The sequence below is a fragment of the Camelus bactrianus genome, chromosome 1 (genome assembly GCF_048773025.1).
Source record: "Camelus bactrianus isolate YW-2024 breed Bactrian camel chromosome 1, ASM4877302v1, whole genome shotgun sequence".
NCBI classification, from domain to species: Eukaryota; Metazoa; Chordata; class Mammalia; order Artiodactyla; family Camelidae; genus Camelus; species Camelus bactrianus.
Genome location: NC_133539.1, coordinates 852,957 through 1,121,386, shown reverse-complemented (window position 1 = coordinate 1,121,386; position 268,430 = coordinate 852,957). Strand labels below are relative to the sequence as shown.

The 268,430-nt window shown below is 59.1% G+C and overlaps 3 protein-coding genes and 6 long non-coding RNA genes across 41 annotated transcripts; 4 read left to right on the top strand and 5 right to left on the bottom strand.

Annotated features, from left to right (window-relative positions):
• Positions 1-24,385: 24,385 nt before the first annotated feature.
• On the bottom strand, positions 24,386-38,714 carry POFUT2 (protein O-fucosyltransferase 2). 3 transcript variants are annotated; one of them, XM_074377735.1, is made up of 9 exons: positions 38,538-38,707; positions 36,923-37,173; positions 33,380-33,524; positions 32,743-32,853; positions 29,100-29,166; positions 27,379-27,504; positions 26,287-26,467; positions 26,021-26,144; positions 24,386-25,338 (listed from the first exon to the last, which is right to left on the bottom strand). In XM_074377735.1, exons 1-9 carry the CDS (start codon positions 38,666-38,668, stop codon positions 25,185-25,187), a joined length of 1,290 nt encoding a protein of 429 aa, XP_074233836.1. In that variant the 5' UTR covers positions 38,669-38,707; the 3' UTR covers positions 24,386-25,184. The 3 variants fall into 3 exon arrangements, 2 of the variants coding, with proteins under 2 accessions (XP_074233836.1, XP_074233902.1); XM_074377801.1 differs by having other exon boundaries at positions 38,506-38,637; XR_012511522.1 differs by having other exon boundaries at positions 25,200-25,338; positions 26,280-26,467; positions 38,538-38,714.
• A 49,250-nt stretch (positions 38,715-87,964) lies between these two features.
• On the bottom strand, positions 87,965-94,706 carry LOC141579648 (uncharacterized). The gene is made up of 3 exons (XR_012511476.1): positions 94,111-94,706; positions 90,294-90,361; positions 87,965-89,180 (listed from the first exon to the last, which is right to left on the bottom strand). It is a non-coding gene; the product is annotated as an uncharacterized LOC141579648 (long non-coding RNA).
• Positions 92,224-94,228, top strand: LOC141579652 (uncharacterized). The gene is made up of 3 exons (XR_012511488.1): positions 92,224-93,157; positions 93,585-93,731; positions 94,091-94,228. It is a non-coding gene; the product is annotated as an uncharacterized LOC141579652 (long non-coding RNA).
• A 5,777-nt stretch (positions 94,707-100,483) lies between the features above and the next one.
• LOC141579656 (uncharacterized) lies at positions 100,484-103,424 on the top strand. The gene is made up of 2 exons (XR_012511500.1): positions 100,484-100,614; positions 100,933-103,424. It is a non-coding gene; the product is annotated as an uncharacterized LOC141579656 (long non-coding RNA).
• A 30,897-nt stretch (positions 103,425-134,321) lies between these two features.
• COL18A1 (collagen type XVIII alpha 1 chain) lies at positions 134,322-218,237 on the top strand. 10 transcript variants are annotated; one of them, XM_074376355.1, is made up of 42 exons: positions 134,322-134,475; positions 134,575-134,669; positions 183,459-184,003; positions 188,809-188,904; positions 189,681-189,740; positions 191,472-191,601; positions 194,705-194,781; positions 195,178-195,363; positions 195,644-195,670; positions 196,791-196,853; positions 196,959-197,045; positions 197,364-197,417; positions 197,639-197,797; positions 198,587-198,649; positions 199,203-199,229; positions 200,409-200,540; positions 200,730-200,792; positions 201,756-201,782; positions 202,305-202,340; positions 202,748-202,810; positions 203,142-203,177; positions 203,478-203,567; positions 204,085-204,114; positions 204,205-204,231; positions 204,477-204,539; positions 204,789-204,863; positions 205,811-205,837; positions 206,060-206,113; positions 206,421-206,495; positions 207,965-208,033; positions 208,596-208,638; positions 209,158-209,220; positions 212,749-212,792; positions 213,038-213,160; positions 213,732-213,885; positions 213,972-214,045; positions 214,422-214,550; positions 214,848-214,880; positions 216,065-216,310; positions 216,514-216,711; positions 216,837-216,952; positions 217,803-218,237. In XM_074376355.1, the coding sequence occupies exons 1-42, from the start codon at positions 134,408-134,410 to the stop codon at positions 218,011-218,013; spliced, it is 4,038 nt and encodes a 1,345-aa protein (XP_074232456.1). In that variant the 5' UTR covers positions 134,322-134,407; the 3' UTR covers positions 218,014-218,237. The 10 variants fall into 10 exon arrangements, 9 of the variants coding, with proteins under 9 accessions (XP_074232456.1, XP_074232409.1, XP_074232357.1 ...); XM_074376308.1 differs by having other exon boundaries at positions 214,419-214,550; XM_074375957.1 differs by lacking the exons at positions 134,322-134,475; positions 134,575-134,669 and adding an exon at positions 173,481-174,949.
• On the bottom strand, positions 162,382-171,224 carry LOC141579626 (uncharacterized). The gene is made up of 2 exons (XR_012511385.1): positions 170,420-171,224; positions 162,382-168,822 (listed from the first exon to the last, which is right to left on the bottom strand). It is a non-coding gene; the product is annotated as an uncharacterized LOC141579626 (long non-coding RNA).
• Positions 218,238-222,007: 3,770 nt separating the features above from the next.
• On the bottom strand, positions 222,008-243,947 carry SLC19A1 (solute carrier family 19 member 1). 15 transcript variants are annotated; one of them, XM_074376816.1, is made up of 8 exons: positions 243,540-243,557; positions 239,797-239,918; positions 239,032-239,191; positions 238,223-238,462; positions 233,454-234,213; positions 233,191-233,383; positions 230,580-230,721; positions 222,008-222,935 (listed from the first exon to the last, which is right to left on the bottom strand). In XM_074376816.1, exons 3-8 carry the CDS (start codon positions 239,041-239,043, stop codon positions 222,666-222,668), a joined length of 1,617 nt encoding a protein of 538 aa, XP_074232917.1. In that variant the 5' UTR covers positions 239,044-239,191; positions 239,797-239,918; positions 243,540-243,557; the 3' UTR covers positions 222,008-222,665. The 15 variants fall into 15 exon arrangements, 14 of the variants coding, with proteins under 14 accessions (XP_074232917.1, XP_074232513.1, XP_074232569.1 ...); XM_074376412.1 differs by lacking the exon at positions 239,032-239,191 and having other exon boundaries at positions 243,425-243,904; XM_074376468.1 differs by lacking the exon at positions 239,032-239,191 and having other exon boundaries at positions 243,540-243,627.
• Positions 243,946-252,696, top strand: LOC123611733 (uncharacterized). Of its 8 annotated transcripts, none has more exons than XR_012511409.1 (4): positions 243,946-247,961; positions 248,452-248,590; positions 248,667-252,435; positions 252,561-252,696. It is a non-coding gene; the product is annotated as an uncharacterized LOC123611733 (long non-coding RNA). The 8 variants fall into 8 exon arrangements; XR_012511434.1 differs by having other exon boundaries at positions 248,667-252,456; XR_012511440.1 differs by having other exon boundaries at positions 243,946-244,286; positions 248,515-248,590; positions 248,667-252,696.
• Positions 252,687-258,695, bottom strand: LOC141579643 (uncharacterized). The gene is made up of 2 exons (XR_012511458.1): positions 254,782-258,695; positions 252,687-253,478 (listed from the first exon to the last, which is right to left on the bottom strand). It is a non-coding gene; the product is annotated as an uncharacterized LOC141579643 (long non-coding RNA).
• Positions 258,696-268,430: the final 9,735 nt, after the last annotated feature.

Here is a 268,430-nt window from a genome sequence, read left to right as displayed (position 1 = left end):
AAGTCGGGGACGTGTTCCTGTGGTTTCTGAAGACTGTCACCCATGTGACAGGAGCCCTCGCCCGAGCCAGACTGTGACAGCAGTCCCATTGCTTCCCCTGTTCTGGTCAGACCCTCAGGCCCGACGCAGTGCTGGCTCCGGAGGTGACGGCGGGCAGGAGCCCCCAGAAGAACTCCTGGGCCTGCAAGACTGCCGCGCGTTGTAGCACGTCGGTGAAGCGGGCGCCGCGGCCCTCGGACCCATCACACTGACCATAAACACGTGCACGCGTGTGCGCGGGGCAGGGCACGCGGCTGAACACTCACTTGGCACCAAGTCCTCAGGAGCAGACCAGGGCCGTGCAAAGGCCCTGTGCTGTGAGCACCCCTTCCCCACCGTAGGCACGGGGCGACCAAGGACTCTGGTGACAGACCTGCTGCCCCACCCCCAGCTCGCCCGCCTGCCTCGCCATCCACACCAGCCACCTGGTGGCCGGACCTCATAAGGAGAAGATGACCTTGTGAGGAGAAAGGACATGTGAGGCGTGCAGCTGTTTGAAAATTAGAACAGTAGTGCGGATGAGAGACTCCCATCGGAGCGCATTCTAACATTTAAGAACAGACAGTCCAAGAGTTTAAAAATGAACTTAGTAAACATCGTAAAAGAGGTGAGACAGGAGAACCAAGCAGAATTTGAAGGCGTGAACACCACAGACGAGCTAAGCAATAGAATGAATGAGCAGCTGGAGGACCGGCGGGCAGGGGGGTGGGGGGGGCGGGAGTGGATAAAGGGAAAGAAAATGAAAGAAAGGCTGAAACACTCGGGTGCTGACATCTGGCTAATGGGGTGTCCATGTAGCCTGTCCCCCACCCAGGGCACCTAAGACGTGCGCGCCAGAGCCACTGCAGATGGTGCTGTAAGTCTGGGACCTCCTCAAGAAACAAAAAACGAAGCTCTGTAAATGGAGGAACGGTCTGGACGAAACAGCAGTGGCCAAGGGTAGCACATCGCTGGAACTGGTACAGAGGGATTTATCGTACTGCTCTCTCTGCAATGACCTGTTCAAACTTTTTCATAAGGAATTTTCAGTGCTTAAGCATAGACTTAAAAATACCATGTACAGTGCTCTAAGTGATCATGGGTTTTTTTTTTTTACACAAAACAGGTAATGCACACACAAAAAAAGTTTAATGACGTGAATTTTCCAAGTTTAAAAAAATAAGAGAAATAGAAAGTTTTTAAGTCGCAATCATTGACTTCGAGTCATTTTACACGCATTTTCATGGAAATGAGAACTTGATGCGTCAGCTGCATTCTCTGGCCCCGCTCCCCCTGCCTGGTGTTCGTCCCCGACACGCAGCGCTCTGACGTGACTGGTGTTTACCTGTCCTCCCACGGAACGTAAACGTCGTAGGTCAGAGACATCCGCTTTTCACGGCTTTTCCCCACCCCGGGCGCAGCCCTGCCACGCTGCAGACAGCTAACAAGTACGCGCTGATTTAATAAGAACAAGTTACTATTTAAAATGGGCACACAGTGCCTCAGAGCTTTGCCACAAAGAGACCTACTTTGGAAGTTTTGATGAGATGCTTTTCAAGAACCCTTGCAAGAGGTTTATGACGTAAAAATTATCAGTATGTCAGCAAGTCTGTGGAAGTTCTAAAGAGCTGAACAAAAAGGGAAAGAACGCATGGCGCTGATAATCCAGAGTTTCAGGCCTGGGTTATGTCCACGTGGCAGAGGCTGGAGTGAAGAGAAGGCTACGGGATGCGAGAATATGTTCAGGTTTTTGTCCTACTGGGGTGGAAGTAGAAGCATACATTATTTTTATGATGAACAGGTGTCAAAGATTTTACTTAACCTTAGTTAATGAGGGAACCAATAAGATGTTAAACTGATCCATGAGAATTTGACTTCTTCTACCAGGTTAAATGCATTTGGCCTTTTATCTGCTTGTCTCAGACAGAACAGAGCAGAGCCAAAGTGGAACTCAGCAGCGGGGGGTGGTGTCTGACCCCGTGCGTATGAGCGTCTCGGGGATGTTGAGCACCCCCGCTACGCCCTCCGCCAGCATTTGACTAAGTTACACAGTTTCACAAGTCTCCTTGCTTCTCTATTCATTTCTGATTTTACATCGATGAATGTTGTTAATGCTGCAAACACACGTTGCCGAGTGCCAGCCATCAGAATGGTTAGTTTTCAGCGATATAGAGCTTTCTTTTTCATTGAACACACAGGAAGCTTTGATTATGAGGCTTACCCGAACTAATGAGGAAGGGCTTTTTAAATTTTCTTTAAAATTCTCATTTACTCTTTAGCTTCTGGGAATAAAGTCCAGTACACACATATACACAAATCTTTTTTATCATTCTCCTCACTCAGTATATAACCTGCGCATTTACCTACATATTTCATTAAATTGTTGCAAATTAAGTTAGAAAAGCAGCATGTAGACTCATTTTCTCGTAATGGGATATTATAAAGTGTGTCAATTAATTATATTAAGTCTATATGTTTTAAATCATGACTTCATTGCCTTCAGTCATTTATAAGTTGTATCCTATCATTTTATTTCTCAGAATTTTCTTTTTTAAAATCCCTGGGAAAACATGTTAACACTTTTATTTCAATTGGAAAAAGTGAGTCAGACCTTGTCTGACAGAAAATAAATCTAATTTGGCTCACTGGTTTGACAAGGAGGGTTAGGTTACATGGAGGACACTGACCATCAGTAGAGTGAAATAAATCTGCAACTCCGAGGTCTGATGAAAACAGATTTAAAATAATGGTACGATAAAAGTGTTTTATTGAAAAATGTCAAATGGATGAAAAAAATCAATGAAACGAACATTTCAATGCTCCCAACCCTCTCAGAATTTATCAGGCCAAACAAGTTACTGCCAGGTGAAGGAGAATCATGGATACATGACAGTCCCTTGATAAGCTGAGATGAGGCCTCTCCAGTAAATGTCCCAGAAACTGAGAGTGAGAGGATGACAAGTCCTTTTACAGGTGAGTCGTTTCTAGTTCTTTGCTTTCGAAACATTTAAATGAAGCATAACTGAGCTGATAGTTGATGAGGCACTTCAGAAGAGTTTACAGTCTTTATCACGGATCACCTTGCGGTGCAGAGGCTGCTATGCAGAGACTCCGTGAGACGCCGAGGGACACTACTGAAACGCGCCGCCTCATCTGTGCTCCACAGAGTGTCCTGGACTTGCGTCTCAAAGGGAGAGACTAGAAACGCAGCCAAGACGGAAGCAGGCTGCTCCCCATCCTTGCACGTGGGAGCCACCTAGTCAGAAGAACAGCTCTCCTCATCTTGTTAACAGATGCATTTTCACTAAAATTTTGCTTTTGTGTGCAATAGATACATATTTATGTTGTTTGAATAATTGTGAATTTGAGTACTTGAAAAAATAACTTAATCCAGGAAATATTATTAACAATTAAAGCCTGTTGGCCACAAGAGAAATGAAAACGAAGGATGGGTGAAGAAGAATAAAAGATGCTGGAAGGTGGGAAGTAGAATGTGGAGGATGGGTGGTGGAAGGTTGGCAGCGGATTGTGGAGAGTTGGTGAAGGATGGTTGAAGTGAGTGGTGGAAGATGGATGGTAGAAAGTGAAAGGAAATGGTAGAAGGTGGGAAGTGGATAATGGATGATGATGGTCACTGGTAAATGGTTAAGAATGGTGGAAGATAGGTGGTGGATGGAATGTAACAGGTACATGGTGGATGGTGTGTGGTGGAAAGTGAATGGAAGATGGTTGATGGGGGATGGTGTAAGATAAATGGTGTTTGATGGATGGTGGATGGTGGATATTTGATGAAGAATGGTGGCAGGTGGATTCTGATGGTTCAAGGTGGAAAGTGCTAGATGGTGGAAGCTATGTGATGGATGGTGAAATGTGGGTTTTGGAAGGTGGAATGTGAACAATGCAAGGTTGAAAGTTGCAGGTGAGATGTGGAGGGCAGAGGGTTGAAAGTGGATGCTCAAGGAGAATGCTAGCAGGTGGACAGGAGATAATGGGTGGCATATAGGGAACGTTGAATGGTGGGTGGTGTACAGTGGGTAATGGTTGGTAAAACATGGGTGGTAGAAGGCGGATGGTGGGTGGTGGATGGAAGGTGAAAAATAAATGGTGGAGGGAGGAAGGTGAATGGTGGATGGTAGGCAATAGAAGGTGGGTGGTGGCAAGTGGAAGGTTGAAGGTGGATGGGGGATTGTGGATGGTGGACAGAGAAAGATGGTAGGTGGGTAGTAAAAATGGATGGGGTTAGTGATGGTGTAATAAGGGTGATATGGATGGTGGAGTGTAGATGGTGGAAAATGAAAGATGGAGAATGGAATGAAAAAGGTGGATGTTAAATGGTGGAAGGTGGACAATAAAAGTGGAAAGAGGATGGTGGAAGGTGAAAAATAATAGGTGGTGATGGAAGGTTAAATGATAAATCATAGATGGTAGACGTTGAGTTGTGGATGGTGGAATGTGTGTGGTGGATGTTGGTCAGTGGAAAGTTGAAGGAAAAAGTTAGATGGATTGTGACTGTGGATGGTGGAAGGTGGATGGCAGTAGGTGAAAGATGGATGGTGGATGAAGAATGGTGGAAGAAGGATAGTGGATAGGAGAATGTAAATATTGGAAAATAGTACATAGCACTGAAGTCTGGATAGTGAATGGTAGATGTTGGATGGTTGAAGAAAGATGGTGGAAGTTGGATGGTAAAAGGAGAATGCAGTTGGTGAACGGTGTAAGGTGGATGACATGGTGGAAGGTAGATAATGGATGGTAGATGGTAGAAAGTTGATAGCGAAAGTTGGATGGTGGAGGATGGAGAAGGACTGGTGGATGATAGATAGAATATGGGTAATGAAAAGTGGATGGTGGAATATGGAAGGTGGATGGTGGATGTGGATATGTTGAAGGTAGAAAGCGAAAAGCGGGTGGAGGAATGTGGATGGTAGATGGTAGAATCTAGATAATGATAGGTGATGATGGGTGTTGAATGGTGGAAAGTAAAGAGTGGAAAATGGATGGTTGAGGTTAGGTTTCGGGTGGGTAGTAGAAGGCGGATGAGCCACTGGAGATAGTGGATGTGGATGGTGAATGGTGGAAGGTGGCTGCTGGCTGCTGGCTTTTGGGTAGTGCCTGGTGGGTGATAATTGATGAAATGAGGGTGGTGGAATGTAGAATGTTGAACGTGGAAGGTAGATGGTGGGTGGTAAGTGGTGGAAGGTAGAAAGTGGATTGTGGATGGTGAAGGTGGGTAGTGGATGGTAGATATGTAAGGTAGAATGTTGGTGGTGGAGGGTGGGTGATGGAAGGTAAATGGTGAAGCTGATAGTTAATGGTAGATTGTGGAAGGTGGAATCAGGTGGTGGATGATGGCTTTTGGATGGTGAATGATGATTGATGGTTGATAAACAATGGTGAAAAGTAAATGTGGATGGTGGTTGCAGGAGTGTGGAGAGTGGATGGTAGATAGTGGAAGTTAGGTGGATGGTCAAATGTAGGTGTTGGAAGATGGATGGTGGATGTGAATGGTGAAATGTAGAAATAGTATGGTAGAAGGTGAAAACTTGAGGGTAGATGGTGGTTCATGGATTGTGCGTGGTGGAATGTGAGTGGTGGAAGATGAAATGCAGGTGGTAAAAGATGGAAGGTGGGAAGTGGAGGTTGAAGTTAGAAGGTGTACGTTAGATGGTGGGTCATGAAAGGCAGAAGGTAAAAGTAGATGACGTGGCTGCCTCTCTCACTCCCTCATCTTCAGAGATGGTCCACACTCTGTCTATGGAGTGTGTATCTACTTTTAATTTAACCTAAGCACTCAAACCACACACCTCATGGGGACAAGTCGAACATATGGGGTCAAGGACAGGGACAGGTCAGGAGGGGACCTCCGGGGCTGGGCTGAGCGGGTGGACCTAGGCCATCTGCTGACAACAGGGTTCAGACGCAGGTGGGGCGTCTGAGGACGATCACCGGTCCCGGGTCCATGCTGCTCCTCGGAAACTGGTCACGTGCTCACAGCAAGATTATTCCTGGCAGAGGGAGCTTCTGGGAGGAGACCTGGTGCAGCTGGCCTCACAAGTCCCCCATCGGCTCCACCAGGCCCTTGACGCCTCCAGGCTGTGCCCTGGCTGGGCCCTGGACAGACATGTCCCTGCCCCTTTGACCTCCCCCACTCCCACCCCGGGATCATCTGAGGATCCTTGTAATTCCTCCTGTTCCCAGCTTGGGCATCACCACCAGGACCAGTGAGGGTCAGACCAGCCGAGAACCTGGGAGTCAGGATCTGCGTTGTAGCAAGTTCTCCAGGGAACTCCTATGCCCCTTAGTGGGTGAAGAGCACTTGTGGTCACTCCTACCCCGCCTTCAGTGCTCGGCTCAGGGCCACCTCCTCCAGGGAGCCCTCCCTAATATTCCCACCCACCCCAGTCTGCTGCAGGGACAGATGGAGAGCCGGGCAGGGCCCAGCAAGGAGTGTCCAGGCCACGCTCGTGGGCACCTCCGTCCGAGAGTCAGTCCCTTCCACGATGCGCACTTGCTGGAGGAAACTGCGTTCACCTCATGTCCCCACGGGGAGCCTCCCAGCAGCTTTGCTCAAGGGGCAAGTGCGTCACACTCGGGAATCCTCACCCAGCACCCCAGCCCCACCCCCTGCCCGGGGAGTCCCTGCTGGGGGAGCAGCTGGGAGGTGAGACCGCAAGATTCAGGTCGGGCAACCACACGGAGTCCGGATAGACACGTCCGACTCCACAGTCGGCTCCTCAGAGAAGCTGCTTTCCCGGGGGTCACCCTCCTGCTCCCGGAGACTCCCCAGGGCTCTCCTGCAGAGATATCACTGCGTTAACTCAGTGCCCAAGGGCAGCAGGGTCACTAGAAGGTTCTGAGTCTCCTCAGTCCTCTTCCCGACCCCGCAGCCACCCAACACAGCCCCGCCGTCCCCCTCCTCCGTCTCTGTGACGACCCCCTCTGCCAGCACCCAGGGCTCCACGCAGACCCCTGAGCGGCTCCCCCTCCCCGGCTCAGAGGACCCCACTCCCCTCCTCCCGCCAGGCCCTGGGTGGGGGTGGGGACAGCGTGCCTGTTGCAGCCCCTGGAGCCCCAGCCTCGGTCCCCCCTCCCTCCTGCCCCCGCCCGGGACACAGCCCTCACCCCACGTTCTCCATCTGCACGCCCTGCAGGAGGCTGTCTAGGAGGCATCTGGGCTGAGCCTCAGGGACCTCTTCCTTTCTGAATGTCGGATTTAGGACACGTGTATCTCTATGAAATTATATGCCCACAATTGTTTCTCTTTGATCACCTTTGTTTTATAACATTTTTAGGAATTTGCAACTCTCTCACATTTCTGAGGTCTATGAAACAGCTAAAATTGTCTAGTATCTGCCTTGTGTGTGTGTGTGTGTGTTTAGCATCAAAAGAAAACGTTTTTATTTTGACTGCGTATATTTAGAAATGCTAAATGACAGACACTGTCTTAAACAACACAAGGAAGGTGAAGAAGAAATGACAAAACAGGAAATAGTTGCAAAATCTCAAATTTAGTACTGAACTACTCCTATGAATTTAGGACAAACTATAGATTGAGACTAAGCTAATAGAAATAATACGTAGTTTGAATGGGGTTGGCTTGCTTAAATTTTTCTTCTTGATCAGCTTCTTTTTTTTCCTTCATTAAATTTTTAAATTTTTATTTATTTATTTAGCTTAGGTTTTCAAACCAACCAAAATTTACTCGGGTCAATATCCAGGAGTTACTGCTACCTTGTAAACAGCAGCCTAATGCGCAGAGAGTTCTCTTTGTCTCCAACATCTCTACCAGGACAAGCTTGGAGGATGCTGTAGGTCACAGCAAACATTTAATTTCGAGCAGAATACAGCGCTGTAGACCACACTGCTCAGGGTCCGAGCGGGGGAGGCGGGCAGTAACGGGACGGCGCTAACAAAGCCCGTGTGAGCGCTGCTCCCGGCGGCTACAACGCTCCACTCCCAGGAGACGCTGTGGTGTCGATGTGCAACCAGGGCAGACGAGGGGGAGCTGGATGCACGTGTCCCCCCAGACACACGTGCAGACGTGGTGCAGTGGTCGTGGTGGTCAGACTCGGGCGCTGGGAGCTGAGCCAGCCCTGCAGGTGTCCCCGGAGCCCTGAGTCCTCACAGGGAGACCCTCCTCCTTGCTGGGGGCCCAGTGCCCGGGGCCCCCCACCTCCAGGCCCTGTGCTGCCCCCATGCCGCGTTGGTCCCCAGCGCTGCTGTCCCCCCGCCATCTCCCGGGGTCCCAGGCCAGGGGGTGGCCCTCAGCAGGCGTTCAGCCAGGGACGCCAGCTAGCTGACCTTGTCCTGCAGCGCCTGCTCCCTTGGGCGTTCGCCTCTGCCAGCCTTTCTTTCTCCCCCTCCTTCTGCTGGACTCGCTGCTTCCATGTGGTGACCTTCCGGGCCAGCAGCTCCCGAATTCGGGGGACAGAGGCTTTTCCTGCCGGTCCTCCCTCCCTCTCTGCCGAGGCTGCTCCCCGGTGCTCTCTGCAGCTTGGAGGCTGGGTGTCCCCTGGGTCACGCGGGAGAGCTGGGGAGGCGGGCTCCTCCCGGCCTTTCCCAGGACGTCCATGGGTTCTTGAGAAGGTGACCTGCTCAGGCTTCTGCTGAGAGCCTACAGGCACAAAGTCACTAAGGTGGGAGGGCTGGCCTCCCCGCCGGGTGGCCTGCCGGCCCCATCGGCCTGGGTTGTGTGTCCAGTAGTCCCAGGCCCTTGTCCTCAGACGTCGCTGCCCCTCGGGGAACACCCCTCACCTGGACTCTTCCGTCCCTTCCTGGTACCAATCCCAGGACGACCAGCCCTGCCGCACACACCAGGGTCCCCCAGGGAAACAGAAGGGTCAGGTTTTCCCAAACCAGCCGCCCAGCGCCCCCCGGGAGCTCCAGCATCAGTGGGGACGCTGGCCCGGGGGCAGGAGCAGGCCCCCCGTGGCTGCCGGGGCCCCACAGCTCTGCCTCTGAGGCCAGGGTCCTCTGGGCCACAAATGACCACTCAGAACCCTAAGGGGCGTTCCGTGTCCAGGTAACGGGTCCCTGACAACCGGGGCAGACCCACAGTTGGGCTGGGGGAGGGGTGGCCAGCCAGGGTCTAGGGAGCGGTTCCCCCAACTTGGCTCTGGAGTTAGAGTGATGTCGCTTCCCCAGGCACCGGGGGAGGGGAGAAGGGCTGGTCCCAGCCTGGGGCTGGGCCACTCTGGCCCCCGCCCAGCCCCACAGGACACCCGGGGGGTCAGAGCAGGGCCAGGCCAGGACCCCTTCTGCGCACAAGGGCAGGTCCGACCGAGTGGGGGGCCCCGTCCCCGGGGGAGGCCGTTCTCCTGAGTGAAGGTTCCCCTACCCAGGTGTGTGCCCCCACCCAGGTAGTAGCTGCACACACATAGGCAGAGACCACGCACACGCGGGCAGAGACCACCTACACACAGGCAGTGACTAGATGTGCACCGTGTTTCCTCAGACGCGTCTCATTCCATATAAGACGCAGGGTGGGGATGCGCCGTCCATACTGTGAATTTCAGGTCCTTGTATCTGGTCACGATTCCTTCTGCTCTGGTTTATCATCGCTCCTAACCTCCATTTCTTTCCAGAAGTCCCTTTGGGGCGCTTGTCCCTGCAGGAGGACTTGACACGTTCCCATATTGGCTCTTGTTTGACTCAGAAGCGTCCCCGCTCTCCCGCCTTCTCTGAGGCATCTCTGTCCGGTTCAGTGGTTTCCCTTCACCCTGGCCCACGTCTCCCTGGTACAGAGAAGAGCTTTCGGGTTTTGCCTTTTTCTTCATCACCGCATGGAGGCCTCACAGCCAGTTCCAAAGTTTCTGTCAGTATGTTTTGGACAAGTATTTAAGGAGCACCTCCGACGTGCAGGGACGGGGTGGGGACGGGTCAGACCCGGGGCCCACCTCCCTCAGAGGAGCTGAGTCTCCCGGGGACAGGTCCCTCAGGCAGGAGGTCCCTGCCGGGTCTGATTCAGCGGTGGGGGTCAACAGATAACGCGGCTGTGAGAGGCTGAGGGGCGGCCCCAAGGGCACCTCTCAGTCCCTGGGACCTGATCCCCCGCCCCTCCAACACACGCACACACACACACAGGGACGTCAGGGCCGTAGGAACAAAGGGCCTTGAGGGGAGCAGCCTCCGCTGGACCGTCTGGGGGCCCCAAGCAGAGCCACGTGTATCCTGCAGGGAGACGTGGGAAGAGCTGACGCACGCGGGGGAAGCGCCGTGAAGACAGAGCAGGGAGGTTTGCAGATGCTGGTCCTGAGCTCTTGTCTACACCTCCGCGGCACCCGTCCCAGACCAGCCACCTGGATGCATGTTTCCCCAGGGTGCCTGCACTGACCTCTGCCTGCCCCCCTGCTCCGCCCCCCAGACTGTTCCCAGCACAGCACCTGGGGCCGTCTCTGTTCCAAGTCAGCTCCGGGGAAGTCGCCTCGGGAGTCTGCCAGCAGCTCCCGTCTCAGCACAGGCGTGTCCCGAGTCCCAGCCAGGAGCCAGGGTCGACCGCCAGTGCCCATCTCCTCCTCCACGGGCCTCACTTCCTCTGCCGGATGCCCTGGCCTCCCCGCACTGAACCCATCCCATCCCCAGGGCCTTTGCACATGCTGCTCTTTAGCCTGATGTCCCCACGGCCCTGTCTTCACACCCTCAGCTCCAGTGTCACCTCCCAGAGAGCCCCCGGCCCACACGGGTTTGAGTATCCCCTTGTGTCTCGAAAACCCTCAGACAGTCTGGTTCGCACACACTCCTTTGAGACTCAGCCCAGGTATCACCGTCAGAAACTCACGCTGGGTGTTGCTGTTCCGACTTCTACTGGGAATCCCCAAGACTCCAGGCCAAACGTTCCCCATCACTCGTGTGCTTAAAACTGGAAAGCTGGCCAGCGGCTCCTCACGCTTTCAGTACAAAGGGATCCCCGGGGATCGGTCGGACGGCAGATTCTGACTCAGTGACCCCCCGGCTGGGGCTCTGTACCTCTTCCCCGGGACCCGGGATGTGGCGTCGCTACTCCCAGCCCAGCTTCAGGGGTGGGGTCTGGACAAGCAGACGACCCTCGCCCACGCATCTGGGACACCCAGGGAGAGGCTGGGCCCCCACCCTCTCTTCCCACCGCTGGACGGGTCACCCCACCTGCCGAGTGTGGGGTCGGCAGCGCCCACTCTGCAGCACTCGCTCTGTGGTTCACAGGAGGGGTGATCTGTGGCTGGACACGGGCGATGGCTCAGTGGACGTGCTCCCGGGGCCCGTGTCTGGGGCCCAGGGCTGACCTCTAGCTCTCGGCACTGGCTGTGCCCGAAGGCCCTCCTGGCTGTGTGCTCCCTCCCGCTGAGTCATCCAGCCCCTCTGCCCTGGCCCCGAACCCCTCACCCAGACAGGCCCAACAGCGATGCCTTCCCGGGCCGTCCCTCCGGGGAACCTGCGTGTTCACCTTGACTTTCTCCTGGCCCAGGCCAGCCCGGTCAGCCCTGGCGATGGCGGAGCATGACCGCAGCGGCCTCAGCCAGCATTCTTCATCAGAACTGTGTTGTTTATTCTAGGTGTTTCGAATTTCCTTAGAAATTTTATGATCTCCTTGCCAGCTTTCATCTTTAAAACCTGGCTGGGGTTTGGGTTGGGGCGGTATTGCAAGGACAGAGAAATCTGGGGAGAACTAACATCCCAGCGATGCGGCTTCCAGGCCGTAAACACCATGCGTGTTTCCACCTGCCGGCTCTTCCCTCATGTCTGCCGGGGTCCTTCCACAGGTCCCCGTCGCCATCTTACGCGGCTGTCGTCAAATTTATCTCCAAGTCGCCCTAGGCTTTAAACGCTGTTGTATAGGGTGTTTCTAAATTTTTATACTCTAAGCTATAAATAAATCACTGTCTGTAAACGTGCACACACACGTGTCCACCTTGTGTTGCATCTCTGCGTCCCCATCTGTCTGTCTGTCCGTCTCTGTTTGTCTGTCTCTCTCTCCCGTCAGCTGGTTTAGGGATGTCCACTCCTCACAGCCAGCTCAGTCGCATCCCGTGGTTCACGGCCCGCTTGCATCGTTAACCTGTGCGTGGTGGGCACGCTTCACACGTGTGTATTTTAGTGCTGCAGCTCGCATGCCCCGCCGCACCTGCCGTGACAACCGCGTCATGACAATAAGCCGTGTCTGCACCCTCCCCAAACCTCCGCCCTACTCCCTTCTACGCAAACGCCGCCGTCCTGAAGTTACCTCTGGCTCTATGTGGTCTTCCCCACTGTGGTTAGACGTCCGCGATGTTTCTAGGTTTCTGCTACTAAGCAATTCTGCAGTAAATACTCTCGTGCAGTCTGTTCAGCCCAAACACTGACCGTGTTCTCGGGCACGCCCTACGACGGGAGCGCTCCGTCTCCGTGGACGGAGGGGCACGGCCGTCTAAAGGTACTGGACGCTCCTTAGCGGAAGATTCCCAGAGTGTGCTGGTTCACTCCCCCACTGGAAGGACTAGAATGCCCAGTTCAGAGCACCCCGGACAGAGCTTAGTCAATACATATTATTCAAAACTTTGTAAATTTGGAGATCAGCCAAGACAGCAGAGTAGGAAGACCCTGAGCTCACCTCCTCCCACCTGCACACCTAAGTTACAACTGTTCACAGAGCAACTATGATGAAAAAGACCAGAACCTACCAGAAAAGATCTTCTATGACTGAAAATATAAAGAAGAAACTACAACGAGAAGGGTGGCAGGGGCTAAGCAGCAGCACAGTGAGACCCACCCCCAGGGGGGCGCCCACAGGTGGGAGGAGAGCCACAACTGCAGGCACCCCCCCCCCAGGGAGCTGGGGTCCCCAGCCTGGGGGTCCTGCACCAGGAAGACAAGCCCCGAGGACGTTAGGCTTTGAAGGCCAGTGGGGCTGACTTTCAGGAGTCCCAGAGGGCTGTGGGAACTAGACTCCCCTGGTAAAGGACGCACACAAAATCTCACAAGCTCTGGGACCCAGGGCAGAGCAATAGCTGGAACAGTGCAGGATGGGTAGTGGGAGGTGGGCGGTGGGTGGTGAATAGTGGTTACTGAGTGGCTGACAATGGACGGTGCATGGTGGAAGTTGGATGGCAGATTCTGAACTGGGGCCAGTGGGTGGCGGTAGATTGAAAACAGTCAGTAGTGGTGGACGTTGTATGGTGGATGGATGATCCTGGGTGTTGGACGGTAGATGGTAGATGGGGGACAGTGGGTGATGGACGGTAGGATGTAAGAGGTAAGGGTGGAACATGGGCAGTGGAAGGTGAAAGGTGGAAAGTTGATCCTGGATAACGGGTGGAGCATGGTGGGTGAAAAGTGGATTAAGGATGGCGGATGGTGGACGAGGAACAGTGGAAAGTGGATGTGGATATGAAAGCTGGTTGCTGGGAGGTAAAAGGCAGTAGGTGGGTGTGGAAGGTGGGTGTGGGTGATGGATTGTGATGGTGGAACATGGAAGGTGAAGAGTGGGTGGTGGACGGTGCGCCGTGTGTGGAAGTGGGCAGTGGAAGTTCCCGTCACCTCTCTGGCGTTTATACTGCAATGACTCCTGTAATCTCTGTAGCACAGGAGGCCGCACCCTTCTGTGGGCCTTTGACAGTGACCGGCTTGGGCTCTGGAGCCTTCCCGACCCCATCTTGGAGGGTACCCTTCACTCGAGGGGTTTCAGACTGTGCTGGTGATGGAGGGCTGGGGGCCCAGGGGGCCAGCGACCTGACATGACTCTGTGGAGGAGGAGGCTGCAGGGGGCCCAGGCGTCGGGGCGGCCTGGGAGTGGGGAGGGGCTGGGGGCTCAGACGGCATGCTCCTGGGGCGCAGGGGAGCCTGGGGCGTCGGTGGCGGGGTCTGGGGAGAAGCCAGCCGTGGGGGCTCGCTGTGAGGGGGTGGGGGCGTGGGCTGGGGTGAAAGGCTGGAGCAATGGTTGACCGTGTCCAAGCGCGCACACAGAGAGGAGGAAAGAAGTGTTTGTTTCAAACCTTCAGTATGCACAACCGGCCAGAAGCGCATCCTTTGTCAAAGCTACGGTCAGAAGATTTAGTCGTCAGCTGCAGTACGTGAGGAGACACAGGGTTTCAGAAATCTTTCAAAGATGTGGAGCAGAACGAGAACAGCGAGCGCCTCTCTTGGAGACCCCCTGGGCCCTCCCCACCCCACGTGGCCCCCTGCACCGGAGGTCCCGGGGTGCTTTTTGCTCAGGCTCTGTCTGCAGAGAGCTTGGTCACCCCCAACCTGGGTGCCCAGGGTGTGCGTCCAGCCAAGCCTGACGCCCCCCAGACCCCAGGCCCCAGGCTCGGGCAGGCCCGTGGGGCACAGGACAAAGCCCTGAACATCCGGGTGCAGGACCTTCCAGGCTTCGCCCCGCCGCCTCCTTTGGGGGAGAAAGCGCCGGTCTCTTCTCAGAGGCGAACCCAGCAGTGGAGCGGAGCTGGAGGCGGGAAGAGCTTTTTCAGAACTGGAATATTTTTAAGCCAAGTCAGAAGAGTGCGCCCTTCAAAGCAGTGTTTGTCCTTCTGCTTCGGCCCAGAGCTAATCCGCTTAGCAGGAGGCCTGGGCCGCCCAGCCAGGCGGGCAGGCAGGCACCACAGTCCGGGTTGATCTTTCACAGAAGGAAACCCCCGTCTCTCCCCAGTGCCCACTGTCTGTTCTGGGTCTCCCCTCAGAAGCAGCTCACGCTGGGCCGTTAAAAGGACAAAGCGGAGACTGTCTCTTTCCGGGAGAATGTCAAGGCGCTTTATATGGAACCATCTAGGGCAGGAATGCTGGCTGCTGTTGAATACTGTCACCTGCCACCCAGAGCGGCCAACCCGGCCCCTTCCCCATGTCCCCCGCAGGGCGGCGCCCAGCGTGGTCAGAGCTTTGCTGCGATTCCTGTCTGCTCTCAGCACCCGTGCGGCGCCAGCGGAGGAGGAAGTAACCTTCTAGGGCACCTGTCCGTGGTTAAACTGAAGACGTCGTGGGGACAAAGCCAATTCCCGGTAACAAAGAGGACGGGTGACCTGGCCTCAGGCGATCAAAGGGACGTTATGATTCAAAATTCATTCCTGTCAGTTTGCGGAGCTTGCGGCTCCGTGCCCCGCGCCGCAACGGAACTAAGAGGGAGGTTGGGGGTGGGGGGACCCCCAGGAGACCCACTCACAGAGTTCACCGAAGGAAACACGTGGATGGAGTTTTTAAAGAATAAAAGGGACAGAATAAACAAAAGTTTGGACGGAAACACGAAGATGTTCGGAAAAGTAAGCGCTTGGAAAGGGAGCCACGCAGATCTCGTGCGCAGGAGTCCCCGGGATTTGCTAAAGCAAAGTGCTGGGCCGCCGGGAGCGGCTAACGGAGCCCGGGCAAGCGGCGAGCAGGGAGGCAGCCCGGCTCGGGCGGCGTCTCCTGCGCTGCTCTCGCTCGCGCGATCGGCCCTCCGGAGCCACCAGTCCGAGGCATGGACGGTGGGGCGCAGGGGCCGGCGGGGCCCTGTGTGCCCGAATCCTTGGGGTGAGGACGTGCAGACTGGGAAATTCCAGACACTGAGAGGAACCAGTGGTTACATGTGCATCTCAACAGCACTGAAGGGTCCCCGCGCAACGGAGGCAGCCTGTGCCTTTCAAACCAAGAGTGTGAATAGAAATAAAAATATTACGCATTTCACTTCCTGCAGCAGAGAGCACGGGGGGAGCTGAGAACCCCCCGGGACCCCCCGCCCCACACACACGCTGGGGGCGGTGCTACGAGCACCATCTAAAGCTTGCCACGGGCTGTGCTTCGGGACAGGGGCGGCTGCAGAGGATGTCGTGCCCTCCCTGGCAACGACAGCAAATCCAGACAAGCTCGTGTCCCCCTGAAGCCCTGAGAGTGTGGCAGTCCTGGGACAGCCAGTGAGACCTGAGGAGAGAGGCAGGCGCCTGTGGGGAGAGGGCCCCAGACACAGCCCCCAGAGGGGGAAGAAATCAGACAGAAACCACAGGAAGGGGGCCCTGAGCCGAGAGGAGCTGGCACCTCTCGAGAGCCTCGCGGCATCCTGGGGGAGGGGGCACAGGCCAATCTCTCTCCCTGAGGAAGAGGCAGGGGTGCAGGCCGGGCCCCGACGCTGGAGAACCCTGCTCCTGGGGAGGGCAGGATAACCGGGAAGACCCCACCCCAAGCCCCAGGGACCCCCCACCTGCCAGAGAGGGCAGGATTTGGGGCCATGAATCATATCTCAGTAAAACCAATTATGAGACCGTGACTGGTGGAGACGACAGACAGAGCAGGGCAACACGCACAGAGCTGGGAGAGGCCAGAAAACGGGCCAGAGCGAGCACTGACAAGGCACGGCAAGCAGGCCTCCCGGGAAGCCAGCTCCGGACTGCCCGTGTGATGGGGTCCGGACTCTGCAGCAAAACGACCAAAGCTGGTGAAAAGGTTTTTTTTTTTTTTATTTTAAGTCTCTGGGATTCGTCCTAAGGATATACAGCAAACAGACTGGGGCTTCCTTCCTCCACGCAGCTCGCAGCCCCGGTGGAGACTCTGCCCCGGGCGCAGCAGGCCCAGGGCTGGGGGCACTTATCACCCTTGCTCCGGGCACTGGTAGGAGGCACTCCACAGGGGACACATGAGGCGACCCCCCTGCCCAGGGTCCTGCTCGCAGTCGGGAGGCCACTCTGAGGGAAGTGGGCCATGGTCCCCAGCCACATTCAGAGGTTTCGCTCAGGGACTGGAACTGCACTGGAGCAGTGTTTCTGTAACTCACTGGGACAAAGTTAGTACAAAGCTGAAGTAGATTCTGATAAGAAGTACATGGTAAGCCTGAGAGTCACTACAAAGAAATTAACAAAAAATACAATTAAAAGAGTAATTAAGGAATTAAAATGTTATCTTAGAAAATACACACTAAATGCAAAAAAAAAAAAAGCAGCAAATTAGGAATAAATAAAGGAAGCAAAAAAGCAAAATGTCAGATGAACATCCAACTGTATTAACAATTACATTAAATACAAGTGGATTAAACACAATCAAAAGGTACATACTGTCAGACTGGACCCCCTAAAGAAGATGATTTCACTATATAATGCCTCTAAGAGACACACTTTAGAGCCAAAGATATGAATAGCCTGAGAGTAAAGGATGCAAAAAAATTTTTACCGTGGGAACAGCAACCATAAGAGAGCTGGAGTGACTACACTAATATCAAACAAAACAGATTTTAGCTCAAACAAAAATGGTCACTAGAGGTAAAAGGAATATTCTATAATGATATGAGGGTCAATAAACCAGGAATATAAATAGCTGCAATCACACACATGCACCTGACAACAGGCACCAAAACGCACGGCGCGGAAGACGACTGAGGCGAAAGCAGGAGCAGACAATCCAGCAGCAACGGCTGGAGGCCTCAGCGCACCGCTCAGCGCTTGCAGTAGCGGGCAGAGCACAGAGGCAGGACACCGAGTGCACGAACAGCCTGGACAGCGCTGGGAACCAACCAACCCTCACACACGCCTGAGGTCACTCACCCAGCAAAGCCCAGACCACCGTCTCCTCGGGGCGCGCGGCTCGTTCTCCGGGAGAGACACGTGCTAGGCCACAAGACAGACTCAGGGAGCGTAAAGGGTTAAAATAATACAGAGTATGTTCTCTGACCAAAAGGATGAAGTCAAAAGTCAACAACAGAGGTAACTATGGGAAATTCACACATACGTGCAAATTATACAACACTCTCCTGAATAACCAGTGATTCGAAGAAGAAATCGCAGAGGAAATTAAAAACGTTGAGATGAATTAAACTTACGGGATGAAGCTAAAGTGATTCGTAGGTGGAATTCATAGCCATAAATGCCTGCATTAAAAATGAAGGAAGGAGTCCTATCATTTTGGTGGGCTTGCACATTTCTCTCGTGTATCTACAGATTTTTGCTCTACACGTTTTGAGGCAATATGATGGTGGTGGTGGTGGTGGTGCAAAACTGGAATCTTTTATGACAGACTTAAAAACCAGTAGGTGGTCATCCTCTCTTCATCTGATATGAATGTCAGCAAGTTCAGCTCTCTTTTGCAGAGTATTTGACTGGTTTACCTTTTCTGATTTTGACCTTCTTTCATGCCCTTGATTTGAAGGTTGATCTCTTACAAACAGGGGACCCACGCTGCCTGCTTTCCAGGCGTCCCACCTGGCCAACACCCCCTTTTGCTGACCAGAGGGCCTTGGTTTGGACAATATGGCACGTGACTCCCCTACTTACAGACAGCAGATCTCTGGGATCTTAAAAACTGTCAATGTGACGTTATCTGTGTAACTTAGTCCATTTTCATACATTTTATACATGTAACTGCTGCCATCGTTGGATTTATTTTTCCCGCATGGCGCTATGGCCAAAGGGACGGAGTCCGCAGCTGCGCCCTGGGGGACCCGTGCTCGGAGAGGCCATCCCTGACCGCGGCCAGACCATGCACCTCTGCCCCGGGGAGGTGCTCCTCTGGACGAAGCAGTGTGACCAGGTGTGGGGCGCCAGGGGGCGGGGGCACAAGCGAGGTGCCGAGGTCGGGCGAACCAGCCCCTCCTCAGACCCCCCCGCCCCAGCTGCCTGCCTGCTGCTCAGGCAGGGACGTCTGCAGACCGCAAGTCTGGGGGCGAGGCGGGCGTCCTAGGGGTGCTGCCTGGCCCACAGGCAGGGGCTCCCGGGCCACTGGCCGGCCAGGCAGCGGGTGCGGCAGCAGGGAGTGCCCAGGGCGAGTGATGGCGGGGCGGGCCTGCAGGGCATCTGCTGCTTCAGGGCTGTGGGCGTGCATGCGGGCGCTGATGGCGGGAGTAAAGGTGCGGGCGGGACAGCTGCGGCCCCCGTTAACTGTGCCACTCTGCCGCGGGCAGGCTTTCTGCCTTCCTGCCTGTGTTTTTCCTTCCTGCCTATTTTAAGGCCAGAGTTGCTGTCTGCCTCTCCGGAGCCCTCCTGGGCTCCGCGGGGGGCAGGTGGTCCGGCGGCTGCTGGGACAGCTGGGCGGGGGAGGCGGCCAGCCCGCAGGGTCGCGTGGGGTCACGGTCACAGTCACAGGGAGGCCACGTCATTCTAAGCGCAGGCCGGTTTTCAGGTCTATGGGAGGGTCCCCAGCCTGCCATCAGCACTGAGAATCCTCTTACCTCGGACGGGGGCACAGGTGGCCTCAGCGGCGCCATCCTCAGAAGGTGGAACCACAAACAGTGAGGCAAGCCTCAGAATGAGCCGGCCACCCCCAACTCACCCAGACGAACCCGTGTGTTCACTTTTTGCACACATTTCACATTAATCGACTCGTGGTCACCAAGACGGCGTCTATGCTGTGTGGATACTGTCCCTTTTCCACTTGACTTCAAACCAGGGCTTTCCTACGCGCCTCCTAATCCTGTGACACTTTTCAATACCCCGTGTGTCTGTTTAGGTGAAGTGCACCATCTCTCCATACTGCACACTGAGTCAAATTGCTCTTTTTTATAGACAAGGCTGCAATACATGCTTTCATGGTGGTTTTATTGCCAGTGAGATATCTGCTTCAGCTAAATCCCCACCAGCAGGATTGCTGGGCCAAAGGCCATCTCCAGGATTTCTGCTATTTTTTTTAACCAAAACTGATCACAATAATTTATTGAGCACTATTTGCAGAGGAGTTGTGTTCAAGATGATTCAGGGTCAGGACACTGGCCATCCTGAAGTCTGTACAGGACAATCCTCGTTACCCCTGATGCAGATGAATTACAGACCCTGTAAAAGAAAGAACAAGTCTGTACGTGGCTGAGCGGAAACGACAGTCTACCACGTCTTCTGTGTTGTTCACTAACTAAGCATGCTTTCCCTTTTCACCACGGTTGACTGGTTTAAAAAGCGACCATTTCAGTAGATGCAATATTTATACTAATAACACTCACTGGCAGACATTCATTGAAGTTTTTTTTTTTTATGTTCCTGCCATCCTAGTGGGCACTTCCCATGAATTCTCATGTTTAACCTTATGATGACCTGAGACAGGGGCCCTATTTTATTTTATTGGTTGGGAATCCAGGGCTCAGAGCAATAGTGGCCCAAACTCACACAGCTGGTCAGAGGCACAGCTAGGGTCACTCTGGTCCCTTAAATGCAGAACTCAATTCTGCACCAGGGCACCAGGGCACCACTCCTGCAGCTCCTGCACCTCCTGCACCTCCTGCACCTCCTGCAGCTCCTGCACCTCCTGCACCGCCTGCAGCTCCTGCAGCTCCTGCAGCTCCTGCAGCTCCTGCACCTCCTGCAGCTCCTGCACCTCCTGCACCTCCTGCAGCTCCTGCAGCTCCTGCACCTCCTGCAGCTCCTGCATCGCCTGCACCGCCTGCACCTCCTGCAGCTCCTGCACCTCCTGCAGCTCCTGCACCTCCTGCACCGCCTGCAGCTCCTGCACCTCCTGCACCGCCTGCAGCTCCTGCACCTCCTGCATCTCCTGCACCTCCTGCAGCTCCTGCACCTCCTGCACCTCCAACACCTCCTGCAGCTCCTGCACCGCCTGCAACTCCTGCACCGCCTGCACCGCCTTCACCTCCTGCACCGCCTGCACCTCCTGCACCGCCTGCACCTCCTGCATCTCCTGCATCTCCTGCACTTCCTGCAGGTTCAGCACCGCCTGCAGCTCCTGCAGCTCCTACACCGCCTGCAGCTCCTACACCGCCTGCAGCTCCTGCACCGCCTGCAGCTCCTGCACCGCCTGCACCTCCTGCACCTTCTGCACCGCCTGCAGCTCCTGCAGCTCCTATACCGCCTGCACCTCCTGCACCACCTGCACCGCCTGCAGCTCCTGCACCGCCTGCAGCTCCTGCAGCTCCTGCACTTCCTGCAGCTCCTGCACCTCTTTTACCGCCTGCAGCTCCTGCACCGCCTGCACCTCCTGCAGCTTCTGCACCGCCTGCACCGCTTGCACCTCCTGCACCTCCTGCACCCCAGCCCCCCACCCAGCCCCGCCGCACGCGGTGGCAGAGCTACTGAGGAGACGCTGGAGATAAAAGGAGTGACTGCTTTTGGGAATCGTATTCTCCTCTGTGTTCAGAACCTAAAACCCAACATGGCCTCATTGCTCCCTGGGGTAAAAATTAATAGAAGTCCAACTGACCTGTGGGCGCCATGCCAGCTCTGTCCCCCTGGACACCTAGAGGGACACCCCGTCAACTCGGATCCCAGGTGTGATCTGCAGGACTCGGGCTGCGGCCTCCGTCCCAGGGCGAGATGCCTGTAAAGCTGCTGCCTCACCTGGTGAAAGGGAAGGTGCAGGTGTGCATCAGGAAGTAAACCTCTGACCTCAAAACAGGAGGCTGTCCTGGGTTATCCAAGTGGGCCCAGTATGAGTCCCTAAAATGGAGAGAGGCAGGTCGGAGGCAGAGATCAGCAGCGTCGTGGGCACTGACCAGCCAGGGTGGCAAGAGACAGCATGGCCATGAAGATGCAGGAGGCACACGGAAATGGTGAGAAGGACTGAGTCCTGCCAAAAGCCCAAGGAAGATGAAAGCTGATTCTACTGGTGCCTCGAGATAAGACCCCTGTTGTTTGAAGCCCTGGGTGTGATGACCCGAAGCAGCCGAGGCCACACCTCATTGCAGGGCCCAGAGCATCTGTCCCCTCTCCGGCTCACGTCCCATCAGCAGAGGCTCCCAGCTGGGGACAGGACAGGCCCCCGTCCGGCTTCGAGCCTCTCATAAGCAGCACAGAATTCAACTTTAAACAGTCACCCTAGAGGGGAGGGCACAGCTCCGTGGTAGACGCGTGCCTAGCACGCACAAAGTCCTGGGTTCAACCCCCGGTCTCTCCACTAACATAAATAAACTTAATTATCCACCCCCCAATTTTTTTTTAAATCAGTCTAATCTTTTACTCAATCTAGTCTTTAAACTGGAGTTTTTCTCTGTTGACCCTTGTTGGGACCTCCAACATACTTGGGTTTATTTCTATATCGTGTTGATGAGTTTCTCCTTTTCCCTCTTGTTTCCTCCTATCCTGCCTTTTGTGGGTTTGAGTCACTTTTTTTTCTTATTTCACTTTCTCCTTTCAAACTAGTCTGAGAGTTATACTGTCTACTTGTCTCGTCTGGGTGGGGAATCTCAAAGCTTTCATCTACTATTTACCTTAAAAAGTTCACACTTAGTCTCTTTGGACGGGCCTCTAACATCTTGTGACCCTGCGACGCGCTGTCCCTGGCTGCCCCAGCCCGCCCCCCGGCTCGCAGGCGCCACTGGCCACTTCTGATCCCACCCAGCCGTCCCAGCCCCACGAAGCAGGCGCTGCTGTGACCTGGAGGGTCTGCGTGTGTGAGCCCGCTTGTGGCTGTGGTCTCCTTGCCCTGCTGCTCTGGGGCTACATTCCTTCTCCAGACGATTCACAATGTGCAGCAGCTGCTTCAGCGAGGGTCACTGATGGCTTCACTTTGCCCGGAAGTAACCTCTGTTTTCCTCCGATTCTTGGCAGTTCTGCTGGCAACACAAATCCAGGCTGACAGTGATCTTTCCCGGGTCTGAAGGCACTGCCTGTCTCTCGGCCTCCGAGGCCACCCTGTGGGTGAGCAGTGGAGCGCCGAGTCCCTGGGGGCGCAGGCTCCCCCGGCGCAGGCTTCCGCAGTTCAGCCGTCACTCACACGCAGGTCTCTTTTGACTTAAGCTGCTGGGGGTCACTGGGCCTTTGGAACACGAGGGCCAGTGTCCAGAGAATCCTCACCCAACACCTCTGACCGTGGCCTGTTCTGCATCCCCCGCTCTTTTCCTAGAACACCCGCTGGAGACGGGCCTGCCCTCGTGCTTCCTTCCCGCTCTGTCTGACTTCCTGTCCAGGCTGCGTTCTGGGACCACCACCACCCTGGGAATTCAGGCCACTCATCATCTTTCAGGTGTGTTGAATGTGCTGTTTATTGCATGTCTCACTTCAGTCGTTAACCTTTTCTTTCCAGAAATTGTATTTCATCTTTGATGACATCTTGTTCCTTCGTCACATTTTAGCACCCTCTGTCACTTCTGTGAACATACGAATCGCCGCTACCTTATGTTCTGAGTGGATTTTCTCTGCGTCCATGGGGGGTGGGTCTGGCTCATCGCGCGGTGCTTCTGCTGATGGTTGCCCCTGGTGGGTTGCTTCCTGTGCGCCAGGGGATCTCGTGTTGTGAGACCAGGCCCACGGTGACAGGACTCTCGAACGCACCAGGACTGCGTTCCTCCAGAGGGTATGCTGGCTTCTGTCAGGACCTGAGGCCACCCACGTGGAAATCCGTGCGCGCGCGCGTGTATATGTATGCGTGTGTACGTATTTGCATGTGTGCGCCTGTGTGCGTGTGCATGAGTGCTTCAGAAGCGCCCACCTGCCCACCATGCACAGCCCGCTGTGAGGAGAGTGGCCTAAGGACATGGGGCTGCACTGGTTTGTCCTGAAAAGGCCTTGTTAATAGAAACGGGAGATTTAATTTGTCACAGGTCATTTCTTGCAGCATCCAGACCCCATCAGCCAGCTAGTGTGGTATCCGCGAGTGCCGGACGGCCCAGGGACAGACAGGGCCGCTGGCCCACCCCTGACCCGGGAGCCAGGGGCTGGCTTGCTGAATCGGCAGACCACCTGGCTGGCTTCTGGGGTGGGGCGCTGGGCCCCCGCCGGCCTCCCCTCCCGCAGCCCCTCCGGTTCCTCTTCTCTCTCACATTGTGTTTGAAATTCCAACAATGGCACAAACGCTTTCAGCAGGCTCCAATGATGATGGCTCTTCTGAGACTCTGCAGCTCTGCCATCAGACACGGCGGGAATGGAAGAGTGGCCGCGAGGTCGTGGCCAGGAAGGCCCTGGGCTCCCTCAGGAACGGGCTCCACGTCCTCCCAGCAGCTGGGAACACACCCTGGCCCTCCCTTCCCGCAGCCCCGTCACCTGGACCCTGGCTTCCAGGCTGTCCCCTCTTGTCTACACAGAGCCTCCAGGGCCCCTCCCTCCCCCCTCTCATTGCCCACGAGACTCACTCCTACCCCTGCCCCATGGCTTCTCTCCCACGTCCCGGTCAGGCCCCGGGTCACACCACTTCCTGCCACCTCGGGCACCCAGGCACACGCCGCGGGGCCTTTGCACTTGCTGTCCCGGGGCCGGCCCTTCCCCCGCCCGAGCCCCCTATTTTCCTGCTGTGCCCGCTGTGCTGTGACGCAGGCTGTCCTGCTGGCTGGTCGTTCTCCAGGATGCAAAACCGAGGAAGTCTGCTGCCTCCTCCTCGGGAGAAGAGGGCTGTTCCCAACTTCCCACAACCGTGGACTTTGTCAGACAGGTCTTACAGCCAGCAGTCCTGAGGACAGGGGGGCCGGGCGGTGTCTCCACAGTGTGCTCACAGCCACCAACATGGATGACACAGCGGCCAACTTTCTTCACAGAAGACGGTGGCCATGGTGGAAACACTTGCTACAGCTCTCGGCCGAAAGAGAACGCAGAAGCACAACTTCTAGAAAACGTACTTTATTAATATCTGAAGTACAAACAGAGAAAGAATAAATATTCGGTCACCCAGCCCTGCGTGGCTGTGAGCCACACTACAGGACCCCAGCGCGCACCCAGGGCCATCTCAAGAGCCTAGGAAGGAGACGTGGGAGGAACCTGGGGCTCCAGGCTCTGCAGGGCTCCCCGTCCGCACTGTGGCCTCACCAGTTACCTAGGAGTCATGGGACTGGGACACCTGGTCAGAGGCGACGGGGTGGGGGCCCTCTCGTGTGACTGTGAAGGCCCAACACAGGGCTCTGTGGACCAGTCCAGGCCCCCCATTTGGCAGCTGGTCTCCAAGGCGCCTCCTCAGGCTGGAGTGACCGCCCGCGCCTCTCAGCCCCACCGCTGCCCGGGAGGGGGGGCCGCCCGAGGCCTCAGACCTGTGGTTGCACGTGGGCCCACGGGGGAGAAGGGCAGGACTTCGGACTCTGCTCTGCAGCCACCACAGGGGCTCAAATGACTGAAACCCTGCGAGTCACAGGTGCCACCAGCGCCACATCCATACGCCCCCGGGGCGGAGCCTCAGGCGTCGCACTTGCCCGGGGCAAGCCGGCACCTCAGTGCTGGCACAGGGGCCTCGCTGGTCACAGCGACATGGTCCCGGATCCCGATGCAAACAAAACCCAAGGCCCAGGGCAGGCGTGGGACGGACCCGCGTGGCTCCCCAGGCCTGAGCCCTGAGGGGCACGGCCAGCTGGTGGGGCGAGGACGCACATCCTCAGGGGAGACAGGCACCGCCGCGTGCAGGGGGTCGGGCGGTCAGTACACAACCCTCCAGTGCGTGGGCTGCTCGCACGCTGGCTCCTCGTCCCCGCAGAAGCGGTTGTAGGTCGTCCTGGGGTCCAGGCCCAGGATCTCCCTCTCCTCATGAATCCGGAAGGAGAACGTGGAGACCGAGGTGCCGATGAAAACCCTGCCATGCAGCGCCAGGTCACCGGGGCTGCCGGGCAAACGCACCACCCGCCAGCCGTCCGCCTCCGCCGGGGCCCGCCCGGGCCCCACAGCCCCGCCGGCCGGGGTCCCCATCAGGAGATGCCCAGACACCAGGCTGCCGGGGAGGCTGCGGGTGCTGGTGTGAGGGAGACAGGGCCCGCGTCGGGGGCAGGCTCCAGCCTCCACTAGATTTTTGGCTACTCGATGCAGGAGGAAGTCTCCTCCAGGGAGATGTCTTGGAACAGACCTGCCACAGATATGTCCCCAGGACGTCACCAGCTTTAAGCCCAAGAAGGTGGCGGAGCAAAGCCCGTAACCTCCCCCCTGCCAAGCCTTGAGGCTGAGCTGGGGCTGCTCCCTGCACCCCTGCTGGGGCCGAGTCCGCCCAGCACCCCCAGAGGGGCGCAGAGGAGTGGGCCCTCTCCCTGGAGGTGGCGCCCCCGGGGCCCTTCACAGCACAGAACACCTGCAGCCCTGCAGGAAAACAGGTCCACGAGCAGGCCTGTGGAGCCAGCATCCGGGAAGTTTGAAAACGGGAAGTGACCTACTCTGCCTTTGTTTTCCACTTTACTCCAGGGGTCCCAGGGCGGAACCCCAGGACCCAGGCCCAACTGTTTCCCAGGAGGAGGAGGGGACAAAGGGCAGGGTGCCTGGCGGCCCACCTGGCGTGCGCGCAGACCCACTGGTCGACGATGGCGACGCCCCCGTCCTTGTAGAGCTCCAGCTCCTCCCCCGTGGGCTCGAAGCGCAGCATCTCAGGCAGCAGCCTCCTCAGCTCCTCGTACTCTGCGGACACAAGCAGGCCCGTGGGGCCGGAGCCAAAGGCGGTGGGCACGGCTGCAGATGTGGCTGCACAGGTGGAAGAGGGGACCGACCCGACCCTCCAGAACCCAAGAGCGCAACGGGGAGCGGGAGGCGCACCGCGCACCCTTCCTGACGGCGTCCGTGGCCACGAAGACCTTGTCCAGCCGGTGGGTCTTCATGAGGCTGCGGATCCTCCTCACGGCTCCGGCCAGGCTCGGCACGTCCTCCCTGTGCCCCCAGATGAAGTCCTTTCTCCTCAGGTGGACGCCGAGGTACGGGCCCCCCAGCGAGGAGCCCAGCTGGACCTGGCAAAGGAGGACGGGACAGGCTGAGCCCACGGGGTCGGCGTCCAGCGCGGCAGGAGGCGAGGGGGACGCAGAGTCCAAGCACCTCCACGCAGCAGGGGCCACACCGGGGTCCGTCCAGGGACCGATGCTCAGGGCAAACCCTGGGGGAGGGGGCTGGACGTCTCCTCAAGACCATGAGTGACCAATGACCCACACCCTTTCATCTGAGTGAACAAAGACGAGTAAAGGAAACACTGGAAGCAAATACAAACTAGATAAAAATAAAAAGCCTTCAGTTCAATGTTGACGCTTCCAGTGAGACCTGTCCACATGCCCTGGCACTTATCGCGGGAACGACGCTGCTCCACCTGAGAGCAGCGCAAACGTCCTGCGGAGAAAGACGGTGAAACAGCATTCCTCTCTATGAAACAGTTTGCTGTTAAAACCTACGTGAAAAAGAAATCATTAAAACAATTACACTGAAAATGCCTAAAAATAACAATAATTTGAAAAAGCAGCATATAATTCATCGAAATTATAAAAAAAGCCAACCTTTCAGAAAAAGTTCTTTCCTAAAAAGGACAATGCTGGAGCAAAAGGGTGTTCATGGTGCCCCTTGAGGGGGGAGGCAGAGGTGAGCCCCGGTGCCTCCGACGGCCTCTCGCTTCTACTCTCCCATCTGCCACCTCGCTCCACTGTAATGACCACCTGGGCCACAGCCCCGCAGTAAGTTCCCACCTCGCTGAAGAGGAACCGGTACTGACCGACAGCCCAACGTCTGCACCAGGACAAGGGGCTCCCGGCCGCCGGGCGGCATCCACAGCAAAGCCAGCACCCCGTTCTGACCTTCCCTGAGCAAAGGGACTGGTCACTGGGCATCTAGAGGGGTAACTTCGGCGTCCTCTGACCACAAAGATGTGGAGAGCTACCTTCATCTTGGTCCAGTCCTCCTCAAAGGGGGTCCTGTCGGCCTCGTCGGTGGAGTTGAGGTACTTGCTCCTGAACTCGTCCCCCACAGCCCGCAGGTGCCGGGCAAACACCATGCTGCGCCGGGTCTGCGGGCACAGAGGGCACTGTGAGCGCCTGCCCCGCGCAGGGCCTTCGCCGGGCGCCCCTCCGGCCCCAGGAGCAGCCCGAGGAGCTGCAGGCACGCCAGGACAGCGAGCCGGGCCTGGGCAGCGCAGACAAGCCGCTGCCTGTCTGTGAGGGGGAGGAGTGTCACGGGGAGTGGACCACACTGAGTCTGGGCAGCACCGACAACCCTCCACTCCTGAGAGTCCCCTGGGCCCAAGGGACAGAGCACTGGCCGAGAGAAGGTGGCTGGCAGGCGGCGAGTGCGGGGGGGGGGTCACCAGCAGTAACAGCCAGATGGGGACCACAGAGCTGACAGAGACACAGAGCAGCTGTGTCCACAGTGAGGACAACCGCACCTCCACGCTCCCGACACCACCCTCCCAGGAGGTGCCCAGGTCGCACGCCGAGGCAGCAGGGGTCTCATCTGGGGTGCTCTGCACACACCTGGCCTCTCCATGCCCCCTAGGCTGGGCAGGTCCCGAGAGCTGCGAGGGCAGCGGCTGAGAGGGGATGTGAAACCCATTCCCTGGGGCTCCTGCCTGGGCCAGGGGACAGACAAGCCGCTGCCCCGTGATGTAGGCACAGAGATTACAGAACACAAACACGTGTTCCTGAATGCACAGATGTGCTTTTCTTTTTCAAACGTTAGCTGCCATAAATCACCAACCTGCCCCTCAATGAACAAACCTGGGAACCCCTCAGGCAGAAGACACCACGCCAACTGTGCAGAGACAGGGGCAGCAGGGGGCTGCCCCAACACAGGCGCCGTGCTCCATCCACCCTGCCAGAGCCAAGGTCAGGGGTCCAGGGAAACCACTTCCCAGAGGGGCCTCCGGAGAGGTGACCAGGGCGGGTGGGTGCGCCCCGCCGGGAGCCCGGGACCAGAAGGGCGGGAGGAGAAAACGGGCTGGAGACGTCGGCCCTGGGGGGGCCCAGCATCCGTCTGTAATCTAAGAGAGCTGGGATTTACCTAAAACTTCCATTTCACTCCAACAGCAGACAAAGAGCGCCTCGTCTAAGAACCCGCCTGCGCAGGCCTGGGCCCCGGGGGAGCACGCGAGCAGAGGGCAGGCCCGGGCCCCCACCTCGCAGCCAAAGGCTCTTCTCAGGAAAACCTTTACGCTTCTGCCAAACTGGCCTGGCCTACAGGGCCCCCCATGGACAGAGCTGGGCCGCCTTCCCAACCAGACCCCTGACAAGTAAGCTGTCCCCAACGCCAAGGTGACATGGCCCATCTCCCGCCTGTCTCGGCCGTTCGCTCGCCCAGAGCCAGCGCCTCCCTTGGCGCGGGTCCAAGTCCAACCCCGACTCGAGGCAGAGACGCCCCACCGCTCACAGCTGGAGACCGAGCCAGGGGCGCCGGCTCCAGCTCCTGACTGCTCACGGGGAAGGATGCCCAAGCAGACGCGGCCGCCCCATCCAGCCCCCACCCTGGGCACCTCGTGCGCGGGCTGGGCCCCTCCACGGCTGCTAAAACCTTGTGACTTTAGGCCGCGAGGCTGAAAACAAGAGGGGCCGAGTGTCTCGGGTTTGCTAGAGCTACAGGGGGTGCAGGCGCCGGCCGGGCAGCACTCACGTCCCAGTACTCCTTCCCGCCGTAGTGGTCGTGCAGGAGGGTCTCGGCGCGGTCCAGCATCACGGACCTGGTTTTAAACAATAGGAAGAGACGGTTTTACTTTCAAAATGATTCTGCTCCGAAGTTCAGACAGCGCTGTCCACGTGGGAGGGCCCTGAGCCCGGGAACACTCTGGGCTGAACTCTGAGATCGTACCAACCTTGCCAGGTCACCTGGGGGCATTTGGGCAATCACTGCCAACTCTCTGAAAGGCAGCTGTCTGCAGCGCCACGCAATTCTGAGAGAGCTTTCACTTCCTAAGTGATTCTGAACATTCACAGTCTCTCCTGCCCCAGCCACTGAACTGGGCGAGCTCGCAAGCAACCTGTGCCCATCGGTGTAGAAGAACACAAACCCACAAACTAACGAGATGAGCAAACAGAACCCAGCAGTGCGCTGAAAGAGTAACAGGCGCGACAGAGGGGGTTCACACCAGGAGGGCTCAGTGTTACACCACCTGCGACTTAGCTCGCCTCGGTACCACGTAAAGGGCAAACCCCTAAGACCGCGGATACCACAAAGGGGGGAAGGTCAGCGTTTACTCCTGTTCGTCAAAATCGCCTGAATGAAACAGAGCCTAGGTTCTCCTCATCCTGTTGTGTTCCTGCAGCCAGAAGCTGGCCCCTTTCTCAGCGAAGGCTCAGTTCCCTCCCGCACAGAGAGGCTGCCCGCTACGGAATAATCGAGCGCCCTGAAGAATCAGAACCTGCAGGAGGGACGCTCCAGAGACAGGCCACGTCCACGCAGGCCTGGGCGACCCAGGGGGCTCGACGCATCTGGAGAGCGGCCGGCTCACAGAGCTGCCGACAGGAAAGTGGGTGGGGTGACCAGGGCCCCCATTCTTAACCCCAAACAAAGCCTCAATGGCTCAGAGTTAAATATGAAAACTGAAACTATAAAAGCAAAACGTGAAAGACTCTAAGAATATTGGGATAAGGTTAGACTGAAAAATAAAAATCCAGAAACCTTTATAAAGAACACACAGACTAGTAAGTTTAAATGTATAAAAACTTAAAACTCCTGCAGAGAAAGAAACTGGCAAATGATCTGAAAAGATGCATTACAGAAAATCGTTTCAAAAGAGCCTTTAAATCTGATTTTACTCTGAAATCAAAGAAACATACGTTAACAGACCAGAGACCCACTTGTCCCTCATTACAGCTCGAGTCTGGTGGCTGCCCGGGGATGGTGGCTCGATGATCACCACGCAAGGCACACACCCCCCCCACAAACCCAGCCTCCGCTCTGGGTGTGAGCCTCCATTTTTACTCTCCAAACTGCAAAAATGGTTCCTGTCTATAAAAACCTGGAGCCAGTCAACGGCCACCCAGGTGGGCGGGCTCAAAAAACGCTCTCACAGCTGGGCAGGGACAACTGCAGAAGAACGTGGCAGCCTCTGCGGCCACCTCCACAGTGACTGCACAGGCTTCAACTCCCAGAGGGCATCATGCAGTGGGAAAAAGGCGAACAGAAACCCGCGCAGAAAACCCTGAGCGGGCGACTCCACGGGTGTTTATAAAGAGGGAGACGAGCTCCGGAAAGCAGCGGGGCGGCTGACAGCACGGCGGCCGCGGGGGTTGGGGTGGGAACGGAGGCTGCTCCTCAGAGGCGGCCTCGCCACCACATGCAGCGTCACCTGCAGAGATGCGGCTTGCACCCCGCGTCCGGCTAGGCCGATGTCCTAGAACAGCCCCGGCGCCCCACGCGGGGCGCAGCCTCGTGCCACGGAGTTCGGCCGGATTTATTTTTCGCACTGTCTCACACAGTTATGTCTGCACGGTCACCTCTGCTGAAACAACAGCGTCTTTCCATTTCCGTGGCTGAGTCGCATCTGTTCTGAATTTGCCACAACCCACTGCCCCGATGACCTACTGCTGAAGGGCGTGGGGGTTTCCGGCTTGTGGCTCGCAGGAACATTCTGGAACACGTGTGGGCGCACACACAGGTGCGTGGGGCTGGGTGTGCTGGGTCACAGGCCCACCCTCTGCGACCTGACAGCCAACTGGCCCCCAGCAGTTTCCCAGATCCTCCCGCGGCTGCGTGTGGCCCATCCTCCCAAGGGCGGGGGTGGCCTGCATTTCCTGGTCACCAAGGGCCAGAGGGCATCTTCTCGGGCTTAAGGGCAGCGTGACTTCCTCCCCGGTGTGCCTGAGTTTACCACAAGGCTGCCCGCCCTTGCCTCGCTGCTCCTGACTCTGGAACCTCCGTCGGTAGCTGGACCGAGTCCTGGACTGATCCACGGGCTGCATCTTCCTTCTGTATGTGGTCTGTCTTTTCATTTGTTTAACGGTATCCACCGATGGGCAGGAATCGTTAATTTTAATATAACTGGGTGCACCAATCTTTTCTTTCTGGCCAGTGCTTTTCACATTCTGAGTTTTCTGGGGGGTGGGGGTGACCCCCAGTGGTCCAGCCTCACCTGCCTCAGCACTGCCCCGCCCAGAGGTGTCTCTCCAAGAGTGAGGAGCTCCGGGCACAAGTCCCTCCTGGACTCAGCTCCAGTCACTCAGAAAAAACTGCCCACAGTCCAAAACTTCAGCCAGACCTGCTTCTGAGACCCAAACGGTTTTGGGACACTCGTGACATGGGGTCCCAGTGGGGGTGCCCTCAGCCACGTCCTGCATCCACGTCTGTATGTGGAGATGGGACCCCCTCAGGCAAAGCGACCAATTGCCGGCTGCCACAGTCCCACTGGTGTTTGGTTTACAAAGACCAGCACGCACACAGGGGTCCCAATGTGGGGAAAATGGGCTGAAAAGGACGGGGAGGGGCCCGGCCGGGTTGTGGCGGACGTGCAGACAGTCCACACGCCCGCAGGCCCGGGGAGCCTGGTTCAGACTGACGGGGACTCAAGGGAGGGCGGCTCCTCCAGGGTCCCCACGACCCCCGAGCTCACACCCGCAGCAAAGCCCCCACCGACGCTTGTCAGGCTGCCCAGCATGCATCCTCCTCCAGGGGGTCCACCTCCAGACCCAGCCCAGGAGCCACCTGAACACCTCCCCCTTCCGCTGACCCCGGTGCTGCCCCGTGGGGGTGGGCGTGGGGCAACCGTGAGGCCGGCTCTCTGCTTCCGAGAGGGACTGGGATGTGCGGCCATGCTTCCGACAGGAGACACCATGAGCAGCAGCCAGGTCGGCATGTCCGCGCCGGGAGAGGCTCAAGTCTTGCCCCCATCCCCGCTAAGGTGGAGAAGGGGGAAGCCCAGCGGGAGAGGGACCCCAGGTGGGAAGCGCACGCTCCCCCTCTGTGACCTCTCAGACCAGCTCCAGGCAGCCGCCCCAGCACCAGTCACCCTGGGGGGTCCCTTCAGAACTTCCCGGCCCCTCTTGTCCTCGCCCTCACCCTGCTGCAGCCACGTGTCCCCATGGCCCTCACCCCCACTGTCCTCTGTCCACCCTCAGGCCCACTGTGCCTAGTGTGGACCAGCGACCCCGCCCTGGGGCTCTGAGCAGCCCCCAAGGACCACAGGGGGCACAGGGCCACGGAGCTTGGGCCCAGTCACCCCCTACCCGCACCCCAACCCCAGGGCTGTCCTGTCCTAGTCGCTGGTCCCCACCCGAGGCCCAGCTGCACATGCGCACGTGCTCAGCTCACAGGCACTCACCGTGCAGACGTGTTTCTCAAAAGCACGGGTGCGATGATGGAAGCTGACCCCTGGACAGACAGACAGGAGACGTTCAGACCCCTCGTCTCTTCGTAGCCCCAGAACCATCCTCTGCAAGACAAGACCGAGCACCCCGTTACTCACTTCCTTTTTCCGCAGGAAGAAGTGAAGTCTAGACGCCTGGCCTGATCCTGAAAGACTCAGCTATCTCTCCCGGCCACAGTCACAGGCGGGGACAGTGCGAACATTTTTAAAGAAACCAAACATCTCACATGACCTGAAGGGACCAGTAGTATAGGACAGACCGTGCGCAGCCAGGGAGGAGCCTGGAGGAAGCGATGCCTCACGCTCGGGGCCAGAGCTCTGACAGGACTGTCCGTCCAGCAGCCGTGTCCTGAGACGCCCCGGGGTCACTCAGGACTGGAGAGCCCAACCACTCCAGTCCCTGAGCGACAGGCAGGTCTCCCGATGGCAGCTCACCTGGGGAGACGCCGCCACCATGACCATGTTCAAGTGCACTGAACAGTGTGGGGAAGGTGCATGTGCCCGGCAGGCATGTGTGACACAGCCCGAGCCCTGGACGAGCGCGTGTGGACGGCGGGGGCAGAGGAGGGGTGGGGGAGGGACCCGGCCACACCTGTAGTACTCGTGCTTGTCCTGCGAGTAGAGCGGCGGCTCGAGGCAGGGCCGGCTGTCCACCTTCTCCTCCCAGGCCCCCTCCTTCCAGCCCTCTGCGTAGCCCTGCAGAATGTAGACCTGGTCGATGAAGGGCCCGCCGGACTCTGCAAGAGACAGGGACCCAGGGTAAGAGCCGCCAGCACAGAGCGGACGACACAGAGCTACCACTTCACTTAATGCCACCGTCCACCCGGGAAGACTAGAGACAGCTCACAGGAGCAGAGGGAGGACGAATGAGCAGCCTTGGGACACGGGGGCGGGGGGGGTGTGGCCCAGGCCTCGGCAGCTCCCTCGGACCCCTCCCCTCGTCCCTCCCTCTGCTGCAGGCAGGACCAGTCCCCATGACAGTGCAGCAGGCTGTCTCCCCGGGGCCCCTCCTCCAGCTGCCAGGACTCCAGTGGTGCCAGAGCCCATCCCGGGCTCTCCCTGGGCCTCTGAACAGCTGTCCCCTCCTGGACTGTCCCCTGGGGCTGGCTCTTAACCCGTGAGGCTGTTCACACTGCACCTCCCAGGGTGCCATCCCTGCATGGCCACTCCTACACCCCGTCCCCGTCTGCCTTCCTGTCCCCTGCGGCCCCGGTTGCCCCGAACAACACGTGTTCCCACCACATATTTACACTCTGCCACCCCAACATGAGCTCCAAGCAAGTGGCCTGTGCCCATCACCCACTGCTCCCACCCCCACCTAAACATGCTGGCCACGTCCCAGGGTCAGTGAAGACGTGTTCAGAGAGGGAGCGATGGAGCCGCACGAGCGAAACTCCAGTGTCCCCGAGACATGCTCTGCTCGGGCACTGAGACCTGCCCTGCTGGGCTGATGCCCGAGCTCAGGAGCTCCTCCTACTGTGACGGGGATGGGATGGGGAGGCCAAGCCCCCAGGGGGCCCTGCAGCTCCCACCCAGGCCTGTCCCCCCTGCAGGGAGGAGGCCTCTGAACTGGGTCCAGGCCACGCACTCCCGGCAGCTCTGGCTCCAGGGGTGCGGCTGGCATAGCGGAGGGAGGACACCTGTCTCCAGTGCCCAGTCACTAAGCACTGTCCCAGGGCTATTTCTTGGGGAACTGTGAGCCCGGGTGCAGACCAAGGCTGAGACTGCCGCCCAGGCCAAGTCAGGTTGGACCAGACACCAGGCCACCTGTTCTCTCAGGTGGGGAAGGATGATCCCAAAAAGGCGTTTCCCCAGCCTCAGGGGCTGCTTTCTCAGCAGGAGTGCAGACACGTGAAGATGGTCCCCTGTCATTCCACGCCTGCAGCGCCCACAGTGCCGACCTAAACACGGGACACGTTCAGAGTGACAGGGTATGAGCTGCAGCGAGAACAGAACCCAACAAAGAGGATTCAGCCCGCCAGGCCTCGCACAGGAGAATTCAATGAATGCTGCTCAGGAACTGGGACTCGTTCTTCCAAGCCGCTCCAGGGAAGCGGAAAGGAGGCAGCACTAACTTTTTAAGTTTATGTCCACAAAACAAAGTGAGAGAAAGAAGAATGGAGCAGGGGAGCCTCACTCCCTGACTTGAGAGTACACTACAGAGCTACAGCCATCAAAACAGTGTGGAGCTGGCACAAAACAGACACACACATCAGTGGAACAGGATAGAACCCAGAAATAAACCCACACACTTACGGCCAATTAATCTACCACAAAGAAGGCGAGAATATACAACGGAGAAAAGACAGTCTCTTCAATAAATAGCGCCGGGAAAACTGGACAGCTACCCATAAAAGGACGTCATGAGAACACTCTCTAACACCACACACACACACACACACACAAAGTCAGAGTGGGTTAAAGACCTGAATGTAGGACCTGACGCTCTGAAACTGCCAGAGGAAAACGGAGGCAGAACACTCTCGGACATAAAACACAGCAGTATTTTTTTGTATCCGTCTCATATGGTAACAGAAACAAATGCAAAAATAAATGAATGAGACCTAATTGAACTTAAAAGCTTTTGCACACCAAAGGAAATCATAAACAAAATGAAAAGACAACCTAAAGAGTGAGATAAAATATTTATAAACAATGTGACTGACAAGGGATTAACTTTCAAAACACACAAATAGCACATACAGCTCAGTGTCAAAAACATTTAAAAACCCAATTGAAAACGGGCACGAGATCGAAACAGACGTGTCTCCAAAGAAGACGTCCCGACGGCCACCAGGCCCAGGAAAAGACGGTCCATACCGCCAATCATCAGAGAAATGCAAATCCAACCACAATGAGCTGTCACCTCACGCCAGTCAGAACGGCCGTCATCAAAAAGTCTACACGTAACAAATGCTGGAGAGGCTGTGGAGAACAGGGAGCCTCCTACACTGCTATTGGGAATGTAAGCTGGTGCAGCCACTATGGAAAACGGTATGGAGATTCCTTAAAAAACTGAACACAGACCTGCCATATGCCCCCACAATCCCACTCCCGGGCAGATATCCAAAGAGAACTCTAACTCTAAAAGACACACACTCCCCAGTGTTCACAGCAGCACTATTTACCATAGCCAAGACATACAAGCAACCGAAATGTTCATCGACAGATGACTGGATAAAGAAGATGTGGTATCATATATACAGACAAAATAAATGTTAAAACAGAATATTCCTCAGTCACAAAAAAGAACGAAATAATGCCATTTATAGCAACATGGATGGACTTAGAGATTATCATGCTAAGAGACGTGAGTCAGACAGAGAAAGACAAGTATCATTTATCACCTGTATGTGGAATTTTTTTTAAAACGATACAAATGAACTTATTTACAAAACAAAAACAGACTCACAGACTTAGAAAACAAACTTATGGTTACCAAATGGGAAAGAAAAGGGGGATAAATTAGGAGTTTGTGATTAACAGATACAAACTACTATACATAAAACAGACAAACAACAAGGATTCACTGTGTAACACGGAAAAATATTCAGTATCTTGCAACCTACAATGGAAAAGAATCTGGAAAAGAATAGACTGTATGTGTACAACTGAATCACTGCTGTACACCTGAAACTAACACAACATTGTAAATCAGCCACACTTCAATAAAAAAAACAGTAATAAGCTCTGAATAACCTTATTCAAAGAAAATCTTCAACTCTTCCCTCTTACAAACGCTAACATGGGAAGTCTGAGCAGGACCAAATTAAACTGGACGCGCGGTCACACATCTAGGCCAGCATGGGGCCCACACCACACGTGCGCCGTGTTCTCCTTCAAGTGAGAGCGGCCCTGGCTGCACAGGGAGCGAGTCCTGCTGGGACAAGGCCTCTGTGGCAGTGGCCTCCTCATCACCGCGCCAACCCACCCAGAGGCCAGGGTCTCCAGAGGCTAGGGGACGCAGAGCTCGCACACTTCAGGTCTGCTGCCCGAGAAAAAGCACGGAAAGACCAAGATCGCTGGTCACGCGGGGAGCACGAGCGCGGCCCCACGCAGAGCAAAGGCTGAGGCAGCAGGCCGGGGGCAAGGCAGCCAGAGGCTCACACCACAACCAGAACGCCCACCGCCTCACCTGCCATGAACTGCTCGTGCTCAATGACGGGGATGTTTCTGTTGAGACTTGGAAGATCAAAAAAGTCGGACCAGGGAATCCGGACCTGGTGGATGTCGGGGCTCTGCCAGTGGTAGAGGCGGCCCCAGGGGGGCAGCACCAGCACCCAGTCCTCCGTCTTCAGCAGCGTCTTCAGGAGGGAGGCGATGCGGATGTAGACGTCCCTGCGGAGGTTGAAGCCCTCTGGGGGGTTGACATCGTACAGAAGGTACCTGGCAGGGAGCACAAGAGAGCAGTCCTTCAGGGCAAGGCCTCTGCACGGAAACCCAGCTCCCACACCCACAGTCCGTGTCCCAGACTCCAGGCATGTTCAGCAGCTTCTGGTTCCTAAAGTGGAGGCACTGCCTACCCATCTCCACGTGGCCCATTACTTAAAGAGCCTGGGAGCAGATGCAGAAGACATCTTGGCATCCGTTTAACACCAGCTAGCACCTGACTAGCACCTGAGCATCCGTCCTCCAGGGGCTCTCAAAATTCCTGGTCTACAGACCCCTGTGCACTCTTAACAATTATTGAGGACCCCAAAAGGCTGCTGTTCATGTGGGTTAAACCTACCAACAGTTCCTGTGTTAGAAGTTAAAGTAAGAACTTCAAAATATATTTATGGGTTCACTTAAAAATAACAGTAATAACCTATTACATTTTGTCATTAACACTCCTAAACAAAAAATAATATTTTTCAAAACAAAAATCATTAGTGAGAAGAGTAGCAGTGATTGTAATTTTTGCAAATCTCTTTTTGAACTGGTGAGAGCTGGATTCTCCTGTCTGCCGCTGCATTCCGTGTTCTGTGATATCACATGCCAGGTGGTCTCTGGAAAACCCCACAGGAAACTCGGGACAGTGGGAGAGTGCAAATGGCAGGTGACATCCCAGCGTTTCTACAAACATGGTCTGGCACCGCAGGGGCCCTGGGACACACTTTGAGAACTGCTGCCCTGTCCTAGGCGAGACTCCCCTACACAAGAGCCAGGCAAGGGTCCGGGCTTCTGTCATGAGTTACCGCCGCCACACCCCTCCCTTCCCTGTGTTAGTTTTTCCCACCACCTCCTTCCTGCAGATGAGGATGGAATCCTCAGCTGGGGCCTCTAATCCCAGAAGACCGCCAACCCTGAGAGGAAGGGGCTCATCTACCATCCCTACACCCCGCACAGTCTGTTCTGGGTCAAGCCCTCAAGAACCGCTGAACGGCAATCACTCTTGTTTCTTATTCCTGAGCTTTACCGAAGGAACCAACATCTGAATGGAACTGAAATTCCCTGCAGATAAACAAGGCTGATAAACCACCCCATTCCAACATCTGATTCTGGGGCTCTTCCAACCCCGGGCAAGGCCCCACTTCTCTAAGAGGGGCCCCCGCCTGCCCTTCCCGGGGGGGGCTCTGGGAGGCCGACTCGCGCCCCGGGCCCCAGCGCCCCAGGCGGAGGGGACCCCGAGGCCCTGCCCCAGCCCCGCACCCCCGCCCTCCGCCCCGCGGCCCCCAACCGGCGCCCCGGCTCCACAGCCCAGCCCCGGCCCCCACCCCCAACCCGGTCCCTGCCCACCGGCCCCGCCGACAGCACGGACGCGCGTCTACCGTCTGCGGGACGCCGCTCCCGACAGGATGTCGGCCGCCGACTGGCCGGGCCAGAACTCCTCGCCCGAGGCCGAGGCCGGCGGCCAGGTCGCCGTCCCGAGCAGCAGGCAGACGACGGCGAGCGCCGCCATGGCCCCGGGCGGCCACGCACTTCCGGAGGCCGCGCTCCGCCCCGGAAGTGTACGCCGGCCCCCGAGGAACGCGTAGCCTGTAGCCACGGCAATGCCGCGGGGCCCTCCCCTAGCGCTTGCGTCGTGCGTCCTCCCGAGGCTGGGTGTCGGAGGGCAGAACAGGCGGAGCAGCTGTGGGCTGGGGCGGGGCCAGGACGGGGGCGGGGCTGATGGGAGCAGCTAGGCGGGGCCGGGGGCTGTGGGCGTGGCCGGCGGCTGTGGGCGGGGCCGGGGTGGGTTGGGCTGCGTGGGCGTCTTCACCTGCAGGTTGCGCCCGCAGGAGGCTGGGGCGGGGCTGCCGCCGGTGGGCGGGGCAGCGGGGCTGGGGGCGTGGCCACGCGTCCAGGGGCGCGGGCACTCTCACCTGCCTGGCGCGCGGGGCTCGGCATGGGCTCTCCGGCCTCCGCTTGCACGGGACGTGGACCGGGGCTGCGGGTGGGCAAGCTAGAGGACTGACCCCAAGCCCGCACTACTGGCCAGGTAGGGCACCTGAACTGCAGATCCGCCAAGCTCGCTGCAGGCCTTGAATTCGCGTTGCCGGGCAGTTTCCGAGAAGACAGGGTCTCTCCCAAGAGGGGAGGTAGGGCAGGAGGCGGTCAGGACGGGGGAGCCAGATGCTGGGTTGGGTGCGGTCTCACTGGAGAGCCACGGTGAGAGGGCGCAGAGCAGCCTCTGTGTTGACGGGGCTAGGAATTTGGGGTATAGGGTGGGGATGGTGTGTGCCATGCTCTGTGGTCTCAAGAACCCTCACCCCAGAGCAAGGGGCCCTGCTCCCCCGCCCTTCACTGCACCCCCTTCCTTCCCCAGCACCACCGCCCCTGACCCTGAAGTGCCCCATGACCTCTCCCCATACTGGGCACTGTCTCTGTTAGAGGTACTGAGCTCCTGGTGGCTCCAGCCCGAGGGTGGGGGTTGTATCTGACCGGTTAGGACGACTGGAGCCTTTGTAGTTCCTGGTATGAAATCTCAGTCCATAATGCAGGGGTGCACAGAGGCCCTGCAGACAGGGTTCCCTGCACGGCCCTCCCCGCCACACACCCACAGCGCCACTGCCACGCTGGGCCCCTGCCTGGCTGAGGACCGCTGGCCCCTCTCCTCCTGTCCCTGCCCAGGAGCGCACCGCCCACACTGCTGGGCATTAGGCCGCCCTAGAAGAGCAGCTGGCGTTTTCACAGGCAAATACTTGCTCTTCCGGGAAGATGTGAGTGCACAGGGATGCAGGGTGTGCTTTTCTGTCGCCCTGGAACCGGTGACTGGGACGCAAGCTGCGGCCAAGGCAGTTTTTAGAGACAGCCCAAAACGTCCCACAACCACAGATCCCTCTTCCCCAACAAGACAACACAGCCTGGGTGGGGAGCCTTGCGCCTCTTCCTGGAGGTTGGGGGTTACACACTTCAGCTGGGACAGAGCCCGAAACAGCCCCGAATGTGCTGGGAGTCACTTCTCAGAAGACCCGTTGTCTCCACTGCAGGTCCGGCTCCAGAGCCCAGGGCCAGCATGGTGACTCTGCTCCTGCTGTCCATTCTGGGAGGTCTCGGTGTCCTCCGTGGCCCTTCCAAAATTGTTTTTTTTTTTTTGGAAACACCCCCCAGATGAAAGGCTGGGTGCCAACAGCCACTGCCCAGTGTGCTACTGCAGGGAGTGGCACCTGCTCTCCGGCTCTGATCGCCCCTCCCCTCCCCCACCCCCACCCCGCTCCTCCCGCATTTCCTGGTTGATCGCTGGATTATGGTTCTTGCCGGGAGTGACCTGGGAGAGGTTTTGTTAGTCTTTAAGGAAAGAAAGAAATCTTTATACAAGTAACTGAAATTAACTTCCTTCTTTCCAGGCAAGTTCCTCTTTCCAATGTTTAAGATTCGTTGACCAGGTGTCAAGTTGCCAAACAACTCACATCTGAGCAAGCACTGCCTCGCCCTGGCCTCCCCGCGGCATCCACCTGTGATGACTTGGCCACCAGAGGGCAAGAGAGCTCTTTCCCCACGCCAGCGCCAGCGCGGCCTCGAGGCCGTGGAGGCAGAGAGAAAGGGCCCCGCCCTGAGGCTCCAGGAGCCTCCAGGAGCCTCCAGACACAGCCAGAGAACTGGGGGTTTTCAGCTTGCCCAGCAGGGAATCCAGGCAAGGCCGCCTGGCCCAAGTCTTCCCTGCCCAGAGAGCCCCAAGAGCTGCTCTGGGCTCCACTGCCCAGTCCAGCTTCCTGCAAAGAGGAGCAACAGGATCCACACCCCAGAAGGGAGGAGGACGGCCCTTTGGCCTGGCGTCCCGGCAGGGGTGTCTGTGAGACCTGGGGCCACATCTCTTCCTTGTCTCCCCAGGTCTCTGAAGGGCCAGTGCTGGGCATCCTGGTTGGCAGGGACATGGGGACAACTCTAAACTCTGAAGAGAGACAGAGAGATTCTTCTGGAAGCAAGGATTCCAGGGCGAGGCCCTTCCCAGACCTGGGGAACCATGTCCTGAGCAGACCCCTGGGAGGAGGCGTGGGGCTGTGGCGTCCTCTTCAGATGGGCTTCCCGGGGTGGGGGCACCCTGCTTTGTCCAGTGGTGTCCACCTCCCAGCCCACCTGGGGGTGGCCCTAGGGGTGGGGGCAGAGGAGGGGAGGGAAGGGGCAGCCTTAGGGCCCCCTGGCCCCACACAGGGCACCAAGGGTCAGTGGGAACATCTCGGAGGTCAGGCGCAGGGGAGGAGGACTGGTCTGAGAACATGCCAAATCGTGCAATAAAGTGGCCCCTGACCACGAGACATGGGTGGCCATCTACCCAAGGAGGGAGGCAGAACATTTAGACCCAGGCTCTGAGAAACCTGAGAGGGGCTGGAGAGTCCCCAGGACCCCTGAGGAGCAGCTCTCCTGGGGGCATAGACACCCCAATATACACATTTCTCATGGATGCTTTTTGGGGTACAGAGTGAGTTACCAGGATCCTGGACTTAGTATGGAATCCCACCCCCTTGTTCACCACAGTTCCTGGCAGTAAAGTCCTGCCATTTGTCCCTGGACATGCACAGGGGAGCTGACTGCTGTGGGGGGGTCACTGCAGGGCAGGAGCCTTCTGGTGTGGGCTCTGTGACCACAGAAACCCAGGGGAATTTCTTAACAGGAGCACCTGGGGACCGCCTGCCAGGACTGTCCTCGTGGGATGGCCAAGGAGCCCATGGGACCCAGGTCACCAAGTGACCAAGTTGTGAGGCTGCCTGGGGTTTCCTGGGGGAGTGCAGGTTCCTGTGATCAGCACATGGGCCCAGCACTGCCAGACGATCTGCCCGAAGAAAAGCCTGCCCTCCTGATGACGGCTTATAACACCTGCAGGGAGACTGCTCCCAGGGGTCCTGGAGGTCCACCCTAAGAGCGTGGCGAGGCACTGTCCTGCTGGCCACGTGGGGTTACCTCCCCCTGATGCAGAGGCAGACCTCTCTTCCTTGGGACCTGGTGGGCACCTGACTCTGGTCCCACCTGCCTGCTCTGGACACGCAGAGCCCTGGGGCTCAGGCATAGCATGGGGTGCGGTCGTGTGGGGGCAAGGAAGGCCCAGGGAGGGGGCTCATTCAGGTGCAGGGGCCACTCTGCAGGGATACTGGACCTGGTGGTGATGCAGTGCTTCAGAACTCCACGGAGCCAGGTTCCCAGCCCGGGGCAGAGAAGGGCCTCTCCTCCTTGGGGTGCAGGGTGGGGCTAGACTCAGCGTGGAAGTCAGCCCCTAAAACGGAGGCTGCGCTACGTCTGTTCCTGGAAAGAAAAATCAGACCCCTCCAGCCCAGGTGACTCAGAAAGGCATTCAGCAGTGTTTAGGGTCCCCAGGTTAGGCTCTGAATTAGAAGTGAGCGGCTCAGGAGGCCGGCTCCCCATCCGTGGCTCCAGGAGTGGGCTTTCTGCTGGGGGGCAGGATCCTGGCAAACACCTGTATCTTTGTGGGAGGCTCCCCTCTGGCCCAGCTGGGAGGCAGGGTGCAGTTGTGGGAAATCGTGTTTCTGTGAGCAGAGAGCCACCAGGTTGTGGGGGCACAGGGTTCAGTGAGAATGATTCCCGCAGCCTTTCTGGGATCAAAACACCAGCAAATGTCAAAAAGTGCGTAATTTGTTTTATCAAACAGGCTGCTTATTTATGTTTCGAGGGCGGGTTCAAGGACTCGTCCACATCCCTCCAGGACGATCGCGTCAACGGAAGAACAGAGGGTTCATCCCAGAATGAGGCCGACTTGCAAGGAGACCCCGCCCACTGAGCACTGCGTAACAGCTCCACGTGGCCCTGCCCTGTGTGGCCTGGGCCCTGGGTCTGGCCGCATCTCGTTTTCTTCCAGCTGAGTTCCAGAAACTCAGAGGGTGGAATTAGGGGAGTCGTGTTTGGAACCCAGTGAGGAAGTGAGGGTCCTTTATCCAGAGTCCCATCAGCCTAATCACTGTAGCTGAGGCCCGACACCCCCCAGACCCCCAGGGCGGCCGTGGAGGGGGAGCAAGCCTGGCAGGGGGCTCGGGGGTCCCACTGCTGGGCCCCTCCCTTGTCTCTGTTCCCTTTTCACCCCAGGAGGTGTGGATGTCTCCTGTCGCGGTGACCACCCCCGTGTCCCCCCCCCAGCAATCTCCCTTCTCCGTCAGGTGGGGTCCCCACCCGTACTCAGCCCCCTCTCTGCATGGATGCTGGAGGACTAGGCTCACCTGAAGTTCTGAGCTTGAGCAGTACCGTGGAGACAAAGAAACAAATGGAAACAAAGAAACAAACAACCGTGGCTCAGCTCCCCCGGTGGAGAAGCTGCCCTGAGCGGAAGGGAGGGCGTGGGCACCAGCGCTGTGCCTTGCTGGGGTTTAATAGTTTCTTTTTCAGATTCAAGACAATTGTCACATTGTCATTTTCTGGAAAAGGTACCCTTCTTTCACTGACAAGATATGCCACCTTCCTTCATGAACTAAATTCCCACAAACATAATCTTTCCATCCTGAAGTACGTGTCAATTTCTGCACAATGTTCTGTACAGTGTTGTGTACATTGCAATGGCTTTACAGCAAGTTCCTTCTGTCCTTTCAAAACGTCTCAGTGAATCCTGGACATTTTCTCTTCCACATGAAGTTTTGAGTCAGCTGTTTTCAAACCAACCCTGTTGGCACTTTTATCGGAATTGCACTGAGTGTATGAGCGCAATTTGGAGAACTGCCATCGGTGTGGTGGGGTGTCCTGCTCAGGCCTGGGTCTGTCCCTTGAGGTATTTAGAACTTCAGTAACGTTTTCCAGCTTTCTTTTATTTCAGAATTGCTCATTTCTTGGTTTGTTCCTGGGTTTTATTGCTGTCACGAATGGGACACCTTTCCTCATGAAAGGTTTCAGTTATATACTGCTGTTGTAATAAATGCGATTGTTTTTGTATGTTGACCTTAAAATTGGCCACTTTTAATTCTAATGATTTGCCAGCTGATTGTTTTGGATTTTCTAGGCAAATAGTCCTGTAATTATGCAAATCATTGTGTTTTTATCTCTGCCTTTCTAGTATTTGCACTTCATGTATGTATATTCTTGCATTATTACACTCATTAGGACTGCAGTGTAAAATGAGGTATCTTTCTCTTGTTTCTACGTGTAATGTGAATGGCTCTAAAGCGAGGGTCTGCAGACTATGGCCAGGGGCCAAATCCAGCCCACAGTCGTCTCTTTGTAGATAATGTTATTGGCACACACCATTCCCACTCATTTTCATGTCGTCTCCTGCTTCTGCGCTACGACAGCAACGACAAGCAGTTGGTTCAGACCACGTGGCCCCAAAACCCTGAATGTTTGCTCTCGGGCCCTTCATGCAAGCTCTCTGCTCCAGCGTGTTGCGTGCGGCGTCAGAGGCCGGGGGCTTCCCTGCCGCCCCGGCTTCCTGAGGCTCTTGCAGTTGTGGGTGCTTGAAATTTGGTGTAAAAGCGTTAATTTGTACCAAATGGTTTTTGGAGGACTGACTGTCTTTCGAGATGATCAAGGAGTCGTCCTCTTTTTAATCTCTTAACGTGTGGAATTATGCTAGCATTTCAGAATGCTGACTCATCCTTGCATTCCTGAGATAAGGCTTCCCTTGCTCCTGGTGCGTCAGATTGGGATTCCGTTTGTCAAAGCTTTATTTAGAGTAACCACGTCCCTGTCACAAACCGTGGCCCCGCTGTGGCGGGATGGGCGGTGTGTGTGGTCCCCACCGCCGGTTTTCGGGCTCTGACTACCTGCGTGGAGTAGATCACGGTGCTTTCTCTTTTTCTGTGCTGGGGAGCAGTAGTGGCTCTTCACAGCGGCCCTTCTGCGTCGAGCTCTTGCTGTGCCACGGGCACAGCTCTGTGCGTTTTACGAGAGTTAAGTCTTTAACCTGCAACGAACCCGTGAACGAGGTACCATTCTCATGTCTGGGGCGCAGGCTGTTTCGGGGGCCAGCCCAGGGTCGCCCGGCTGGTAGGAGGTGGAGGTGGAACTGGAACTCAGCAGTCGGTCCCCAGGGCTTGGGTCCTGAACGCGGGACTTCCTGTCTCCCCTTTGCAGAGCGATTACCCTGTACAGGTGGCAGAATCACAAGAAACTGGTGCCGCTTCAGGGGCAAAACTGCAGCTACTTTTTTTCCCGTGCCCCTCCCCCACCGCTGGAATTACTGAATCTATTTCTACTGAGTCAGCTTTGTACTTTGTATTTTCAAGAAAATCGTCCATTTAATCGAGCTCCTAAATTTACCACTACAAAATGGAACATGATAGTTCCATAACTTCGCAATGTCCCATCCTCTTTTTTTCTTTCTCCCTTTGTTCTGGGGACAGTGTGCGTGTCCCAGGTGTGGCCCTCTGTCACCCCCGGAGTCCCCTGAGTGAGGCCGGGTGGCGGGGCCGGCGGCTGACTCTGAGCTGCCGCTGACGGGCCCTCTGGGCGCGCTCGGACGCGTGCCCTCCCGCCCCGCAGGACGCGCACGGGAACCGCTGCCGTCACCGAGCCACTCTGGTTTTCAGCGCTTACCTAAGGGACCTTTATCCCAGAGATTAGCTCGTGGCTTGGTTTTCGCACATCCAATGGAGAACGTATCTGATGGCGCAGGGGAAAACACCTCAACGTGAAGTTACTGAACATTTAAAAAGATGACACAGAAGCATTTTTAAGAATAACCCACTTAAAATTCCTTGAAAAGTTCCCTTCTCTGAATTTTGTTAGTTGACAGAAATGTGCTGAGAAAGGTATTTATCATAAGAATCATATAATAAAATTACATCTACCAAGATCGATTCAAAATCGGGGAAGCTTCTCCTTCAGTGAGTGATAGTGACGTGCTGTCAAAGTGTGGTGAACACAAGGTCTCAGAGGAGGAAAGATACTGCTTTGTGAGCACGCAGTTGGCTGCGGTCAGTGCCTGGGGTGATGCAGGCTGGCAGACCGCGTGGTCTGGGCTGTTCCCTTCGGGAAAGATGGCATGCTTCTGGCCGAGCTGCTGGAGCAGGGTCGGAGCTGGAGAAAGCAGGTGAGGCTCGCATCGCAATCCTTGTCCATGGGAACCTTTCAGACCAGAGAGCCACATCTGGGCAAATAGTTCCAAAGGAGCTTAAACCCAGAGCCCGAAACAGCACCTGGGGACATGGGGTGCTGGGACAATTTCACAATTAAATGGAATTTGTGCCAAATACCAAATATTAAAATACAGTAGTTAAAGCCAACATGTGCTGAGGTTTGTCAAATGCCCTGAGGGGCTGGTTCTCAGGGGCCCTCAGAGGAGGGCCCCTGCGTCCACATGCTGGGGAGGGCTCTTGGCTGCAGAGTGAGAACTGAGCTCCCAGGGACTTGGGCTAAGAGATGAATGTCCCGCCTATTCAAACTTACCAGCCTTTGCACAGCAAAGAAAACCATCGACAAGATGGAAAGTCAGCCTACGACTGGGAGAAAATGTGCGCTTGACAAGGGCTTACTCTCCAAATACGCACACAGCTCCTTCTGCGCAATAGCAAACGCGAAACAAAACAGCCAGCCCAGTCAAAGTCTAGGCAGAAGACCTAAACAGACGTGTCTCCCAGGAAGACGCACAGGCGGCCAAGAGGCACGTGAGGAGGGGGTCTATGCTGCTAATTGTCAGAGAAACGCAGATCAAACCCACAACGAGGCGTCACCTCACACGGGCCAGAATGGCCGTCACCAAAAAGTCCACAATGATAAATGCTGGAGAGCGTGTGGAGAAAGGGGCCCCTTACATTGTGATGGGAATGTAGTTTGATGCAGCTGTTATGCAAAACAGTACAGAGATTTCTCAAAAAACTAAAAATAGTCTTACCATCCAATCCAGCAGTCCCACTCCTGGGCATGTATCCTGAAAAGATGAAAACTCTAGTTCAAAAAGACACCTGCACCCCAGTGCTCACAGCAGCACTGTTTACAACAGGCAAGACATGGAAACAGCCTAAACATCCATCAGTGGATGACTGGGTAAAGATGCTGTGGTGTATGTACACAATGGAATACTACTCAGCCATCAAAAAGAGTGAAATATTCCCATTTGCAGCAACACGGATGGACCTAGAGATGATCCTACTGAGTGCAGTAAGTCAGACAGAGAAAGACAAATGTCATATGATATCATTTATATGTGGAATCTGAAAAATAATGCAAATGAACTTATTTAGAAAACAGAAACAGGCTCACAGACACAGAAAACAAACTTCAGGGGGCGGGGGCGGGAGGGATAAAGCAGGAGCTTGGGACTAGCAGATGCACGCCGCTATGTGTAAGACAGATAAGCCACGAGGACTTACCGTGAAACACATGGAACACTGTGCAATATCTTGCAGTGACCTACGATGGAAAATAATCTGAAAAACAATACATATATATAACCAAATCACTTTGCTGCACATTGAAACTACCACAGTACTGTCAATCAACTATAATCCAATTTAAAAAGGGAGAGAGGAAAATGTCCTGGATTCTAGAGCAACAGCCAGAGTGGGAGAGAAGGAAGAGATCTGGGGACCCCCGGTGCCCCTGGATCCTCAATCTCTCTGTCTCCGTCTCCCCCCACCCTCTCTCCTCTCCTTCCCCGTCTCCTCCCCCACCCCATCTCTATCTCCCTGTCTTCTCTCCCTGTGGGGCACCCACAGCTCAGGGGGTGGCCACCTAGGAAGTCAGCAGAACACACTTCCAGAAACTCGGGCCCCGGAGGGTCCCTGGGGGCTGTGTTGATCACAGGAGGCAGAGGTGCTAGTGTTTGGTGGCCTTTGGAAGCCGCCTGGTCTTACAGACCCAGACGGTCGTCAAGGCAGTGGGCACTGCAGCACCGACCCCAGCTGGGCCGCGCCCCAGGCTCCCAGAGGTGAGAAGCTCCTGGAGACAGAAGGCTGGGCCCAGACGCCTCAGAGGTGTGGCCCCGCGTTCACACGCACACCATCATCACCCCAGCAAGTCTCCTGGGCCCACAGCCCCCAGAGTGAAGGCATCGGGTCTAGAGGAGGCTTCCCAGGGCTCATGGTCCACCCAGTCCCTGGGGACACGTGGGAAGTGTCCCATCGGAGACCGCAGGGATGGGATGTCCGTCGCCTAACTGGACGACTCACAGCGAACCACAGCGTTCTGTCTTGATCTCACGGAACTGGGAAAGCCCAGATCGTGAGAACGTCAGAAGAATTCCTGTGAAAGGCAGCGGGAGCTGTGCAGGCGGCCACGGTGGCCAGCGCCCTGGGAACCTCTGCACCGGAACTCGCCCCAGGAGTCGAGCCCGCCCCTGCTCCCCCAGAGCAGACCCCCTGGGGCCCCGTCCGTCACCCCTGCTCCAGGGCCCTCCCTCTCTGTCCCACCCGATCCACCCTCCTCCTCACGGCCCTGCTTCCCCCCCGGGGGAGGCCAGCGCAAATGTCTCCCTCCCCATCGCGCAGCTGAGGCCTCTGGGGAATCTGGGAAGAGCTGGTGAGACCCTGAGCGCGTGTAGTCCAGGGGCCACCTGCACCCCCTCGTGTCCCGGACGCCCCCACACTCCCACCGCCACCTCCTCCCTCGTCCACTCGTCCTTCCTACTGGTCCGTCCCCCTCAGCACAGAGCACCTTTCAGCGCCTCTTGTCCTAGCCTGAGGCCACCCAACCAGAGCCCGCCCCGGGGCTCTCCCTCACCTCCTCCCAACCCCTCGCTCTCAGCCTGGGCAGTCCCGTCTCTCAGATTTCTTCCCCTCTGCACTTCACTTGGTTTTTGTGAACACCCTTCTCAGGTCTGTCTCCTCCCTGTGGCCCCCTCTCTGGTCTCATGCCAGAAACTCCATAGGTTTTGTTGCACAGACAAGGGAGGGAACAGCTTTGACCTGAGCGCCCAGAGGGTCTGGGGTTCCCACCTCTCAGGGACCCTCTAGCTCTGCTCCATGGGAGGGAGGTGGGCAGGGATCGCCCTGTGCTGCCGGGAGCAAGTGTTCTTCAGTCATCACAGCGACCGGGCTGAGGGGGTGGCATCAATCCTGAGGTCCCTGGGACCTACGCCAGGCAAGAGATCCTGGACCCACCCCCACCTGCCTCCCTGCGGACACACTGCCTGCTCTCCCCAGCTCCCAGGCCCAGCCTCCCAGACAAGCAGCCTCTGGGCAATGATGGAGCCAGCTCCAGCTGACCAGTCGGCTGACCAGTTGGCTGAACAATTGAAACCACTTCCTTCCATCCTGGGGTGCTGAACTCCAGCCATGAGCGAAGGGACCCGGTCAGAGCCTTGTCAGGGGACCGGGTTTGGTCCTGATTCTGCCTCTCGGGGGCAGCTTGTTTGCCTTTTCCTGGCCTCCATTTCCCCTCGCCAATGCCCAGAGGTCGGACCAAGCCAGCAGGTCCTCACATAGGGCTGGGGATGGGGCTGGAGTCCTGGGGTGGGTAGGAAGGCGCCCAGATCCCCGTCTGCCTGTGGGCCTCTGGGGACGAGGCTGCTGAGCCCAGGGTCAGGCTCCGTCTACCCTCCTCTGGGTCCTGCTGACCTGAGTGGCCTCCAGCACAGCCGGGACCCGACATGGGTGCCGCCCGGCGCTGCCACTGATGTTTGAGTCAGCGTCTGCCGAGCACCTGGGGGCCGTGACACTTGCGCGGCCAGAGGAGCCGGCTTCTCTGACCAGCCCTCGGTGCTGTGACCCCTCGACTCCTCCAAGGAGAAGCCAGGGCACCTCCCGTCCTGTGACCAGGGCACGTCCAGGGCACTGATCTTTGTCAAGGAGAGGGGATGGATGTGTTCTCCGGGGGGGGGGGGGGAGGAATACCAGACTGACAGGCGGGGAGGGGTGGGAATTTGAGATTTCCACGTGAACTCTAAGAATCCGAGCAGCGCTGCTCACTTCACGCTTAAAATATTTACTTGGAGACGCTGGAGTTTTAAAGTTCAGCGTCACAACAGCCAGGCAACGGGCCAGGAGGAGGGGCTGGGGAAGTGGTTCTGGGCCCTTTCATCTCAAAACATGCGCGGAGCAGCCTCCCTCCCACTCAGAGGAGGTGGCTCAGCCCTGGGCTGGGGAACTGCCCCCCAGCCGCTCCTGGGGGCTGGGAGGTGGCCCCAGGGACGGGCCCCAAGCCATGGCCTCACACCCTGGAGTGTGGACAACCTTTCTGCCGTCCCGAGGGAAATGGTTATCTCTCCAATCAGAGACGGGTGGCGGAGCAGGGCCTGCCTGTGCCAAAGCCAGATGTGTCCTCTTGGTCCCGGGTGTACGGGGAATCCATCAGTGTCCATGACGGGAAGTCTGTAGGCTGGATGGCTTTTCCTTCGGTTCTCATGAGCCAGACGCATTCCACAAACGAGCTCATGTCCGAGGGGTGGCCAGCTGCTGTGTGCAGAGTCCTCAATGCCTGGCTCCAGGCTGGCTTCACCAGCTCCCACCAACCAGCTGTGCGGAGAGGCCGGGGCCCCTGAGACAGCAGGCCTCCGGTGCCCAGCCGCCCGCCCGCATGGACCCACCTCTGCCCACAGCCAGCGTGCTGCTGGCTCCCCCTACCCCACGCCCCCAACTTCTCATCCCTGGAGCGTGATGGGCAGTGCTGCCCCCTCTCCCGCTGTAACTGGGGGGCTGCGTGAAGCCACAGGTGCGTCCACAGAAGTTGGCATCTAGGTGCCCACGGAGGCCCTGCCTTGGTGTCTAGCCGGGGAAAGCCAACCGAGAGCCCCTCCTTCCTCGCTGATTCTGCCTCCCTGAGCCCTGCGGAGCCCCAAATGCCTGGCTCCAGGGAGGCTGAGGGGCAGGGCCGCCCCAGCCGCCTGCTCCGGCCGACCTGGCATCGCGCAGAGACAGTCTGGAGGGCGGCCACTGGGGGGGCCGAAGAGCTGGCCTGCCCTGGCGAGCCACTGCCGGGTGTTAGCCACGTTTGAGAACAGAACTGCAGCCATGACACTCACTGCTGGTAAGACTTCAGACGTGTTCTACCCAAGTACACCATCCAGGATGTGTCACAGGCTGAGCCCCAGCGCCTCAGAATGTGATCTTCTTTGGAGGTGGGTCTTTAGAGAGGTAATTAAGGTTAAATGAGGTCCCTGGGGCGGTGTCCTTACAAGAAAGGAGAGCAGGACACAGACACACACACAGGGACGACCACGTGGGGACACAGGAGAACGCAGCCGTCCGCACTCCCAGGAGAGAGGCCTTGGGAGGGACCAGCCCTGACACACCTGGACCTCGGGCTGGCAGCCTCCAGGCTGTGAGAAAATGTTTCTGTGTTTGAGCCTCTGGTGCGTGGTATTTCACAGGAGCCTGAGCTGAGACAGATGGTGGTGTTGGGTTAGCCCTTGGCCATCCCTCTTTCAGCCAAAACAGGCGTGTGCGGGGCAGCCTCCCAGGCTTCACAGGCCGGGCCTCTGTGCAGAGGGGGTCCTGGGCGTTCAAGGGAGGCCTCCCGCCAGAGCCTCCCTCCGACGCTGTGATAGAAAGGGCACAGCCTCCTGCCGGCGCCGCCCTGATGGAGGGACGCGTGGCGGCTCGCTAACCCTCCTGACCTCGCCGCACCGCGCAGGCGGGGACCCCGAGGCGGGCAGGGCCAGCAGGCCGCCTATCCCAGCCACACAGCCACGCCCTCTACTGTCTGAGCCCCCAGCCAAAAGGTGCCCAGTTGCCACTTGGTGAAACAGGACTGAATAAAGGTGAACGAGACGGTCCTCTGGTGGTGGAGACCCGGGGCCCGCGGAGTGCTTTGAAACATCCCTGGTGGCCTTTCCTCGAATCTCACTGTCAGGAGTCCTCGGGGGCTGTGCTTCTGACGTTTTTCAGCCACTGCTTCAGTTTGGTCCTAGAATCCTTCCTTTTGGTCCTGGAGCCAGAGAGGGCTTCTGGTCACAGCCCACCCCACGCAGAAGCCTCGCCCACCACCTCGGGGCCACGCGGGCCAGGCGGCCGTCCACGGCGCGGCGGTGTGGAGGTGCAGCCCCGACGTCAGCCACAGCACGGGGCTCCCTCGCGGCTCACAGACCTGTGTGCTCGGGGCCTGGCCTCCTGAGGTCCACCCCGCACTTGCAGCCCCCACATGCACTCCTCACTGTGGGTCCCCCCACGAGCCTCCATCGCCCCAAACAACCCAGGATGAAAGCAGAAGCATGCGCAGAGTCAAGTCCAAACCCAGCCCTGCGGCCTCCCTAGCCATGTCCCCCCTGGTGCCCACGGAGCCTGGGCCAGCCAGACCGCGAGCCTTCCCTCTGCTGGCAGTGGTCCTGCCCAGAAGCCCCCCATTAGGGAGGGAAGCAGACAGCTGTCAAGCATCACGGGCGTGATCCAATTTACACACGCAAAACGTGATCGTGTGAGTACTCACATTTGATATGCTGTTAAAAACTAAACTCCATGCCTCACCTCCCCGACCCCCAGCTCAGATCGTGGTTCCCACAGGGCCGGCTTCTCAGCCCCACTGCCCGGAGCAGGTGCGCCGGGTCCCCGCCGCCCACCTTCTCCTTGGCTTCGGGGGACACAGCCCTGTGCACCCCCAGTGCCCTTCACCCTGAGTGGCCCTGTCTGGCTCCCTGCAGGACCTGTGTTGGGACCTGTCCTTGGGGGTGAAGCAGAGCAAGGCCGAGGAAGGCCAGGAGGGAGGGGCGCCTGGAGTCGATGTTCTAGAGACAGAAGATCCTGCAGCAGGATGTTTTCACATTGAACTTTCCTAGGGACAGCACCAGGATTAACCAAGATTGCGTTTTAAATAAACACTTGTTTAAAGCGTCCTGAGAGTGCCCTGCTATGCGATCTTTTGCTTGCTTTCTTTTTATTTTTAAAGAATATTATTTAGACATTCTTGCCACAAAGCATTATGTGTTCATTTTAGAAAATTCCAACAAGCGAAACATAGAAAATCAACAAACACAGTTCCACGCCCCGGAGATGGGACTGCGTTTTGGACAGTTCTCCAGCACATCCTTCCAGCCTCGTCCACCGGGGCACGTGTGTGTGTCTGTGCGTGGGTGTATGTACGTGGATGTGTGCGCATGTCTGTGCACGTGTGTGTGCGTGCACGTGTGCACATACATGTGTGCATGCGTGCATCTGTGTGTGCATGGATGTGTGCGTGTGCGTGCAGGTCGTGTCACGTCACCGACACCTCCCGCCTCACTGCACTCTTACGTGGTGAGGGACTTACTGATCTGTGAGGACTCCTGCTTTTCTATACCTTGCAAGTATATTTTCACAGTTTCCCTCTTTTTTTGGTTAAAAACAAGCCCCTTTAAGCTCCCAGTGACGTTGGTTGGATTGATGGCTGATCTGTTGTAACTAAAGTCCAGGGCAAGAATTTGAACAAATGTGTCTGTAAATTCCATGTACACTAATTTTTGATACAGAGACACTTGATTTGTACAAAGACAACCACGACTTCTGGGTTTCCTTTTTGATGTCAAGCTTCAAAACACGTGTCCCAGCACAAAAGGGGTCCGCCTCAGGGACACAGGGCCCACAGTGGTTAAAAGTGACTTGAAGTCGCACTGCTCCCCACACGTCTGCTCAGAGAGGACATTTTCACTTAAGACTTCACTGAGTTTGAAAACTCAGGCAGGCGGCTTGAACTTCCTGGTCACTGTCAGTCCCACGGGGTCCAGCGCGGGAATCTCCGAGACCAGGCCAAGTTCAGGAACCCAGCCCGGTTCAGGTCAGCAGGTGGGGCGGCTGCAGGTGGACAGCCTTCCCAGTTCGGGGTGTGACCACACTTCCTGCCTCTGTCTCCCCCAGCTCCCAGCCCACTGGTGGCTGCTTCTGACCCTCTGGGGCTGGGCTGGGCGGGAGGGCGTCCGGCTGGGGGCGTCTTCCTTGACAGGAATGTCCTCAGGGGCTCGTGAAGCCAACAAAGATTTCATTTTGTGCCAGCTTTGCCCTGCGGGGCCCTTGAATGTCAATGCCACTGACATGGTGCCTCCCTTTCCCAGGGGTCCCCCAAGACCCTGGCTCTCCCGATTCTGTCCGGTGAGGACCCAGCCCTCCAGTGGCCTTTGGGCAGAAAGACAGACAGACAGCCATTCTCTTACAGAGTGAATGCACGTCCAGGGGACACACCACACAGTCTTGCGGTGGCAGATGGACAGTCGCCGATTCTCTGTGCAAACTCCACAGCTGCCTCCAGACCCAACCTGACCCAACCCAGGGCGGCCTGTCCGACTGTCAGCACTACCCCACCGAGAGTCCACTCCCACCCGTCACCCAGGGCCAGGCCTCCCAGGAACCCACCCACTGAGCCCCCATCACTCGGGAGAGGAGCCGATTCTCAGCCCCACCTGGGAAGACTCCTCCAGGGAGACCCTCACGTGCAGCTTGGCGCCTCCAGACAGCGTCCTGGGGCCACAGGGTCAACGCCAGCCTAACACCGTGAGATTTCTGACTGTGTTCCCATTGAATAGGTCACAACTTCTTGTAGAATTGGTTTGATAGTTGGCCGAGATCAGCTCCCTTTGTAAACCTGGTTTGCAAATGGTTAGCTGGTGTCTCCACTCAGCAGCAGTGGTGAGGGGCTGAGGCTTTGTTCAGGTACGGAGAGACTTGGGGTCCAAGGAAAAGCACGGGTCCCCTGCCAACCACCTGCCTGGGACCAGGGGAGGCTGGGGTGGGAGCGGGTCCCCTGCAAAGACTGGCCCCGCAGGTGTACACACAGCTGTCGAGGCCACCTGGCTGTGCTGGGGCAGGTGTGGACAGAGCCCTTGGCACGGCGACCTGGAGGCCGGGGCTCAGGTGGGGAGACACGCCCCTGGGGTCCTGGAGTCGGGGGTTGGAGCTGGGGTGGGGCGGGAGGCAGGAGGGCAGCAGGCTGCTTAAGGCCTTGTCACCGTGGACTGGAGGCCTGAGCCCGGGCAGGCGTGGGCCAGCTGCTGGGCTCGCGGGCTGAGGAGGGGAAGGCGGTCCCCACGCAGGTGAGAGTCCATCTGCACAGACTGGCTCAGCTCACGTGTGCCCCGTGGGTCAGGGCACAGGAAACAAGCCTGCCTGGGATGTGTCCTTGGGACCCAGAACCAGGCCTATGCATGGCAAGGCGGGCTGCGTGCCCAGGACCCAATGTCAGGGCCAAACAGTGGACAGGGCTCCAAGCCCAGGCTCTGGAGCCGGACCCCGGGTGGATGCCCATGGTGGGCTCTCACGGGGGAGGAGGGAGCAGAGGTGGCTCCGGGCTGGGACAGACACGCCCGTATCGCCCACCCTCCATTCCGGGTGGCTGAGCAGGCAGTGTGCGCGGTGCTCGCCTCCCCACCTGGCCCCGCTGGTCCGAGGCCCCAGGCTGCCAGGGGAGCCGCTCCGGCTCCCTCCTCCTGTCCTGGCAGCGGCGGGTGGGGTCCCAGCGCCACCCCTCCTCGGAGCCCCGGGCGCTCACTCTGCGAGTCGGGCAGGTGCACCCTCCAAGGGCAGCAGCGAGGGCGAGCACGGGAACCCCGCCCCACAGGAGCTGCCTCTTCTTCAAATTCAAATTTAAATTTCTAAACAGTTTCAAACATACCAAAAAGTTGCAGGACTAGCACAATAAATACCATACATTCTTCCCCTAGAGACCCACTTGAGTGTCACCAATTGTCCCGGTGAGGTCCTTGACAGCAGCACGACCCCCCCGGGCCAGGCGGCGTGTCCGATGGCCGCGTGTCCCTGTGCTCCCTCGGTCGGGAGCATTCCCCAGGCTTCCATGGACTTGCACTACCTGAATACTCTCAACGAGCGAAACGTCCCCAGTTCAGGGTGCTGACGCTCCCCCGGCGAGACCTGCGCTGTCCCTGAGGGGCCGGCTCAGTGGGAGTGTCCTGTTGGGCAGTGGATGTGTCCACATGTCACTCCTGCCATCTGACGCCCCTGGGTCTGCAGGGTCACCCTGGAAAGGTGGCTCCTCTTTGCAATTTGTGTGCATTTTATGGGGCACACGTGAGGATGCCTCACTCCACCTTCACCACCAGTTACCATCTTCCCTGCTCCTAAAGCCTGAGTTCACGGTCACGGCGATGGCCGCCAAACACTGTTTTTTTTTTATTGAAGTATAGTCTGTTCACAGTGTTGTGTTAGTTTCTGGTGTGCAGCAAAGTGATTCAGTGACACGTGAATGTACACTCCTTTCCATATTCGTTTTCATCATAGGCCGTTACAAGTTGTGAATGCAGTTTCCTGTGCTGCGCGGGTGTGTGTTTTCTACACAGCAGTCAGTACCTGCAAATTCCGAACTCCCAGTTTATCCCTTCCTGCCCCCTGCCCCCCCGGCAATCCCAAGTTTGTTTTCTAAGTCTGTGAGTCTGTTTCTGTTTTGTAAGTAAGTTCATCGGTCCCATTTTTTCGGATTCTACACGTAAGTGATGTCATACAGTATTTTTCTTTCTCTACTTACTTCGCTTAGTAGGACAATCTCTAGGTCCATCCACGTTGCTGCAAATGGCGTGATTTCATTCTTTTTTAAATCGCTGAGTAGTATTGCATCGCATAAACATGCCACACCTTCCTTACCCCGTCACCTGTGGATGGATGTGTAGGTGCTTCCCTGTCCGGCCGTTGTGGACAGTGCTGCTGGAGCACTGGGGTGCAGCTGTCTTTTTGAATTAGAGCTCCCTCTGGATGTGTGCCCGGGGCGGGACTGCTGGGTCACCGGGTGAGTCTGTTTCTAGTTTTTCACGGCCCCTCCACGCTGCCCTCTGTCGTGGCCGCACCACCTGCGCTCCCACCGCCGTGCAGGGGGCCCCCTGTCCCCACATCGCCTCCAGCAAACGCTGACTTTCTAGTCCCCCCATCCCCGTCGGCTGGGACTCCTCTGTGGGGAGAACTTTCTCTTTTTCATTAATTAAGTGTGTCTGTGTCACCAGAGCCTCCCGGAGCCTCCTCCGCGCGCTGGCTGCGGCCTGCTGCCGTCCTTATTACACTTTGTGGCGCTCGTTTGCCCCAGCGGGACTCGCTTTAGGCTGGTTTCCGACTTCTCGCTGTGCGCCCGTGTTTGTAAGCGCTTCCTTTCTGGGTTTCAAGTCTCCACCCCCAAGCCCCCAGCCTCCCTCAGGCTCCCCTCTCTGCACGGTGCTTCTCACCTCCACCAGCAAGAAAGGGGCTCCCAGTGGCCTCCAGATGTTTGCTGTTTGCTTAGCATCTTCCTAGCCCGGCCCCCCACTCCCTGCCTGCTTCTCTGGCCACAGGGAGATGCCTGGGGACCTGAGGGTGGAGGTCCCTGTGGCAGAGATGGACACTCGCTCTGCACCACCCGGGGGCAGGGGCTCTGCCGGCCCTGGAGCAGCCCACGGTCAGGCCAGCAACAGAAGAGGGGTCTCTGGGGGATGCGGGATCCTCTGCGCATTGGGGGTCACCAGGCGATGGCAGGGCCTTGTCCTCCCTGCCCCAGTCCTCCGTGAGGCTGTGGGGGCCCACAGATCCAGGCCGGCCCGCAGACCCTGGGACCCGGCCCCAGACAGAGCTAAGGTAATTCATCTGCGGCTAACTGTCCTGGCAGCTCTGAGCGACCACCAGAAATGATCATATTTGTGACTCTCTTGGCTGGAAATTCTCCCCAGGGAGAAGGCGGCTGTCGCCTGTAGCCAGCATCGCAGGCTCCTCTATCGGTGCGCGGCAGGGCTGGCGTGACGGGAGGCCGCAGACACCAAAGTGACAAGTAGGAGGACCAGACGACCAGACAGCAGTCCATTCAGCCTGACTGTGCGGCCGCAGCCGCCCGGGCGCACAAAGGGGCCTTGTTCCCGCCCGTCACGAGCTCCCAGGCCCCACTCGACCTCTCTCCCGGGACGTGATTAGGTGTGGGAACTATTCCTCCCCCCCCCCGGGGGGCTGCGTTTGACATTTGATATTCATTCTGGACCCCTGCCCCACCCCCCACAGCCTCCTCAGCCCTGCCCCCGGCAGGGGTCCCCATGCCCGGCCCAGCCGGCCGAGCGGCCTCCCCCTGGTCACCTTCCACTCCAGGCACGGACACCCAGTTGGCCAGGGAAAGATGGGGGCGGTGCAGAAGGGCACATGCCCCCGCACACACACAAAGACACAGAAAGATGGAGCATTCTGTGCAGAGCAGTGGGTGCAGAATCCATTCCCTAAGGACACTGGCACACACATGTGCACAACCTTCACACCCACACACGCACACACAGGGCCCAACCAGCCCCAGCAGAGCTTCAGTCTCAGTGAAATCAGGGCTCGATGTCCCGTCCCGGCCTGCTGACTGCCACAGTGGGCCTGGGGCTTGGAGCGGCCAGGGTCGGTCCCCGCTCTCAGGAGTGGGGCCCGAGGGGGACCCGAGATGGTGCCAGAGCAGCGGGAAGGAATGTCCCAGCAGGCGAGGTGGGAGGGGCGGGAGGGGTGGGGGGTGTGGGGAGGGCTCTGGGGCCTGCCCGCTCCCTCTGTGCGGATCCAGTGCCTTCCCGGATAAGCGGATAGCCGCGGGGCCAGGAGCGCCTTGTTGGAACTGTCCACCCAAACCGCAATTCCACAGCGGGGAGCAGGGGCCTGCGTGTTTACAGTGCAGCGGGGCAGCGGAAAGAGGCTCTTGTAAACAGTGCCGGAGAATTGCAACATCGGGCTGTGCAGCCTCCAAATGTGGGGTGGGCCCTCCACAGTGAGCGGGGACCCCGGGCCTGAGCCCTTGGGGGGGCAGCATCTAGCAGGCCGGCGGGCGGGCCGACCTCGGGCCTGTGAGCGGGGTCTGCCGTCTTCTGTTTGGCAAACCCGCGGCCGGGATGAAGTGTAGTGGGCAGGGGTCTCATGTTCCTCCTCTAGCCGGGCCCCCTCCTCCAGGCAGCTCCTCCCCTCCCTCTGCAAAAGGGCCAGTGACCTGCCGGCAGCCGGGCGTTTGGGGGAAGGTTTCCTGTCCTCAGCTTGCAGTGGCTGAGAAATGCACCCCCCCCACACGTCCACATTCAGTCCCAGGACCTGAATGTGACCTTACACAGACCTGGGTGAGCCAAGCCCGGAGACCAGCTCACCCTGGATCACCAAGGTGTCCCAAACGCCACCACAGGGGTCCTCACCGGAGAGGACAGACACACAGGGAGGAGGCCACGTGGCCCAGGGGCCCGGCACCCGGACCTGGAGAGGTGGGAGGGACCCTCCCTGGAGCCTCGGGCGGGAGTGCAGCCCTGCCACACCCGGACGAGGCCTTCTGCCTCCAGGCCACCACGGTTTAAGCCAGTCTGTGGTCTTTGTCATGGCAGCAGCCGTGGGACACGGAGAACCCCTCCCCACAGATGAGAGACACACTTTCTGTTCAAATCCCCCTGAACTAAGGGTGACAGACGCTCAGGATGCTCAGAGAGGGTGTCATCCGACTCCTGGGTAAGAAAAGTCACCGCTGAGCACCCTTAGTCAGGCCAGTGCCCCTGGAGAGCCAGTGGTGCCAGGACCCACCCCAGGACACCCCTGACTTCTGTCACCCTCTTCCTCGTCTACCTGCAGAGCCCCGCCAGGCTGCAAACTCCGGCGGACCCCGGAGTTCCTGGCCCCCGTCAGCACTGTGTCCTGCACCTGCTCCTCCTTAAGCGGGGAGAACATGGGTCCTGAGAGGGGACGGCAGCCAGGCTGAGGTCAAAGGCGGCTCCAGGGAAACCAGGGGTTCCTGGGCCACCGGTGCTGCCTTGGCTGGACACACTGAGAGCCTCCTGGGTGAGGTGACGGAGCTGCTCCAGGCTCACGCGTGAGTCGTGAGCTCACGCACCGGCATGCACCTGCACAGATTTTCACGTGCAGTCTCACACACGCCTGCACAGACGTGGACACACTTGTCCACATCTGCACACACACCCCCTCAGCATGTCCGCAGGTGGAGAGGAGTGGGGGAGCCTTCCAGGCTGAGTGACAAGAACACAGGTGAGCCGGGGGCAGGCGGGCGGGCAGGGGCGGCACCTGCTCTGTCTGCCTCACGTGCCTGAAACTGCTCAGGTGGCTGACTTCCTGGGCGCGCAGGCTGAGATGAGCTGGCTGAGTGCCTTCAGGAGAAGATGGAGCCTCGAGTGAGGTGAGGACCTCCACACGCTGGGCGCCCCCTTCCCGGCAGCTCCCTGACCCCTGATTCATGGCTGGGCACCCCGGCCTTTCCCAGAGCCAGCAGGAAGATGGAAGACTAAACAATTTTGTCCACTTCTAATTTCCTGCAAAACCCCTTCTGCCAAAATAAATAGATGTCCATCAGCTGCTCCGTCGCCATAGAGACACCGGTCTGCCTGGAGACAGAGGCAGGACAGCTGGCGGGGAAGCATGGGGAATGGCCAGTCCTGCTTGCTTTTGTCTGTGGAGCAGGTGAGAGTCAGCTCCCTGATCCTTGGATGCAGGAAACATTAGGTGGAGAAGAGATGTCCCCCCCAGGAGGATCAGAGTCCCAGGAAGCTCGGGGAGGGCCCTCAACCAGACCGTCTGAACAGGCCCGGCCTCGGAGTCCAGACCCCATCAGAGGCCCTGCCCTCCCACTCCCTCAACCTCAGGTAGAGCCCGGGTCCCCTCAAGGATGCTGACACTGCTAGGCAATCTGCAGCCCTCAGGGGTCCTGTCCAGATTGCAGGCTTCACCCTGTCGGCTCAGAACACCAGCCCGACACTTCCCCCAAAGACCGTCCTGCATGGTCCCCTGGATGGGCTGTTTCCTTTAAGGAGGATGGCGGTCAGTGTAGCAGAGGACTTAGCTCTGCATCCTAAGACTCAGACCACAGAGGTAACAGTTCTCCCCACACTGACCGATGTCCAAAGCAATCTTAGCCAAATTCCCCCAGATTTTTGATGGAATCTGACGATGGAAACAGTAAATGTACATATAGGAAGAACCAAGACAGTTCTGAAAAACACTCAGAAGGCAACTCAGTCCTGAGGGAGAACAAGGCTGCGGGGCTGACCCCACCCAACCCCAAGACCTACTGGAGAGCTGCGGCCACCAAGACGGAGTGGCACTGGGAGGGGGTGGAGACGCAGGTCGGGGAGCAGGAGGGAGAGCCCGGAAACAGACCCACGTACACACAGCTTCCTGATCCTGCGTCAGCAAAGGCGCAAAGGCAGCACAATGGAAAAAAGACAGTCTTCTCAACCAACGATTCTGGAACGACTGGACATCACGTGAAAATAAACGAATCCAGACATAGACCTTCCACCCTTCACAAAAATTAACTCACAATGGGTCTCAGGCTTAAATGTAAAATGCAAAACTGTATATCTCCTGAAAGATAACAGGGGAGAAATTCTGTATGACCTCGGGTTTGGCAGCGACTTTTCAGATACAACACCACAGGCACAGTTCACAGAAAAGCTGATAGGCAAAATTTCTTTAAAACGCAAAGCAGTGTCTGTTCCCCAAAGGAGACCATTAGGAGAGGGAGAAGACAAGCCACAAAGCGGGAGAAAATGTTTACAAAACTCATGTCAGACAGATGACTGTCACCCAAAATACACAAAACACACGAAACCCAACGTGAGGTGGAAACATGGACAAAGTCCTGAACAGATACTTCGTCAAGAAGTTGCACACACGTCCAGTCAGCGCATGGAAAGATGCTCCACATCCGATGTCGCCAGGGAAACCCAAATTGAAGCAATGAGTTACCACGACCCACCTCGTAGAAGGGCCAAAAGCCAGACGCCGACAACACCCAGTGCTGGTGAGGACGGGGAGCCACAGGAACCCCCAGGCCCTGCCGGTGGGAACGCAGCACCGTGCAGCCGCTTTGGAAGACAGCTGGGAGCTTCTTACAAAGCTAAGCGCACTCTGACTATAGGACCCAGCAACCAGGCTCCTGGGTGTTTCCCCAAAGGGGTCGTGCACGGTGTCCACACGAAAGCCTGCACACAGACGTTTCTAGCAGCTTTGTTCACAATTCCTAAAGCTTGGAAGCCACCAAGAAGTCCTTCAGGAGGTGAATGGATGCCTAAACCGCGGTCCATCCAGACAATGGAATATTATTCAGTGTTAAAAAGAGATGCGCGGTCAAGCCATGAAAAGACATGGAGGAACCTTGGCCACTTGTTGCTAAGTGCGAGAAGCCCCCCGGAAAGGCCGCGCGCTGTGTGATCCCAGCTCCCTGACGTTCTGGAAAAGGCGCAACTGTGAAGACAGTGAAAGGTCAGTGGTGCCAGGGGTCGGGGTGGGGGAGGGGTGACCCGGCGGAGCACACAGGGGTCTTAGGGCAGAGGAACGCTTCTGTGTGACGCTGTCACGGCAGACGTACGTCAGTCAAACCCGCAGGACGTGCAACACCGGGAGTGGACCCTGATGCCAACTGCGGGCTCTGAGTGATTACGATGTGTCCACGTAAATTCGTTGATGGGAACAAATGCACCGTGGTGGGGGAAGCTGAGAATTTGGTAAGTTACGCAGGCGTGGGGACAGGAAGTACATGGGAAATCTCTGTACCTTCTGCTCAATTTTGCTGTGAACCTAAAAGTTTCCTTAAAGTCTACTTTTTAAAAAATGACTCAGAAGGAAAAGTTTCCTTAAGAGACCTCTAGAAACGTAAGAAGACACAAGTAAATAAGCAGGGTTTTGGGCCGCAGGAGTAGAGACACAACTCCGCGGAACAGGGCCGAGAGCGCAGAGCGAGCTTCCTGCATCGGCGGGACCTCTGCACACGGCGGGGGAAGAGCGTCTCAAGGAGGTAGAGAGGACGGACAGACGGAGACATGCATGTGGAGTCAGACCCTCTGAGACCTGTTTCACTCCAAAAAATTTTTTTAATTATACGACCAGCAGAAGGGAACAGTTTCTGACTGCGGAGTGGGAAGAGTCTTCTGAAGCCAGGACCACACCCACGGGTCACGAGGGGGCAGACGGACAAATCGGAGGACAGCAGAGGCTCAGCTGTGCAGGGAAAACTCCCCACAAACTAAGTAAAATGTAGGGGAGGCAGGAGGACTGCAAACGTGGAGGAAACTGGGGGGAACCAGTGAGGGGGCGAGTGTGGCCGCCCGGAGGTTCGGCGGGAGTGGGCGGCCGGCGGCCCGTGGTCTCCAGCCATGGCCGACCTCAGGCCCTCCTGTTCCTCAGTGCCCAGAGCCAGGCCAGGAGTAAGACGTCCATCAGGGGCTCTGGGCAGCCGCTCGGCTCTGACCCTCTTCCGATTCGCGGTGGGAAGCCGGCTGTCCTTGGCCCTGACGCAGCAAGGGCAGGTTCTGACTCAACAGGCCTGGGGGGACCCCACGTGTGGCATTTCTGCCCAGCGCCCAGGGAGGCCCGGGCTCGCTTGAGGGGACAGCCTTCACCCCTGCTGCCACCTCCAGGGCGATGGCGGAAGTGGGGGGGGGCTTGAGCTGGTTGCTTCCCAGGAGGACCCCTCCCCTCGTACTTGGGCATCTGGGAGCCTAGTTCTGAGGAAGAGAAACTCCAGGGAGGGGATGGAAGGACAGACCCCCTCCCCCGCTTGTCACGGCCACAAAAAAGCAGTTTTTGTCTTGAAAACTCACCTGTTTCACTCACATGGATTTTCTTCAGCTCAAGGGGACTGACTTAGCTGGACGCTTCTCTGTGCCCCTGATTCTGGTCTCTCAGTTCCCCCAGCTGCGGAGGAAGTGGAGGAAGGAGGCCTGAAGATACAGAGACACTGAGGCCAAGCCCTGCCCTTGAGCTCAGAGCCAAGGGCGCCCAGGGCGGGGCTGAGCCCATGGCCCCCAGACCCTCACCTCGGGCTGGCCCAGAGGGGGCGGGGCGGGGTGGGGACGAGGGGCCCCCATGGCCCTCGAGCAGATCCCACCCCACGGGGGAGCTGTCAGGGGCTGGTCCTGGAGGCTCGACCCCTAGAGCCGGAATGCCCGTGGACAGTCCTCTGGGGGCCGCAGTGCCCCTCCGCTCATTCAAAGCACGTAGGTCCCTGCATGAAACTTTCCCAGGTTTGGGTGGTGGCGCTTGCTTCCTCGCCAGGGCTTCAGGCCTCCCCTCAAGGGGCTGCCCGCTCCCGGCTGACCCCACAACCTTCCAACCCCACACGGCAGAGCCTCCTTCCCAGGTCAGGGCTGGCCCCTCCATCTGGAGCAAGCGTTCTCATCCTTGCCGTGGCCGCTGGACCAGCTGGGAGGCTGTCCTTGCAGCCTCAGCCTCTCGGGGACACGGAGTAGCCAGCACCCAGCCTCCCACCAGCTTTGACACCGGCTCCCAGGATACTGTGTCCCCCCAGTCCCCAGGTGCTCACGTGGCCCCTGCCCCACACCCAGATCCCTGCCCACAGCGACATCCTGGTGCTTCCCCAGCCCGAGTGACCGGCCCCCTGCCCAGGGTGCAACCCCACCGAAGGCTGGGGTCTGCTCTCAGGCCACTCGGGGTCAGGGATGGGCAGTGCAGCCTCTGTGGTAGGACGGTCCCTGCACCTCCTCCAGAGCCCCTTGTTGGGCACCACCTGGTGGGCACCTCTGTCCCCCAACCCTGGACTTTGGGATCCCGACCATCCTCCCTGACTCACAGCCAGACCCCCTACAGCAGGGTGGGGGGCCAGGGGTAGAGGGGGATCAAGCTGGGGGCAGGTGTAGGGGTGTGCAGCCCCTCCTCCTCCCCAGAGGCCACTCCTGGGGGCCATTTAATGTAGGGACCCCTCCACCAGACGCCTGCCCAGAAAGGGTGCACACCTTCAGGTCTCAGCCATGCAGGGACCCTCCTGGCCACACCTCGGTCACCATGGCCTCCAGGTGGTGGCCAGCTGTTGACCTCCACCACCACGGGAGGAGGAGCCATGCTGTCAGAGGGAGCCCTGCCCAAGAGGAGAGGCTGGTTGGGCGAGACCAGGAGGGGGCCCACAGGCTAGCTTCTAAGCTGAGGCCTGGGCCTGCCTTGGGGGCTCCAGAGGCGGGTGGGCAGGCCAGGGCTGCGAGGTGCCCCCTCTAGCTCTTCCCCGACCCCCCACCCCTGTGCCCCCCAGGCCTCACTTCTGCCCCCCCACCACTTCTGCGTCTATTCAGCTCTGCATGTGCTCTGGGTCCCTCTCAGTGTCAGGGGCTGTGTGCACCCCGACACCCATCCTGGGTGGATCTCCAGGCTCTGGGCCCCTCCTGTCCTGGAGGTGGGGTCACTGCCCCCCATCCCAAATAGCTGATGGCCAGCTGGACGGGACATGGCCCAGCAGCCCACAGATCCGGGCACTGGGCAGCCTTCCCTGGACAGCAAGGCTGTCGAGGTCTCCTTCTGAGTCAGGCCAGGGTCAGCGGGCACCAGACGGCTGACCTTTCCTGGGTGCAGATGAGAAGGGGCGCCGGGCGTGGAGCCGGCGGGGTTGTGTCCAGGCAGGGGAGGGGTGAGTGTGTGAGCAAATGTGAGCGTGTCCAAGCCTGTGTCAGTGTAAACATGTGAGTGTGTGAATGCGTGAGCGTGAGCGCAGATGGAAACAGGCAGAGAAACAGAGAGACGGGAATTGGGTTTCAGTCTTTCAGGCGACAAAACCCCACGAGGAGTCAGACCTGAAACCTCAGGACAGAACCCGCGGGGCGTCCTCGGCGGGGGTCCTGGGTCGGGGTCGGGGGGCCTGTGACTCTGGACAGGACGGGCAATGGCAGCTGCTGGACACACGCCTGGACGTCGCCGGCTCAGTGGGGCGGCGTGCGCGTCCCAATCACGTGGTGAGAAATAGGATATGACTGCGTCATCACGGGTTGATAATCCTTTGTGTTTGGTTTCACACACTTTAAAACAGCATTCTGAGAATAAAGAGGCTGGCCTGAGGGCCAGAGGGGTGAGGCACGGAAAAGGCCCAGAGGCCTGGTCTGGCCCCACCTGGGCAGTCACGGCCCAGGTGGGGCAGGGACCGGAGCCCGCGTCTGCACCTGCGAGCCAGTGCCCCCCATCACCAGAGCCTCCAGGAGGAAGGAAGCCAGCCTGCACGTGGGCCTGGCCAGCCTCTGGCTGCCCTGCTGTCCCCCTCGGGGCCCTGGCGCCAGCCAGTCCAAAGGCCTCGCCGGGAGTCTATTCTGGGAGTTGGTGTGGAGGCCGCTGGGGCTCCTTATAAGGCTCTGTCCAGCCTGGTGCCGCCTGAGCCCGAGGTCCGCCCTGCTACCCGGCCTGCAGCCGGGCCCCAGGGTGTAGAGACCCCACCGCCCTCAGCCCACGGCACCCAGATTCCCTCCTGTCTCCCATGGCATTGACGCTTTCCTGAGATGTAAGTGAATTTAACCAGCACCGTGGTCCTAGGGGCCCTTGGGGGACAAGCAGGGAGCAGGGCTCCAGGCTGGCCAGCGCTGGCCTCACACATCCTTATGAGGAAGTGCCGGGTCCTGGCTGAGTCACCGGCCTGTGCCGACTCGGCCGTGGGAGCCAGTGATTCGGCTTATTTTTAGTCTCTTACCGGAACACCTGGGTTGGGCCCATAATACACGTATCTCAGTGGTTCAAAAATATAACTTTACCGTGAGTCATTCAGCAGGGGACAATGAGCCAGCGAGGGGTTTCCTGAGACAAGCGGGCCTGGCTCCGTCCTGGCCCCTGGGGGGTGATGCACCCCCGGGAGGACACACCTACACCGAGCCGCCCAGCAGGTCCCAGCTTCCTTTCAGAGGGAATCTGGAGAAACGTGATGTGGGAAACATGAGGCCAGGCATCTTCCCAGAGATGGGCCCGGACCCCTGGCGTTGATCCTGGCACCTGAGGGGCTCTGACGGCCCTGGGTGGTGTCGAATGAGCAAACGAAGGAAGGAACACGTGAGGGAGCAGGTGGGCCATCCTCAGGCCCCAGATCAGCCGTCCCAGGTGGCCTTAGGGCCATGCCCAGCGCGGTCCTGCAGTGACAGCTGACTGGGCAGGTGGCAGGACCTCTCTGCCCACTGTATGTGGCAGGCCTGGGTCACAGGGCGAGGAAAGCACTCCACATGCTCCCTAAGAGTTCTCACAAGGGTGAAGCCAGACACAGCAGGCGACGGGGGTTGGTGGGAGCCCTCCCCTTGCCCCCAGCCACAGGCTGAGCCCTCTGGGCCTCGAGGGGGGCGGGGCCCGGGCATCCCTGGGAGCCCATTAGAGACAGGGCCTCAGCCCAGCAGCACCGGCTCCTCTTCCAGGCTCAGCGGGGCTGCGGTCACCTGAAGTCTGGACCGGGAGACGGCTCCCTCACAGGGACCGCAGATGATGCCGGCCCCCAGGAGGGGGCTGGCCCAGGCTGCCGAGCTGTATGTCCAGGTGTGGCCCCTCCACATGGCTTCTGCTTCTCCCAGCCTGGCAGCTGAGTCAAGAGTCGGAGTCCCAGTGGACCCAGGTGGACAGCGCGCGGCTCCTGATGCAGTGAGCGCAGAAGCCCCTGCTCCGTGCCCCTCCACCTCCATCCTGCCCAGCTGCTCCTCTGTCCTCGGGGCCGTGCTGACCACCCCTCACCCTGCACGTTGGGACCCCGACTCCAGTCTCCTTTCTCTGCACACACGTCGTCTGTAGCAGGACTCGCACTGCCCGTGCAGAAGGCCTGCAGCTCGACGCTTGCCCCCAGTTCCTGGGTGGCTGGGGTGCTGGGTGCCCGCCCATGAGGCGCTCTGCAAACCCTCAGGGAGTGGCCCCAGGCCGCGTGCACCTGGCAGACTTTACACCGGGAGGACGCACCTTGTGACTATGACTTCGGTGTGACTGCAAATCCTCACCTCACCTGGCTGAGGACCGTGAACCGGCCGGGCTCTGACCACCTGGGGCTGGGTCCGGGGACTCCAGGATTCTGCTGGCCTCCCCGCCCCTGAGCCACCACCCGCTCTCCAGGCCCCTCGGCTGCCCTGAGACCTTGTGCCCCGCTCCAGGACGGGCCTTGCCTCTGAGGACTCAGCACTGGGGGTGGGGTTCACCCGCTCCTCCCCCCGCAGCCTGGACGGCCATTGGAGGTAAAGGTGACTGACCACCCGGGGCTCTCACAGTGTCAACCCCAGCTTGAGAACACTGGTCCCAGAGGCCTGGTGGTTACAGAGGCCCTCGTCAGCCTCACCCGTCACTGCCATGTTTGCTGTCTGGGTAACGTGAGCAGCCCGGCCGCCGCCCGGCCGCCATGGGAAACTTGCAGCTTGCGGGCCCTGCACCGCTCAGAGCAGGTGCTCAGCGAGGGTTTCAGCGGCAACGGGACAGGAGCAGCCCTCGGTGAGGAGCCGGCCCTGCGTGCGTCCCCTGAGCACTCTCCTGCAGGGAGGCCGTGCGCAGGCACCGAGGTCCTGAGTTTCTGCCCTGGAGGACCGCCCCCTGGCCACCCGAGGGGTCCCAGCAGGGCCACGCCAGATGGCAGGTGGCCGTGCTCACTCCGAGGCCAGTGCAGGCTGGGGTCTCCAGGGTCACAGCCCCTTTTCACCGGCTCTCTGTAGGAACGCAGCACAGATTCAGGGCTCCTGCCCCACGTCTGGTCAGCCTCCAGGGGGATCGGCCACCAGGGTCTTCACCAACCACCCCTGTGCAGCCCCCTCCACACCTGCTACTCCCTCGCCTGCTCAGTCCTTCAACCCGTTACAGCGGTGTTGAGCTCAGCCGGTGGCAGCAGGACTGCAGATGGACCGTCCCCAGGGCAGGGGGAGGGCCCGCAGGGGGTGGGGGGCGGCTGGGGTCGGACAGTCTGGGGAACAAAGGAGTCTAACTCGGGGTTCAAGCAGGGAGAGGGAGAGCCTGGGGATTTGCAGACACTGGCCGACATTTGATGAGTGAGGGACCATCCTTGCAGACATCGGGACACGGCTCGTCACAGCAACGGGGACAGGGAAGGCACGGATCCCAAGACTAGGCCCCCCGGGCCTTGGCTGGGTTGGAGGCACAGATGCTGGCAGCAGACGCTGAGGGCTTCGCGGGTTTCCTCTGACAGAAGGGTACCCGCGAGGGCTTGAGAGGAGCCGAGACCTCACCTGCTTACACAGCTGGCTGCCTTGGGGAGAAGTGGGGAGGTGCGGGGGGCCAGGTTCTCGGGGGAATTGGGAGGGGCAGCCCCTGGCTTGCTGATGGACAGAACATCCCTAAACAGACTCAGGGGTGGGGCCCTGGGGGTCCCCAGGCTTACAGTGCCCAGCCCAGGCAGGAGCCCCCCGAGGAGGGCAGTGAATGGGGCTGGATGCCCCAGGAAAGGTGCCCCCCCGTCAGACAGGACAGGTCCCCGTGGAGATGGAGGGTCAGCAGCGTGGTGGGGTGAGTTCAGTGGAAGCGGGCGCAGGGACGTGCAGGATCCTCCAGGATCTGCCGCCCTCGCTCCCCAAGGCCCCTGGCTCCCCGCCGGCCCCACACCCTCCTGCCTGATACCAGTCCCAACCCCCACCCCCATTACCTCTGGCAGAACCACAGCACCCTGAGCCTGGCCCGCCCCCCCACCTGCTGCTCACCCACCCACCCAACAAATGGTGCCCGGGATCCTTCACGGAGGCCACTGGGACCAGGACAAGTGAGTTAATAACACACATCTCCAAACAGTGTGACAGCTGGGCCTGAGGGGTGCCGGGCAGCAGGGCTGCGGGAAGGCCCTTGCGGAGGGGGTGACCTGCAGGTGGCAGGACAGGCCCCAGGAGTGCGATGGCAAAGGTGTGTCGGGAGAGGCTGAGCTGCAGACCGCACAGGGCCCGCTCTCCTCTCCTGGGAAGCCCCTCCTGGCCACACTGCTGTCACATTCGACCTAGTCCCCTGCAATCAGGCCACAGTCCAACCCCTGCTCAGGGGACACTTGGCTCTGAGTCCTTAGGGAGGCCAGTGCCTGCACGAGGCTGACATCATCCTGGGCATTGGCAGCCGCGGAGGGAGCAGGTGGGGGTAGGGGTGATGCCGTCTCGCAGGTGCTCCTTCCCCACCCGCACTAAGGCACATCCCAGACAAGAACTGGTTCCCGCCCAGCAAGGGAGAGGGGGCCGTCCTCCCCGCCCTCCGCTCTCACTCGCTTCCGCGTCTGTGCGGCCGGACCCCAGCGAGGACCGCTCCGGGCCCGGCACCACGGCTGCACAGAAGTGACCCTGCACTTGCGCCTGCTGACCACGTCCCAGGCTCGGGGTGGCTGCCCTGGGTTTCCATCCTGCCTGCACCCGGCTGCAGGACGCCACCGTTCCCCCCTGGGCTGTGGTCCCCCATGAGCTCTGACCCCTAGGGCGTGTGGCCCCTCCTGCCCGCCTAGGGGCTGGGTCTGCACTGCTGTCTCCCGTGGTCCCGCAGCCTGCAGCCCCGGCCCCCTGAGAGCAGGCCCTGCCTGGAGACACCTTCCCACTGAGTGGGCAAAGCCCCCGTCCTCCGGGGTCTCTGAGCAGTTGGCCCCTCGGAGGGCCTGCCCTGACTTTTGACTGGAGACAGGGCTAGGATTAGACAGAGCTGAGGTCATCCCCCGCGATGCCCGGCGGCCATGGCCGTCCACGCGGGCTATTTTTGAATCACTCTGTTTTGTCATTCCTGCTGCTTGCCCCCAGGAGCCTGGAGGCCGAGGCGGCCATGGCCGCGGAGGAGCCGGGGCTGGGGTTGAAAGGGGCTCTGTCCTCCACGGGCCCTCGGCCCTGGAGCAGCACACAGGGGCTTTGTTCTCTGGCCTGAGCCCCGGAAGACCCCTCCTCCAGCTGGGGCCCGCGGGGCCGTCTGGCAGGAATGGACGTGTCTCTCCCAGCCGAGGTGCGGGCAGACGGGCCCCTCCCAGACTCACTGCCCAAGAGTCAGCCAGTCTGCTGTCCTGACCCTTTCCTGGCCGTGGGCCGAGCCAGTCTGACACCCTGCATGAGGGACCCACCGCCCCTGGCCGGGGCGAGGTGCGCCAGGACGGGCACTCACTGCACAGACTCGTGGGAGGAATGAGGGTGCTGGGACATCAGGGCGGCAGGGGGCCCGGGCCCCCATCTCTCCCTCCTGTGCCTCCCTTACTTCTGCTGTCAGTATTCTGTCCTTCCTCTTCAAGACGCGTGCCGTCCCTGCAATACAGCGGAGCTCACACCTTAGCAGGCGCCCAGCTCATCGGGCCTGACCCCCAGTGACCTCACGTCTGCCGCCCCTGCTCCCGCCTGGTCCCGTCAGTGCTGCTCAGAAATGCTACAGTTGCCGTGCTCATAGCCCCAGGAGCCCCGAGACACCGCCCGGCCCCTGGTCTTCCCCCATCGCCCACCCCACCCTTCAGAACCGTCTCCCTCAGGGCTTGGGTCACGTCCTCTGAGTCACCGCTGATGACGCCCACTGCAGTCCCCGGCTGGACACCGAGGTCCTTTCTCTCTTCTCCCAGCACCCCCGCCTCATCCCTGGCTAGAGCAACCACAGCTGCACATCCCACGAGCACCACTCCCACGGGCTCTGTTCACAGGCTGCTTCCTTACCCTTTGCCGCCTGATAAGTATGTGGAGCCTTCGAAGCCCAGTTCACATGCCACCTGTTCCAGGAAGCCTCCCCTGACTGCCTGGGGTGAACCCCCCCCCCCCCAGGTGTAATAAGGAGCTCAGGTCTGAGGGCCCGACAGCCGGCTCCAAGGCCTGACGCGCCGTTTCCACATGGCTTTCCACATCACCACCCGAGAGTCAAGCACCCACTGTGTGGCAGGCACTGGGTTACTTAATGAGAACCGTGTGGGGCGCTGCCTGGGAGCAGCACCGGGAGCTGCGGGTGACCGGGCCGAGGACAAGGCTAGGTGATGGGTCAGCATGAGGACGTTCAGGTGAGACGCGGGCAGGGTCCAGGGGCAGAGCAGGGGGATGGGTAGGAAACAGCACCTGGAAACTTGAGGCAGGAAGGAGGGGCCGTGGGAAGAAGCTCCGTGAGGCAGAAACACAGGGAGGGAGGAGAGGCCAGGGCCCGGAGACCCCGCGATGTGTCCTCAGGAGCCCACGGAAGGTCCTGAGATAGCGAGGGAGCCTGGATGGCTCGGGGGCAAGGGGGAGCGAGGGTCCTGTTTGGGGAGCTGCCATCGCCCAGGTGAGCAGGTCTTGGAGCAGGTGGAGGTGCAGACGCTGCAGTGGACAGGGATGCTCGGAGGCCGAGCTCACAGGACAGAACTGGGTGTAAGGGAGATGGGAGGAGGTTTTCAGCAACCCTGGCTGCTCCGGCTCTGGGTGTGCAGACACTCAGGTTCCTTGGAAGGGGATCTGGGGAAAGGTGAGGCGTTGTCTTACACACGTGCAGTGTGTTCGGGCCGAGCCACCCTCCAGTCCTGGGGCTCTGAGGAAGCCGGGCTGGGTGGGAGCCCGGGGAGACCCTCGGCCCCCAGGGTGGGGAGGGGCACCCACTCCCGGACACACAGGAAGCCCAGGCGGGGTCAGGGCTTCTCATCTGTGTAATGGAAGCAAAAGCATCGGACCTGCTGGCTCCCTCTAGGGACGGGGTGATGGCACAGGACGGCTTCTGAAGCCCTGGGGCCAGGTGAGCGCCCGCCCTGACCCCATATGCAGGCCGCCGCAGGTCCTGTCCACGTTGCCTGGAGCCCAGGAACCCCCAAGGCTGCGCTGCCCCTTTTCTCTGGGATGCCAGCCCCAGTGGGGCGCCCAGAGTGCGGGCCCTCCGCTGGGCTGTGATGCTCAGTGTGAGCATCAGACAGAGCCGCTCAGACAGAGCCAGTGTGCAGACTGCCAGGGGAGGCCAGGGTGCAGGAGGGTCAAATCTGGGGAGGTGAGACATCTTCAAGAAACAGGAAGGCAAGAAAGCCGGCACTTGCCACAACACAGAGCCCCTTGTGACATAAAGAATCCGGGTAACGTGCGGGCTCAGGGAGACAGACGTTTTGCTCCCAGAAGGACATTCTGGTATTAGAGCAAAATCAGTCAGGACCTGGGGCTTTCTCAGCGGCCAAGAATAATCGTCTCATTGTTACCAGAGGCCGGGGAGTAGGAAATATTTTCAGGTACAGTTGCCCAAATTATGGCTGGCTGCCCTTTGAAATATGAAATCCTCCCAGATTCAGTTCAAATTGCCTCAGTCCACAGAGGAGACGTGGGTTTCCCATCCAAGTTACTGTCCCAGTTTAGTGAGAACAAGGTACCTCGCCACAAAGAGAGAGCGTTTCCCTAAGCATGTGTTCACTGAAGGGTTTTTTGAACCTGTTTATTTTGAACAATGAGGTGTCACCTCACACCAGTCAGAATGACCGTCATTCAAAAGTCCACAAGTGACAAATGCTGGAGAGGCTGTGGAGAAAAGAGAACCCTCCTACACTGCTGGTGGGAATGCAGTTTGGTGCAGCCACTGTGGAAAACAGTATGGAGATTCCTTAAAAGACTAGGAATAGACTTACCATATGACCCAGGAATCCCACTCCTGGGCACATATCCAGAAGGAACCCTACTTCAAAATGACACTGGCACCCCAATGTTCATAGCAGCACTATTTACAATAGCCAAGACATGGAAACAACATAAATGTCCAACGGATGACTGGGTAAAGAAGATGTGGTATATTGGTACAATGGAATACTACTCAGCCATAAAGAAGAAAAATCATGCCATTTGCAGCAACATGGATGGACCTAGAGATCATCATTCTAAGTCAAATAAGACAGAAAGAGAAAGAAAAATACCATGTGATATCACTCATATGTGGAATCTAGAAAAAAAAAAGGACAAATGAACTTATATATAAAACAGAAACAGACTCACAGACATAGAAAACAAACTTATAGTTACGGGGGGAGGGAAGGGATAAATTGGGAGTTTGAGATTTGCAGATACCAACTTATATACATAAAATAGATAAATGACAAGGTCTTACTGTACAGCACAGGGAACTATATTCAACATCTTGTAGTCACCTATAATGAAAAAGAATATGAAAAGGAATATATGTGTGTTTGTGTGTGACTGAAGCACTGTGCTGTACACCAGAAATTGACACAATGTTGCAAACTGACTATATTTTAATAATATAAAAAGCAGGAAATAAAAGGATACAGAAGTACACACACACACACACACACACTAAAAACTTAATTTTGAAATAAGCAGCCTTACAGGAGCGGCCCCGGAACCCCCCAAGCCTCCCCGCGTGGCAGCGTCGGCAGGACCGCGGCACCGCGGGAGAACAGGAAGTCACCACTGACGCACGGCTGTCACCAAAGCAAGGGCTCGGTGGGCGTTCGCCAGCTCTCACTGAAGCCCTTCCCTCTTCCAGGGCCCGGTCCGGGCTGAGGACACACCTCGCCTTGCCGCCCCCAAGGCCCGCGTGACGAAGCCCCGGAGCGAGGAGGACGGGGACCAGCCAACGGCAAGCAAGACACCCCTCAGGTTTCCCTTCAGAAGGAGGAATAGCTTTCTTTTTCTTTTTCTTTTCTATCATGAGCTTTTTTGCATTAATTTTGATGCAAATTTTGACCCCTGAGTTTCTTGGCATCTTCCCGCTGAAATTTGCCCCTAGCAGGCGCGGGTGTGTGTGCGGCCGTGTGCGTGCCTGTGTGTGCGTCCGTCTCCGGCCCTCCTGGGGGCTGGGGGCTGGGTTGGGGGCTGTGGGCCTGGAGCAGGGACTGCTCACCTGTTGCAGGTGAGCAGCGGACGGGGTTGGTCTTAGCCCCCCAGGCCTCCGCATCGCCCTGGATGGTGCAGTGGACCACGCAGTGGGGTGACAAGGGGCCCTGTGTCCTAAGGCACAGGGAAGAAGAGGTGGCCTTCATCCACATTCAGACCCTGGCAGGACGGCCGGGCCTGCTGCCCACTGCGTGCTGCCCGAGAGCCCTCGGGGGCCAGGTCTTTCCCACAGTGCTTCTGGACCTGCACCCGCCATCCTGTTGCGCGGACCTGAAGGCACAGGTTTAACCGCGCCTTCCCATCGCGGCCAGAGCCCAGGCCCTTCCCGGCGAGACCAGGCCTCGGCGTGTCTGCCCTTCGACTCAGCTGTTGGTTTCACCAGCTATGTTGCTTCCATCTGAGCCCCGGAGCGCCGGTCAGGCTTGCTGACCCCACCGATCACTGGGCCCGCCTGGACACAGACTCTCAGGCCCGAGTCACCTCCCTTAGAACCTCCTTCTTGTTAAAGGGAGTCGACGGGAAGCAGGTGGGAAGAGAACACTTGGGGTCCCTCTCCCAGAGTTAAACGGGGCTGGAGACCAGCCCTGAGGGCAGCTGCGGGTTCTCTTCTCAGGTGGATGATCATGGAGGTGCTGAAGGAGTCAGCCTGGGCCTCCGACACCTGCTGGGCCTCAAGGCACAGGTGCCTTGGGGGCCTTGAGGACAGAGGGGCAGCAGGTGCCAAGCCCTGTGGCCCCCCGGAGGCACCGGCTGCGTCCCTCCCCTCTCTGGGGCCCAGAGCGGAGCAGTGGTACAGGGGCGGTGATAGCTGGCGCCGCGACCCCATCTCCCGGGGCCCGAGGTGGGCGTCAAGCCTGACTGCAGGGAGGACCGCCAGCAGCCAGTGGGCAGGGCCGGGGAAACCAGACATCAGCGTCCGCGGGTGGGACTGAGAGCCCCGTCAGGGTGCCTGATCAAAGAAAGACCCCAGGACCCGAGGTCACAGCCAGGTCTCACCCGCAGCCCCAGGGCAGCCCCGCTCGGGTGCATATGGAGCTGATCACAGACCTGCCCTTTGCCCAACTCCTCCCCCCAGACCCTCCCCAGACCCCCTGGAGCTGCATCTCCACACCTGTCCCCGGGCACGTGGGGTCCTGGCCGCTCCCTCTGCTCAGACCCTGGGTGGCAGCCCCCGTGGTCCCGATTCTGCCATGTGCCACCCCCTTGGAGAGTCCCAGGGAGGGCCCCCGAGCCCTGCCCCTCAGCCTCGGGGAGACGGGATGTCCATGAGGCCGGCCTGCTCCTGGGGGTGTGATCCAGGCTCTGCCCTGGCCCTTCAGTTTCCCCAATAGGAGCAAGAACATGGACCATCATCTAAGACCCCCCATGGGCAAAAAGCACCCTCTGAACAGCCTCAGAATCGGCCCCATCCCCATGGTTTCTGAACAAATCGCCCCAGCACAGTGAGCCAGCCTGCCCATCTTTGAGGCACAAAATTTAGAAGCTTCTGTGGTTCCACACTTGGAGAGAAAGAAGAGGTCTCCCAGGTGTGCTCATTGTTCCGAAGAAGGAGAGTTGCCCGCCACAGGAATGTCTGGAAACCTTGCCGTCTGCACAACCTTCTTATGGAATTCGCCGGGAGGGCTCCTGGGGACGGTGGAGGGAGGGGTGCTGGCTCCTCTTCTCTGAAGATGCCGGACGTCCCAAGGCAGAGCTGAGATCGGCCAGCACGGTGGACAGGCAGCCCCAACCTGCCCCCATGGGAGCGAGGCCACCTGGAGCCAGACCCCGCAGCCCCACCCAGCCCTGGGGCGGCGCGGCCCGGAGACCCCCGCTGCGCCAGCCCGGCTCAGCCCTGCCAGGACAGCAAAGGCCACTGTTACTGTCAGACCTGGGGTGGCTTGTCACACAGCACGACGTAACTGATGCACCCCTGGCAGGAGGTCTCCCCAGAGTGGCTGCTCACAGGGACCGGGTCGGCCCTGCACACAGACACGCTTTGTTGTGGGTTGAATCGTGTCCACCCAGAAAGATGCGTTGGAGTCCTAACACCCCACAGCGTGACCGTGGCCTCACTCGGACATTGAGGAGAGGTCGTAGGGCGGACCCTAATCCAGTATGGCAGTGTCCTTACAGAAAGGGGACATTTGGACACAGAGGCACATGCGTGCAGAGGGGTCATGTGGTGGCGGAGGCAGAGACTGGAGGGACACGGCCACAAGCCAAGCACCGGGGCCCTGGAGCTGGAAGGGGCAGGAGGGGTCTCCCCCAGAGCCTTGGCAGGGGCCGGCCCTGCGACACCTTGACCTTGGGCGTCTGGTCTCCAGGACGGCGAGGGGTAAGTGTCTGCTGTTTGAAGCCATCGGTTTTGTGGCGCTTTCCTGCCTCCCCGGGAAACCAGTTCAGTTTTCTGCACCTTTTGAGAGTAAATGTAAAACCAACACCGACTCCAAAGAGCAGCATTTTTGCTGAATAAATTAGCCTCGGCCTCGCGCTGTTAGCTTGACAAGCAAAAGTTCTCTTTGAGCGACTTGGAAGCTTGCAGCTTTTAGAGATTACGTTTATGTTAAGTGACCGTGGGCTTGGTTTCCTTCAGGCTGTCGCTGTCTGAGAGCGGGCGTGCCCTGAGCTGGTGCCCGCCTCCCGTGTGCAAGAACCCTGGGCAGCCTCTGCACCGAGACAGGCGCCAGGTCTCCGGCAGGCTGTGCCCCGAGACGGCTCTGGCCCTGGGACCCCAGGGCCAGGCCTCACGAGTGTGAGCTCATGAGCACACCCCAAAGTGTCTGAATTCAGCTACAACTGCGTGAATTATGTCGACCTGAATCCAGAGTCTTTACTGACCCATCCCTCCTGCTTCATAATTTTCTGGACGTTCCAATGATGTCTCCAGCTGAACACCTGGATTCAGGGGAGCGCGTTTGCACGCTGGGGGTGTGTCAACAGTAACAGTGAGTCTAAACGAATATAAAGTTAATACTGACCTGAAGCTAATGGATACGTAATGAGATTTCATGTTGCAGCTGTGTAATTTGTGACCGACTTTGGGGCGCATCTCCGACACGATGCAGTCAGATCGCCATGCGCAGGCGTGATGCTTCGCCGGCAGAAGCCCTTCTGGGGAATGTGCTCCTGCCCGGGTGTGAATGCCCCCTTGAAGGCTTCCGCATTCGAGCACCCGCTCGCGCCGGGTGCAGCTCCCCCTGCGAGCCGCCCTGGTGACGGCAGCTGCTGCCTGGGAGGGGTGCTGTCTCCACGCTCTGGGACGGGGAGGTTCATTCAGAGTCACGGGTGGGAGTCCCAGGCCCCGGGGACCCCTGGAGGGCCCCGCGTGCACAGGGTCCACTACACAAGCCCACTCAACGCTCTTCTGTCCCCGGACTCGGGGGACTAGCAGCATCATGGAAACACATGCGCTGCTGGGAAAGGAGGCCCCACGTGGTCAGAGCATCAGCCGCTGGGCAGCAAGACAGGGAGAAGGAAGCGTGTCACTGTCTGCTTGTTCTGTTCTGATGAAGGTCCTTGCAGTCACGGCTCCCGCTTTTCTGAGTAGCCAGCCTTTTCCTTCTCAGTCCCACTTTCCTGCTTTCTTATTAATGTTCGGCGCCTTGCATACACGTGGTCACATCAAACAGCCTGTTATTTAATTTATTTTTTAAAGCAAATGTGTTGTTGTTGTTGGGGGGGTAAGTAGGTTTGTTTATTTATTTAATGGAGGTACGAGGGACTGAGCCCAGGACCGCGAGCACACTGGGCATGCGTTCTGACACCGAGCGCTATCCTCCCCCGAGAACAGCCTGTGCAGATGGCACCTGTGAAGTGACCAGAGGACCCCAGTTTAAATCATAACTCGTTACACAGGAGGCACCTCGCACGCGGGTCTCAGTGCCTCCTGGTCCAGCGCCAGGAGCAGCCGCGGGGCTGGCGCCCAGATCCGAGAGCCGGGGGTCCCGGGGCTGTGACGGCCCTTCCCCTTCATTTGTCCCAGGGTCACAGCGGGCAGCTGCGGACGGTCATCCCCAGGAGCATGTTTTAAATAAATCAGCACAGCTTGAAGGAGAGAGAAAAAGACCTCTTCACCTTCAGAAAGGCCTGGATCGACTGCTGGTGTGGCCGCAGGACTGGGAGAGCGCAACCAAAAGGCCAGACAAGCGCGGGCCGGGCCGTTTGTCTGGAATTCCTGATGTTCCTACAATAACCCACGATCGGGGCTGAATTCTACCTTCTAAAAGGAGCTCAGGTGTCAGTCTCCCAACACACTCGTGCTGAGTGCAAAGGCAGCTGGGGAGTGTCAGGAATTGTCACGAAATGGGGTCAAAAAGCAGCAGCTCAGCGGTAGGGCGAGTGCTCAGCGTGCACAGGGTCCTGGGTTCAATCCCCGGCGCCTCCAATGAAAGTAAGGAAACCTAATGACCCACCTCAAAACAACAAAAAACAAATTGAAAAATTTAAAAGAAAACAGTAGTTCACACCAGCATCGTTGGTGGCGTTGACCTTTAAACTCCGCCCCAAACGCCTGTGCTGTGGACTGAGGGTCTGCGTCCCCCAAATCCCTGCACTGAGACCCCGCCCCCATGTGACGGTGTTAGGAGGTGGGGCGTCTGGAGGCGTCTGGGCGTGAGGGTGGAGCCTCAGGGCGGGAGCAGCACCCAGAAGGGGCCCCGAGAGCCCCCGCCCCTTTCCCATGTGGGGGCCCAGGGGTCCCCTCACCCGACCCTGCAGCACGTGGCCTGGGCTCCCAGCCCACACCGCTGTGACCATCAGAACGTGAGAGATCCGTTTCTGTGAGCCTCCCCGCCTGGGAGTTTGTTAGGGCAGCCTGAGTTCAGCTGGAGCAGTTTTTAGGTCTTTACAATAGTATGATGTCATCTGTACGTCAGAAATCCCCATTTACAGACTGAAAAGGGAGGAGCATTGTACCTTACAGTCATTTGCACGACGTTTAATTAGCAGCATCGGGTCAGGAAATGGCCAAACGCGGAGTGACGAATGCGCAGTCTTCTTCTATCATGTGTTTCCAAAGGTTGACACGGGAGACTCCAAATTTGACAGTTAAAATGATTATGAGGGAAAACAGACAGGGTTTATTGAAGAAGGGCACTTGACTCCTTTAAATTCTTTTTAAATTAGTAAACGTTACTTTTGAGCAGCTTTAGGTCTGCAGATAAAGCGGGGAGCAGGGCAGCGTTCCCACCGCCCCCCACCCTCTTCCGCTCAGTGACATCCGTGCGCTGATCTGTTAGAACTGAGAGTCAGACTGATACATCATTATAAACTAAAACGCACAGTTTACGTCAGGACCCACTCTTAAAACGAACCCTCCGTGGGTTTCAGCAAGTGCCTAGTAACACGTCCACTAGTTTGGGTCCTTTCTCTAAGGTTAAAAACTAGGCGAGGGCCAACCGAAGGCGTCAAGGTCACAGTGACAACCTCCGTCATGTTCCTCCCTCTGAGAGCGTTCACCCTGGAAGGAGCGTTTCCACCACCAGCCCCGTTCTGCATCCCGGGCGCGCGTCCAGAAGTGTGCTATCTTATCTCCCCGGTGGCGTGTGCCAATTCACAGACGGGTAACTCAGAGGCTGGGTTTTTCTTCTGGGTGTAAGCTGATACTCAAAACAGAACCTTGGATTCAAAACACAGTTTTGTTTCCTAAGAGCCCTTCAGTGTCCTGGTTGGAATTCAGACGGAAACTGACGGCACTCACGATCTCTTCCTGTGTGAACCCGTGTCCGCCCGCTTCTTAATTTTTTCACCATTTCCTTGTGCTTTTCTGCCCAGGAGTCCATCACCTTTCAAACTGAGGTTTCAACATGACTCCTTCCTCCTAGAAAGCGAACGCTTTGTCGAAACAAGCGGAAGCTGAGACCAGCTCGCACGAGCCCGGCTGGAGTTGGAGTCAGCGCAAACTCCGGACCCCCGTCCACCTCCCGTGGGTTCGAGAAGTCCCAGGACAGAGGGCCGACCGGGGAGGCGGCTGGCAGGCGGGAAGAGGAAGGAGCCAGCAAGTAAGGGATTTCCCTCCCGACACGGGCCCGTTTGGAAGTTTAACCTCAGCTCGTAAAGCGTGGCATCTGCTCTAGTGTGAACACCGCGAGTGTAAAACGTGCGGCCTTGTTGAATGAAGGTCCCTGCATTACTGCCGACGTTTCCCTGAAATCACAGTCTCGTGATACTCTGTGCTCCTGGCTTAAGCAGGAATTCTCTTAAACTGAGTGTCTGTCCCTCCCACGGCACCTGGGGGTGACACAGAAGGAAACAGTTGGCACAGAGAGAATGTTTTCCCCTGAACTGTTCAAGGCACCCCGAGACTGGGAAGCCGCCCCTCCGCTGAGGACGCCTGGGAGTGAGACTGGAAGGCCCTCTGGCGCCTCCCACAGGGGGCACTCGTGGCTGCTCCGGGTTTAACCCCAGCAGCCCCCCTGCCACCAGGTGCTGAGGTGTGCCCGGGGCCCTCGGGCGGGGTGGGGGCACAGCCTCGGCCACGCTCGCCCCTCCTCGCGGTGGGCCCGGCTGACTGCACACTCAGCCTTCTCCTCGGGGAGGGAGGCGGACGCTCTCAGAGATGCCGTGGTAGGAGGGCCCCTGGTGCTGCTCACATCTGACCGACTCTCAACGCACACCTGAGATTAGATGCACACTTTCTAGCCTTTCTAGAACGAACACAGACACACACACACGTGCGTGAGCACCCGCTGTGCCATCCATTTTGATCTGCTGCCTTGGTCGCATCAGCGCATGCGCAAACTCAGAGTCTCTCTTCTTAAGCTGTTCGTTTCCATCACCAGCAGGTGCATGTGTGCGTTAAACGTTTACTTCTGTGGGTTCTTGCAGGTTTCATGACCACAAGCACAGCAGGAGTTTGATTGCATGTGTAGAAAATCCAAAAGACTCTGCAGATAAATGCTTAGACTAGAAGTGAATTTAGCGAAGGCACAGGTGTTTGAGGAGAAGGTGATTAAAATACTCTAAAATCCATCGCGGTGTTGGTGGCGTAACTCTGTGAATGTGCGACAAACATGGACTCTTTAAACAGGTGGATTATGCGGCACGCCACGTGTCTCCATAGAGCTCTTATTTTTAAAAGTGAATTTAGCAAGGACACTAGATACAAAGTAAGTAAATAAAGTCAATTGTATTTATATAGCCCTGCAAAGAGCAGAAAATGAGAATTTCTAAACGATGTCATTTTTTTCAGTAGTATTCAGAAACATTGAATATCTAGTAATAAACCTAACAAAATATTCTGAAAACTATGAAACGGCTACCCAAGTATTAAGGAAGACCTCAGTAAGTGAAGATATATGACATAGATTAAAAGACAAACATTATAAAGATAAACAAAACTATAGATTCCATTATAGTCGCAGTTAAAACCCATCAAGTTGTGAGTGTGTGAGTGTGCGTGCATGTGCGTGTGCGCGCGCGTGTGTGTGCGTGCGTGTGCAGCACATGTGCCTGGTGGCGCTGTCACCCAGCTGATCCTAACGTTTGCATAAAAATGCAAATGGACAAGAGCGGGCAAGCTGATCTTGCAGACGACCAGAACGAGGGTCCCCACCACCAGATAACAAGACTCAACACAAAGCTCCAGGAGTCAAGATTGGCTGAAAAACAGGTCAGTAAAATGGAGTTCAGCGTCCTCAAGCCGACACACACACGTGGGGCACCTGATTTATAACAAACACGGGATCGCGGGACAAGAGAAAAGGAACAGCGCTTTAACACGTAGTTCCAGGTTCATTCAACATCCACGTGGAGAATGAAACCAGTCCCCAGGGGGCCGTGGGCGTCAGTGTGGACGCCGGAATGGCGACGCTCCAGGCGTCTGCCGTGGCGGGGCGCCTTCAGTGCTGGGGCCCGTCTGGAAGCAGCACAAAGTCCCCGTCCTTGGGAGGTTTCGTCTGTGGGTGGGAAGCAGCAGAACCGAGCAAAACCAAGCAGACAGAAGGGAGGGCGCAGGAGCCGTGGTAGGGGGCAGGTGGCCTCAATCACATCAGTAGCCGAGTGAAGAGTGGTGACAACTCTGGCGCCAGCGGCCGAGCAGTGACCGAATGTTACACGGCCCTTAAGAGTGCAGGGCTCTCTGTGTCAGACTCGGGCAGAAACCACGTGTGGATGGTGCTGGGCGTATCTCGGCAGAGCTGAGCGGGAGGGCAGGCTTCACACAGGCCCACGCCCTTCGAGGCAGTGAGAGAGGCAGGGGACCGTGGGGTCATGCGCTCACGCAGGGTCAGCACAACCGTCCTCTGAACCACTCCCGATCAGCACTCTGTGGGAGAGCGTTTCTAATTCAGCCACAGGGATGACATGGGAACTGGAGTGAAGCTCGAGGTTCCTGAGAGACGTTATCGGTGGCCTGGGGGCCTTCGTCCGGGTGAACATGCCTTCACCCCAACACTCCCCAGCCCGGAGAGGCTTCTGGGCATCTGCAGCTCGGCCTGGGTGGTGTCCGGCTCACTGTCAATTCGTTAGAGGGAGTTTGGATTTAGATGCAGATGAGAAAAGTTGGGCTTATATCAGAGCAAAGTAAGGCCCCTTGTGGTCAGTGACTGGTCAGCTGGTCTGACCAGTGACCTCAGGGCCGCACACACCCCCACCATGCCGGCTGCTGGGAGAGGCGGGGTGCTGAGACCCAAGCTCCCCTTGGGAACCACCCGCTTATCTGAGGTCTGCACACAGGCTCAGGCTGGGCTCTGTCTCTCCTGGATTTCCATCTCCTGTGGCCTGTCCGCAGGCCCTGCAAGGCGGTCAGTCACCGGGTGCTGGCTAAACAGAACATCATGGGGAAGCAAGTCCCAGCAGAAGCCTCAACCCCTTCTGACGACAGCGGGGGCTGAGGCAAGGCAGCGTCCAGCCACTTCCGGGGCAGGGACCTTGCAGACGCTCCATGCTGTCTCATGAGGCCGTGGCCTTGCCAGGCGAGCTGCCTGCTGGCCAGAAAGCCGAGTTAAACTGAGTAAGCCTTGGTTGATAGTTTCGCCTTTGGAATCGGGTAAACATAAAATTCAGCTACAAAATAAAAAGTAAACAAAAACAAGAAACAAAGCAATCCCTGAAATCCAAAACAGATAAAATCTACTCAGCCACGAAGACCGACAACATGACGCCATTACAGCAACACGGGTGCTCCTGGAGATCGTCATTCTAAGTGAAGTCAGCCAGAAAGAGAAAGAAAAATACCACATGAGATCGCTCATATGTGGAATCTAAAAACAAACAAACAAACAAAAAAAAAGCATAAATGCAGAACAGAAATAGACTCATAGGCATAGAATACAGACTTGTGGTTGCCAAGGGGCGGGGGGTGGGAAGGGAGAGACTGGGATTTCAAAATCGTAGACTAGATAAGCAAGATTATACTGTATAGCACAGGGAAATGTATACAAGGTCTTATGGTAGCTCACAGAGAAAAAAATGTGACAATGAATATACACATGTTCACTTACAACTGAAAAATTGTGCTCTACACTGGAATTTGACACAACATTGTAAAATGATTATAAATCAATAAAAAATGTTAAAAACAAACAAACAAAAAACAAAGCAGATAAAATGTATATCATATTGGCAGCTCAATCACACAGAGAATAACTTCAACTGAACTTTGAACACAAAGACTTGGATTAAACACCGTGAACGGCACGTCAGGAGGCTAAAAGGAGCCACACAAACTATTAAACCGCGTTTGTAATCTATCATTGGCAGTAATACTGGTCTTATTCACTTTAAATTATAAAAATACAGTTTCAAAGAAAGCATGTACGAATAAAAACCAAAAATATTATGTTGATGCCGTTAGGGACCAAGATATCACGATCAGAGAAAAACAGGAACAAACATAAAACCAAAGAAGCTGCAAAAACTCTTGCACTGGACTTGACGGTACTGGTGGAAACACTTGGACTCTTGCTGTCTCCTCTCATATGAATAAGTCTTGTCGTTGTGGCCTGGGTGGCGGGGAGGCGAGGGCTGCCGGGCTGAGGTCCCCAGGCCCCAGGCCGCCGCCTCCAGCCATCCCTTCCCCCCGAGGCCCGGGGCTCCCCGGGGAAGCGCTGTGCGCAGGGCGGCAGGACGGGAAGCGCCAAGCACGCCCTGCCTCAAGCGCGCTGTTCTCCGCCCCACGCCCGGCGGGTCTGCTGCAGGGATGAGGCGTCCCCAAAATGACCCCACCCCGGCCGAGGCGGGGGCAGGGGCAAGTTGGCATCAGATACACCCATGACAGCGATGGGCTGTGAAACATCAAATGGTTTTAAAGCCGTAAGAATCTCCCTTGCACCTGGGAAGCTGTCGGGGCGGGAGAGGCCGAGGACCGGCAAGCAGGAGAGGGAGGGCCGGTCAGCGGTGTGGCTGAAACAACGCGCAGCCTGAGAGCTGGGGGGCACGTCCGGCACGGCAGACACTCCTGAGGACTGGATCCCCTTCGAGCCGGGGTGACCGCCTCCCAGGTGGCTCTGCAGGGCGGCTCCCGAGAGGCAGGGGAGGAGCCACGTGTACAGGAGCTTCACAGCAAAGGCCGGGGCTCAGAGCATCGAGATCACTGTTACCTGAAGAAAACCAGGCCTCTCGGGTTAAAGACTTAAGCGCTTTTCTATGTGTATGTATTTGGGCTCATGAATCCATCTCTGTGACAAGCACCGAGCTGTCTAGGGCCAGCGTTCTGTGTCCCCTCAGAGGGCACCACTGTGAGTGGCTGCAGAGGCCGGGCTGCAGGCTGGTCCTCACGGGGGCGGGGGGAGGGGGGAAGCTGATGACTTGATGGCTTCAGCGTTCTTTGTTTACCGACACGGTTTGCAGTGTTTCCGTTCACAGCAGTTTGCCCCGGTTTCCTCCAGGAGCTGGCTTCACAGCTTTGTGGCTGCGGGAGAAAGTTCTTCTTAGAACATGTCCAGCAAACAGGTTGGGAAGGACTGATGGGAAGAGAAGCTCACGCTCTGGGCCTCTGGCAGAGGGGCGGAAGGGGGCTGAAGCCTCTGGGTGGAGTCGGGGGTGCCGTGTGACTCAGGCTGACAGCAAACGCACCAGCGCCCCCAGATGCAGCAGCCCCGCCACCTGTTGTCCCAAGTGTGATCAGGACCCTAGACCTACCCCTGCCCCGGTTTCAGGAAGTGCAGGGACTGGGGGAGTTGCGAGAAGTGCTGGGGTCGGCGGGGCACAGAGACCAAACCCCGAGCGGGGCTCCCACAAGGGACGGAAGGGGCCGGGGTTACAGAGGTGGTGTCAGCCAAGTGCCAGGAGGACCCCGGCGCGGGTCCGGGCCCACAGAAACAAGCGCAGTGAATCCCTGAGGAGCAGCCAGGGCGGCGAGGGCGGCGAGGGCGGCCGCGCCCCGACGGCGGCTTCACCACGGGCCTAAAGGAGCACGCTCGCCTGGTCCCGGGACGCAGGCAGCTGCGGCGCAGGGACGGGGTGTCTCCGATTTGACTGAGAACCTGCCACAAGAGGACACACGTGGGGTTCCTCTTCCTAATAAAAGCCTTAAAGATTATGGAAGAGGGATTAAAAGCAGGACCTTAACGAAGGAAGTGGAGGAAATGACGTTGCTGATCAAACTGGGGGAGGCTTGCCCAGTCGCTCGGATTACAAGCCATGTTTGCTGGTGACGTGTAGCTCAAGAAGCAGAGGAGGGCGCTGGGGTCCTGGATCCTGGGGGCCGACACTTGGGGCCAGAGGGCATCTGCAAACCCCCTTCTGGAGGGCTGCCCACCCCTCGGACGGGAAGTCCAGGGGCCTCTGCAGGAGTGCCCAGCCCTCCTCCAGCTTCCCCTGGAGGCACCTTCAGACCCCAGACATCACCTCATCAGCCTCCCAGGAAGTTTGGACCAGGGGCAGGGCAGAGACTGCGGCAAAGCCCTGTGTGCAGGGCCAGACAGTCACGCGCCCACCTCTTACCTCCTTTCCACTGTGCGCCTTTGGGCAAATCTTGACCTCAAAGTTCTCATCTGTAAAATGGGTGTCAGGATGCACCCCGAACCCTCCTCACAGCAGGACACTTGAGGCGTAAACGGGAGTGTTTCCTGGCACACAGCACCTGGTCTGTGGTCACGTGGGCCCAACTCCATGGACTCTGACATGTGAACTTGGGGTCTGGCAGCACGGACACACCCTGGGGCAGCTCGGTGAAGCCCACTAAGCACCTGCCGTATGCAGATGTAGGTTAAGGGAGACCCTGGGCGAGCTTCCCCCGACCTGCATCCAGTGGGAAGAGACCCACGGCAAGGTCCTGGTGGGGACATCGTTACCAGCCCCCTCCTCCCACTCCTCCTCCAGAACACTGATCGCAGCTGGAGACAACGCCGCCTGGTTACCCATAAACAGGTAACTGCTAGAAAAATCATGGAATTTAAGAGGAGAGCTTTATTAGACACGAGGCAGCAGGAAGCCAGGGGTGGGAGCAGAGACCTCAGATCCAAGCCTGGAGTGGAGAGGGGCTGGTGACCCGATGGAAACACAGGGTGAACTGGGCCTTCTCTGCTCATGCTGGGCGGGGCGCACGGCTTGCTGTGGCCTCTGATACTGGAGGCAGTGAGACTGGACGGATAACCTGTTCCAGAGGAGCCACCCTTCCCCCGGTTCTGGGGCTCCTCTCTGGCTCCAGTGGACAAGACCCTGCCAGGAAGGGAGGGCCTCCAGCTGGGGGAGCGGAAAGTTTTCCTGAAAAGATGAGACCTCAGAGAGGCGAGAAAGGGCCTCCGGACTTGGGGGTCGGGGGGCCAGGGCTGGGCGGCAGTGGGGCGGGGAGCAGGCAAGGCGGGCCCTTCCTCCCTTGCAGAAAGGCTGCTGCTGAGAAACAAGAGTGGCTCGGCCCACTTCCCTGCAAGCTGGTGGGAGGCCCCAGCCCGACGTGCAGGTCCCGAGGCTCCTGGGTCAGCAGAACCTGGTCTCCCCACCTCCTATCCGCCCACCTGCAGCACTGGGGACACGAGAGTGGGGTCCCCCTTCCCTGGCCCAGGAGGCAGAGTGGGGAGCCCTGCTTTAGGGGTGCATCTGGTCTGTGTGTGGCCTTAAAGGCCAGCTGTCCTCTGCACCCGCCCCCTCAGGTGCCCTGGGGTTAACATGGGCCCACGGTTTCCAGGGAAAGGAGGGTCCAGCCGCAGCGTGCGCCCCACCCTTCCTGCGGGGGTGGGGGGCTGGTCTGCCTCTCCCAGGACCGCTTCCTTCCTCCCACACCGCGACCCGGGTGCAGCCCTGGACGCTCTGACCCTCTTTCCATACGTTGGGAAGCTCACGCCCCGGCCTGCTGGGCGGCATCTGGGACCCATTTCCTGCTGGTCCCACACCACATGCCCTGGGCTAAGACCAGCTGGCCGGCCTGGGGCAGCCCCTCGTCACAGTCAGCCCCGCGGCCACCTGTCTGGACACCGCCTGAGGCCAGGGCTGGCCTTCTCTCCAGAGTGGCTGCAGGTGTGGTGGGGGCCTGCAGGCCTTACGGGGCCTCAGACTCCAGAGGCCAAAGTGAACCAGGCTGGAGGAGGATGTGCCAGAAATAAGAACCCCAGTAAGCGGGGGAGAAGAGGCCCGGCCCCCAGAGCCCAGCCAGCCATCCAGACCCCACACCCTGGCCCTGCCGTCCAGCTCCCAGACCCCTCGGGCTCCTCCTCTCCGCTGGGCTCTCCCACCGGCCCCCCGACCTGCCTCCTCTGGCTCCAGGCTTCCCAGTGCCGTCCTGGCACCAGGCGGTCCCTCTGCAACAGCATCGCAACCCTGGCCGTGGGGCCCACCATCCACAGCCTTGGTGGGTGACTCGCTGCCCGTCCAGGTGCCCACAGCCAGGGTCATAGGACCCATCCCCCGACCTAGGCAGCCCGTTGGTAAGTCACCCCCAGGAGGGGTGGGGGCTGGGTGGCGGCTGCTAAGGCCCCAGGGCAGGGGCACCTTAAGAGGAAGGCCACTTGCCCAGCCTCCTGGGTTCCCCACGCCGTCCTGTCCCTGCACAGGGCCCAGTTTCTTCCCCCGTGTCTTGTTTTGTTTTGTTTTGTTTGTTTATTTATTTGTTTTGGGAGGTAATTAGGTTTACTTATTTACTTATTTATTTTAATGGAGGTGCTGGGGGTTGAACCCAGGACCTCGTGCATGCTGAGCGTGCCCTCTACCACTGAGCGGTGCCCTGCTGCCCCCCACTGTGTCCTTGATACACAGAGACGCGTGATTCACACACAGAGACATGCACACATGTACACACATACACACATGTACACAGTCATGGGCTGGGTTGTGACCCCCCCCAATTCACATAATGAATTCCTGACCCCCAGAACCTCAATCTGACCTCAGGCAGCCAGAATGAGCACCACAGACGGGGAACTCAAACAACAGACATTTATTCTCTCATGGTCTTGGAGGGTGAAGTCTGAGGTTCAGGGTCACAGGGCTGGTCTCTCCCAGACGTGTAGATAGTCGTCTCCTCCCTGTGTCCTCACGTGCTTGTCCCCCTGTGTGTGTCTGCTTCCTAATCTCCTCTTTGCACAAGGATGCCATTCATACGAGAACAGGGCCCTCGCCAGTGACCTAATTTTACCTTAACTACCTCCTTAAAGACCCAATCTCCAAATGAGGCCACATTCTGAGCCGCTGGGCGTCAGGGCTTCAACATGTGAATTTGGGAGACCACAGTTCAGCCCATAACAGAGATAATCAAGTTAAAATGAAGTCAAGAGGGGGGATCTAGTCCAGTATGATCGTGCTCCTATAAAAAGGAGAGATTTGGATGCGGACACACCTGGGAGAATGCCGCATGAAGATGAAGATGGAGATCAGGGTGATGTTTCCACAAGCCGAGGGGCCCCGATGATTTGCCAGAACCCGTGAGAGAGGCCTGGAGCAGGTTCTCCCTCTAATTCTCCCCCTGCAACAGGAAGCAGATGCTTTGATCTTCAACTTCTAGCCTCCGGGGTTGTGAGAGTATAAATTTCTGTCATTTAAGCTGCCCTAGTGTGTGGCACTTTCTTACAGCAGCTCTAGCAAACTGACACACACACTGCATGTACATGTGCTCGGGTACACACATGCACACAGGCAGGTGCACATGTAAAAGAAAGGTGTGCACATGCATACAGGAATGCACATGTGCATACACACAGGTACACGTGTCAGAACTCATGGGATGCAACCAAAGAAGTGCTTTGAGGGAAATTCATAGCTTTAAAATGCTTATACTAGACATAAACAAGAAGCCTTAATTACCTAAGTTTTCACCGTTAGAAACTAGGAAAAAACAAGCAAATTAAATGCAAAAAGTTAAATAATAAAAATAAGAGTAGAAAATAATAAAATAAAAAGCAAACAGTAGGAAAAATGAACAAAGCAAAAATCGGTTCTTTGAAAATTATAATTGATAACTTTAGCAAGATTGTTTAAAAAACAGAGGCGATAGAAATCGAGGATGAGAGAAGGGTATCGATGCAGATCCTTCAGTAACAAAAGGAGAAGAAACGTTATGAACAGCTTTATGTCAAGAAATTCAACAACTTAGGTGACACAAATGCCTGAAAAATGCAACTTAGAAAATGTGAATAGCCCTATGATTATCCCTAAAATTTAAATTCATCATCAAAATTATTTCTACAAAGAAGACTGCGTGCCCGGATGGCTTCACTGTGAGTTTTATCAGCATTTAGGGAGGTTACAAAAGAAACAGACTCGCAGACGTAGTAAACAATCGTATGGTTACCCGGGAGAGGGGGCGGGAAGGGATACATTCAGGAGTTGGAGATTTGCAAATGTTAACCACTGTATATAAAAACAGATTAAAAAAAACAAATTTCTCCTGTACAGCACAGGGAACTATATTCAATATCTTATAATAACATTAAATGAAAAAGAGCATGAAAGCAGATACATGTATGTATGTGCATGACTGGGACACTGCTGTACCCCAGAAGTCGACACATTGTAACTGTGTCTCAATCTGAGAAAAACGATTTAGGGAGGAAGTATCACCAATCGTACACAGACTCACTCAGAGAGCAGAAGAGGGAGCAGCTCCCAGCCCGGTCCACGAGGCTGACCCCACCCCGACAGAGCACACTGTAAGGGAAGAAGCACAGAGATTAGTAACATCCACGGATGTGGATGCAAAACACCGAGCAAAACGTTAGCAAACCAGATCCCACGATCTACGTAAGACGGAATCACCTCTTGTGATCGAGCGTGGCTCGGCCCAAGAACGCAAGGTCGGTTTACGACTTGAAACCAGCCAGTGGAGCTCACTGTACCAGCAGAACAAAGGAGAGCACAAGACACCTGAACAAACGCAGAAAAGCCGTTGAGCAGAAGTGTGACACCCACTGATGACAAAAGCTCTCTGAGGACCAAGACTACACCAAAACTCCCCCTCCGACACGGGCCACCCGTGACTCCCCTACAGCTGAACTCCCGCTTAGTGCTGGGTACACGTGTAGTGGGACGTTTACCCCGAAGTCCGGGAGCAGGCACCGCTGTCTGCTCTGGCCATGCGATTCCCCATGAAGCGCTGGAAATTTCAGGCAACGCAGTAAGCGAGACAGAGGATCAGGGGTGCCGTCCGGGGGGTGCAGCTGGGCCTGCGGGACGGTCTCGCACCCAGCCAGCCCTCTGCTCCCAGCCCGGGGACTGCAGACAGCAAGTCCCCTTCGCCCACCGGCTCGGCCTGCACTCAGCCAGCAGCAGGCACTTAGGCTCCGCGGTCCTGAGGGACAGGAAGGGCCCAGGGACAGGAGTGCGACAGCCAGATTCAGCGTGTGCTCCTGGCCAGACCCGCTCTGGGGAGGGACACTGGGGAGACCCTCAGCAAAGCTGAATGTGGATGCTCAGCGCGACGGGCGTGTTCCACCACCTGGCGGCTGCGGTAAGGGTCATGGTGGAATGTCTGTGCTCCCAGGAGAGGCCCAAGGAGGCATTTAGGAGCAAAGAGTGTGGAGTCTCCCACCCGCTCTCCACTGGTTCTGAAAACACGTTAGAGAGAGATGGGGAGAGTGATGAAGAAATGTGAGAAAATGTAGAACATCACTGAGCTGAGGCTACCCAGAAGTTTCCCTCTCTAGTCTTGCCACGATTCTCATTTTTTTTTTTTTCAGTTTGAAATTATTTCAGGACACACTAATGAAAAGAAGAGCCACTGTGTCCCGGACAAAATCTGCGTCTTTCTAGGAAGAGGCCGTCCGTCCGCCCGGCACGGCCAGGGCGAGCGCGGCTCCGGCCCCGTGTTCACGAGGCCGTTTCGCTGTCAAACCCGCTGAGGCTGCACATTCTCAAAGCCGACCTTAGGTCCCCGGAGCTGCATTTTTTTCCAATCCGATGTTCTTTCACAGAGAAAGAATGTTCAGTTTCTTGCATTTGGTCTCAAGTTAATGATGCTTTCCGGGCGTGCACTCCCAGGGCTGCACACTCAGTTCTTCCCAGAGTTCAGATCACGTACCCACCAGACACACGTGCTGGGTGCTCGCCGGGCGTGGGGAAGTCGTGAGTCACACGGAGGAGCCCTCTATCCCTGTGGCAACTACGGGCAGTGGGGGGAGAGCCTTGGTTTATCTCCTGTCAAACACAGGAAGAATCATCTGATCATTTGCTATCTTGTGGCTGCCAAAACTTGCAATCTGTTCTGCAAACAACAGCACTGGTGGAGGGGAAGCTCAACACGCAGTCATAGACACGGACCGTTCCGGCTGAACGAGGGAGTGGCCCGAGCGCCTCGTGGCTCCCAAGCCCTCTCCCCGGGAGCGGGGCCCAGGCGCCAGCCACAGGCCAGCCCGGACTCCAGGAGCCGGCACATGCCGCCCGAAGCTGAGGCTCCAGAGGGAGGAGACAGTGGTCCCTGAGCTGTCAGCACTCTGAACGGCCCGTCTCCTCGCCGTGCGCGTTCTGGGCACCCGTGAGCCCCTCCCGCTGGTAGATCTGACCAGTGATGACAACAACTGTCCCAGGGCCACTTCTGCATCACTCCTGAGCAGGGCAAGGACCCGGATTCACAACCATTGCAACAGAGCTTCAGAAGCTGGTGCGGGGAGAGCCTGGGGTCCCCTCATCACTCACGGCTACTTAATTCTGGGTGGAAATCCGGTGCGGCCCAAGTTAGCACTCTCCGGTGCGGATTCTAGTGCGAACTCTCAGTCCTCCCAGTGACCCCACGACGGGGGCTGTCATCCCCGTTAGACAGAGGAGGAAGCTGAGGCACAGGGAGGCCACACGGCCGGGAGGCCCAGCCTGGACTTGGGGCCCCGACTCAGCAGGCCTCCAGCTGCCCAGGAGGCTTCAAAGGACCCTCCAGGAGAGGGTGTGAGGGGCCCTGGCTGTCAGGGAAGGGATGGGGAGCTGACCTCCAGTGAGAGGAAGGGCTGGGTGTCCTGCAGCAGGGCCTGAACCCGGGCCAGCTCTGCAGACCCAGGAAGGCGCGCCGGGCTGGGTGCAGAGAGCAGACAGCTGCGCGGACGGGCTGGGGGCAGGGAGAGCGCTTGGAGGCAGCCTGGCGCCAGAGGCCAAACCGCAGCGAGTCCAGGCCCCAGGGGAGGCGGCACCACCCAGCCGCCCTCATACCAGACCCGGCTCACACTCAACAGCCTCATCATGAGCTTAGGAACAGGCGAGCCACGATATGTGGGGTCCAACGAAAGGAGACTTCCACACCGTTGTGAGCTTTACAAGAGGATTGCAGGCAGTGGAGCCTTTGCCCGCGTGGAGGATGAGCGATGGAAAGTTCCCTGGGTTCAGCTGTATTATGGAAGGCCTGTGGGAGGCAGCCGTGAGGCCCTGAGAGACCCTGGGACCCAGGCCCACCCTGCCCGGCCTCCTGGGCCCCGCCTCTGTGTCCTTGCAAGCGACAAGGACGCAGTGAGGGCTCTGCTGAGGGTAGGAGGACGTTACCAGGCGCGGCTCTGGGTGGGGTTGGGGCCCCTCTCGCGGGGGGTGGGGGGTGACGTTCCCGGTGTCGACTGAAGTACACTCGCAGCTTAAAAGCTCAGAGTCATGTTCTATTTGGCGGAAGGACTTGGGCCGTGGTGATGGCCTCTCAGGTGGCTCTGAGGGGCTGCTCCGAAGAGGTAGGGGAGGAGCTGGGATATATAGGGGCTTTACAACAAAGACCAGGTAGTTGGAACAATGACAAGCACCTGGCTATCTAGGGTCAGTGTCCTGTCCTTTCTTATTCCGAGTCCGCTCAGAGGGCACCACTGTGAGTGGCTGCAGAGGCCGGGCTGCAGGCCTGGCCCCACTGAGGGGTGGCGGCAGCCGCTGATGACTGGGTTTCAGCCTTCTTTGTTTACTGATGTGGTTGCAGCATTTTAGTTGACACCAGGAAACCCAGGGAAAGAGGCCACGGGGCCTCTGATGGCCGGGCCCGACTTCCTGGGCAGAGGGATCGCAGAAGCCAAGGGCGCCCTTTACCATGAAGACCATCCGGGAAAGAACCCTTCATGAGCTTAAGGTGGCTGTAAAATTTACCTTCTACCTAAAAACTAGAGATTGTGAAGGAGAATTTGAGTGAAAAGGACACTGAGGACAGGCAGCAAGGCGGTCTGCTTCTCCCTGGGAGTGGAGTGAGGGGGCTGGGGGGCATCAGAATCCCTTCTGGTGGAAACCCCCTGCCCACATCCCCAGCTGAGGGACCCTCCCCACGGCTGCGGGGGCAGGCGTCCCCTCCCACCCTGCAGCGAGGACAGCGGCGAGCACCTGGCCCAGAGCTCGGCGTGTGTGGCCCAGGTCCCCAGGCGTTTGATCTGAGAGGCAGGCCAGGGGCAGCGAGAGGGGAAACTGAGTCTCTGGGTGGGGCCTTCATTCCTGCAGATCAACCCAAAGGTACGCACCAGGTTCTGAATGCACCTCCAGCCCGGAGGAGCCACGGCTGTTCCATCGCTGACTGCTGTTTGATCATCATCACGTCTTTTGATCGACTGCTTCTCCTGTGTCTGCGTTCCCTTGCTTCTCTACTCAGTAACCGCTTGGGCCTGCTCCGTGCAACGCAGGGGAGGCCTCGGAGACCAGACCTTTTTCTGTAAACAAAAGCAGCGGTGGCGGGGCTTGCATGCCCAGGAGGGCCCTGCAGGCCCCAAGTCGGACCCCGACAGGCCCCACCAGCCACGGGGGTGACCGCCGGGCATTCCCACCTGTCCGGCGACAGGGCAGCCCCCTGGCTGTCAGGGTGGTGGGGAGGGGGCGGCGCTGCCGGGAGGGGCTGATGTGCCCCCTCCCCGTGTGCCCCGCCCCCGGGAGTCCTTACCTACCGTTTCCTGGGCAGGGGGAGGGGAGGCGGCTGCAGAAACACCCCGAGCTGGGCCCTCTGAGCTTGGAGTGGGGGGAGGGAAGCCAGGCGACTGGGCCAGGACCGAGTCACAGGATAGGCTGCGGTACCCTGGGCGGCCTGGAGGGCGTCGGCCGCGGAGGGAACACGCCCTGCGGAACCGTGGAGCCGCCGCCAGCCAAGCTGTCGGTTTTTCTTTCATCAAAGTTTCCTTCAACATACTTTTCCTTAAAAACCCCAGTCTGGGGGGAGGGTGTAGCTCAGTGGGAGAGCACGTGCTTAGCATGCAGGCGGTCCTAGGTTCAATCCCCAGTCCCTCTATTTAATAAATAAATTAACTAAGTAAGTAAATAAGTAAGTAAACCCAACCCTCCTCCCCTCACATAAACCCCGTCCGGGTTTTGGGTCGAAGAAAATCAAGACACCCCGCCCCAGACCCTCCACTGGGGCACAAGGGCCGGGTTGGGCTGAAGGTGACTGAGAGCCCAGACTGAGGAAGGGCCCTCTGCCTGCCCTTTCCAGCCTGAAGGCAGAGCGTGCACTTCCCTTTCACAAAAAGAATTTCCACTTGTAAGGCTGTCCTCGGGGGACGACTCTTGGGCTGGAGGCTGCCAAACAAAACTCACTCCACAACCCTTGTTTCCAAACGTTCCCTAGTTTCCTTGCCGCCTTCCCACACTCACCCCTTCGACCCACACCCGTTCCTCTTCCATAAGCATCCCCTTCCTTAAGATGGTATATAACCACCGCCACCACCCACCCTGCCTCTCCGGAGTTTTCTGCGATGCCCTCCTTCCCCACCACGTGTGCATGAAATAAACCTTTTCTCCTGTTAATCTGGCTTTTCTCAGTTTAATTCACAGGCCGCCAGGACTGAACTTAAGAGGGTAGAGGAAAGGCTTTTTTCCCCTCTCCTGCAGGATGTTTAGGGACTCATACAGAGTTCGTCTTGCTTTAAATTCTGAGAAATGCTCGAAAATCTTTTTTAGATTGTAGCAGCCCCCTAGGCTGGACAGGCAGGGTGTCCCATCAGCCAGTGGGGTAACAAGATTAGATGTCACCTCACTGTCCACACAGATGTTCTACAAGGTTGTCCTGACTCACAGAACTCTCTTCTCAAATTACCCCAAAGTGCCTCGTGTCACGTGACTGGGGGTTCACTTCCAGCTTCTACAGGAGAAGACGCACCGCAGGTGACCGGGCAGCGGTGGGTGGACGCTCCTTCCCCACATCCTGCAGCCGACTGTGCGGCTCTCCATCCACAGTACCCCTCCTCCACCTGAGTCGCCCTTGCTGGGCGTCCTCGTCCCCTCCCACACCCAGGGCTGGGATCTGGGGAGGCAGGCTTTGTTGGATGTGTTCACACTGGTCTGTTACAAGGAGTGCTCCTGAGTCTCTTTCTCTGGCAGGAGAATGGGGGCTGGGAGAGCGGCTGGACAGCAGGCCCAGGCCGGCCTGACAGACCTCGCCAAGCCTGGGGATGCAGGCACGCGGCTCCATCTCTCAGGGCTGCGGCCCCCAGCGGCCCCCTTGCGGACTCTGGGTTCTCCCTCTGCTTGTCCTACAAACATCCCGATCCAGTCCACCCCCTCGGGGGGGGGGGCTGCCCGGCCCCGTGGGTTGGCCAGTGGGGCCAGGAGGGCAGGTAAGAGTTCTCTCCCCGCTGAAAATAAGAGAAGAGGCTCCCCTCTCCCTTTCCAGAAGGGCTTTCTCAGTCCTTTCCAAATGTTTGTAAATCTTTTTAATGGCCTCATAATCCCTGGCCAGTCTCACAACTCAGGAATGTTTCCTGCAGGCCTGCAGCCAGCTCTCTAAGCTGCAGTTGGAGGAAGGTGACTGCACACCTCCCCTTTCCTGGGAGGGGACTCAAGCTGCAAATCCTTCTTATGTAAAAGAATCTGGTTTCTCTCTGTCTTTGTCGTGGCTTCAGCAGTCACCCGTGATATGCGACGCCTTCTGGCTCAAAAACAGTAATGTGTTTTCTCTGCTGCCTTTATGGAGAGGGTCTCTGGGTGGTTTCATTCTAGCCCCCAGGAAAGCCTCAGCAGTGGGAGGAGAGAGGTATCAAGGCATCCCCCTCCCTGGTCACTCCCTCGGGCCACAGGCCCAGGCGGAGCCCCTCCTGTTGCCACCTGCTACTGTAGCGGTCCTTGTAAACGGCCTCTGCCAGACACCCTCCCTCCTGGGTGTGTCTCCCTCTGCTGGGCACCCACCCCTCACAACCAAGGGAGCGCCTTTCCGAAGTGGTCCTGCGCTTGGTCCTGATGGTTGGAACGGCCCAGGAGACGGAGGGCCGCACAGAGAGTAAGGGGCTCCAGGCCCTGGGGCAACAGCACTCCCCTCAACCCCACCCTGCCAGCCCACCCCCGACACGCTCTGCTCGCTGGTCCTCACAGCTCCCCGGATCCTTCCCCACTGCTCCACCCACACGCCAGGGGCCCCGGGACCCAGGACCCCACCTGTGCCTTTCTGTCGTCCAGGGCACAGACTTCCTTTCCTGTCCACACGCCCTTTGAAACCCTGATGGGTCAGCAGTCGTGACCAGCCATCCCCACTGTGGGATGGACAGTCCCAGGCAAACCCTGCCACCCTGGTCACCCAGTTGGAGCTCCACAGGAAGCCGGCCGGCTGCCTCTCAGCCTCCTCGACCAGACCCCTCCACGCAGCCTGACCACCCCTCACCTCAGGGCCCCCTCACTTCCTCGGGTCTTTGGTTATAAGGGGCAGAAGATGGAGAGGAGGACCTTCAGGAGAAGGACCACCCACACCAGCCTTGAGAGCCACGGTGGGGTACCAGCCTCACCCCATGCACACGTGCACACGCACACGTACACACGCTCACACACTCAGGCACGCCCACACACGTGGATCTGGAATGAGTGGCGGGGGCGGTGTGCCCACCTGGCCAGGCGCCGTGGGAGCTGGCGCAGAAGCCCGGGAGGAGCCCGGCCGTGGGAGGAGGGCATGGCTGCTGCCGGAAATGATGGCGAGAACAGAAGTCCCGGAGACTTTGCGGGAGACTCGGGTGGGCCTGGGCTTCCCACGCAACTGGGATGCGGGCAGGGAGCCAGACAGGCTCTCAGTCTCCAAGGTCAGGACGGTGCAGCCATCTGAGCCCCAGCCCGCTGTCCAGTGCAGGCAGGGCTTGAGCTGCGCCCTCCCCCACCAGGCTGGGCCCCAGCACCCCCAGGGCTGCTCCAGTTCCCAGGCCCCCTGACCGGCCCGGCCAAGCTGCTCTGAGCCTGGAGGCTGCCAAGCGCATCGCCCCTCCTCGCTAGCCCCGCCCCCGGCCATCACCTTACACTCTCCCCCGCCCTCGGGCTTTCCCCCGCCACGGGTCATGAATGACCTGCATCCCTGGAGAACTGGGGGCGGTGGGGAGAGTCTGACTTCCTCCTCCTCCCGTCTGTGTGCGGCGGGTGGGCCTGCGGGAGACGCCCAGATCGCCCCTCGCCATCCCGCGGGTCTGGACCATGCCCCTCCATCTCCCCAGGCACCAGTGGGAGCCCCTCCCCTGAAGCAGCTGGCCCAGCCACGCGCCACTGCCTGCAGGTCTTATATCTCAAAGGGGACCCACTAGCAGGCCGCCCCCCTCAACCCCCTACAGGCTGCAGGCGGCAGGAGCGAGCCAGACACAGGCCCCGGGGCCAGGCAGCGCTGGGCCCCTCGGGTCGCCACCCCGTAACCCGCGCCTTGAGGTTCCCCTGCCCAGCCACGTCACAGACAAGAACACTGTGAGAGGCAAGCCGACGCGCACAGGACTCTCGCTTCTCCCGTGGAGGACAAAGCCACGGTGTCATGGAGGTACGCGCGAGTGGCGTGCGGAAGCAGGTTGACTTTGACAGAGGGAGGGTCTCTGAGCGCTGAGGGTCCCATGGAAACTCCCCCGAACACTCAAGATACGAGGAGCTGGGAAGACAGCCCCCCACGTCCTCCGCCGGCCACAGACACCGAGCACCAGGGCGCAGACGGCAGCTGCTGGCCCGTCACCGCTGGTGCCGGCGAGCTCACATTTCAAGGCACTTCTGAGGCCAGGACAGTGACTCCTGAGCTGGCGGGACAGCCCCGTGCGGGGGTCACTTGGGCATCAGTGAGTCTTTCTTTACTTTCCACTCCTGCCACCAGCTCCCTCACAGGCCCCTTTTGGGGGAATCCTCAGGGATCACACCTCTCCTGGGGGATTCTGGGCTCCTCCCCTCTCGGGGTCTCCACTCCACACTGGGTGAGGAGGCAGGAACACGCCCAGTGCTCTCCGTCTCCACCGGCTTCCGGGTGGGGCGTGGGGGGTGTCCTGTGGCCCCAGTATCTCCCCCCACCCCCAGGAGCTGGTGCCAACGCTGTGTGCTCCCACGTGAAGGGGGCTGCAGGCAGCAAAACCGAGCAGGAGCGGACGACGTGCTGGAAAACGCTTGAGCACTGAGAGCATCGTGAGTGCGGCTCTCCCGCGAGACGGGCAGCGAGCAGCTGGAGCCAAGCCGCACGGCGGGGCGACGGCTCACAGTGGTTCCGCCGGTCACCTCCATCCCCCCTCACGCGCAGGCAGGAGGGGTGGCCCCCTCCATCCCGGGTGGTTAGCAGATGGCCCTGCCCCGGGCCCTGTCTCTCGTGTTCACTGGCACAACAGTAGACTTGGCCCCGCATGGCCCAGGCTCCCAGGTGGCCCTTGGGGAGCATGGCTGGGCTAAGAGGCAAATCCCAGCTTTGTCATGACTCCGAAAGAACGTTGCGGGGATGGGACCCTTCACCGCGTCTCCAACAGCCTTCCGCTCTCCTGGGCAGCCCGCATGCCAGCCCCAGCCTGCCCCAGCCAGGCCCCCGTGCCCCGACCGCCCGTCGCCGGGCTGCGGGGCCTCCCCAGCTCTCCCTGTCTCCTTGTTCACAGTCCTCCCTCCTCCCTCCCCTCAGCTTGGGGCTGGCCCTCGTCCCTGGGGTTGATGGCCCAGGACACGTCTAATTGATGGTCAGTGAAAACGCTGATGGGGTGATTTTGTCTGCCTGCGGCCCCGAGACGCTCTAGGCACCTTCTCACGGGTTCCCCGTGTAATGAGAAAAAAGCTAGAATTGGGACGTTCAGACTTTGGCCGGCCTCCACGCATTGTTCATGCTTCAGCTCCCAACTTCCTTTGGTTCCAAATGAGCAGAAGTTCGTGAAGTCTGTTTACCCCATCGCAGGGCAAATGGCCCGTGTGATGCACATTCCGGCCGCTTCCTTCTGGATGTGTTATCCGGACATCCACTCTTTCAGTCCTAGAGGCCAAGAAATTTCCATCTGCTCAGAACAGACAATTTAAAACACATCCTGACCGAAAGGAACTTATGACTCAGCAGAGTCCCCACGAGTGACTCACCAGTGTTGAGTAAATCTGGCCGTGACGCTTCTGGCACAACGCTCCTTCCTTTATTCACTCGCGGACTCCTCGCCAAGTGGCCGCTGGGGGCCAGGCACCATGTGGAGTGGCCCAGAAAGTCCCCATTCCCAGGAGTGCATAGTCCGGTGAGGGGAGAAGCCGGACGGTAATCATGAGTCCAGCTGTGGTCAGGGCTGGGGCCAGCGTGGGGAGTGGGGAGCTGGACCAGGCACCCGGGGCAAAATCCAAGCGGGCCGCCCTCTGGTCCGGCCCCCGCTGCACCGCCCGAGGGGCACGTCCTCACGTCCTGTTCCTCGTGGGTGGCTGCTGCCAGCCGACTGTAGCCCTGCGAGGTGCGCGTGTCAGTGCCCGACTGTGTGCAGCAGTCTGCTCATTGCTGCCCAGCCTCCCATAGGACGGACACACAGCCACACCACCGTGGACGCTGGAGTTGCTTCCTGCCTGCAGGATTATGGCCCTGCTGCTGTGAAAAATCTCGCGTGTCTTTGGGTGAACTTGATAGGCACCTCCGTGGGACACACACCAGGGAGCGGAATCGCTGGTTACTGGTGTGAAAAGTCCCACCTTAGAGGAGGGTGACCCCTCGTCCCCCGGAGTGGCTGGAACCGTCTGCCTGTCCAGCCGCGCTCTGTGAGGGCTCCAGGCTTCCCACGTGCTTGTCAACACCCGGAATTGACCGTCGTTCCGTTTTAGCCACTCTGGTAGGACGGTGTTTCGTGGTCTGACGTGAGTTTCCCTGAGTCACGAGGCTGAGTGCCTCCACGTGTCTGTGGGTCTCCCCCAGGGGAGGGACCGTTCAAGTCCATGGCCACACGTCTACCGGGCCGTGCCCCTGGGTCTGGATCCGGAAGCGCTCTCCACGTGCCCTCCCCACAAAGCCCCCGTTGGCTCCGCTCGCTCGGAAGGTCACACTTTCCGTGAGGTCTTCATGACGCACACCTTCCCTGGCCCGTTTAGGAGACCGTGATTTTATGTCTCCTCTCGCCATGTCCCTAAATCTTCGTTGTTTGACCTTTCAGCCTTAGAGCAACCGTCCGCCTGGAATTGCCGTGTGAGCGTGACGTGCAGCGAGGTGCCATCTGAGGACAAGACCCCCCGCCCCGCCCTGCGTGTCCCCCCCACCGCCCCCGTGACACGGCCCTGCTCGGCGCGGAGCGGCCCTGGCTTCCTTGCAGCCCGTGACTGAGCGGCACGTTTCTGCGTCTCTGCCTCCACCCTGCTGGGATTCGAGATGGATCCCTGACACGCAGGGTGCCCGAGGTCTTGTTTCCCTTCTTCCTCCGGTCTGACAGGTTTTGCTCGGTCGGCCTCAGTGGGATTCTGACGTACCTGGAGCTGCGGCCGCTGCCCTCCATTTGTCTCCTCTGCTCTGTGTCCCTTCTCTCTCAGTCCCTTAATTATCCTCTTTTTAAAATGTTACTGCCTTTAAAGTTATCCCACACTCTCCTCTCTGTCCTGCTTGCGTGCGTTCTGGCTGCCCTGCGCACGCACCCCCCTCCCCTGAGAGCACAGCGAGTCTCGGGGACGGTCGCGCGTCTAACGGAAGCTGGTGCCTTTGCTTCCTCCAGACGGTGCGGAGCCGTGACCTCCTGAGTCCCACTCGAGCCCTGGGAGCAGAGTGGCCCCCGCCCCGGACGCCCACGCTCCAGTCCCCAGAGCCCATGAACGTGTTACCTTCGTACATGGTTGTGTCTAAGGTTTCGGCTCTAAAGATGCAGAGGCTGTGCTGGGTCACCTGAGTGAGTCCCACCCAAGCGTGGGGGCCTGGGAGCAGAGGACCGTCTCTGGCTTCAGTCAGACATTCAGAGCAGGAGAGGGGACTCGGCGTGTGCTGCTGGTTTGGGGACAGAGGGACGGTGACAAGCAGAGCCGAGCCGATTCCAGAAAGGAAGGGGACATCAGCCCTGCGCTGGGGGGACCTGAGCTCTGCCGGCAAGAGTGAGCCTGGATGGGACGGTCCCCCCAAGGCCTGGGACGGGAGCGGCCCAGCCGAGCCTCGACCCTGGCAGTGCCAGACCCAGCTGGGCCGCCCCAACCTTGGGCCTTCGAACTGTGAGATGAGGAGCTCTCGCTGTTTTCAGCCACATCCTTGTGGTGGCTTCTCACACAGCGGCAGGATACAGACACCCCGCCGCCTGCCTTTTCTCGGCTGCAACCACGACACTGAGCTGCACAGGCATCTAGGCCCACGGCGCTCCCGGCAGCGTCTCCAAGCTGCGCCTGCGCCCCCTCCCGTTTCCACGTGGCTCTACGTGTCGTCACCAGGAAGGCCCAGGACCTCTCAGCTCAGGCCCGCTGGAGACAAACTCCCTCCAGTTTTGTGTGTCTGAAAATGTCTTCAGTTTGCTCACATTTTTGCAGGTATTTTTGCTGTAAGCCACTTGCTAATTGTACAATAATGTAAATTAGGATGTTGTTAACTCTCAGCCCAAAGAATAAATAAATGCCCATGAGTCCATGTGGATTTAGATAAAGGCCAAGCATATAAACAAGCAAGGGAGAAGGGGCAACTCCTCCTCACAGTGAAACGCCTGCTACTAAATGTAGAAGGAATTCGGGAAACGGGGACTCAGCGTTGTGACCCTCCGGTACGACTGCCGCAGCCAGGCTGTACTTGCGCTGAAAGCTAAAACCAAAAATCAAAAAGAAAGGAAGAAATTCACTGCATTAGAAGCAAGAGAGGTTGAACAGTATCTGACTAATTTAGGCTTGGCCTTCTGGGAGAGCCAAGTGACTTCTGAAAGAAAACAAAGTCAGCGATGGGACTAGGGTTGTTTGAGTGAGTAGTCTGCATTAAAAAAGAAGCTAGAATCAGCGGTCAGACCCTCACAGCAAAGCAGGATATTTGCACAGTTCAGCTGTCAAGCACGGTGGAGGCTCGCTGTGGGTCTGTCCCAAGACAGAGCGGGCGCCCCTCCCCGAGTGTGGGCTGCACGCGGCAGCACGGAAGGGGGAATGAGAGATTGTGTGCTGGAGACGCCAGCAGAGCCCCCGCCCGAGGGCCAAGTTTGACATCCCCGGCAATAAGGGACCCTGCTGCCCTGGTCCTCCAGTGTCATGTGCTGAGTGGTGGCCTTTCCGTAATCCGTCACCCCGCCATGATCGCGGGCACATGTCAGACAAACCCCCATGAGGGTCAGTCTGTGAGATCCCTAACCGCACTTCCCAGGAGCGCCCGGGTCACGGAACGCAGGAGAGGCTGAGAAACCGTCCCAGACTGGAGGAGGCTGAGGAGGTCCGACAGCAAGTGCGTGTAAGAGCCCAGAACAGAAAGAGGACATCAGTGAGCAGCGGGCGGAATCCCAGCAGAGTCTGTTGCTCGGTTCACAAGGTCGTGTCAGGGACCGTTTCTCAGTTTCAGCCATCGCGCCGGGTGATGTAACGTGTCGACATCGGGGTGCCCAGTGAAGGGGACATGGGGACACTTGGTGCTACTTCTGCAACTCTTCTTAGGATAGAATCTAAAGTTATCTCAAAATGAAAAGTTAAATAAATTAAAACCGCAAAACAATCCTCGGTTCGACCTGATTTTCTTTAAAGGCCTTGTTCCATTGTCTTCTGACTTCCATTGCTCCCTTAGAGAAGGCAGCCGCGAGCTTGGTTTCCTTTGAAAGCAGTTGCCTTTCTTCCTGCTTTTAAGATTTTCTGTCTCGGTTTTCGGCAGTCTGGCTCCGAGGCACGTGGGTGTGCTCTCCTCGCGTTTCCTCCCTCTTGCCTGGGCTTGCTGGCAGGCAGGGGTGCGCTGGCGGAGGACTCGGCTGCTGCAGGGCCCCCTCCTCTCTCAGACCAGCCCGGGCGCCGTCTAACAGCGGTGGCAGAGGTGCCAGACGGACACGCCCAGCTGAACACGTGCCCCGCGGGCTTCTGCCTGCACCGCACTTGCCAACGGCCCATTGGCCAGAGAGTCACACGGCTGGGCCGGTGTCGGGATAAAGGGACCCCAAGTCACACGGCGAAGGCGAGGACCCTGGGTGGTGAGTGTGGTCTGCCACTTCCATCCGCTCACCTCGCCCTCAGAGCGGCCCTGGGACAGGTGTTACCACACACTGTGGCTCCACAGAGGAGTTAGGTGGTGCCCACCGCACACACCAGTCTGGAGCAGGGCGGGGACCCAAGACCCCAGCCCCTCTCCCCACCCTCTGTGAGGGTCACACCCAAAATGGCCAGTTGAAAATGGCCACCCTTGCTTCATCCAAGTCCAAGTGTGAGGCCCCCACTCCCTCAACTTCCGCCGTCCCTTTTCAAACCGAGACCCTGGCAGCAGCATGCGGAACCTCTGGGTGGTCCTCACAAGGGACCCGCCCCCTTGGCTGGCCACGAACCCACACGCCTGCAGCACTCATGGCCTGAGGGTCAGGTCAGTGGATGTAAGAAGGGACAAGGCTCCACTGGTCCCCTCTCCAGGTCTGTGGTCCCTGCCCCTACCTGGCCTGGGCCAGTAGAGCCCTCAGTGTGGGTTTGGCTGTGGACCCCTCCCCACCGGAGCCCCTCATGATGGGTGGAGAACTCGGGAAGGGCCTGGCCAGCCACGTGGCCGGAGCCCCTGAGCTGAAGGCTGAGAGGCTGTGGGATGCAGGCCCCACCGTGGCCACTGCTCCAGAGCCCGGCCTGGCCTCCCACGGGACAGCGCGTCTGTCAGCCCAGTCACCCCATCCGCTGTCCCTGATGGATCCTGCCCCTCAGGAGGGGCCCAGCTCCTTGGCCACCAATTCCAATCAGCAATCCCTGGGAAAGGGGGCGGACCTGGGTGAGGAATCTGGGGAGATCCGAGGACCCCAGGAGGGCGGCACGTCCTCAGGACAGGACCCCCGGGCCCAGCCTGGGATGAGGCCCAGGGAACACACACGGGGCCACCGTGAGGGCAGGGCCCCTCCTTGGGGCGTAGGGGCCTCCGGGTGGGGAACAGCAGGTGTGGGGCGTCGGGACAGGGCCCCCCAGGCCAGAGGGAGCACTCCACTCAGAAGCATGGAAACCCGCCCAGGTTCTGAGCGGCTCGCGGTGGAGACGCGGAAGGCCCGGATGTGTGGCCTCCGCGGAAAGCCCCTCCTGCGACGGGCTGTGGAGGGGCCGTCGTTCTCCTCCCGTTCATCACCGACACTTGGGTTCATTATTGTGTTCTCTCTGACATCGCCGGGAGCCAATGTTTATTTGTTAAAGGGAAGCACACAGTGAAGCATTTGCTTTGTTACAAAGGAAAAGCCACATTCCAGGAAACACACAAAGGCCTTTACCCACCGAGGAGACGGTAAAGGGGAGCCCCCACCCCATCCCGCTCCCCACCCGAGAGCGCAGATGCCCAAGTCGGACCGAAGAAAGAGGCTCCGGCAGCCCCGGCGTCTCCAGTCCCTCCCTCAAGACTCAGAGGAGGAGGAAAGTCCTCATCAACAAACGCGTCACCCGAGCTGGACTCTTACTGGAAAGTTAAACTGACCACGTGGAAGGGCCCCCGACAACCCCCGCTCGAGGGCACCATCCTGGGGCCCATCCCGGGCACCCCGGGCCATTTTCACCCCAGGGCCACGGACCAGAGGACGGAGGCTGCCGGGACCTCCGGACCCCAGCTGGGCAGGACGGTGGGGCTGCGGTCTGAGCCCCCGCCAGGCTCACAGCGCTGGCTCCCTGAGAGGGCCTGACCCCGACCCCACCCAAATCCCCCACGCCCTCCCCCAGACCACCCACCTCCGCCCTCCCAGGGGCCAGGTGAGGGACCCCGCCACTCAGGTCACAGAAACAGGCAGAGCGTCCCTGAGAGACCTGCCGCCCGCTCCTTGGCCTCCGAGCTCGCCGGGCCCCGGTCACTCTTTAGTCCTGTACCGCCCACCGCAGAGTCCGCCCTGATTCCTGCAGCGAGAGGGCTGGGAGCTGTGGCCTCCCCACTCAGGACACCTGTCGACCCCTCGGCTTTGCCCCTGACCCCACCCCATCTCCACATCCCTTCCCTGAGCCCGTCCGTCCACCTGCTGACCTGTGTCCTCGCACGCACCTCCCCAACCCCCTCAGACCCAACAGACCCAAACCTGCCCCCCGTCTGCCCTCAGTCCGGCGTCTGCCCACCTGACTGCACAACCTCGGACACGTCGGCCCCTCAGGCCAGTGGCCCACCGGGGAGGTGAGGACACCGGGGGTCACACAACCACAGGCTGCAGACCCCCAGTGGCCACAGAGCAGGGTCGGGGCCTGGGCCAGCTTGCTCCAGAGCCCCTCGACAGACCCCTCAAATGGACCTGGGATTTCCACTGGGCGCAGGGGTGTTCCACCTGGAAAACACATGTTCATTTCCCCTTCTGTCTCCCCGACTTCGCCTCTCAGTCAGTGAGCTTCAGCGTCCTGGTGCCTGTGCTGGCCTGGAAACACCCCTGTGAGCCCTGGACGCCAGCCCCAGCTCTTCCCGACACCCACCTGTCGTCCGTAATCTGTCTGTCACCATCCACCCGTCTGTGCACACTCTCATGATCACGCTCGCTGTCACTGTTGCTGCTCTGTCGTGACAGGGAAGCGAGCATTTTCTCCCAGACACCTCGCCTCCTGCAACCCTGAGGAATCGATTCGCCAGAAGAGGAAACTGTGCACCAGTGGCAAGGTGAGCTGGCTCTCCCATGTGTCCTCGGGGGCCCCGGACACCCAGGGCCCAGACGCCTCCCGTCCCCCTGCTCCCCGTCAGACAGGTGGGTCGGCCCCTTGCCCCCTGTGCCCCACTTGGCCTGGCCCCCAGGTTGGGGGGAGGCCTGGCTGAGGTTATTGGTCGGGGGCCCTCCGGCTGGGACGGAGGAGACAGGACGGGGCCAGGTGAGGGTGGGTCACAGCTGCAGAACGCAGCCCAGCATCACCCAGGACTCCGGCTCGCCCCGCAGGGGCCCTGCAGCAACCCCCCCACGGTGGGGGGGGGACGCCGCCTTGCTGCCCCTCCCCCACCCCAGTCAGGGCCCCCCCAGGGATGATGGCCCAGCTTCCAGGGCACCTCAGCCGCCCCTTGTGAAGCCAGATGGCCCTCCCCTCTCGCGGCTGTTGTTCTGGAAGTGGAGGGGGCGGCCCCCCCACTAGCTCCCACGGCTGGAGGTGGGGACGCACAGGCCTGGGAGCACCCGCCAAGGCAGCCGCAGGGTCCTGGGCTGGGGGTCTCCCTGAGCAAAGACCAGGCTCTCAGGGCCTGATGCGGCCCACGAAACGGTTCAACACGTCAGCCCAGGAACCAAGCGGGGCCCAGGCACCTCTCCTCCAGAGACTCCCCAGTGTGCCATCTGCCCACGTCCACCTCAGACCCACACAGTCCCCATCACTGATCCCCGGGTCCCAGCAAACAGGGGAGGAGGCTCGCGGGAAGGAAGGACACACGGATTCACCCCAGGACCAGAGAAGCCCAGGAGTCCACTGGCAGAGGCCAGTGGTGGGCAGTCAGCCCGATTCAGGGTAACTGGGAGCAAGATGACCCCCCCCCGGCCCTGCAGCCCAGCCCCTTCTGTCACAGTGCGGGGCCCCCTGTGGCCTGGTCCACACCTAGAGCTTCCCCATTCGTGTGTCCCCCACGGTCTTGATGCAGGGGAGATCCAACTCACCCCAAGGACAGGACACAGGCCCCGCTCCCTCGGGGACCAAAGAGGGAGGGTCCTGGCTCTTGCTGCCTCCTGCTGGTCACCACGCAGCAGGTGGACGTCCTGCGGCCGGTAGATGTCTGGTCACACAGGCCCCTGGGGCAAAGGGATGAGCCTCAAATTGAAGGCGGGGGTGGGGGTGGCATATAGAGGACGCAGAGATGGAGCAACTCAGCCAGGCGGTGAGCCGCGCCTGCGGTGACAGGAACCAGAGTCCTTGATGGAAACACACAGCCCTGGTCCAAGTCAGGGACCCTGTGTGACAATAAGGCCGCAGCAGACGCTCACTTGTCTTCCAGAGACGAGGCAGAGGGCAGTAAGGCACGCACAGGCACGGGAACCAGCGTGTCCCCGCCCCCCGGGGTGTCCTGCCACTGAGAGACACACCGGAGGCTTCAGGAGGAGCCTGGCTTCCCGTGGTGGCCAGAGCTAACTACCCTCCTCGGGCCCCACAGGAAGTGGCCGCTGAGTGGCCTGGGTGTCTGCCCTCCCTGGTGGAGGACAGGGGAGTGAGCAGCCCTGCGGGGACGTCCTCAGTCACGATAAGACCCCAGCAATCCAGTTGAACCATAAGAGATGCTCAGTGAAAAGTGTCCCCAAAGACCCCAAGCCCTGCCCCGTGGGCCCACGAACACGCGTTTACTCGGAAAAGGAGTCTCCGCAGATGGGATTGAGTTAAGGGTCTTGAGACGGGGAGACCCCCCTGGATTGGCCAGCTGGGCCCTAAACGCTGTCTCGAGTGACTTGGGGAAGGGAGGCAGAGGGAGCAGTGACAGAGAGGCGGGGCCACATGACCACAGAGGGAGGCAGGGGAAGGTGGGGCCGCGGCCACATGCCCGGGGCCGCCAGGAGCTGGGGAAGCCAGAAGGGCCGACCTGGGAGCCTCGGAGACAGCTGGGCTCTGAGACACCTCGAGTTTAGACTTCCGGCCGCCAGAAAGTGAAACAGTGAATTTCTGTTGTTCCAAGTCACCCTGTTAGTAACAACTTGTTGCAGCAGCTCCCAGACCCTCACAGGACAGAGAGATGTAAAGGGGACGGTCTTGGCAGAGCGTTGAGCGGGGAGGGGGTGCTGGGGGTGCTGGGGAGGGGCTGCGGCCCCTGTGACTCTGTGCCGCCCACGAACGGAGGGGGCTGAGGAGCAGTCAGGGCGTCGCTGCATCTGTCTGTTCCTGTCTCAGCCTCCCACACCACCCCGGCCACCAGGAGGGACCTACCAACTACAAGCCTTGCCCACTGCTGTCTGCTGGACAGGCCCTGTCCCTGCTGGGCCAGGACTGGCTTGATCTGCATTTGGCAGGTATCAAGGTGCAGAGGGGCGGCGGCCTCTGTCCCTCGGTCCCTCCCAGGCCCTGCTTGGTGTGGCCCCCCTTACTCTTCTGACCCACATTCCCCACTCCCCTGTGGTCTGGCTGGTCACTGGTCACTCCATGGAGATGGACACGAGTCAGTCCCTCCGTTGCACTGAGGCTGGGCATCCAGTGACCCCAGGATGGGATCTGAAGGAATCCGTCAGCCATGGGGACAGTGGCGGTGAGCCTGAAGCCTGGCCCGTGCTATCCGAGGCTGACGGCAGTGGTGACGCACGGCGTGGTCCGTCCCCACCTCTGGCTGCGCCCCCAGCAGGTGGTGGTGCTCGGTCTACGTGAGATGCTCTCACCTTACCCTGCTCCATCGGGGGTCTCGCTCCCTCAGGTCCAGGGTCCTCAGCCCTGGCTGCGCAGTGGCTCCACCAGGACCACTAAGGTCCTCTACCCAAGACCTGGACCTTCCCTGTGGGCTGCCCGACTCTGGGGGCTTTCAGCTCCCAGGGGACTTCCCACTGCGCCGCGGGGCCTGAGCACCTGGCCAAGCTGGCTCCTGGCTTTAGCAGAGAGGGCCCAGGCGTGGGGCAGACGTACCACTGCCTGGACGGAGGTCTCAGCCCCCCCACTCCCTCCCTCGAGCTGCCTCTTCCTCCACAAAGGCAGATAAGCCCTCTCCGAGGTCCCCAGAGGGTCCATGAGGGCGTCTACACCCAGTGTATGATGAAGCTTCCAAGAACCAGAGCCGCTTGTTTTCAAGCCCAAGAGGCAAATTTTTCAGTTGAAATAAAACAGAAAACTCAGATAGGGGCTGGGCGTCTCAATCACAGAAATGAAGGTGTCTGATTTCTCTGCCTCGGGTAAAACCAGGGCCAACAGAAGCGCAGGTAAGGACGCAAGCATCAGAAGGTCTGGGAACGCTGAACGATGAAGAAGGCACGCCGGGCCTCCCGTACTTCGGAGTGGTTGCCTGGGGCGCTGGTCACTCAGAGAAGTGGCAGGTGCAGGTATGTGCACACCTGACCAGGGCATTCGCAGAGGGGCTGTCCCGCTGCCCAGGGTCCAGCTTGTACGTTGTTTTGTTCACCTGCCCTCAGCTCTCAGTGGAACAAGTTCTCTGGTTTCATTTTCCCATAACAAAATGTGCTTTCTAGGTAAAGACAAAAAACTTATGTTTGGAGTCACAGACGCCTCCTTACTGTCCGAGGCGCCTTCAGCCGGGCCTGAGGAGCCCTGCCTCCCCGAGTCATGCTCTGGGGTCAGACCAGGCTCACCGGGGCAGGCAAACTTGCCATCAGCCGGCCATCATTGTCTCCAACTCCCGCAGGAAACTCTGGCCCCATATGCCTTCCTTCCTCACCGCAGGCTTTCAGCAGAACCACCCACCGATTCTGTGGCGCCCAGCCTCCCCACCAGGGCCCAGGCTGCAGCCCCAGGCGTCCACACGGGGGAGGGTGGAAGTTGGAGACCTGGGACTGGCCTGGGCTCTGCCCTTTTCTGTTTGTGGTGACTATGGCCAAGCCATGGGCTGGGTTAGCCATCGTAGCCCAGCCCCGAAGTGTCTGCAGCCACCTCTGAGGTCAGTTGTTCATGATAAACATGATCGGAAAGAGCTAAAGGGAGAGCAGGTGACAGGAACAGTGTGGGGCATGAGGAGGGCCGTGTCCCAGGTCTCGGTGGGGCCCTTGGGACACACCCCACTGAGCGTGGGTCCTTGGCTTCACAGGAAAGAATTCAAGGGGGAGCCACAGGTGAGTAAAGGTAGGTGTATTCAGAGAGACACACACCCCCCAGACAGAGTGCAGGCTGTGTCTGAAGGCAAGCGCGCGGCCACGTGCTGCGGGGTGGGTGCTCAGGGTAGCTGAAGGCAGGCACACAGCCCGCACAGAGCGCGGCCGTCTCTGCAGGCTGCGGCCAGAGGCTGGGAGGCGCGGGCGGGCCAGCCTTCATGGACTGAGCAACTCCCTGCGCTGACACGGGGAGGGCTGTTCCAACTACTTTGGGGGAGGGGGGATTCCCAGGAATGGGGCCACTGCCCCCACGTGACCTTATATAGTCAGCCTGAAAACTGCCCCGGCCAATCAGCCTGTGCTCCTCAGGGACCCCGGCCTGGTGAGCCACCCAGGGTGGCCGTCTCCGCAGAGGCCACAGCCAGGAGGTGCCCGCGGCCGCCTTGCTGGGCAGGGAGACGTGCCGGATGGTCCCTGGAGCTACAGAGGTGATGGCGAGCCCTCCTGCCCGCCAGGCCTGCTGGCTCAGGTGCAGACCGACGCTGCGCGAGCTGTGTTTCTCTTTCCACAGAAAGGGACGACTTTGTTGCAAAAGAGTGGAAACAAAAGTGGAGGGACGACTTCCTACACAGAGGCTGGTTCCCCCAGAATGTATCTATTTCTGCATCTCAGTCGCTGGGGCCCACGAAGGCCGACTGTGCGGTGGGGGTGGGGGGCCCGAGGCCCGGGGCGCAGGAGCAAGTTTAAAATGCACAGAAGTGTTCTCCCAGGAACCCTTGGCCGTGGGGAAGACGAGTGCCAAGCCCCGCCCCTGCTCCGGGCTCCCAGCAGAGCTATGCGAGGAATCCAGGCCGGTGCAGCCCCCCACGCGCGCAGCAGCAAGGTTGTCCCTGGGAACGGGCTCCGCGGGGTCAGGCACATCCTTTCAGAAGGGATTTCCGGCCACAAGTCAGGGCTTGCAGGCAGGCGTGCAGTCGGGGGCGGCCTGGGGCGGCCACCCGAGCTGCCCTCGCCCCCCAGCTCCAGGCTGGGGCTCTGTCAGGTGTGCAAGGCCAGGTGGGGGACCCACCTGGGCTGCCCTTCTGCAGGAAGACCTTGAACCGTCATGCTTTCAATCCCCTTTCCACGTGGCAGCTCCGAAGTGTTCTGCAGATAAAAGGTGTGGTTCTGAAGGACGTTGAAGGCAGAAAGCTCGACCCGGGCGCGGCGCTGGGAAGGGTCGCGGGCCTTCTCCGCAGACGTCCCATATGCGCTTGCATCTCAGATCTGACTTTGCCCTAAAATAGACCTCGAGAGTCACTGTGACCTTGAGAAAGTCCCGACTATTTTTAAATGAGCTCTCTCAGGGGACGCACAGATGACTCACTGGGGACAGATCTGTCCTCGGCAGCACCCTCCCCTCCAGGGGCACGCAGCGCGCGGTGGGCTGAGGGTGCTCGAACCCCGCACCACACGAGTTTGCACACGGGTGGAAACTCGCTTCGTGACTTGCACAAGAAGCGTGTCCGGCCCAGGCCCAGGTCCCTGCCTGCCCCCCACGGCCGTGCCCCGGCCCCCGATCCTGTGGGCGGGTGGAGCCCCAAGCCCGTTTCCTGGAGAACCTGACGGCAGCCTCCGCATAGTCGGAGCAGCCGCGCCGGGACCCGTCAGGACTGGGCCCCCGCAGCCCTGGGCCCCCGCAGCCCTGGACCCTGGGGCGGAGCCCACACCCACCGCCAGGGCTGCCGCCCGCAAGCGGGAGAAGCGCGCCTTCCCTGAGGCTGTCCTCGCGTTCCTTCTCACCTCTGAGTCTTCCCTCAAGGAAAGCGCTCTCAGTTCCCTGATGCACAGGTTCTGCCTTTGCCAGTTCGCCTCCGCCCTGCAGCTGAGCACAGCCGCAGACCAGTGCTGTGTGTCCCCGCGGTCACTGGGCAGGGTCACCGCACGGGGCCGGGACAGCGCCAGCCCCCGGGGCCTCGTCCCCAGCGGAGGCTGAGGGGCCGGCTCCGCCTGTTCCAGCTCCGCGGGTCGCATCCTTCTCAGGCTGGGTCATGCCCGGGGTCTGCACGTCTGCCGGCAGTTTCATTTTAAAAAGGGGCCGCAGGCCCGGTGCTGAGACGCTGCCGGCGTCTGGGCCCCAGGACAGGGATACACCCGGCGGAGAAGTCGCACGCCCGACAGGCCTCTTTCAGGGTAGGTCATGTTACCACATCAACAATACGTTAAATAAGGAGGCTTTAAACAGAAACATTTTAAACAGAAAAGTGCGATGGGGCTTTGCCCTGTGTTCCCCGTGGAGCCAAGGTTGAGTCAGTTTGAAGTTTGAATCTTTCTAGAACTTTCTAGAACTCCACCCGCAAACACCAAGCCATTTCTGCAACCTCCCAATCCATCGGATTTCACCACTTCCCGTTCTAGTTCACCGTTCACTCCAAGGTGCCTGGAAGCCAGAGGCCGGGCCCACAGAGAACCGGGGCTGCCGTGCGTAAGGGCGCGAGTGTGCACGGACTGTGGGTGAGTGTGCCTGCGGGCGAGTTCTCCCGGGGGCACGAACACCCCTGGGGGGTGTGGGCTGGCTGCCGCCCGCCCCTCCCTGTCTGTGCGAGAAGCTGCCGGAGCAGAGCTCTGCTGTGCCCGCCAAATGCAGCTGAGCAAGCAGAGGAATAGAAGATGCAACGTGACCCCCACTCTGGGCCGGAAGGAAGTGTTTGCAAGTCAAGTCATGGCTCTGGGAATCCAGAATGTTCCCTGAAAACCTCGGGCCTCTGAGGGTGGGGACAAGGGTTGGCCGTGGGCAGTGCAGGAGGCTGGTGACAGCTGCTGCCCACTTCCACCCTCCCCCGGGCTTCTGGACACTGTCCCTGGCCCCTGGGGAAGGGGGACAGCAGGCCTTGTGCAGTCTCCCAGCCTCCGGCTCCTGGATCTGCAGGGCCGGCCTTGTCCCCATCAGCGCCAACCCCATCCCCAAGAATGGCCCCACTGGCCCCCAGGCAGCTCTGCCCTTAAAAGGAGCTTCCCCTGGGGACCCCTGTCTTGGGAATCCCAATCTGGAGCTGGAGGCGGGAATCCAGGCCCTAGGAACCTTGTCCTGTCCCCAAAGGTCACAGCATTCTCCAGCTCTGAGGAATTCCGTGTCCTTCCCAGGCAGGGCTGTCCGGGGCGGAAGAGGCCTCGGGCAGTGGGGGGTGGGGGGACGGCCAAGTAAGCGGACAGTGGGGAAGCCGCCCCTGCCCACCCCTCCCCGGGCTTCAGGGCGCGTTGAGCGGGGCTCCCGGCCATCCCACCCGGAGCTCTGCCGCCCCAGCCTGCTCCCAGGCTCGACTCTCACTGGCGCCTCCCAGGGCCAGGCTCCTGCTGACGTCCGTGCGTTGCCCTTCCATGCAGTGACGTCATAAGCTCTCCTGTTATTTATAAGATGTCTGTAGACTTTCTCGGGTCTTAATGTAAATAATCATAGCGCCTGGGCACCTTTCCTTCCTCCTCTCAGTCCTCGACGCAGTCACACCGCGTGTTACACAGGGTAGAAGCGAGAGGGTGGCAGATTTAAAATTCATGGGAGAAGGAACTTTCTAGCAATAAAGCAGCACAGGGCGGTGGGGCCTGGCGGCATCAGCCGTGTTCCTCCGGAAGGGAGCGGGTGAGGCTGGCGACCCCGTTTCTCAGGAAGCACGACGAAGGCTGGTGCCAAAGCAAGGCCAGTCTAGGTGGCACCCAAGTGCCTCCCAAGCCCCCTTTTTGAGATCCCCGTTCCCTTCTTTCTCCCAGAGGCCTCGAAGTGACAATGGTTGTCGACGTCCAATATCCAGAACCCAGAAGTGCTCGGGGGCAGCCTGCCTGCTGTCTGGTTCACAAGCAGCTCCCCACCTGCTGCCTCTTACCCGAAGCCTCCTCTCTCCCCCTGTCTCTTGGTCCACCTGGCGTCCACCTGTGTGTCCTGCAAGTCCAGGTCAAACGTGACCTCTCGGACCCTCCACCAGGTGCGACGCTGCCCCCTGGTGTGTCCCCAGTGTCCGGGTCTCCAGGGACAGGTCGTGCAGATTTTTCTGATGCAGGTTTTAACCGTGAGCGCTGCACTCTCCCCAGTGTCCCAGATCAGACAGGGAGCCCCGCGGTCGCCCCAGCTGATCAGGACTTTGTCGTGACACCCGTCACTGCTGACCTGTACACGAGTCAGGTAACGGCTCTCACGGCTCTCCGTTCCCGGAGATCGAAGTGTCACCGTCGCTTTACTCCCAACCACGGTGCTGTGAGCTGCGAGGATTGGCAAGTGTCTGCAGTTCTCACAGTGAAGGCCCGCTCTCCTGACCGAGGGCGGGGACGGAGCACAGGCACGAGGGGACTGGGGCAGGAGGCGGCGGGGTCCCGCCCGCGGCACGCAGGCAGCCTTGCGGGGTTTTCTTTGCCCCCCTCCCCTCGTTTTCCTGCGTCCACACATGCCTATAGTGTCAGCCGTGCCACGCACTCACTTTTCTGTTCTTTTTTCACTTAGCACGTCAGACGCGGCCCCCCCAGGACGCAGGCCCGACCGCAGTCACCTCCACCACGGCGCCAGGTCCCCTCTGTCCCCGCGCCTTTGCTCGCCAGGTGACTTCCAGTAGTCAGTCACTTAAATTTCATCCTAAGTGCTGAGGGGTCTTTCTGAGCCTGTCCTGTACGTGTCTCGGGAGTCACCGGAGCGACTTCTGCGTGGGTCAGCCCGGGAACGACATTGCTGGTCAGGGAATCTGCACGTTTGTGTGACTCAGTGTTTATCGACGAGGTGTCCTCAAAACACAGAAGGAAGGAAGGAAAGAGCGAAAGAGAAACCAGGCCACGCGGCCCCAGGAAAGGCTGTTGGGTTTCTGGGTGTAGGAAGGAGGACCTCACGCCTTAAAACCAGAAAACACTCACGCAGCACACGTGTGCACACGCGTGCACACTCACGCCCGTTCGACTGCTGGGCGCGGCCCCTCCACCCTCCGCAGAGCTCGGGCCGGCACCGCTGCCATGCCCGCTGTGCCCACGGGGCTGGGGGTGGGAGCTGACCGCTGGCGCTGCTGCAGGTGCTGGGGCAGTGGGAGGGTTGAGTCCCCAGACCCGGCACAGAAGGTGTCCACCCTGTATTTGGGGATCCCGGGGCCCCCGCCGGTGCCGAGGGGAGCTTTCCCTCCACCTCCAGGACTGCCCAGGTGGTCAGGGGGTGTCCTCCCCCGCCTGCCCCCATCAGGCACCCCGGGGACCTCCACCTTCCCTGGTGCTTCCTGCTCCAGGGGACTTCAGGGGTCCAGCCGCCTCTGACACCAGCTCCAGGAAGGAGGACTCAGATGAGCTCACACCTTCCAAACGCAGCCGGGCAGGCGGCCGCCCGGGGCCCAGGCAGCTCCCTGTCGCCGCGCTTTTGTAGCTCGCAGCCTGTGACTCAGGGCTGGCTGGTTTCCCGGGCTGGTTTCCTTTTCCTTTTGCCATAAATAAAATCAAGATGAGCTGAAGGCGTCTCTCAGGGGTCTTTGCACCGACTTGTCAGTGGCACAGACAAGGGCCCTGAAGCTGGGGCGGCGCAGGCCTCTCCCAGAACCACGCAGGCAGAGCCCCAGAGGGTCCGAAGCAAAGTCGGCGGAAGGAAGGGCTGTGCTGGGCATCCTGGGCAGAGGGCACCACTGGCCGTCGGCACCCCCTCCACCCACCCGGCCCTGCACTGCCCTTTCCTCCTCCTTCATCCCAGAAGCCCCCGAGGGAGGCAAGGCAGAGAGGAGAGGAGAGGCGGGCCCAACGGAAAACAGGAAAGGGGGAGGCAGATGGGAGAGCGGGTGTGAGCTCAGAGGAAGGGGGACAATGGGCTGGGAAGGGGGAGGAAGGCGGGGGCTGGGGGGGCATCTGGGCCATCTGCCCTCCTGGGCTCAGGCCTGGATCTTGCTGCCCCTGGTTTCTCGCCCTGTGGCCCGCCCCCATGCTCCCTCCATTGATTCCAGGGTTGGAGGCTCACGTGTCCCCATCAGGGCTCCCAAGGCCACAGGAGGGGAAACTCACCTGGATGTCCCTCCTCAACTGAGAACGTCCCTGGGGAGCCCACGTTCTAGTATGAAAGTTACCCCCTTAGAACTCTGCTCTTACGTTTTTTAAATTTACTTTTCTTATTGTAAAAGACACACACCCAGAAGTGTGTTTATGATGGCGACGTGGAGTTCAAAGAATAATAAGATAAAAATTGCACCAAATACAGCCCAGTCTCTTCGGGGTGCTCCAGCAGACTTGGGGACCAGGGTGTCGGGTGAGGAGGCAGCCCCTGGAGACACAGGCGACGGGAGGGAGTCTGCCATCCAAGGGCTGGTGACCAGGCCAGCGGCCATCCTGGGCCCTGGAGATGCCTGTGAACCACGGGGCCCAGGGGCCCCATCCCCAACACGGGGAGGGAGCCGGCGCTCTGCCGCTGGGAGCATCTGAGAAAGCCCTCAGGCGGGCGAGCTGCCCTGAGTTGGCAGGGCCCGGGACTTGGGAGGGACCCCAGAGGTGTCTGCTGCCCGCCCAGCTTAAGAAGAGGGACAGTCTCACCCACCACGGGACTCTCCCCATCACTGTTCACCATAGTTTTACCCCAAGTTCACGGAAGTCGTTTGGTTTCACTTTTTGAGCCTCATAGAGACGTGTCCTGTATGTCGCTTACTAACCGTGTCCACATGGTTATCAAGGGGGTGTAACGGGAAGCTGGGCGGGGCTGAAGTCGCAAGTGGGCGGAGGGAGGCCGCGGAGGCCAGCAAGGGCAGGGGGAGACGTGCTGGGGGGGGTCGGGACTATGAGGGGGCGGGGCGGTGGCTGTGACCGCTGACTGACGGCTCCCTGAGCGGAACATGGGGCAAACCCCGGCTGCTCCCTCCTCTCGCCTCCAGTCTCAGCCAGCACCTCCCCTGGGCTGAAACTCAGGGACACCAGTCGACAAGGGAGCCAGGAAGTGTGGTTTCAGAGCACAGAGTGGAGGGGAGGGTGGGGATGGATCTGAGCGTGAGCGGCCCTCGTCTGAGTTCACGTGCACGTCTGTGCAGTGTCCCTGCCTGAGGGGCGTTGGGCGGGTTCCAGTCTTCTCTCTGACGTGTGTCAGAGAGGTGCAGTTGTTTCTCTAGAGTGTTTTCCAAACTTTCTGACCACAGTATTTTCATTATGACCCAAGGCAAATACACAACTGAAACCAGTGCTTATGAAGCAATACTTACCCTCAGGGTGTATGATACCTGCTGGTGTTTTCTACTCTATTTATTATTATTATTATTATTATTATTATTATTATTGTTTTTACTATCATCATCATCACCATCATCGCCATCATCATCACCATCATAATCACCACCATCATCACCATCACCACCATCGTCATCACCATCAACACCATCACCACCATCATCACCATCACCACCATTGTCATCACCACTGTCATCACCACCATCACCACCATCAATACCATCATCATCACCATCAACACCATCATCACCATCACCATCAACATCATCACCATCACCATCAACACCATCACCATCATCATCACCACCATCACCACCATCGTATCATCATCATTACCATCACTGCATCTCATAAAATCAACTTCATCACTCACCAATGGATACGCAGTTTGCAAGCCACGGCTCCAGGGTGCTTATCTAAGAATGGCATTGTAGTGATGATGTCGCATGTACATCTTTCATTCTACTGGGAAACGTCAGACAGCTTTCCAAAGCAGTACAACTCCATGTACCCATCAGCAGTGCAGAAAATAGCTTGCCATTCTTACCAACATGTGGTGAGGACACAGTGGAATCTCATTGTAGGTTTTAATTGGCATTATTTACTAACAAGCAAGAGTAATTTTTCATTTCTTTATGGGCTGTTCCTCCATCTTTTCTGTGACATTTGTTAAGCCCATCTTTCTTTTGTGTCGTTTGATTTTTTCTTTTTATAATTTGTAGATGTTCTTCATGTATTCAGGATACTAATCCTTTGTAGCAAATGTCTTTTCTGTTTTAAGCTTGTCTTTTCACTTTTATTTTTGTGTCTTTTTATGAACAATTTTTTTCTTGAGGATAGTTGCATGCATCAGTCTTGTCATTTATGGATGAATGTTTCGCATTTTGTTTAAGAAATTCTTCCTCCACTTGTGATCACAAAATATTCTACATGGTCAGTTCAAAATTTTTTTCCTTTTACACTTACATTCCTTTAATGTATTTGGAATTTATTACCATTTTTGAATCACGGTCTGAGAGAAGGATTCAATTCCTTCTTAACTAACATTCCTGCACCATTTGTAAGGCCCATCCTTTCCTGCTGGGCTGTAATTGTCTGTTTCCATATCTGTGAGGGTGTACGTTGGAGCTTTCTACTCTTGTTTGGTTAATCTCTTTGTCTAACCCTCTGCTGATACAACGCTGTCTTAATTATTGTATATTTTAATATATCTTGATACCTAGCAAAGCAAATTCCTCACCTGGTTCTTCTAGAATATCTTAACAATGCTTAGACATTTGTTCTTTCATACAAATCTTGATTCAATTTGTGAAGTTCCAAAAAACTGTGGTTTGAATTGCACTGAGTCTGGACATCAGTTTAGAGACGCTGGACATCTTTATGAAGATTTTGGTCTTCCCATTCATGAACATGGTATTTCTCTCCACTCATGAATGTCTTCTTTGATGAATTTCCAGGGGGAAAGGATCTGATGTATTTATTTAACAGTTTGAATAAATAAATGTATTCAAAAGATTGAAAAGCTGCTTGTGGGGTGGGTGTGAGGGCGTATTAATTCCTCAGCATGTCCAGAGGAACCCTCTGGCCAAGAGATGCAGGTGCTGGCATTGAACTGCCCTGGCCTCTGTTCACTGTCTGGGGGGCACAGGGCACCACGGTGTCTGCTACATCCGAGGAGCAGGATGTTAAAAAGGCATTCCTACAAGCGCAAGGCCCGTTCCAAGTCCACCTATTTGCTGCAATGAGCTTTTAATTTTTTCACATGTGGACACAAATCAAAGATTTCATTTCTCATATTTTTGAAGTGGCCTTCTAGGAAAAAGGGTTTTTATTTGCCCCACTGTCTCTTTGCCACTCCAGCGCTTGGTGTGCTGCGTTGAATGATGTCCCCACGAAATTCATGTCCTTCCAGAACCTCGGTATGTGACCTTATTTGGATACAGAGTCTTTGCAGATATAAATAGTTAAGGTGAGGTCACACTGGAGTAGGGGGGACCTAAATTCATGACTGGTGCCCTTATAAGAAGAGAGAAGGAGACACACAGGGAGAAGACACCGCGTGAGACAGAGGCAGGCATTGGAGTGATGTCCCCACAAGCCAGCGGACACCAAGATCGCTGGCAACCATCAGAAGCCCAGAGAGAGACCGGCAAGGATTCTCCCTCACGGCCTCAGAAGGAAGCGGCCCTGCCGACACCCTGGCCTCAGACGCCCAACCTCCAGAACTGAGACACTAGATTTCTGCGGTTTAAGCCCCCCGGCCTGCAGTACTTTGTCACGGCAGCCACAGGACACTCACATGCCCGATGGCTGTGACACACCTAGATGGACGTGTCTCACCTGAGCTGACTGGTCTTTATGGCTGGGCCCGGGGTCAGGAGAGCCTGAGACAGGCTTGGGTCTTCAGAGGTCATGTCACGGGAGGGGCCACAGGCATGTGCTCCGGAGAAAACAGGGGAAGGGCTGAGGGGCAGGGCCTGGGCTCTCCCGGGGCCACTTGAGGGGCCACCTCCCCTGCCCCCAGCCATGGCCCTGTCATTGGTGTCCCAGCGTGGTTCAGGATCGTTCTGGAAGGCCAGAAGCCCTGGGACGGAGACGAGAGCTCTGCTTCCCAGGGTGTGAGGAGCGAGGAAGGCAGCGGCCAGGGTCGCGGCTTCTCCAGGGGCCGCAGGAGGGGCCCCGCAGTGGGAGCCGCCCCCAGCCCGCAGATGGCGCCCGCATCAGTGATCGGCACTTGGCGCTCCTGTGTGATACCAGGTCCCATCCTGGCCACTCGACAGTCGTCACCAGACACAGAGGCACCCTCCAGGACACTGGGCCCAGTGAGACGTTTCTTTGGGGAAGCCATGGAGGTGCTCACAGGAGCGGCCACACGAGGAGAGCACCCTGTGGAGGGGCGTCTGACAGTACCGGCTGGTGGCTCCCACTGCACTGGCTGCAGAAGGCCTGCAGGCGTGACCGGGAGACCCCACCAACGTGTCCGGCTCAGGGGCTGCTGGACCCACCCGCACACCCTCGGCTGCTCCCGCCACGACGCCCCGGAACCAGGGTGCTGCCCCAGCCAGTGGGACCTGGAGCCCGGGAAGGAACCCCACGGCGGGGCAGGCACGGTTGATTAAATTATGGGCCATTGCTGATTAATAAATAACGTCCAGGCCCCTCCCCTCCCCGGGGTGAGGCTGGGGCTGAAAGGAGGGTCTGAGCTCTAATCCGGTGGCTCCTCCCTCTGGTGACCAGCCCTGTCCTCCCTCCCAGTGTCACCTCACCAGCACAAGCCCAGGTGTGGATGAAAGGGCTTGTTAGGAAGGACAAAAGATGCTCCTCTCACCCCACCATGCAGGGAATTCCACGGGTTTCAGAAGCCCCGTGCCAGCACCAAATGTCCCAGGTGTCACCCCCAGCCCAGCTCTCCATACTGTGGTGGTCTCCTTCCTACCCCACCCCGGGGCCCCAGACCCCAGGTGGCATTTGAAGTTCTTGGGGTAATTCCTGCTTGGGGTCTTTACATCTGATCCTCTGTAGGAGCAAAGCTAAAGTTGCCTTTTCCCTGTTATTTTACTTTTTGAATCTTAAATAAAATTTACTAATTTTGACCACCACCGCCGCCGCCACCACCAGTGACACAGGGGGTGCATGATTAAATGCCAGCTAGCTGCCGTGTGCCGCGTGCTCCCAGCGGGGTGCAGACTGAGGCAGCAGACACCTGAACCGTCTCTAGCAAAGCGTTGTACCAGCTGTAGTGACATGAAATTGACATGCAGTAAACTGCAGATAAAGTGTACAGTTTGTACACCTGGAAATCCATCACCACCATCCGCATGGTGAACAAATAAATCACCATGTGATTCGCAGAAGTGGCCTGGGCCCCTTTGTCATCCATCCTTCCTGGCACCCCACCCCCACCCCAGCCCAGGCAATGACTGGTCCACTCTGTGGCACCTCCTAGGATCTTCCATTAAGGGAGTCCTGGTACGTAACTTCTGTCTGGCTTCTTTCACTCAGCACAATACTTTGACTGACTTAGTGGCGAGCTCTCCCCTCTCCATTCTTCTGGCCCTGGGTGTGAGTCCCTTAGCCCTGAATTTGTTGGATGTCCTAGCTGGTTCCCGTGAAAAGAGAGCATGAGATGGGGGCTGAGTCCAAGTACTTTATGGGAACTGTGATCCAGGGTCAGGAGGGGTGCAGGGAAAGATGGCAGGTGATGACAGGATGTGAGCTGAGCAGCTCGTGTGGCTACTGGGCGCTCAATCCTCTTCCTAAGTCGGAGTCTGCTCCTGACCATCAGGCATTACTATTCCAAGGGCAGGGAGGGCCCTCACGTTCACTGAAACCCCTTTCAAACCCTCAATAGATCTCAATCATTCTATCCAGTTGTACGCATGTCTTAGTAATTCACTCACACTAGGCATCTTACGGTTTTGTCACTGTTGTGAAGGCATTTCTTCCATCATATTAAAATTGATTATTGTTGACTTATGAGAAAACTATTTGTGTGTTTTTAAGCTGACCTCATCTCAAGCCCCCATTCCCAATTAAAAAATTTTTTTAATTAACTTATTTTTAAGTTTTTGTGGGGGAGGTAACTAGGTTTACTTATTTATTTATTTTTTTGGAGGAGGTCCTGGGAATTGAACCCAAGACCTTGTGGATGCTAAGCATACACTCTACCACTTGAGCTACACCCTCTCCCATCCCATTCTCAATTTTTATTTATTCTAACATCTCTGCAGTGTTGCGACTGTTTTCTCTTGGAATTACTGAATGAACAATGCTGTCATCTGCAAATACTCAATTCCAATACTTATTAATTTCTTTCCTTGCCTTATCACATTGTCTAGGATCTCAAGGATAGTCAGATGTTTATTCTTATCAAGTGATTACCATTTTAAAACGATTTTTAAAGGAATGTGCAATATTTTACAATGAATTTCGGATGTCTGACAGGTAGCATTTAACAAGGAGGTCTGTTTTGCACCACATCACAAGAGGTTTTACCAAGAGTTATGGAATGCCATTAAATAGCTTGAGATTGATTCACATGGTCACATGGCTTTTGCCCTTTGACCTGCTAAAGTGGAGATTTGCAGTAATAGGTGTGCTGATGTTGACCCATCTTAAATTCCTGAAATAGGTTAACGTTCAGTGAGTGCACAGATGACTCCACTTGGCAGGGTTCTATTTTGATGAGGGAGACGAGTCTTCAGTGTGTGTGTGCATGCACACGTGCACTATCTTGGCACTGATTTGAGCTCCTCTCAATGCCTGATACATAACTGCATGTACTTCTTAACAGAAGTTGTGCCAATTCTCTTGAATTATATTTGGGACATGGGGCTTCTAAGCCAGGTGGCTTCACACGGGTCTTGCTCTCCCACATCTAAGCTATGACTTGGTGGGAGAGGGGGACATAGAAGATTAGGCACCTTTGCTGGAAATCAACTAACCATACACACATGAATCTGCTTCTTAATTCTCTACTTTTTTTCTATTGATCTGAATGTCTATCCTTTTACCAGCACTGCACTGTTTCAATTACTGAAGCTTTATGACAAATTATTGAAATCAGGCAGAGTATGTTTTCCAACTTTTTCCCCCTTTTGACATTGTTTTGACTATTCTTGATCCTTTGCGTTTTAATATAAATTTTACAAGCAATTTGCTAATATTACCAACAAAATCTGCTGGAATTTAGCCCAGTATTGAGAGAATTGACATCCTAACAATATTGAGTCTTCTGATCCAAACACATGACATAACTATCTTTTTATTTGGATCTCCTTTAATATCTCTCCATGGTGTTTTGTAGTTTTAGCATACAGATCTTGCATGTATTTTATTAACTTTATTCTTAGGTAGTTCATGATTTTATGCTACTGTATCTGCGTTGTTGTAAAATTTAATTTGCAAGACTTCATTGCTAGAATACAGAAATACAACCAAATTTCGTATTGCCCTTATGTCCTGCAGCCTTGCTAAACTCTCTTATTACTTCTAATAGCTTATATGTAGATTCCCAAGATTTTCTATATATGATCTATCTCATGTCCAAATAGGCACTTTTATTTCTTCCTTTCCAGTCTGTACACCCTTTATTTCTTTCTCTTGACTAAGGCTTTCCTGTCTAAGATCTCCAGAAAAACATTGAATGGCAATGATGAGAGTAGCACCTTTGTTCCTTGTCTTAGGGAAAAAGCATTCAGTTTTTCGACATGAAGTATCATGTTATCCATAAGCTTTTGGTGAATGTCCCTTATCAGAATGAGGAAGTCCCTTTCTACTCCTTTGCTGAAATTTTTAGAATGAACAGGTGTTTAATTTTGTCATACTCATTTTCTGAATTTAGGGAAATGATCCTATGATTTTTCTCCATTATTCTATTACTGCAGTGAATCACATTGGTTTTTAAATGTTAAGCCAACCTTACATTGCTGGAATAGACCCTATATGGCCATGGTGTACTATCCTTTTTCTATCTTACTGGACTTTATTTGTGAACTTGTTGCTAAGGACCTTTGCACGTGCATTCATGAAGGGTATTGGTCTGCAGTTTTCTCTTCTTGTAGTGTCTTTGTCTGATGCCAGGGGCGTGCAGGCCTCATGAAATGAACTGAGAAGAGTTCCCTCCTCTATCTGACGGAAAAGCTTGTGTAGATTTGCACTTATTTCTTCAATAAATATCTTAGAATACTCACTAGCGAAGCTATTGGGCTAGGGGTTTTCTTTCTAGGAAGATTTTGAGTTATGAATTCAATGTTTTCAACAGATATAGATCTATGTAGAGTTCTAAAATTTCTTCTTGTATCAGTGTGGATAATCTGTGTCTTTCAAGGAACCGGCACGCTCTGTCTCAGCTACAGAATACATTAGCCAAGGTGGAATTCTTTGTGATGCTCTTTATTGTCTTTGAAATCCTGCAAGATCTGTAGTAATGTTCATCCTTTCATTCTTGATACTGGCAATTACGTTAGCACTCTTTTCTCTTGATCAATTTGGCTAGAGTTTCTAATAAACAAAAGAAACAAAAAAGCTAGTTTTTGTTTCAATAATTTTCTGTATTATTTGTCTGTTTTCTATTCATTGGTTTCTGTCCTGATCTGTAGTATTTGCTTTCTTCTACTTCCTTCATGCTTACTTGTCTGTTTTTCCCCTTCTAGTTTTGTGAGATGAAATCTGAGGTCATCTTTCTGAGATCTTTCTTCTTTTCTAATGTGAACATTTAGAAATATAAGCATGTTTCCCGCTAAGCACTGCTAAGTTTCTTCCACCAATTTTGGTATGTTGTGTTTTCATTTTCAGTTAATTAAAATAATATTTTTATTTCTGTGAGATTCCTCTCTGACTTGTGGTTTATTCAGAAATATGTTGCCTAAAATTTTCAAATATTTAGGAAGTTCACAGATAGCCACTGTGTAGGATTTATATCTTTTGAATTTGTTAAGGTACATTTTATGGCCAGAATATGGTCTATCTTTGTGAATGTCCACATGCACTTGGGAAGAATATATTCTTCTTCTCGAGAATTATTGCTGGATGGAGTTTTCTGTAAATATCAGTGAAGTCTAGGTAGTTTATAGCTTTGCTCATGTCTTCGATGCCCTGATGTATTTTCCTTTCTGCTTGTTCTAACAATTATCAACAGCAGAGTGTTGACAGCTTTAACTGGGAACCTGTCTATTTCTCCTTCCAGTTTTGCTTCCTATATTTTGAAGCCTGTTGTTTAGGTACATGCTCATCTGTGACTGTGCTGTCCTCTTAGAGAACTGATTCCTTCACCATTATTTAGTGTCCTGCTTTATCTGTGAAAATATTCCTTCTTCTAAAGTCTGCTGATATCAAGATAGCTACTCTGACTTTCTTTTGGCTAGTGATTGAATGTTGTATTTTTTCCCCTTATGATGTAAATCTACCTATATTTAACATGGATTTCTTGTAAACATAATATAGATTAACAAAAAAATCCAATCTAACCATCTCTACCTTTTAACTGGTGTGTTTAGGCCATTCACGTTTAATGTGATCATTCGTGATTGGATTAAAATGATAACTTTGCTAGGTGTCTTCTATTTGTTTCACCTGTTTTTGTTTGTTTGTTTCCCTTTTACTCATTTTCTGCCTCCTTTTCGTGAACTGAGTACTTTTTATCATTCTGTTTTATGTCTTTTTGATTTATTACTTTTGCCTCTTTAAAAACATTTTAGTGGTTGCGCTAGGATTTACAATATAAATCTTACAGTAACTGGAATTTACCTTCAAAGAGCATTAGACCCCTTCACATGCAGCTTAACAGCCTCACAATGATATATTCCCAATTTCTCCCTCCCACCCTTCCTGCTGTCATTACCATGCATTTTACTCTTATACTATCAACACAAAACAATGCTATTGTTTTTCCTCTAAATAGAAGCTATAATTTATAGCAATTAAAAACAAGGGGAAAAAAGAAGTGTATCTTATCTTCATTTCTCGCGTTTGGGGTACTCTTCATTTTTTGGTGAAGATCCAGTTGGCAGAATGATATCATATTCTTCCTGACTGATGAACGTCATTTATCATTTCTCTTAGAGCAGGTGTGCCAGCATTAAACTTCTGGAGTTCTTGCTTGTCTGAGATAGTCTTTTTTTCAGCCTTAACTTTTTAAAGATATTTTCACTGGTATAGAATTCTGAACAGACACTTCTTTTCTTTGAGGCTTATAAAGACATTCCTTCACTGCCATTTGCCTTGCATGGTTTCTGAAGAGAATTCTGCTATAACTCATCTTTATTTCTGTTCACGTGGTGTATCTATTTTTTTCTCTAGCAGCCTTTGAGATTTTTTTTCTATGTCTTTTTCTCTCGGCAGCTTGACTATGTCATGTGCAGAGGTTTTTTGTTTTGTTTTGTTTGTTTGTTTTACTTTGGGGGGACGTTTATCCTGATGCGTGTGCTCTGTGCTTCCTTGATCTGTGGTTTGATGACTGTCATTAATCTTGGGAAATGTTCAGCCATTTTTCTTCAGATGTTTGCTTTAATCTTCTCTCTGTTTCTTTTCTTTCTTTCTTTTTCTTTTCTGTGCTTTCTTTCTGTGATTCCAATTATATGGACATCAGACTGTTTGATATTGTCCCACAACTCTTGGATGCACAGCCCCATTCCTTCTTCACTCTTTTTATTCTTTATGTTACAATTTATTTAATTTATTTTGTATATGTATTTTTATTGAAGTATAGTCAGTTTACAATGCTGTGTCAATTTCTGATGTACAGCATAATGCTTCAGTCATACATGAACATGCATATATTTGTTTTCATATTCTTTTTCACCATAAGTTACTAAAAGATACTGAATATAGTTCCCTGTGCCCTACAGTATAAACTTCTTGTTTATTTAATATATATTAGTTAGTATCTGCAAATCTTGAACTCCAAACTTATCCCTTCCTACCCCCTTTCCCCACTGGTAGCCGTAGAAAAGTCATTTCTAAATTCTATTTTAAATTTCCCAGTTAGAGGTCAGGTTTATATCCATTCTGTCCCCAGAGGCCACAACTCTCGGTTGTAATTCAAGAGTTTTGAATTAAGTGATGCAGCTTCTACCCATTTCCTTTATTTGGAGATTAATTACCTTAGCCATCCCATTAGAGTTCAAGAAGCAATCAGTGGTCCCTGAGTACTTTTGGCCTTTAGCCTCACGCGTGCTCTGGGATGTGCTTCGCAGGTGACATTCTTAACGCCTCGGCTAACGTGCCTGGTCGTAAACACCCATCCACGGTTCAAGCGAAGCAGCTGAAGGTGTGTCTCCCACTGATGCCCATAGTGCTTCACCTCGTAACTTCTCAGGTATCATCCTGTGTGGGGAAAAAATATAAATGTGACCCCCTTCTTTGCTAACTGGAGGTGAGAAGCATCAAATCAGAACACCTAATTTTTTGCTCTAATGTGGCTTTCGGGATTTAATCTCTGGAAACTCTCATTTCTGTGTTACGATTTAGATAATTTCTATAGAGTCACTATCAGATTCACTGATTCTTTCCTCGGCGGAGGTGAGTTTACAGACAAGCCTGTCAAGACCATCCTCCATCTGTTTACTGTGCTTTCCCTTCTCCGCATCACCCGTTTTATTCTGTCTCGCCATTTCCATCTCTTTCAAGGCAGTACATTGCTTTAAGGAAACATTAAAAACAACCTAAATATCATTAATGATGGCCTCACTAAGGATGCTATTTCCATGGAATATGTGTGTAATCATTTGCGTAAAGGCACATATTCTGACATGGAAGGAGCTACAACACATATTGTATTAATAAAACAAGTTTTAGAACCACGAGCATTGTCTCATATATGTTTTGAATTTTCGCAAAACAACTTTCTACATTGCTAGGGTAACAGAAAACTATAAAATGCATTTTTAAAACAGCGGAAGTATAGTGATAGGGAATAACTTGGCAGGAGATGGAGATTCAGAGGCAGGTCAGGGGACGTTATCTTTATTAGTAACATTTGGGTTTTTTACTGTGAGCTGTAATCGCGTTAGCTGTATGTCTTCAGCCCGCTCTGGCTCTGATTGGGGGCGAGGGTGGGTGGAAGAAGGATGCTCAGACAAGGGGTGGTGGGGAAGGAGGTTGGAGGATCTGTGTGGTACAAGTTGGTCCCACCCTGCAGGTTCCATCCTGGGGCCCCAGTGTCACTCGTGACAAAGAGCACTTTGAAATGCCAGTCTCAACTGAAATACGTCTGCCTTTCTTCTTCCTTTCCTCCCTCCCTTCATTCTCTCCAGTGATGCACAAAGCAAAGACACTACCCTCGGGGATCTGAATTCTACTGGAGGGAAGTGGGAAGGCCACAAGCAAATAAATGAACAAGTGAGCAAATACAGGAGAAAGAACGTTAGCCATAGGTGCCCTGCAGGAAAGTAAACGAGCCTGAGGTGGTGGCGAGTGCTGGTGGGCGGGGGGCGGCTCTGAGGACCGGGCTGTCATGCTGAGGTCTGCCGACCCAGAGGGTAGGGACGGGGCAGGGAAGGCAAGGGTCGCAGCCTCGCTGAGTGGGGTCAGGACTTGATTCAGGCTGGAAATGTTCCAGGGCCGATCTTGAATGTGTTGCCTGTGTGGTGCTGGCGGCGTGTACACAGGTGGGGGCTGGTTTGCACGGAGCCGTCATTCCAGCTCATCCCGGGGGGTGGGGGACACGCAGGAGTGGAGCTGGGGTGACACGAGGCAGCTTTGCCATGGCCACACCCAGGGGCTGGGGGGGGGGTGCTGTTTGTGCTGGAAGGCTGCCAGGTGGGCAGGAAACAGGGTGGGTTGAACCGCCGGACCCCTTCCTCCCATCAGTGTATGCTGGCAACATGCGTTTCCTTTATTGATGGGCCTCCGTGGGGACAAGGCGGTCCTCAAGACGTGGAAAGTTCGAGGTAGCTAGATGATGCTCCTGAGAATTCGGGGCCCTCCCCTTCCCCCCGTGACTCAGCAAGAGTGGAAGCACTTCTGTGCAGCAGTGAGATGAGAAATGGCAGCCCCCAGACCACTATAAACGTCCCCTTGTGACACTCAGGCAATCCCCTCTACCAGTGTGCTCGTCACTGCCTCACGTTCGAGTTTCCCATCACAGCACCACGTGGCCTGCGTGGCTTTTCCTCATAAACATTTCTCATCTAAGTTGATTTTTCACGGGGACGTAAGTAAGATCATTGCACGTAGGTCTCATTGTTCACTTGCAGTTTCCGAATTCTGCCGACAGGACCCCCTCCAACAACACCCCCCCCCCCGCCGCTTCGTTGGCTGCCCTGCCCCAGGGCCCAGTGCCCGGCTGGTCGAAGGGCGAGGTCCCGGTGAGGCTGGCGGGCAGGGCTGAGATCCACAGGCCGCAAGAGGGAGTGGCAACTCTCGCCTTTCATCTGGCAGGTCATCCCTGATCATCCCCCAGAGGCAGGCATCACTCTAAAGCTGCAGCACAAAAAAGATAAAACACTCCCCAGTGCCCCACCTGAGCACCAGGTGGGGGCGGCTGTGAGGGCAGTGAGTGAGGGGGCCAGCCAGTCATGTCGGGACAAGTGTGCGGAGAGAATAAACTGGGGCGGTAGAGGAAGCTGCGGAGGGGCCGAGGCCAGCAGAGGCCAGCGCGAGGGGCCAGGGGTGCGCTGGTCCCTTGGTGGTCGTGCGACTGTGTCTCAGACATGGCAGGCCCTGTGATTAAGGAACCCGGTATGGAACTAGATACGCTTTTGGGACACACCTTGAGCTTTTCACAGCCGGCTCTGCCTACCGCAGAACTCTTCTTCCTTTCCGGATGAAAAGTTACTTTTGTAGCACAGTGAGCTGGGTGGTGTCCCTTTGGACACAGGGAGAAGGGACAGCCTGGACAGAGGTCAGATGTCCTGCCCTTTCCTTGCCCCCGGCCTTGCCTTGTGTGGCTGGCCCTGTGTGCACCCAACTCCCTGCACAAATCAAAGACCTCCACAGGATGCACCCATGGAGCAGGCAGGCCACAGACTTCAGTAGATCCACTGTAGTTTTGGAAAACCTTGTGTTGATTTAAAATAAAATCAAAAACTTTTGGGCAGAGCCTCTGTTTCCCGCCGTGGGCAGATGTCTGTCAAGCATCCTGGGCTAGTGGGTCCCTGCTGGACGGGTGTCCGGGAGACCCCAACCCTGTGTTTCACCAGGACGAGCTGGGACAAGCACAACACTTCTCTGTCATTTGTCATTTCTCCCTGTGGAAGGGGCTGTGAGACCCTCAGCAGTGGAGAGAGATGACAAATAGCACAGGGAACAGAGAAGAAAGAGGCCGGATGGCGCTCAGGCCGGCTCCTCCCGGTTTCTCTAAGCTCCGCTCACCCCACAAATGCACCAAGTGTCCCAGACCACCTTTAGCTCAAGTGGGCCCTCTCCCCAGGCCCGCTTACCCCCAGGCCCTTAACTCCTGGATGTCTCCTGCCTTTTGTCTCCATCCCGCCCACTCTGAGCCCCACTGAGGAGCCCGCAAGGGCCTCAGCACCCCCAGCCCCACACAGTTCCCCCCACCCCGGGGTCTTTGTGGAGGAGGACGGGGCAGGAAGATGCACTGCTCATGTTGCTCGCTGACGTCTGGGGTTTTATTTTTCTTTGTGCACGTCTACAGTGTGTATTTTTCTAGCGTGATCACATATTACTTGTATATATATGTGAATAAATAAAAATCTAAGAAAAAGATGTGAAAGCCATAGGACGTGTGGAGACACAGAGATCGGTGGAAAAAAAAGAGCACAAAAAACGTATTTTCACAGCTATGAGTTCGGCCATTATAAAAGAAAAGAACAAATCTGACTCCATGTTGCATCCGTCCCTTTGGCTTTAACCCTGTGCCCTGTTTCCTAGGCTTAGTCTCGCTGGCTCCGCACCTTTTGTGAAAGAGTGTTGCCATCAGGCTGAAATACACAGGAGAGCCCATTCTCAAGGCTCTGACCTTAAGGATATTAAAACGTTTGCGCTCATATAAAGATAACAAGTTGCAGAATGGAAAATAACGTTTGTTTTGTTGGAGGTTTATAGGGACACCATGATCTGACCCACCTGAACAGCTGCAAGAACAAAGGATTCCAAGAACAAAGAATTCTTACACCAAGAAGTTTGCACCAACCAACCACACCCCTCCCCCTTTTAGTATAAAAGGAGCCCGAATTCTGACTTGGGGAGGATGGTTCTCCGAGACAGTAGTCTGCCATCTTTTCGGTCTGCCGGCTTTCCTAATAAAGTCATCATTCCTTGCCCCAACACCTCATCTCCCGATTTACTGGCCTGTCGTGTGGCGAGCAGAACAAGTTTGGACTCAGTAACACCATCACAAATGTTTCACACTGAAAAGTCCTATTTTTGTATTTGGTGTTGTAGCACTTTTAATCACACAAGATGCCCCTGGAAGCTGGGCCTCCCCACAAAGCCCACAAAGGTGGGTTCACCCCTGCCTGGGGAGCTTCTAACCTGAGAGGGAGGAGAGGTGGTAAACCCCGGGCCCCAGGGTGGTCAGGGCCCCAGCGCTGCCTGCCCTGTTCCAGCCTCTCCTTCCCCGACCCGTGGTCAGACGGGCCTGGAGGGCAGGTGACACGGAAGAGGTCAGAGAACGTGCCCTTCAGCTTCCTCCCCTAGAAGCAGGGCTGCAGCCCCTGGACAGGTGGACAGGTGGGCTGTGAGCCACAAGAAGGGACGACATCAGGACCCAGGACATACCGACCACGCATGTGAACACACCACACACACAGGTGCACGTGGACACCGAAACCAGGCCGGACCCTATAGGGCCTTCCCAGGTACAGAAGCCCCTCTGTGTCCCTTTTCTTGTTGGTAGAAAAAGCTTTAGTCCCTTAGGCCTTCCTTGAGTTCCAAAGGGCAGACACCAGAAGTTAACAATTAGGGAAGAAAGGGAACGCAGAGCAGAGGAAAAGCAGCAGATCAAGAAAAGCAATGATAGCTTGAACAATAGTCGGCGATTAAACAGTCCAGCTCCTCCTCTCAGACACGGACAACAATCCAGTGCACGGCTGTGAACGCCTCTGCAGGAACGAAGACCCCCGCCCAGTGCGGGATGGTGACTACATGCTGATAACTAGCACGCAGACCCAGACTGGTTGGAACCCGAAGGTTGATGATTAAGGTTCCAAAATGTCACTCTGTTACCTCACCACCAGCCAATCAGAAGATAGTCCATGAGCTGCAACCCTCACCCCAAATGTTGCCTTCCCTGGAAGCTGTCGGGGGGTTCGGGTCTTTTGGGCATGAGCTGCCCGCCCTACGGAAATCAACACTGTGCTGTCCTTCACCACAACCCAGTGTCAGTGGGTTGGCTTTGCTGCGAGCAGACCCCAGTTGGGTTGGGTGACAACACCAACAGACACGCATGCACACACCACACATCATCCCAAAACAACACATGCACAGACTCACGCACCTCCACCCCTCTGTACACACACATGGACAGACACACACACCACATGGACCTCACCCCACCCTGCCATGAAGCAGAAGTTTGGCATTTCTATTTGATGCTGTTCTTTTATTTTTAAAAGATGTGATCACAGTCCTCTGTTGCTTTCTCTCCTCCCCGTGAACCACGAGCTCCCTTTTCATCTAACCCGGAGAAGAACTCCAGGTTCCAAGGCAGGTAATGATGCTGGTGTGGGCAGGTGGACAGGCGCAGCAAGACGGGGCAGGCGCGGCCTGGGGGTGCAGAGCAGCATCCATCCGGCCTTTTAAGACTAAAGCAGACAGGGTGGGGGAGGGTGACGCGATCGGATTGGAATCCCAGCAGCCCCTCTGCTGAGGCTGAGGCAAGGCCAGGAGAGCCAGCCGGGGCAGGGGGAGGTGCTGAGGGCCACTGTCAGGATGGTCCAGGAGCAGCACGCTGGCTGAGGTCCAGGGAAGCGGTAGTGAGAATGGGTGGATATGCGAGGTGTGTGGAGGGTGTCTGGCTTGGGCGTGAGGTCAGGGGAGCCTCAGGGAGGGGCCAGCAGGACGTCTCAGGAGTGGGCAGGAGAGGTGTGGAGAGGCCTAGAGTCTGGGTAGGCAGGAGTCTACACTGCAGATGCTGCATGGCAGGGGGTCCAGGCGGGAGATGGACCCAGATCAGGAAGGGGCGATGGGGAAGGAGGGGGGCAAATCCTGAGGGTTTAGTTGAGTTACTAGCCAAGGGCCGTTTCCGGTCAGCTCTAGGGGACCAGGCCCAGGGAAATGTGAGTTTACTTTGAGGGGTCAGATGTGAGGGGCTCTGGTTGCCTGCAGAGGCCTGTTGGGTGGTCTGAGGACTGACCGTTGGGCAGCTGCCTGGAGGAAGGAGCTGGAGGCCTCAGGTCAGGCGGGGGTGGGGGGTTCTCCCAGCACTGGCCTGAGGAAATGGAGAAGGCCAGACATAGCTCTGAGCTGCAGGGAGCCTGCAAGGCCCTGGTAGGCAGCTGGGCCTCCAGCAGGGAGCGGGGCCTCCTGGGCCAGGTTTTGGGGACAGGAGAGCGCCAGGGCGGCCACCAGAACCTTCGTGGGGAGCAGGCCCATCTGCCAGCAGCGTTTCAGGCGGCGGCGCTCCGTGGGGAGCCGGGCATGGGGAGCTCGACCGTCCAGGCCCCAGCCCCAGGCGGAGGCAAGGCGGGGTGAGCTGCCGCGGCGCCCACGAGGCGGGGCAGGAGGACCCCAGCTTCCTCCTCCTCCATCCGCTGTCCCTTGTCCAGGAACGTCTTTGTTCAAATCGCCCGCCTTCCCGCTGACCCCACGGAACTCGGCCTGAGGGCGAATCCCCTTCCCGAATAAAGGCCAGGCTGGACACACTGCGTGTGCGCGGACCTTGCCCCGGGTTTGCAGCCCTGAACCCCATGCGCCGCCTCGGGCAGGCAGCGGGCAGCTCCTACCGGGGCGGGGGCAGGTCACGCTGCCTGGGGACTGGGGGTGGGGGGAGAAAGAGCGGCTGCAGTACAGGGGTGCTAGGACCCGGGGAACAGCCGGTGACCAGATCCCGGGTCCGCACCCCGCTCTGCTCCGCGTGTATTCGGCGCCCCAGGCCCCAGCACCGCGCACCCCGCCCGACCCGGGCCGCGGGCCTCGGGCCCCACCCTGCCCTCTGCCCCGCCCCCTTCCCGCCCACTGCCCTGGCCCGTCCCTGCTCCCCGCGGCCTACCCGCCCCGCCCCCTGACCAGCCCCGCCCCCGGCCTGGTCCCGGCGGCGGCCAGAGCGCGGCTGGCCGAGCGGATGCACCGTGGTGGAGGGCGCAGCATCCCGCGGTACAGACGCTCCGGCCCGCCGAGCATGGCGCCGAGGTGCGGGCCGTGCGGGCTGCGGGCGGGCAGGGGCAACGGGGTCGCACCGACGGGGACGGGGGCGCGCGCGGCTCCCTAACCTGTGGCTTGTGCCCGCAGGTGGCCCTGGCTGCAGCCGCGGCGGCAGCGCCTCCTGGACTTGCTCGGCCTCCTGGTCCTGCTTCTCGGAGTCAGCGCAGCGTCCGCCGAGCCAGGTAAAGCCGACGGGGACGCGAGAGTGTGTGCACCAGGCCCGCCCGCCTCCCGCCGCACTTTGCGCAGGTCTTTGGCCGGTCTCGGGAGGCGGCGGCCTCAGCCCAGCCTGTCTCAGCTTCGCTCCCGGGAGGCGGCCCCGGCTCTGCCCACGCGCGCAGGTGGCCCGCGGGCGGCGGTCGGAAGGGCGACGGGGTGGGGCAGAGGCTGTGTGTCCCGAGTGTCCCGCGCCGGCCATTCATTCCTCGGCCGCGGCGATTCGCGCCAGCTGGGCGCGCCGCGGGACCCGGGGAGCGGGCTGGGCTGGAGATGGTGCGACCCGTCCGCGTCCAGAGTCCCTCGTGTCGTGACCAAACTATGGCGACTTCGCGGGGAAGCTGGTGCTCTCGGCAGACAGCGCTGCCGGCCGAGGACCGGCGAGGTCTCCAGGCTAGGGTCGTGGTGGCGTCTACTACCCGCGCAGTGGCTCGGAGACGCCCGGACATCCAACGCCGGCTCGCCGGGCCTGTGAATCCGTCACCGGCCTCGTCCCTCCCAGGGCCTGAGCGGCCGCAGTGGGTCACACCTCTGGGCCCCGGCGTGCCCGCCCGCGGAGTCTGGCAGGTCTCCGGGAAGGACAGGGCAGTGCGGAGCGCAGCCGTGTAGTTTACAACCTGTTGAGGCAAAACTGCCCAGGTTTCCCCGGGGCAGCCTTTGTGCACCGCCCCGGCCGCCAGGCCTCTGTCCCCGCGCTCGCCGCGGTGTCGGATTGCGCGCGGTCCCCTTTGATGCGGCCGAGCGCAGTGGCGGAGAGAAAGAACAATGCGCAGAAGTCCGTTGTTTGCCCGGCGTCGGCTCGCTGCCTTTCCCGCGTGGACTGCAGCCTGCGGCAGGAAGGCCATCCCGGCCGCGCTGAAACTTCCTTTGCCACCAGCTTCTGGGACCCCGTCCCTAACCACGCGGCCGCCCAGGTCCTCCTCCCAACAGGCCCAACAAAGGTCCGGGAGGAGCTGGCGGGGGTGCCAGATCCGAGAGGAGCTCCGGTCCCCAAGGAGTCCTCCGTTCTAGCGCAGGTGGAGGTAGCGGCCGGGCGGTGACATTGGTCCCAGGCAGCCCGCGCCTTGTGGCCAGGTTGAATGTTGATGTGGTCACACAGCAGCCACACACCTGTTGGCCACAGCTGGCAAGGAAGGAGGGCAGGGCTGGAGGGAAGTCTTTCTGGGGAGACAGCAGTAATAGTTTGTTTCATTTTTTCCAGTCGGCTTAGTTGCTAGATTAAGCAGCAGCACGTTTTTTAAAGTTTCTCTTAAGTACCTCCGCCGAAGCGCCTGTGTAGGGGGCAGGCGACCCTCGTTTATTTGTGTTAGCTCCAGGGAGCATTTGCCGAGTGTTTGTGCTTACAGGGTGGTCCCTGGGGTCCCTGGGGGGTCTTATGGCCTCCGACGGCCACTTCGGGCTGTTAATTATGCCTTCAGGGACCATCCCCTCAAAGTCCTAGGAGAACAAGATACCCACGTGCCCAGATGGGGGCTCAAGGGCAGGAATTTGTATCCCGAGGCCTCTTTTGTAATTATATATCACGGGGAAGAGGAAAGACAGGGAGCGTCCACAGCCCAGCTTCTGAAGCTTTGAGGCCGCAGAGCGGGAGTCCGGGGTGATGATTTACTCAGCCTCAGAGAAGCAGCAGCAGGCTGCCCGTCCGCGAGCTCTGGGAGGTGAAATCTAGCGGGGTGCTCAGGCCGGCGCAGACCCCCCGGAGTGCTGGGCAGGGTGCGGCTGTTGTAGAAGTCGGGCTTCTCCCCACGTGGCTGAAGTGAGGGATTTGCTGCAGTGTCAGGTCCTCTGGGAAGGAAGGCAGGCCCCTTGCAAGGTGCCTAATGGAATGTGACTCTGTCTGTTCCCTGGAGGTTAAAGCAGGAAGCGGGCTCAGCGGGGCTGCCCACCCCTCCCCCCCCCCCCCCCCCCCGCGCCGGGAGAACCCAGCTGGGACCCCCTGCTGGGAGCCAGTCCCCTTGGGATGGGATAACCGCTGCCCCCTCTGGGTGTTACTGGAGAAGAGCTCGTGTATGTGAAATCCAGACTTAGCAGGGGCCCAGTGTGCTCCAGAGACCCTTGAAGATCACCCCTGGGAATCAAAGGCGTGACGCCCAGTTTGCTGATTGGCGCTTTTTTTCTGACTCCAAACGATGGGTTTTTCCACGTCTGTCTCTGTGCTGCACTTGACCCACCCCCCAGAGAAAAAAGTCTTTCCTGTTTTAAGGCTTGGCCACTGTCATTCTGACACCCTTGAATGTCATTGTGTGCATTTGGGGCTGGGGGCTCCCCTAGGGGTCTGGCCTCCGCTGGCATAACCAGAAACCTGGTGGGACCAAACCTGGGGGGACCGGGGCCGAGTGGTCTGTGAACCTGGAGGCTCAGAGCTGCCTGCAGTCCCCTTTCCCGGTGGAAGGGCAGGACTCCCAGGTGCTCAAGGGGCCATCTGCCCATGGGCAGTACTTCAGGGCTGAGGTAGAAGAGCCCTGCCCTGCAGGCACTCGCAGGAAGCGTGTGGCCATGCCAGGCGCCTTGTGTCCCGTCGCCTTGTCTCTGGCCCCTCCTACACGTGACCTCAGTCTTAGGCTCCATCTGCACCCCCTCTGGCACTTGTCCTGCCCTTCCTCACACCGAGGCCTTCCCACCGTCCATCGGTGGGGTCCGGTCTCGGCCGACTGCTGGTGTCCTCACCGCCCCACTCCCTCGGTGGGCCTGCAGGGTTTGGGCTAGAGGACCCCGTGGGCCCCCGTGTCGGAGGGGGTCTGTCGTCCCGGGCTCTCAGGCACTGGGTAACGGACCTAAGCCAAAGGCAGGAGCTCTTGTTCAAGGCAGGCCTGTTTCTAGGGGAAGCTGTTGCTGAGAGTCTTCAGGGTTCAGGCGCAGAACCTTGAAGATAGTTTTAAATTTCAGCAAAACTTGTTTTTCAAGGCACTCCTGTTTTCCTTTAAGAGAAGGAGGAGGGAGAAGCCCTTGCAAGGAAACCTAGAAGGAGAGAAACTGTTTCCACCCAGAGTGAGGGGAGCCGGGAGCCTGCCCCACCTGCCCCGCTTCACCTGAATAGTACCCGTGCGCACACGCGCACAGTACACGCGCACACTCTCATGTGCGCACACGTGCACGCGCTCGTGCTCTCTCCACCAGAGGCTGTTTCTTCATCTGAGTTGCTGAAATGCTCCCGGGCTCCAGAGAACCTACCTACCAGCTCATGGTGGGATGGGGCAAAACCCAGTCTTCTGATACGATGTCCGAGAACCTCCCCTGCCTTGGTGGCCTGAGCACTGCTGGGAAGGGTCCGTCAGCTCAGGCGGTGGCCTCCTCCAGGCCCGGAGGCTGACTTCCCGCCAGCACTCAGGAGTCAGATGAGGCAGGCCAGGGGCAGCTGGTCTGGCTGCGGCTGTGTGATGAGCAGCCCCAGGCCCGGCTCCGTCGGCCAAGGCCGGCCATCAGCGCAGAGCGGGCGCCCCTCTGCAGCCCTGGTCGAGGCGTGGCCACCCTGGTGCCCGCGGGGACGGACTGCAGGTGTCGTGCTCCTTGGAGGCTCTGGGTCAGCTGTCATCTGAGAGGGAACGCCTCTCCCCAGAACACAGCTGGCCAAGCACCAAATGTCTGAGGTCTGGGTGTAAGGTGGACTCTGCAGGATGTGACACGTGGAAACTTGACGCTGCTGGGGAGGCGGGGGGCAAGGTGTTGGGAAAATGGAAGTGTAGGTTGGCACGCTCATAAGGTGATTGAACGTGGTGCATGTGGACAGCAGTGACCCAGGAAGACGGTGAGAACCGCTGGGGGGCGGCGCTCCACCCGCCTGTCCGGTCACACACTCCGCTTTACCGCACGCCCCGACCCTGATGGTTTAGGGTCTAGGACTGGCCCTGTGCCCAGATCCCAGCTCCTTCCAAGAATGACTGGGCCTCTGAGCCCCTCTGTGATCTCCTGCCAGTCTCGGGGGAACCCGCGTTCAGGGTGGTGGGCACAGGCCGGGCCCCTCGCCTCGCTGCCGCGGTTCCCCCTCTAACCTGGGACAGGAACAGCTCCCCTCCTCCTCCTGGGGGTCATGTTGTAAAGCTCCTCACGCCCCCAGGTGAGACGTGCCTTGTGTGTGGTGCCACACGTCTCCGCACACGCCCGTGACCCCGCACCACCCACTGCCTGGCTCGCGGAGACCGGGCGCCCTGCCGGCAGCGAGCTTCCTGTGCCCCGCTCCCCAGCACTGCCCGTGTGGGCGGGTGTGGAGATGTGATGCTGGCTGGCCCTTGGGGCGATGCTTTAGATCAGCAGGTCTGGGCCACGCAGAGGGGCTGCCAGAAGGAACCTCAGGTCACGGGGCGCGCTGAGTCAGATGAAGTTTGGAGGCCCGGGGCAGTGTCTGCGCTCCGCCCGCCTGCCTGCAGGAGCCATCCTGCCACCCCGGCACCCCCGCAGAGGAGACAAGCCCCAGCACGGCCTTCCTGGCTGTCTGTAGCGAGAGCCCCAGAGAGGAGAACTTGTTCCAGGCCAATACATCTTTCTGGAATTCCGTCCTGGCAGACGGGGTCACTCCCGGGCTGATCCACTGTGACGAGGCCGGGCAGGACAGGGCAGGGGCACCTGGCCCTGAGCTGGGGTGACGGGCGGGGCTCTCGGCCACCCCTGGTTTCTGGAAGAGCAGGAGGCTGTGTGCTGGGTCCAGCTGGCCCAGGCACTGGCTGGGTGTGAGGGCTGACCTTCATTGAGTGTTTCCTCGAAAAGGACATGAGACTGGAGCTGAAGGCTGGGGGTCGAGGCTGCGAGACGACGGGTCGGGAGCTGTGTGTGAGAGCTCCGTGACGGCCACAGGGGCGGGGCCGGGTTCAGACCGCGGAGACCACGGCTATTGACCGACTGGTTTTGGTGGTTTCCCTGGAGTTCAGGCTGAACGTTTACAGATACCACGTGTTATTAACTTATTTTTTTTTTGGTTCGGTCATTCATTTGATTTTGGTCGGAAGTACTTACTTTTACTTTTTGCATGTTCCTTTGAGTAGATTCAAAATTAGGCAGGCTAGGCCTCCTTGATCTGAATCGAAGCTCAGAAATCTTGGAGACAGTTCCAGGCTCTGACACGTGTTCTCAGTGAACGTGAGAGGTACCGTTCTGCGTGGGGGCGACTTGAGCCCCCCGTGTGAGAGCAGCGCCTGGAGGGTGCTTCTCGGCGGTCTAGCCGTCCTGCTGCGCACTGCAGAGCGAGCGACTTGTCCCCGGGAGAGCGCTGAGCCCGCCGCCCGGAGCTGGGTGCGTCTCTGCAGGGGCTGCGACGGAGGCCCGTGGCCTCCAGCACCAAGGGAGACCCTTCCTCCACGTCTCCATTCAGGCAAGCGGGAATTCACCTTGGAAGGAACCGCGTGATTCCGGGGGTGCTTTGACAGCACAAGGCAGGAGGGTTTGGCCGCCGGCCTGTGCTGCTGGGGGACGGGCCCTGGCGGGAGGGGGGCGATGTTCCAGGACCCTCGCACTGTCACCTTCTAGAGCCGGCTCACTTGTTCAGCAGAGGACTTCCACTCTGGAGTTCGTTCCCTTCTGAGTGAGGGCCCTCGAGCGCTGCTTGGCCTCTGTGTCTCTCCTTGCTCTGCCTTCCTGCTCTGTCCTGCGCGGCGTCCCCGTCGGCGCGTCTGCTCACGGTGTCACAGCTCGGGGGGCATGTTTGGCATAGTTTCCTGGTTTGTGGTCAGGCTTTAACTGCGGGCGTGGAATGTCTTAGAGCGCGGAGTTGTTTTCGCCTTAATTTTATGGCCTTTTCCTTTTGAGGTGGGACATGCGTGACCATCATGGCTCAGGGACCGCGGGGGAGGAGGGTGTGAGGGCTGTGCGAGGAGAGCTGTGCGGGGCTGGGTGCCACGTGCTACCTGCAGCTGTCACCATCCTCAGTCTATCTCAGTGGGCGTGGAGTTGGAGCTGGTCCTTGTAGAAGACAAGTGTGTGGTCGCTAAATCGTGGAGTATGACGGCTGGCAGGCAGTCTGGCCGCCACTCTGTGGTTATGGATGGGACACCATCTGCGGGGAGGGTTTGCAGCCCAGGCTCCTGGCTTTAATTCCAGCTCTGCTTCTGAGCGCTGTGTGACCTTGGGCAGGTTACTCACCCTCTGTGCCTCTGTCTCTGGTCTGTGGGACTGAATGGGACATTCCTTCAGGGAGCTTCCTGGGATGTGTCCTGACAGCCCCTCACTGGGCTCTGGGGAGCACCCTGTCGGGGACGGCCCAACGCAGCCGTCAGGCCCGGGCCTGGGAGGAGGACCTGGTGTATGCCGGGAGTGGGAAACGGGTCCGCGTGACCGGAACAGGGTTTTGTGAGTCTTACTTGGCCACGGGCTGTGCCTGCTGAAATGATCATTTGCATTAGACAAAGCAGCCCACTCACTCCCGCGGCCCTCAGGTCCTCCAAGTGTTCCCGGCCCCAGTGCCGGCGTGGTCACGCCCACCCACGCGTCCCACGGGGGGATCGGGGCGTGGGGGTGGTGGCGCAGACCTGCCTCTGCCTGTTGGATCTTGTTACCAGGCTGCTGTATTTTGAAAGAGTCTCCCACTGAGACTCCACGGGGCTGTGAGGAGGCCGAGGACGTCTGGCCTCTTGTTTTCTGCAGGCCAGGCCGGCTCCTGGATCGACGCCCCGTCTGCGCTGTGAGTCTGGGCCCAGCATGTGGTGCCGTCCGGGGGCGCCTGCCCAGAGGACAGCAGACTGAACGCCTTCGTTTCTGCCCTGAGTCACCCGGCCTTCCAACCAGAAGGAAGGGGAGCCACCGTTCAACCCGTCCACGCTTCGGGGTCTCCCCACCTGGCCTCCAGCCGTTCTGACCACTGCCTCCATCCTAGGGCCGCCGGGTACCGCTCTCCAGGGCCGGACTCAGACCCTCTTCCCCCCACACGCGGCCGGAGGGTTTTGAAAGGCAGGTCCCGTAAGAGAGGGCTGGACCACCCGGGTGCAGGTCGGCAGGGGCCCTGTGGAGCAGCCCTTTGTGGGGCCTGGAGAGGCTTCTTGTGCTGTGAAAAATTGTCTTAACGAAACAGCCTCCCGCCCCGTGGGGCAGGTCTGCACCTGGCACTGAGCGGCAGTTGCCGCTCCTCAGCCTCTTGGCCCCCGGGGAGGAGGCGGCCCTTTCTGAGCCCAGGTGCCCCTCCAGGGCCTGCCCTCTGGCCCTGCTTTGACCTCTGGCCGTCACTTTGCTCCCTTCTCCGCGTCCTGGGGCTGGCCCACGTTGCGCTGTGGGGTCGTGGTGCACCGACTTCGGCGGTGACCTCTGATTGTCTTGGGTCCTCGCATCTCAGCCTTGTCCCCTCGTGGCTCTCGGGGGAGCCCATCTTGGTCCAGGTCACCAGTGTCCTTGGGACAGCTAGGACCTTCCTGTTCTCTGGCTAAAATGAGCATCCAGCCCCAGGGGCTCGGGTCTGGCCGGAGCGGACTCAGAACTGGTGATGCACTGGTTACCCTCGGAACCTTGTTTTGTGGAAATAATTAAATGTCACGGAGGTTTGCAAACAAGGAAGTTAAAGCACCCATGCCGCCACAGTCTTTACTGTCATTGTGGGAAACCGGACATTTTAAACAGATAGGGGTTGCCCTCCCTGCAGACTCCGACCTCTGCCTGGCCCCATGTGGACGGCCCCTCTGCTGCAGAAGCCCGAGGGCCTCCCGGAATCGGCTTCCCGGACGGAAAGCAGCCCTGCCTGCCAGTGAGAGAGAAGGCAGATGGTGAGCTGGCCTTCCTGACACCTAACTGCCCACCTTTAAGAACCTAGATAAAAATCCCCCATCTAAACTTTACTTCCCGTGACATATGGTCGGCTGAGCGTCAGTCACCAGAGCCATCCGCGTCCTAATCCGCAGAGCCCACGAACGCTGCCTTACGTGGTGGAAAGGACTTTGCAGATAGGATTAAGTCTCCTGAGCTGGGGAGAGGATGCTGGATTATCCAGGTGGGCCTCGCCTGTAGCCCAGGGTCCTAGTAAAGGACAGGGGTGGCTGGAAGTTCAGGGCAGAACAAGGAGGGAGGTTGCAGGGAGAGATCAGATTTCGGAGGGGCTACGAGCCGAGGAACACAGGCGACTTCCAGGCCTGGAACCAAGGATATGGGCCCTCCCCTGGAGGCTCCGGAAAGGAACATGGCCATGCTGACACCTGGGGTTAGATTTTGACCCCTACCCTCCACTGTGTTGTTTCAGGCCCCTGACCTTGTGGCCATTCACTCCGGCAGCCCCAGGGCACTGTGCAATGTGTGGTCAGGTCTCTGAAAGGGGTGGGGTTATGGGAACGGCAAACGCTCTCACTTGCGAAGTGCTGCTTCACCGCAGTGTGAAACCTCTGATATGCTCTAAGGCGTTGGGACCGCCACCCCCATGCAGGACCCCTGGAGTATCCTTCCTGACCCCTGAGGCCCAAGGGTCAACTCTCTGTCCTGTGCACCCAGCATCCCTGGGCTGTGGGCTCTCCATGCAGAAGTTAGACGACCCTGTCCTAGGAACCTTTCAGCGGTCATAGGACCCCTGTTTTCAGGCACCCAGCATGACCTCCGCATGCCCCCGGGTGGCAGCCAGGGGCTTGGACATGCTGGGGCCGGGCTCCGGCCGGCTGCCGAGGGGCTGTCTCGGGCCCCAGTGAAGGGACAGGAAGCTTGGACAGGGGAGGAAGGCAGAGAGCAAGTGAGCGGGGGTCAGGCCATGCCAGTGGGTGGCCGGAGAGTGCCTGGACGGGCCTGCGGGTGAGGCGGCCGTGTGTTGGGGGCTTTCCTGGGACTCAAGGCCGGCCAGGCCCTCACAGGGCGGGGGCAGGTGTCATTGTCTACAAGGTCAGACAGAGACTCGCTTTGTTCTATTTTTGGAGAATGAGGCGAGTGGCACAAAAGCACATTCTTAGAAAGTACCAGCGCGGCCCGGTGCAGCCCAGTGTGGCCCGGTGCAGCCCAGCTTGGCCCGGTGAGGCCCCGTGCAGCCTGGTGCAGCCCGGTGTGGCCCAGTGCGGCCCGGTGCAGCCCAGTGCCCCAGTGAGCCCCAGAAAGAGTTCTGTAAAGTAAAGCTGACCAGGTGCTGAGCAGGTGGACAGGACTCAGTGCTTGTCAAGTGGACCAGTGCTCATCAGCCTTCAGCCACCTGGGGTGCTGTGGTGGGCCTTTAGTTATCTGGTGCCGAGACCTCTGATGCCCAGTGGGAGCTGGTGGCCAGACTGGGCTAACTTACGAAAACGGCCAAACTGGACAGTCTGTGATACGGGGTCCTGACGGGTAACCTGCATCTTCGTTTGCCTCCATGTGTCGGATGCTGTCAGCTGCCTCTGGCACAGGGGCCTCTCTGAGATGTCTTGCGTTTGACATGAGCAGAGGGACATCCAGGCAGAGCATGTGGCTGAGAGCTCAGCCTGGCTCCCGCAGGCCTGGCGTCTGGGGGTGGGGGCTGCTGGCGGGAGCGAGGGGGGTCTTCTGCCCAGGACCCGTCCCCTGACCCGCGGAAGTGGACAGGCCCCCCCGGGCCCTATATAGGCCTGTGGGCCATCTCAGGAGCATCAGGGCTGGCCCAGCCCAAAGGTCACTTCGTGGCGGGCGCCTCAGGGGACTCTGGGGGAGTCTGAGCGGCTCCTCCTCAGGGGTGGGGGGGGCGGGGGGGGCAAGGCACACTGCTCTGCTGGGATCCAGGGCCTTGGGCAGGGCCTGATGGTTCTGGGGGACCCCGTCGTCCTTCACGGCCTGGTCCCCATGGTCTGTTCAGCCCCAGCTCCCGCTCAGCAAGTCCATGCTGGTTGACTTGGGTTTTGAGTCCTAACTGGCTAGCAGACAGTGAGTGGCTGACTTCTACAGCTGGAGCCCCCCACCCGCCCACTTGATTGGACTTTGGCCCCCGGCCAGGCCCCCGGTATTCTCTCGCCCCTTTCCTCACCCTCTGCACCCCCTCCGCCCGTTTCCTCGGTGGACACGTGCCGTTCCTCGGGACTGAGTTGGCTGGCAGAACGTTCTAGAACCCACATGTGCTTCCGCGTGTGTCACCCGCTGCGTGTGTCACCCGCTGCATGTGATTTGACCTTTGCCCTCGTCTTCCAGCAGAAACAGTCCCCGTGCCTTGATGTGCCCCTTCGGAAGGGCCGTTCGGGCCGGAGCTGCTCCTGTTTCCCGGCCGCGCTCACCCAGGACGTGAGTTTACGAGGCCGCCTCGTGAGGGGCAGCCCTGATGTCGGGAGAGCGGATTTCCTCACCCTGGGCCTGGGCTGAGGGCAGGGGTCTGCAGGAGATGCTCCTTGTGCTGAGGGCAGGGGTCTGCAGGAGACGCTCCTTGTGCGGCGGCATCCTGGTCGGACATTGTTGCGCCAGCTGTGACGGTCGCTCGCTGTGACTGCCCAAGCCTTCGGGCCTCCAGGTCTCCTTCCCTGTGGCTGTTAACTAGCCCCCTGGGTGGTCCTGGCCCCACCTGTCCACGTGCTGGGGCCTGGGGTCCCCACGACCTCCTTACCGGGTGTCCTTGTGCTGACCCCGCCCAGAGCGCCGGGTCCTGGCCCGGCCACCCTCCCTGTGCCAGGGAGTCTGAGCCGTGTGCCGTCCCCCGGCCTGCTGCCTCCTGCCGTCCACCCATGTCCTCAGTCTTCACATGTGCCAACTCCGCCCCCAGTGAACTTTCTAGCTCTCCCAGGACCTGGGAGCTCGTGTCAGGGAAGACAGCGCCCAGGCCGAGGTTTAATCTGCTCTCGGTTAGTTAGGTCCTTGTAAGTTGTGGTCACGGCAGCCTAGCTGAAGCCACACCACCTCCGCCGCCAGCCTGCGTCACACCCACCGACTCACTGAGGTGCCGCTGTGTGGGCCGGGCCGTTCCTGGGACTGGCGGCTGGCTGGGGGTGCGGGGACACCCATGGTGGGCTCTGACTTTGTCTGGGGCGGCCACCTGGCCCCGTCTGTGCCCTGGGTATGGGCATGGCTGCAGGTGGCACCGACTGTATTTTGCACCAAGGACGAGAGTTTCTCTCAAGATTTATGTCTCCAGATAAATGTCAGAAAGGCTGGTACTGAAGGACGGGCCGGTGGGACCCCCCGAGCCATCGCTGGGCACTGTCTTTAGGGAAGGGATCTGGGCCCCTCCGGCTGTATAGTGCAAATTTCATGTTTTTAAAAACAACTTTATTTTGTAAGATTAAGCAAGGCAAGCAGGAAGGCACAGTTAGTATTTGAAACCCTGAACAGTCCGGGACACGGGAAGAGAAGGCCCCCCCCCCCCCGCCGTCTCTGTTCACCGTCTCTTGTTTTCACACACATTTAACCCGTCCTGCGGCCTGGGGGCTGGGCCCAGGTGGGGCTGACTCAAAACAGGAATTGTTCAGGTGCTTGTATGGGTGCAAAGAAGAACTAAAACCCATCTTCTGGAGGAGAATGAAATTGGACATAAAGAGCATACGCCCCAGGTCATGCCGTGTGCTGGTGACAGGGCCTCACTTGCTCAGGTGCCCCCCGACCCCGGGGGGAGGCGAGGGAGGACGCCAGGGTGGGACGTGTGCTGAGCGGGCGTGGGGGGCAGCTGTCTGTCCCCGGCCCGCCAGGGATTGTGGGCAGCACACAGTTAGCGGAAGGCCCCTGTGGGGAGCCAGGGGCTGGCAGCCTCGACGTCCGAGTTCTCTCATCACTAACTGAGGCCGCGAGGCCCCCTCACATGAAAGCCCCTTTGTGTGCACCTGCGGCCGGCTCTGCCCCGGGCTGGCGCTCACAGGCCTCGGAACAGGTATGGATGGTCCTCTTGCTCGAGAATGTCCCCACGGGCACCTTGAACACCTTCCTCCTTTCTTGGCGCTATCAGCGCATGATGCTGCGATCCGCGTCCAGTTGTATCTGGAGAAGGAGGGGAAAGGTCACACTGTCTAGACACTAATCCAGCACCGTTGCCTTTCTTCCTCGCCCATATCCCGGCAACAGGATTACGGCAGGCGTGGGTGGCACTCCCGAGGCCCTGGAGCGCCGGTCCCCGGTCCTCCTGCTCTCCGGAACCTTCTGGGGCCAGTGGTGGGGGTGGGCAGGGCAGGTGCGTGGAGGCCCGCAGCCCTCAGGCCTCAGTGTGCTGGCCTCCAGCAGAGGGGGACCCAGCACCCCCGGGCCCGGGGCCTCAGTGGGCAGGTGTGCGTGGCGAGGGTTCCGTGGTCCAGCCTGCACGTTCGTGCCTTTTACCAGGAACCACCGAGCGGCCTTTGTCCCCAGTGTGGCCCCACCCTGGAAGGCTGGCCCCTCCTGCGGCTCCAGACGGGCCCCCAGTGTTGTCTACACTGGGTCCTACCCGGCATCAGCCTAGCTGGTGCCTGTGTGGGTCCCCGCAGCGCCCTGTAGGCTCCCTGGGGACAGATGCACAGACAGGCTCTGGGCAAAACCAGACTTTGTCCCTGGCAGCAGCCCTTACGCTTCGTCCTAACCTGAATGTCCAATCCCGTGCCGCGTACTTAGCGGCCCTTGACAAGAGGCCCACCCGGGGTTGGGCCTGGTCGGTTTGGGGTCTGTGCCTCTGAACCAGGAGTGATGGCCTCGGGCCCGGGGTTGCAGGGCCAGCAGTGGCTGGATGGGGTCGGGGGGAGAAGGAGGTGAGGGTGGGAGGCTGAGGTTGAGTGTGCGTGAGAGCAGCAAGGCTGTGCCGAGTAGCAAAGAGTCCTGACTTCATTCCCAGGGGGCAGAGGTCCGCATGGGTCGGCCCCGCCCTCCTCTGTCTGATCGTCCTTTGGGGCCTCAGTCAGGTGACGCTCCCCTCCCCTGGCCCCGTCCGGTGGCCCCTGCTGTAACCCGAGAGGTGGGGGTGGCGATAGGGGTGCCTCGCTTGTGCCCCCTCCTGAATGCGAGGCTGGCGGGGACTTGGGCACGACTCTGGTTGGTGTCCAGTGGACGCCCCCTCCTGAAGGTGAGACCATCTGTAGTTAGCAGACTTGAAAGTCGCTCACAGTGAGGAGGCAGGTTCTCCTCTTCAGCTGAGCATGTTTGCATTTGGTTAGAAACCGTCCTTCCTCCGGCTCTTCCCGAGGAGTTCGGGGTGGGGAGCCGACGTGGTAGGCGGCGTCTTTGCTCGGAGCTGACCGGGGCTCACACTGTTTAAGCTTGGCCCCTTGTGTCTGGTGCCTCTTTACATGGAGCTCCCGCTGCTGCCGGCTCCGGGAATAGGCAGTGCCCATCACAGGGGCTGGGAGGGCCTGCGAGATCTTCTGGGCCCCAGAGTTGGGGACCTGCTTGTACCGGAGGCACGAGAGGCCGTCCTCTGCCCACGGCTACCCTGGGGTGGCTGGGCCCTGAAGGATCCACTGGGGCCTGCTGCTCTCGGACACACCGGTCTCCCACTGGTCTGACCAGGCCCGAGGCTGTCCTTCCTGCCTCCCACCTGCTGACCATCCGTTTCGGCCGCTCCAGGCAGCCCCCTTGAAAGCCCCTGAAAACCCCAGCATCCCAGTGGGGGCCTGGAGGAGGTGGCCGGCACTGGCCCTGGATGGGACACCGCTCAGTTCATGGGCGTCCCTGAGGCCCGTGGGCAGGGCCTGCAGCCCCTGGTGGTGGCCTGGCTAGGCCGTCGGGCGGGCCCAGGCTGAACTGTTAGGCCCAAGAGCAGCCCAGGGGAAGCTGTGGGCGGAGCACGGATCCCTGTCCTTCCAAACTGCAAGGTGGAAACCACAAAGACCCGGCCACGATCCCCAGTGCCCTGAATCCAGGGGCTCAGGCCGGGTGTCAGAGGCAGCGTGAGGGGCCGGCCCGCCGCTGTCACCGTCCTCCTGGTCTGTGAGTTTGTTTCCGCGCATGAGCTCACCAGAGGGCCACAGGCCCCGTGCGGATTAAAGTGATGACAGCCACAAACTCGAGGCTTCCCAGATGCCAGAGGCTGTGGCTGGACGCTGTCAGTCTCACCGTCATTGTGGGGAGGATTTAGCCGTGTGGCTCTTGGCCCCCAGATCCCCACGCCGGGCCTCCAGCGTGGGTGTGTGGTCCCGGCCCTGCCTGTGCTCTCCCGTCTTCCAGACTCATTTCTCTGTTGGAAGGGTCCCTCCTGCGCTCTTCGCCTCACGGCGCTGAGGGGCCCTGGGAAGGGAGGGGGCCTGGGCGGGATGTCCCGTTGCTGACGCCGGAAGTTCCCCCAGCATGTCCTGCCTCCCTGCCTCTCCCGGCCGTGGCCCCTTGGCTGGGGGAGGGTGCAGAGCCTGGGGTGACGGGGGCCCTGCTCCGCACGTGGTCCAGGAGGGCTCCTCCCCGCCCCGGAAGGGATTGGCGCACGCTGCTCTGAACTTGGTTCTGTCTGACTTTCAGCCCTAATGACTTGAGGGACTGGTGAGCATCCAGGACGCCCAGACCCCAGGACTCCTGTTCGCATGTGGGAGCTCACACAGTGGGGCTGCCTGCGGGCTCCCGGTGGCAGTGCACCTGCCGCCCGACTCGGCGCTGTCCTTCCAGAATGCCGGGGAGCGTCGTCCGTGGGCCCGTTCGCTTCTTTAACATCAGGCGAGAGCGTCCCGTCTCTGCAGGTGCCTTGCCCGTGTGTGGATGGAGAGCAACTCATCTTAAGCCGCTGGTCTTTGACCACGTCTTTCCAAAGCACTCGGTCACCTTCCAGAGGTCGGTCCCTCTACGCTTGGCCTGGGGGGGAGGCTGGGCTTCCTCCTGTGTCCTTTCCTCCCTCTCTGTGCACCTACTGTGCACGGGGCCCCGCAATTGGGGGAGGACGTGCCCCCATGAACAGTCGAGTGGAGACTTGTGTCTGAAATTGGGGCAGATTTTGGAGCAGCAAGGGCTCCCGGTTCCCTGCGTGTGTGAGCCCCTCCTACTCTCTGCCGGGCTCGGGTACCACGTCCTTTCAGTGACAGCTCGTCCCTGGATTGGCCGTGGGTTCACGGCGCATCTCCTTCCCCTGCAGACGCGTGCCGCTCAGCGCCGCCTCTCTGCCCTCCTCCTCCAAGTGTCCGGCGGCCCAGGCGGCCACAGGCCGAGGGGCGGGAGGACCCAGGCCCGGGGAGCTGCAGGGACTCGGCGGCCCCGGTGGTGGAGGAGGTGCCCGGGGCTGCGCAGAGGTAGGAGGGTGTGACGGGCGCTGGACGCACGAGCAGGCGTCTCCGTCCTGTGCTGGGGGGCATGGAAGAGGAGAACGCTGCCCCGCCGCGTGACCTCTTTCCAAAGCTGGGCGCCTAAGGGCGCGCGCACGTGTGCACGGTGCCTGAGTGCACATCGGGTTAAGCAGGGCCTCGCCGGGGCGCGTACAGGGCTGGCCCGCTGAAGCCCTCGGACGCCGTGTGACTGTGGGATGAGCTGGGAACGACAGAACTTCCCGTCCCGGTGTTTCCTCCCTTGTCTGCTTCCTTCTCACCAGAGCTTTTACATCAGAGTGTCGCCTCCCTTCCCCACCGTCCCTCTCCTTCCTACGTGTGCATAACGTTTCCAGGGATGGCAGGCCCCACGCCCCTCCTGCCCACGGCCCTGCTCACTCTGGGGCGGGGACCCCAGGAGGCGGGCGCAGGGGTCCCCTCACTCAGGACAGCCCCGAGGGGCTCCTTGCTCCCCTGACTGCCTCGCCACTCAGACCCCAGATCCCGGCCTGCCGCTGGGGTGCTGCGTGGTGAGAGAACCGCCTCCTCCAGGCAGGCCTCCTCTTGCCCCATGCCCGCCTGGCGTGGCCTTGCCTGCCAGCCTGCATGCTGGGGCCCCGCCAGCTCGGCAGGGCGTGTCCGAGTGGAGTTGCTCACGTGCCGCGTGACCTGAGGACCACTAGGATCTGGGCTCTGATTTCCATCTCCATACACTGGCTCTGGCTTGTCTGCGGCTGGCTTGGGGCTCCGGGCCGTGGCTAAAGCCGTGGGGCTGACAGGAAAGTGAGAGGGCGCGGCCTCGGGAGCGCAGCCTGGCACCTGAGTGATGAGCTCACGACTGAGCAATGAGGTGCAGTGACTCATGGCCTCAGGGCCTCCCAGACTCTGGCCTCTGTGGCTGCTTCCTGGCATTGTCCCAGGAGCCAGAGGACCCCAGGGCTCCTGGGTCAGAGCCAGCGCAGGTGGACATGCCCATGCCACCTCCCCCATGCAGCCCTCCTACTGCCCCTACTGTTCCCACAGGAGCACTTCTGAGAGTGCATCTTGCCTTGCTTTGTCCCTCAGGGCTCCAGGAGCATGTGGGTGAGAGGCCAGGGCTGGGAATGTGCTGTGGGATGGGGTGGCCTCTCTGGATGGGCTGAGCAGACTGGGGAAGGTGGTGACTGGCAGGGCGTGGCCAGCGGCCAGGACTGGAGGTCAGGAGACTCGAGGACACGGGGTGGGCAGTTTCCACGAGTGTCATGTGCTCTCTTTTATGTGCGCTGGGGGACAACCAGATTCCTTAACTTTTTTTGTTGGGGTGAAATTCACATAGCGTAAAACTAACCACTTTAAAGTGAGCAGTTCAGTGACATTCCGTACGTTGACCGCGTCATGCAGCCCTCACCTCGTCGGGAAAGCCCACCCCCGCTGGCCGTCCCTCCCCGGCCGCCCTCCCCAGCCTGCCTCCCACTTTCCCGCTTCCTGTGTCTGGACTCGCCTGCTCTGGACGCTTCATGTGGATGGAATCCCCTGGTGTTTATCCCTCTGTGTCTGGCTTCTCTCACTGCCACCATCCTGTCCAGGCTCATCCACGTCGTGTGTCCGTGCTGAGTTTTTTTTAACAGCTGAATAATACTCCAGCATGGGTCCTTTGGCTTTGAAAGCACTTTGTGTAGCTGAACCATCTGCAGACTCAGGACAGTGGCTTTCCCTTAAAAAGGCCCCAGGCTGGATCTAGAGGGCCTCCTTCTGCAAATCCTGCCGGCAAGTGTGTGAACAGCCTCCCCAGTGGGCGGCGGCCTCTCTGAGGACCCAGGGGGACAGCAGGGAGTGGCGGGGGGCTGTCCTCTGCCGTTGGCCCTGAGCTCACAGAGGTGCACACGGATGGAAGGATGCGCGCTGTGTGGGAGAGGGCAGCGCAGGTTAGCTGGAGGCTCCCTGGCGCAGGGCTGGCTCGGGGTGTCCGTTCATTCATGATCCACCTGTCCGTTCACTCGTCCGCCCACTGTGTGCAGTGTGGCAGGCCCTGTGGGCCGGACCTGCGTCCGGGGGGCTCAGTCCCAGATCCCCTCTTTCCCTCCCTGGGGTCCCATGATGCGGCCGGAGCATCTATTTCCAGCTTCAAGCTCTGAGCCCATGAACCAGCTACGAGCCGGCAACTAGGACCCACAGGCCTGATGGAGCACCTGAGAGTGGGAAAGGGGCAGGTGGAGCCTGGAGCCACGGCCTCTCCAGCTGTCCCCTCGACAGCTGTCTGTGTCGGTGGTTCTTCTGTTGGGCCAGATGCACTGCTGGTGTATCTCCTGCTTACCCTGTCTGTTACCCTGTCAGCAGCGCTCGGCCGCGGCCTCCGCACCCTCTCTGAGCCATGTGGCTGCTGCTGCCCTGGGGCCCTGGCTGCTGGCCTGCTCGTCGAGTTCACACTGGTGCCGGGGTGGGCGACAGTGTGACCACGTAGTGGGGGTATGGTCACGTCCCTGCGGATGCCAGGACCCTCCGTGCTGGGTCCCAGGTAAAGTTCCAAGCAGGTGGAAGTTCCCACCACAGCTCCGATCACTCCTCGCCCCACCTTGGGGAGGCAGTTTGAAGTGATTGACAAGGCAGGAAGGGGGTCCTCAGCCACCTGCCTGGGTGCCGGGGAGGGGGTGCCAGGTGAAGTGCCCTGGGCTCAGCCACACCTGGGCCCTTGCAGGCTGCAGAACAGGGGCTGGGCTTCAGGCAGGCCAGGGGCCCTTCGGTTACCCTGGTCTGGTCACAGAGATGGATGGAGGGCCTGGGGGGCTTCCTGGGCCCCTGAGGGCCCAGGGACGTGGAGATGGCTCATCCCGGCCGCAGGTCTGGTTGTGTTCGGTGTAGGAGGAAGGCCGAGACCACGTGGAGGGACCTTTTATGGCCTTCATGGCTGCAGACTCTTCCACAGAAGCCCTGGCCCAGCCCTCCGTCAAGTAGGCATTGGGTCAGTGGGTCTGGCTGGGCTGCAGAGCCAGGGACACGAGGCTCTGTGCGCAGTCACCCCACGTGGTCGCCCCATGAGGTGGGTCCGCCTGGCAGCCTGGGGACTGAGACGGGAGGTCCGAATGAGCAAACTGAAGCCGGCGGGGACGGCCACACCCGCCAGGTCCGCTAACCTGCAGGGGCTGTGTGTCCGTCCTGCAGACGCCCAGGCGTTTGTCTTCCAGGTGATTTATCTGCTAGGCTGGGGCCTGACACCCCAGGAGGAGGAGGTCACATTCCATTCACAGCAGCTTATCTGGGCTGTCGGGCGGGCCTGGGCGGGGCCTGAGACAGAGCAGAGCTCGGGCGGGGGCCGAGGGCGGCGGGGCGGGGGGCGTTTACAGACCCCTCCGCTGTGCGCTGGCCCTGTGCGGCGCCCCCAGCTCACGCTGCTCACAGCACCCACCCCGCGCAGCGGCCACCCGGGCTGGAGGCCAGGCCCTGATGGCACAAGGAGAGGGGGACCCGGTCTGATGGAGGCCTCCCGGTGCTCCAGAGGCTGGTCGTGTTCCCAGGGCTCCAGCGGCTGTGCTGGGGACGTTTCTGAGCCCCACAGAATTCTCCCTCAGACCCGGGGGAGCCCCAGCGGCTCTCTGGGCTGTCAGTGTTTGTTACTTGAAGCAGTTTCAGACACAGGCCCAGCACAAACACGGGGCCGGCAGGGGCCAGAGGTGGGCCTTGGAGGAAGGTGAGAAAACAGGGCTGCCCATGATGCCCCACTGGCCCTGCGGGTCCCCGGGGGGAGGCGTGACGGAGGGCCTCGGGGACCCCACCCTTGTCTTGGGGAGTTTGGTCCAGTCGGGTTGCTGTCAGGTTTACTTGGACCAGACGCAGACCAAGAGCCCGGTGCCCACTCTGCTTCCAGACCCCCGCGCCGAGGGACACGGCCTCGGAGTGGGAGGGCGGCCTGCCGGGCCTGGAGCCCTGGGGATGGAGGGGGCGCCCAGAGGGGCCTCTGTGAGCTTGGCCGACCCGGTGGATCTCCGGGTGGGCTCCCATGAGGCACCCCCCCACCCCGGAGGCCCTGCTGCGCCCGCGACAGGGCGTCACCCTTCTTGAGCAGCCCTGGGGCAGGTCACCTGGGAAGGACCCCTCTCTGCCGGCTGGTGGCTCGGCGCTGCCCCGTGGGCCCCGCCCGAGGTGCCTCCGGGGAAGGATGCAGCCTTGCCCCCTCCTGCCCACAGCTCGCTCACGTCTCCGTGGACGGAAACTGCACTGATCAGACTGACCTCGTCGGCCGCCCGCCCGACTTCCAGAGAGATGCCAACCGTGCATTAAGGACACCCCAGAAATGCCCCCTGGTGGGTCCTGGGCCCCCTTCCCATAAGGACTGTGTGAGAAAACGCCAAAAGGTTCTCGAGAAAAACAGCAGCCTCACAGATGTTAATCCTCTTTGAAACTTGACTTGACGGTTCAGCCAAAGGAAATAGCTCCAGCGGTTGCGTCCTGCAAGGGGTCGTGGACTCTCTTTAATGTTTGATTTCTTTTGAGCTCTGAGTCTTGCAGAAGAACCAGGAGGCAGAAACATGCTGAATTTGTTCAGATGTCGGTAGGAAGTTTGGCTGATGGAACAGAACATTTTGTTCAATCTCTTAAAATTTAAAGTATCCTTTACTTTCATAGGTGTGTTCTGAACAGACTTGAAACTCCTAGGTCATCACGAATGCTTACCTGCCGGGTGTGAATGGGACCATCCGGGTCCTGAGGGAGGCGGAGGCCGTCTGAGCTGTGAGGGGCCTCCCCTGGGCCGTCCAGGGGCCCAGGCGTCTGCCTGGAGGTGGGCGGGTCTCCGACGCCCTGGCCTTAGACGGCATCCAGGCTGGATTCAGGTTCATCCCACAGGCCTGGTCCCAGCACCTGTGAGGAGGCCCTGTGGCTGAGGCCTCTGTGGCTTCCCGTCCTGGGCTGACTTGAGAAGGGCCGGTCAGGGGGAGCGGTGCGGGCCGACCCCGTGAGGGGCCACAGCAGGGCCTGTTCCTGAGGCCTGGCTCCCATGGGCTTTGCCGGTGGCTGAGTGTCACAAGCATTGGCCGCGGGGTGGCTGTGAGGCTCTGAGAGGCGCTGAGAGGTGGCCCTCTCTGGGGACCCCAGTCCCGGGGGAGCACTCGGGAACCCAGAGGACGTGGCAGCCTTTCTGCCCCCTGACACTGGCCTCGGGGAGCAGGACGCAGGTGCAGCGGCTCCTGAAACTGCTGTCTCACTTGGAGACCAGGAGCTTTTCCCTTCTGACCCCAGGCCGGCGGTGACACGTCCAAGTGGGAGGTTTGTCCCTCCTGCTCAGCCTGCCCTGCGACAGGCCCCCAGAGGGAGCAGCTCGGACTGTCTGCCTCAGCCTTTTTCTGACCAAGTGTTGCAGCAGGTGGTGGCCTGGGCTGGGTGGCGCCCAGTGTGGGTCATGTTGGGGCCTCCGGCTCTTCTGGGGGTGCCCTCTAAGCCAGGACGATGTGGGGGCATTGCAGACCACGACGTCCTCTGAGACAGGACGTTTCAGAGGGAACTGGTCTGCAGCCCACCTGCAGTGCCCCCTGCAGCCTGTCCTCTCTTGGGTGACGCTGGTGTTAACCGTCAGTTGATTTCCTTGGGCTGCACGCGTGGGGACTGGTCTGAGCAGCGACCCCCGGAAGGAGGCGGTGTGGAGGGACGCATACCCTGGTCCTTCTCCTCCAGTGGGATGCGGCGTGGGAGCAGCCGCCCTCCACCCTCCGCCCAGGACCACGTCCAGCCATGCGGGGGTGGGGGGAGCGGCCCAAGTGACGCGGGGTCAGGACGGGGGGGCAGTGCCTGGCGCCCCAGTGGAACAAGCTGCCTTAAGCGGCCTGATGCTCACTTGTATAACTTCCTGCAGATCACAGCTCTTGTAATTTTGAAGCTTAGAGGAATACCCATTTTCAACTTTTATCTGGAAGAAGAAGGGCTGTTAACTAGGCAAAAGGCTCGTCTTTGTTGGACAGTCTGGGCCGAGGCGGTGGTGGACGCAAGCCGCTGTCCAGGCTGCTCCAGGAAGGGCAGTTAGAGTGGACACCTGTCTCTGGCGTCCACCCCAGCGGCTCTGGGCCGAGAAGGACTGTCCCCTTCCAGGTTTGGGCCGGTCCAGCTGCCTGAGTTCTGGCGGGGGGGGAGATGTGCACACACACACTTACACACACACCCGGGGGGGGGGATCTCCTGAGCCCACCCACCCTGCCCCGCCCGCTGACGTCTCCCCTCTCCTCCCGGTTCTCTGCGGCCCCTCCAGCCGCAGCCCTGGGCTCTGCTCTCCCCTAGGGCTGGTGGGTCTGGTTTGCAGACAGTGCTTCCCCAGGAGGAGGGAGGGCCGCAGTGGTGGTTCTGGAGAGAGGGAGCAGTTAGCTTGCCCAGTGGCGGGGGGCACGTCCGTCCATGCAGCTGGAAGAAAATGACTTAGGCACCCCTGCATGTGGCAGGACTGGAAACAAATTCCTGATGGCAGCCTGGAGCTCCTGGGCGGTTTGGGGACAGGACACTGAGCAGTCCCCGTGTGTTAACACTCCTGTATTCCGCATCACATAACATTTTTGCAAAGTATTGGCCATGACAGGTTAGGGGAAGCATGTCCTGGTCCACAGTTTGTGGAGCGATGGCCCCCAGGCCCCCAGGTGATGAAGGGAATTGAAGGCAGATTGTCATTCAGGCATCAGTCTGTGGCCTCCCGGGGAGGGGGGAGCTAAAAAGGACCCTCAGAGGGCAAGGGGGAAGGACGGAGGGTTGACTGCGTGGAAGTAGAAAGTAAATGCAGAAGGAAAATGAGAACAAAGCAGAGGAAAGTGCGTGCAACGCCGAGACAGAAGGAAGCCTGTGCCCTGAGGAAAGGGGGAGCCTGCAGCCTGAGCCACCCTGATGGAGGGGGGACCCCCGAGTGTGGAGGAATGGGGTCCAGGTGGGGGAGGGGCCCCCGAACTTGGAGATGCAGGTGCAGGTGGAGGTGAAGAGCCGGCAGGAAGTGCAGAGCAGATGAGGGTCTAGCAGCAGCTTTAACAAATGGCCACAGATTTATAGCTTAAAACACACAAAGTGTTCTCCTAGCGTTCTGGAGATCAGACGTCTGACATAGGTCTCATTGGGCTAAAATCAAGGTGTGGGCAGGGCTGACTCCTTCCTGAGGCTCCAAGGGAGAACCTGTTCCTGCCTTTCCCAGCTTCTCAGGGCGCCTGCATCCTTGGCTCCTGGCCCCTCCACCTTCAGAGCTGGTGACAACCAGACCAGCTCAGTCTTTCTCATGGGGCCGTCCCTTTGGTTGTGACTTCTGCCTTCCTCTTCCCATTCAGGAACCCTTACGAGTATGGGGGCCCATCCAGATAATCCAGGATAATCTCTTTATTTTAAGATCAGCTGATCAGCAGCCTTAATCTGCCTGCATCTTAATTCCCTCCTGCCACATACTCTACATGGTCACAGGCCCCAGGTGGGCAGGATGTGCCTGTCTTGGGGGCGGGAGGCACCATTCTGCCTGCTCCCATCCTGCCTCTGGCCCCGCAGACGCATGTTTGTCCCACACGCATCCCGCACAAGGGAAACACGAAACACGCCCCGCCGGGGGCTGGCGGTGCCCAGGGCCATGTGGATGCCGCATCCTTGTTGGAATGACTGCAACCTCTCTGTTACCTAAACTCGGGGAGCCTGTCTCTTTGACCCGGTGACCCCCTGTTTGGAGAGCACCTGCCGTCGGTCAGTTCAGCAGCAGGAGCGCACAGACCAGAGATGCTGGGGGGCCCGGTACCGGCACCGCCAGGTGGGCTGGGGAGCGGGCCAGAGCAGGGTCCCCTCAGGGCGGCCTGTAGGGCTCAGAGTCACCAAGGGTGGGGGCAGAGCGGGAGTGAGTGGTCGCTGGGCCGTGGGAGGGAGGGCTGGCGGCTTCTGCGTCCTCGCCCTTGTGCGTTGCAATACATGTGCGATACTTTGACACTTCAAAGAATCTGACAACGTAAGCCTTTTGTTTCCATCGCCCATCGGGTCTCCCATCTCCGGGTCTGCGGTTCCCCCCGGTGGCTGGTCCCTGGCATGACAGCCCTGCGCTCGGGGACCCAAGGTGTCCTCTGCGCACAAAACCCGTCTCCACGCGGAGCGTAGTTTTCCTCAGTTACTGCTACTTGGGACCGTTCTGGGCACGTGAACCCAGAGAGGCTCTGGGTTTGGCGGGCAGTCTGTCTGCACAGAGCCTGGCATCTGAAGGGCTTTCGTGCACACGGGCCTGCGAGGGGTTTATGGGCTCCGTCCGGTCTGTGTTCAGGGAGAAGCAAAGTTGGACCGAAGCGTCTGCACAACCCCGTGAAGGCTGGTGGCCCCGACCCCCAGCCCGGGCCTGTCCTTCCACCCGTCCCTGTCGCCAGCAGCCCTGGAAGGGCAGGAAGCAGGCGCCCGCGGGGTGGGCTGGCTGACAGCCCGTCGCTGGTTTTCGGGATATCTTGGGGGTGGAGAGGGAGGTCGTGGCCCAGACCAGCTGTTTCCTGACTGTTCTGGCACCAGCGTACCGACCAGCCAGGCCCCTGGATTCTGGGTGGAACTGATGCATCTCCAAGCAGGTGCCCTTCAGTTGGTAGGGTGGGGGTGGGGGGTGGGATTGCAAAGCATCCAGAAGCCCCCGGGGGTTAGGGGCGCTGATGTCTCCCCTTTGGCTTCTCAGCCCATGAGGTGGGCCCCTGCGTGGGTGGCCCATTCAGAGAGCGGCCTGGGGTACCCAGGCTCCAGACTAGGGCCAGTCTCTTCCAACAAGGCCTGGGGTCTTTTTCACACGTCCTCTGGAGGCAGCCAGGGTCTGCTGTGATTTTATTTTCCACCCACCTGCCCGTAGGACTCACCTGAGAGCTTTCCCAACTCCTGAGGCCGACTCCACTCCAGGCCCGGGAGACCAGGGCCCCTGGCCCGAGTGCAGCCTCAGAGCCCTGGGTGCTGGGAAGGCAGGAACAGGGCTGGGGCCGGGAGGGGCATCGCACCTGCGTTGAAGGAGATGGGTCAGCTTTGCTGGCTGCGCTGGGCGTCCTCACCGCACCCCAGGATGGGCACCCTGGGGGCTGTCCTGCCTCCTCCTGTGGCCGGGCCCTGGGGGCTAAACAGACCATCCTCGGGGGAGCCCCCTTTTGGGTCTCCACTCTGGGGCAGGGTCTGTCTGGACCCCCGTTCTCTCGGGGGAAGCTGAGCTTCGTCAGTCCCCGCCCTTGGGAGGCCCCCGCGCCCCTCTGTGTCTCTCCTGACACCCACCTGCGGTGTTACAGGGAACAAAGAAGGCTTTATTTTCCTCGGAGGAGGAGGCGTCAGCAGAAGGCAGTCTATGCCTCCGAGACCCTGGGCAGAGCCCCCTCAGTGCGCCCTGATGGCTCGGGAAAGCTCTGCTCAGGGGGCTTGCCGCTCCCACAGGCCTGCCCCGCACTGCTCCCCTGTCCCTGGTAACCCTGGGGGCTCCTGGAGGTGCCGTCACAAACCGCCACATGATGGGGACCTAAAATGAGAGAAACCGATTCTCTCCCAGCTCTGAGGCCAAGGAGTCGCAGGGCTGCGCCCCCTCCGGGGCTTCAGGGGAGGGTCCTTCCAGCCTCTCCAGCTCCTGGGGGTCCAGGCGTCCCTGGCTTGCGGCCACATCGCTCCTACCCCTGCCTCCGTCTCCACGTGGCCCCTCCCGTGTCTGTGTTTTCTGTCCAGGCCCCTCATTGCTGGCTCCGCGGCCCAGCTGGGATGACCGCATCTTGAGATCCTTGACCGTGCCTGCAAGACCTTCCCAACAAGGCCGTGTGCGTGGGGGGTTAGGGCGTGGGCGTGTCTTCTGGGGACACCGAACATGCTGTGGTGTCTCTGACACTTGGTCCTGCCATCCTGTGAGCCTCTCTGGCCCCCGGGGCGTGACATGGATGTGTCAGCCTGCGGGTCACACCACCCAGTGACCAAGCAGTGCAGAAAGGACAAGAAACGCCCTCTCGGACCAGTGTGTCCACAGTGCCCGGCCTGGCCGCCAGCCTCACCCACCTGCCCCCCCAGCCGCCCCACAGAGCCCCGCACGCACTCAGGCCCCGGCCAGAAGCCGCTCAGGGGGGGAGGGGGCCCCGGGCCCAGGCCTGGGGGTGGGGGATGGAGGGTCGGGGTAGGGGGTGGCTGGGCCAGGACTGACCCGGAGGATGGTCCGGACGGGGAGGGCCCAGGTCACGGCTGTCCTGGGGAGGCATGCTCACCACGTCGTCCAAATCCTCGTGGGGCCTTGCGTGGGCTGGGCCGGCCTGGGCACCCACCACGGCCCCCTGGGCCCACTGCCCTGGGCCCGGGCCCCGCTGGGCACTGCCCCCCCGACTGTGAGAAACAAACCACGGGCCTTGCCCGCCCTGCGCGTTCCTCTCGTTCTGCTTGATTTTACCTGCTTGTGAGTCTGCGTTTATAACTTTCACGGGCGTGCGACAGGAACAGGGACAAGATGGCACCCGGATGTCCTCTGTCGTCACGGTCAGCACGGCACCACCACCCCCTGTGAGCGTGTCGCCACCCCACGTCCTCCTCCCCCCGGCCCCCACTTCCTTGGTGGCTTGGGGTCGGCAGGCATCAGGCAGCGGCGTGCGGGCCGACCCGCCGGTGGACGAGCTCGCCCAGGCCAGGTCGCCCACCCTGCCGAGTCTGCAGCCCCTTCCTGGAGGGCACGCTGAGAAACGAGGAGGGGGCTGCAGCCCCTGGAGCCTTGGGCTCCTGCCTGGACCCACCGGGACCCCCAGAGCCTGGCCCCTGTGGGGTGCGCCGCTCCTGAACCCCGCAGAGGCTGGCTGGGGCCGGGTCTGCCCAGGGTCTGGGATGGCTCTGCCGAGGCAGCTGGCTGTGGGGCCTCCTCCCTGCTGGGCGGCTGGCCCTGGGTGGTTCCTGTGCGGATGGGGGCACAGAGCCGGCCGGGTGCCGCCTGTGCGGTGATCCAGGGTCAGGAGTGGATCCGGGGCCCCCACTGCGCCCGGGTCCAGCCTGCCTTCATCTGCCCTGGGGCCACAGTCCTGCAGGGAGGCTGGGGCGTTGGTGGATTCAGGGTGTCGGCACGTGAGAGGTGCCTGACCTGCAACCCCAACCAGACCAAAGCCCGGTGCTCACAGATGGAGGCTGGGCAGGCCGGCCACTTCCCACCCCTCCCCGTGGGAACCCCCCATGTGAGCCTGCCCTCCAGCCTCCCAGTAAAAATCCAGTTAATGAGCAACCCGCCAGGCCCTTAAAAAGTAATAGGGCTGCTCACTGCTTTGAAGGTCTCTGCGGGTTCTCTGTCCTCTCTGCTCCCCGTGCAGCCCCGCCCCGAGGAGCCCAGCTCCCGGCTGGTGGGGGGCCCTTGTGGTGCCTGAACCCCATCCACCCACCCTACCTGGCAGCGAGCCCCGGCTCCTGACGTGTTCTTGTGGATTTTAGGAGGTCCCGGGGGCTGGGGCTGTCCTGTGCCGGCATGTAAGGTTGAGGGGATGGACCCACATTCAGAGTGTCCTTTCTCCCCTTGTCACTAAGGAATGTGACGCTCTGTGGTGCCAGGTCCCCGGGCGCTCAGTGGAACAGTAGTCAGATATTAATGTCTTGGATCAAGAGCTTTCATCTGAAACGCTGGCTCCCCGGTGCCCCAATGTGTGCAGACACTAGAGGACTCTGCACCTGCCGAGGAATCCAGGTCTCACAGCGACGCCAGCCTGGCTGACCTCAGCACTCCTGGAAAGGGGACCGTCCTCCCCACGGGCCCGCAGGACTGCCTGTCCCCTCCTAGGTGGCTGAGCGGGTGTCTGGCCCTCCCAAGCGGGAGGCACGTCACTGCACACGACTTTGGTGTCCGTGTTTGGGGAACCCGCTTCCCCTGGCTTGTCGTCTTCCGAGAGGCGCCATCTCTGTCGCGTGTCCGGGGCCGTCGCTCCCCGTGTCCTTTGCTCCCCCGCCTGCTTCAGCTCCTGGGCCCACTTCACGGTGGACTTCCTGCACGGCAGCTGACGCGTCTCAAGCACCGAGAGCAGGGCAGGGCGCACCGCTGGGGCTCAGTATGTATTTGTTGAATGAAGGAAGGGACTGTGTCCCCACGAACCAGGTGAAGAATTAACGCACAGGGATGTGGCTCCGGGTTGGGCCCTGAGCGGGAGGGTCCCTGCTCCCCGCGCCGGCCAGTGGGTGCCCACCTCCCACCCCGGCTCCTGACATGGTGCAGGATGGCAGAGAGGCTGGCGGTCCCCAGGGCCGGAGTGTGACAGCCACCCGCCTCGTGCAGAGTGAGCACCGGTGAGTGTCAGTGAGGAGCTGCAGAGCGGGGTGCAGGGCGTCAAGGACCACAAGAGGCCCCGGTGCGCACACTGTGAGCTGGAGAACTCGAAGCCCCTTAAACGTGAGGCCCTGTGTTCTGTGAGAGGCTTGTGGCAAGCTTGAAAAACACCGTTAGCAGCAAAGACAGCAGTGTCCATATCCTCGGCTTTTTAAAAATTGCAAATCCTCCCTTTTATCAGTCCTAAAAATGAGTAAAAGTGCCTAGGAATTTATAAAGGAAAGAAATACTTTCATTGAATGTGTTGAAAACATCAATCTCACTAACAAATAAATGCAAATGAAGCAGCCATCAGGACTGTGCGGTTTGAACAGCATGGCAGTCCCCTCAGCTCTTGTTCCCAACAGTTCTACTGAGCTATAATTCACGTGCCATAAACTCGCTAACCTCCAGTGTTCGATTCAGTGGTTTTTAGTATGTTCAGAGACGTGGGTAGCCATCAGCACGGTGCGTTGTAGAACATTCCTATCACTTCAAAAAGCAGCCTTTAATTCGCCGTTTGCAACTACACGGGCGGACTCGGAGGGCTTTGTATTCAGCGAAATAAGCCAGACAGAGAAAGACAGACACTGTATGGCATCACTTATGTGTGGAATCTCAAAAAATACAGTAAACTAGTGAATACAACAAAAAAGAAGCAGACTCACAGACGCAGAGAACAAATCAGTGGTTCCCGGCGGGGGGTGGGGGGGTGGCAGCAGGAGTGGGGGAGTGAGACCTGCAAGCTACTAGGCACAAAGTCAGCTACAAGGGTATAATGTGCCCCTGGGGCACAGCCAGTCTTTAATAATAACTATAAAGTGTACAACCTTTAAAAATTGCGACTCCTGAAACATACAGCATGGTACAGCAACTACCCTTCAGTGACAAAGGAAACCTTTTTAGCTGTCACCCCAGCTCTAACCAACCAGTAATCTATGCTCTGTGGATTTCCTTGTCTGTATATTTCATGTAAACGGGATTGTAAGTATGTGACCTCTGTGTCTGCCTTCTCTCCCTGAGCACAGTGATTTCAAGGTCCTTTTCATGGCTGAGTCATATTCCGCTGTGCGGATGGACCGCCTTCCTGCATCCATTCAGCAGTTGAGGGACACTTGGGTTGTGCCACGTTTGGGCTAATGTGCTGTTATTAACTTTTGTGCACAAGTTTCTGTGTGGATGTGCTTTCGGTTTTTTTGGTATACACCTTGAGGGAGATTTCTGGGACGTAGGGTAACTGGTTAATCATTTGAGGACCTGCCAGACTGTTTCCCCCGTGGCTGCCCCGTCTGACACTTCTGCCAGCAGAGGATGAGGGCGTGACTTCTCCACGTCAGTCCACCGCTTGGTGCAGCTTTTTGGTTCCAGCCATCCTAGTGGGTGTGAAGTGTGTCTCGCTGTGGTTCTCAGTGGCGCCTCCCTGATGGCCGATGGCAGCGAGCGTTATTTCGTGCCTTACTGGCCATGGTAGGGCTTCACTGAGGAGTGTCTATTCCAGTTCTCCACCTGTTTTTAAAAAACTGGACGATTTGTCTGTTTATTGTTGGGTTGTAGGATTTCTTCTTGTATTCTAGACGCACAACCCTTACTGGGTATGTGATTTGCAAATAATTTCTCCCATTCTGTGTGTTTTTTTTTTCACTTTCTTGTGGTGTCCTTTGAAGTGAAAAAGTGTTCAGCTTTGATGAAGTCCAATTTACCTATTTTTTCTCTGTTGCTGAGGCTTTCGGTGTCATATCTAAGACTCCTTTGTCAAACCCAGGGTCATGAAGATTTATTCCCATGTTTTCTCCTAAGACTTTAACAGCTTTAGCTCTTATATTTAGCCCTTTGATCCATTTTAAGTTAAATTTTTGTATATGGTGTGAGATAAGGGTCTAACTTCATTCTTTTGTCTGTGACAGTCCGATTGTCCCAGAACCTTTTGTTGAAAATCCTGTTTTTCCCCCACTGGATAGTTTTGGTGTGCTTGTCAAAAATCAGTTGACTATATGCGGGAATTTATTTCAAAACTCTCAATCCTATTTCATTGATCTATCTGCCTTGGTGCCAGTGATGTGCTGTCTTGGTGACTTAGCATCGTAGTAAGTTCTAAAATTGGGAAGCGTGGTTCCTCCAGCTTTATTCCGACCTTACACAGTGTTCTGACCCAATACTATGAACAGCAGTATGTTAGCAAACTAAATAACTTAGATGAAATGAACCAATTCCTAGAAAGGTACAAATTACTAAAACTCTGTAAGAAATAGATGGTTTGAATAGATCCGTAACAAACGAAAAGATTGAGTTAATAATCCAAAAACTCCCCATGAAGAAGGCCCTGTTTCCTTGCTGAATCTCACCATTTAAAGAATCAAAACCAGTTCCTCACAAACTCTTTCGGAAAAGAGACGGCGGAGCACTTGCCCACTTACTTTGTGCGGCCAGTATTACCTGGTTACCAAGACTAGACAGACATCACACACACACACACACACACACACACGCGCGCGCGCGCACACCACAGACGAATATCGCACATGACGCGAGCACAAGAATCCTTAAAGTACTGGCAAGCCAAATCCAGCAACGCAGAAGGAAACGCACACGGTGACCGGTGGGCTTTGTTCTGGGATGCAAGTTAGTGTCTGAAAGTTAATGTACTACACCATGTCAGTCAGAAGAATAAAAAATGAAACTCACACAGTCGTGTCGATATACACAGCAAAGGCGCTGGAAAAATCCAACACCTCTTCATGGTAGGAACATTCAACAAACTAGGAATAGAAAGGGAACTTTCTCAAGCCAACAGAAGGCATCTCCAAAAGCCCCGGCCTAACACCGCCCTCCCCAGTGACAGGCTGCCCCGCCCCGCATCGGGGACCAGACAGGGACGTCTGTCCCCTCTCAGCACTTCTGTACTCTTCACAAGTGACACAATCTTACACATGTAAAGTCCTAAGGAATCCAGTAAAAAACTATTCAGACTAATGAATAAACACAGAAAGGTTGCAGAATACAAGAGCAACATAAAAAACCAGTTGTGTTTCTTGGTAACTTGCCATGAACAACTGAAAAATGAAATTAAGGGAAAAATTTCATTTACAAAACCATCAAAAAGTAAAATATCTAAGAATAAATGTAACAAAGAAGTGCAAAATACATATTTTGAAAACTAAGAAATGATGTATAGGGAAAATAAGGGAGATCAGAGTAAATGGAAAACATTCCATGTTTATGAATTGGGAGACGGCGTTACGGTGGCATCACTCCTTGTGACTGGCAAAGGCTTAATTTCCTACATACAGAATCAGCTCATGCAACTCAGTAACAGCAACAACGAAACACCAGACGACCCAACCAAAAAAGGGCAGAAGACCGAAATAGACATTTCTCCAAGGAAGACATACCATCCAGATGGCCAACAGGCACATGAAAAGATGCTCAGTATCACTAATTATTAGAGAATGCAAATCAGAACTACAACGAGGTACCACCTCACACTGGCTATCGTCAAAAAGTCTACAGATAATAAATGCTGGAGAAGATGTGGAGAAAGGGGAACCCTCCTACACCCACTCCCAATGTGGTGGGAGTGGAGTTTGGTGCAGCCGTTACGGAAAACAGTATGGAGTTTCCTCAGAAAACTAGAAACAGACTTAGCATTTGATCCAGCAATCCCAATCCTGGGCACATATCCTGAAAAGATGAAAACTCTAGTTGAAAAGACACCTGCACCCCAATGCTCACAGCAGCACTATTTACAACAGGCAAGACGTGGAAACAACCTAAATGTCCACTGACAGATGACTGGATAAAGAAGATATGGTGTATGTACACAATGGAATACTACTCAGCCATAAAAAAGAATAAAATAATGCCATTTGCAGCAACATGGATGGACCTGGAGATTGTTATACTAAATAAAGGCAGACAGAGAAAAGCAAATATCATGGTATCACTTACATGTGGAATCTGAAAAAAAATGATACAAATGAACTTATACTTATAAAACAGAAACAGACTCACAAACGTAGAAAACAAACTTATGGTTACTGAGGGAAAAGGGTGTGGGAAGGGATAAATTGAGAGTTCAGGATTAACAGATACACTATATATAAAATAGGTAACAAATCCTACTGTCTAGCACGGAGAACTACATTCAATATCCTGTAATAAACCATAATGGAAAAGAATATGAAAACAAACATACACGTGTATGATTGAATCACTGTGCCATACACTAGAAATTGACACAATATTGTAAATCAACTAAACTTCAATTTTAAAAAAATTGGCATCATTCCCCAAAACAGCCGACAGAGCCAATGCAGCCCCGTCAGGTCCCAGCTGGTGTCTTGTAGGAATTGGCAAACTGATCCCCAGTGTCCACGGGGAATGATTCACGGGGAGTAGGGCACCCAGAACAGCCGATCTTGAAAAAGAACGAAGTAGAGGAACCCTCAGTTCTTCGAGAAGTTTTTAGAGCCTGTAAACATACCCCCTTTGCTTTGGGTGGAGCTCAGATGATTCACATAGAGTCCAAAGTCTGACTGCACATTTAGAGCTTTTGTTTCGCGAAAATGAACCTAAATTTCGTCGAGTAAGAGAAGTTGGTGATGTCGGAAGAGGGGAGGTGGCGTGCGGCTCCTGGCCCTCCGGGCAACCTGCCAGGGGGGTTTGAAGGCTCAGCAGGGCTGACGCCCACGCGCAGCCCCCCGGATGAGGACTGGTGCCTGGGAAGCCGTCCTTCCTGGCCTCTGCTGAGTCACCTGCATTTCTGCAGACCAAGCTGATGGACAGGCTATTCCAAGAGGACGTCAGGAGGAGCCCCCCACCTCCCTTGCGAACTTCCTTAGGAGAGTGTCTCAAACCTGCAGGAAGGTTGGTGCAGTGTTGGCTCAGGTGCGTCCTTCACCTTGACTCACCTGTAACACCACCACCTTGTTACCCAGGTGCTCTCGTCGCCTTCCGTGTCTGTGCCCACGGACACGCAACTCCGTACATGAGTGACCGTGTGCATGCTTGTCCACACGGCCCCATCTGCGCACACACGCGTGCGCACAGCCCGTGCAGGTGCACACACGCTTTCCTTGGTGAAGTGAGTGGTGGCGTCCTGATCGCTGCGCCGACACCCGCAATGGTTCCTCCCTGCCCCCTGACAAACGGGTCATGTCCAGACAGCCTCCAGTACCCCAGTAACGTCCTTTACGAAGTCGGCTCTTGCCTCTGCTCGGTGGCCAGGGAGCATCGGGGCACCATGTGGCACCACGTGGCACCTGGTGCCGTAGCTTCTCGGCCTCTTACTCTAGAGCACACCCCCTGGCTCCGTCTCACCTGACTTGGAGATTTTCGGAGAGCCCGGCCAGCTGCTCTGTGAAATGGCCCACAGTCCCAGCTGCTTCCTCATGTTTGGATTCAGGCTTTTGGTGCGTGCCCTGGACAGGACCGTGTAGCCTCCGTGTGGCCTTCCATTGGTGGCCATCAGGTGGCCCAGGGAAGGTGCCTTTTCCCCAGGATGCATCTGCCTTCAGGATCTCTGCCATCCGACCACCTTTCCCCTCCACTGGTGGCCCTTCCAGCAAGAAGCCTCCACCTTCCAAGGGCCAGCTCTGCGGGGGCCAAAGGGTCTCCTGTGTGTCACCATCAGCCAGCGGTGGGGTCATGGGAGCACCCACCCAGCTCAGTGCTGGGCAATGCTTGGTGTTTATTGGGAGCCTCTGTTACCCCCGTAGAGGAATTTGGGTTTGGGGCCGGGACAGCCTTCTTGCCACCAGGAAGCACCGCCCACCCTGTGCTACGTGCAGGCAGCGGGGTCACCACCCTCAGGAGGGCTGGGGGACTCCGTGGAGGGCGGTGCCCCTGGGGGAGAGGTGAACACGGAGTCTCTGCTCACCCCCACCAGGGGGAGACGGGCTACACCACACCTGAGGATGAGCGGGAGGGGCCTGGACCGCCTGGTGGTTAAACATCAGACAGTGTCGCAACGTCCCCGTCGGTCTCACTGGCGGTGGGGCCAGGCGGGTCCTCGGATGCCCGACACCCCCAGGAAGGGGAGGTGCCCGTGGCCTTGACCTGCAACCCTGGCTGCCCAGCCTCCCCCCGATGGCCACCTCGTGCCACTCAGTCTTCAGGGCAACCCAGGGGCGGGTCGTGGCCAGGAGCAGAGGCTGGGAGAGGAGACCTGGCGAGGTGCCCGGCTGGTGAGGTGACCCAGCCAGAATGCCGTCAGACCCTACAGCAGCAGAGCCTTCCACAGGCATCTCAGGAGCTGCGGCCAGTACCACTGTGGCTCGAGAAAGTCACCATGGCATGCGGAGTTGGGGCAAACATTCAGATGCTCTGGACAACTCTAAGCCAGTTGCACCACAGAAAGATGAAAAGTCACTTTCCATTTGGAAAGGACTGGAAATGTGCCCATGGTGGACTTATCTTGCCTGGATGTGCCACCACCCTGGAGAGCCTGTCCCCGAGCTGGGAGTGCTGGGACCGTGGTTTCCCAGGCCGGCTCCCTGGGGGCTCGGGGACACCTACCAGGGCTGGCTGGCTGCTCTCAGGCCTTGTAGTCTCTGGTCCCCGAGGGAGAGCGGCCCCCAGGGCCACCTGGGTTGGGTCTGTGAGGGACACTGCTGGCTAGGGGGGCATCAAGGGGCGGGGGCTGGCGAGGGGTGGGCGGGGTGGGGCGGAGGACGCGGGCCGGTGGCTGCGGTGGTTCCTCCAACCCCTTGTCCCGCCGCCTTTGGGCCGCGTGTGGGCAGCCCGGGCAGGCCCGCTGGAGGGGCCTCAGGAGAGATGTCCGCCGTGGGCCCTGGACGCTGAGGCCCCGCGGTAGAGGTCCTGTAAGCTGTGCGAAGCAGGCTGCTCCCAGAGCGCAGCCAGGCCGTCGGCCCCGGGCAGCTCACCTCTGCGTCCCTCGGAGTTTCTCTGCGCACATGTGGGTGTTTTGTGCTTCTAACAAATGAAAATAAAAGACCACATTATTCAGGAATCTGAAGCAGACCGGCCAACAAGACAGGACAAACCCTGGCGTAGGGTAGGGCCGTCGGGAGGCGGGGCAGAGGTGGGCGCGTCTCACAGCTGCCCGAGGCAGAACCTTCTGGAAGTTCTGGGTGCTGGGACCTCTTCAGGGGGGTGGCCGGCTCCTCAGCCCCGCAGTGCTTGGAGTGGGCAGCACTCTGAGCCAGAGAGACTGGTCCTGTGAGGATGGCGCCCGGGTCCCTCGGTGAGGCCCGAGGTGGGAGTGTGAAAGACAGGTGGCCGTCGGCTCCATCCCACCAGAGGGAGCCCACTTAGAAGGCTGTGGGTTTGGGGTGTTGTTCAGAGGGAGAGCCCTGCAAGGCCTCTCCGAGGTGGGACAGCGCCCCCAGGGTCCTCCAGGCCCAGGTAGATGCATGGACTTGCTGGACCCTCGTGGCCACACTCAGCTGGAGGGCCCAGGACAGAGCATGGCTCCCGTGGGGGCCACACAGTCCTCGGGCCCCACAAGAGCAGGCTTCCTGGCTAGGGCCCACCAGGGCCCGCCCTGACACCATGTGCAGGGACCCCCTCCCCCTTGGCTTCTGAGGGGTGTGTCCAGGCCCAGCCAGGTGTGCTGTGGGCCGCTGCCCCACCGACACCATTGCCCAGGTTACCACGCAGTGACTGGAGTCACCCAGGAGCCGGGAAGGCGTGGACGGGCTGAGCGGGGCAGCCGGCCGTCTGTAGGGGGCCTGCGCAGGGGCCCTGGAGGCCAGAGAAGGGCTGCGCGGGGCCGCCAGGGTCCCGGGGTCTGACGGCGGCGTTCGCACCCGCCTCCTCTGCTCCGGGGGGTGGTCCTTCTGCAGGTGCTTGTGGGGGTCATGATTAGGCACTGCTTTGTTACCTGAGCACACGTGAGGTGCCTGAGGATGTGGCCCCACGGCAGTTGCATCTGGGGCCCTCCCCGGGGGATGGGAACCACGGGCAGGGTGCACAGAGCCAGGCTGGGCGGGCGGTCCCAGCCGGAGGCGATGGGGCGAGGGGCCTTCGGACCTGGCTCTCTCCCTTCTAATCCTGGCCTGAGGAGCCTCAGGGACACTGGACGCTAGAAATAGGGGCCTGGGCTGCTCTGGGAGGGGTGGAGGGGGAGGCGGGGGGGTGCAGAGAAGGAGGGGAGGGGAGGCAGGGTCTTGAGCTCTCATTCTGAGTGGGCAGCACAAGTCACCTGGAAACACTCCGAAGTGCACTTGAATGCGCCTCTCTGACCCCCTTCAGATGTGGGGTGGGGAGAGGGCTGGGGGAGGCGGCAGGCCACGGCGTGGGGGCAGGCACCTCCCTCGCAAGGGGCTCTTTTCAGGAATGTGGCCTGTGTGTCCCTCAGCGTCTCAACTGAGTCCTCCCTTTGGCCTTTTGGCTCTTCAGGGCGTGTGGATGAGTGAGTGAACGAAGGAACGACCGAGGGGGGACAGGGGCAGGGGTGCGGGCCCCCCACCCGGGGCCTGCGGTGCTCCCTCAGCCCGTCCGCGGGCTCTCTGGGCCCGGACCTGGGAGGACAAAGTTCTTTCAGAAATGCAGCCTCTTTCCCAGTTACCTGCTTTTCAACGGTCTCAGACGGTTTCCCGCGAAATCCGATTCCCCGCTCGGAATCCGATTCCCCGCCTCCGTCCCCACGGGCGACTCGGGAAGGTTATTCAACCTCCGCGATGAGCACAGACCCCAGAGGAGCCAGCGCCCACCGGCCCCTCCTCCTGGACGGGAGCTCCGTCCAGGGCCCTGAGGCTCCGGCCTGTGTCCCCAGGGGCTGGGCCGGGGCGGGGCCTGCTGCAGCCACAGCCCGCCCCGGGAGCCTGGTCTACACCACAGGCTTTCTGGGTGCCACTGTGTGTGTGAGCGAGCATGTGAGCGTGTACACGTGTGGGAGTGTCTTTGCATGTGTGAGTGTGCTGTGTGTGCACTCTGGCCTGCATGTCATCGTGAGCGTGTGCAGAAGCGCATACATATTGTGCGTGCGGGCACACGCGTGCGCACGTGAGTGTGCACGCGTGTGCAGGGAGCTCCAGTGAGCAGCACTCGACAGGCCGCTTCCTGGTGGGAGTGGAGGCCTGGGGCCGAGCTGCGCAGGTGTTTTCCAGGGAAGGTCGACGCTGAAGCTCTAGAAGGGCTTGGAGGTGACCTTGGCCTCCGGAAGGTGGGCAGGAAGGGCAGGGTCTGGAGGGTCGTGGGGTGGGCGCTCAGAGCCCCTGCGGGAACGTGGTCCCTCCTCCCGAGAATGGGGAGTTGCACGAATGAATGCAGGGCCGCCCCTCTGAGTGGTCCCGGGGCCCGAGGGCCCTGGACCACAGGGTGGATGAGGGGGGCCCCTCCTGGGTGTGTCAGCAGCTCTGCCTCCAGTGGCCCAGAGTTCCTTCTTCTGTACATACTGGGAGAGGGGAAGGGCCCTTGGAACTTCTGTCCTGAGATTTTCCGGAGACTTTGAGGCATAACATCACATTAGCGGCACTGAATAGCAGAGACTGTTTTCTGGGCGTTTCCAAGAATTCTGGGATCGGAGGATTGATGACGGGGAAAGTCCTCGCTGAGACGCAGATGTTGGCATATGGGGTGCCCCCTGCCTTTCTCTTGAGAGGGGACACAGTGTTCAGCTGTCCTGAGACATGAGTTCTGATCCCAGGCAGCCAAGCCTTGCCCCTTGGATGACTCATCAGTGGCACCCTCGGTGTCCTGAGCTGGGGGGCACGTGCTCAGGGCTGTCTCACTTGACCTGCCCTCACTGCCAGGACCAGCCCTGGGGAGGGGCAGCCGAGACCCCCGGCCGCAGCCCGGAGGAGGCACGCTGTGGGGACTGGACGGCTGGCGCGTGGGGCACACGTGGGGTCTGGCGGGGAACGTGGTGGCAGAGGCTGTGTGAGCGTGTGAGTGCGTGGGCACGGGTGTTTGTACAAGCAGGTGCTGGGCAAGCGTGGACGCCTCTCCTGGGCTCTGACCTGGAGCTTGGACCCCCGGCCGTGGCTTCCTTACCAGAAGTGCTGCCAGCCCCGTGGTGCGTGGGCCCTGCCTCACAGACGGGCTGCTGGGTGGGCAGGCTGGGAAGGAGCTCAAGCCGGCCCTGCCCCCGGGGTCCTTGGGTTGTGGGGAAAGCCCACCCCCACCCCCCTCCCCGGCCGCCTGGGGCCCCTCCTGGGGTGGGGGGGAGCTCCTGGGGCAGCACTGAGGGTGGGCGCTGGGTGGCGAGGGTGGCAGCAGCCATCAAAGTCAGATGCGGACACAGCCCGGAGTCCCAGGCAAGGCTGTGCCGGGCGACCAGGGCCTCCTCCCCAAACCCCGAAGCAGGTGCCTGCAGGGCTCAAGGCCACAGGGCAGCATCCTTTCAGCGTCTTGGATGGAAGAGTTGTGTTGGCCAAGGTTGCACAGAGGGGAGGAGTCGGGACACAGCGGGAGGGGTCCAGCTGCAGGCCCGCCTGGCTGACCTGGAGCGGGATGCCCTGGAGGGGCGCCGGGTGACGCCTGGAGGGAGCTGGCGCCCAGGGCCTGCAGGCTGGGCCTGCTCACCCAGCCCCGCCTTGTGGCCTCTGCACAGCCCCCGAGCCAAGCTCTGAGGTGTGGGTTCAGCAGGGAGGACGTCTGTCTGTCTGGGACCGTCGGTCTTGCTGAGACCCGTGATCTCACTCTGGCTTCATGCTGGCTCCCAGCTGCTCCTGTGCGCTGGGCCTTTGGACCGGTTCTCAGGAGTCAGTCAGAAACCCCTGCAGGCCTGGAGGCCCGGGTGAGGACTCTGACACTGGTGTGGCCGCCCGAGAGCAGGGTTCTAGCCGATGGAGACAGAGGACCCGTGCCTCTGAGTGTGTTTGAGGAGTGAAACAGGAAAAGAGGCCAACACTCCCAGCCAGCGGGTGGTCTCCGGTGAGATGAAGGGAGGGCAGGCCGGGTGTCTGCAGGGGAGCCGGCTGGGGCTGGGCAGCTCTGAGTAGGCCCCCGGGGGCCAGGGACCGAGCGCCCGCGCAGCTTCTCGGACTTGGTGGGACAGCTGGGACAGGAGGACGGACTTGCCGCAAGTCGAGCTGCTTCAGTTCCAATTTGGCCACAGAGTGGTGGCCCATGGCCAGGCTTCCGGGCTGTTCTTGGTCAGAGCGGCTCCAAGTGCAGAGGGCCATGGGCGGGGTGTGCTGGGGGCTCGCGCGGTGTCCTGAGGGTCCCAGGCCTGCCCAGGGCAGATGTCCTGTGGGGCTGTGCCAGGCGCTTTCTCTCGGTGCCAGGCCCTGCAGGCTGCAGAGAGAGGAGGGAGCTCTTCCTCAAAGCTTCAGAGCACCCAGGAGCCCCTGCCCCACCCCAGGGGACTGACCAGGGTGCTGGCTGGGAGCCCCTGTGCCCAGGCGCCTGCGCAGGGACTCGGCGGCAGTCTGCGAGGCCCAGGGCCTCCTCCAGCCCCAGGGGAGGGAGGTGGGACCCCCCACTGCATGCTGTCTGTGCCCCTTGGCCCCAGGGGTCTGCAGCTGCTTTAAGGAGATGTGAGAGGTTCTCAAGTGTGCCCAGCACCTTGGGTGGAGGCTCCTGTCTGTCTTCCCCCCGTGGGAGGGAGAGGGAAGAGGAGGAGCCACCCAGATGTGTGAATGGGGAGCTGCCTGCCGGCCTGTGGGCGGGAGGCGGAGCGGGCTGGCCCCACCTCCGGACGGCAGAGGCGGCCCGCTGCTCCTGCTCTGCGGTGCACACAGCCCGATGGCTCCCGACCCCAGCGGCTGGCGCGGCCCCTGGGGTCTGCTGCTGCTCATCTGCTGCCTCGCGGCCGCCCGGGCTGACCTGATAGGATGGTTGTGGTCTGTTAAGTCTGCTGAGCCCACGGCTGCACTGGCCTCTGTGCCCCCTGGCAGCTCGCCTGTGCCGCCCACAGAGGACACCACCACGCACGTGGTCCCCCAGGATGGCCCCGCTGAGCAGGGGACAGCCCCTGCCAGCCCTGAGCTGCCTCTGGAGATGCTGGAGGCGGGCCAGGCCTGGACCTCCCCAGCCCCCACAGCCCCCACCGCAAGCCCGGACGCAAAGGGGGACAACATTGCTGGCGTTGGAGCCGAGATCCTGAGCGTGGCCCAGGGCATCCGGAGCTTCGTCCGGCTGTGGGGCGACACCGCCCCCACCGAGAGCTCCAGCAGCGCGGGGACGCCCGCTCTGGTGACGCCCACGGAACCCCTCACCACCCCTGGACTTCCCAGCGCCCCCCAGGAGAACTGGATCGCTCTCTGGCTGAACAGTGAGGCCCCAAGCTCTCCGGACACCCAGAGGACCGAGGCCAGCACCCTGCCAGTGCCCACCCAGCCGCCGCCCTCCCCAGGCGGGCCCTGGGCACCACTCAGGGAGACCTTGGTGCCCCCGCCGTCGCCAGGTAGAACTTCCCTCTCCTCCACGCCAGGCGGGGCCCCTCCCTGGGGAAGCCAGCAGGCCCTGGGGCAGCCCTGGGATCTGGACAGCGAAGGACTCCTGCCCATGGCGGCCCACCCTAGCCAGCAGCACCGGCACCCCGACGTCCGCGAGCGCACGCTGCCTCCGCCTCCCCTGGTGATGGGCTCCCTGGGCGCGCACGCTGCCCCCTCGGCTCTCTCCTCGGGGCCCCCCGCCAAGCTGTCTCACATCCTCCTCTCAGCTCTGATCAGGGGCACTGGTGCTTGGGTGCCCCACGTGGCTGCCTCTGTGGGGCCTGGTCTCGCTAACAGCTCCACGCTGCTCGGGGCTGACCCGCTGACCCCCGCCGGGCAGCCTGTCGGCCTTGCCGCCGGCCGCTGCCTGCCCCTGCCGCCCTCCCTGGCGGTCTGCGGCCACCTGGGCATCGGGCGCGCCTGGCTGCCCAACCACCTCCACCACGCGAGCGGCGAGGAGGTGCAGGCCGCGGCCCGGGCCTGGGGGGCGCTGCTCCAGACCCACTGCCACCGCTTCCTGGCCTGGTTCTTCTGCCTGCTGCTGGCCCCCCCCTGCAGCGCCAGCCCGCTGCCCGCCCCGCCGCCCTGCCGCCAGTTCTGCGAGGCCCTGGAGGACGCGTGCTGGAGCCACCTGGACGGGGGCGGGCTGCCGGTCACCTGCACCTCGCTCCCGGCCCGGGAGGACGGGCACTGCGTGTTCATTGGGCCAGCTGCAGGTAACCGGCCGGCCTGGTCCATCTGCCTTTCTTCTTGGCCCAGCCAGACGAGCTCGGCCGGGGCTGTGTGCACTCGGCACAGAGGACCCCCACCCGGCCCCCAGTGTTGCTGCTACCCCAGGGGCCTGCAGGGGGTGTGATGCCTACTTTGCAGGGGGAGGCTGAGGTCTGGGGAGGGTGGGAGGCATGCTTGAGACCAGAGGTTCCGTGTGTGTCAATGGCAGACCCTCCATGACTCTTAGATAGCTCAGTGCGCTCCCGTCACCAGGGGAAACTGAGGCACAGAACGGTGACGCCAACTCCCAAAGGAGCCGGGATTCCCACCAAATGCTGGCCGCTGCCCCCAGCCACTGTGCTGCAGCGTCTGAATCCCTTCTGTGGCCCCAGCCTGCACGGTCGGTTGAGGGGACTGCAGGGCCGGATGCAAGGGGAGGGAGCAGCTTGCTGCTCTGAAGGTCGAGGTCTTGACCATCCAGCAGTTAGTCTGTGGAGCGCAGGCGGGGCGCGCCCCAGCCAGTGCCTGAGCAGCAGAGCCTCTCCACCCCAGGGCAGCGGGAGGGCCGTTCCTCCCTGGGAGCTGCGTCCACCTGGACCGCACCCCCATCACCATGTGGCTTGGAGTGGAGGGGGGAGAGCAGCAGCAGCCTCCGAGCACCCCCCACCCAGCTCCATCTGCGTCCTCGTCCTCGGGGGGCTGGGTCCCTGAGTGGTGCCCCCTCCCTGCTTGCACTTGCAGGCCTGGCCCGTCCTTTTCGGCCTGTGCATGTCCCCCTCCGTCCCTTGTGGTGTCATGGGGAGCAGCCTTGACCTGGTCACTGGTTCCCAAAGTCATTGGGCATTGGAGCTGGGCTGGTGGGGTTGGGGTGGCTTCATTGGACCCCAAGAGGTGGTGTCACCCTGCAGGGCCCTTGGGGGATGTGTGTGGGTGACTCCATGGCCAGGCCAGGGGCACAGCGAGGAGGTGGCCGCCAGTGCCCAGGTAGGGGTGGGGCAGGGACAAGTGCCCATGACAGGTGTGCCCACCCCTCGGAAGAAGCAAACCAAGGCTGGAGTGGAGTGGGAGGAGGGACGGTGGCCTCTGCTCGCAGGCGATGGCGGCTGAGCCCTGCGTGGGGCCAGGTGGCCTGGAGGGCATCCTGGGGAAACACTCATGCAGGGCCTGCTCTGGGAGGGCCCGGTGTGTGCGGAGGGAGGGGCCCAGGGCTATTGGTAACATGGGCACTGACCTCACCCAGAGGGTGGGGGGCTGTAGTGAGTCACGTGTCCCCACATCCCACACACATCGGTCCCCAGAACACCCGAAGGTTGGGCCAGCACGGGCCTCCTCCAGCCTCTGTGTTGCGTCCCCGCCTGGCGTGGGGGCAGGGTTAGCCCCGCAGGGGTGAGGTGTCCTGCCAGGAGGGCCCCCCGGCCCATGTAAAGGGGCTCCGGGCAGCTCCTACACAGCCCAGCGCCTCCTCCTCCTCAGGGTGAGGCGGGGAGGGAGGGGAGGGCCAGGCCTGCCCACCCAGGGCCCTGAACACATACCCACCCTGCTGCTGGGCCTCTGGCCAAGCCCGGGTCCTCTTGGCGGGGAGCTCAGCCACAGTGGGCACGGGGCTGGGAGCCAGTGCGAGGTGGTCCTCACGCGGCCAGGCCCAGGGGCGGCTGCACGGGGCGTGGAGTTTCCCTGACCGCAGCTGGCCCAGTCAGCGCAGTGGCCCTAAGGGGACTTCTCACTGGACATCTGCACACACTGGCTAGGTCCTCGGCCTGTGAGGGAGGCTGTGTTCCTAGCAAAAGGCTTGGGGATTCTTCTGTCAGCTGGCTCAGATGTTCCTCACACCCGGGACCGCTCCTGGATGTGGCCTGGCTGGGGAGGGTCCCAGAGGACCAGGGTTGGCCTCGCGGCAGGGGCACCACCCACTGCTGATCTCCTGTGCTGGGCCAGGCACCCCTACCCCGTGTGCCGGGGCCTGTGGGGGAGGGAGGCCACAGTGGGGGGGCGGGAGGCCCGAGCCATGGGTGCTGTTTCCTTCTCAGGTCCCAGTCAGAGCTGCCCCCTACTCACATGGCACCACCGCCTCTGTCCCTCTTGCGTGTGTCCTGCAGGCCGACCCCAGGGCAGAGGTGTCCCCCGACGGTGGGATGTGGACGGTCACCTAGTCCTGTCACACCAGCCCATAAAGCCCAGCTCTGCGCAGCCCATTCAGAGTCCCCCCATCTGCCCCCTCCCTGCCCCTGCCAAGGAGAGTGAGGGGGAGGGGCTGGCACCCGCATGTGGCTGGTGGGACACACAGCCAGTGGCTGGGGCTCGGGAGGGAGCCCCCGTGCCACCCCCGAGCACCACGTGGCCACAGCCTCCTGGGCCCCACAGCGCTCTGTGTTCGGGTGGGGCTGGGCCCCTGAGCGGAGCCCCCTCCCTGCTTGCATTTGCAGGCCTGGCCCGTCTGGGGGTCCTGGTCAGGTTCTGCGTGTCCTGCTCGCCTGCCCCGCCATGGTGCCGTGGGGAGCAGCACACTCTGGGGGACCTGGGGCAGGGTCTCTTGTCCCCCAGGCCCCAGAGAAAAGGGAGTGAGGCCCTACACAGGGGAGGGCGGGAACACGTCCCAGGTCCCCTGGTGTACCTGTGGGTGGGCCAGCAGGAGGCTGTCCCCCAGTGATCAAGGAGTCAGAAGGATGGGTGTGGGGGTCATGGGGGGAGGCCCCTCCCGAAAGAGAGTGGGCGGCCTCGGTCCTGAGGAGGGAGTGTGCGCAGAGGCCAGCGCTCCGAGGAGCCTTCCTCCTGCAAACCTGCAGATGACCTCCCCCACCCCTTAGGGCCACTCTGCCCCTCACCTCATCCTGGCTGCTTCTCCCTGTGTGAGGTTTTTATCCCAGAACTAGCTGGTGACACACGCACCCAGGCCACACAGGAGGCTGCACTGGACGCAGCTCCCGCGCCTCCCTTGTTGAACACAGGGCGTCTCTGGATTTGCAGAGACGTGGTATGAGTGTCCCACGGCCACTGTAACAAGTGACCACACGCTCGGTGGCTCAAGACAACACCAAATGCATTACGTTTGGAGTCAGAAGTCAGAAATCAGCCTCTCTGAGCCAAAAGCATGCTATCTGCTGGCTGCGTCCCTCCTGGGCCCTGGGCCTGGTACCACGTCTGCCTTTTCCAGCATCTGGAGGCACCTCAGAGCCCTGCCACCACCTTCAAAGCCAGCCGTGTCTCTGTCCTGGCTGGGAGAGGTTCCCTGCTTAGGGTGTGGTCACAGTGGGTGACCTTATCTCAAGGGCCGTGACCACGGTCACCTCCGCGAAGTCCCCTTTGCTGAGGAAAGTGACACCCACAGGTCTGGATGTCACGGGTTGGACACCTCTGGGGCCTGTGACTCTGCTACCATAGTGTGTGTGCCATGCACGTGCGCACACCCACACGTGCGTGTGTTCTTACTCTGCGGATGTGGCATCACATTCTGTGTATCTGAAAGTTCCTCTCTGTCTGCCCCGTGTCTGGGAGTCTCCCTGTGTCACTAGAGGGCCGGTGGCCCTGCCCACCCTCCCGATTTCTTTGTCCCCTGTCCATTCACTTGTGCATTAATGGCCCAAGGCCTGAGAGCTTTGGGCGCTGGGTGACGCGCCCCAGTCGGGGATTCACGGCATCCAGACGCCCGGGATGGTCTTCTCTTCTAGGTCATCAGAAATACTCCCCGAGGTGTGAGTGAGCTGTGCTGCACGTGTGTGCAGACGCACGTGCTGTAAGCGTGTTGACGTCCACAGGGTCGTGGGTCACCTCCCCGTTTGAGGTGCTTCACAGACTAGGTGTTTGTGGGGTGTTTGCCCTCTGTCTCCTCTGGGACGTGGAGGTGAGGGCCCCGGCCGCAGCCGCCCTGACTCGGTTGCTGTGTGAGTGGGAAGGCGCTGGAGGGGCTCCTCCAGGCACGTAGTCAGGTTGTCTCCCTGAGGTGGCCACGTTCCATCTTAACGGGCAGGTGGGGTGGGAGAGGCCCCGGCTGGGGTCTGCACGGACAACGAAGACTTCCTTCCGACGTGTGGTCGGGCGCGGCTGGCGGGGCCTGGAGCGTCGTGCACCTGTGGGTTGTTAAGTTGCCCTCCACTCTGTCCCACTCAATGGGTTTCAGCTTGACTTCTGTTGTATCTGATAGCGGTGGTGCAATATTTGTTTACTTTTTGTTATCATTTGTCTGACTTTTAAAGAAGAGTTTATTTTTTTAAAAGCAGATTTGGGCTCACAGCAAACTTGAGGGCAAGGTACAGAGAGTGCCCGAACCCCTCCTGCCCGCCGCCACCAGCAGCCCCGCCAGACGGGCCTTCGTGGCTGTTGGAGAAGCTGCAGTGGCGCGGCGTTGCCCAGAGCCCACGGTTCACACCAGGGCTCACTCCTGACGCTGTACGCTCGGCGGGTTTGACAGATGTGCCGTGACATGTGGCCACCGTGAGTGCCACGCACAGTGTTCTCACCGCTCTGCAGACCCTCGGTGCCCCACCTGCTCTTCCCTCCCCCACCCCAATTCCTGGAGACCACTGTTTCTTTTTTCACTCTCTCATAGTTCTGCCTTTTCCAGAGTGTTGTAAAGTTGGAATCATGTCGTTTGTAGTCTATTCAGACTGGCTTCTTTCTTAGTAATGTCTTCTTGACTTAATCCCTTCTTTTTCGGTGCTGAATAGCATTCCACTGTCTGGATGGACCACAGTTTATTTATCCGTTCACCTACTGAGGAAAAGACATCTTGGTTGCTTCCAAGTTTTGTCAAATTAAGTTGCTAGAAATGTCTGTGTGCAGGTTTTCATGCACGACTCCTTTGGGGAAACACCCAGGAGCCTGGTTGCTGGGTCCTACGGTCAGAGTGCGCTTAGCTTTGTAAGAAGCTCCCAGCTGTCTTCCAAAGCGGCTGCACGGTGCTGCGTTCCCACCGGCAGGGCCTGGGGGTTCCTGTGGCTCCCCGTCCTCACCAGCACTGGGTGTTGTCGGCGTCTGGCTTTTGGCCCTTCTACGAGGTGGGTCGTGGTAACTCATTTTTTTAATTTGCATTTCCCGGCGACGTCGGACGTGGAGCACCTTTCCGTGCGTTTATTTGCGTCCAGCTGTCTTTGATGAGGCGTCTGTTCAGATCTTCTGCCCACTTTTAATTGGGCTCCTCACTTCCTTATTTTAAAGTTTTAAGTGTCCTTTATGCATTTGGCTTAACAGTCCTTTATCTAACCGGTGTTTGGCAAATATTTTCTCCCAGCCTGTGATTTGTCTTTTCATCCTCCTCAGTGTCCTCTGGAGAACAGAGGCTTTTCCTTTTAAGGAAGCCTCGCATGTCAGCCCTGTTGTGAGTCGTGTCTGTGACGTTGTCTAAAACGTCGCTGCCGAACCCCAGGTCATCCAGGGCTTCTCCCCGTTACCTACCAGGAGCTGTACAGTTTTGCATTTTACATTTGGGCCTGTGACCCACTGTGAGTTAATTTTTGTGAAGGGTGGGAGGTCTGTGTCTGGATTCATTGCTTTTTCTGCACGTAGTGTCCAGTTGTTCCAGCACCACTGGTTGAAAAGCCAGTCTTTTCCGCGTTGTATTGCCTTTGCTTCTTTAGGAAAGATTAGCTAGTTGTGTTCCAGTGGGTCTGTTTCTGGGCTCTCTGTTCTGTTCCACTCGTCTGTTCGCCTGTTCCTTTAGCAGCACCGCATGGACGACACTGAGTCCTGTTCGTGAACGTGGGACCCCTCCGCATCCCTGTAGTTCTTTGGTTTGCTCATCAGTCCCGCAGGTTTCCTCGTGCAGCTCTTGTGCAGGCGGCTGTTGTATTTACACCCACTGTAGGTGGAAGCAAGCATGTCATCGTGGGGCTGCTGGGGTAAGTGGTGTGTGTGTCTGGCTTCATCGCTGGTTTGTAGGGAAATGCTTGGCTTTGTACAGTCACCTCGTGCCCCACGACCCCCCGTCATTGCTCATCCAGGAGTGTTTTCTAGGCCATCATTTTGGAGTTTCTCCATTTGGGTTTTCATGTCGTCTACAAACTATTTTTTTATTTCTTCCTTCACAGTCTGTGTGCTTTCCTTCCCTTTTCTTGTCTCACGATGGTTAGAACTCCAGCAGGATGTTGAAAGGACGCAGTGGGAGGGCCGCCTTGCTTCTTGTACCTGGTTTCGGCGGGAGAGCGTCAAGCTTCTCACCATGAAGTATGGTGCCAGCTGCAGGTGTTTTGTAGACAGCCTCCATTCCTAGCTTACTGAGAGCGTTCATCATAATGGATGCTGGAGTTTATACAGTCTTTTTTCTGCGTCTAGTGCTATGACCGTGTGGTTTTTCTTCTTTAGCCTGTTGATGTGACGACGGGAATCGATCGTCAAATGCTGAACCAGCCTTGTGGACCCGGGCTCAAGCCCCCCTGGTCGTGGCTGGCCTGTTTGCTGAAAGGAGACTGTCTTCAGCGAGGCACGCCCCGACTCCGTGGTCTGGGGGCTGCGCCTCCGGCAGAGCCGTTGCCAGGCTGGCGGGCGGGGGGCCCACGGCCCCGCTCGGGATGCCTGTAACCGGAGGGCGGACCGGTGATCTTAGGGCCGCGGCATTCGGTCGCTTACTCCCGAAGGGAACCATGAAGAATTTTGTGGAGCGGAAACCGGAGAACTTGGGAGAGGAGCTGCTCAGGCCTCTCTGGGGTCCCTGGGGCTGCCCCTGGAATGCGCTGTTGTCTTCCAGCCCAGGATGTCAGCGGCTGCTGCGTCTCGCGTTCTTAATTGATTTGGAAAAGTGCAGGCTGCCTGGGAGGAAGGGCGGTGCTGAGGCACATCCAGGTTTAACTCTGGGGATAGCTGAGTTGGGACGCCAGGGCCACTGGCACCCAGGCTGGCGACAGTCCTGTTTCCAGATCTCAGAGCCTCTCCTGGGCGGCCACCTGGGCCCTGGGCCCTCCTTACGCAAAGGGACCCAAAGCAGCCAGCATCTTGGTGGACGGCCGGGGCTCTGAAGGCGGGGTCAGCACCTGTCCCCTCTGCTCTGTCCCGGGAGGGACCAGACCCGCCTGACCCCCCACTCGGGACCCGGCTCCGGGTGCCCACTGACACTGACGCGTGCTGACACACTGACACCGTCGAGTACATTCACATTCGGGCTCAGCCGAGCCTTCCTCAGGACAGCCACACGCCAGCAGCCGCTTCCCAGGAGGGCATCTCCCCGTGTGCCCGCCTCCAAGGTTGTGGGTGAGGTCCTCTGAGGAGAGGCCTCTGTGGGGCCCGTGGCCAGACCACGCCCCAAATCACAGCTCTGCCTGGCAGCACAGGTATTCAGGGAGGGCGCTGGTGGGCAGGCCTCTCCCTGAGTTGGGTTTATCCCTCTCCTGTGTCTGGCAGTGGCCTCAGCCCCAGACAGGGAGGTAGGCCCCGTCCTCCCCCCCCAACCTTGGACACCCCTGGTCCCAGAGATCGTCAGAACCCCCAGGATGTCGATGCAGGCTGCTAGTGGCCCCTGCACGCCTAGGAAGCAGCCCACCCTGTGCTGCACCCACGGCTCAGCCAGGTCCAGGCGCTCGGTCAGCTTGGGCACCATAGCCGAGCCTGGGCCCACACTGCGGAGGGGGCGCCTATGGTGGGGGCCCCAGGACTCTGACGACCAAGGAGGAGGGGGAGGAGAGCCCATTGGGTATTGGAGAGGGTGGATGGGGCCGGGAGTGTGAGCAGTTGGTTACGGGGAAAGCGGGGCCCTCCTGGGTCACCCATCATGCAGCCCCATCTGGTCAGGTGGCCGTGGCATCTGCTGTGGGCGGAGGCAGCGAGGAGCCCCACCTCCCAGGAGCCTTGTGAGGCAGCCGCTGCCGGGTAAAACCCCCCCAGACTGGGGGCTTGGGTGGGGTCTGCTGTGACGAGTGTGAGCAGACAAGGAAGACACGGGCTAAACAGGGCCCCTAGAACCGCAGCCCCGCTCACCACCTCCCTTCCTGGGGGTTTTGTTCATTTGGGGCTGTTGCTAGTGTAGACACAGCTCAGGGCACATCCTGTGTGCAGTCTCTCTGGGGTGTGGTGGGGTTGGGGTGGGCGGGGGTGCGGGGACCAGTGCCCGGGGCATTTCTCCTAGGGGTCCCAGCATGGGGATGGGGGCGGGGTCCGAGCATGGGGGTGGGGGCGGGGGTCCGAGCACGGAATGGGGGCGGGGTCCCAGCATGGGATAGGGGCGGCGTCCAAGCACGAGTGTGGGGTTGCAGCAAGAGGATGGGAGTGAGCCGTGGGTCTGAATGTGGGGTGTGCGTGGGTTCCTTGTGCTAATGGGGTCGGGTCGCTGAGCTGGCCTGGCCTGCCGCTGCGCTTCCCACCGCGCTGGTTTCCGAGGATCTGCTGTACCCCACCTGCGGCCTTGAGCCGGTGCGGGAGGGCGCGGGGCTCAAGGCAGCCGTATCCTTGCGCAGCGCCTGGATGGACGCGGGTTGTGGGGAGCCGCCGAGTCCCTGCCGGCGCTGCAGGGGAGCAGGACGGTGCGGGCGGGAGGGCAGCCCGCCTCGGTTTCCGCCGTGGCGCGCGGCCTCACTGGTGTCTTTCTCTCTGCAGACAGGGAAGGCTTCGAGGTGGGGCTCCAGCAGCTGCTCGGGGAGCCCCCGCCCCGGCAGGTCGCCCTGGTGCACGACCCCGACGTGGGGCCCGCCTACGAGTTCGGCCCGGAGAGCGGCGGCGGCCAGGCAGCCGAGAGCCTCCTGCCCGGCGCCTTGTTCCGCGACTTCTCGCTGCTGGCGCGCGTGCGGCCGGCCTCGGCGCGCGCGGGCGTGCTGTTCGCTGTCACCGACGCGGCGCAGGCGGTGGTCTCGGTGGGCGTCAAGCTGGCGGCGGCGCGCGGCGGGCAGCAGCAGGTGCAGCTGCTGTACACGGAGCCCGGCGCCGCCCGCACGCGCACGGCCGCCAGCTTCGCGCTGCCCGCGCTGGACGAGCGCTGGACGCGCCTGGCACTCAGCGTGGACGGCGCGCACGCCGCGCTCTTCGTGGACTGCGAGTTGGTCCAGCGCGAGCCCCTGGCGCGCTCCCTGCGCGGCCTGCAGCTGGAGCCCGGTGCCCGCGTCTTCGTGGCTCAGGCTGGCCGAGCGGACCCCGACAAGTTCCAGGTAATCGCGATGGCTATCCGCGCCCGGGGCAGGGGCTGGCGATGGGGACAAGGGCGGCTCCGGGGACAGGATGGAGTGAGCCTGCCTGTGGTCAGGGCCTGGGCCCTCAGGCCGCCCAGCTCCCACAGGTCTTTGGAAGGCAGCCATGCTAACCGCTCTGCCACCAGCGCAGGGTCTCCACGGGTCTTGTACACCACTGATGCTCCCGCCTCTCTGTGCCCCAGCCAGCCCGAGTGGCCCCTTGGACCACCTTCTTAACTGGGTACCCACCCCTGCCACCATCAGGAGCCCCACCCTGTGTGCGCATGTGTGTCTGAACGTGTGTGCAGCGTCCCGTGGGTTCCAGGCCCCACCCTGCACCATCACCGAGCGGGGGGCAGGGTCCAGGCTCAGCTTCATATCGTGCACAGAGAAAAGTAAGAATTTCGGGTCAGCAGCAGCGGAGCACCGAGTGGGGGCCTTTCTGGGTCCGGCTCACGCCTGCCGGGCGGGCCCGGGGGTTCATGCCGCGCGCTGGCCTCAGTCGTGCTGATGATTATTTTGCCCAGCTGTGTGGTGCCCCATGGCCAGTGAGCCCCGGGACAGGCCTCCCCTTCAGAGCAGCATGGGCAGAATCTCCCCGCCAGTGACCGGCATGTGGCTGTCTCCACAATGTCCCCAGGGAGCCCCCTCCCCCTCAGCCTGGCCCTGCCTTCATTTAGGGGGCAGGCAGATCCCCGATCCTAGTGAAGTATTTCTCCTGGGCTCTCAGCCCCCACGCCTCTTGGAACCCTTCTCTGGAATCCCGCCTCCTGGAGGTCGCGCGTGGGCACCCTCAGCGGCGCTGATTCTCACGTCCTCAAGTTCCAACACTGCGGCCAGTCTGCAGCTAGCACGCCCCTGCCGGGCTGTCAGGACAGGGGTCCCTGTGTGTGCAAATGGGGGACGTCTGCCCGGGGACAGAAGGCTAATTATCGCCCAGACAAAGACTGCTTGGTCAGAGTTGTTCTAAACCCTGGGTGACGCGGTTCTGACAGCTGACCTTTCACCTTTGGCAGGAACTTTGCCCCATGGGGTCTGGGAGCCAGCAGGACTTTGGTACCAAACTGGGCCTCTTTGTGTTTCCATTTTGATCCTCAAACATGATAAGCTGGAGAAAAGGCAGAGAGCCCTGCTGTCTGGGCAGCGCTGTGTTTACTGGCGATTTGTTGCGAGATTTCCCAGCCTCTTTGAGGTGGAAAACGCCCCATGGGATCTGTGTGTCTTTCACAGGAAAGGGGGGATGGGGCGCCTGCCTCACGGCGCTGACAGGTCACCCCACCATGCAGCGAGGACACCCAGTGTGCCTCTGCTCTCGGCTGTGCCAGGCTGGTGTCATCTGTACAAAGCACGTTTGCCAGAGGAAGTGCAGGCTTTCCTGTCTGCGTGCTCTAGCTTGCATCTCTCGGTTGTCAGTGAAGGCAGACTTTACTACTTCATGTGTTTACTGGCTATTTGTATTTCTTCCTCTGTGACTGGCCTGTTTATTACATTCTGTGTGTGTTTGTTTTAATGGGTTCGGTTTCTTATTGGTTTGTATGAACTCTTTACGTATGAAAGACACTGATCGTTTGTTTTTCACGCTTGCTGCAAATTTTATTTCCCAGTTTTTCATTTGCTTTTTCACCTTGTCTTTTTTTTTTTTAAACCATTGGGACATTTTAAGTGTCTATGTGGTTAAATCCGGCCTGGAGAAGACACCCAGAAAAACTGCTGAAGGTTAGGGAGAGAAGCAGAGGCCTGCCAGGCCCTTCTGTCTGGCTCCAGCTGGGCCCCCGTGGGCGCTGCTGCACATTTCACGTGTGCCACTCCCAGCCGTGTGGCCGGGCTCCTCACGGCCCCGCACACTCATGCTTCAGAACCCCTGTGGGTGTTCGGTCAGACTGTGGCCAGGTGGGAGGAGAACCATGTTGTCTCCGAGGTGGGGGTCCGGGACGAGGTGGGTTTAGCACAAGGCTGGTCCACCTTTCTGAGGCGAGGCTCTTGGGAGAGAGTCGCTCCCGTGTGTGGTTTGTAAGCCTTGGCAGAGACGAGTGGCGAGCCCATCGCCCGCCCACCACCCGGCCCGCAGCCCGGTCCTCAGCCCGCCCACCTCCTGGCCCGCCGCCCACCCACCGCCCGGCCCCACAGCCCAGCTCGCAGCCCACCCCGCAGCCCAGCGCCGGTCCCCACGTCCCTGCAGGTCCTTTGTGTTCTGCCACCAGAACAACGTCTGCGCGACGTTGTTCAAGGTTCATTCTTTTTCTTGAGTCAGTTTGGTAAGAAGTGTCTGTTGGGAAATCCCTAATTCCACCCAGTCATTGCAACATTTTGCTCAGAACATTGCTTCCAACTCTTCTTCAGTGGTCAGCAAACTCCTTTTTTTTTTTTTTTTTTTTTTTTACTTTTTCACGTACTCTGTAGTTCAATTTTTTTGACTTGATTCTCTTTCTTGAAAGTGTCCCTGTTTCCTCTTTCTTGTTTACTTTTCTTGACATGGAACTACCTTCCTCTTTACCCAGGTTCTGTTTGGTTCAGTTGTCTGTTTATTGAGACCCCTTGGGACCCCTGTCCTGGGCCAGGGGCAGGAAGGCGCTTGGGGACGAGAGTCGTGGCCTGGCCTTCCGGGGCCTGCACTGCGGCCGTGCGCCTCGCCGTGACCGCGCACTGCTTTGTTCTGTCACGAGGGTGCTGGAGGCTACGAGTTTTCCTTAGCAGGTGGCTTTGTTGGCCACGTTCTGTAAGAAGTGAGCCATTGGACCCCTGAAGCCAAGAGGGTACCCACCAGCCGCGCTGGGTTTGGGCAGTTTCGGTGCCGGGACGGTCGTGTGGAGCAGGCAGGGAAAGTGCCAGCCCCCTCTGACCTGCCCCCAGACCTCCCTCTGTGGCCCCCAAGTCCAGCCACGGCAGACCTGCTGTTCCTGACTGAGGGGCAGCTCGGGGCACTAAGGTCCCTGTCCCTGGCGCTCTCGGCCACCTGGAGCCGCACGTACCAGTAGTGTAACCTGGTCACAGTGCTGCAGCATTTGTGTAATTTCCTGACTTAATGGGACGGAGGAATGGGGGGAAAGGTGCTTGTAAGAGAGTTTCACGCAAATCGTCGAGGCTGGTACAGGAAGTGTAAAGGAGATGGGACAGTGACAGTGTGGCCCACAGCTGGGGTAGGGCCAACCCGGGGGTCAGCCAGCAGAGGAGGGAGGAGCAAGGTGGGCCCAGGAGGGCAGCAGCTCCCACCCAGGACACAGCCCTTCCAGACGGAGCAGGAGGGGTGGGTCGGAGGTCCCCAGAGCCGAGGTCCCTGGGAGGTGGCCCCAACACCAGTGACCAGAGATGGGCTTTCTCAGGCTCTGATCGTCTGCACACAACTTTTAAGACCAGTCGCCCTAGCAGGGCAGTGACGGGACACATTTCAAACGGTCTGGATTTCATAACATCTGGTTCCAAGTCCGTCAGTGTTTGCAAGGGGCCAAGGGCCCTCGTGGCCTTTGTGCACCTGGCATCTCCCCAGCTCACCGTGTCCTCGGGAGACCTCCGGCTGCACAGGCAGGCGGTGTTGGGGGCCGGAGCCCTGCTGGCCTGCGTTTGCAGTGGGCCTGGCCTGCCGGAAGTTCAGAGCCTCATGGACAGTGTCTGTGTGGGGACAGTCATGCACAGATGTCGGGCACCCTGACCCCCACCTGCTAGGAGCCTCGTGCCCTCCACCCGTCACGGCCACAGACCAGGTGCCCCCAGGGGAGCTTCAGAGTGTGGCTTTCTAGAACTTTAGTATCTGGCCCCTCGGGACTTCCCTGGGGTTCTCAGGCCTGGTAACTGTCACCTGGGGCCGCCCTGCTCCTCTTTCAGTACAGCTGGGTGGGCTGAGAATTTGCATCCCAAGCATGAAGCGAGTGCTGACCCACCTGAGCCCAGAGGCCACCCTCGTTCTTCAGTCTGGTGTGGCCTGCGCTCCCCGTGGGCGGGGGCGCTCCTGGAGCCTGGACGGTGGGGGGGAGGGTGCTGCCCACACAGGAGGGCGGGGGCTTGACTGCAGGACTCCCGCTCCTGGCCTGCAGCTCCCCACACGTGTGCTCGCGCACACGCACACTTACGTGCTCTCCCACGCACACCCTCCACACGCCCTCCGTGGTGGTCGGAGCATCCCAGGGTTCCAGGGAGGAAGGACACGTACCTGTCGAACAAGGCAGCCACTGCCCTTGGCCGAATCCCCTCCTCGTGGCTGGGGGCACTGCCCCTCTGCAGACCGGAGCTCCAGACCCGGGTGGCCTCTCCCACCTGCAGCCGGGCTTCTGGCCCTGGGGTCTACCCGGGGCCCAGGGGCCCCCGTGCCTGCTGGATGCTCTCTCAGCACCCACCCAAAGCGGTCCTTCGGGTTAGAAGGAGCCTGGGGGAGGCCAGGATGGAGCTACGTCTGGCGGGGCATGAGCGTACGAGAGGGACCTGCCAGGCAGGCTAGGCTCTGGACACAAGCGTCTGCGCTGGCCCAGGTGTAACAACAGGCTGGTCTCCCCCGACTCAGCGCGTCTACCTCCTGGCCTGCGGGGACACCATCCGCCCGCCCTGGTCTCACTGTCCTACCTGGGTGCACCGCACACCCCTAACACCTTCCCCTGCAACAAGACCACGGACGCCTGCAGCGCCGGGTCCTGGCACCAGCGCAGGGCTGGGAGCACGTGCCGCTGACAGTGGTGACGAGGGAGTAGTGACGTCACTGCTGGAGTCGCCCTCAGATGGGCCCGGCTGCCAGCCGCCTGCACCCTGTGCCTCCTGCCCCCGGCCCCCTGGGGACCTTTCTCTCCCTCTGCGTTCAGGGGCTGATCTCAGAGCTGCGGGTGCGCGGAGACCCCCAAGTGAGACCCTTGCACTGCCCGGAGGACGGGGACGACCGGGACGACGCGGACGACGGGGTGAGTGGCCCTGCTGCAGTCGAGCAGGGCTCCCTGCCCTGGCGGGGACACAGCTGGGGGTGGGGCCTTTCCTGGAACCCCAGGGTGATGGGACTGGAAAGGCCTCCTTTGAAAGAGGCGTTCCAGGCCCGTGTAACCCGGGGTCAGGTTTCTATCTACCTTGTAACGTCAGAAAGAGCTTCCCTTGCTTGGAACTTCCCACTTAGAAGCACACACGGGACACAGAGTGAAGGTTAAGTTAGAACCACCCCTCAAACAGCCAGCGGGTGACACAGTCGGTAACAGACGTGTGAGTGAGTGTGCACGTGCGTGAGTGTGCGTGGGCACGTGTGCTGAGTGTAGTCACATGGGGCCTAAGGCGTGGAACACCCCGGCTCTCAGGTGTGCAGGACAGGTGAGGAGGAGGAAGGCCGTGTCCCCGGGGGACCTCAGATCTCAGCAGTGCCCCATGACCACAGCGTTAGGAACAGAGCGAGGCTGTCCAGCCACGTGCAGGGACCGGGCGGGACGTGAGGGGTGCATCCCTCTGCAGGGCCTCTCCTCCCTGGCCGTGTCCCAGAACAGCGTCCCAGGAACAGGGTGACAAGAGAGGAAGGCGTTGCTCTGTGGCCCTGTGTGTCTGGCCAGGAGCCAGACTGGTCTCCAAGGGGCCACTCTGGTCCGTCTGATTGGCACGTGCCTTCCTGATGGCCCCCGAGACCCCGGCCTCCCTCCGTCCTGGGCTCCCGGGCCCTGCGAGGGGCTTTGGTCACCGGCTTGTCTCCTGAACCCTGCAGGTGTCCGGAGACTTCGGCAGCGGGCTCGAGGGGACCCGGGAGCGTCTCGGGGAGGAGGCGGTGAGTGCTAGGAGGCCGAGACCGCCCTCCGGGCGCCCGTGGAGCGCGGTCGGGCATGTGTGTGCGCACACGCGTGGGACTCCTGAGGGCTCCCTGTGTCACGAAGACAAACCCCCGGCTGGAAGCCAGCTGGGAGCTCGGCCTCAGGCTGTCGAGGGTGCACCTTCTCGGCTGCTCGAGGGAACGTTCTTTGCCATCTGGTTTCTGGTCGGGACCTTCCTTGGGTGTCTGGGGTGACCTTGACCTGTGTTTGCATCTCTCGTTGGCTTGCGGGGCCGTAAGGGACTGACGGGCAGGAGGTGAGGCCTGCCCTGCTCTGCAGCTCACGCCCCCGGGACACAGGCAGGGCCGGGCATCTCGGGTACAACAGGGACGGCACCTCCTCCCGCTGGACAGCCGTGTTGCCCCCCCGCCCACCGCCCAGCACCCGGCTCATGTCGCCTCCTCCCAGGGCTTGGCCGTCGAGGGGCCGTGACGGGCCGGGTGCTGAGCTGCCCTGGGGCGGACAGTGGGCGGCCTCCACGCACCTGAGGAGAGGCTCCCTGGCCCTGCCGTGGCCGGAGCAGCTCTCCGGGCAGCAGCGCTGGGGTGCTGGCTCTGGTGCCTGGCAGCCCCCTGCACGGCATCAGTGAGTGGTGCCCCCAGCGGCCCTGCCCTGGGTCTCGTGGCCAGCATGTCCTCAACCATTGCACCCAGGAGCCTCCGCACAGACTAGCACATCTGGACGCGGGGAACCACGGGGACGGTGGTGCCCAGCGATGCCGAGGAGTGAGGTGCTGCAGACACAGGGCCTCTCTTAGCAGACGGAGGAGGTCAGAGGCCAAGTGGGGTCCCTGTCACACACCCCCAGCCTCCGCACCCTGACCTGCCAGCCATCCTTGGCCAGCTCCTGCTTCAGAAAACCTGGCAGAGGCTGCAGTGAGCGGGCTTCCTTCTCTGGGGTGTTGGCCTGGCTGACCAGCTGAAGGCCCCGGGGACCTTCGCTGAATCGGTGGGCTGTGGCTGTAGCGGGAAGGTTGGGTGTCCGGCTCTGGGAGCCCTCGGACGGCCTCACAGGGATGCTGGTTCCGAGCACCTAGACCCGCACTGTCTCCCAAGCAGTGTCGCCAGGGAGCCCGTGCCACAAGGGGAGCAGTGGTCGCAGAAGCACCTTCACTGCACAGAGGAATGTGCACCTGTGCCCACGTCCTCGAGGCTCCACGTGCCTCTGGGGACAGGGAAGCCAGTTTTCAGAGCAGAGCCGGCCTCATCCCCTCAGGTCGGGGGTGGGCAGAAGTCACCGCGTCATGGTCCTCACCAAGCACGTGTCGCGGCCACAGCTTCCCTTGTGCGGTGAATGCGGGCGGCTCCCTCCGTCTGTGGGCGTCTGTGATGGAGATGACCGTCTGCCCCTCACTGTCCAGACCACGGGCAGGAGCCAGGGTTCCTGAGGGTCTCTGAGGGGCCGGGTGGGGGGCGGGCTCGTCCATTCCTCCAGGTGCGCGGAGCTCAGGAGCTCACGGGGCGAGGACACCCCACCCCCATGAGCCCTTCAGAAGAACACAGCTCTGGAAGGTGCTGGTCTCTTCTGTCTAAGGAGCAGTCTGATGGTTTCTTCTTCCCTTTCTTAAAATACGTGAATACTTCACTTTGTAATCAGATGCATCTGAACCTGACGTTCTCACCAGGACGTGCCCTCACGGGCCACCCGTGCCACTGAGCTACAGAGCTGTTCTCCCCTCTGTCCTGCAGGGCGTGCCCCTGGAACCCAGGCTCCCCGAGGCTCCCCCGGTCACTTCTCCACCCTTGGCTGGAGTTGGCAGCGAGGAAGAGACCAGAACTGACGAAATCGAGGAGGAAGCCACGGCGTCTTGGTTAGGAGGTAAAGCTTCTCCGGGGATGCCGTGCGCCTCGGCGGTGTGTGCGTGTGCGCGGAGTGTGTGCCCAGCGTGTGTCCGTGTCTCTGTGTGTCAGGCGAGGGGCTCCCGCCCGTCACACTCATGCCGGACTTCGGGGTCTGCTCCCACCTGACCCCTCGCTGCCTTGTGTTTTCTGCTGCCTCCGAGGGGCTGGCGGGACTGGCCTGAGGGTGCCGCCCCTTCCCAGCCTGGGGGCAGCGGAGTCCCCGGACGTGAGGCCAGTGCTGAGGGAGGAGGTGCAGGGATGCCTCTGCCCAGGGCCGCCGCGAGGAGGCCGGTGTCTGGGGCCAGGAAGCCCCTATGGACTCGGAGCCCGGGACGCAGTGGAGGTGGACGTGCCTTAGCGCACAGCCTGTCGCCGTGTGACAGGCGGCCACAAAGTTGCCTCGCTGTCGCGAGTGGAAGGTCGGCCCACACGGCGCCTGGGGCTGCCTTCCCTCCGGGAGGATCGGGTTCCTGGCCTTCAGGTGTATGGAGGGTCCCGCCCCCCATGGCTGTAGGACAGAGGTTCTGGGTACCTCACTGCTGTCAGCCAGGGGTCACTCTCAGGTTCGAGAGGCCACCGTACCCCCAGCTCCCGGCCCAGCAGCCCAGGCAGGTGGAGGCCTTCTCACCCTCCGGATCTCCCTACCACCTCTCCCGCCTCCTCTTCTGTGTGGGGGCCTGATGTGAGGACGGGGTTCCACACACTCTCCTGTCCTGACCTCAGCAGGTGTGACCTGTGAACGACTCTCCAAGGCCCCTGCGCACCAGTGCCAGGGTTAGATCTGACCCAGCAGCCAGGGGACGGGGGGCTTAGGGAGACAGCTGCACAGCTCTGTCTGCCACACTCACGCCAGAGGTTTAGGAGATTGCACGGACTTCTTGTAACTTTGGAGAAGAGCACGTACTGCTTTTTAGAATCACTGAAACAATGTGTGTCAGTGCGGCCAGCTCAGGAGCAGGAAAGAACAGGAGAGAGTTGCTCGCTGTCCCCGGGTCCCCGCTGTTCGTGCCCTGTGTCCTTCCATCGGTGCTCGGGGACGTGTGCCTGTTGTATCTGACGCTTCTCGAGGGCACGGCCGGGTCCCCAGCATCCTGAGTGAGGGACGCCCCCGCCCGGGCCGCAGGGTCCGCCTGCCCCGGCCCCGCTGTGCCCTGCGGCCTGGGTCCCGGTTCAGGGGCCATCTGGGGCCCTTGGGAGGCTGCCTGACGGGTCTGGGGTCATTTTTTGTTCGCCTTTGTTTGGAGGTTTCATCAGAGTGTGTTTGACGGACAGCGCTGTGTCAGACCTGGAGGTCGTCGAGCTAAGCGGAGCCGGTCGGACGAGGCGGGCAGGCCTCCTGCACCACGCTCGGTCTGTGGGCTGACTCGTCGTTTTGTGGGCAGTGACCTAGGAGAGCGAGGTCTTGGCTTTGGTGCAGTTAGATGAGGCTCTCACGCTGGTGTCACATCTGTCCCACAGGGTGAGGCTTCCTCTCAGGCCTGGACCCTGGACGTGGCCCCACACGCCGCGCTGGGTCCACGTCCCAGGGGCTCCGGCCCGGTCTGCCGGGAGGGCCATGCTTTGCCTGCTGCGTTGCATCCGTGCCTTTGCTGAGGACTGCGCGTGTGCGGGCCCTCTCCGGACCCTGCTTTGTTTGCGGCGCGTCTGACCGTCTTGACAGCTGTTCCTCAGGGTCCCATCGCTTGGCTTTGTAATCTCCCTGAAACCGGGCGCTGTGAGGCCTCCGGCTCTGCTCTTCCTTTGCAGACCTGCTCTGGTGCTCCATGTCCGCGTTTTCACAGGAATTTTAGATTCAGTTTGTCAGGTTTTGCAAGATGGCGTGCTGGGGTTTTGACTGGAGTGTTGCTGATGCTGGAGGTAAATTTGGGGGACGGTCTTGGGCGGCCGGCAACGCTGTCTTCTGACTCCAGAACACAGGGCCTCTCTCCTTTTGTCCATTTAGGTCTTTGCTTTCTCTGAGCGATGTGTTTGCAGTTCTAGATGCTCTTTGGGGCAGGGATTTTAAATTTGCCTTAAATCACGGTCATTTAGGCCTGGGAGGGTTCCACCAACGCGGGCACGGGGCAGGGCTGCCCTCTGGTGGCCGACTGGGGATGCATGGTGGGTCCGCGGTGGGTGCAGCCGGGGTTGGTTGGGGCTGCTGGGCACCCAGGAGGCACTGACAGGAGGCTGGCTCACTGAGCAGTGCCCGGGGGCAGGCGCTGGCCGAAGGCAGTGGTGGGTGTCCCCCCGTGGAGCGGCCACAGGTGTGCCCCTCGCGGGTGGCCCATCCATATTCGGTTTAAGGGCCTCGTGTCCCGTCCAGCCCCCACGCTCAGCGTCCAGCACTGTCAGAGCAGGACCAGGACTCAGCGAGGGCAGAGAGCCCCCAGGAGCACGTGACGTTTAAAAGTGGCGTGAATCCTGGCTTGTAATTGACTCAGCAGAGCTGACACTATTGGAGGAAAGCTTTCGGGGAGCCCCAGATTCGACTCCATCGCGAAGGGGAAGATGCCACACCACACCCAGTCGGGTGTGAACCGGCAGGCGGGGGAGGGGAGGCGAGCAGGACGATGTGTCGGGCCAGGCGTCCACACTGCGGGCGTCCATACTGCGGGCGCTCTTCTCCATGTTCCGTTGCTTTTACAGCTCTGTGGGAACCACCCTTAGCTCAGGCCAGGGGTGGATTTGGCCCGCGGGCAGACCCTCGACGGGTCCTGAAACCCCCACCGTCACCCCTCCAAGAGGAGCCGCAGGGGGTCTGCCGGGCCTGGCAGGTCCCCAGGGCCCGCGGGAGACTTGCGTGTGTTAGGTCACCACGCAGAACGCTGCTGCATTTCCCGAAGGCGAGTCAGGCTCTCGGACGCTCTGGCTCTCGGGAGACATGTGGCATTCGGGGAGAAGGGCTGTGATGGGAGCAGCCGAGTCTGAGGACTCGTCCAGAGGAGGAGTGATTGAGTGTGTGAGGCAGAGGGAGCTGGGGCGCCTGCTCTGGGCCCGGCTGGGACTGAGCACCGGGCCATGGGCAGGGGCAGCCCTGGGAGCAGGGGCGGTGAGCGGAGGCCACCCTGGGGTCTGATGGCCACCTGTGCCTCCCCCAGCTCAGACCCTCCCCAGCTCAGGCGCCGTCACCGCGTGGGACAGGAGCGTGTGGAGCCCTGGGGGCAGCCTGGAAGAGGTGAGGCCACCTCCCCGTGACCCAGGACCACGGGGACCCCAGGGTGGTCGGTGTCCTGGGCCTGCCCACTGGGGCCCCCGCTGAAGCCCTGGGGCTCACAGTGTCCTTTGTGCCCTCTCCCACACCCGGTGCGTGGTGGGTTGTGGTGGGTCGTGATGAGCACTGCAGCCACCAGGTGTCCAGGGCTGGGGAGGCCCCCGGGCTGAAGCACGGGGAACCCATGATCAGACGGGTCTGCGGGACGGCAGGCAGCCCCCCCGCCAGTGCCCACGTGTGTCCGCTGAACATGTCCACTTTGCATGTCCTGCGTGTGTCCCCGTGCCTGTCCACCCCATGCCCAGCCCAGGACAGGTGTGTGGCTCCTGCCAGCCTGAACCCTCTCCTCTTTGTCCCCAGCGAGGCCTGAAGGGTCAGAAGGGGGAGCCAGGCGCTCAGGGTCTGCCCGGCCCGGCGGGTCCCCAGGGTCCTGCGGGACCAGTGGTGCAGAGCCCTGATGCACAGCCTGTTCCCGGGCCCCAGGGACCCCCTGGACCCCCAGGACCACCGGGGAAAGATGGCGCCCCTGGAAGGGATGGCGAGCCTGTGAGTACCCGTCTCCCCTCTGTCCAGTGGGGGTGGGCGCTTGGGCAGCAGGATCCTGGCCGCTCCATTCCCGGGGCAGAGCTGGAGGGTGGTCGGGGTCCAGGCGGAGCCAGCTCAGGGCCAGCGGGCACAGACCCAGACCACAGCGCCCGGACGGAAGGTGCTCCAGCTCTGTGCGTGTAGCCGCCCTCCGGGGGGGAGTCATTTTGCGGAGGGGCCTGGGGTGGGGGTCCGTTTCCATGTTCAGGCTGGGCACTAATGGTCTCTCTCCCGCCTTCAGGGTGACCCCGGCGAAGATGGGAGACCTGTAAGTTGCTTTTCTTTCAGAGCCTCAGTTGTAAGTGACATTCCTGCAAGACCCTCAGGCTCTCCCCACACCCCCGGCCCCGGCCCCGGCCCCCACCCCCCGTGTGTCTTCACACTCACCGCACTGAGAGATTTCAGAGTGAAGCCATTTTGAAAATGCAACTTGATATTTGTTAAGAAAATAGAAGTTTAAGTGTTGATGGAAAAATACCAAGCTATGCATGTGTGCTGAGATGTTCGGACTCCCAGGAAGCCAAGGAGACAGACAAAAGGTGTAGCTTCCAGGCTCTTGGAGAAAAGCCTGTAACAGAGATGGACGTGGGGGTCGGGGCACGACACGTGGGAGAGAGGTGCTCGCAGGCGGCGTCTCGGGCACGTCAGTGTGAGAGTTCACACCGTAAAACACTCAGTTCAGATTTTTAAAGATCGACAAGTGCTATTTCCAAGGAACAAAAAAATTACACAGGAAGGTTCCAGCGGAGGTTTGGGGAACAACAGCGCAGAGAACAGTGGCGGGGGGCGGGGGGCCTGCGGGGAGGTCAGGAGGGGGGGTTGTGTGTTGACACGGGGCTCGCCCCAGCCTCTTCGTACCTGAGGACGCAGCTTTGCTCAGCGTGGTGGGGGCCCGGGCAGAGTGAGAGCGCACGTGTGTGCACGTGTGCGCGTGAGCACGCGGAGTCCGGGACCCAGGATTACCAAGCTCGCTGAATCAGGGTGCATTGGAGCCTCCGGTCCAGGAGCCCGGGGCGTGGAGGCTCAAATGCATTGAGGTCCTTGAGGCCGTGCGGCCTCTGCCCGCTCACCCGGGCAGTGTACGCGTGAGCACTGCAGTCCATGGTGCCCCCAGCACACGTGGGCGCGCACACACATGCAATGGGCAGAGCGTCCACCCTCCGGCGGGGTGTCTGTGGGACACTGTAGTCACCCCGCTGGGGGGCCTCACGTCTCCGAGATCGGTGGTGCCCACCTGCGACCCCCACGATGTCCTAGTTGCCTTGGGAGGGCCCAGCCCTGTCTGCTCGGCACTGCTCTGGGGGCACGGAGCCCCACGTTGGTGGCTCAGCCAGGGAGGGGACGGAGGGGCCTCCTCCTGACCAAGCTGCCTGGCCTCTGTCTTACAGGGAGACACTGGGCCACAGGGCTTCCCGGGAACCCCAGGGGACGTGGGCCCCAAGGGTGAGAAGGTGAGAGAGTAACCTGGCTGGGCGTGGGGCGGGCGCGTGCCGGTCTCCATTGCTGACCTGAGGTGGCGTCGTGCACCTGATGTGACCAGGGTCTTCTGTTTCCAGGGGGATCCTGGGGTTGGGCCAAGGGGACCCCCAGGACCCCAAGGGCCTCCAGGGCCACCGGGACCCTCCTTCAGATACGACAAGCTGGTGAGCCCTCCCTGTTCCACCACAGGGTCTGCCTGCTGTCCCCTGCAGAGGGACCTCCCGCCGTGCTCAGATCCGGCACTGGCCTTCCCGGGGCGGGATGTCCAGGACTGGGACAGTTGCCTCTGACTTCGGGGAGGGGCCGGGGCCTTGCCTGCCTTCCCTCTGGTGTTTTCTTCTTGGCCGGGGAGCCCATGGTCACTTCGTTGATTCTCACTGTGAAAGTCTTGCGTGGTGAGGGCCACGGGGCAGTGCAGGGGCGCAGGCTGAGCAGGGGACGGTCTGGGCTCCTGGTGACAGGACTCTGGGCTTTCCCCTCAGACCTTCATTGACATGGAGGGGTCCGGCTTTGGTGGCGACCCGGAGAGCCTCCGCGTGAGTGTCCCTCAGCCTGTGGCCGCTGCCTGCCGTCCCAGGGCACCAGTGCTCCCCGTGGGGGGACGAGGCCGGGCGGCAGGGGGTCACCCTCAGCCTGTGGCCGCTGCCCGCCATCCCAGGGCACCAGTGCTCCCCGTGGGGGGACGAGGCCTGGCAGGAGGGGGTCATCCTTTGGCTGTGCTGCGTGTAGTGACTGTTCTGTGTTCTTCTGTGTCCAGGGCCCTCGAGGCTTCCCCGGCCCCCCTGGGCCCCCTGGCGTCCCAGGCCTGCCCGGAGAGCCGGGCCGCTTCGGGATGAACAGTTCGGATGTCCCCGGACCCGCAGGCCTTCCTGGAGTGCCTGGGCGAGATGGGCCCCCCGGGCCTCCTGGGCCCCCGGTAAGGCCTGCCTCCCCTCACTGGCCCTTGTCCGCATCTGGGCTCACCCAGGTTTGGGGGGGCAGTGAGCGTGGGGCCCTCCCCTGTCTGGGCACAAGCCTCCCTTACCACCTCTGCACTTCCCAGTCCTCCCCACTGCCCCCACATCCTCATGGGGGACTCCCATCTCTGGGCCTGAGTGGGCAGCCCTGTGGTTCTGGCTGTGGACCTGCTGGTGCCCAGATGCAAGGCCGCTCGCCTCCCTGGCTTTGGGTGGTCAGCTGACCTGGTAGAGGCCACCTCCAGGGGTGATTCTCGTGGGGTGGGGGTGGGCCCCGCTGCACAGAGCCCATGTTTGGCTGACTCACTGTTCACGGGGCCCGCAGGTGCTCACTGTTGTCACGGGGGCCCAGGGAACCAGCCATGTGTGGCCCGGTTTTCACCCGGTGAGGTGCTCTGGACGTAAAGTTCTGCAGGCACATGGGTCCCCCTGCTGAAGGCCCGCAGACCTGTTTAGTGAGGGCCACGGCCCCAACATCATGTGAGGCCGCCCTCTCCCCTCGGGGCTGGCAGCCCTTCTCATCCTCCCGGTTTGATTGGCAACTTAAACTGAAAAGAGGGCGCTGTCTGAGGGTCCTCGACCGCGCACCGTGGGCGGATCTCCTGGGAGCCGGGGACGCTGGGCCTTGTTGGGGACCTTCCGGCTCTCGTCCAGAAAACCTGTGGTCGTGCGGGCAATCCGCTGACCTGCAGATCCTTTTCGGCGGGGGAGTTCCATCTGGCCCTCCACTCTGCTTTTTTCTTCCCCAGGGACCCCCAGGTCCTCCAGGAAAAGAGGGGCAACCAGGCGAGACCGGCCAGAAAGGCAACCTGGTAAGTCACCCCCCCCGGGCGTCCAGGGGGCAGAAACCCCGCAGGGTGGTGCCGCCCAGGGCCGCCAGCGCTCTGCCCCGACAGGCAGCCACCGCCCTCCCGCTGGCACTGCTGCGGTGGCCCCGACAGCCTGCCTGGGGCTTCCCACGCTTGCTTAGAGCCGGCTGCCAAGGCCCCTGTGAAAGCGGGACCTCGCTGGTGCTGTTCCCAGCGGTTAGCCGTCAGGAGCCGCGCTTCCCTGCGGTCCCTCCGCGAGGGCCTGGCTGTTTGGGGCTCAGCAGAGGCAGCTGTTCCGAGTGAAGCCTCTGCTCAGAGCCGCTGCTCTGCACCACGGAGCTCGAGGGGCCTCCGACCCCCGCTGAAGTGGGGGCGAGGGGGGACAGCCAGGGGTGCGCCAGGGCCAAAGGGGACACTCAGAGCCTTTTTTGGGCGGGAGAGTTGGTATAAGGCGAAACGTGACCTCGTGGGTCGGGGTGAACTGAGACGCTGTTTCCTTTTCTCTGGCCGTCGGCATCTCCGTCTGACGGGCGGTAACTCTCCTCTCCTCCCGCAGGGCGAGGTGGGCGCCCCAGGACCCAAGGTACAGACACGTGGCCTGCTGCTGCCCTGTCCCTAAGCGGGGACGGCCCAGCGGGTGGGAGTGCCTCGCGAGGGCGCGGGGGTAGGGGCTGGCGGCCGAGAGAGCAAGCTCCCCTTGGCGCCGGTGGTGGGGCTCGGCCGGGAGTCGCCCCGGCGTCTGGCAACACGCTTGTCCTGACACTGTGTCCTCTTGTTTTGATCTGCGGATGAAACGAGGCCAGATGCTCTCAGAAGCTGGCAGCCCAGCAAACCCTGCGTGGTGAAGAGGTCCCGGGGCTGGAGGGGGTCGGGTGCTGCCGCGCCCCGGGGCGCTCCAGAGCGGGTCCCTCGCGCGCTCGCTCAGGGCTGGCCCTGCGGAGGCCACCTCGGTGCAGGGCCTCATGGCTGCATCTGCTCCCTCCCATCGCGGCCGCCCTGAGGCCCCTGGGGAACCCAGACCCCCCCGTGGGCTGGACCGGTGGGCACTAACCAGAACCCTCCGGGAGTGACAGGGGCTGTCACCAGGGAAGCTGCCCGAGGTGGTGCAGCTCCAGGCCCATCCGCCAGGGAAACCCCGTGGGGAGGCGGGGGAGGACGACGGCTTGAAGGTCCGGAGGGGCCTGAAGGGGAGGCGAGGTGCAGAGTAGAAGCTCCGGTGTGTGGTCACACCCGAGTGCTCACAAGCGGTACGAGCTTTGGGGGTAAACAAGAAACACTGGTGAGGGAGAAGGTATAGGTGGGGGTGGAATTCAGCAAAGGTGAGACCAGGTTCCACTTCTAGTTGGAGACCCTGGACCCCAAGTAGAGACTCAGGTGTGAAGGTAACTCGACTTGGAAAAGACCACTCGAGTTTCTTGAATGAGATACGCAGGCCGGGGTCCATGTCACAGTCTGACATTCAGTTGCCAGCCCCTCCTCGTGGTAGCGGGGTCCCGGGCCCCGGCCTCGCCCCCCCACCCCCAGCACATCGAACCCTGACTGCCCAGAAGGGGCGTGTCGGGCCCCCGCCCCCGTCCCTGGGTCTTGCGGGCGCCCCCAGTGAAGTGGATAAAGCTGGGAGGCCGGAAGGAAGAGCTGCTGCGGGTTTGCACGGCTCCTGGTGTGTTGCTCACCCCCTGGCTTTTCAGACATGAGGTGCCTGTAAGAACGCGCAGGGGCCCGGGGTTTAGCCCGGAGCAGTGACATTCTCTCCCACCCACAGGGAAGTAAGGGAGACCCTGGCCCCATCGGCGCTCCTGGGGAGCACGGCCTGGCAGGAGCCCCAGGACCAGCAGGACCTCCAGGGCCCCCGGGCCCCCCCGGGCCTCCAGGACCAGGACTCGCTGCAGGATTTGTGAGTACCTGCTGTTCCTGGGCCCTGGGCACCCACTGACCCCCACTGCTGGGCAGTGGCCACCACCCCCCCCAGAATCTACCCTGCTCGGCACGACTTGGTGTCTGCCGTGGGCCACTGGCAGCCTTGGCAGGGTCTCTCCCATCTCCAGAGACACAGACCCGAGTGTCCCTGTGGGTTCTCCTGCAGGACGACATGGAAGGCTCCGGGGGACCCTTCTGGTCGGCAGCCCGAGGTGCTGACGGGCCGCAGGTACTGGGGCCGGGTTGTCCCTGGGACTGGCCAGCAGCGGGAGCCAGGAGCAGCCCGCGTCCGGGCCCTGTCCGCCCCCCGAGCCGCCTTTGGGAACTGCAGCTGGTGGTCCAGCTGAATGAGCGGCAGGTTGGGCCCTGAAGGTGGACCTTCCTGGGAAAACCAGTGCAGCTTTCTTTTTGGCTCTGATTTGGGCACGTTGTTACCTGGTTTCACCCCGATCAGAATTTTAATTAAAAAAACGTGGGGATGTTCCTGTGGAATCCCAGTTTGTCACGCCGCTGACGCATACACTGGTCAGGACAGGTTCAGCTGAGCGCTGGACATCCCGAAATAACCGGGCTTAGGCCAGACGGAAGCGCACGGGGCGCGTCCGGGGGCGGGACTCCCAGGAAGGACAGAGAAAGGGCTCCTCCCCTCAGGAGCCCGGGGGGGTCGACACAGCCCCAGCAGGGATGTGGGGGGACCTGGAGCCAGTGTCTGGCTGGGCCCCTGCAGGGGGCAGGGGACGGGTAGGGGGCCCTCCTGTAGGGCCCAGGACACCGCTGCAGTGCCCCTGGACCTCCGGAGCGGTCAGCGTGCTGCTCTGGGGCCTCTGGGGGGATGGGCACTCTTGGCGTCAGTGCGAGGTGAACCAGCCGGCGCCCCGGGGGGGCCAGAGGTGGCTTCCTGTCCGCTCAGTGTTCAGATGTGTTTGTTTCTAGCTAAATGAAATGAAAGTGTCTTTGTGTCGGGGTGACTCTCAGCACGCCTGCCCCCACGCGGCCAGTTTGCGTGCCGCCTCTGGGGCTCCAGGCGGTGTCTGGTAGGATTTTGGGGTGTGCAGGCCCCTGTTGGCAAACTCGTTTTTTCCCTGTTTTCGATTGAGAGTTGCGAGCACTAGGGGCCTTGTTTTCTGTGGGGAAGGCTGCCCCCCGGGGCAGGGGCGGCACTGACGTGGGCCCTCCTCCTCTGCCTGCACAGGGACCGCCCGGCCTGCCCGGAGTCAAGGTCAGTGAGAGATCAGCAACCCCGGGCGTGCCCGCTGCTGCACCCTGTCCCGGCCAGGAGCTGCCTCCCGGTGGCCCTGAGCCCCTCGTGGGAAATTTGCAAAATACGGGAAAGTCTAAATAGTTCCCAGAGCTTGGTTTGGGGGGGGTGGCCACCCCATCTTTCTAACCGCATGAATGGAGATCCCTGGCTCCACACATCTGAGGTGTGTGCCGACCTGGGGAGAGTGAGGGGTCTAGGGAGGGTGCCCCAGCTGGGGCAGTGGATGGCCCTGCAGAAGGGTCTGGTCGCTCCTCTTGGCTGCCTGCTGGGCCCTCCAGCTCCCTGGCGGCTCTGCTCCCACCCCATCCCTGAAGGACAGCATCCCCACCCCCGGCAGCTTATGTCCTCTGGGTCCGGGGCCCCCAGCTCTGAGTGGGAGCTGTGGTGTGGGGCCTCCTGCGTGGTTACCCGGAGGAGGAGTGGGCACCGCCTAGGGGTGGGCAGCACTTGTGGCCCCACAGAGCCCTTTGTCCACTCTAGGGGGATCCTGGAGCCACAGGGCCACCAGGGACCAAGGTAAGAACACTTTGTCTGTTCAGAAAATGGGCAGATGTTGGCAGCCCTGGTCTGGGGGGTGGGGAGGGGCCCCAGGCTGAGGGAGGTGGGCTTGGCTGGGCTGTGGCCCCCTTGGCTCCGTTCGCTTGGGCCCACAGTAAACAGAGATGAGTCTATGTCAGGACCATTGTCTTCTCCTATTGTCCCCCGTCCCCTCTGGAGGTCCCCAGGTTTTCCCACGGGACACTTTTCCTCCCCGTGCAGCTCCGCAGTGGCGCCCCCTGACCCCCACCCTCTCCCCCGCCCCCACGGTGCTGCTGAGGAGGCCAGCAGAAACCCCGCCTGGCCGGCTCCCTGGGCCGTGGCTCCCTGAGCCGTGGCTCCCTGGGCCGAGGCTGATACGCGTGCTCCCCTCGTGTCTGTTGCAGGGAGAAGTCGGAGCAGACGGAGCTCCCGGCCTCTCTGGCAGAGAGGGCGCGGCTGGAGCCCAGGTGAGTGACCACCAGGGGCTGCTGGGGGCGACACCCCCGAAGTCACCACGCCTGGATGAGAGCTGGCACGCTGTGTCCTCTCAGGGCCCCCCGACTGGGTCTCTGTGCCCCACAAGCTCCAGCAAGCCCAGCTCCATGGGACAGGAGTCGGGGTCCAGGCTGCCAGAGGGGTCTTCTGCATGGCTCCCACCCCCACCCTAGGTCCCACTTGGTCAGTGAAGGAAGAACTCCACATGTTCACTGAGGGCCAGTCCCGGGGACCTGGAGCCGCTGGGATGGGGGGAGGGCCGTGTTCTGTGTTTGACGAACTATTTCCTTCCTGTCTCCACAGGGACCCAAAGGAGAAAAAGGGACCCAGGGAGAGAAAGTGAGTTTGGGGGCCTGGGGGCCCGCAGATGGGGCAGCAGGTGCGTGGTGGCACGTAGGGTGCTGCCCTACCCCCCACACCCACTCACGTGGCCTCAGAGACTGGGAGTGGGGGGTCCCAACTCAGAGCCTGCCCTGCTTGGGGTGAGGGGGCGCTCTGGGGCCACTGTGCTCAGCCCCCAGGAGCCTCCTCACACCCTGTGGGTACCAGGAGCTCTGTCCAACTCCTGGGTGGGCTCTGGGGTCCCGGCCAGAAATGCCGTGACAGCACATCCCCCACGGAAAACGCTTTCTCTTCCAGGGCGACCCAGGGAAGGATGGAGTGGGACAGCCAGGCCTCCCCGGCCCCCCCGGGCCCCCTGGGCCTGTCGTCTACGTGTCGGAGCAGGATGTAAGGACGCTGCAGGGTGGGCACTCGCTCAGCCTGGACCCCCAGCACTGGCTGCAGTCAGGGCCACCAGCCGCCCCCCGTGGGGCAACCCCCAGAGACACCGGGGCCCCAATCTGCTGGTTCTGTGGGGTTTCTTGGCTGTCGAAGCCAGGCCTTCCTGAGCTGCCCTTGGGTCATGCTGTTTGTCTGCGTGTCACCCTGCTCCGGATGTGATGTGTCCCCTCCGGCCCCCATGCTCAGCATGGCGAGGTGGGGACACTGGACTGGCTCCCTGGTCCCAGGGTCGCAGGCTAGTTCTGTGGTGTGGGAGGCAGACCCCCAGGGGTGGGTCCACTTCTCATCCGAGGGACCCTGAGGCCAAAGTCAAAAAGGCTGTTGATGGCAAAAGTGACTTTCACATTTAATGTCTGGCTTCTGTGTTGTGTGTGGGTGACGTACAGGGAGTTGAGTTCTAACTGTAACGTGGTCTCCTTTCCTTCTTGTCTGTGGCTGTGTGCCTCTGCCGACTGGCGGACAGAGGGCGGTGGCGAGTGTGCCGGGCCCCGAGGTATGAGCGTCCCTGGGCGGCGCTGGGCGCGCTGGGCGGCCTCCCCCGGCCAGGCCTGACTGTTGCTGTCGCTGTCGCTCTCTCCCCCAGGGCCGCACGGGGTTTGCAGGCTTTCCCGTAAGTACCTCCAGCCCCACCCCACCCTCGCCGGGAGCAGGGTCTGCTTCTCAGACTGAGGAACCTCATGACTCCGGAGCAGAGACCCACCCCCCAACATAGCAAGGATTCTGGGGCACATGTCTGAGGCAGGGGTGGGGGTCACTGACCCTTCTCTGCCCGAGCTGGCCGGGACCAGGCAGACGCGTTCCAGGTAGCCCTCTGAGGGCTGTGCAGAGCCCACAGCCCCACCCGTCTCTCTGCAGGGACCTGCCGGGCCAAAGGGAGACCTGGGCTCCAGAGGCCAGCAGGGCCCCCCGGGGCCCAAGGTGAGGGGCTGGGCACGTCTGCTTAGGGGCAGCCGCTCTGCTGCCCAGAGGGGCCGCCGGGTGACTGCTGTGGGGGAGGGGCCTGGGGCCTGTGGTGGATTCTCCTCTGGTCATTCCACTGACCCGGGGGGCCCTGCTCACGGCTCCAGTTCTGGGGCATCGGTGCCCTGAGTTCATGGGTTACTGCAGGGGTGGGAGGACCCGCTCTTTCCAGAGCTGACCCCCCCGACCCGCGCTGCCCGGTTTCAGGGTGAGAAGGGTGAGCCGGGCATGGTCTTCAGCCCCGACGGGAGAGCAACGTCCCTGGCCCAGAAGGGAGCCAAGGTGAGGGGGCGTCTGGGCCGAGCTTGTGCCATTGTCCAGGGCAGGGCAACAGTTTTGGGGGCCCTGGAAACAGCACGGAGGTGTCTGTCCTCCCGAGAGGGGCCAGCTCCCGCCCGTGCATGAGAACCTCAGCTGAGCTCAGCTCCGGAACCTTCTGCAGCCTGGGCCCTCGCCTGTCCCTGTCTGTCCTCTCCCACCACCCTGTTGGGAGGGTCCTCAGGGCCCCAGAGCTGGCCCGCTCACATTGGCCTCAGCCTGACCAGCCCCGTGTGGTGGTCCTCTGCCCCTGTCGGCGGAGCCTGCCCTGCGGAGAAGCTGGGGGTTCTCGGGAGCCGCGGCTCTGGGCTGTTCCTGGGCCTGGGCCTTACCTTTTGGGAGCTCCCCCACTACCCCGTGGTGTCCGGCTGGCCCTCGGCCTCTGGGGGTGGGCGTGTCAACCTTCCTACCTCAGGAGGGAGCCAAGCATGGTGGGGTTGGGAATGGGTTCCTGGGGGGCTGTGCTCTGGGACCCCCGACCCCAGCAGATGACCCCTCAGGCAGGCAGAGGAGCTGGACTTGGGATCGGGTGGCTGTGGGGGGCAGGCCTGCAGGGGGCCCCAAAGCCCTCTAGGATTGTTGGGGGGCAGGCCTGTGTGGGGCCCCAAGTGTAGAGAACTCTGCCAGCCCTACCTGGCATCATGTCTGAGGTCGGGGCCCACACACCCCAGCCCGGGCCCTGAGGAGCGGCCCCCCAGGCTTCAGGGCCCCCAGCGTGTGCCCCGTGCAGGTGCCCAGGACACGTGCCCCAACCCAGAGCCTTCTTCCTGTGCTGTGGCCCTCCCTCCCTGGGTTCAGGCAGTGCCTTGGGCACCACTGGGGGCATCCAGATGGACCCAGGGACCCCTTGGGGGCTGCCCGGTGCGGGATAGCCTTCAGTGACCTAATGGGTTCTCTGGTTTTCTGTTCAGGGTGAGCCTGGCTTTCGAGGACCCCCGGTGAGTAGGCCTGGGTTTCCCCATAGTGCACACACATGTGCGTCAGTGTGAAAGGACACGCGAGGCTGCCGAGGGCACCACCTCCTTTCTGGCTGCCGGGTGGGCGTGGGCGGCCGAGTTTGCATCCCAGCTGCACCTCCAGACCTGGGGGCAGGTGTCGGGAGGGAGACCGCCGGAGCAGGGGCTGGTCTCCGCTAACCTAAAACCTGGCTCCCCCTGCAGGGCCCATATGGGCGGCCAGGGCACAAGGGAGAGATCGGCTTCCCTGGACGGCCGGTGAGTTCCCGGGCTCTCGTGCTGTGTGTGGGCAGCAGCGCAGGCTGGGGGGACAGTGGACCCGGAGCGGAGTGGACTGCAGGCCCCCTGCTGTCCTTCCCAGGGACCAACCCCCAAGCACAGCTCTCTCCAAACTCAGGCCAGGGATTCCCAGCCCCACTCGGGCAGCTCGGGTCCCAGACGGAAAGACACCCCGAGGCGGCAGTGTCCTGGGTAGGGGCAGGAGCTGCTGGGCCAGCCCCCCAGGGCCCGCAGCCATGGTGCTGGCCGGCACCCAGCAGTTCCCACCCACTGTGCTCTGCCCCAGGGTCGCCCCGGGATGAACGGATTGAAAGGGGAGAAGGGGGAGCCGGGAGATGCCAGCGTGGGATTCGGCGTGAGGGTGAGTGTCCCAGAGGGCGGGCGGGGCGGGGCAGGACCCCAGACCAGAGGGCTGGGCCTCAGCAGCTCAGGTCCCAGAGCTCACCTGGAGGAGGCCACTTCTGAGCGGCTCTCTGTGCGACCGGCTCTGCGGGTCCTCAGACATGCAGGCCCCACGCGCACGTACACATGTGCACACGTACATACGTGCACACGTGCGCGTGGCCCAGGGCCACCGGACAGAGCCCCAGCATGGTCTTCTCGGGAGGGCCTGCAGCCCACGTGGGCGCTGGGGCGGGAGCCGTCTGCCTGTGGGGCGATCCCCTCCACCGCCTGTAAGTCGCGGAGACTGCACCCTTGAGCTGAGGGTCTTCGTTTGCTAACATCAGTGGATGAGACACCCGTTACCGCCTCCACCCGAGACGGCGCTGGCCAGACTCAGGATGCCCCCTCCAGGTGCCCCGCGGGCCCACCCGCCACTCCCTGAGCCTTTTCCCCCGGCCCCCCTCCCGCCCAGCCCCCAGCAACGCGGGGTCCTGAGGTTGGCGTTGCAGGCCGGGCTCTCCGGTACTTCCGTCACTGCTGGTCCTTCACCGAGGCTGCCCTCCTCCTGGTGGACTGAATGAATCTGGGCTGTCGTTTCGTGAAAATTCGATGGAACGCAGCGTTTTGTACAGTTCTGAGATGGAGATAGACTAGGCCACTTTTGTCAAGCAGGAAGATGGGGTCTCGAATCCTTCCTGCAGTTCTGTGTTGTGACGGCAGAGCGTGAAAGGCTGCTTGTGCGCACGCCCTTGTCAGCACGTCCTCTGGGACTGGCTCCTTCATGGGCCTGAGCTCCCACCTCCGTTCCGCCTCCTTGGCCGCAGTGGACAACACCGTGGGGAGTGGTCACAGGGCAGGTGGGCAGTGAAGGTGCCCAGGGGCCTGGAGAGCGAGTGCCATGAGGGAGGGGGAGGTCCCGGGGCCGTGTTCCCCATGGCACCTTCCATCACATGTGCTGGTTCTTCGTCGGGTAAGCCGTTACTTTCAGAGCAAGGAGTTCTGACACGACCTGAATCCAGCTGTCCCTTGTCTTTCCATGAGCAATGAATGACTGGTGGAGTTCCCGTGGGGTTCACGCTCCCACGTGAAAAGCCTGCGAGCGCTGGCCCCCTGGGCCCCCTCTTACCTTGGAAACACGCAGCTGACCTTCCCCCAGCTGGCAGTCAGGAGCCACACGAGCCGTGTCCGAGGCCGCGTCCAGCCCAGATGGCCTCCTGCCTGCCTCCCTTGGGACATTATGAGCCGACTCCAATCTGGGAGTGGGACGGGGACAGCTCTGTCCTCGGGGAGCCCGTGACCACAGAGTAAACTGGACGCAGCCTCGATTTTGTTTTCTGACTTTGCTGTGATTGCCAGAAGCGCGGATGCCCGTGCCTGCCATCCTGGGCAGTGTCGATGGCCTGGCTGTGAACGTGACTGACCGGAGCTTTCTCTTCTCCTGCGCAGGGTCCGCCTGGCCCACCTGGGCCCCCAGGGCCCCCGGGCCCCCCCGGGACTCCTGTCTACGACAGCAACGTAAGTCTCCACGCCCTCCCCACACTCCTTGCCCGGGCCCTTGGAGAACAGCCCTGTGTCCCCTCCGCTGACCCCAGGAGGGCCGACCCCCAGGCAGGGGCAGCTGAGCCCTGGCTTCTGCATCCCTGCCTGCATCCCTGCAACACCAAGGGCTGGTGGGGCTGCGTGTGTGGCTACCCGCCTCTGGGAGGGGTGGTGGGGCCTGTGGGCTGCAGCTGGTGGGCAGCTGGTTCAAAGACAAGCCCCCAGGGGGTGAAGGCTGTGCAGGGAGTGCTTTATGGGCTCCTGGGGATGGACACTCGTGTCACAGGGCTCAGTGACGAGAAGTGACCACATGGGGCAGGTCATATCATGACCAGGGCTCCCGACTCCAAACCCCTTCATCCTCTCCCTCCCCTTCCCTGTTCCCTTGTCTTGGGGGGCAGGGCACTGGCGGGGTGGGAGGTGCCTGTGTGGCCTTGCAGAGGGTGCTGGGGGCATCTGGGCACAGAGACCCTGGGGTGGGTGGTGGCCTTACTCTTCAAGGCGTTCTTCAGTGACCAGTTCTGGCCTGTCTTCGCAGGCATTCGTGGAGTCTGGCCGCCCTGGACCCCCGGGATTGCCAGGTGAGGGCTCCTGGGGCCTGGAGAGGGCAGGTCTGCCCTTCTGACCACAGCTCGGATCCAGGACTTGAAGCCCCTGGTGGCCCAGGCACCCCATTCCCAGTTGATCTCAGCCCCCATTGCTAGGTCTCCAGGTTCCTCACAGCACCGCCTTCCAGGAGGCCAAACCATGAACGGGAGTGGACACTGAACGGCCACCCACTTGCCATCCACAGTCCAGCCCCAGCTCCTTGTCCAAGCAAGGGCAGAAACAGCCCCTCCTGCTGTCTGAGCCCCTCCTTGCTGGAGTGGTCTGGCCTGTGGGAGCAGAGGGTGCAGCCCTTGGGGCGCAGCCACGGGCACTTCTGCTGGTCGTGAGCTCTGATTCTGAGCGTCCCTGAGCTCACGTGCCGCCCCCTCCCTGGTCCAGGCCCACCGTGCCCACAGTGCCCACAGGGTCGGGGGTGCTTGAGGGCAGGAGGGCTTGTCCCGGAGGCCCTGTCACACTTTGAGTAACAGGCACTGGTGTGTCTGTCTCTCCAGGATACCAGGGACCTCCTGGACCGAAGGGTGACAGAGGAGAAGTGGGCCCGCCCGGACCCCCAGGTGAGAGTGCTGGGGGTGGCCCTGGGTGATGGGCTGCGACACCAAGGGCTTGTGGGGCTGCGTGTGTGGCTGCCCGCCCACCTCCTGGACTGGACGAAGGAGGCCCCTTCTGGGCTCACGGGGACCTGACGTGCTGGTGGCCCCACAGCCTTGGGGCCAGGGCTGGGGCTGAGGTGATGACGGGCAGGGTGTCCCGTCGCCCCTCCCAGAGGCAGGGCTGGGCCCCAGGGTGTGCCTCCCAGAGGAGACCAGACACCCTGTGTGTCGCGGGTCCGGGACGCCCATCCATCCCCACAGGCCGCGCAGGAGCCTTGTTGGGCCGGGGCTTCCGGATCGACTCCCAGCACCTCGGATGCTCCCTGAGGTGGCAGGGGTCCCCCACTGAATCCTGCCTGTGCTGCCGGTGAGCAGTGGCCGGGCAGGACCCGGGGAGGAGCTTGACCCCACAGACCCCCGACTAGAGTGTGGCTGAGGCCCGCGGCCTCCGGGGGGCGGGGGCTGCACCCAGAGCCGGGGCGGCCCGACAGACCAGCAGGCAGGCCCGAAGCCTCGTTTTCCCTCCGGGCAGCTGGAAGCAGAAATAAACCCTTCGCTCGAGGGAGCTGCGCTCCTCCAGGACCTAGGATCTCATATAAGTAATAAGTGGGGCGGGGGGGGGCCCCCCGGGACCCCAGCGGACGGAGTCTTCGGACTCCACACGGCAGTGACGTTCAGACATAAGCAAGCGACAGGCACAGCCGCGGGGAGCTGCAGCCCGCGGGGAGGAGTCGGGCCTGACTCCAGGACTGAGAACTGCTGCTCTGGATGCGAGGCTTCGGTGTGACTCCAGGCAGTGGGGCAGGACCGAGGAGGGGAGGGGCCCGCACAGAGTCGTGACGCTCAGGGAGGTGGGACCAGCTGGCGGAGGTCAGACGGTCCCGGCGTGAGGACAGGCCGGGCGGGTGAGACAGAAGAGCATCGGGCCGAGCTTTCCAATCCTGAGGAGAGAGCCCAGGAGCCCCTCACGCAGAGTCAGCACGACCAACAGCTGCTCGCTCACGAGGGCGAGGGGCGCCAGGGCGTGAAGCTACAGGTCAGCGGCGGTGACTGCTGGCTCAGAATTCCACGTGCAGGGAAAACATCCTTCTGAAGGACGAGGAGCTGGGCAGCCAGGGGGCCGTGCCAGGACGCCAGCCTGGAAGGGGACAGCGAGGGCCCTCGGGAGAAGGAGGTGGTGAGATGACGCAGGGGCGGGCTAGCGGGAGGGAGAGGGCGACCCTGTGGCCCTGCTCAGCAACGCGGCAGGGAGGCCGGATCCCCGAGGCCCCGGCCACGCCTCAAACAGGCAGAAACCCTCACTACATCAGACCCGAGTCAGGGACGCACCTGTCCCTTCCGGGACCAGCCAAGGAGGAGAGGAGTGTGCCCCCAATGGGGAGGAAGAGCAGCGTAGGGAAAACTGAGTCCAAAGACGGCAAGAAAGGGGAGGGAGAGGAGCACAGCCGGTGGAGCAAACAAGACGGGGAGCGAGGTGGCTGATTAACCCAGACCTGTGAGTGGGCAGGTTCCGCGCGAGCCGGCTGCTTCTCCTTTTAGAGGACAAATGTCGCCAACAGGACGAAGACAAAACTGCGTGCTGCTTACAGGAGACCCCCCCCCCCAGTAAGGACGCGAGAGGAGGGCGAAGGGGGTGACTGATCTGATGAGAAGGGAGCCTGTGTGAGAACGCGTATGAATGTGTGTCGGTGTGTGAGTGTGCAAACGTGAGTGTGCACGGACGTGCGAGCACGTGCACCTGCGTGTGCTCCTGAGACATCAGACAACTGTATCTTAAGACAGGAGTTGTTGCCAGGAATTTTTAAAAGCCCATGATGGTGAAGGGGTAAACCCACCAGAAGAGCACAGCAATTCTAAGCGTATATGCCGCTATCAACATGACTTCAAGACACAAAAGCAAAAGGAAGAACACACAAGTCGTGCACGAGGAGGGCGTTGTAACCCAGCTCTCTGAAAGTGAGGGCAGCGGACTAAAGGACGGGTCAGTCGGCAGGGGGAGGATCTGAACAGCAGGAGACACCTGGGCCTCCAGCCCCAGCACCCACACGGGGGATCCAGGGCTCGCGCCGGGCACAGGGCACGTCCCAGAGCCTGTCGTTCCACGAGGGACAGTGCAGGAAACCGGCATCAAACACACAAGTGGGACGTGCCCACCAGACAGGCACCCGCGGGCGAGGAGACCACCGTGGGACCTGGAAGCGGAGCGAAGGACAAGGGCGTGTCCAAGGGTGAGGGTGCGGCCAGGGTCTCAGCCCTCACTCTGGCCCGCAGTGGCAGTGGGGTCGTCTCGCTCCTTCAAAGGACCCAGGATGGAGCCCCTGGCCACGGCACGCGAGCTGGGCGGGCCCTGGGCGGGCATGGGGTTCCCTGGGACAGCCGAGGCGGAGCTCCGGGTGGGGGTCCCCAGGTCCCCGCCCCGCAGCGGTCTCCTCCGCCAGTGGTCCAGCCTGCACCTTTGGGGAAAGGTGTGGGAGGAGGGGGTCTCTGGGGAAAGGTCGTGGGAGGAGGGTGAGCCCAGGTCGCGCCCCCACCTGGAGGGAGCACGAGTTGTGGCTCTTTGTTTACAAGGTGACAGTGTTAAATGGCCTGAGCTTGTAAGTACCCGACTCAGGAGGGTGGAAAACGGATCCAGCTCCACGAAAACAACGGGAGAGGCCGTGGAGATCAGAAGTGAATGAAGATGGTGCACATAGGAAATGTCAAGCGAGCAAAAAAATCAAACGTTAGGTCCTTGGAAAGATGGGTAACACCACCGCCCCTCCTGTGGGACTGATGAAGGAAAGACGCCAGCTCCCCGTGGCCTGCGGCCCGAGGCGGGACGGCCGGTGGTCACCGCGGGTGCACGGCCAGCCAGCCCGCGGGGCGGGGAGGAAGACAAACCCAGTGTTCTCACAGACGACACCTTTGTGAACGTCAGCCACCCGAAGGGATGTGCGGATAAACCGTTAGAATTACTGAATCAGTTTTGCAAGGTCACAAGACAGTTCACAAAAAGCAATGCCAGTCGTAAAACAGACGATGTTTTGAAAAAGACACCATTTGGAAAAAGATGAGGCGGTTCCCAGAGGCGAGGTGCTGGGTGAAGGGGCCAAAGGCAGCGACGTCCAGTTACAAGACGCAGAGGCCCCCAGAAGCAGCTGACGTGACACTGTAGGCGGCGTCTCGCGCGGGAGGAGACATTTTTTTCCTGTTTGTGTGTGTGTCCGTCCATGGGGTCATTTTACAGTAAATGTAAGTTGTTCACTGTGCTCCCCTGTGTAAATGGGGGAAGTGTCCGTTATAAAACCAAAACGAAAAAGGCACCATTAACAAAAACACCAAAAAATATCAAGTAGCGGGGCGTAAGTGTAACAGGGCGTGCAGGGGATCTCTATGCAGAAATGCGGGAATTACAGAGAAAAACGGAGGTTCAGGTAAATGCGGGGGCGTCGGTGGACGAGGCGGTGAGGAGGGCGCCTCACTGAGGCCCCACCCCAAATCTCCCCCCTGCAGGGCAGTTCCCGCTGGACCTGCTGCCGCTGGGCGCCGAGTTGAAGGTGGGTGGCACCCGGGCTGAGGCTGAGCCCGGCGCGGGCCGCTGCCTGCGGAGCGCTCCCGTGTCTGCCCTGCGTGGGCCCCGGAGGGCTCAGCCTTTCGGAAATGTGGCTGATGTGGCAGAAGACTGGGAGGCTGAGGGGTCCCGCACGGCTGGCCAGGCCTGGGCTGCAGGAGTTTCCAGCCTGCCCCTGCCCACGCCGACAGAGAGAGCTGGGCTGTCCCTGACGAGCACTTCCACCCATAGGGGGAGAAGGGTGACCGCGGGGTCGCTGGACAGAAAGGGGAGAGAGGCGAGCCCGGGGGCGGTGGCTTCTTCGGCTCCAGTGTGCCTGGCCCCCCTGGCCCGCCAGGGCACCCTGGGATTCCGGTGAGTCTGGGCCCCAGGCCCCCGCAGGCGCCCCCACACGGGCCCAGGCCTGTGCCGGCGCCCATGTCCCTGGGGTCCCTGGGGTCCCTGGGGTGTGGAGCCAGGGCAGGTCCGCCTGCGAGCTGGCCCTGAGCATCCCCCTTCTGGTTCTTTGCCTGCGTGGGGGGGCACAGTGCCTGCCCTCCCAGACCGGGCGCCCTGGGGCTGCCTCCTGTCTCCTGCTGCTGCTGCGCCTTTCCACCGAACCCCCTCGGGGAGACCCACTGTCCTGAAAGATTTCAGGGAACTGTAGGCCCAGCTTCCGTCTGGAGGTGGAGGAGGAGGAGGGCCCTTGGGGCTGTACCTCTTGGGGGGCTGGGCTGCCCTCCTCTTCATCCCAGGGTCCTGTCCTAGCAGAGGACGTGCGGGGTGGGAAGGCCGGATATCCCAGGCCCCAGTGTGGGCAGGGAGGGGATCGGGGCTTGGCTGTGCTCCTGCAGGGCTCGTGGCAGGTGCAGCCCAGACCATCAAGCTTGCTTGTCCCAGCCCAGGGACTTGGTGACAGTGCTGCGGGTTTTGTCTTCCACCCCAGGGTCCCAAGGGTGAGAGCGTCCGAGGCCAGCCTGGCCCGCCTGGGCCTCAGGGGCCCCCTGGCATTGGCTACGAGGGACGCCAGGGACCTCCTGGGCCCCCCGGCCCCCCAGGGCCCCCAGGACCCCCCTCCTTCCCGGGCCCATACAGACAGAGTAAGTTGGGCGGGGGTGGGGTGGGTCCTGGCCTCCAGCCTCATCTGGCCGGGCCGGCCTTCCCACCTCTGGCGCCTCTCTCGCAGCTATCAGCGTTCCCGGGCCCCCCGGCCCACCCGGGCCCCCCGGCCCCCCTGGCTCCATGGGCGCCTCCTCGGGGGTAAGCACCTGCCTATCCTGCCTGTCGGACCCTCACCGCCTGCAGCCTCCCTTTGGAGTCTGCGAGTGGAGCACAAGGGCCCTGAGACGTGGCTTCCACAGCGGATGTGGGGAGCCCGGGGTGGCTGGGTCTGAGCTGGGCAAGCGAGGGTGTCTCCACGGATGGGGCCACCGTGCAGAGGCCGTGGTGGCCCAGGGACGTGGGGGCGGGGGCCCCACAGCCTGGCAAGGAAGAAGGAGCCACTGAGGTCTTCAGGAATGTTCCTCGTCAGGAGATGCCCCCACTCAGTCAGGACCTTGTCCCTGTACAGTCCCCGCCCCCGTGAGCCCAGGGGCCGCCTCTGTGCAGGGACCCCATTGGGCTGGGCTTCCAGCAGGTGAGGGTCTGGGCCACATACCAGACCATGCTAGACAAGGTGCCCGAGGTGCCGGAGGGCTGGCTCATCTTTGTGGCTGAGAGGGAGGAGTTGTACGTCCGGGTCCGGAATGGCTTCCGGAAGGTTCTGGTGAGTTTTGGACAGAGCTTCTCCTGCACGTAGAAGTGGGGGGACCTTCCCACCCTCGCTCCTGGGGCACAGGGTGCGGAGAAGATGGGAGGTAGAGAGGGCTGCGTCCAGGAGGGCGGCCCCGCGCGTGGGCGAGGGGTGCAGGGCCGGGCGAGCGCGACAGCCAGCCTCTCCGCACTCACCATGCGCCCGGTGCCGGCCGGGACGCAGCCACGCCGGCTCCCTTGGGGGACAGAGGGGGCAAGTGGCGCCGGCTGGGCCAGAGGTCCTGGGGTGACTCCCTCTGTTCTCTTCCAGCTGGGGGCCCGCACGCCCCTCCCGCTTGGGACGGTAAGGAGCCTTCCTGCTTTCCACAAGGATCAGAGGCGGGCATCCCCCGGCCAGGGTGGGGCGCCCTGCCGGGGAGAGGGGTGCGCAGACCACACTCATCGCCCTCCCTGGGCGAGAGGATACTGGGCCCAAAGCCACATCTCCCTTGAGTCCTGGCCTGCCTTCCCTCCCCTGGAGGTGGACCCTTCAGGGTGCTGGGGGGGGGGGGAGGTGGAGGAAGGGGTGTTGGGGATGCCCCAGTTTCCCTAAGGAGGCGTCACATCCCACTGCTGTGGCTTCTCTGAGTGGAGTTCACGACTTCTCAGATGGCTCGGGAGCGAGGCTCGGGAGCAAGGCTCGGGCTGGGTGGTGGGCGTCGGGGGCTCTGTGAGCCGGCCTGCCCACGGGGCCCGGGGGGTCGTTCTCGCTCAGCACGCAGTCCTGGGCCCCTCCCGTCTGCTGGGCGCCCTTCTAGGCCTGGGTAGAGCCATGCCTGAAGCAGGCAAAGCCCCTGCCCCACGGAGGTGACACTGGGGAAAATGGGCACTAATGGTGATAAGGAACGTGGGTAATACATTGTGTAAAGTATATCGTGACTAAGTGTGAACGTTTTATATACGTACATAAAGTGCGTTAGGAGTTCTTAGTAGGTAATAGGTGCCAGGTAATAGGTATGCAGGTAGCAGGGAGGAAGTCACGTGGTGTCAGAGGCTGCGGGTGCTGGGGGGGAGGACCGGATGGGGAAGGGGGGGCGGCCCCAGGGGCTGGGGCGGGAAAGGTGGAGGCCACCTGTCTGAAGTGAGGACCAGTGAAGGCTAAAGCAGCTGAGAGCGGGTCTGTGGGTGTCGTGGCTGCAGCAGGAGGAGGCCACGAGGCCGGGGGACGCGGTTGGCCCAGAGGCCCCCTTGGCCACAGTTAGGAGCTTGTTTCTAGAGCCAGGGACCCAGGGCGCTTGAGCAGAGGGCCATCCAACCCAACTAAGGTGTTAACAGGCTGGCTCCCCTCAACACTCGGGCACCCGCAGGGTCTGAGGGTACAGCTCCCAGCTCCCCACCTCCAGTCCAGCCTGTGCCCACCTGGGCACACGAGCCAGGGTGCAGGTGAATTCAGGGAGCACTGGGGCCGGGCACCACAGGCCGCTCTGTGAGGCCAATGCGGGTGCAGGAGGCCTGGTCCCATGGTGCTGTCCACCTCTCCATCTGCAGGACAACGAGGTGGCCGCCTTGCAGCCCCCAGTGGTGCAGCTGCATGAGGGCAACCCGTACCCCCGCCGGGAGCTCCCTCACCCGACGGCACGGCCTTGGTGGGCAGACGACACCCTAGCCAAGCCCCCACGCCTGCCGGACCCGCAGCCCTACCCCGGAGCCCCGCACCACGGCTCCTACGTGCACCGCCAGCCGGCACACCCCACAGGCTCGCCCACCCACACCCACCAGGACTTCCAGCCAGTGGTGAGTGACCCCCGGGTGGGCGCACACTGGCCAGCCTGTTAGCCCGCATGGCGCTGGGGGTGGAGAGTCTGGACCCCAGAGCAGCCGGGGAGGGTTTTGGGGCTGGGCTCGGCCCCCGAGGTCCAGCCCTGCTCGCGTCCTGGGAGACTGGGTGGTGGAGCGGAGACAGACCCCCCGAGGGCTGACACGTGGTTTCCCCGCAGCTCCACCTGGTCGCGCTCAACAGCCCGCAGTCAGGCGGCCTGCGCGGCATCCGCGGGGCCGACTTCCAGTGCTTCCAGCAGGCGCGCGCTGTGGGGCTGGCCGGCACCTACCGTGCCTTCCTGTCCTCGCGGCTGCAGGACCTCTACAGCGTCGTGCGCCGCGCCGACCGCGCGGCCGTGCCCATCGTCAACCTCAGGGTGGGTGTGCGGGGACCCCGCTGGGCCAGAAGCCTGGGGTCAGGTCCTAGGACCCCTCCCTGGGCACCACGCGGAGCCCCCACGTGGAGGTGACCAGAGGTGGGTGCCCCCACTTCCCTCCATAGGACGAGGCGCTGTTTCCCAGCTGGGAGGCCTTGTTCTCGGGCTCCGGGGGCCAGCTGAAGCCGGGCGCCCGCATCTTCTCTTTCGACGGCCGAGACGTCCTGCAGCACCCCGCCTGGTAGGTTTGCCGTGTGCGCACAGCAGCTCGGGCCTCCCGGGACCTCCAGAGCCCTGAGCAAAGGGATGGCACTGCTGGCTTGGAGCCTCCGGGCTGACCCGGCGCCTGGTACCCAGTTGAGGCTCAGCAACCAGAGAACCCGGAAGAGCAGGAGGGAGAGTGAAGGGCGCTGCTCGTGGTGTCCTACGAAACACCTTTCCTAGCCCGCCTTCCGGCACACGCCCCAACCTGCTGCCGGGAGGCAGGCTAAAGCCCCTGTCTGTCCTGTGAACGTCACCGCACGGTACTTGTGCAGATCCCTCAGATGCTGTTCACAGGTCAGGGAACACGCGCACTGCACTGACTGTGCTGGCGGCAGTGGCCAGGCGCCCTGCAGTCGGCCTCACCCCCTCATCCCTCTGCTGGCAGGTGTGAGGGCAGCTGCTCCCCCACACCAGGGGCGGCTCGGGGCGTCGGACACGCCTGTGGTCCTGCCTTCCCAGAGAAGCACTGCCCAGGGCCGTGCTGTGGGCCTCCCAGTCTGAGGGGCTGGTCGGAGGTGGGAACCCCAGGCTCGCCTGGTGGCCTTTATCAAGGACAGGCACTTGAAGCCAAGGCTGCCCGGCCCGGGAGGGCCAGCGTAGAGGTTACCGGGCCCTGCTCCCCAAGCTGTGCCTGGAAACAGCGGCGGGGGGGGCAATGATCTGGGAGGCAGAGCCCAGTGACCAGGGGGCCTGACTCGAGTTCCTGCCCTCCCACCGGCCCTACATCCAGCCAAACCACGACCTTTGGGAGACGCCCTTTCTGCCCAGGGTGGCCTCCACCCTGGATGGGCAGGCCCAGGTGAGACGGAGGCCCTTGCATCTTGCAGGCCCCAGAAGAGCGTGTGGCATGGCTCGGACCCCAGCGGGCGCCGGCTGACCGAGAGCTACTGCGAGACGTGGCGGACCGAGGCCAGGACGGCCACCGGCCAGGCCTCCTCGCTGCTGGCGGGTCGGCTGCTGGAGCAGAAGGCCGCGGGCTGCCACAACGCTTTCGTCGTCCTCTGCATCGAGAACAGCTTCATGACCTCCTCCAAGTAGGGCCTCTGTTGGCTCAGCGGACAGGACGGACAGACAGATGGCCAGAGAGGAGGCCAGGCGGCAGGCCGGGGACACGGAGGTGCCCCCTGGCAGGGCAGGGAGCCTCGCCGGCGCCCCCAGGGAAGAGACCTGGCTGGGACACTTCCCTGTGTGGTTCACCTTCCATGTAACCCTCAAGAAATAAAAGGAAGCCAAAGAGTGTATTTCTTAAAAAGTTTAAAACAGCCTGGTGCCAAGACTCTTCCGTCCCTCCCGGGGCCCTGGCCAGGCTGCTCACGCGGGGGCCTCGGTGCTGGTGGAGCCATGATTGGACCAGGGGCAGACCTGGCCCTCACTCTGCAGGAGGCCGACTCGAACCTACCACCCAGGGAGGCGTGTACCCAGGGCCTCCCGGGTGCCCAGCAGGGCCCTCGGCCACCCCAGGCATCCTGTCCCGCCCTCCTCCTCACGCACAAATCTCAGGCCTGTTTGCAGAACAGCCGTGAGGAGGTGCTGGGAGCTGCCCCCCAGCCCCCATCCTCCCTCTCACCACCAGGCCCAGGAGCTGTGCAGGAGCAGAGAAGGGGCCCTCCCTCCCTCCCCAGCTGACAAGCGGCAGGACAGCTCAGTCACTGCATGTGAGGGAAGACGGACTCCCTTTTCTTAGCTTCGTGTAGTTCAGCGCCCCACTGCTGACCCCGGGTTCCAACCCCTGCCCCCCCCCCACGCTGCTGGGAGCAGAGCCTGTGTGTCCCCTGGGCAGCTCTGCCACATGGAGCTGTCTGCGGGCCTCTCTTCCATGCTGGCTTCTCGGGTGACCCCTGTGGCCACACCCAGTGAAGGGCCTGACCCCCACCCTGGCTGTGCTGGGGGAGTTTGGAGGGTCCGTGAACCAGGGAGTGGCAGTGCCCCACCCTGACCTCACACACAGCTCTCCTCCCCCAGGGCGAGGACCCCCAGCTCAGCACCCGCCCAGCTTTCCTCAGGAGCACATCCTGGGGCCCAGCTGGGCCAAACTTGGGCACCCCAAAAGCCCTGGGTCCAAACCGCTCTCTGTTGGGCTTGGCGCCAGCATCTCAGGTTCACCTCTGCAGGACACGGAGCTCAGAAAACCTCATAGACAAAGGGGACAGCCACACGTGCCCCGCCTGGACATGGCTCACAGCCCCCGGGCCTCCCCAGCAGAGCCTCAGGATGGGCGAGGCTGCACGGAGGGGTCAAAGCTGGCCCGGGACAGGAAGGGGCCACGTCTGCGGGTGGGCCCCGTGCAGGCGGGGTGAAGGCTGCTTGTGCCCAGGCCCCTGCTCACGACTGCTGCTCCAGCGTGACAGGAAAATCTTTGTGGTCGTCCTTCTCTTGGGAAGAATGAAGGGGACATTTTAGGGTGCATGCAGGCAGCTCTGGGGGAGCTGGTGGGGTGGCCAGAGCCCAGACTGTGCTGTCTGAGCACTGTGACTACACTGGAGGGGCTGGTCATGTTAACTGTGTGTGTGGTTTTCAAACAGGCTCCAAATAAAAATGACTGTTTACCCTGATGCTTGGTTTGCAAGCAGTTTTCATGTCACGAAAACTCGGGGAGCCTCTGTCCCGGATAGCCCAGCCGGGCGACCCTACAGAAGGAGTACAGGTGCACTCGGGTACACACGGGCGTGCACGGGTGTGCAGGTGCTCGCGGGTACACACAGATACGTGTGGATTTGCACGGTGTTCAGGTAAACTGCTCTCCTTCAGTATCCTTGGAGGACTGACTCCAGGACTCCCGTGGATGCCAAAACCCCAGGTGCTCAAGGCCTTATATAAAACGGTGTGGTATTTACATATAACCTACACACAGCCTCCCACATACTTTTTTCCTAGTTTTTAAATTTGAAGTCTAGTTGATTCACAATGTTGTGTTAGTTTCTGATGTGCAGCAAAGGGACTCAGTCACATGCATACTCGTTTTCAGATTCTTTTCCCTTATGGTTAATGACAAGGTATTGAATACAGCTCCCTGTGCTGGACAGCAGGACCCATTTATTCTGTACACAGTAGCTTGTATCTGCCAACTCCCAACTTATCCCTCCCCCTTTTCCCCTTTGGTAACTGTAGTTTGTTTTCTGTGTCTGTGAGTCTGCTTCTGTCTTGTAAATAAGGTCATTTGTATCACTTTTTTTTGTTGTTCCACCCATAAGTGATACCATGATATTTGTCTCTCTCTGACTTACTCAGTATGATCATCTCTAGGTCCATGTTGCTGCAGATGGCATTACTTCATTCTTTTTATGGCTGAGTAGTATTCCATTGTGTACATACACCACGGCTGCTTCATCCAGTCAGCTGTCAGTAGGCATTTAGGCTGTTTCCATGTCTTGGCTGTTGTAAATAGTGCTGCTATGAGCACTGGGGTGCAGGTGTCTTTTCAAATTTGAGTTCCCTCTGGGTGTACGCCCAGGAGTGGGATTGCTGGATCATAGGGTAAGTCTATTTTTAGTATTTAATATTTAGTATTTCAGATGGACATTTACGTTGTTTCCATGTCCTCTCATACACTTTAAATCATCTCTAGATTACTTACAATACCTAATACAATAAAAATGCTACGTAAATGGTTGTAAATACAATGTAAAGGCCAGGTACTTAGTGGCCAGCACATGGCAAATTCAAGTTTTGGTTTTTGAAACTTTCTTGAATTTTTAAAAAGTATTTTCAAGCTGTGGTTGGTTGAATCCTCAGCTGTAGAACCCACAGATTACATAGGGGCGCTGGCACACGGCTGTTACATAGGGACGCTGGCACACAGATGTGCGACGTACAGCGGGGTGTGCTGGTGTACGTGGGTATACACAGAGGCACACGGATGTGAGCAGGTGTACAGCGGCATGAGACAGACATGGGTGTACACACATGTGCATGGATGTGCCCTACACACACCTTCTTCTCTCTCAGGGTCTCCCCTGGGGGTGGCTAGCAGTCTTCACAGGCTTGTCAGAGCCATGCAGATGGTCTGTACCCTGGGCTCCCAGACTCTGCGCCGCATCCCCCCACGGCTGCTGCAGCTCGCTGGGGCCCAGGACGTGTCTGACCCCAAGAGGTCGTGGGCACTGATGCACTAGGAGCTCGGAAGCAAGAGAAATGTCGGCTTGGCAGAGGCCGAGCGCGGGGCCCTGGCGGTGGTGGGGAGGCTGCAGAGGGAGCAGGTGGAGCTGGAGGACCCGGCGCCAACCACCCGCTGCCAGGAGGGTGCTGGTGGTGTGGGGGTGGGGGAGGCTGGGGGAGGGGCACAGAGCAGAGCCCGCCTCCTGCGGTCAGCAGCCAGAGGCGAGCCCCCCTCCCCATCAAGCCCTGCCAGCTTTCCAGGCATGGAGGGGTGCGGAGCTGGGACCCTGGACTCCGCGTGGCCCCTTCCAGCAGGGCCTTGGGGTAGCTGTGCAAGCCCACATGCACAAGCCTAGGGAGCACCTGCCCTGCGCAGCCCCCACTGTTGGCCGTGACTTGGGCCTCTTTCCGGACCCACAGGGTGTCCGAGATGCCCCCCTCGCGTAAGTTGACCCCAGATGACCCAGGTCCAGCAGCCCCTCCTCCACCAAGGGTCCTGCTCTGAACTCGGCGCAGCGCCTGTCCTGTGGACCCCAAGGGGGACCCTGCCCTGCACGAGGGCTGAGGTCATGGGACAGGCAGGGCTCAGCTCAGGACAGGGTGTGGGTCCTTGCTTGTGGCTGGGGGCAGGGCGGGGACCTCTCCTGGCCTCCCGATGGACCACGTGGAGTTAGGAACCCGAATGACGCATCTGGGGACAAGCAGGCTGTGTTGCATCTCAGGAAGCAGGGCTGGCTCCAGGCCCTGCGGCAGTGCCCATTGGCACCGGCAAGTCCCCTCTGGGCATCTGAGGCAAATCATGTCAACCCACGTCAGGTGCGATGGAGGGACAGGGGGCCTGAGGGGAAGAGGGGGACCAAGGAGACTGGGCTGCTTTCCACCAATGGGAGACACCACCACCCCCCATGTTGGCTTCTCCCCGAGAAACACGCCAAACGAGGGTTCTCATATAAGTTTTTTTAAAAAAGGAACAGAGAATCATTTAAACTGCAAGCACCTGGACAACTAGAAACACCACAGTTTAGCCATGAGCCCAGGAACAGGGCTCTCCCCCCTGCCTGCGGGGCCCAGGACACCCTGTGGGGGGCTGGGGTCCTCAGGCTGGCTTCTGGGACCACTTTGCCTGCTCCTGGGGACAAGTGGGATCTGCCTCCCAAGGCGGGGAGGCCTGGTGGGCACGTGAAGCCCCACTACTGGCTGCATGTAGGCAGCGACAGCAAACTAGCCAGTGGTGGCCAGGCAGCTGGCCAAGTATCCCTGGCCGCGGGTGGGCCACGGCCAGGGTGAGAGCCAGGGCTGAGGGGTGCCAGGCTCGGGGTGCCAGGCTCGGGCTGCCAGGCTCAGGCTGCCACGGGACCAGCCAAGGGCTCCCCACTGAGGTGGGTGGCCCTCGAGGTGGGGGCCATGGGGACAGACCACTCGGGGCCCGCCAGTCACTGGCTCCACCATCTCAACACTGGAATTTGGACGATGACAAAAAACCCGGCTGCAGGGATGTGTCGGCTCAGAGGTCAAGACCCCAAGCTCGGGCTGCCTCTGGCGTCAGGAACCTGGCGGCCCAGGCGGGCTGGGAGAGCAGCTCAGGTGGGTCAGGGTCAGGCCTTGGCCTCAGGCTGCTGGCTCTGCTCTGGGGAGGCCGGCCCCGCGGCCTCCACGCCGTCCTCCAGGGCCAGGGGCCGGGCTCCGGGCTGCAGGCTGCCCAGGGCCCCGTCCTGCACGGCCTTCTCCTGCACGGGGCTCCTCAGTTCCTGGGCTGGCGGCAGGGGCTGGTGGATGCCCCGTCGGAGGTGCTGCAGCCCCACCAGCAGGGCCGCGAAGAAGTAGGCGACAAAGAGCACCAGGAAGTACATGAAGTAGACGAGAAACTGAAACAGAGAGGGCGAAGTGAGGGCGGGACACACCAGACCCCACTCAGCGGCCGTGGGGACACAAGGCTGGGCGCCGGGGGTCATGGGGGCGGGAGCAGGCCCAGCCCGTCCCCTCGCTCAGCGGTCCGCACACCCAGTGCTCTGCGATCTGCCCCAGGGCACTGTGATCAATTTGTTGACAGCAACGTGTGCTCTGCTCTGGGGCCAAGTCCTCCCGGACACCCGCGCAGGTGGGCACGTCCCGCACAGTGCAGTCTGGTGGAGGACAGGCAGCCCAGGTCGCCCGGCCGGGGCCCCACGGCCTGCACAGAGCCACGTCCACCCTGACCAGTGAGGCCGCCCACCAGCGCTGCTCACAGGAACGTCCCTCCCGGTCCTCAGGCCGCTGGGGGCAGGGGTCCAGGGTGGTCTCCCTTGCCTGTGGGCCAGACTGGATGCGAGTCCTGCCCACAGCCCCAGACCTCTGCTCCCTGGTGGTCTCCCGGAGCCCTTCCGCACCGGCACGCTTGGCCCCTCTAAGAAAGTTCATTTTCAAAAGAAAAACCAGGAAACGAGCCATCGGGGACTTTGCTTCCAGGAGGATGCAGCTGGCGCGTCTTGTCTGTTCCTCCCCCAAATACGCCCGAACCAGGTAAGAGCACAGAGCACGCACGTGAGAAGGTGATGCTGAGAGCGGGCGGGGCAGACCAGCGCGGGCCCGGAAGCCCGGGGCAACAGCACTGTGTTCCCTGGGCTTTTTTCTCTCTGCTGCGTGTATTTTAAAAGGGTCCAAGGAAGCCAGCAAACCAGAAATGCCAGACACAGGAAGAAAAACAACAAAAGCAGCTCTTTCTGGCCAAAGGACCAGAAGACGGACCACACCACCCAGCAGGACAGGACATTGAGAGCCGGGAGCCACTCTACTCCAGCCAGACCCCACCTTCACGACCCAGGCTATAATGAAGCCCCCACCCCTGTCGGGTAGAGGTGGTCACGGCCTGGTGGGGAGACAGAGTGCTCCCCCTGCAGAGACCACTAGGAGAGCTCGGACTTCCACTCCCACCAGGTGGTGCCCCTCCCCTGGCAGCGTCAGGACTCACCTGCCGGCAGCCACCGTGAGAATGCCCCTCCCCCCAGTGGTGTCACTGGAGGTCACGTGGGGGCTGGACCTCCCATCCCCACCAGCAGGAAGGAGGAGCCCCCACCCACCCCTCAGTGTGAGGAGGGCGGAGCAGGGGACCGGGACGTCCCCACCACTTGGCTGTATGGAGGTGCATGCCCCCCTCCCCTCCGCCAGGGCAGTGTCAGAAAGAGCCAGGTAAAACAGAGAAATTAACACCTCATAACAGGTTCTCGTGACATAGGACTCAACATGTTCAGGTTTCAATAAAAAAAGTCATTCAGCATAGTCGGAATCACAAAGACCTCTAAGTGAATGGAATACAATCAGCAGACATCAATTCCAAGGTGACAGAGATTTTTAAAGTATCTGAGAATGATTTAAAAGTAGCTATATAGAAATGCTTCAAAAAATCATAACAAACATGCTTGAAACAAATGAAAAAAAAGTCTCAGAAAATAGGAGAGATAAAGGAGAAGTTAGAACTGAAAAATACAATAACCAAAATGATAACTCAGCAAATGGTCTCAACAGCAGCATGGAGCTGGAAGACAGAACAATAGAAATCACCAAGTCTGAGCAACAGAGAGAAAGCAGACCAAAAAAAGAAAAGAAAAGAAAAAAAGAGCCTCACTCTCTAGGGGACTGTATGATACGAGACGTAACACTGTGTCATGGGAGTAAAACAAGAAGAAAGAGGAGGGGGCTGAAAAAGTACCTAAGGTGGCTGAGAACTTTGCAAATTTGGCAAAAGACATGCATCTACAGAGTCAAGAACCTGAAGGAACCCCAAACAGGACCCCCCCCCAACAAAGCATACCAACACATACCATTTCAAATTTTGAAAGCGAAGCACAAAGAAAAAGAAAAAGGAAAAATCTTGAAAGTAGCCGGAAAAAAATGACACCTTGGGGGGAAAAATTAGAATGACAGTGGATTGTTCATCAGAAACCAAGAAGGTCACAAGGAAATGACACATTTTTCACTGTTAAGAAAAAAAACTGTTAACCCAGAAGTCTATTCCATTGAAAATGTCCTTCAGGTGTTAAAAATAAATCAGGACATTCTCAGATGAAGAAAAACTAAGAGAGCAATTTGTCACCAGCAGACCTGCCCTAAAAGAATGGCTACAGGAGGTTCTAAACAGAAAGAAAATAGTAAGGAAGCTTGAAACATCAGGAAGGAGAAAGAACACAGTGAGTAAAACTGCCGGTAAACAGACGCCCACCTCTCCGGTTTCCTAAATGCGTGATCCTGAAGCAAAGCTTGCAGCCTCGCCTCAGGTGGCTCTGACGGCACGTGGAGAAAGGAAGACACTCGGACTATGCACGGTGGAGGGGAAGGTGACACAAAGGCGAGGCCTCAATACTGCACTCCAACTGGCCATCTAACACGGAAAGCAACCACCAAGAAAGCTATTCCAAGAGATACACTCAAAACCACAACGCAGAAACCAAAACGAAATCCTGAAGAATGTGTGAATAACCTAGAGAAAGACACACACACAGAAACAAAAGTAGAGGCAATAAAGGGAAAACAAAAAATGAAACGGCAAACATAAGTTCTAATACATTAACAACCACACTAAATATCAGTGGTCTAAATAAACCTTATATAACAGATTAGCAGAGTGGATTAAAAAACACGGCGACCGTATGCTGTCTGCAAGAAGCTCATTTCAAATACAATAGTTAGGCTAAAAGTGAAAGGATGGAAGAGGATCCATCATGTAAACATTAATCAAAGGAGAGCAGACCAGCTATATTAGCATCAGGCAGATTTCACAGAGAAGGAGACACCCGCAGGCAGAGCCCCATGCAGCAAGGCACGCAGCAATGCCGAGTGTGCACGCAGCAAACAGAGCTGCGAAAATGCGAAGCAAAACTGTGACGGAGCTGCAAGGAGACACAGACAAGTTCCCGACAACAAATGCAAAAGTCAGTACCCGCCTCTCAGCAGCAGACCAGATGAAAACCCGCGGGGACAGAGAGCAAACCACCGCGCCCCCAGCAGCAGGGTCCGAGCAGCTTCAGGGCATGCCGCCCGCACCAGCAGTGCCCAGTCTTCAAGTGCCCACGGAGCACGTAACAGGACAGAGCACATCCCGGGCCACGAAGCAAACCCCCGCAAATGAAAAGGACTGAAATCACAGACTGTTCTCTGGTCGCAAAGCAGAAGTCAGGAACAGCAGGATCACAGGGAGACGTGGAAGCACCTGGAAACCACGCAGCACGCTGCGCAACCACCACAGGCCAAAGAGAAAGTGTGGAAGGAGGGGAAAACACGCTGAGTGAGCGGAAGTGAAACGCAGCGTATCAAAATCTAGAGGCTGCAGCTCAGCCAGGCTGGGAGGGACGTGAACGGCAACGAAACACACGTATCAGACGGGACGGCGTCGCAAGGCATTGGTCTCAGCTAGAAAAAGACGAGCGGAGCAAATCCAAAGCGAGCAGAGGAAAGGAAACAACTGAAGTTCGAGCCAGCACAGTCAGGCAAGAAAAACACACGAAGGGCACTCAGAAGAGACCTCCTAGAAGTGACCGGTGTGACCTCAGCAAGATCATGCGAGAAAAGACACAGGCGCCGAAGCATGTCCGAGGCAAGCAGGCGTCAGAGGCGCTGCGGGCCCAGGTCCAGGCCACGGCGACAGAGCAGACGCTGCGATGAAGCAAGGCACACAGACTGGTTTCCCGGGGCACGTGAGAGCTGTGCACACACTGCTGTATAGTCTACTAAGTGTGCAATACCATTAGGTCTAAAAACAATGCACATATTTTAATAAAAAATATTTAATTGCTAAAAAAAGCTAACCCTCATCTGATGATGCAGCGTTGCCACAAATCTTCAATTTGTAAAAACGCAATGTCTGCACAACAGTGCAAGAGTGAGGCCTGCCCGCGCTAGAGTGAGCACTTGGACACTGCTGTGAGCTGAACTGTGACCCCCAAATTAGCCTGCTGGAACCCCAGCCCGCACTGTGCTTGCAAACAGGCAGGTCAAATGAGGTCATAAGGGTGGGGCCTGATCCGGGAGGACTGGTGTCCCTGTGAGAGAGAGACACCAGGAGTGCCTGTGCGCACAAGGGAAAGGCCACACGAGGGCACAGGGAGGGGACGGCGGCCGGCATGCTGAGGAGGAGGTTCTCAGGAGGGACGAGGCCTGCCCACACCTTGACCTCTGACTTCCAGCCTCCCGACTGTCAGAGAGTAAATGCTGCTGTTTGAGTCGCCCAGGCTGGCATTTTGTCATGGAAGCTCCAGCACATAGAGCTCAAAATTAAAACCGTGCCATTTACAATTGCTCAAAAAATAACACTCAAGTATAAATCTAACAAAACACGCACAGCAGTACAGTGTTTGCACATGAAAAACAACAAGATGCTGAAAGAAACCGAGGAGGCTCCGAGCAAGTGGAGAGGCACACCACGGCCACAGGCTGGGGCACTCAGCGCAGCACCCTCCCCAAACTGACGCAGGCTCAGTGCGGCTCCGAGCAAAACCCCAACAAGGAGGTCTGCAGATGCAGACGAGATGGCTCTAAAACTTATAGGAAAAGGCAAAGAAACAATAACAACTAAGATGATTTTGAAAAAGGAATGTAAAAGCTGGAGAACCCGGGCACCCGGTCTCAGGGCTGAGCCCCTGCCCCCAGCAGGGGGGCGGGGGGCACAGGGCGGGCCCCCCTGCTCAGCGGAGCGGGGTGGAGGGCAGCCAGGAACAGGCGCGCACAAGCGGTGGGAAAGCACCCGGGCTTTTCAACAGACGGCGCCGCAGGCACTGGACACCCACCAAGAATGAAACCGGATGCAGACCTCACACCTTGTGCAAAAGTGAACTTAAAATCGGTCACAGGCTTAAATGTGACACTACACGACTTTTGCAGAGAAACTAAGGGAAAGCGTGTGGGACCCGGGGCCAGGCAGAGTCACTGAGTGCGACACCAAAACTGAGATCCCAAAGAGGGAGAATGAGTAACTCCGACCTCATCAAATTAAAGCTGCTGCACAGATGACCGTGAAGACGGACCAACTACGGACGGGGGAAACCGTCTGCAAACCACACACCCAACAAAGGACTCGCATGCAGAACATATAAACAGTGCACAAAACTCACGAGAGAAAAAAGGACCCAATTGGGAAACGGCAGGGAAGTGAAGAAACACTTCACCCAAGAGAATGGACTGGGCGGCAGCGGGGGGTGGAGGGAGCGTCAGCGGCCCCAGGGAAGAGCGGCGGGGGTGGGGCGTCGGCGGCCCCAGGGAAGAGCAGCCTAAAACCACAGGAAACGTTGCCCCACAGCTTCCCAAACTGCTCAACAGAAACCCGACAACGCCCAACACAGACGCAGACGAGAACGCGCACGACGGGGCAGCTGCCGTGCAAAACAGTCTGCAGCATCTGAAAACACGGGCAGCCACCGTGGGAGCCCGCGTCTGCACGCCGGGGCGTCTGGCCGCACGAAGACCTAGGCTCTCACAGAAGCCATAAGCAAGCGTGAGGAGCGGCTCTACCCTCCCAGCCCCGACCCAGAGCTGTTTGCAGGGAGCGGTAAACCAGCCCCTGCAGCACCGAGACGGGGGGGGGGGCACACCGTGCACGTCGAGGGGAGTGGGCAACAGGCAGCCCCAAATCCACCCACTGCAGGATCCACAGACGCCGCACTCGAGATGAGACCACCGTAGAGACGGGGCCTGGAGGACGCGGGGTGGGTCAGGTGTGGCCACGGACGGGAGCCTGAGGGGCCCTGTGAGGAGGGACGGCAGTGCTCGCACCAGAGAAGTGCAGGGCGTGACCATGGGGAGGCTGGGCACGTGTCCCGGTCACACTGCCAGTGAGCCTATCGTGATCCAAAAATAAAGCTTAGCCACCCCAGGCCAGCTCTCCACATGCTCCGTCCCAGTCCCCACCAGTCTCCAGGTCTGAACACCTGCCCCGTTCTCACCTGTGAGGATGGAGGGACAGGGACACGCATAGCTCTGCACAAGGGAAGGTCAGCGAGATGACCCTTCCTTCTGGTGCCGCCAGTATTTCTAACTACAAACAAACTTCTGGAGTTACCTTTTAACTGGGAAACTAAACCAGCCAGAGAAAAATCAATCTACTGCTGTCAACCTGACCCGATGTGGCCAGAAGCAGCCACGTGAAGAGGGCCAGGGACAGGAGGCAAGGAAGCCCAGGCCGTGGGGAAGAGCTCTCCAGACCCTCCCCAGCCTTGGGCCTCTCGGATCCCCAGGGCCCAGAGCCCAGACAACTGGGGGCCCCAGGGAAGGGAGGCCCCCGGTGTGCCGGACAGCTGCCAGGCCAGGCCCCACCGGCCAGGGCACTGTCTCCCCTGTGAAGGAGACTCCAACCCACCGTCCCTGGACAGCAGGGCCGTGCCCTCAGGACAGCCCCTGCCCCACAGGCGCAGCTGCAAACGCAACCGTGGCCCGAGCCCACATGGCCACGGGGGGCTCTGCCCACCCTGCTTGGTTGGACAGTCCCCGGTTCCAGCCTGGGGACTGGGGACGGTGAGCCCGGAGAAGCAGAGCCAGGACTGACCTGCCTGCCTGCGTGGACGGAGGGCCAGAGGCTGCAATGCTTTTCCCTGAAAGGCACCTCTAAACCCTGCCCCGGGAGCCGGCTCCAAGCAAGAGGGTCTCTCCTGCTCAGAACTCCCCTTCTGGCCAGCTTTGGGGTCATCAAGGCAGGGACGACTTGGCACCCTTGGACAGAGGCCAGGACTTCTCCACAAGGTCAACTGAGCCCCTGTGAGGCCCAGGCTCCCAGCAGAGGAGGCCGCGCCCACAGCGGAGGGCGGGGCAGCATGGCCCCTGGGGAGCCCGGGCCCGGCCCTGCCGTGGGCCTGTCCGCTGGCAAATTCCAGCGCACTCCGAGAGGTCCTGCCTTGGCTGTAGCCACCTGGAGTCACACAGTGAGTGCCCCCCAGTATCACGGCAGACAGGAATTCTCAAACTCTCTCCAGAAGGCACAGAACCTGCCCAGGGTCAGACGAAGGGCCTGGAAAGGGGCCACACACATCAACGCCAGCCTCGCCAGCTCCACCCTCGCCGGCCCTCCACAGAGGAGACAAACGGCAGTCACGAGCACCAGGGCCCGTCCCAGGCAGAGGCCTGGCATGAGGACAAGGGCTGGGGCAGCACGGCGGGATGCCAGCCCGTGTGGGGGACACCCAGGGCCAGTGAGCGTGCCTGCCGAGGGACCTGCCCTGGGCCAGCCTCGGAGGCCCCAGCGTCCTAACTGAACTCGACCATGTCCTGCCTGGACCCAGGCAGCAGCCGCACAGGCCGGCACTGCAGCAGCCAGATTGTGGCCCCTGCCCCTGACCTTTCCCTCCCTGCTTGGGGCTTCTCCCTTCCTGCTCCTGCTCCCACTCAGGCCAGAGGGTCCAGCTGGAGATGCCCATACTGCAGCAGATCTGTGGTCTGGGTGCCGGGGAGAGGCAACACCACTGGCTGTGTGGGCCCCTAGAGGCCAGGCCAGGACAGGACATCCCCCCAGAGGCTGCCCTCCTGGAGGAAGTGAGCCCGACACTGGGGCTCACCTGAGAGTGGACTGGGAGGCCCAGGCCCCGCTTGTCCGAGACGATGAGGGTGATGATCGTCTTGAGAACAGTGGCGAGGAATGTGTTGACTCCGAAGACCAGCGCACGGAGCTCTTGAGAAAGAGAAGACGCGATCTGAAAACTGAACAGGAAGAGCAGGCCGTGGTCAGGGGTCCAGCCCAGTGAGGGGCAAGGCCGACCTCAGGCGCAGAGGAACCCAGCTCGGAGAGAAACTCCCAAGCCGCCAGTGGCTGCGAGAACTGCCGTGTGGTCCAGTGATCAGCCAGCCTGCTGAGGCTGCGGGTGACTGGTTAGATCAGCTGGGCACCTCTCCCACAACAACTCATAAACCAAGTCCAAAATGCAACCTTGGGAAGATGGGTAAAGTCCCCTAGTAACTGTGGGACGGAGTAAATCATAATCACTATAGAGGTCTCAGAAAATCACCCTCGTGAGAGCAAGATACCAGCAGAACCACAGGCACAGACAGAGCACAAAGAAAATTCCTCAATCAAAGTCTTTTGTCGTTAAATGATTCAGTAAATTAGGGAAAGAACAAGAAAACAAAGAAGGAAAGCCAGAGGAATTAATATGCTCAGAGCTTCCAGTCCTCAGCAAAGAAATTAACATTTGAACGTACTTCGAATTAGAATCCCCAGAGTGCCTGAAAAAACAAACCGGACAACAAATGTTCTAAAGTTCTGAAGAAAAAACGAACAAAAATACCCAAGGAAGTCTTTAAAGAGAACGACCGAGGCCAAGGAGCTTCTGTTGGGGTGGAGAGGGCGGAGGTGGGGGGGGGGGGAAGAAATACACAAAAAGGCAGGATGAGGGTCACAGACAGACAAACAGACGGTGAGAAGAGAGCGGGTCAGGGGCCCCGACGACAGACTCACTGCCGGGAAGCTGGAGCCGGACCAGGTCCCGCCGGCACAGGCAGAACACCACGCCACCCACACGTGGTTTCAGATGGTGCTCCTCCAGCCCGGAAGTGGGACTGAGGGCACAGTAACTGGGTCACGTCTGTGACAGAAGCTCCTACCACATATGGAGATAAGCACACTGCAGATAAACAGGGAAAAAAGGAATCTCAGCAGAAGAAGAACCCACAGGCACAAACTGGCCACGACACCAGCGGGGAGCCAGCCCTGCTGTCACTAAGGAAAGACGACTGGCCCCGGCCACCCTCCGACACCCGCCGGGGCTGCGCACTGGCCGGGCGGGCACCTGCGACATCTCTGCCACCCTCCTTCTAAAGCGCATGCCCTTTGACCTCACCAATACCTGCTAGGACCCGCCTGAGGCCATTATCAGAATTTGGGAAGGAAAATGTAGGTGAGAGGAAGTGGCTTCAGTGTCGTCTGTCCTAGGAAACTATCAGGGCAGGTCCATCACCAAGAGGCCCGACTACGCACGCACTCCGGACGGAGCCACGCGGCTACGTGCGGGGCAGGGGTGCAGAGCGACCCCCGCGTGTCAGCGTGAGGACCCGGGTCTGAGGAGGACGCGTCGTCTTTATGCCTTTCTGTGTCCCATTTGATCTCTTCTGTGTCCTACTTGACCTTTCCTGCGTTGTCTGATCTTTCCACCACGCACACCTACGGTGCTTACAGTTAACAGGAGTCAGGACACTAGGTGGTCCTGAGAGAAGGGAGTGGAACACCTGGGGCCCTGGCGCCCCTCCCACAAGGCTGACGGTGACAGGAGAGGGGAGTGCGTGACCAAAGGAAGTGCTTTCCAGGACATTCACAGGCTGAGAAAGCCAGGGGGAAAGGTGGACAGGAGGGGAGGATGGAAGGCCAGGCCACACAAGGGAGTCAGGCCACCTGCCAGGTGCTGGCAGTGTGAGCGTGTGTGCTGTGTACAAGACTGCACGTGAACACGTGAGAGATAAACACACGCGTGTGGTGTGAACACGTGAAGCACGCGTGTGCAGCTGTCTGAGAGGTCTGGTTCAGGGAGTCACACAGAGAGCAGGGAGTCAGCTGGACGTGGGCTGAGGAAGGTTCTGGAAGGCATAGGCAGGTCAGCGGGCAGCTCTTGGGACGTCCCTGGGCGGGTGCAGGACTGCCCCCAGGGGCATGAGGAACGCAAGGGCATCAGGGGAAGAGCTGCCCTGGGCAGAAGGCCAGCTGGGTCACCCAGTCACTCCTGGGCATGAGCCACCGTGCCCAGAGTGGGAGTGGACAGGCTCAAAATGGCCACAGGGCTACCTGAGATGGGAACTCAGACGCAGGGCCCGGAGGCTGGGAGGAAGGGCTTCCCGAAGTCTGGTCCCTGTGGACAGTGAGTGGCTCGGGGGGAGAACAGGGGACATCCACATGGACCAGGCTCCTTGCCTAGCCGTGAGGTTACAGTGGCTGGGACAGGAGGTGCTGTGGACAAGTGGCTCCCTGGCTAAGGGCGCCCAGGGTTCATGCTCCTCCCGGCTGACTGGGACCACGCCCAGACGCCGCTCCACGCTGCCCAGCACACGCTCCTGCTGCTCCCCCGGAACCTTCTGGAAGGAGGCCTCTCGATACACACAGCACACGACCTCTATCTGCTCGACTCAGCCAGGCCCCAGGCCCTCGCACGGCCACCCGCATGGCCGCCCGCACACCCAACTCACGTGGCGATGGGCACCAGGAACTGGTAGGAGCCGCGGAAGAGCACGAAGGCCATGTAGCACAGCCAGATGCTGTCCGTCCTGTACATGAGGAAGACCAGCCCGGCCTGCACCACAGTCACCGCCGCGATGACCAGCTTCGCCCACACCGCCCAGCGGATCTTCACGAAGCCCGCCGCAAAGGAGGTGATGGCACCTGTGCGGGGAGACGAGCGCGTCACGGCCGGCCTCGGGGGCGGCGGGGCGGGCGGGGCGGGTGGGCGTACCGAGCAGAGTGGAGGCGGCATCGGCCCCGCCGTTGTAGACCCTTGTGGAGTCCATGGTGGGGTTGACCACGTTCCACAGGATGTGCACGTAGTAGACAATGAGGTAGTAGCCGGTGGAGTTGAAGACCCACCAGAGGGACCAGAGGCGCAGCTGCGGCAGCCGCAGGTTGTGGCCCAGCTCCCGGAGCACACGAGCGAGGGCCGAGTCCCGCCAGGCCGCAGCCGGCCCGGGCCTGCCGCCCGTGGGCTGGCCGGGGCCCGGGTTCATCTGGTCCAGCTCGGAGGGCGAGGCCCCGGCGGGCACGCTGCGGTTGAAGAAGAGGCTGCGCTTGGGGCATCTCAGGAAGAGCGCAAGGACCAGGCTGAAGGTGAGGAAGGCCAGCGAGACGTAGTTGAGCGTGGAGAAGGGGACGCGGCCCACAGTGACCAGCAGCTGGCCCAGCACGGAGCTGGTGAAGACACCGAGCAGCACCGCGGCCCGCGAGTAGCCGGCCACGCGCTGGTAGTGGGCGGGGGGCACGAGCGAGAAGACGTAGGAGGAGTAGGCAATGCGGGCAGCCATGGTGACGCTGAAGAAGAGCTCCATGAGCTGCATGTGCAGCACAGACGAGCCGAACAGCAGGAGGAGCCACACGGACACGTAGCTCAGGCCCTGCAGCAGCAGCACCGGCTTGTAGCGCAGGTAGTCGGTCAGCAGGAAGACGGGCACCAGCACAGCCAGGTAGGAGTACGACAGTACCGGCGTGATTTCGTTGGTGACCTGCGTGGCACGGAGGCTCGTGACCCCGCCCTGCCGCTCCGGGCACCTGCCACGTGAGAGCTCCGCCCACACCCCACTGCCCCCTGTGCCCTGCACGCAGCCCCCTGCCAGAACTACACCACGGGAGCCAGCCTCTGAAAATGTGCAGCCCCTTCAGGCCGTCCAGGGCAGCCAGGGAAAAGCCTGACCCCCAAACCACGCTCTGCCCTGAACCCACCCCCATGGGCATGCTTCTCACACAGCAGCTCAGTACTGACACCTGCAGACTCCCACTGTAAACCACGCAGAGTGAGGACACAATTGCCTACAGAGAGCTTGCAATTACCCTGCGAATCATTGGTAATTACGTGTTATCGTGCGAATCCAGGCTTAGCTGTCTTAATGAGACGAAAACATGATGTGATCTCACCTAACGACATGAGTCTAACAGCAAGGAAAACAGAGTCATAACCAAGTCGCGCTCACACTGACACGGCCGCCTCGGTCACGGGAGGAGAGGCAAAAGCGAGGGGCAGTGAAGAGGCCAGGAATACAAAGGGTGAGTTCATGGGACGGGTCATGCAGAACACGCAGGAGGGGAAGGAATGACAGAGGAAAAGAGGGCAGAGGACAGGAAGGGACGGCACAGGGGACAATTGGGAGAAGGGCCCCACAGCCGCCCCACACTGGCCACACAGCAGGCAGGGCTGGGCCCTTGCCCCCACCTCATCAGGCAAACTAGGACACACGTCCTGATGGGGCCAGGACTCCTGGCTTCGCCAGGGGGGCTGCCCACAGCCTCGACCATTCAGTTCTCCACACAGACGGAGCCAGCCTGGCAGGACACTCCCTCCTGGGCATGCAGGGCAGGAGCACAGCCAGACACGCTCAGGGCGAGAGCCAGATGTCCCCCTGGTGGCCTGGGAAGGACCACCCCAGGCCCACTCTGCAAGCAGCAGTACCAGCTCAGGAGAGGCACAGTTCTCGGCCTCGCCCCATTTCTAGGGGATGGACATCGAAGGTGCCCTGTGCTCAGAGCTCCTCCCGAGGCCCTGGGGGGTCCACCTACCTTTCCTAACCCCACCTGACCCTGCCCTGATCCCCGGGGTAGCATCAGGTGAGCCCTGGGCCTCCCTGGGCTCTCAGAGGCTTCGGCCTCCCTCGGGTCCCACCTGACAGCCTGCAGGGCTGCAAGGCAGCCTGCCCTCCTGCCCAGGCCCTCTGCCAGGTGGCCTCCTGACCCACGGGCCCACCAGGAGGCAGGGCTGACCTGAAAGGCTGCGGCCCCCAGAACACTGAGCACTAAAGGCCCCCAGGACATCCGGCACAGCCTCGGGGCAGGTCCATGGGGTTCGCGGGAAGCTGACTGCTCAGCTCTGGTCCCAGAGCCTCGGGGCCAGCTGCAGGGCTGGACCCTGTTTATGGAAAATTCCAGGAACATCAGACAACCCCTCAGTTGGTGAGACCTCTTGGCAGATGGCTTGCTCAGCTGCAAGGTTTCGGGGTCGGCACCATGGGGTCAGTGCCGCGGGAGGCCAGCCAGTTTTCCTCCTCCGCCTCCCCACTCCCTCCTCTGCATTCCTTGATCTGCTTTCCTGGGGCTGGCTGCCTCGGGCCAGGCGGGAGTCTGATCCACATCACGCTTGTGGGACTTGCTGGGAGCACGGTGCCCATGAAGACCCTGGGGAACGCAGCGTCTGTCAAGTGGCACAAGGCTGGCCTCCCACTGGCTCCGCCCTGCATCACTGGGCCACGGTCCCAACACCGCTGTTTGGACAGGTCGGGTCGGGCTGACAGGCAGAAGTCAGGAGCAGTGCCAAGATCGGGGCCCAGGCGGCCTCAGTCAGGAGGCTCGGCAGGGGCACACGGCAGCCAGGACGAGTTGGGGTGGGGCTCAGGGCAGGAGGAGGGGTGCCGGGGGTTCTGAAGGGAGCAGGCAGGGCCAGGGCACAGGATCCAAATTCCAAGAGGAGCGGTGTCCACGAGCCAACACCTGGGGGCACCTAGAGGGGCGCTGCATCCTGCCTGACAAGTGAGCAAGCCAGGACAGGGCTGCCACGAGGATACCCCATGGTCCCACCAGAGATGGGGGGAGGGTCAGCCGCGGGCCAGAAAGGAATGGAAGGGCCACTGTGGAGGCGGGCCCGTGGGGCTGGGGAGTCCACCCAGCAGCTTGGATGCAGACGCATCACAGGTCCAAAGGAGCAACAGCAAGCCTGGGACCCTCCGGGAGGTGCTTCGTGAAGCTGGGGAGGCCAAGGCTCCGCACAAACCAGAAGTAAACTCTGGCTGAATTAAAACACAAAGCTGCAGCAAAGGGGTCTCCTGACGCAAAGTGAGGGGACTGGTGCAGACCAGAGGCAGCCGCACACGTGCAGTCCGACCCCGCCAGTGCCAGGAGCCCCACAGGGAGAGGGGAGGCCGGTGGAGGCCACGCACCAGAGGCAGCCGGGAACGCGGGACCGGGGCAGAAGTCAAGGAGACGCAGCTCCTCCAGTGGCCAGAGACCATTCTGCTGCCCATCAGGTGGGCACCAGTCCAACAGCGCCTCGCCACGCTGGCGCGAGGGAGTCAGAAGCCGGGCGCCCGCCACAGAGGCAGCAAGGCTCGACCTGGGGACCACAGGGCAGCAACGTGCAGCGGCGCTGCCCGGGGAGGACGAGCTGGAGGCCCCTGGGGACCCTGGAACAGGGTGGGCCCCTTGGGGTTTGATGCCACCAGGCCAGAGTCAGGCGGGACCTGCCCGAACCCGTGTGGGTGAGGTGGCAGCGGTGGCCCGGACCCACCAGGCCCCCCCCCGGACCGGCCGTGGCCGCCCCTACGGTCACGTCCGAAGCCTGGTGGGCGGCTTAATTTCTGAAACCTACTACCTGATTAGCTAACATGTGACCTGAGACGGCAGGAAGGCAGGATTCGTCGCTCTTTTGCTTTAGAGATTTCCCGTATTATTTTATCAGAGCGCCACCCTCGGGCTCACTCCTAAGTAGTCACAGTGGTGGGATGACAGCCCCTTTAAGGACAGAGCACTTTTCCAGGGACACAGGCTGTCTGGTGAGCCAGGGTGTGAGGGACGGTGGCTCCAAGGAGGAGGCCAGGGCCTGGGGGGCACAGGAGGCAACCCGAGGGCCCTGCCTGTCCCAGCTGATGGGCAGAGCCCCCCACCCGGGCTCACCTGGGAAGTGACCCCTCTGGCAGCTGTGCTGGCCGGGGGTGGCACGCACTCACACACATGCAGCTGGGAGCCTGTTTCCCACGAGGGCGACTTAGAGGGGACAGGCCTCGTCTGCACGGCACCTCCATGTGACTTAATTCTGGGGTTGCTGAGGGCTGGGGGCTAAGCTCTTGCCACGGAGACAGGCAGGGGCCCCCTGGAGAACTCAGGTGGCAGGTGGGCCCAGCAGGTGGGGTCCAGCGCCAGGACATGGGGTGTGGGGACCAGTGGCCACATGGGAGGGGACAGACAGAGCTGGGGGCGAGGGTGTGTGGCCCAGGGAGCAAACGGCACAGGCAGCCAGGGACCCCGCCATGGGGCGCGGGTGGGTCCTCAGGCAGGACAAGCAGGGTGGTGACCGGGACTCGGACCGGAGCCCTGACCGTGCGCTCCATCAACCACCAGCCGCTGAGTCCTGTTCTGTTTTATTTTATGGAGACGGATCCCAGCGGGGACACCGCCTGAGCTGCTTCTGTTCTGCGTGCGACCTGAGACTCACGTCCTGCGTGGGCTTGTTAGTCAGGTCTCAGTGAGACCCTGTGTCCTTGCTGCTGAGCAGAAGGAAAATCCCTTCGGTAATCTCTCTGGGCAAATCGGCCTCTGCTGGGAGCAAGTGCCCGGCGGGCGGGCGGGGGCTTCTGGGCAGGCAGGCCAGCCCGTGGGGGGCACCACTCTTGCTCGTCCCTCAGAGCCCCACGGACTCCTCTGCTGGACCTGCCTTCGCTCTAAGCGGCCTGGGGTGAAGGTGACCATGGGGCTGGCGTGGAGCCCCAGCACCTGCAGCCTGCACGCCCCCCGCCCAGCGCGGCGCCCACGTGCCTGCTTCTGCGTGAAGTTCTTGTCGGGGCCCAGGAGGTAGGGCGTGATGAAGCTCTCCCCTGGCCGCATCTGAGCCATGAAGCCGTAGAAGCAGAGGTAGGACACCAGGCACCACCAGGACTCTGGCTCGCGGCCCGGCCGGGGCTCTGCGGGGCCCTGCTTCTCCGCCTCCTGGCCCGAGAGCGCCATGCCGCCAGGCCCCCGGCGCGACACTGCGGGAGACGGGAGGGGACGCGGGACCTGGAGAGAAGAGGCAGAGTCAGCGGAGCTCAGCAAACAGCCCACAGCCGCCTCCCCCCACCCGCCTCCCCAGAAACTCCGCTGAAAGCTCCCCACCCACCGCCCGCCCTGTCATTCAATCTGGATCCAACATGCCAGAGGGCGAGAGGGCCCCCAGGCCCCAGACCCGTTCCCAGCCCGGGGCTTTTAACAGTCCAGGTGCCAGGTCCACACAGACCTGGCTGTCACCACCTCCAGGGGCTCCCCAGATGGCAGCCGCCAACCATGTGAGGCCAGAAAATGTTACGTTACTAAAAACCAAACACAATCGAGATCCAGTTCCTTGGCAACACCTGACTCATTTCAAGTGCTCACAGCAGGGGCGAGGCTGCGGGGCTGCGCACACTGCCCTCCCCAGGTCTGTCAGCCTGCTCCGGTGCCCGGGGTCCCCGCGTCAGTGCCACAGCACAGGGCGCGTCCAAGTGCCGGACGCAGCAGCTGGAGAAGCCGTCGCCCCCGGGAAGGCCCAGAGGATGCGGCAGGAAGGGGCCCTGCGGGGACGCCTGGTGGGCACACTCCTGGTCACAGACCCGGGTCAGCATTGGGGGCGGAGGCCTCCCAGGTCCACAGATGGAGAGCGAGACTTCACGCCAGCGTCTGACGACTTCAACACAGGCCCGGGCCTCAGTACAGGGAACTATGGTCAGATGAGCAGGACCGCTTCCTCCTTCTGCACTCCCGTGTCTATTTCTATGACTCAGGGAAAACGGGTGTGGGGGGTTAACAACAGGAAAACCCAAGAAGCCGGGGCTGGTGGGTTTGTCCCTGAGGCTACAAGGAGGGGCAGGGTAGGCGTGAGGGGGCAACGGTGGCCCAGGAGTTACAGGGTCCTAGGACAGCCCCTGAGTCCTCACGGGCCAAGTGAAGCACCAGCCAGGTAGGGGCTGGAACCCGCCTCCCCCCGCACCCCCGGAGGGCACACAGGCCAAGCGGCTCCAGCAGAGACTCGGAAGTTTGCTTTCCTTGGCCTGTGTTTCTGAGCCCCTGGGAGCTTCAGAGACGGCTGGAGGGGCGTGGCCTCAGAGAAGGGTGCATACACGCCCCGCCCACCGTTCCAACCCCAGGACCCCCCCACGTTCACCCTGTGCTCCCAGGTGTGCTGCTCTCTGGACGCCGGGAAACCCGCACTCACCAGCTGAGCACCCAGCACTCGGCTTGGGGTGAACAGCCAAGAACTTACCAAGCCCAGGGTCCCCAGGAGGGGGTCCCACCCTCCCTGTCCCCCAGGGGCCCAGGGGTCCCCTGCACTTGGCCCTGAAAGGTATCATCTCTGGGGCGATGGGAACTTCCCCTACCTGGTGCCCCCGAATCCCGGGGCAGCGGGAGCAGTCCCAGAGCCCAGGGCCAGGCAAGCACACTGCCATCTTCATTGCTACGTCCTGGACTCTGACGGCTCCTGAACCCTGAGGCGGTGCTTCTGAGACAACAGTGACAGCCTATCAGAAGCTTGTCTGAAGGTCTGGGGCACAGCCTGGGCGGACAGACTCTGCGCCCCAGCACGGCCCCAGGCACGCCCACACAGGCTGCCTCGGGCCTCCCGGCTGCTCAGTGATAGGCGCTCCACCTACTGGTATCTCCGGCCAGCACGCAGCCTGCCCCCACCAAGGCTCAGACGGGCCCCAGGATCCCCCAGGGTCACCACCATGCAGTGGAGACCACCTCACTCCCCAGAAGCACGGATACGCAAGGAACCACCCCGGGCGAGGGCCAGGGAGCCCCGTACCAGCCGAGGAGCTCTGTAGTGTCTGCAGACGCCCAGGGAGCCAGGCAGGAGGTGGGGCTTCCCCTGGGGCACCCAAAGCCGGCTCCTCAGGTCAGCCTGCAAGCTGCACTCCCTCCCTCCCAGCCCATCTCAGGGCCAACCCCATCAAGCGCTGGACCTCACAGGCTGTCTGTCCAGTCCCATCCCTGCAACCTGACCATAAAGTGCTCAGTATAGGAGCTCCCCACCTTCCTCCTGAGTCACAAGACAGCTGGAAGGAAGGAGGGTGCCCCCACCCCCAGCCTCCTGGCCGCCTCTGCTCTTGGATCACAGGATGCGAAGGGCCGAGGGCTCACCCAGGGCTCACGTGCACACGGGTCTCGCCTCTGGGCTGCAGCCTATTGGCTGGCGAGTCTCCCAGGCAGGCACACGTGGGGAGCCCTCCACCCGCCATCTCTGTAAATGTTTGCTCAAGGAACCGCTGCCTCAGGATGGGCTCCAGGCAGAGGTCTCTGCAGGGAGGCAGCTCCCCCCAAGCCCTCAGGGGCAGGCACACCCACCAGGTGCATCGACTGCACCAGGAGGGACTGAAGCTCCCTCGGCTTCTTTCTCCCTCAGCCCGGCTGCCAGGGACCCACCCTCCAAGGATGTGAGTGGAGATGCCCGCCCTGGTCAAAGGCAGCTGCCTGTCCTAGAGAACTTAGAGCTCCGTGTCCAGCCCAGTGACCCCCAGAGCCTCATCCTGCCCGGTGCCGGGGGGCAGAACAGCAGGGCGGACGCTGAGAAGCACGGAAGGGGCCAGGCCCTCGAGGGGCTCCCTGCAGAAATGGCCCCTTTCATTCATTCCTGCTTCAAGTTTTTCCTGAGTGTTGTTTAAAAAAACCCTGTCCCTTCCACCCACAGGAGGCCCTCCTCTAAACTCAGGGGTGGGGTGGGGGCAGGGTCACGGTCCTAGGTCTCCCTCACCAGCTCCACCTGGCTCCCCGCCGATGAGGCCCCACTGCAGGGGCACCTGAGGCAGACCCCGGTCACCCTCACGGGCTGAAAAGCCACCACCAGGCACCACATAAGAGAGAACAGTGGGGCTGGAGTGGCTGGCACTGTGGCCACAGCAGCGCCACCACGTAAAGCTGGGAGCGATGGCATTTATTTGAACTAAAGAGACACCCCAGGGACAGGAGGCTCGGGCCACTTCGGGACATGCGGGCGTTTCTCCCACGCGTCACCCACACTTGGCTCGGCATCGCTGCACGCGCTTTCCAAAACTTCTAAAACAGGTCGGGGGCAGCCAGCTTGTGTGCCCACGGGCTGGACAACAGGGTCACGGGGAGGGGCTCAGCCCCATCCCAGTAGCACGGGCTGCCACCCAGAAACGGCAGGGCTTGTTCACCCTGCACCACCAGGAGGAAAGGCCACAAGTGTGGGGACCTGGGGTGGGACGACGGGGGTGCAGAGAAAGGGCAGACGCAGAAGCCGGGGTCTCCGCCCGCATTCCAGGTGGCGACTGTTGGCCTCCGGAATCATCTCTCTGTTCATTCATTTGCCTCACGTGAGGTGAGTGTAGTGACAGCTCTGCAGGCGAGGTGGTCAGCGACCAGAGCCAGGACTAAAGTCCGCTTCCACACATGCTGCCCGGGAAGGGGAGGTGGAGGCACCCAGCCAGGTGCTCACCGCCGCAGAAACAGCACAGGGGGCGAGTGAGGTGCCCGAGCTCAGGAGCATCAGGCGGCAGGGCAGGCTGGACCCCAAGTGTCCTGACCACAGCCCAGCCCTGTGCTCCTTCAAGCCTCTTCAGGGCAACCGACGGAAGTACCGCTGGCCAGCCAGGAGGGTCAAGGGGAGGACAAGGACCATCAGGAGAAAGTTCCGACAGTTAACCTCCGGCCGCTTCAGATCACCCCCCCCCCCGCACCTGCCCTGGGGGGAGCACCAGCTGTGCCCCTGGCCCTGCCCCCCAGCACGGGGGAAGGCTTGAGGCCCAAGATCAAAAGAAAAGCAAACACCATCTCTCTCATTAGGTGCTTTTAAGCAGCTACCTCTCTCTTAGGTTAACATTGCTAGTAAGAAAGAGAAAAGCCTTAAGCCCCGCCTGCCCAGATCAGATAACAAAGTTCTGTGTTCCAAAGAGTAAACTAAAATCCTCCGGGCAGGACTGCTCTGGACACCCAACCCACAGGTTTAAAGCATCCTGGAGGTGTTGGTCATGTCTGCCCAGCACAGGTAACTCTAATACTTGGGGTTATTAAACCCACCAGAGCCCCCTCTGAAAGTAAGGATGTGACAACACAAGATGACGCAGAGGCTGAGTGACACAGTCCATCAGGGTGAGGTAGGGGGAGATGCCACCAGGGACCCCTGGGGTCTGGGCACCTGGATCCCACACCTGCAGAGGGAGGGGGTCCTGCTGATTTCATGGGGCTGCAGGAGAGCCCTCCAGTCTCCCGTAGGAGGGGGCACCTGGTCACTGCTTAGCAGGGCGCCCAGCAGGTAGCGCCGACGACTATCTGACTGCACTTTGGGCAGCCTGCAAAACAGCTTCTAGATGCATCTGCATGTTCTTCTGAGCCGGCCCAGATCCTAACTCGGATCCTAAGACCTGAGAGTGGGGCCGACACGGTGAGGAATTCCACAAACACACACACACACACACACACACACACACAGGTGTGTGCCTGGTCACCCCCTGGACTCTCCAGGTCAAGCACTTCAGACAGGACTTGGGGAACAGTTCTCCGGGGGTAGAGTGTAAGTGTCCCACTGCCCTGGACAACCTCCAGCGCTTGGCTCCAACCACCCAAGGGCTGCTCCAAGGGGAAGTTGTTGACACCTACAGACTCTGGGCGCAGGAAACAACGAGTTGGCTGGAGACCAGAAGCGCAGTAGGGACTTCTGCACGTGCGCAAGGACCAAAGGTGACAGAAGCTCGGAGCAGGCGCCAGGGTTCCCACTCAGCACGAGACAGCGCGTGGGACTCACGGCCCCTGCACGCACCGCCCGCGCCCTGCGCCCACCCCGGCACAGGAGCCCACGCACCCCGCGCTCCTCCAGGACCCCAGAGCTCTCCGCGCCTGCGCCACTGCGACCACCCCAGGCCCCGCAGCCCCTGGCTTGCACCTCCGCGCCCACCCCAGCACCAGGAGTCCATGCACCCCGCGCTTTCCCGGGCCTGGCAGCCCCCGCCCGCGCCTCCGCGCCCACCCCGGCTCTCAGAGCCCACGCACCCTGCGTTCCTCCGGGGCCCCAAAGCTCCCGTGCGCCCCGCCCTCCCCCCGCGCTCCCTTCCGCCCTTGGCCCGCGCGTCCCTGCGCTCTTCAGAGACCCCCGCAGCCCGAATACTTGTGCGCTCCCGGCCTCCTCCGCTGGGTGCACGAGGGGACCACAGTGCCCACAATGCCCCGCGCCGCTCGCTTCCGGGAGGCAGGGGGAGGGGGCTCACCTGGTCCCTCCCCCGCCACGCGTCACCGCGGACGCCGCTCAGGATCTCGGACACGCTCTGCACGGTTGACCCCGCGATCGGCATCGGACCGGCGCAGCAGCCCGCGCGCTCGCCCTGCGCCCCAGCGACTCCGCACTCAGCCCCTACTCCAGCCCACCCCGTCGCCGCCCCCTGGTCACACGCCCCTGCTCGGGGCGCCTGCCACTCCCGGAGCGTCCAAGGTCCCGGCCGCAGCCCTCACCGCACCGCGCAGCTCCCTCCCGGTCTCCTCGCCCTCCTCTCGTGCCTACCCACGCAGCGCCGGGCCCTGGTCGCTGGTCACAGCTCTGCCTTGTGCTGGAGGCCTCCCGGACCAGACCTGGACAGAGGCACCCCGGAGCTGTGACCGCCCCTTTGGACCAGTGCCGGCCCCCTGACTTCTGTGCAGCCTGACGCCCTGCCGTCCTGAGCAAGAAGTTCGTGTACTTTTTCTTTTAGGTTCATTTAGAGCCATGCCTTCCCTAGCCAGCCGCAAACTCAAGCCAGGAACATTGGTCACTGCGCCAGGCAGGACAGAAGTCCCCCTGCCGCCACGCAGCTGCCTCTGCGGGTCACCCTGACCCATATTTGGTCGGGTGTTTGCCTCGGAATTCTATCGGCTCCCGGAGGTGTGTAACACATTAGATCATGTGGGGCTCCAGCAAGACACGGAGGGGCTCGGCTTCTGGAGGGAGGCAGGTTAAGTCAGTGAGGGGTCTGCCCACTGCTACCTAGGCGGGCCTGCCAGCGTCCAGCTCTGGGGCCCCCCTCCTTCTAGGAGGAGAACTTTGAGAGAGGCTCCTCCTGGGGGGTCAACGGTGCCCAGTCTTCCACAGGGGCTCCTCCCAAGCTTCAGGAGGTGGAAGGTGGACTCATCCAGGCTTCTGGCTCCTGCCCAGGCCCCTCCAGCTCTGCCAGGACACAGTGGCCAAGGGACAGCGTTTGGGGGTGGCCTTGAGCTGTGCTGAGGAGTGGGTGGAGAAGCAAGGAGCTGATTCCTCAATAGCAAAATGCCCAATAGTGAGGGGGAGGGGGAACAGGAGCCCAGGTGACTTCTGCTGAGTGAGATCAGGGAGGAGGGAGGGCTAGAGACTGAGAGACAGAGATGGGGGTAGGGGGAAGGGCCAGGCCAGGCCAGGCCCGTGCTCAGTGCTGGAGGGACGTGCTCAGTGCTGGAGGGACGCAGGGCCATGAACCCGCCCAGCACACCCTGGCCACCCCAGTGTCAGGACCCCTCGGGGAGTCTATGGCCTGTGGCTTGGAAGGCAAGTGGGATGGACCATGCCTTCCCCAACCCCCTCCCCGCCCAGGCCTCCACCACGGTGCTGTCCATCACCTCTGGAAGCAAAGCTGAGACCAGATGCCAACACACATAGACACACGCACACATGAACACACACCAGTGCCAGAGGCACCCCAACAAGCACCTTCCAGGAAGATTCCCCCAGAGGCACCCAAGGACGTGTCTGCCCCAGGGTCAGGCCAGGGATCTGGGCTCTGACCCTGAGGCACTGGTCTGCGGGGATGGAGAGGCCCCAAGGGTCATGCGTCCTGCACATCCATTCGTCTTTCACAAAAAATCCGTGCTAGCATCTCTGGTACCTGAAGACTCGGATGAGGGTATCAGAAGGACTGAGGCGACTTCACAGGAAGAGAGAAGTGAGGGTCAGGACACCTCCAGGGCCCTGGTGGGGGTGGGATGGATGGATGCCTGGGTGCCCTCACCTCCACCCCAGGGTCACGGAGCCTCTGTTGGTGTTGGGGTTGTGTCAGGACAGGAGCAGACAGGGTGAGACTTGCCGGGAGCAGAGGTCTTTTTGGAAGGTGCACGTGACCAGGGGCGGGTCACCACCACTTGACTCCAGCCAGAGGATGACAGGCGATAACCTGGTTGGAGGTTGTGCGCTGAGGCGGGACTTGCCTGTGCACTCCTGCCTCTCACTCAGACATGGCCTGGTGGAGAAGTTCTGAGAGTGACACCGTCTTGTGCAGAAATACAGAAACACGCAAGGAAAATGTGGCCACAGCAGCCTCGGAGGGGAGATGACATAGATCGTACATAGTGAGCATATAGAAGACTTAAATCCCACTGTGAACGACTTTGATTTTATTTTTTATATGAACTGCAGAACGCATAGATAGAAGACATTTTTTTCTAAAGTCCCATAGAAACGTTTAAAAGATGACCCAAGGTAAAGTGCAAATCAAAGCTCAAATGGATTTCAAAAAAATGAAAAATCACTTAGGCCACCTTCTCAGGTCTTAACTCCATAAAACTAAGTATTAACGATACAAAAAAGTGCAGCCCACCCTGACTGGATAAACAATTTCAGTGGTTCTTCCAAATGAGTCATGGGGTCAAAGAGCAAGTCAAGCTCGCCTCGGTGACACCCACCACCCTCAGACAAAGCGCCCCAGGAGCATTCCTGTTAAATGATGTTTATCATGTCCTGGTTTTGCTGTTGAAAGAAACCCAACAGTTAACTCAGAAACCAGAACCTAAAAGAAAACGAACAAAAGAAAGTAGGATGAAATAAATGAGGAGAAAAGCAGAAATTTACTAATTGGAAAGCAAGTAAATTTTGATTTTTTTAAAATCGAAACTATAATTCCTCAAAAAATTAAAATCACATGGCACTGGTCAATTTGACCAAAAACAGTAAAAACGAATGTCCTGGAGGACGGTCTCTGAGCGCAGCCCCCGCGCCTGCGCAGGACCACTGACAGAGACCACGTGGTGGGGGGGGGAACCCACGTCCTGAGGGAGGGGGGCACCTGCAGGGAGCCCAGGCTGCCCCCACCTGGAGCTCCTACCCTCTGCCCGACGTCAGCCTCTTCATTTACTGCAGTTCTGCTCCCCTCTGTTTTATGGAAATTGGCAAATAGAAGTTTAAGTTCATTTCTAAGACTAAGACAAAACCAAGGAAACGCCAAGAAGAGCCCTTCATGAGTCACTCTGCCCGGCAGTGGTGTCAGGAGGGGTCCGGCGCGTGGCACACGGGGGCGCCGGCGAGGACCACTGCTGCCGCCCAGGAGGGGCCCCCAGAGCCAGGTCCCACGGGGCCGCGTGGGGCACACGGAGGTGGGAGGCGCCCTGCCTCCAGTGAGGAGGCCCCACACCGGGGAGGAAGCAGGAGGAGGATTCAGAGGACTAGAGGACGCGGACGGAAAGCTGGGGAGACCAGGCCCGGGAGGATGGGGAGGAGGGGCAGGAGGGTCCGGGATGCGCACCGGTCGACCCGAGTCCTGGAGAGAGACAGACCCCGAAGTGCAAGGAGGGATCCGGGGGTCTGTAGCCTGGGCGGCGGCCCCTGCGGCTGAGGAGGGGGCCGGGGTTCTCCAGGAGGTACGTGTGAGGTCACGTGGAGGCTGCGTGGCCGCGAGTGCGCCTCAGCCCAGAGCACGCCTGACCCTCCCCGAAGGCGCCTCGCGGCTCTGGGGCACTGCGCGGTCCTGCGACCGAGGCCCGGGCCGGCGCCCCGTCCCCCTCGCCCCTCCCCACCTCCACGGCCCCTCCCTGCCCCAGCCTCTTGCCCCCTCGAAGCCCCGACTCACGGCCGTTTCCCCCGATGCCTGTTTCCCCGTCTCCACAGGCTGGGCCTGGACCCCCAGGAGCTGGGGGGAGACGGGTCCCCGGCCTTGCACCCTCTCCGGGCAGTGCGGGCTTCCAGCAGGAGGCTCCGGGAGGGGCAGCCCACCCGCGGCAGGTCGCACCGCGGGCAGGGCCGCGCGCAGCGGCCCGACGGCACGGCCCCCGCCCTACACCCGCCCAGGCGCCGCGCCTCCGCCCACCGAGCGCCCCCTCCCCGTGCCGCCCGGTCCCCACCCCCGCGGCCGGAAGCCCGAGCGCGGCCCTGGGGCAGAGCTGTGAGGGCAGCGAGGCCCCCGCGGGGTCGGGGCAGGGCCCCGCCCTCGGCAGTTCTTTCGTTGCTGTTCTGAGTGGTTTTCACTGTGCGGATGCGCCGCCTGTGTTTATCCTTCGTTCCTTGACGGACGTTTGGGTGGTTGCCAGTTTTAAGGACTGTAGCTAAAAATACGCTGCAGACATCTGCGCGGGAGTCTTCTTGGGAACGTTGCGTTTTCCCCTCTTGTGAGTGGATGCCTGCGCGTGGACTGGGGGCCTTGTCGTGGGAGTACGTTTAACCTGGCGAGAGCCTGCCCGGCGGCGCCGCCCGCCTCACACGCTTGTGGACACAGTGCGGTCAGCTCTTCACCTGGCCTTTGCAGTGGGCGTGATGTGGCGCCTCTTCCCTCGACGGCAAACCTGTGATGTGGCGCGTATTCCAACCTGCCGGCTAGTCTTTGTAGGTTGTGTTCAGTGTCTGTTCAAATCGGTTGCACGTTTAAAACCTGAGTATTTGTCTTCTCTTCAGTGAATTGCAGGGCTTCCTAAGTATTCTGGATGCGAGCCGGCTGCTAGATACATGGAATGTTGTTACTAATGTTCGCCCCCAGGCGCGCCTTGTCTTCTCGTTTGCTTAATGGTGTCTTTTAAAGAGCAGATTTGGAGGGGGCGGGTATAGCTCGGTGGTAGAGTGCACGCCCAGCACGTACGAGGTCCCAGGTCCAGCCCCCAGTACCTTCACCAAAAGTAAAAAATAAACCTAATTACCTCCACCCTAAAAAATTAAAATAAGAATTAAATTAGAAAAATAACGAGTAGAGCGTTTAATTTTGGTTAAGTCCAGTCTATCCGTTTTTTCTGCCCTGAATATTGCTTGCTGTATCCTGAGAAATATGTGCCCATCCCGAGTCTGGGGAAATTTTCTGCTGCAATGTTTTCATCCCTAACAGCGCTGACCAGCAGACGTCTCTGATGACAGAGACGACGGGCCGTGTCTCTATCCTGTCCAACAGGCAGCCACCAGCTGCAGGTGAGCATGAGAAGTGTGGCTCAGAACAGACTGTTCACTTCACTTCAATTAATTTAAATGTAAGTATATGTAACTAATGGCTCCCCAAATGGACAACACAGATCTAGACGTTTTACGGATTTAACTTTTAAACAGGTTTGTCAGCTGGAAGAGAAAAGCACGATGTGCGAGTCCTGAGTTCAGCTTCACGTGCGGACGCGCTGAGGACTGCAGGCCCGGAGACAGCCTCCCAGGAGCTCTGGGCAAGCACTCCGCAGAGGTGAAGGGCGGACGCCAGTGTGTGTGTGTGGTTTTGGTGAAGAGGGTCTGTGCAGTCAAGCATGTGTCTCCGTAGAAGGTCACCCGGAGCAGGTGTCTCTGTTAATGGTTTTAGTGCCTTTCTGGGTATGACAAGATGCAAGAAGTTGGGTTCATAAAATTTTCTCTTGAAGTATTTATCTGCAGTCCTGTCCTTCCAGTTTTCCCAGAGCACAGAGTGCCTCACGCCAGATCTCCGCCCTGACCTCCTGTCAGGTGTGTTAAAGGTCACTGACCGCTGGGTCCAGTGACTTCATTCTTGTAGAACCAGATGGTGAGTGGCTTTTTGGCTGCCAAGCGCATCGCCTGTTTCTAATGCGTGTTTGTGAGTGTGGATGCCCTGTGGGTACCCAGCTGTTCTTGCACAATTGGTCCAAAGACTGTTCTTTCTCGAACTGAATTATGTGGACACCTCTGTTGAACATCAGTTATCTACGTACACGTGGTCTTTTCCTGGACTTATTTGTCGCCTTTGATTTCCCGTGTGTATGGCCTTCCCACCTCCCACTTAGCTTTTCTTTCTCAAAACTGATTTCCTGTTGAATGTCTCTTACCTTTCTATATAGATTTTGAATCAGCTTCTCAATTTCTACAAACTAGAAAGCCCACTGAGATTTTGATTTTGAGATCAACTTTGAGAATTTTCACCCTAGCAATGAGCTTTCCAATCTGTGAATGTGGTATATCTTTATTTACCCCTTTCTTGAGATAATCTTTGATTCCTCCCAGCAGTGCTTTGTGGTTTCCAGTGTAGAGAACATGCAAATTTTCATTAAATTACTTCTTAGATATTTTATGACTTTACTGTTACTGGAAGTGGGTGTTTTAAAATTTTTATTTCCCAATTATTTGTTGCTAGTATGTAGAAGCACAGTTTATTTTTGTATGAACTTGGTGTCCTGGAACCTTGCGAAGTTCACTTATTAGTTCTAGTGTTTGGGGGTCGATTTTTTTAGAACTTTCTGTGCTCACAATTGTGCTTCTGTGAGTAGAATCTTTCACGTCTTCCAGGTGACCTGAGCTGGGAAGCGAGGGTGGGGGGCTCGCTCTCCCCTCTCCCGTCTCCCCAGATCTTTGGGACTCACTGCCCCCCCATCCACCTGCCAGAAGAGCTTGTGGGGGAGGTGGTGAGGGCAGGACAGCCCTCTGCTGCTCCCTCACTATTTTCAAAGCATCCTAGCCCTCGGGAAGGAGAGGGCTACTACTCGGGGCCCCTGGCAAGACCCAGCCACCACCTCTGCAGAGCTGGGGGAGCAGGCTCAGCCAGAGGAGGCAGGGTGTGTCGGGTGTGCCGGCAAGCGGGTCGAGAGGAGGAAGGAGGCCCTTCTCAGAGCAGAGGGTAAACAAGCATGAACTGCTAACAAAGACCCTGCCGCTCACTTGGGTAAATCGCACCTCCACAAAGTTGAAGAGAAGAACAGGGCTGTGCTCTTTAGAAAGCAAGCTGGAGACGCTCAGCGGGACCTCAACTGGGCTACAAAGCTGCAGGGAGACACCACGGGGCCCCGGAAACCACATCCCGGACATGTGCGTGGGAACTGCTGTGTCTGGGAAACGCGGAGAGCAAACTGGATCACAGGATCACGTGCCGCCGCTCTGTTCAAGCCTGTGTGTGCGTGGTGCGTGTGCGCACGGGCACGTGAGTGTGAGTGTGTAAAGAAATTGAAAGAGCTTGCCATCTCAGGTCCAGCCCGTGCACACTCTCAGGTCAGTAGAGCTCCCTCCCCCTCCCCTCCCCTCCCCGTCCCCGCCCCTCCCTCTCCCCTCCCCCTCTGGCCCTCCCTCTGCTCCCAGGTGCCTGCTTTCCTATCTCTCACCTGTTGATTTGCATGTGTGTCACTTGTTGGTCCCCCCACCTCAGCCCCGCTTCAGCCCCAGGAGCACAGGGACTGTCCCTTTACCAGGTCCCAGGACCAGGACCAGAAGAGGGAGGCACATGGAAAAATTGAGCAGGTGCTGCTCCAAGGCCAGGCCCTCAGGTGAGGGTGTCTCTGGTCGTTCTTGTCCTGAGTCATGCTCCTAGCTTCTCTGCTCAGTAAACAAGGAACCATACAGACACCTTGGAAAGAGCCTCAGGCTGGCCGGGCGAGCGGCTGGCTGGCCACTGGGGGGCAGTGTGGCTCTGCCTGCAGCTGTGTGATGCGTGGCCCGGGGACGCCGCCGAGGGGACTCCTGGGGTCCAGGCTGGCACCGCTGCCCAAGGAGTGCACGTCTGGGGAGTTTGGGCCAGGGCCAGCAGGCAGCCTCCGCTTGCTCAGGCTTGGGACCGCCTGAGGATCCTGGGTTGGGGGCAGGCAAGTCACCCTCCCCACCAGGACAGGGGCCTGGCCCAGAGCAGCCCCAGGCCGTTCCTGACCTCCTCCCCTCAGCTGAGCCCTGCTGGTCCCAACTGCTGTCCCCTGCCAGCCAGGCCTGGGCTGAGCACGCCCCCCTCAGGGCTGCCTGACCTGACACAGGGCCTGCCTGCCCTGTTCCTGCCCCAGGAGAGAGCAGGACAGTTCCCAACGTGTCCACTGCTTTGCTTACTTTGGCACAAGACTTAGGGCAAGAGACGTGCTTTTTCTCCCAGCAAAACTGAGTGAACGGATTCTCCCACGTTCTAAACATGCGCATTCACAACTGATACAGGAAAAATGGATGTGGGGTGAGGAGGGCCGTGTCCCAGGTCTCGGTGGAGCCCTGGGACACGCCCCGCCGAGTGTGGGTCCTTGGCTTCACGTAGGAAAGAATTCAAGGAGGAGCCACAGGTGAGTAAAGGTAGGTGTATTCGGAGAGACACACCCCCCCTCCAGACAGAGTGCAGGCTGTGTCCGAAGGCAAGCGCGCGGCCTCGCGCTGCGGGGCGGGTGCTCAGGGCAGCTGAAGGCAGGCGCACAGCCCGCACAGAGCGCGGGCGTGCTCTGAAGACCAGGGAGCGAGAGAGGTGGTGAGGCGTGGTGTTGCCAGTTCTCATGGGCTCGGTAGCTTCACGCGCCAGCAAGAGGGCCGACCATTCCAGCCACTCTGGGGAAGAGGCTGGGATTCCCAGCAACTGGGCCGCGCCCACTCTGACCGTTTGTGCCAGCCTCGGGGTGGCACGGCGCCCGTGGGTGTCATTTCCTGTGCCGCTGCATCACAGCGAGCAGACAGCGAAGCTCGAGTTCTGCCACAAGTCAGATCTCCTGTCGCCTTAATCCTCGAGGCCCTACTGGGGGTCGAATCTTCCACCACGTGGGTGTTAGGTGCTGTGACATTTCTTGAATGGCTGTGCCCTGCCCCCTTCCCTTCTGTCCCACAGCTTGAGTCTCCTGCCTTTGCCCCCAGGAGGAGCCAGCTCAGCCCTGGGTAAACCCTGGCTGCCTGTGACTGAGGCGGTGGAGCCTCCCTGGGGCCAGGGGGCTGATGCGGTCATCTTTACTCTTTCTATCATTACTGACAAATTGATAGATGAACATTTTTGTTAGTGTTTGGGCTTTTTTCCTACTTTTATTTTAGTTTACTTTTAACCTGTTGTCCATATTTGCAGATCCTAGCATTGTGCCTTGTTTCCATTTTCAGCGGAGAACCCGGAGTCGCACCCCGACCGCAGCCCTCCTCTTCCCCCCGGAGGCCCCGTTGTGAATTCGGGGTGTGTGCGGCTACTCCGTGGGTCTGTGTTTCCCGAACGTTGTGCCCTGTTGTTTGACCTGTTTTAAGTGTTCAGGTAAATGGCTCTGAAACTGGCTTATCTTTTCCTGCCTTTTCTGAAAGCAGAGTTGTTGAGATGGCCGCTGTCAGGACGTGACCACCAGGTGGCAGGCGGCTGCTGGCATCAGGCCCCGGTTCCACAGCTCCATGGGCAACTCTTGGCAGTGTTGACTGAAATAAACGCGCAGCCTAAAAGTTACAAGTTATGTTTTATTTGGCGGGAGGACTTGAGCCGGGGTGACAGCCTCTCAGGTGGCTCTGAAGGATGGCTCCGAAGAGGTAGGGGAGGAGCTAGGATGTACAACAAAGACCAGGTAGTTGGAACAATGAAAGATTACTTGTTATCTAAAGAGAATCAGGCATCTCAAGGTAAAGAATTTAGCGCTGTTCTATGTATGGGAGGAAGCAAACATTTGGGCTCACTGAATTCATTCCTTCGACAAGCACCTGGCTATCTAGGGCCAGTGTCCTGTCCTTTCTTATTCCGAGTCCGCTCAGAGGGCACCACTGTGAGTGGCTGCAGAGGCCGGGCTGCAGACCTGTCCCCACTGGGGGGTGGCGGCAGCCGCTGATGACTTGGTTTCAGCATTCTTTGTTTACTGATATAGTTGCAGTATTTTCACTCACGGCAGTATTTTTGTTCACAGTGCTCCCCCTTGGTCCTAAATTCGACCAATATTTTGGGAGACATTTCGTGACCAATTTTGTCCCACGGTGCTTGGAAGGCTCATTCCTCGATCAGGTGAAGAATCTGTTGACATGCCACTCAAAGTGCCAGTTTTGGATCAGGCCCTGTTGGTATTAAAAGTTCCCTGGATCACCTGTCTTACTAGTCTATTATGATCCAGGAGATGTTTTCCCCTCGTTGCTCATTCCCATACCTAGAATCACACTATTACAATTATTTTATGCAGGGCTGTAAATTTTATCTATTTCCTCAAGATGTTTAGCCATCATCAATCTTGCTGGAGGCCTGGTTACACACTGGGAAATGGAAAAGACAACAATTTTATAAAATAGACAGGATGTAAGTAATACAGTTAGTAACGTTACTGAAGTCACAAGCAAGGATTTAATAGTTGAGAAGTTACATTTTTGGGTTAATATTTTGGTTGTGTTTCTGACTGAGCTTGAGTGATCTTGTAAGAAAATTCATATTTATGGTCAGGCTCAGAGCAGGGATTATTAATTGGCTAGGTGAGGTCTCCCACCTTGTAATGTCAATAGTGGCGTAAACAGAACTATCATTCCTTTTTAGAGTAAATTTTCTGAGGGCTCTCTAGTTAGAGACTTGGAGTAGGGAAACCCACCAAGGTAACACAGAAGAACTAGACATGGGTAATTTACCATGAACCTAACAGTTGGATTAGTTCATAATCAAAGGTGTGCGCAAACATCTAAGTAATTGGTATGCAGGCCTGGCCCGGCGTCTTGGGCCAGCTGTCTACCTCAGATGTCGTCTTCTTCCCATGCTGGCCTGGTAGCTTTTTCTTCATTTGAGCATTGTTTTAAGGTGAGCAGTGCTCTATAGGCCAGTCCACTGCAGGGGCGCTTTCTGACTGGAAACTAATCCAAAAGTCAGCTTCCTTTAGCTTTCACTGTGTATGGTCTAGTTAAGAGTACCTGGTAAAGGGTCCTTCCATTCAGGTTGGAGACAGTTCTTTAAGTCATGTCTGTTCCAGTGTGTACAGCCCCCTGGTTGCAGATCATGGGGCATCGGATCTTTACCCAAGGATAGACTATTGAGCTTCAGAAGCAAACCTAGAGTGTCCTTTTAATAATTCAATTAAACTTCGCAGCAATGTAACATTACAGCAAGGAATGATTTGGGAAGTGTCTTACTAAATATAGACCTCAATTAACAAAACTAGAATTTAATATAATTATAACCATATTCATCAGTTTACTCAGTCCCATGTAACTAATCCTTTTGTTAACAGTTTTATGAAATCAGAGTTTTCATTAGACCTTTAAAATTTCTTACCTAGTTGAGTTCAGTGCTATAAAGCATTTTGTAAAATCATCAGACTAAAACAATAACTGTCTATAAATGACAAAAGATTTAACAGCATGGTTAAACACCGTTACACTGTAATCGATAAAGAAACCTGGTCACAATAACCAGAATTATGACTAGTAACGTTATTTCAGATATACCAGGATTTTAGGGAGTCCATATAAATTCTAGAATATCTATATTAATAATATTTCTCATACAATATAACCTAGGAAGGTTTATTATTCATTTGACAATACCATGTTATTTATCATACCAAGTGAAACTTACTAGTTTAAAATCTCTCTTTGGGATGTTCCAGGGGCCCTCTGTAGCATCCCAAAGTTAGCTGGAGATCAAAAGAACTTTAACCAGAAATTGATATTCGGGAAGCTTGTTAAAAAGTTTCAAAACACGTGGTCAGATAAAGTATGGATCACTGTGAAAGAGTGCTTACTCATTAACAAGAAAATATTTCAAAGGGAAAGGCAGAACAGATCACTTAAGGGGTATGAGTAGCTTTACAATCTGTTACTGAAGGCAGATTAACATTTTAAGAAAACTTTGTCCTTTTAGCAGAGAGAAAACCAAATCTGGTCTTTTACTGGCTTACTTCTAAGATTCATTTACTTTGACCACATTTCTTCTAAACTTAGCCAGTCCCGACCATGTACAAAACTCTCCTCAGGGTTCCTCTTCCACAAGCCTTCCACAGCTTTCTATACTCATATTATTTTGTCCCTTACTTTCTCTTTCGTCTAGAAGTGACCAGCTTCAGGACAAAGTCACTATTTTCCATTAACAAAATATAATTCCTTTCCTTATATCTTCCTTTACACATTCACCTTACTTTCCTAGGATGCTGAGATGTTTCCCTTAATAGTAGAGAACATTTCAGGGTGGCGCCAAACATTTATTAATATTTTTAAACACCTTTAGTTTCTCTGTAAGAGGAAGTCAAATGTTAAGTAATATTTCAATCTTATTTTATCTGAAAGTGGCATAGCTATTTAATAAACTCCCATCACTTAACTTAATTTAGCACAACTCTAGAATTTAAAGATACCAAATACTTAGAGATTATTTTAAGCATGCATTTAAAAAATACATTTTAAAGAATTTACCCAAAAGGTCTCATCTCATTTGCATTTTAATTTACTTAGAATTTTACCACACATTATTATTATTATTATTATTATTATTATTATTATTATTATTATTATTATTATTATTATTATTATTATTTTGACAAACCTGCAACAGATATAACAGGACCTTATTTGACTTTCATTAAACCTAGGCACAGTAAGCGTATTGTACTTAATATTGATGACTCTAAATATGTCTTTACTAATTAGAACGAACTTAAACTAAACTTAATACCAAGCATTAGCTTAACATTAAATATTTTCCAGTTCATGTGAACCTGAAAGTCAATTTGGTCAGTTTTTATTTTAAAAATACTAAACTTGTAAGCTCTTATTTTTACGTCAACTATGCAGAGCTGTTTCACTTTGATTTTTTTTTTTAGCAGGAGAAATATCTCATATCTATAATGTGTACACGGACTTATATACAGACAAAAGCTAGCGATCTCGTAGCTTCACTTTAAAACTTACTTAGGAGTTAGGTGTTACAATATAAATTTACTGCTTACAAACAACAGTTGGAGCAAGCTGAATTTGCTTGCTCAAATCACTAAGGCTCACTGCTGATGAAAAAGACATTTAAGATTTCTTGACAAAGTCTGAAGGACCCTGTCAGAGTTCTGAGTTCTGAAATGCCAAAAATTTCTTTGGCCCTAAGTTGTACCTCGTTGAGCTGATTGGGCTCAGCCCTGGGTCTCAGTTTGCTGTATCTGCGTTTCTGAGCTGCAAGACAAAGACAGACGCGTCCAGTCCCCCAGAGAACTGCTCTGTCACCCAGGCCCGGCTGTATCTCCTTAACGGGCTTTTCAGTTATCAGTGAGAAGAACTCTAAACAAAGAAGGCCATGTTTTAAAACTTCAAGGTTTACTTTATCATGTCTTCAAAAGCTTGCAGGAGGCATTTAGTAAGGTCTCTTTTCCTTGAGTTGTAAGTTAAACCCAGGGTAGATCTCTTATTATTTTTTTTATTAGCCCCTGAATATTAGTTTTTAGTTTTACTTTATATTGGATGGCTCAGGCAACTCTATTGGTTTCCTTTAGTTTGTTTAAGTAACGTTTTCTGAGGGACAGATACGTGCCCAGCCTTATAATACCAGGAAGGGGAAGCGTTTTTCCACGGAAACATGTCTATCCCACAACATAGTTAAGCAAAAGAGGTTTATATAAAGCCCACTTAAATATGCCAACTTTACAAACTTTTGTCTCCATTTTATTAACTCTTATACCTTTAATTTTAATATTTATTAGGTTTAATCAATAATTCTTACTGCTAGAAGGGGTGCCAGGAGCCTTTTTCTTTTATTACTTGTCCACTTTATCTAATTTTTATATAAAAGTTTCTGGGATCCCCAAGTTTGAGCCAAAGGACTTAGGCCCTTGTCAATTTTTAATTTGAGTAATTGATTTGTTGCCCCAATCACTGATCAAGTATCTTAGTATATATATATATATATATATTTTCTAGCCCTATAAATATATACATTTTAAACTGGGGTAAATAAAGCGGACTTGTTTGAACTTTAATGTTGGGGACCAGTAGGTGATCCCTTTGGCCTTTTTTTTTTTAACTTTACGTAGTGTAGTATCAAAACCTTGTATCTAAATCCAAAAATGTCCATTTTATTTATCCCATTCAAAATAACCATCTAAAAAACATTTATCCATTTGGGATAAACCCCTTATTATTGTTAAGAAAAAACCTTTTGACATTTTTACATTTCTTTTTTCAGTTACTCAACCTAATTAACATTAATTATTCTAATGTTTTTATTAGCATCTCTAAAACCCATTGAAGAGAAAGAGAAAACACAAATGTAGCTTTCCAAACCGGTCTTTTCCCTCTTTTAAAGTAAGGTCTTAGGTTAACCATTAGATATATTTTTCCACCTTTAAACTTGATTGATTTTAATAGGTACCAATAAAACAGCTGTTTATAATGAGAGCTCTCTTAACTTTCACCAATTTAGAAGCTTTTCCACATTAAAGGATCCATCATATGGCCTTCAATTAATACATGCATAGCGATCTTAAGCCAGTAAGATGAAAAGGCTTTTCCACATGAGAGTGGGGGGTGTTGCCTAAATAAATTTCAAAAGTTTACTCCCCAAAAGGTAAAGTCCTTTGTGGCCCCAGCTGATGCAATGAAGGTCAAAATGGCAAAATGCCTGAGAATTGGTACAATCAAAGAACCGCCGAGAATCCCAATTTATTTGCTTGGCCACCACATGCACACAATACTTGTACCCTTTGCATGGCAGAGTCCAAGCCTTCCTTCAAATAAAAGGAAACACACACACACACACACACACACACACACACACACACACACACACACACAAAACACCCAGAGAAACACAGAATGTCTACATTTCAAGGACACAGGAAGAGAAATCCAGGTTCCCCACAAAGGGGCTTTTGTTTTTATAAGGTCAGATTCCAGAAAATGTTTTATCAGGCCTGGCTAGTTACTTTCAGAGTGAGGTTTTTTAAATTCCCCATTAAGGCTGTAAGTGTTGTAGGTAAATAAGCCTGGCTGGGGTATTAGCTGGAGGCTGGCAATCTGTCATTTCTTTTCTTTTTCTTTGTTTTTTTTTTTTTTTGAAAGTTCACTTCCCCGTTCTAAGGCCGGGCTGTCAGACAAACCTGCATCAGGTTTCCCGCAGGGACACCTGCACGGCACGAGGTTGCCTCCGCCACCCGAGAAGGCTGCTGCCAGCCAGGAGGAGGGTCCCATTTTTGGAGGTGAAAGGTTTCTCATAAGAGTTTTACTTTTATCCCAACGGATTTAATGGAGGTAGCCAAACTGAGGAAAGCGTTAGACCAGCCTCTTACCTAACCACTCAGTCCAGACCCCAGTGTCTTTCCACCAGCCCCACCTCGGACATCTCCTCAAGGTGGGCATTTCCTGGTATCTTTCAACCAGGCCCCACCCAGCATGTCTCCACAGGGTGGGTAATTCCCCCCAGTATCTTTCAACTCGGGGGCCAGGTACCTGGATACACCGCCAAATAAAACTCAGGATCATCAACCAATATGGGAGACCCAAGATCCAGGAGAGACTCACCCAAATTCGTCTGGACTCCGCGAGGAGACGGGTGGGCACAAAGGGCCTCTGCTGGTACCAAGGCTCCGGTTCCTCGGAGAGCTCAGGCGAAGGAGAGAAGTCTGCTCTGGGTCCCTTCGTGGTCACCAAAACTGTCGACTGAAATACACACGCAGCCTTAAAGTTAAGAGTTATGTTCTATTTGGCGGGAGGACTCAGGCCGGGGTGACAGCCTCTCAGGTGGCTCTGAGGGGCTGCTCCGAAGAGGTAGGGGAGGAGCCGGATGTATAGGAGCTTTACAACAAAGACCAGGTAGTTGGAACAATGAAAGATTACTTGTTATCTAAAGAGAATCAGGCATCTCAAGGTAAAGAATTTAGCGCTGTTCTATGTACGGGAGGAAGCAAACATTTGGGCTCACTGAATTCATTCCTTCGACAAGCACCTGGCTATCTAGGGCCAGTGTCCTGTCCTTTCTTATTCCGAGTCCGCTCAGAGGGCACCACTGTGAGTGGCTGCAGAGGCCGGGCTGCAGGCCTGGCCCCACTGGGGGGTGGGGGCAGCCGCTGATGACCTGGTTTCAGCATTCTTTGTTTACTGATATGGTTGCAGTATTTTCACTCGCACGGCAGTATTTTAGTTCACAGCAGCCACCCCTCAGAGCCTCAGCAGGGGTGGGAGGGGGGCCCCAGGCAGGCCCACCCTGTCGTTCCTGGACCCTGGAGCCCGCAAGCAGGTGGGGCGTGGCCGTGGGAGGGGGATCAGGAGGGGCTGTGGTGTGGCCATGGGAAGGGGGCAGGCAGGTACCCCCATCTGGGTGGGGTGCAGGGGGCCTGGGGCACGTGGCCACACGCCTGCATTTCAGGGTGGGTTCTGCTCACTGGCAGTGACCAACTACAAGAGGGAGAGTGGACTGAGTCCATCCCCCGACACTAGGCTGCTGCCCCAAAGCACGATTGTCATGGGGATCCGTGGGTTCTGCATGTGGCGGTGCCACCCAAGGGGGACCCCTGCCATGGGGGGTCACAGACCTTAAGGCTGGGGCCCAGCCCAGGGCCCAAGAACAGGAACATTCACTGAGAAGCCTGGGAGCAGTTTCAGGAAGACATGGGTGTAGAGGAGCCCAGGCTGGGAATCCAGACTGACCCTCCCCTGCCCTCTCCCCACCACCTGCTCTCACTGGTCCTCAGAAGCCCTCACCTACCCTCACCTCCTTGTGGTTTCTCTCTGGCCCTCATCTTACGCTCACCTGCCCTGCCCTGCCCTGCCCCACGAGTCCAAACTGGCCTCACTCTGCCCTAACCGGCCCGTATTTGTTCTCGCTGGCCCTCACCCTCCTCAGCAGCCCACATCTGTCCTCACCTGCCCATACCCACCCTAGCTGCCCTCACCTGCCTATTCCTGTCTCACTGGCCCTCACTGGCCTCCGCCCCTGGGGCCCTTAGAGCTGACTGTGGACGGGTTGGGCAGCGTGGTGACCTTAAAGGTGAGGGGGCAGCACCTGGGGCCAGGCTGCATGCTGACTCCTGAGACCTCCTCTTTCTGCTGACTCTGAGTGGCCACTGACCCCGAGCTGGCAGGACAGGAGGGGAAGAGGCCATGCAGGGCCTCGGCGGCCCCAGGTGAGCTCTCCGCTCTGCCGGCCCCGGGCCAGGCCTTGCCTCTCCCCCTCCCACGAGTTGGGTGCCTGGAGCTTGTCCAGCCTCAGGCCGGGTCGCAGCTCCGTGCAGCCTCTCAGTGCTGGGAAGGGGGTGTGTGTTGCCGGCAGAGGGAGCTCGTGAGCTCTCTGGCACTTCTGCTCTGTGTGCGCAGGAGCCCGGTGCCCCAGGGTAGCCCAGGCCATGGGTCAGAGCCTCGAAGCAGGAAGAAGCTGGGGGCGTGGGTAGGGGGAGGCCAGAGATCTGGAGAAAGAGGCCGAGGGTCTGGGTGGCCACCAACAGTGCGCTCCCGGCCACAACCCTGATGAGAGGGAGAATGCGACAGCGTGCCCAGAGGGAGGACACTGCCACAGACGGTCACTCGGTGACTCACAAGCAAGCACTGGCCCGGCCCCTGATGGAGCTACTCGGGGTGGGGGTGGGGGGCAAGACTGCAGGCTCCCCACTGGCAGGGGCCCAGGAAACTCGGAGGAGGCAGGAGAGGGGCAGGCGGGAGGCCCCTCGATCCAGGCTGGGCACTGGGGGTCTCCCTCCGTGCACCCCCGTTCCACTGACCGCTGCCTCCCCCGCAGGGAGACGGCCTCACGGTGCTGGGGCTGCTGAGTTCTCAGGAGAAGCCTGACATCTGACATTTCTATGCGAAAGCTCTGATTTTTAACTAATTAACAATTTTAAATTAGTTAAAACTAATTAAAATGGATTAAATTTGTACTAGTTAAAATAAATTGAATTCTCCTTGAAGCACTGAGCCGACTCCTGAACTAGCTCGGCCTCCCCTTCACGGGCTCTGACCACCCTGGAGTCTCTTCCCTCCAGGGACCCAGGGCGGGGAGGGGATGGCCGCTTGTTTGGGCACGCGCACACCTAGGGCAAGGCCCAGCCCCGCGGTCCCGCGCTCCCCTGGCCCCGAGGCAGGGCAGTGCTCCCTGAGCTGGTGCGGCCGTGGGTGTGACTGTGCTGCTGGGGTGCTGGCTCTGCCCGACCCGGCCAGGTGCTCCTGGGGGGAGCTGGGGGCTGTCTCCTGGCCCCCAGCACTGGACGGGCCTGCCAGTGCAGCAGCGGGCCAGTGACAAGCTGAGGCCTGCAAGCCTACCACGGGTCAGGGTCCCTGTTGGGTAGAGTGTGACGTTACTCGATTCCTCCTGAGACCCGGTGACAGTGGGGCTGGAAGGGAGACGGGGGGTGTCTTCCCCTCGAGTCCTGCTCTCTGGTACAAAGACCTCACTAAGCAGTTGAAACCCTACACGGAGCAGCCTGTGTGGTCCATGTGGCTTCCTTCCAGAGGGGACCTGGCGGTGACCGTGCTCTGCCTGCCCCGCTCTGGGCTGAGAGGGGCCCTGAGGAGCCCCCCGTGAGGCCAGGGGAGGGGCCCCACTACCTGGCTCTGCCTCTGGGGTCTGTCCGGCTGGAGGCAGTGTTGGGCTTTCCAAACGTGAAGTGGTCACGGGGGCCTTGCCATCCCTAATTTACGGGGGGGCAGGGCCGAGGTGGGGCAGCTACCCCCTCACAGTGGGTCACGCCTGTCAGGGTGCCCCCGGACGGGAGGATGGAGGTGGAAGGCACCATCTCTCTCAAGCCTTTGTGCACGTTTGTCAAGGAAGCAGCCACATTTTCAACTTGGAAAAGCAGGTCTTCCAGTAGGACGGACTGGAAGCTCTGGGCTCCACGTCTCCCTCCTCCAGCCCCAGGTCTCATGTCCCTGGGACCCACTGTCAACCCTGGCAGGTGACACAGCATCCCCTTCAGCTGAGATACGAAACCCACCCTGTCATGCGGGGGTCCCCAGATCCACACTTCACATGAGGGTTGTGACCGGGGCCATCCAGAGACACCGGGGTCACGAGAGGGGAGCCTGCGGACGAGATGTGGCATCCACGAGGCCGGCCTGCCACGGCCCCCTGGGGGCCTCGGACGTGGCCCAGGACAGGGAGGCGCAGCACACAGCGCTGTCTGCTGACTCCCAGCGTGGCCCAGGGCGCACAGCTGCCTTCTGCACCCTCCTTGTGGGGAACGCCGCGTCCAGATGGCCTTCCTTCGGCCCAAGCCCAGCTCCATCCTGCCTGGACTACCGTGTGTCTGAGGCTTCCCATCGTCTCCGGACCTGCTCTGTCCAACCCAGTGGCCACTGGCCGTGTGTGTCCTATCAGATTAACTAAGCAGAACTGAGAGTCCAGGTCCTGTGCTTCAGGTGTGAGAAAGGAGAGTGCAGGTGGGGGCCGTTCCCATCGCCGCAGACAGCTCTGTGGGCGGCACTGACTAGGGTGACTCTCCCCGGCTGCCTGGACGTGCTCCCTCAAGCCTCAAGCCATGCCAGCCACCCCACCCCCCCATCTGGACCCCCACCCCACCCAGCTTCCTGCAGGGAAGAGATGAGGCTGGATGCGGTGCCAGAGGTGACCATGGGGACGCGGGGGGGAAGAGGTCAAGGGAGCCGGGCCCTGCCTTCAAGTGCAGCACACGAGCCTGAAGGTCCTGCCTCTGCCCCATCACAGGGAGGCCGAGCTGCCAAGGTGGGTGAGCGGAGGGCACGTGTGAGGGTGGGAACACGGGAAAGGTCCACCATGCCGTGGCCCACCCTGGAGTTCTTCCCCTGCCCTCGGCTGCAGATTTAGGCAGTCCAGGAGAGCCAAGTGAGACCCTGGGGAAAGTGTTAGACTCATGAGAGAATTAAGTCAAGCAGCTGATTTTAAAGCATACACATATATATTGTATATACACAAAATGAAGTACATTTAGAAATAAACTTAACAAGAAATGTACAGAACATCTATGGGGAAACAATAAAAGTTTTCAGACGGACATTTAAGTAAGTGGAAGACACACCTCCAGGCGCCGGGGAGGTCTCCTCGGTGCGTCTCGTTTGCCCAGGACGGAACTGCAGCGACAGCGTGGTGCTCGGCAGGGCGCGGCTTGGAAGGTAGGCAGCACCTGAAGCTCCCCTGCAGGGATTACTGCATGTAGCAGGGTTTCTGCTTTGCCTGCAGAAGTGCAGCTGCAGGGAGGAGAGCCTGGTGCTGACGGGAGGAGCCAAGCGCGGGTGGCTGCTCGCGGAGCCCGCGGGGCGGGGGCTCCAGCTGCGCGGCAGGCAGGAAAACAATTCCAGAGAAGCCTGACGGTAACCTAAACGCAGCCATCACGCAGACGCGGGGCGCTGAAGGCAGGAGCCACGAAGGAAAAGGCAGTCGGCATGCCTCCGTTCCAGTTAAAGCAGCTGGGGGTCAACGGGAGCCCCAGGGAGCTGTGCGCTGAGCAGCCCCCGGGGAAATGGGCCCGAGGCGCGAGTCGGGGCTGTGCCCTCCGTCAGCGGGGGTTTCCGCGCGTTTGCACACTCCTGTGTTTGATAGAGCGGTGTTGTGCCAACAAGGAAAAGACGAACACAAGCTGAAAAATGGGCCGGCGATGTACATGACAACTGCTCAAAATAAGAACTAAAAATAGTCCTATTAAAGTCATGAGAGTGCTGTGTTTTGACAATCCAACTTGCAAAGATTTTTTAAAATTTAAACCAATTTTTTCAGCTTTTTTTGGTCTTTCTTTTATTGCATAGGTGGTATATTTGCATAATTCAAAAGTCAGCAAGTGTAAAAGGCTCCGTGGTGGGGGCGAAGGCCTCCCTCCCACCCCCGCCTCCCTGTTCCACCCCAACAGGCAGCCTTGGTCCAGGGAGGACCGCCCGAACGTGCCCGCCGGCACCCCCGGCGGCCTCCTCCTCTGCGTGGGTGCCGGCGGGCGTGGCTCCGCGCACTCCTGCCCGTCTGCTGGAGAGTCTTGGAGACGGCTCCAGATCCGCACACGGAGCTTCGAGTTCTTCTCTGAGCGGTGGAGATGAGCTAAGCACCTTGAACATTCACCGTTTCACTGCTGCATGAGGATGTTTATAAGGTTCTTTCCTGGACGTGAAGTTTGCTGCCAGCGTGGCCCCGGTGGGGGTGGGGGCCAGGGTGCCGGGGAGAGATTTGTTTTAACCACAACACCCAGTTCTGATGACAATGAGGGCGCGCTCACCCACGGCTGGTTGGGAACGCCCACACGTCGGTGGGAAGGGCGCAGCCTCTGAAGTCAGGTACACGTGTGCACAGACCAGTGAGGGGAGACCCAGAGACTCAGTGCAGGCTAAACAGCGCCTTCCACCCGGCTGAGTGGCAAGACGTGGGAAGCTGACCGGCTCACAGGCTGCTGGGACCCCTCGGGGGGCAGTGGAGTGTGCACTGGGCCGCCGTCCTACCGGGCGGCCTGGCTCTGGAGGTCAAGTGAAGCCCCAGGGGCGCTGTGGCCCACAGCTCCTCTCCAGGGTCCCCGAGGCTTCCTCCCCCAGAGCCACGCCAGGCCCAGACCACAGCACGAGGGAGTGGGCTCCTGTCGCCACCTGGAGAAGGAACTGCTGGCTGTGCCTGTTACTCACCGGGGTGGTGCCCCAGCAGTAGCTGATCAGCCACGCGGTGTGGATGCACCTGAGAAGGCCAAGGACGGGGCAGAACAAGGTGCCACCCAGGCCACTCAGGAAGCCTAAGGCAGAAAGTGCAGAAAACAGTACACATTCTTGAAAAGACTTGATAGTTAGGAGGGCTGTCGGGGGTGGGGGAGACTCAGAGTGGGGAATGAGGGAAGGAACACTGGGGCCTTGAAGGAGGCGAGGGCGGGTGATCTGAGAGCCAGGGGAGGGTGGCCTGTGCCCTAGACGAGGCCAAACAAGAAGCCAAGGACAAGCACACAGGCTTCGGACCCGAGCGGCCTCACGTGTCATCACAAGTCACCACTGTGCCTTTGGAGCACACGGTGACTCCTCGGAGCTCAGCTTCCTCGCGGACAAGATGGAGCAACGACTCCGTCCCCACCACGGCCCCACTGTCACAACTGGTCACGACCCACGTGGTGCTCACAGACCAGCAGCCCCGTCGGTGTCCTTGTTGCAGTGTGATTATTCCGTGTTCTGAAACACAGACATTTCTCCACCACTCATGGTATAAAAAAAATAAAACAGAAAGGGAATAAATAATGGAACTTAATCCACTTCCACCAGCCACACGAGCCACGTGGACTTGGAGCTGGTAAGTTCTTCGAGCCTTGTCTGCAGGAGGAGGGTGAGGTCTGAGTAACGCACAGCTCTGGGCAAATGGCTTCTGACCATCATGGCTGAGGTGACAACAAGGAACAGATAGTGACCTCGTGTATGTGCTGAAAATAACTGACAAAGAATAGAATAGAAACGCAAGTGTTCTGTTTAACGTTTAACAGAAACATAGGTCTTCTGCCATCCATTTGTAGTAAAACAAGTCTGCTGGGTTAAAATAGTGTTACGTTTGTCCTTCCTTGTGACACAGGAGCATTGATTTTAGAGGGTCATTTTAACCAGGATTGCACATGGTGTGTTTGGAACATCGACCCCCTCACTCACCCCAACACCTGGCCTGGTGGACCCTGTGCTAGGACTGCGGTGGGGGTGCCAGTGCAGCAGAGGAAGACAAAACTTCCAGAAACGTTCACTAGATCAGCAGGGTTTTCCTCCTGATTCTAAGATAAATGATCAGTCAGGCAACTCAGACCTGAAACAAAAGCCATTTTTATGGAAAATGACACCCAGTCAGCCCTCATCACACACGCCCCACACTGACACGCATGCACAGCCCACACGCGCACTCACACGTACCGCACACACCCCAGAGGGAAGCCCCTCACTATGTAAGATTTAGGATGGCCTCTGGGGAGTTCCTCAAGAGACCAGGTCTGACAACTTCCAGTTCTGGCTCCGATGGACCAACAGAGCCTAGATTTACTCTCCCACGGGAAACAACGAAAGAACCAGACAGACCTAGGAAGCAGCAGTTTTCAGACACCGGAAAACAGGAGGCATACGAAGTGTTCCCCGAGACGAGAGACAAACGAGCTGAGACCCAGAAGGGCCGGAGAGTCCCCGCTGCGGCACAGGGTAGGGGGTCCAGGGAGAGCGCCTGGTTGCCCAGTCGAGGAAACAGCTGGGAGTCCAGGAAGCAGAGGTGGCTGGGAATCACAGGACAGACCCCCACACTGACGAGAGCCGCCCAGAGGGAGTTCCAGAAACCTGCAGGGGACCCCACCCAGAACGCAGGTGAGTGTGGATCAGTGCTTGTGGGCCAGGAAAGCACCCAAGGCCAGGCAGCTAGCCCGCGAAGGAGAAGAGGAGCAGTCCTCCGGGCGCGCAGGGCCAGGAGTGGCACCGCTCCCTCCAGCCAGAGCGGAGATCCTCGTAATTTGTGGGGCACTGAGTGGAGTATCCGGCGGGCTTTGCTCAGTAGGAGGAAAACAGCCCCTAGGCCAAGGCTGCCCTGGTCTTGCCGTGAAAGCTGGAAGGGAGCCTTGACGGAAGTAGGTTTTTCTGTATCACTTAATTGCATTCCAGAACAAAGCTCAAGAGTGTTTATGGGAATACAAAATGTGTCCATCCTGCAGAAACTACAATGTCTGGCATCTAGTAGAAAATCACTGGACGTGCAAAGAGGCCGGAGAGCAGCCCTGAAAATCAGGGTGGAAGCCACTCAGTGCACACAGGCCCGGAAGCGGCAGAAGGCAGGGCTGGCAGACGAGGACGGGCAGCAGGTGTCACAGCCGCGCGTTCACGTTCAAGCAGGCGGGAAAAGAGCGCGCGTGTGGAGAGAGACCAGGAAGACCCAAAGGGACCCAGATCAGATCTCTAGAGACGAAAACTGCTGTGTCTGAGGTGAGAAGCACACCGGTGAGAGGGGCTTCACAGCAGATCAGACCTTTCAGAGGAGGAGATAGTGAGCCTGAAGACACAGCACTAGAAACTGCATAAAATACAACAGAGAATACACCAAACAGTGAACGAACCAGAGACGGACACACTGTAAATGACAGGACTTCAATAAAAGTGAACAGAGAACAGTGACTTATGTGACGAGCCGCACTTCTGTAATGTACGTGCCACCGAGACTCCCAGCGACAGGGGGGACAAATACTCGAGCAACATAAGCCCACCGGCCGAGTCTCCGTAAACCCCAAGCACAAGAAATGCCAAGAAAACAACACCGACACGTCATGATCAAACTGCTCAAAACTGAAAAAGGGACAAAGGGACAAAGAGAAAAATCATAAAACCAGCGAGAAGCAGGAAAAACAGTTCACACACAGAGGAACAAGGACCAGAACGACAGCCACGTTCCCGCCGGAGACAGGGCGAGGGGAACGCGGAGGAGCAGTGTCCGCACTGAGACGGGAGGACCTGACCCAGAGTCTACACCCAGCGGGAGCGCCCTTCAAGGCGGAGGCGCAAAGACAGTTTCAGACACGAAAGACAGAGCCTTTGCAGCAGGAGGCACACGTCATAAGACGTATTAAGGGAAGTCCTGCATCAGTACAAAGGAATGAAAAGCACCAGAAATGGAAAATTTATGGATAAATAGAGAAGATGTATTTTAAAGATCTTTTAAAAATATAACTGACTTCCTAGGGAACGTTTAATGTGTTGGGAGGCTCATCACAAAGCTGGAAGTAGAGTGCGTAACAACAGTCGCGTGAAGGCTGGGGTGGGGCACACTCTTGTAACGCGGAAGGAAGGGCGTGTGCCACGAGCCCTGGGCCACACATGAAAGAAAGAAACAAGAACTATGGCTCCTAAGCCATCACAGAAGACATAGAGAATTAAAGACTCCATTCACCCAAGTGTAGGCAAAAAAGGGAAAACAGCAGATGAGACAAATTTAAGATACACAGTAAGAGGATAGGGCTAAACTTAACCACATCGGGGGCGGGTGTAGATCCAGCGGGAGAGTGCGTGCTGAGCGCTGGGTGCGACCCCCGTACCTGCTCTAAAAATAAGGAAACCTAATTACCTCCCTTCAAAACTAAATCAGTAAATCACCCTTTAGGAACATGTTTTAATTATTAAAAAATTAAAAAAAAAATAAACGTAGCCATATCAGTAGTCACACCGCTGTTCTAATGGCCCAAACATGCCAGTGGAAGCAGCAGCGGTAAGACTGGATGGAAAAGCAGGCCCGAACAGCACGCCGCCGACAGGAGAAGCACTTCAAATGCAAGGACACGAACAGGCTAAAAGGAAAAGGATGGAAAACGATACACCATTTAAAAGACAGCC

Bases quoted from the DNA above. Each gene is read 5' to 3' on its own strand.
- POFUT2 (XM_074377735.1), bottom strand. From the start codon at position 38,668: ATGGCGGCGCTCGCCGTCGTCTGCCTGCTGCTCGGGACGGCGACCTGG. The intron at 29,167-32,742 runs GTGAGTGCCTGT...GTTTAAAACCAG, and splicing joins TTGAGAAACACGTCTGCACG to GTCCGTGATGCTGGACCGCG. The intron at 27,505-29,099 runs GTGAGTGCTGCC...CTGTGCCCGCAG, and splicing joins GCGGGAAGGAGTACTGGGAC to ACCCGGCGCAGCATGGTGTT.
- COL18A1 (XM_074375951.1), top strand. From the start codon at position 173,542: ATGGCTCCCGACCCCAGCGGCTGGCGCGGCCCCTGGGGTCTGCTGCTG. The intron at 202,811-203,141 runs GTGAGTGACCAC...CTGTCTCCACAG, and splicing joins AGGGCGCGGCTGGAGCCCAG to GGACCCAAAGGAGAAAAAGG. The intron at 214,046-214,418 runs GTAAGCACCTGC...CTGGGCTTCCAG, and splicing joins CCATGGGCGCCTCCTCGGGG to CAGGTGAGGGTCTGGGCCAC.
- SLC19A1 (XM_074376412.1), bottom strand. From the start codon at position 243,723: ATGCCGATCGCGGGGTCAACCGTGCAGAGCGTGTCCGAGATCCTGAGC. The intron at 239,919-243,424 runs GTGCGTGGGCTC...CTGTTGTCTCAG, and splicing joins GGGCCCCGGAGGAACGCAGG to AAGCACCGCCTCAGGGTTCA. The intron at 238,463-239,796 runs GTAGGGGAAGTT...TCTTCTCTCCAG, and splicing joins CCGGGATTCGGGGGCACCAG to GTCCCGCGTCCCCTCCCGTC.